Below are 255,249 nucleotides of genomic sequence, written 5' to 3' on the forward strand. Positions count from 1 at the left end.
AAAGGATGAAGTCCCAGCGAGGATGCACTCTTCTATAGTAGTACGCACAACTATTGCACTATAATCACCACTTCATTCCCTCCCTGTGCACCTTCCAGCAGCTTTACACAGGATAAGGTGTACAGACTTGCTGTGGTCATAAGCTCCTGTATTTCAGCCAGAAACTCCTGCTGCTGTCTTTTCAGCCACCTGTGATAGCCATTATCTACACTGTCAAATTATGTCAAATACTACAGTTGTGTATCTGCCATTTTAGGCTACTTTAGAATCTAAATAATTTGGTAATAAGCACTTAATTTCTCTACTCAGTCTAGGACTCAGAGCAAAGACTGAGTGCAAGAAAAGACTGTTTTCCCTGACACCTCTTCTGACAGAGCTCTGTTGGAACTTATTGTTGCTCTATGAAAACTACACAGTTCAGGCTGAGAGTTTAAGGACGACTTGTGGTAAAACTTTACCAAGTGTGTATGCCCAAAGTTATACTCTCCCCTTCCTTCTCACAGCATTTATACCTTGCCTAAATGTCAAGATATTCTTGGCTTTTCATGTCTCTTTTATATGACAAAAAGAAAGCAAAATGGCTTTAAGATTCTAACATGGGAAAATGGTATTTTCTTTACATCTTAGTAAAAGAGATGAGGTATCAAGCTCTTCAAAGCTAAAATTTTGCAAAAAACAAAGAACTCAGGATGAGGCAAATACCTGCCTAAAGCAGTAATTGTGAAACAACTGAAGTCTGTCACAGTTTAAAGATCCCCTTTTCAGATACTTTTACTAGAAGCAAGTGTTGAGCAGCCCCACCATAGACGACACTCATCTCTACCTACAATCATTTCTAATGCTTGCATACAACCTAGTGCTGCTGAACTTATGTATTGCCAGCAGCCGCTGAAACGTGTTATTTACTTTGCTGCTAAAGTAGCACCGTGCAGCAATCATGCAGCTAGTAGGCCACAAATATGCTGTAAATGTCATATAAAGTGGAAAATAAAAAATCCCAAACTAGGATGTATCCATCAACTACCTGCATTTATGACACAATGAAGAACTGCTACATCAGAAACAAACGTAAAGTTTGAACAACAAATGACAAGTAGGCAGAGGGCTGTTTTGTCTGAACTTCTATGACAAAATGCTATGAACAGGAAGAGCTTTTGCAATACAATGTCCTCATGTCAACAGTTTTTGGATTCTCAGAATTAAATATTCCTTGGGTTGTTTCACTGTTATTCCTAGTCACAGCTAAACATAAAAGATTGTTACGAATTAATCTGATAACTAGGACAGCTTTAGATGAATTGGAAATGTGTGAGTATCATACAAACGTCATTATTTACAATAAAGTCCTATAATTATTAAAAACTAGAATATAATTGCTTAATATAAAAAATTATCAGATGATTCTTTGCATATTTTGAACATGTATACACCTGACAGTCAAAAAACAAGACTCCTTAGGAATTTCCCTCCCCCCAGTCTAAGAATAGCACCTTTGAAATCCAGAAATGAGTTGCTTTGATGCTATGTTTGGAGCAGTATCCACATTTAAAGTTACAGAAATAGATTTTGCCTCTCCCCGTATCTCCTGCACAGTTTAAGGCTTGTATGTGTGCACAGTATGGTCATCATCATACAGCTCTGTACTTCTCTGAACCTGCCTGGTTTACAGCCAGGGGTATTTATTTGGCCTAAATTGGAGAAATCTCTTTTTCCTGGCTCCAGATTAGAACAGAGTGTTGGATGAGTATTTCTGATGGTGATTTAGATATGCAGGTGTATGTGAGATAACCCAAAGGTAATAACTAATAATCACTTTCTAAATGCAGGGTAATTTGGACCTATGAAACAAGTTTTTCAAACAAGAATGACAAAAGTTACATACCTTTCAGTGTGTTTTATTGCCAGCATAGCCCATTCTGATCACACGTCTTTTCAGAACAACAAAAAATACTGCTGACAGACAACTTTCTGAAATGCAGTCAATGTAGTTGACTATGGTCTGAAGTCTATGGTTGTCTGGTGTAAACACACCTGTCAGGCACTATTAAAGTAAGTTACCAGATTACTGAAAGTTTGCAAAATTATAGAATAAATGATAATGCAAATTATTAATAAAGGTAACATAATTTTCAAAAATCATAAGCATAATCTATTAATCTTTAACCTTTAGAATATAGGGACATGCAACTTCCTTATCTGCAGACTCCTAAGAAGCTAATTGTTCACTTTGCTGATTTAGCAACCTTGTATTACATGCAACAACAGCAGAATCTTATTGTCACAATATTGAAAAAAGTTGGGGAATGATTTACCTGAGGCCTAAGATCTCTAAAACATGAATACATATGGTATTTTACACAGGGCAGTTCAAGGTTCTCAAATTCCATATCTGTGCCTTCTCAGCAGCTAGTCACTTATCACTACAATTATGGTCCCTGCATTTATTCATACCTCATCTTAACAATAAAAACATTGGTAGATTATCTGAGCAACTGTAAGTTTAGAAAGCAAAAACTGAATGTAACTTAGGGCAGAGATCATATTTTTAATATGTGAGTATGCCTATCACAAAATGAAAGAATTGTTCAGGCAGTAAGAACTGAAAATACTTTCGTAAATATATCCTAGACTCACAATGTTCTTTACTGTTGTAAGAGCGGTCTTATTGCTATGGCTAGATTTATAATTTTTACATTTCATTAAATAGGTCTATCAAACAAAAAAATGAAAAGCCTTTTCAACTGCGTTTTTTAAAAAAAGTTCTCCTGAAACTCAGATATACAACAGACACCCTTTCAAGTGTTACATCAGGAGCATCAGTACTGACCTGACATTAATAAGTACATGTCATCTGGAGTTAGTTACATTATGATCACTAATACTGTACATGATGGTCTGTTTGCAGGAGGCGGGGGAGTCCACTACGAGACAGGCTATCCAACGTGTGAGATGACAACTTGATGACACATTCACATCTTTCCCTGCCAGAAGATCTTCCATGCTGTGCTTCTGGTAGTACGGTGTAGGGGACACTCGCCAGTTGCTACTGTACAAACAGAACGCTGAAGGCCATCACAACACAGCATACAGCCACGTAGGGACTCTTCCGTTCACCTGGTGGGACGGAAAAAAACCCAAACCAAACAAAAATTCAGGCATTACTAAACAGATCTAGGCTGCTCCAAGCCTAACATGGTGATTATTCCATTGCACATGCAAATTAACATTCAACATTTCTAGTTGGAGAAGTGCTATTACAACTACAGTTGTGTATCGAGGAAGAACATGCATGTGAGTGGGAAAACTAAGATGTAGGATAGGATATATTGCTACATAAAGACAGAGTTGTAGCTGTTTGCTTTAAGCAAAGGTCAATACAAGGACTCCTATCATACTATAAACTGTCTTTTCTGAGATGTGGTTTCCAGTAAAACATTTTTTAAAAAAAGGAATATATTGCTGCTATCTTTTCAGTCCCAAAGAAAGTCCAGAGGCAGGCATCGGAAAGCTGATCAAGACACCAAATCTTTTACTTCTGTTCCCAATTCTGGCTAAGGACCCGCACTGTGCAAAAGCTGTCCCATGTCAGTTGAGAAAAGGTGTACCTCGACAGTATCTGGCCACAACAGCTGCTATATGTAACATGAATCTTCTATGCATAGTATCATGTAGGAGCCAGCTAACTGGCTGGGGAGTTCACAGCAGCCCAGACATGGCCAGATGCCTGTCTTTTTACTTTGCTAGGGAGGCATAACATTGTTAGCATGTGGAGAGGGTCTGGTCCACAGATTATCACATTAGTGATAAAAATGGTCAAGAGATTACAGAAGTTGCACAGACACATCTATTTCTGACTCCTTCAAATTAGAGTTACAGTTTTCCAGGGCAGACCATGAATGAAAGTTAAGTTTACTCCATTAACAGACATATTTGGTGGCAAAGGCAACTCAGAAAGATCTATTCCCACCCATTTGGTCCAGAACAAAATGTTACAGTGGCCTCTTGTTCACTAAGTGTCCTGGTTTTGGCTGGGATAGAGCTAATTTTCTTCCTGATATCTGGCACAGTGCTGTGTTTTGGATTTGGGATGAAAACACTGTTGATAACACACTGATGGCTTCAGTTGTTGCTGAGCAGCCAAGGACTGTCCAGCTCCTCATGCTCTGGGCTGCCGGTGAGTGAGCAGGCTGGGGGTGCACAGGGAGCTGGGGGGACACAGCCAGGACAGCTGACCCAGGCTGGCCAGACGGGTATTCCAGACCATATGGCGTCAGGACCAGTACATGAACTGGGGGAGCTGGCTGCAGAGGCGCTGCAGCTCAGGAACTGGCTGGGCATCAACTGGCAGGTGGCGAGCAATTCTACTGTGCATCACTTGTTTTTGTATATTCTTTTATTATCATTATTATTCTTCTTTTTTTCCCCCGTGTCCTGTAAGACTGTCTTTATCTCAACCCACAAGTCTTACCTTTTTTCCGATTCTCTCCTGCACCCCACTGGGTGAGGGGGGGAACAATGAGCGAACAGCTGTGTGGTTGTTTTAGCTACCTACCAGATTAAGCTAAGATACAGAAAACAATGAATCTTAGGTAGGGAACTGTAGCACAATCACGGGAATATTAGTAATGTTAATCAGACTGCTACCTATTTACATGGGCACTTCCTCCATTTAATTAGCCAGGGGTTTTTACCCTTCTACTTAAGTGTTACTCTTCATGAATCCACTGACTTCTCTCTGAACAGCAAACAGTCCCCTATACTGGATGGTACTTCCAGCCTACAAAACTGTCAGAAAGTGTTAACACGGCAATGACACTTTAAAGTGCGAAGATACCTGGTTTTAAGTATTCCTAAGTATAAAGACAGAGCTGGAGCTGTTTGCTTTAAACAAAGTTCTACTTTCTTTTGCTGTGCAAGGTCTTTTGTCTTACTATAAACCATCTTTTCTGAGACACAGTTTTCAGACAAACATTAAAGTAAAAAAAGTGCAAAGCCTCCCAAGTCTTGCATTAAAGGTGTAATCCTCAAAAAAAAGCCTCTTTTACTGGCAGGACCTTCAAATACAGGAGGAACAAACTTTCCATAGCAAAAGAAAAATACTTGTAGCGACACCTCCTATAAGCAGGAGTGCCTGCCACAGTGACATTACAAGATGTAGTTATGATCTGGCATATATTTAATTAAACTTCAAATAACTGAATGAATTAATGTCTGCAGTTTCACATCTGTTTAAAATAAATTTTTGAGGAAGTCCACCTCCTACAGTTTAAAGTATTACAATTTTCATACGGGTTATACTTTCCTGCTCTCAATTTTCTTAAAAGAGAAATCACCATGTGGCAGGATTGAACATCATTTTGCACTACTTTGTAAATATGTGACCACTTTCTCGTTATTAAAGTCTTATGCACATGTGAAAAGGTTGTTTAAACATACTGGGACAGTTAAATGTAAAGGAAGCCAGTAGGAATTTTCATTTTTAAAAGCCTACACTTTCTACATGCCTTTGTGATTAACACAAATGAAATGATAGGAATCATCTTCAAAGCCCACTTCCCATACTGAGGATATGGTACTGTCATGTAGGGAAATGTACAGGAGGAACACGAAGACGCTACCTCCTCATCTGTCAGTCTAAAAGAAAGTCAAATTGGACCACTGTAGATGTAAGTTGGAGAGAAATTAGTGTTTTACATGAAAAAGAGAAGGACGCAGTTCAGTATGGGGCAGAAGAGTGGATGCATTACCTTGGATGCAGCAAATGCAAACATGTCAAAGTTACTACACGATGGGAAAGCAAGACTATATTCCAGATGAACTGCAGTTCTTAACTTTATTAAGTTGACAGGGACCTCATAAAACCTCTTGTGTACTCTTTCGAATAGTTTTTTAAACTGTTTGCTGTTTATTGCTAATAGAAAAAATATGCTTGCATTTAATCAACTAAAAAGAAGATGGTAAGGTAAGGTATTCTCTTCAACCTTGAAAAAACCTTAATGCCGCTGAATTTTTACATTTGTTTTTGCTGGTATAGCTGAAAATTCATTTCTGACTGCTGCCACCTTGCCATTATCTTTCAATTACAATTGGTTCTGCTACGTCTTTTATCTAAATAGGACAATACCTGCAATCATTTTAACAACAGGTCTTCACAAAAAACTGGCTTTTGCATCAATGCTTTTTGACATACTGAAAAATGTATGTCATCTCCCTTTCAAAGCCTGAGAATGCAGAAAGGGGAACCATACATTTTTTCTTTAGGCTCAATGACAAGTGGGAAGATCTAGAACTATAAGTTCAATGTTTCTGCTCTGCATTAACAATCCAGTTTGAAGTACATTATTTATAATGATGGATTTGTAATTTTTAAAAAATCTTGGATATACCTTACTGCTAAGACTGAACTTCTGTTGCACATTCCCATTTCCTTCTCAAAATGAATTTAGAATAAGGATTAAAATAAATATAAATATCAAAGTTATGGGAAAATGTCTAAGGTCACATTGAGCTGATCAGCCTGCATATAGATGCCACTTGACACCAACAGCTTTGTGTAATTCAAAAGTGCCCAGAAGCTAATTAAAGAAAGGAGGGAAAAAAGACATTTGTGATTAAACAGAACCTTACTGCATTATGAATTCCATGTTCTTTTATTATTATAAGGTAAATATCTGGCTTTTATCAGTAGTCCATTAGAATTTCAAATAGACAGCAGTTTACAAACATTGATTTGTTTGCATGTTAATTGGTTAATTGGCCCTTGGTTATTTAATGTAGTAAAACATGCAAAAGATTTTTGCAAGTACACCACCACATACATAAACTAACCTTAGAAAATGTAGGCTTCCATGATGCTAAGTAAGATAGTCATACCTCGCCCTCCCCCCTTCACTATATTTCATGTAGGTAAAACCTGTATTTTTGTAAGATGATGTATGAGTATGGGTTTCATTGCTACATGGAAGCATTATCCTAATGAATAATGCATACTCTAGAAAAAACACTGGTCTTAAAGATTTCAAAGAAAAAAAAATTACCAATCCTGGCGCACTTCCAGAATATTCCCAATAGTCTGTAAAGATAAAATAAACTCATTAGGCTCTTGGTTTAATAAAACAATTTAAGTCTGATTTTCTTTCTTCTATGTTAGAACAACCCAAATAAACCAGTTTGTCAACTCAACACTATTCTCAACTTCAGAAAACACCAGATACGTGCACAGAGGGGTACAGGCTATGAGCTGAACATGTGGCCAAGTTCTTTCTAAGTCTAGCAAGGTTTTTTGCATGTAAGAAAAACAAAAGATGTGTTTACTCAGTCTGTGTTCCAAAACTAAAGATTTCATCAGAATTCTACATTCTACATTAAAGTACCCCAGACAGAAGATTATGTAAAGAAAAAAAACCCCCAGAACTCGAAAAATACTGGAGTAGGAAATACCAACAGGCCTATATATCATTGTATATGGGAAACTTTTCACGTTAAGATTTTGAAGCAACTTTTCCTGCAGGCTTAAGAGATAATAAACCTGAGTGTTTTAGATTTAATGCTTTGTAGTCTCTCTTTTGTATTTCCCTTAGCGATAGTAGATAAAAATGCCTTTTCTAGCAGAGCACACTCATAGGTGTAATCTGATATAGAATACTTGCATTGAAATAAGTAACAAAACAATTCTTCAGGTTTGTATTTACTTTTTTATCAAGGTTTACCTTGCTCATGTCTCTCTAATGCTGCTTGCCCAGGACATTGATTCTCACAAGTGAAATAAAAAAGGAGAAAAAGCAGGATTCAACCATTCAGAGCATGTCCAAAGGGATGTACAAGCATGTATGCCACAAATTTAAAATTTCTCTGTGTAACTAAAATAATCTCATGCTGATTGCTCAGAAGGAACAAGAGCAGTGACTGCTTTACAATCTGAGGAGGAAGAGGGGAATAAACACTGAAGCATCCTGAACTAGAAGCCAGCTTTCAGCCTTTCAAATGTTGGTCAAAACTGTGTTGAAAGCTTGTCTACAGAAAGGTTTCCTTCATAGTATGACTGGTTGCAGTGCAGTAAAAACATCTGGATTCAACTACATTGTCTATTTATAGATTTATGGACTAAAAATCCTTAAATTATTTTTCCTCCTTCTCCTGATATGTTTATCAGCAGTAACTTCAGTCTACATTACTTGTGGGGTTGTATCTACTACCTGCTGTGATGGCAGTTCTCCAAGTGCTTTCCCACAGTGCTCTGAACCCATACCCACAATGGTTTGATTATCTGTCTCCCCTCTTTCTTGGGCTCTAGCAATTGCCTATTTTTTTTCCTGCTTGAATGCAAACAGGTAGTTTTGGGCCACATACTTCAGCAGTCAACATATTCTGTATTTTTTAAAAAAGAATTTCTGCTCTACTTCATATTTTATGCCCTCTTTTATGGTCTTCATTTACTTCAGCATCAATCGCTCTTTCCTTTTAGCAGCATCTCCTCTATTTCTGACACAAAGGTCCTGTGTTGGGTGGGTGACAACCAGGTATTCCAAGAGGCAGCAAGTGACTGAGTTTTCAAATTCAAAGTTAAGTGCTTTTTGACCGATGTACCTCTTGCTAAAAAATTTGTGAACAGCATTCCAGCATTTTCATTTTTAGAAAATATTTTTTTTTCATTTGTGCTTTAGATAGTTTTACCTCAAGCCCAAAGTATTTCTGTATAGTCAAAGCTTTTCTTTTTTCTGCTTTTATATAGCTCCACGAGCAGAAGTATTAATCCCTGCATGTAGACCAGCACACTTTTTCCAGGCTACGAGGTCACACAGTAAAATAACCTGAAGTCTTCTATGCACTTTTTGAAGATACATGCAGGTAAAAAGCCATTCATGTGTCTTATAAAGAAAAACAGACAGCCTCATAGTGCTATGTGGATGGACTTTAAGACTCTTGAAACTGTTGTAACATCTCTGTAAAATAAAGATTTACACATTGCGTGCCGCAAAACCAATACAAAAACTTCCACAGCCCAGCATCTCACATTGCCATTTCTCAAAAACTTGCCCAAGAACTCAAAGAAACAAAACATTACCGTCCTTATATGTGTATTTGAAGACTCATACCTGGGAAAATGAATTATTAACTCCTTCAGGCAGTCTATAAATCTGTTGAATTTGCCTCACAATCTCATTGTCTTCTCAGAGTTTTTTTTGACTGTGTGGAACAATGTAAAGTTATAATTGAAGTATCGTACATTGTTCCTAGCCCTAGAAAACCACCTTCTTGGTGAAAATATGAATTTTTCTTTCTGATGTGGGAGGTACAAAACAGTTAGAATACGGGTTTCATCAGCTACGCTTAACTGCAGTTAACAATTTATGAACTTGAAGTCACCATGACATGAGGACTGACAAACCTTCCAACAGATGACAACAGTACCTTTTAAGAGGCTTGTGATGCTACTGGAAAAGCACAGTAAATCTGTTTGTCCACATATTTTGCTGCTGAGCAAAAGCAAATTGAAATCTGGACCTTCTAAACAGCTATCATCACAGCCTCTGGATGAACTGGGGAGATCACATTGGAACAAAAGCCTGTGCAGGCCTTCTGCTCTCTTAAATTTTTCCATTACTATTTATCTCAGGCCCACAACATTCACCTCTTCAAGTCAAAACCTGTTTGCCTATTACAGAAACAATGCTGCCTGGAATGAATCTGCTCCAAAATAATTCCTCCTGAAGCAACTACTCGAAGTAATTGCACTGTTCCTTATTCTCCCCTTCAAGTTCATCTTCATCCTTGTTTTGATGCAGGTGAAACGTGTCAGTCTGGCTTGCATACCTGCTGTTTTCTGGCAGCCACAAGTCAAATGTGCACGAGCTGCTGCATATTTCTGGCTTTCAGTGTCAATGTTAAAAGTACTGATCACGAAAGTGGTGTTGGTTATCTGGAGAATGAAACATGCAAAGAAATGGAACCCAGTGAGATGAGAAAGGGTTAGTGGGGCTTTAGACTTTGGCTGCTAGACTGGGAATGCTGCAAAATGCAGCTGCCATGTGTTTACCAGGACAACCACACTGCCACTGCAGGAGGGAGTGTGAGAGAGACCCCACTGCAATGTTTATGGCAAGTCAAAGGAAATCTCCGCTGCAAATAAGCTAACACATCTTTCTGGTTAGCAGGGAGGAGAGAATTATGTTGTGGTATGCATTCTCCTCTAGTTAGCGTGAAACAGTAAATCTCCACTTGCTTTCCCAACTTTAAATGCTGTTGCTTAGGACAAAGCACATGGAAACACTCAAGATGCATCAGGGAAAATGAAGGTTTAAAATTCTGTCTGGCTTGATAGGAAAAGACACATTTTGGCAGAAGTCAATGGCATGAAATACAGTGTTATAGGGATGGGTGACATCACTTTGCAACACAGTCTCTCAACCAACAGAAACATGTTTCTTGACTTACTATCAACAGATTCAAATCTTCACCAAAGTTACCACTCACTCAGCAATATAGTGAATAACTATCAACATTTCTCCTCTCTGTCACTTTAGTATTTTATTGCTTCTTTTTTATGCTATTAATCTGGAGCAGGAATAATGAGGTAAAGATCATCTCTGTGGTAAAATGAAATATCACTAGAATTTATTTTATCCAATATGTCTAGACATTTCCATTTGAGCATGGAATATGTTAGTGAAGAGGGACAGGGGTTTAACAGCATATGAGCTCCATGTAAACATCTACGATTCAGGGAACAAATTTCATTGCTTCCAGGCCAACTTTTTATTCTCCAGTACAAAGTAGTCTACATACGTATATATAAAACAAAAATAAAGTAGTATGTCCAACATCTATATAAATACAAACCTACAGATCAAACGCCCAACTCCTCCACTGTGTCAGCACTCTTTGAAAACATTTTATGAAGAGAGTTCTATTGTACTCCAGACAGATTTGCCTCAAGAATAAACAGAGTAGCTCCAGATTAAAGGAAATACTCCTTGCCAAGAACAGCACTAAAATTTTAATCAGTAAAATAAATATTCTTACTTCTTACTGTGTATACCTCATTGACTATTGTGTTATCTTCCACTAGCAGACACCCAAATTCCCCTTGCCCCGCCGCCCTGTCCTTCATGAAGTCATCCTTTCTTTCCATCTTTACTTTTATCAAAAGAAATCTCTCATGTCAATGGCAACCTCACGGCCTCACATGAAGGCACAGACATTTTCATGTTAGAACTCCAAATTGAAAAAAAGCTAGCATACTCTGGTTATCTTACACTGCTAAAAGAAAACTTGTGTGACAAAGTAGCAATTCCAGAGGTTAATTACACAAAGATTTTCAGAAGACAAACACCCCAGGTTCTTGGTGACAGAGTCTACTTAAAACTGGATACTTTTTCTGAAAATTAAATGCAAAAGTGACAGAAGATACTTAGGGAAAAAACATTTTCTTTAACAGCAAATGATCTAATGGAAAAAGTGGACAAGTCAAACACACAGCGCCTGAAAGCCTGTCTGTTTTTTTCCAGCTAGAACATTACCAGCTAGAATTACCTCCTACTTCTATAAATATTATCTCCTTTGTATTAACTGTAGGTGACAGTATTACTGAAATAGTATGGATGGCCTTGGTGGTTTCTAGGTCAAAACTGCCCAATCTTTACATTAAAACCACAATACTTAAATCACAGATCTGTATACTGCTGATTGCACCCAACATCCAGTCACACTCTTTGTATCACAAAGAAAACTGGTAGGCCAAACACAGTAGGCCAACACATCAACAGTGTGAGCCACAGATTTTGCTCCGTGGCTGTCTCCAGTTCCCACAATCCCCAAAATTGTGCTGCTGAGCAGGGTAGAGAACTGTTTTGCAGCAGTATTGGCTCTGTAATGTTAAGTACATTCCAGGAGGAAGAGGAACACAAAGGAGAAAAACATTGATTACCCAGGAACATGTGCTTTAGGAATAGAAGTGAGAGATGAAGTTAGTGACCAAAAGACAAAAATAATAGGTTAGGTTTTGTAGAAGCTTTCAAAAATTCTTCTACAAATTCCTTCACCTTGGAGAATACAAAACAATGACTTAAAGAGACCATACATAAGGATAGTGTTGCTTATTTTAAAAAATAGTTTTAATTTTTAAAGTTACAGATTATTGCTAAAGCTATGTTTCAAACCTGTACCTCCAAAATGCCTATCTTGACAACAAACAATAAAACAGCTTATGCCTTTAATGTTTTCTTACCCACCCTAAGAATCATAAAAAAATCAATATTTGCATCTAGGAAAATGTTGTCTTTCTGTCACTCATTTCTGTATCTTTAACAAGCATCTAACGAGACAGTTGCAACCTCAAAAATAACTAATAAGGCAGTATTAGCTGGCTTTATTAGTTAATATATTTTTGCTATAAAAATGCAACTAAGTGTTTATAAATACCTTACTGCATTCTATTGTAAGGTACAAAATGAAGATTTTTAGCCTTAAAGAATAGAAAAAATTTCAAAATAGGATTTGTATTATCACACATCATTAGAAGATACTAAAACATTGCAGTTAAAACCAAACAGCTTGTGTATTTATAAAATGATCAGACTACATACCCAGTTTTATTTTTGTCCAGTAAGCTGGGAGCCAAGGATCTGATATAGGCACAGGTACATATGAGGAGCAAGATTACAGTCAGTAGACTCTGAAAGTTGAAGATGGCAGACTATGGAAGAAAATTAGAAAAGAAAAATTACGTTTTTGCAGTACAAAACTTCCCTCACTGCATAAGCTGGAGAAAACAGGTGATCCCCTAGACAATACACACTAAAACAAAAAATGAAACCTACAATGCCAGTAAGCCAGAAACATCTTTGTGCCCATTGCACACAATCCATCGCAAGAAGGGTAAAGAAACAGCAGGCAAAATGGTAACCTCACAGTTTTGCTCCCAGGCACCTGTTCCAAAACCAGTTTGAGGAAACCCATTAGCAGCATGCTAAAAGCTACAGATGTTCCCTTTTGGCCAAGAATACTTCTAACTGTGCTTTCCACTAACAGAATATGGTGGTGGTGGTGGTGGTGAAGGTGACGCTGGAGGTGAAGAGTATTTGGCAAGTAAACCAGCGGCAGCCCAGACAGAGAATAACAAGAAATATGTAGGACAATTGTTAATATACTGCTTTATGAAGACTACACCCAAAATTCAACAGATTTGTAGGAATACATACAGTTAAGTCCACTTGAACTATGAAAAGATAACCTATTAATGTTATTTTCAAATCACTATTTTTTTTTAAATTTAAAACATCTTTACTGTAAATGCATTTTTAGAAGTGCTAATTACATGGAAAATGCTGGACAAATGGAGGAATTGCCTTAGGATGGAGAAATAAATTTCTATTGTTTGGTAGTAGAACTAATCTGCCTGCTGGCAGTAAGAAGAAACAATTCTTCAGAAACGCTACAATATCTGGCTATTTGCTAAAGTTTAAAATATCAGTAATACACAGTTAGTGCATCTCACAAACATTTTTTTAACTAAAATCTGAGTCTTGTGTGGCCAAAATGTTCTTTAATCATTAACTTATAAGCAACTATCATTGCTTATGTGAAGCAATCATTTCCAGAAGTATAAACATTATGGGAGGAGAAAAGGTACTCATGTAAGGACTGCTGTAATTCCATAACCAAGTACAAAATCTGGAAGAAAGACAGCTGATGCTGATTTCCAGCAAATGCCACATCACCATTCCAGTAAACAATACACTAGCAACATTTTTTTTTTTCCCCAGTAGGTTCACTGGAATTTTACGTAGAAATATTTGCCTACTAGTCCTTGTGACTTGTAGCTTCTAATAATTACTTCCAAATCTGAGACTTAGATTCTTCTTAGAATGTGAAAATAATCCATCTGCATGAAGCACGGATCTCATTTTACTGTTTTGTTTTTTTTACCTTAGCATGTCTCAACTGACATTTTGGTCAACTTAACAACACCAGAGAGTATACTAGGCAATTGCTTACTTCAAACAGCCTTATCTTCTCTTTGTTCAGCTACCCTCATTTGCAAATCCTATTTAGTCTGAACTCCAAAAAACATGGCAAAGCAAATACAATAAATTCATTCTTTGTTCCAGAGTTCTGACGAATTGTGCCTAAATACTTCGTATTTTTTTGTACTGCTCAACCCAGAAGGCTGAGTTGTACTATTTAATTAAGTGTAAATACTTAGCACTTATGAAGGGATATTACATTGCAGTTTCTTTCTTCAAGCAGACTTAGTGGAATTTAAGAGCACATCAGAGCTCCCATTTCCATAGCATGAGGCACATCTCTGTTGATCTATGTGCACCTTCTTCCTATGTTGCAAATATTCTAATATTTTGAAGCTCTGGTAGTCAAATTTCTCTAAATAGTTAAGAAGAATTGTAAAAGTAAATCACAGTATTTCAGTTCAGTATTGTACTAACAGCAAATTAAGAGAGGAAAATGAGTTCTAGTAGAAGCAAAGCCATTAGAACATCCACGACCCTTCTGATATTGAGATCTAAAACCCCGTAAAAATAAATAAAAAAAATCTTTAGCTTGTGTAGAAGTCTCCACCAATCATACGAAGCATGAAAATACATACAAGTATGTTCATACATACAAGTATCACCTTGAATACATTCATTAGACAGGTCTAGTACACAAACTAATTTAAATGTCTAAGTTACCAGGGTCCAACAGGCCACCTATGGGTGGCGAGCTACGTGTTAAGAAGTGCCACAGAAAGGCTCAAGGAGCAACTGAACAACTCTGCCTCCACAGCCCCATGAGAGATTTCAGCACCTCTGAGGGCACACCCTCAAAGGCAGCATTAGCCATTGGACTGGGTGTGCTACTCTGTCCTTTACTTCTGCCTGAAGCAGGAGCCCTCTTGCATCAGCCATCCTTCTGCTGGAGGAAAATTCCCAAGCCAGTTCCCTCATTCCTCATGCCCTTTCTACGACAATAACCTGAGAGACAAAAAAGGGACAGGATGAAAATGTGATTATTAGTATACAGAAAGAAGGTAGGCAGCGGAGAAGGATAAAGAGTAAATGGCAACTACATGCAGCAGCTGACATAAAGGATGGTTTCCGTGATGAGTGAGAATATGGAGAGGGGACATTACACAACTAGAGTGGTGATCCAACACCCAAAGCCAGCCATCAGGTCCCCAAGGTGAGGCCACCTGCTTTTCTCTTCAGCCACAGCATTTGCTAAACATGTTTAGTTTTGTATTTTAGCTTAGCTAGCTGAGTCATCATTTCTGTTCTACTCTGTCGTAAATAATGGACAGATTATTTACAGAGGACAAAACGCTGCCCATCGTTATCAGTAGACCCTTGCCTCTGTACGAGGCACAAGCTTTTGCCAACTTCAGAAATAACCACGAAACTCTCCATTCCTCCCCAGAGACAACTCTTATGACCTACAAGAAGCAGTGTCTCATGGCTCCTGCGGGTCTAGGAACGCAATGGGGCCGGATCCAGGAATGGCTGCCCCTCAGCAAAGCCAGATATTCCCTATCAACTGATTAATTTGATCAGTCCTCCGGGAGAGACAGCTGCTCTCGACATCTCACAGCACAGTGCCTGCCAGAGCTCAGTTCCCATGAAATCCTGCAAGCTTTCTCCTGCAGCTGCTTCCCAAGGAGACTGGCGGTATTGCGTACTTCAGCAAGGAAAATGGCAGAAAGGCACACTTGCTTCCTCTTAAAGCAGGGACTGTAAATGTATACTCATGAAATGTGTTATTAGTCAATCAATAGGGGCAGTATATAATTGTTCTTTGTTGGCTCTTTATGTGTTTCTCTAGATATGCAGCATAGGGCATCACTGTAATTACAGATGCCATTCCACTGAAACATGCTCTGAATAACACATTTATCTATATAGTCACTTTAAAATGACAGACATGCATTTTTTAAAATTTGTTTACAATTTTAAACTGGAAATGAAAATTTATTTCTGAAGCGGATGGCTTCACATTTCACATCTGAAGTAATGCTTATGGCCCAGCTGAATTTACAGAAAAGGGCAATTTACATCCAGCTGCTTGAATTGATGTAATTAAAAGCTGTTCTAAGAGTCATACATTACTCGGAATCCTTTTAAAAAATACAGTATTCACATACCAAGCTATTTAGAAAATGTCGTAATGTAGGTGGGTTGCAGTTCATTTGGTTAAACTGGGTTCCTCTGATCCAAAAGTAATTAACTGGAATTTTTCAAACATGTTGGCTGGCTTAATGTAGATCCTGTGAGTCTCATTCCCATTATAAAGAAATTTCTGCACATGGAAAAATTGATGCTATCTTTTAGACTCTGTTCACATACTGGTGAAAAGACAACTAACTTCTCAAGACTTAGATTGCACATGCAGAAAAGAATCAGAATTGGTATTTTACTCTTGTTTTAGAAAGTGCAAGCTGTGGCTTTTATTATACATGCTGAAATTTTCTCCCTCTGGATTTGGCACATTGCCGACATGGTGGAAACACCTCAGTAGTTACATTCTGTGTTACTTAAGTAATTATACTTCTTTCCCCCCTCCCTCTCCTATGTGCTGTCTCCAGGTAGTTGTGGAGTACAATCACATCACGTGCAGCACTAATGAGGTATTGTATTCAGCAGAACTTGCAACAGCAAGTTTTTTCATAACTATTTAGAAATTTAAGACCATGGATTTTAGCTTTGAGAGCTACATGCCCAAAGGCTCTTTTAAATCCTTCCCAAAATTAGATCTCAAAAAAATGCCTCACTATTATTTCCCTGATCATACTGTATCTTAGTAAAAATAATGCCATATAACACACCACAGAAATAAATAATGAATACGCTTAAAAGTTTTCTTGTGCTCAGATTAGCAGTGGTGACATGTATTAGAAATACTCATGTGAATATATGGTAGTTAGAAGACAAACATTACAGCTAGAGACATTTGAATGTATTCCCATTTGAGTCTGCATCCTAACAGTGTAGCTGTAAGCACAGAGGATACTGGGCAAAACAGGGAGTTATAAGGAAAGAAACAGTCTCCAGTTTCCTCTGGAAGACACCATAGGTAAGCGTGCTACAAAAGAAGAGCAGGAGATGGTGCAACAGCTACTTTTTCTGGGGTGAGGAGAGAGGGAAGGAGGAGCTTGCGGATGGAGTAAAAAAAAAACCTATGGAGTAGTCCGTGGTAATTTAAGTGTTTAATGTATTTTAGGAAGCGTTGATTTACAGTGGAAGACTTCCTATATGTCTGAGAAAGGGAACCCTGATGGACCATAGTATTTGCACAGCCCCCGTCACCCTGATTATAGGCAATGTTGTCACTCCTATAATTTACTTAGCATTAAATTTACTACACCTGGGGAAAGAAAAAAAAGGCAGATTAGAGTTCTGGTTATCAACAACTGTTGCACTTTTGTAAGAGTATTTAGTTCAATGTGCTGAAGGGAAGGGCACATTCAGATGATTGCCTACCTTTTTAGTGATCGCTGGGAAATGAGCCTCAGCAGACATAGCCATACTATATGCACTGATGCTAAAGTTTTTTCTCCAGTGAAAATAATAGCCACAGCCAAGACTTCATATGGTATCTACGTCTGTACTTCTTATTTGTTCATCTCTCCTACATTCTCTGATTCAGATACTGCTTTGTTCCATGTGTTTGCAGAGAGCACCACAGAATTATGGACCACTTAATGATGCAATCCTTGGGTAGCACTATAAGAAATTACATCGTAAGTTTTGATGCAACCGTATGTGTCATAGAAGGACCCGCTGAATTTCCCCTTGCCTCATATACCTTCATTAAAAAAAAACACCTGATATCACAGTTCTATGGGGGAAAACACATGGCAAAGGGAGAACATAAACCCTATACTGTCGTCCCCCTGGGTTGGTAGGAAGCCCACAACAAAAGCTCTCCCAGTTTATCTCAACAGAGTTAACACTGAAACCAAAGCTTGATTTCCTTAGACTTTCAGTATTTACAAAAGTATTATTTCTGACTGCAGTATGACCATGATTTCATCTGCGCGTGCTGTAAAAAGAGAGGCCACTGTAGTGCCAGCAAGTTATTAAACTTTGCCCTACAGTTACTATTATAATAATGAACTTAGGTGGGCAAACACAGGTAAGTTATTGGAATACGCTAAAGAAATGATAACTGCATTTGTGTAATATGCTGCAGAATACAGTCTTTCTAGAATGGTTTTACTTTCTTTTTTCCTCCTCAATATTATAAAACTGATGGATGATTATGTTCTCTGGAACCAAAGACACGAATGCTGACGTCTGATCATTTAGCTGCCTTTCTCATATTAAAATATGAGCGAGAGCTTGCTTAATCACGGTTTAACTACAGTGTAAGAACTGATAAAAATGTAGAAGTCTACATTAAAATACTAATATAGGCTTCGAACCCCGTCATAGAAAAGTGAAATCTATCTATATGAAATTTTAATGAAGAGGGCCTTAAAAAGCTGAAAGAAAAAACTCTTATTATCTAAGGTCTTCATAAGGTATTGCAATTCCTATTTCTGCAGTCTAAATCTAATTTTTAGGAGTACATCATTGAATGAAATAATACAAAATAAAACATGCACAACTACTCCCAACCTGAAGGTCAAAGCAATTGCTAAAAATTAATTAAAACATGCACATAATTATATTATTTTCCAACTTATTCACAAATAATGTCTTCCCACTGCTGCCAAATGTAATCTCATAAAAATGAATGGAAAAATAAGCATTTGTAAAATTGGCATGCTAATTAGAACTATAAGAAAAATACAAAACTTGCAATAAGTTAAGTTTGAAGTGATTATTGGCAAAACTACACTGAAAAACTAAGCAAGAGGTGTTTAGACAAAACTGGTTTGTGTTTAATACCTATCCAAATATTGTCCAGTTGGCAGTTACTCGTTGCTCCAACATAAATGGGGTTTTTTACTTTAAGCCTACTGCACATTCACCCCAGTATTTAGTTTCCAAGGAACTGAAGTACAATATTTAATGCTCATTCACATTTCTGTCTAAAATATTCCAAGTTCCGTATAAAATATTCAAACTTCTCTCTGAAAAACGTATTTTTGCATTTCTAAAACTTAGGCTAAGACTCGATGAGAATAATCAGGAATCTTTCCCCTTAGACATTTGTTGAAGAAGTATGTTGACTAATCAAAATGGCAAATACAGCACATAGGAACTAACAGGTATGCTTTTCAGTCACCTGAAGACAAATACATCTGTTTAAAACATAACCAAGCTCTTTAAACAATTAAGACAGTGAATTAACAGATGGAAACAGTTGTCCTCTCCTACAAAAACTCCCTTAACACACTCAGTTTTTCACTGCAATTCAAATCCACAGACGAACACTGGAATGACACCTCAAGGTGACAATGCTGAAGTTCCACGCTTACTTGAATTTAGTCTTCTTTGCCACAATACCTAGACAATTCGTTTCAAAACTGAATTTTTGGTGTAAGCAGGTAGCAGTTGCAGCATTTCACAAAAAACCTTACAATAAAAACCAAAGTGTAATTTGCAATAGTAAACTTCTTTTTCAGGGTTACTGTAACACATATGTCCATATATTTACTCAACATAGACTTAAGTTACATGGAGCAGTAAAAGCTTCAGATATCTTTTCCTCCATGTCTTCTTTGCAGATTATATAGCTTGCAATTTTACACACATTTTTTCCCCGCTCTCTTTTCCTATTAGATAATAGGAATAAGTTCTATAAGCCTCTTTTTAGGATGTTGAAGCTCAGTATGTTCTCCAGCGTAACAGGGAACCTAACAGTACTTTCTGGAGCTATAAACAGAGTGGGTGATATTCAGACATTGCCACAGAGCTCCCAAAAAGGACATAAATCTTGATTTGTAGCTCTCTTGCCTCTCCTGCCCTAAAAATCTGTACATCAGAGATTTCTAGAGTGTAGTTGAACAGAGGGAGAAGTTATCCCTGTAAGAAAAAGACATCTTGTCCCAGCTTCTCTTGCTGTTCATTGAAGAAGTATGGCTAATTATAAACTTGTATCATTCTTGTGTTTTTGACAACTGAGTAATATAGTTTCTGTCAAATTAACTAACTCTCCCTTCTGAAGTTGCACACCATACTGCTTAGTTTGTTTACCTCAAATTTACTGCAGAATCCAAGAAACAGTAAAAATTCTGTGTGTGAATGAAGAGGTAAGAGTCATTCTAAGATGCCAGCACATTTTGCATCAGATGACATCCTTATGCTAACAGAAGCAGCATGCAAACACCACGAGTTTCTAACAGAAGGAATTTTAATTCCACAGGAATTTGAAGATGGACATGGAAGAAAGTCAAAGTTCTCAAAAAGGAAGATATTGAAATATTTTTGCTTTGTCGTATTGAATATTTTGACATTTGCGATACAGCTAACATTCTATCTGCCAGTGTCTGATAAATTTAAGAAAACAATGTTATGGTGAAAGTTCTATTATCTTACCACACTCACAAGCAAGAATCAAAAACTAACCAGAGATTCCACAGCACAACAGGATAAAAAACATGCCTTCTATTTCTCTGAATGTCTCTTATCCCCACAGAAAGCCTGTGCAATTCAAAGCTGAACTGCATTCCTGAGCATCCCTAAGAAGTTGCTGCACGCAGTAAAAGGATAGTATGTTCTTTCGCTTCTACAGAAGAGAAGTTTTCTACAGAACAAAAAATTTATCTTTTCATTTATCTAAGGAAAAAAAATTGCTAACATTTAATGTATACTATTTATATGCTATTTTGTAGAACTCTCCCTTTAAAACATAAAAAAACCCTACTTCTCTACTAGGAAAAAAACATACTAGTTACTCAGGAAATAATGAAAATCTCTGCGAAGTCTCTAATGTCCCATGGTGCTGAGCAGGACTATAGCACCTCTGTAGGTCTCCTGTTTGGCAGAGTTCAGGTGTGTGGTTTGGATTCTTAGCATCTGTAAGACAGGTAACATTTTTAGCAAGATGACAGCTGTTTCCACCTTCCTTCCCTCGTTACAAAGTTGAAAATGAAAAATTTGGTGAGTTTGAACACCAGGCTCTGTGCAACAGCAGAAAAACATTTTCACACTGTAGCTATTACAGTGGATGTGCACAGTGTCTAATGCTGCAACCAATCAAAAAATTAAATTGTGACATTCACTATTTTATGATAAGTTCCTTTTTTGTTCAACTTAAGAGTTTGGATTATGACTGGAAAATCTACAATGTATAGTCAGCCCATTACTAATTTCAAATGGCCTGCGGAAAAATGTGATCCTCGCTTCTCATGCTATTACTGCATAAAATTAAGATGTTTAATAGTAGAAAATGCCAAAGATGTTAAGTAAGAACTGCTGAGGACTCAGCAAAGAAATGGTTTCTCACAACTGCTGTCATTCCTGGACTGTTCAGAGATGTGGTAAAATTTGTAAAAGTAGACTCATTGCATCCTACTCTTCCCACATCAGATCAAGAGATGCATCTTACAATGGCAGAAGAAATAGTTTCCTCTATTCTGTAATCACAGAAGCAAAACATTGATGATGTATTTCCACTTCTTCTTGTAAACTGACACAGAAGTATCTGTATTGAACACTTCAAGTAGTAATGCACAACAGGCCTACTACACAGTAGCATTACTATTTACAAGTCCAGTTACAGATGGTATGAGATTTACTAAGCATCAATACTAGTGCAGTAACGTAAACAACATGCTTCACTGTCCCTGTCTAGCCACACTGCGTCTCGTATTCCTCCTTTCCTTCTTCCTTGTCAATTCTCTGACAAGCTTGTTGTTCTGATGGGTGGAAAGGTACATGGAGAGCAGATCCTTCTTGCTTTCTCGTCAGTTAGCGGTGTTTGCTCCTACTGCTAGGGGCATGCCAGAGCTGCCACGGGTGTCAATAAGTATCAAGTGCAGTGACGCGAGTCAGTTGTTGCATGGTTGGTGGTAAAGGAAATCCCAGTATCTTCCTGCATTACAGCTTTAGTGTAAGAGTAAAATCCTCAGATTCCCAGCAAAATCAGATTAGCTGGGTATCAGATGAAAAATTTGTTACTGCAGCTGTAACTTCCTGAAATTCTAATTGGTTCTTATTAAAAAAAAATTCAGTGCCTGATGGCATTTTAAGATTGGCATGCAAAAAGTTGTCCATCATTATTCCAAAATAAATTCGCAATACAAAGACACCTTAAGACTATAAGATGAACTAGGAGATGTTTTCAATCTTATCTACCTTTAGGTCATGATAAAAACAAAGCTATTAGCAAATATGAATCAGGTTTGATTCCTCCTTGTAACTCTGAATAAGCTAAACACAAAACTTTGTACGTGAAGACTCCTGAAAGCTCTTCCGCAAAACAGTGTCTGGTATGTTTATATCAAAGACCTTGGTTTGGATCAATATTTACTAGTGAATGTTTTTACAATTGGTTATACGAGCAATTCCTCTTCCTTCTATAAACACCATTCTAAGACAGCAACAATGATTGTGCCAGAAATGTTTGTCCTTGTGGTGAGTTCCCAAATCAATTTTTCGGCAGTAATGTGGGGCTCGAGGTCAGTCCTAACCAGAGAGAGAAGGGAAAGAAGCCATCTTTCTCAAGTTTTCTGCAAGTCTTTATTTTCTTCATTACCAAATTGCAACTACAGACATAGTGACATATCTACTAAGATTTTTTTTTTTTTGGTACATGTACGCATGTTTGGCTGCAATTGCATATTTTTGCTACAAAGGAAAGTGAAGACCACCCTTCAGCAGATGAGTAACATCATTAATGTTACTTTAGGCTTCTTCCCTCCTTCCACCCACCACACCACATGCATGTGGCGAACTTTTCAATCCCACTGGAAAAGCTGAGTTTTCAGATATAAAATTTCAAAAGTCGACAGAATAAACTGACACAATAATTTGTAAAAGTCAGTAAACAACACATATTCTGCTTCTAAATAAATTGAACAACTGTGTCATTATACTGCATCCCTTTTGCTTCCAGTAACTTTTTAATCCACTGAGAAGCTTCTACCCACTTTCAAAGTTGGTTTAAATTAAAATACTATTTTTCTTCTACCCACTGGCAGTGAGCAGGAAAAAAATAAACACAAGTTGTACTTTCACATATAGGAGAAGACAGGTCAAAGCCAGCTTATATATGTATTCTGTTTGGCAGCAGCTGTCTGTTCACCAAGCACAAGTATTGACTTGCTTGGTAAGGATGCAGTATAGAAGCCCGGAAGACAATGAGATGGAAAGTTCCAAGGGATAAAGTCCTTTGGAAATTATGCTTCAAAAATTATGCTATTCACAGAGCTACTGGCTTGCCCCCGTTGCAGCTTATTTTATTTGGAGAAAGAGAACAAACTGGAGGTGTAAGTCTGCTCTCCTCCCTTTGATGGTACACAGAGAGCAGCCATTTCCTATCTCAGTTATGTGTGAGCTCAGAATATCGAAGAACTACAGCTCATGACTGCTAATGCCACGAGACAACAACTTTTTTTCTAAAGAGCCATGACACCAGTGGTAGCATCATGGAGTCCTGGATATGCCATGAGGGTTGTGTTTTCCCTGAGGAAATTCAAGTACCACAAGACTGAGGAATCTTATTTTCATCTCCTTTGACATAAAATCATAAGAAAAGTCTCATGAAAAGATTCTATCTTACTTCAGGTTCCTTGAAGCACACACAGTAACCTCTAACAAGCACCACAGACAAGCGGAGAAAATTCTCACACATCTTGTATACTTGCCATTATCTTTTTCCTAGATATAAACATTAGTGTTACATTTAAGTGCTAAACTGAGCAATGTAAAGGTCTCACTGATCATCAAGATTCTATTGCCTTTTTTTACAGTCTCAAATCCTTTTAAGTACTATGAAGAATAGCAAAGTGATGTTATACTTCTATAGTATCTACCTTTTCAAGGCACTGATTAGAAGTGAGGTATTCACTTTTCTTTCGTCTCTTGTTTTCTGTATGTGTATTTTAGATCTTCTGAGATAATTTATGCCTCTTATTATGAAAACCTTTTGTTCACTGCTTGAAGCTACAGATTAGAATGGGTTCATCTAAAAGATCTGCCAAGGAATGCTCAGGTGAGCAACTTCCAGCAATTTCCTGCTGGTGACAAGATCTGGAGCCTTGGAACTTTTTTTGAACTGAACCATAAGAAAGTTCAAGAGATATTAATCTCTTAATAAATACGTGGGAAGTACAAAATGATACAGTGGAAGTTGTACAGTATACATCACCAGTGATGGATAACCTGTCAAGGTCAGGTTCGATGAGCCTTTGAGCAACCTGATCTAGTGGAAGATGTCCCCAGCCAAGGTAGGAGGGGTGGAGTAAGTAATCCTTCAATGTTGCTTCCAAGCCAAGCATTCCCTGATTCTAAGAAAAATTTTGAAAGTGCTCATCTTAAAATAATTCTGTGTTGAAGTAAAGTGATATACAAACTTTTATTTGCACAGGGAAACCTCTTCTTCTCTTAGCTATTGCTTTGCTTTTCCTTTTAATTTTAAAATCATGTATCTGCACTGCTCATATAAAGATCCTCTCCTTAGCTGAGAAAGCTTATTTTGCAGCACAGCTTCAACTCTAACCCAAATGCAAATCTTTCATTTATATTCTCTGTACACAGAATGAAAAAAAGGCAGAAACCATAGCAAACATAAATGGCAATGCTACTACGCCTCTAGGTCAATTCTATATACCCCACTCACACTTTCATTAGCAAACAGAACTAGGCTTCTGGCGCTCTTCCTGGAAAACGAGAACAGCGGTCAGTGTCAGGATTCAGCTTACTGCTCACGAAACAAGACGTCAAACAACATACCCATTACATCAGGAAGTCAGAAGAGACAGAAATACTATGCCGACAGACACTGCACTGCAGGTCAGAGCTAGGACGGAAAACCCGGGCTAGGCCCATTCAGATGGAACATGCGCCAGGCTAGGGGGCAGGAAGGGGACCAAGGCAGCACAGACATGCCTGGTTTGCATTACTGCTTGCCCAACTGCTGAGCAAGGAATTGGATCTGCTCCGTTTCCGCGGGCTCGCTGCCCGCTCCACGGCGCGGCGAGGGCCTCAGCCTCTGAAGGCCTAGCCCGGATGGGATGTGAGGTGCCGCTAAGGCGCCACCGGGCCCGGGAAGCGTCGCTCGGCAGGGACGCAGCTGTCCGGGTGGCGCGAAAGCTAGCGGTGCCGGCAGACCAGAGCCAGTGCCAAGGCCAGGGCCGGTCCCGGAGCGGAGCAGGCACCCCCCGCCCGCCCACCACCCCGCGCTTACCATGGTGACCCACTCGCAGCCACATCACACTTCCGGTGAGAGGGGCGGGGCGGAAACGCGCCCAGGAGGAGCCCCTTCAGGGGCATGGGTGGGGGCACTGCCAGGATTGGCAGATGGCAATGTGAGGGATCGCGATTGGTAAGAGCGGCGGGAGGGAGGCGGGACGGAAGGGCGGCCGCAGCTCTCATTGGCTGTGGCGAGACCGCCGCTAGCGCGGCCTTTTTGGGCAGGCGGAAGCGGCGGGTGGCGGCGCAGGAGGAGGTAGGTTGGGGCCCCCCGCCCCTTCCGCCGTGGTGGGGGCGGCCGCCGGTGGGCCTGGGGCGAGCGAGATCGTCAACTACCGGTGGTGGCCCGTCCCGTTCTCTTAACTAACCCCGTGTCAGCCGCAGGTCCCTCGGTGGGCTTGGCCTCGCTCCCCCGGCTATGTAACGGCCACTGTGTCGCCGGTGCCAGCTCCAGGGCAGCGCTGCCGCTCGGCCATCGCCTGTGCCCCAAAAGTGGTGCTTGTTGGTGTTTTTTTGTTTGTTTGTTTGGGGTTTTTTTGTGTTTTCTTTTCTTGGTTGGAAAGGGAGCGGGCCGTTGTCTTGGGGCGGGGGCAGGTGCCACTGGGGACGGCGGCGGAGGCGTGGGGGTGAGCCGCTGGCTAGTGAAACGTAAAGAACATCAAGAACGCCTTAATGAGGCTATTTTTTTAATGAGTTGTAAGGTCAAGGACCTGTTGTTCCCTAGGGCAAATCCAGACTGGCTTCCCTTCGGGAGGTAGTCGAGAGGCAGTGGAGCAAGCAGAGCCGCGTCTTTCCGCCCCAGACTGGTCTCCTCTATTTTTGCTCTTGTCCTGTATCTTTCACTTTCCTTTTCTGTGTGCACTTAACACATCAAGTCAAGCTGAAAATGCTTGGGTGAAGGTGGTGTATTTCCTTCTCGTGATCGCAGTATATTTTTCTGTAACCAGAGACATAATTATTAAAAGAGCTGAATGTTCTACACGCCTGGCCTCTTAACGCTTGCATGTAAGAGAACTCTGTACAACTAAACTCAGTGGTGACTCGGGGATTTGGCAGCTGGTTTTGACAGTGCCTGCTCTACCATAATGCCATATGAAAGGGATAGGCCTTCATTTTGGCCTATCACCATGAAAAAGATGTGGCGTTTGTTTTTTAAACCAGGCTTTTAATATTATTTTTTTAAGGAATTACCTTTGATACTGTGAGGGACTTCAGTAAAGCAAAGGCTACGTGACTTCTGACCAGTCCTGTGGAAGAACTTCATCATGATTATTTTGTATTTAGAATATGGTGCATGTCATGACAAACCTCTGTTCTGTAGTTCTATGAACAATCTGTTCCTCCTTTTATATGTACACATTATCTTACAGAGCTTGAAAGGCATTAACCCTTTCAAAGATGATTGCTTTGTTTTGAGGTTTCTGTCATTCTGTATCTTTCAGTCCTGGGCCAAATTGTTTGTATTTGTCTGTTTAGTGTGGGATAGGTTTTGCTTTTTCCCTTGGTAAGGGGAAACATATTTTTCATCCTACCAGAAGAAGTTAGGATAACATCTGACGTACTTCCAGATGTTGCTGTAGGAGGCTGCAGGGTAACAAGAGTATGTGTGTATAACATGTTTGTGTAGTGGAATTAAGGCACTATTCTACTAAAGCAAAGTACTTTAAGGCAACTGAAACAAACATACACACAACTCACTTATAATGCTGTTAGTATCTTCTAAACAGCAACTTCATTTGCAGTAATAACCTTGGTAATGACAATTTTGAGTTCTCTAAAATTGTAGTTTCGGATTCATAATCATCAAAATTGCTTGAATGTTTTTCAACATAAGCAGTTTTAGAGTTTAAGGTGGCTTTTCTTGTATAACTAGTTTTTCCATCCTGTGGATTTCAGACATTATGTTGATTTTAGATTTGTTCTTTTTCTCGAGATTGTGTAAGTTTAGTAACTATGAAGGTTCATCAGTTTGCAAAGTTATCCATTTATTTCAGAGGTAATCAGCAAAGATGCGTGGTCATTTTGCCATAACATGTTCATACTTCTTACTCCTATTTTTTTAATGAACTACATTCACCAGATCAGTTTCTTGTATTCATATGTTGAGGTCTTGGATAAAAAAAGTAATTCAATTAAAATGCAGAAAGACAGTTCTAAAAACAGCTTTATTGTTCAGTATAACCTGATGTCAAAGAGTTTAACTGATGTCACATTTAGGTAGATTTCTAAAGTGAAAGAAGTTATAACTACAACCAATGAACAGTTCGACCTCTAATGGTTACCATGACCCTAGATTTAGATGCAGTAATACTTTTGAACTTGTTTATGTGTCTCTGAGATGGAAAAAGAAAACTGTTTTGGTTTTCCTTTTTGGTTTCACTTTTGGTTTCTCAGTGTGGATTAGTTACTGAAATTGAAAAATTATTTCTGTAACTACAGAGGAGGCTGTAGCTGTCAGTTCTTGGTCACACTGTAGTCAAGGCTGCTTCCTTGTGGTCAGCTAGCTTTCTCTAGTTCAGTAGTGTTGTTTGAAAACATGCTCTAGATGGTAATTTTTATATACTGCTATGTATTTCAATAGTTTCTGGGAATCTCACATATGAAATCCATGGCAGATTTTTGCAAAAATGCTTTTTATTTACTGTAGCAATTTAATTTTAAAGTGAAGCTTCCAGGAGTCTCAAGTATTTGAAGAAGAACATTCATTGATGCTCTACTAAAATGTTTTCAGCTGCATATTTTGCTCTTGTAGGAAAAATGCCATTTGATCTTTAGTGATCTTGTGGGAGCCTTAGTGGCATCATTTAAAAGATAGTGTACCTAGCATGACAATGTCTTTTGGTATGCACTGTGGTACACATAGGTTATTGATGGAAATACAAGATTTCAGGTGGTGGTACTCCAGTTTCTCTTGTATTTGTTTGTTTGTTTTTTTTTAAAGGAGGTTTAATGGTATTGGCTGTGCTTGTAGTATATGTGTATTAAGGTATATATTAGTAGTGTGATTTACAAGTGAAAAGGTTGCATACTGTTCAGTTGGTGTTTATGCAGTAGACTATACCAAGGAATTTGTGTGTATTATGAAATGTAAAAAAGGTGGCTTCAGAGATTAAGCTTCTAAGTTATTTTCAAATGCAGGAAGAATTGCAACAAAACAATGTCAATTGCACGTGGGAGGCTAGGTATCTAGCTTCTCTTGTGTCTCTTAGGTTTCATAAGAAGTAGGAGGGTTGGAGGTGATAGTTTAAAAATATCACAGGAGGGTGACTATACATGACAGGTATAGCTGTGTAAACAAGTTTTTATGCATAACAAATGTGCATGTGTATATATGAGGTAAAAAACCATTTGCAAATAAAATATAAATGCAGGGGTTTTTTTGGTGTTCTTTTGTTTTTTTGTTTTTTTTTTTTTTTTGAGATATGCTAGTTAGAATGATTGGCAAAAGCTGATAATGCTCTTTTTTGGCTTTTATGTTATATCCACTTCTGTTGTTCGTAGTTCATGCTAGTTCAACTACAAGCATGAATGCATAAGAACTTATTTGTATAGATACTGCAGCTACTAATTCTTTTAGCTCTCCCACTGGAATAAGGAGAACAGCTGAACATGAGGGATATGCATTATTCAGGCAAACATGTAGTGAGTAGGTACTGTTCTGTATGCTGGCAACGGTATTAGAACATGGCATTTTGATTGCTAATACTGTTTTGTAAAAAAGTTATCTATATTTAGGTATGGCTTCTCTTTCTTTCCATTTCCTGCCGCTCTCTGTTAACTAGCAGAAGTGCACACTATATTCACTATAGTAGGATGAACCATAATAGCTGTAAAACGCTTGGAGGTTGCAGCTATTCTGAACAAGAATGATCATTCGGTCCTCAGTCCTCACGTCAGCAGTGCTTGGGAGGAGTGCTTTAGCCTAGTATTGTAACCGTACATTTTACAGAAAGTTGCTGTGTTAGGTGACGTATGTTATGATGTATGTATATTCATATAATGATGGGAATTCCTACACCTAAAAATATCTGCTTTTCGTGGCAGGTTTCATTTGAATTGCTGTCCTCTGTCAATATGATAAAACGCTGTGAGTTGTGTAGGCTTTTTTTAGGAGTTGCCTAGGGTCTTAGAATCATAGAATCATTAATGTTGGAAAGGACCTTTAAGATCAAGTCTGACCGTCAACCCAACACCACCATGCCTATTAAACCATGTCCTGAAGCGCCACGCCCACACGTTTTTTGAACACTTCCAGAGATGGCAACTCCACCACCTCCCTGGGCAGCCTGTCCAATGCTTGACCACTCTCTCAGTAAAGAAATTTTTCCTAATATCCAATCTAAACCTCCCCTGGCGCAACTTGAGGCCATTTCCTCTTGTCCTATCACTGGTTACTGGGGAGAAGAGACCAACACCCTTGTCGCCACAACCCCCTTTAAGGTAGTTGTAGAGAGTGATAAGGTCTCCCCTCAGCCTCTTGAAAGGCTGTGAGGAATGCATGTGCCAGCTATTATGCTGTACTTGATGTGGGATGCATAGATGCTGAGTTTATAGTCTGGAATGCCTTTATTTGTTGAATCACATGATGGTGGCTATGTTGTCCAGATTGTAGAGAGAAAGCACTTGCCCAATACTTCATGTGCTCAACTTTTTTTGACTGCTTTTACAGAGAGTGTTTAGAATGATTTGCTGTATAAAGCTATGGCGTTACAGGCATTTCAGGATATTTTGACATTCATAGTGAAATGAACAGAATAGCAGCATCTGGGATCTATGGGATGATTCTAATGTATCTGTTGGTGAAGTACTTAAGAATTAAAGTAGATCCTAGTGAGTTAGATTTTAAACACTATTATGGTATACAAAGGTGCATAAAGGATTTTCAAAATAACCTCAGCATTTAAGTTCCATTGATTTCAAGTGTTTACCTGGACTAAAACCAGTGCATTGAGGTCATTACATACAACTCTCAAAACAAAGCTTATCTTTTATCTTTTTTTTTCTTTTTAAATAATAGACAAAGTCAAATACAACTGATGGGCTGATGCCAGGGTTACTGTATAACTTAACAAGGCACTCCAGCTTGTTGTAAAAAAAAAAAAAAAATTGATGTCATGACCTTGCTGTAGAAATAGTTACGCTGTACATGACACAGGTGACCTTACCCCCTTTTCTGACATACACAATCCCAGTGTTGCTGCTGCTGGTGTCTTGTCTTGCCAGTAGGTTTGCAAGAACTCTGGATAGTGTACAGTGGTCAGTTTTGACCAATAAACTTGCATTTCGATATGGATGAGATCATGTAAAATGGTTTACTATACTGCATGTTTGCTCCACTAAATTACGTTACGTGCTTATGTATGGGCAGTGAGCCTTACAGAGTCACTTGCTATTTTGTCTTGATGCCTATTTCTGATATCCTTGTTATCTTTCAGTGCCACTTGAAGACGAGAAATTTTAATCCTTACCTCTTGTTGCCTAATGTTTAGCAGTAGGTGGAGAATGTTTTTAAGGGGTTATGTTAGAGCACAGGAGCCCCAAATGAAAAAGCACTGCACATCCTTGAAGAATAGATGGAATCACCAGGAGTTTAGGGTGATATTTTTCAAGGTCTTAAACCATTATTTATGCCTTCAAGATTAATAGGATGCAGCTGTAATTTCTTCACTGTTTTATCTGGCAAAAAGTGTGTAGTCTTTGCTGTTATTGTAGGGAACATGTTAAAAAAAAAGTGTATATATTTATGTTATGATCTGGACTAACTTTACTAGATAACCAATAATCCAATTCAGAAAGCTACTGTAAAATACCATTAAATGGTCCATGAAATGAAAATTTTTGCACCAACAGTAAGGTTTACTCTAGTTCTACCCCTGGTCCTTCTGACTTGTGCTGTGTTCCTTTCCTGTGTTAAGAAATAGTGTCCTTTACCTCCTACTGATTGTAATCAGGATGTCTTTGTGAATTTTTGTCTTCCCCACCTCTTTTGTCTCTAAAGATGACATGAAAAAAAGGGAAGGACGTAAAAGGCTCCTGTGAATTTGAAGATTATTAATGGAACTTAGTATCAGATAATGTAATAATAAGGACTGCTGTCCAAGATACGTAAAGATATAAAAGACTTAATGAATTATGTATGGTACCATGTTGGCACAAGCTAAAGCAAAATTTAGACGAGAATTACTAAACAAACTTCTGTTGTTTGCTAATCTAACACAGTCAAATCTGATCACATAAAGAACATGCCTTACAGGAAAAGTTACAAGTTGAAAAAATTTTCATTATGTGTGTGCCTAAGCAAGGGCCTGTGGTGTTGCTGTCTTCTGAGGCATACTAGTAATGTCACAAAAAAATTATTTGATTATATAGTCCAAATTTCCAGAGTTTAGAAAATTATTGTAATATTTCTGCATCTGCTTTGCAAACTCCTAGGTGAATTTTGTGGGAAGGGGTGTTCTCCAACAGAGCAGACAGATAGAGCAGACACTGTAAAAATAAATAGTAAAAAATGGAGACTGATCTTATGTGATACTATGAGTGCAGAGACTGAGAGCTTTTGTGTTTTTGATGTAGACATCAGCCAAATTGCTTGCTATCTTGGGATGGGAAAATTAATGCAATTAGAGGAAGAGTGAGGCTATATATCCTATCACAGGCTGCATTTGTTTTTAAAAAACGATTCAAATGATTATGAAAGGGATTGTTTGTTTACAGGTCTACAAAAGGACCTTAGAGGCCACTCTTTTAAGCACAGTAGCTGGCCAGGAAAGGGGGAGCATGGGGCTTTCCAAATGCCGTCAGCTGTGTCAAGCTTATGGTGGAAAATTCACAAAAATCTGATGAGAGATTTGTGTTGGCTGAGCCAATGAGGGAAGCTTAGACACTGGTTGGAGGCAGCAAACTGTATTGTGTGGCTTTATATTAAATTTCTCCAGCTGTGAAACTTAACTTTATCTTACGGAGTACAGCATACAGTGGCCATAGGCATAGTGGAGATTGGGCAGAAATGCTAATTTCAGTGAAAGCTAGGCTTTGCTGTCGTAGAGGATGATTATTTTTGCAGATAAGAGGCAAGGAACTAGCTGAAGCATTCTTGTGTGTGTCTTGGTAATAGACCTACTTGACTTATGTTTCATCATCTCCTGAAGGCAATATTAGAGATAAGGGTTTTTTTTTTTTTCCTCTGCCCTGGTCAGGGAAGTATATAGGTGAAAACTGTGCTTTATATTTTATAATCTTTCTTTAATCTTGTCTGTTTCAGGGATTTGTTTTATTAACCTTGACCATCCTAAAAATAGATGGTTTTTTTTCTCTTCTTTAAATGATGAGGTAGAGGAGGAATTTTTTAGTGTATACTCTTAATTGGAGGATTGTGCTGTGATTTTGGTACTTGATGAAGCAAAACAATTAAGTGTGCTTGTAACATTGAAAGGGAGGAAAATGCATTAGGGCTGTAGATAGATACTGTATCTAAAGCTGTGTCTTTAGATCCTGTATCTAAGACTCTACTGAAACAGTTTGTTGGAGCTGTGGAGAATTGACTCATCTGCACAAAGGCTGGGTTTTTTTATGCTCATGTACCTGCATTAATTCAGAGTCATTGTATTTGTTCATTGTTTATTTCAGATGGTCATGTGCAGTATTAGCTTCTGTAGCTGGGAAGCAGAAAGCCCAGCAACATGAAGGTGAAGTGTGACCCAACATGCAGAGAAAACTAAACGTAACTGAGACTTACTTTTAAAATATTTTTCTCTTTTGTTCTGTTTCAGTTTCTACCTGTCCTGGTTTTGGCTGGAACAGAGTTAATTTTCTTCCTAGTAGCTGGCACAGTGCTATGTTTTGGATTTAGGATGAGAATAATGTTGATAACATACTGATGCTGTGGTTGTTGCTGAGCAGTACCTACACTAAGTCAAGGGCTGTCCAGCTCCTCATGCTCTGGCCTGCCAGCGAGCAGGGTGGGGGTGCACGGGGAGTTGGGAGGGGGCACAGCCAGGACAGCTGACCCAGGCTGGCCAGAGGGGTATTCCGGACCATACGGCATCATGCCCAGTATGTAAACTGGGGGGAATTGGTCAGGGGGTGTGGGCGCTGCTTGGGGACTGCTTGGCATCTGTCAGCAGGTGGCGAGGAACTGCATTGTGCGTAACTTGTTTTGTATATTCTTTAATCATTATTGTTGTTGTTATTATTATTATCCGTTCCTTTTCTGTCCTATTAAACTGTCTTTATCTCAACCCATGAGTTTTACCTTTTTTCCAGTTCTCTCCCCCATGCCACTGGCGGGGAGTGAGCACATGTCTGTGTGGTGTTTAGCTGCCTGCCTGGTTCAATCATAACATTGCCCCAAGCCCCATAATTTTTTATGTGGTTGTTCTGTAAGAACTGATTTAACTTATCTGGGAAAGCAGCAACTTACAGTCTTAAACACCACTTTTGACACCTCTACACTGATGAGCCACGTATTTGCTTTGTAATTATTTACACTTCAGAATCTCAAAACTGTGTCTAACTGGTGCAGTATCAAAGCACTTTTGTGCTATATTTTCCTAATGAGTACCTAATTGCCCTCTCAATTCAAGTCCCAGTGGCATTTTTCCACTGGTATGCCCCTGCTGTGTCCTCATATTACTCTGCAAATTTATTTTCACTCCAGTGCAAGTTAGCATTCTTTAGTAGTTGTGAGGGAAAACTAATATTGAAAACTGGCTTCCTTAAGTAGACCCCCTGCTTGGCATCAAGTGTCTTGGGTAAGGGCTTAATTTTTGAGTGCAGTTTGTTTTTTGGCTTTTGGGGTTTTTTTGCCTAGCCCATAGTAAGAAAAAAATAAAATGTGAGCATATGAGAGAGTCAGGAAAACTACTTAGAAAAACAATGAGCTGGTATGTCTTGAAGAGCTTTATACTTTTCTGTATAGAACTTAAGATGTAAAAAGTACAAGTGACTCTTGTGAAGCTCTTTATGTCTTCTCTCCTTTCTAAATGTGGTTTGTAGACATAGTGCTGTCTGAGCACAAGCTAATAGATACATAGGTGATTGCTTTGGGTGTAGAGTCAATGGCCACTGAATTTACTATCTGTTTAGTGGGACTGTGTTGTTATTTTATCTATTTTTATTTTTATTTAAACAAAGCTGCTTATTTGCTCAGAGCTTGGTGAGGTGGGGCCTATGCACTGGGCGTTGCTAAAAGGATATGGACTGGTTCTTCTCTCCTGTTTTGGTTTCTCCGATGTGCATTGTCACAAAGCCTAAGCTAAAGCAGTGCCACGCTTTTCTGTGGGTTTCTTGCCTCTTTTGAAGGTACTATACCATCAGGTACTGACATCATATAATCCTATGTATATGTACCTGGCGTGTTGAATCTTATGGGTTGGCATTCAAGGCAGATTAAAGAACCAAAGCTGAACCTGTGTCCATCTGTGGAAACAGTTGAAATCGATGTTCGATATGGATGCATGGCTGTTGTGCTTTAACCCTACGGGTAGATAAAAAAACCCCACAGAGCTGTTCACTCGCTGTTCCTCCTCCCTCAGTGGGATGGGGGAGAGAATTGAGGGGGGGGTGAAAAAAGAAAAGGTAGAACTTGTGGGCTGAGATAAAGACAGTTTAATAGGACAGAAAAAAAGAGCGTAATAATAGTGATAATAATGTTGATAAAAGAATATACAAAGCAAGTGGTGCACAGCACAGTTGCTCACCACCTGCTAACTGATGCCCAGCCAGTTCCTGAGCTGCATTTCCTCCCATCCAGTTCCCCCAGTTCATGTACTGGGCACGATGCCCTGCGGTCTGGAATACCCCTCTGGCCAGGCTGGGTCAGCTGTCCTGGCTGTGCCCCCCCCAGCGCCCCGGGCACCCCCAGCCTGCTCACCGGTGGGGTGGGGTGAGGAGCTGGGCAGCCCTTGGCTGCTCAGCAACAACTGAAACCATCAGTGTGTTATCAACAGTGTTTTCATCCCAAATCCAAACCACAGCACTGTGCCAGCTACCAGGAAGAAAATTAACTCTAGCCCAGCCAAAGCTAGGACAATGTCTCGTTGCCTTATTTTCAAACTCTGATTGCGCATCCTAATCCCTCAAAAATGTAATTAATTTTCAATGCAAAGTGATAAACATGGCTGAATAAAGAGCTGCAAAATTGAAATTTAAGTGCACTGGAAGTGAACATCCCAGTTCATTGAAAATGTCTTGTGAATTATTTTTCTGTGAGGGCCAGATGAAACAAAATTAATTACAGTGTTTAAAGTAATAAAATAGTGTGAGCTCTTTGTTTTCAGGGAGATCAGTGTTGCCTTTTCCAGCATATAAATAGCAAATGGAAAGAAAAACATAATAAAACTTTTGTTAACTGAAGTCAGGGTAATGCAGGAATTTTCTTCAAAGAAAATGCCTTAGGAAACTGTTTAGCAAGATAAAGCAATTTGGAGTCTAGGCCTATTTTTTATTATTAATTTGACAGGGATGTGAAATTAAAATAATCCATCTCTTTGAAAAGTCTTGGGTGTAGAGGTGGGAGGAGAGGAGGATATGTAAGCCTTCATATTTGTACCTGCTCTTGTCCCACTAAGTGGCTACATTTGGTGAAACTCGTTTTTCCAGGTTACTGGACTCAATTTTTCAAAGCCCTTCAGAAATCTTACATATAGAATTACATTCATCCATATCTAGCCGACACTGATTTCTTTGTTTCATTTATCCTTGCTTCAGATTTATTACTCTTGCCTATGAAGCTACTGTGGATCCAATAATACTGAATTTATTTGACTTTATTTTAAATTAAAAAAAAAAAGGCAGACTGTTAGTGGAATCCATTGCTCAGTGATGTTAAGTCAAACATTTAGAGAAACGTCAAAGTGAGTGGGATTATAATAGGTCTATATGGGGACTAAAGTATGGAAAACAAAGGAAATCTGTAGAACAGATTTGTTTTGTGTTAAATATCCTGATAATACTTAATCCTAAAGAAGGCAATGTTTTGGAAAACAGATGATACCTCAGACTACTATGTTATCCAAATATACATCAAAAAGACATATGTATCTCAGTATTTTTGGATGGGCGAAGGGCGGTTAAAACATGCTGCTTTTTTTTTTTTTTAATTCCTCAACTTTCCCATGCTCAAATGGATAATACTGAAAACTGCAGAGAAGCTTTTGGAAATGTAACTTAGATAGTAAGAATTTCTGAATCTTTCTTCTTACTGATTGTATATGGCAGGCTGAAAAGTGGCATCTGGCAAAACTGTACAGATATGTTTCCTTTTTCTGTTTTTTGTTTGCAAAACATGTATTTATTTTAGTGCTTTCTTTTCAGAGAGATTATGGGGAACTTGGTATATCTTTAGATTGGTGTGTGGGTGGGGTTTTTTTTGTTTAGGGTGGGTTTTTTTGGGGGGGTGGGCGGGTGGGAAAATGAAGTCTAAGGTCACAGTTTTCAAGGGAAGGGAAAACAGGTGTGGCTTCATGCAACCATTTGCTTTGGTAGGGCCTTGGAAAGCCAGGCTGACCTACTGCCAAAGTAGAGTTATAAAGTATTTGTTGGGGCTTGCACCTCTCAGAGGCAAGAAAGGTAGTGAGTCTGGGTCTCTTAGGCACGTCTGTGACTGCATCCCAGTTCTGCCTGCTTGAAGCTGGTCTGGTGGTCGTCTTTGTTCCTTGCTCAGTTCTATACACACTTTAGTAACTTCAGTACTAAAATTTACATTTTCATCAGGAAATATTTTAGTTGTATGACTTTATTTTTTATAGGTTTATAACATTCAGTTAGTGTGTCCTGATTTATCTAGGGAAGCCTTAGGATGTTTCTGATATGTATTTTGGAAAGTGAGGGTTTGATGGCTTGTATACACCGAACTGTCAGTGTTGGGAAGAATTTGTAAAAAAAGGGTGAAAAAGAAAGGATTTTCCCTTTTGTAAATCTATCCAGATACTCCCTTACTTGCTAATATATACTAGTATAATTGCCCACTTGGGTGTTTCTTTTAATATATGAAGGTTTTTTCTTGGGTTTTTTTAACCTTGTTATAGCTTAAATGGTCTCCTAATATAGATGCTTAAAAGTAAGCTTGGCAAGTCTGGATGCCTGGAGTTGGTAGTAGGTTAGGTCTGAGACTTCAAGAGGATAAAAGACACCAGGGTGGGCTTGGCTCCAGGCTACAATTAAGATCAAAGCTTGTTAGTGAGATTCCTACTATAAAGGTTGTTGGCTGTCTGCTTCCTTCTGTTTCTCCTCATTTTTCAGCCGGTGACTGTAGTAAATAAGTCTGACAAGGGTTGTTCCTTATTGTAGATTCCAGATCTTTTGTGGCAAATCTTGCATATCCTATTGGCCCATGGAGTCTGACAAGCTCAAGACTGCTTTTTTTTGGACAATTGCACAAAAAGTATGTGCATGTTTCCAATCCTTTTGTGGCTGCCATGAAACAGTGGGAATCAAGCAGTGCAAATGTTAGCCATGTGAGTCTTGCTTCTGCAGTTGGGTCCATGAGGACCAAATACGGATTGCAGCTGTCTTGAAGTCAATCTCTTGATCAAAAGTTGTCATGCAGCACTGAATTTTTAAAATGGGCCATTCACCCATCTGCACAAAGTTATAAAGTCTTTCAGTTACTTCTTCATATGCAGTGCCAATTTTTGATTAATTTCCTTTATCTGCAGGATGAAGTGCGTTATTGACAAAATTGTTATCCTTGTGCTTTTAATGTAGAACGAAGTTAAACAAAGAACACCTAGATAAAATTATGTATTTATATATGTAATATAAAAAAGTGTTATCCCCCTAAATTTTATTAGTAAACAAAGCTCTTTCAAAATTTTTATTTTCTTTAGTCTTCAGATGTATCTTAAAGATGTATCTTTAAGTTATAGCTGGAGGTTATTATTGAATCTTTCTTCAGTGTCAAACAAAAATATTGGCCAAGGGAATGGGAGGCTTATTGCGAGATGCAATAGGAAGGATGCTATATTGTTTTCCTCATGTTTGTTGGCACAATCATGTTCTTCCAACAAGAAAATAAAGAAGAAGTCCTTATTACATTGGTAGTAGTTCTTAGATTAACTGGGTCATAATTGAAGTTTTTGTCAGATATTTTAGTGCTCTTTCTCTTGAAGTATCAGACTTAATGGAATTTTAAATTAATATGAGAGAATATCAATTTGTATTAAATATATCAAGAAATATTCATAAATATAGACATTATCTTATTTCCTTCTGTTAGAAAATGTGGTAATAACTAGTTTTAATCTTCAAAAGGAATTTGAGGTTTTGTGACTGGTTTAAATCTCCAATAATCCACTTATAAGTATATATAGCATCTCCTGAATAGTACCTGTTCTCTGATTATAGTTTAACTATTCACTTTCTTCTGATTACTATATTCTGATTTGTGTTGTGTCTTGTGGTCAAGCCAATGACAGAAGGGATCAAATTTTAGACTTTAATAGCAGCATGCTGTATGTGCTGGTCTTCTGTTCTGAGTTCACTGTAGATGGCTCCCTATTTTTCTCAGCAAGAAAGCACTTAATTGCTCCATTAGAAAGACAGAGTAGCTCTTTCTGATCTGTAAGTAGCCTTCCATGCATAGCTGCTGAAGTTTGGAACACCTGCAGCCAAAGCAATTTGAAAAAAAAGCCATTAGGCGGCTTGGAAAAAAAATAAAGTGCTGAAGTTCAAAATATTATCAATGATGCTGTGTTGGAGCAAAAGATTTGGCTTTTGGTCTATGCCTAGTGCTATCCAAAACAACATATAAAATTCTTTGTAAACCAATTTTAAAAGTGTCTTGTTTATTCAGAAGCAACTGTGTACAGTGTTTGTTCAGAGAGTAGACTCCAATCAATTGCACACCAGCCAACATCTAGAAAGAAACATTGCCTAATATAGATCATAGAAGACCAAAGGGACAAAGTGCTAAAGATAAACAGCTCAATCCTCAACTGTTCAAAGGCCTCAATAAAGCCTCTGATTTACAAATTTTGGGTGGGACTCAACTGTTCCACCTGCAAGCTTGTCTCAGATCCTTGGCTCTGACACGGTGAGGTGCTGGTATGTGGTGTGACCTCCTGTGCCCTTAAGGAAAAAAATGCTGGCTTTCTTATGGCCCTAATCAGTCAGTTTCTCTGCAGCTTTTCTTTAGCATAATTAAGGGAGGAAGAAGGTACTGGCTGCTCTCATTTTATGAGATAGTGAATGGAAAGAGCCTACAGAGACAGCATTGCTGAATATTGAATGGCACTTGAAGGTGCTCCTCTGGTCTAATAGACTCAGAGGTGCTAAAAGTCTAAAAGACTGCAATAGTGACTGTCTCATTTCAGTAATTTAGTTTGTTGGAAAACTATAAAAATAGTCTTGTTTTATGCAGTGATTTTTTTTTTATATAAGCAGCTGGACTGTTAGTGAGAGTGCCAAAATTCAGGTGGCTGTTTTAACCATTTTGAGCATTAATACAGTTCTTACCTGTGTCCCTACCTTTCCACCCAAAGATATGAAAATGCAACAAAGTTTCATCTCTTCCTCATCCTTTATATTTTTGGCTGTCTTTCATAATGAAATTATGACTTGGTGGAGATGAGGATGTTAGTAAAATCTTAAAAAGCAATGCCAGCTTGTACAAGCTTGTGTGACCAGTTCTGTGGAAGTTCAGGTCCCAAGTTGACATGTGTTTTTCAGACCCCTTTGTCACTACACCTGCAGTTATTGTGTTTGGGCTGAGTGTCTGGTCCAGAGTGCTTAAAACAGCTGTGACTCTTTATGCTTCAGTTGCAGGTGTAGTGTTAATGGATTATTTGAGACAGTAGCCACAACAGAGAAAGGGTTTGGAATTTGTTTAAAAATTTACTAATCATACTTCTAGTGGGACTGCTTTTTGAATGTATAGGAGTAAGTTCTTAGACAAGCACATGCAGGATTATTGGCTGGAATTTTGCATAAAATGAAAATTGTGTGGTGGTTATGACAGTGAATTATCCTGTTGAATAATTGGCTTTTTAAAGCATTATTTAAATATTAAATTGAAACGTACATAATTTTTTCTCTTCTATAATCTACATTTAAGTTTTGGGAGATAATGGTGTCAACAGTAACAATGGGAAACCTACCTTGTTGCAGCCTTGATGCCACCATAACTCTCCAATTTGTGTATATATGGCATCTTCTCCTGTGGAAATGACTAAAGAAGTGTAGATTCAATCAAATTTCTTGGAGGTGTGTTATCAGTCTTCTGCATTCCTGGAGAGAACACTCATTGGTAGCCAAACTGAAATATTTATAAGGTGGGGCTTTTTTTGAGGGTTAATTTGGGAAAAAGGAGCTGGAGAATCTGCTTTGGCAAATCTGCTCTTTGCGTGACCCTCAGACTTTGGCAGTGCGCAACATTTCCCCCACCAACAAAAGCCCTGGGGCAGAAGCTGTGATAGGAACATGATCACCTTTTACACACGAGTACTTGACCTGTGAAGAGTCACATATGCTTGGCATGTTGAAAGCTGTCGGAGTGAGGAGAGAAGATAGTAAGCCAGCAGGTGAATTGGGATAGGCTAGTTATAAGGAGGGTGTTTTAGTTTACTTCAGCTCTTGAAGTATAGAGCGATGTACCTTTGAACAAAGCTACTAGTGAATCCTGTGAACATACAGCTAACTCCAGGTATTCAAGTAGGATATCCAGCTTCCTCCCCCTGAAATTCTTAATCTGGAAATACACTGGTGTGCATATGTTATTAAGTTTTGCCTGTAGAGTGGATGAGATGCATGCACTCACCTTACAGTAAATTAATTAGGAATATGCTCTGGTTTAGTTTCTGTATTTTTTCTTTTGTTAGTTGCTAAATAGTTAGGTAACTCCTTTGCTTTTTTTTTTTTGCTCTATTCACACTTTAGCTGTGCGTAGTTTATCCATTTACTCAACACTGCAGTAAACTCTGTGAAAGAGTTGTGTTGTTGGGAGGTTTGTGGAAGAGGGATTTGGTTTTTTGTTGGTTTTCCTTTTTTTCTTTTTTTTTTACAGATGGGTTTTAAAAAAGTGGTAAAGTACAATATTTTTGTTTACAGTGATGTTTGTATATTGTGTGTAGGTCAGACTAATTTACATGTAGAAGGTTTGTTCTTCTTGAAGAGAAGTAAATAATAGCCATTGTATACAGACAAGAATCCTTAAGCTTTTGCTGATGGGTTGGAACAGTTGAGTGCTTGGAGATCTCAAGCACGGCTGACCTCTGCTTTGTGAGGCAGTTTCTAAACATGTAGTAATAACTAATGCTCCTCTTAAAAGGTCAGTGAGCACAATGGAGGAGATAAAAACTGGGGGAAAAAGTATTTTCATTTTATGCTCTTTTGTAAAATTGTTCAGAGATGCATAATAAAATGTGGAAAAGCTTGACAACTGTATTTTGCAGTTTATTATGACATACACAATATTCTTCTGTGTTGTTATCTCCTCAGTGTGTGTGTTTTTATTGAAGTCGTTTTACCACAGGTACACAAATTGTATGGAAGCTTTCTCAGTTCTCCTAACTGGCTCATCCCTTACGCTGGGAACTGACCTCATACGGATGATGTCTAAACAGAATCTTCATTTTTAACTGTTCTACATCACTTGAGTGAAATGCTAATATGTGAAGATGAATATGTGGGAAGCACAGTATTATGATAACATCTCAGGCTTTGGAGACCTTGTTAGTGCATCTTGAAATAAATTTCCTTTTCTGTGTGACTCTTGACATCACTTTTTCTGACTGAAGACTGACATGTCATTGTCTTTACTGTCATATAAATAGAAAATCCAACTCTCTTACTTCACTTTCTTTTATAAGCAGCCTGCGTTAATAAGAAGGCTTCTGGTGCAGGTGGTTTTCACCAAATGCTGCTTTGCTTTGTTATTAAGAATTAAATGCAACAAGCAAAAATTCCCTATCGAACTATATATACACGCATCAGTACCTTTCATGTTGTCTATCTAGGTTGCATGCAACTGTTTTACAATCTTTAAGTAAAGAAGAATAATTAAAGTCTTTTTAAAAACATTCTCTTTCAGAGAATGTTTTTTTATGAAAATATTTCATAAGAAACTGTACTTTTCCAGAACAAGCAAAAAGCAAAAGGGAATCTGGCAGGCAAAGGAGAATACATGCCTGTGTGCTTAAACTTACTAGACATGTTACTTGTGCTTCCTGTCCTGTGCTCTTTATTGACCCGTGTCCCAGCACTTAGTGTACTACAGATTTTTAAAATGGTATTAGTTCTATAATCACTAATTGCAAAGGCCTTGTTCCAGGCCTCCATGCCCCACATATTTCATTTTCTGTTGTTGCTTAGAAGTACACAGACATAACTGTAGCTTTTCAGATGGCCAGTTGCTTGGTGATGGAAATACAAGATGTTTTCTTGACCTCAAACTAATTTTTCAATATTGCTTTTCAGTGACTTTTTAGTTAAATTTTCTGTAAAGACAAACATGGAGTATGATATCTGTAATAGTACAAGCGGTGGTGATTTATAGATGTAAATAGTAAAGTCATCCCTCTTACTGTTGTTGGTGAGAATTTATGATGCTTAGCCATATGTACATGATTTATCTCCTTCTGCTCCTGCCATAGCTTTTGAGTTCTAAATTCTTTGGAAAAATATTCTAAACAGGGAAATGTTATAGTGCTTATGTGTACTTAAGCTTTAAGCTGGAAAAATGAAGTTAGCCTTCATCACCTATTTGGTAATGAAAATAATGGGTAGTCAGGAATGCTGGAAGTGCCTAGTGACATGTTTTAGCCGAAGTTCAGCCTGGAATTCATAGCAGGCACTTTGTGATGTTCCTCTTATTGTTTAGAGATGTTGTTAGTGCAGGGCGATCTGTATTGTGGTTTAATTAGCCATTAGAAGTAGTTAATGTGTTGGGAGGCCAATTGTAGTTAAATCTGTATCTAGATTTGGTTGTCAATGTCCATGAGCAAAGAAAGAGCTTCCCTTCACTACTGCTTGAAGAACAGTCTCCTCAGAGCCTGAACTGAGCCTGCTGGTGATTGCTTATTGCTACACTTTAGACGGAAAACTTAATAAAGCTTGTAATGCCTAACCTGTCCAAGCATCGTTGTCCTCAGGGTGTGTAGTTTAAATGCCTCAGTAGTGTTTTTCCTGCTTTTATCAACACATGCTCTTTTAAGTGTGTGAGTGAACATTTAGCCTTTTTTCATTCACTTCATTCTGCTAAAAAAAAATAATTTTAAAGCCCAAAACAACTGAACACCCCAAAACAAACTCCTCAGGTACTGGACAACATAAAGCATTCTCAATGAAAATACTGTATGTCCATGTTAACTTCCAAATTGTCTGTTTCTTCATTATTGTGTGAAGCAAATTGCCAAATGCAGTTTTAAAGTTCTTGGTACAATGAGGATTCATTATTGTCAGAACAGACTATGTATAAATACATGGGATTTTTTAGAAGGTCTTACATCACGTACAGATTGCCAAGTTGCTTTGATATTGAGCAAAAAATTCACTGTAGCATCATAAATTTTGTTCTCCACAGCATCCAATTTTTTAAATAATTTCTTTGGTTGCTGGCAGCTACTACAAAGACTGCTTTGCAGTGAAGCTTAGTATCATGCTTTCACATGGCAGTCCTCCAGATGAATATTGGTTATTTTGAATTATATGAGACACTCCCTGCAGGGCCGCGTCCAGCTCCGGAGCCCTCGGCATAGGAGAGACACGGACCTGCTGGAGCGGGGCCAGAGGAGGCCCCAGCAACGCTCCGAGGGCTGGAACAGCTCTGCCGGGAGGACAGGCCGGGAGAGCTGGGGGGGCTCAGCCTGGAGCAGAGAAGGCTCCGGGGAGACCTTCCTGCAGCTGCCAGGGCTGAGAGGGGCCTGTAGGAAAGGTGGGGACGGGCTTGTTAGCGGGGCTGGTAGACATAAGACAATGGGTAACGGTTTTAAACTAAAAGGGGGCAGATTCAGACTAGATCTGAGGAAGAAATTTTTGACACTGAGGGTGGTGAAGCCCTGTCCCAGGTTGCCCAGAGAGGTGGTGGATGCCCCATCCCTGGGAACCCCCCAGGTCAGGCTGGACGGGGCTCTGAGCAACCTGCTCTGGTTGAAGATGTCCCTGGTCACTGCAAGGGGGTTGGACTAGGTGGCCTTGAAAGGTCCCTTCCAACCCAAAGATTCTATGATTGTATGTGCTATACGCTGGGTGATGGTGGACAGTAAGATGTGGACATAGCTGTGGGGAAGTGCTTGTGTATTGTAATTTTCTGTTCCCCAGCTTCCTGGCACTTAGTGTCTTTATTTGAGACTGTTCAAATATATTTGATTGTTGTCACTGTTCTTTTAAACCTTTCTTATTGTAAACCAGTTTTCGGTTTGGAAATATCATCAATTCTATGAAAAACTGAATTTGTGGCGGAAAGTAAAATAAAATTCTAAGTGCTTTTTTTTTCCCTTTGAAGCTAGTTATGTAAAGCTGCTTAGCACCTCTGGAAAATAAGCCACTGGTTACAACAAGATTATCTTTCTTTCTAAACAGGTATCTGGAACATGGAGAAAACTTTGAACAGAATTCATCTAGCTTCTGATCCAGAAGCAACGTATTTTCTACAAGTATCATGGGAAAAAGATTTAGGCACTGGTTTTGGTGTAATACTTAGTGATGGTCACTGTGCATGGACTGGGACAGGTAATGAAAAGAAAAACAAAATATTTTAAATTATTGCTGTTCTTTTATTATTATTTTTAAACACTTTCTAAACTGTGACCCACAACTTGCATCAAAAACTTTTTATAAGCATTACGTCTCCCCAGTGATGGAGGAGGTGTGGTTTGTGATCTTCTGGGGTGTGTTCAGACATCTTTCAAATCTGGAAAGATTGCATGTCAAACCTAATACTAATTCATTTACCATATAGATATGCAATATTTTGTTCTTTCTCAAGAATATAATTTCTTGCAGTGATATTGAAGTACCACTTATGTGTCTTCTCCAGTTCCTTGAACAAGTGTGTAATGTGAATATTCCATTTGCAAATTATAGTTAATGAAACATTTAATTGCAGATGTTTTTAAAATGTTTTCATAAAATCTTAATAACTAAAGGTAACTGTATTTCGTACTCAGGTGACTTTTTCAGAAGGACAAGGGACAAAAAAATATTTTTTTCCTGGGCATAAGTTATCAGAAGAAAAAAAAATAGCCTGTGGGGGTTTTTTTTCCCCAACTCAGAATCCTGAATAAGAGGATGGGTCTTCTATTATGTGCATGTATCTCTCATTCATGCATATAACAGAAAGAAAGATTTGTGTGTTCCTTTAGAAATGTGTCAAATACTTGATCAAAAGCCCTTCTCTCAGTGGCAAAAATATTTCAAAGGGAGGAATGAATGATATATTTTTACAACATATGGTAGGCAAAAACATTTTCCTAACTATTTCTGAATCATAAGAATAGATGTCTTAGCTCCTTCCTTCCTTCTCCCTTGCCAGTGGATGTTGTTATACGTTGTTGTATATGTTGTGATATTGAAGTACCACTTATACTATAAACATATACTATTGTTTTAAAATAGTACTTTTTGTATAGATATTCATGTACACAAACCATATATATGTGTGTATATGTAGTTCCTGTCTATAAGAAGAAGCTTAATCCATCATTAACCTCATTTGAATACAGTTTTTACCTTTTTTACTTCCAGAGTTAGGAAACAAGACTAACTTAAAATATGTCTACATAGGTATTAAATCTGCTCTTCCATATTCTTCTTAACATTTCAAACGCACTATTGATTAGGAGATCCTGGACAAGACAAATGCATATATTTCAATGCTGGTTCCCTGTAGTCTGATATGAAAGGTTTTTCTTTCTTGGTTTGACAATAGGATAGTCAAACTCTATAGTTTCAAAATAATGAAAAGAATGTTAACATTGATAAATACTTAACTAATTGAGCATATTAGTTTTTCTGTTCACAAGCTTTTCTGCTGTCCTTATGTAATTTTAAAATCCCCAGCTTAAAATTCACAAAAAGCGGATTCTTTAAATCTGCTATTTTTTCTAAGTAAAAGCCATGTTAACGTAACTGGAAGAATATAGAAAAAATACATAAACACAGTTCTCATTTTGTTTACTTCCTGCATCTGGCAGAATGGCTGGATGATCATTTCCCAAAACAAAGGACCAGTGAAAGCAAGATGACCTCACTCTATTAAAAGGAAAGAAAGAAACCCACAACAGTTTAGCGTGAGCACTGGCTACTTAATCCAAAGGAGAGAGCTTCTATTTTTTCTGCAAGAATCTTATCCATTCCTAAGGAATTCTGTATTGAATTAATGAATAATTTAATTAGGAGTTGAAGTTCTTGTGCATGAGGCTTTCCTATTGCACAAATCTGTGTTTTCATACACTCAATGTTGGTTTTGATCACTTTTTTCTGTTATTAACATCACATTTGAGACTGCCTAGATTCTGAATTCAAAAGCTAGGAGAAGGGAAAGCAGTGGTCAGAAAATTCTTGCTATGAGAAATCCCTTTTGGATTTCTCATGCTGTGGATTATTTTGGTTGGCTAGACCTACCAGGAAGTGAATGAGAGTTGCTGATGGAGTTATCTTTTATGTTTTTTGTATATTTAATGTGATGATGAAAAGCGTTAGGAGTCCTATTTAAGGAGGAAAAAAAGTAAATCTTAGGGTTGAGGAGAAGCACACAAATGTGCAATATGATCTAATATATTCACTTGGTATTGGGTTAAAGAACTACAGATATGTGGACATTTCATGTTCCTCTAATGATTGATCAGTTCTGCTACTTTTATAAGATAAAGGAACATGACATGCAGCATGTACAGGCACCACAGGAGAAAAAACCCTCAGTGCTCTATTACAGCATGTTTGTATCTTTGTTTTTGTTTTTTTTTCTCTTATTTTCTTTAAATGTTTATCTGATTTTTTCTCAGTGTTGAAATAATAGTTCTAGACAAACACTTATTTTTGCATGTATTTTCGCCTTACTTTTTTCGGCCCCTCTTTGCCTTATACTGCAAGGGATTCCACATTTCTGTCTGTACTGTTTTGGGGGACTTAAGGGGATTGCTGACATACTAGTGGCCTTTTCTATCTCAACTCTGTCGAGTGTCCTGTACAAGAAATAAGCTAGCTAATGAGGAAATGATTGGTGGCTGTAGCTTATAGTAAAATAGGTGTGTTTTGATGGTAAATTTCTTGCCTTTCTTTCACACTCAATTCTTGCTATTTGTAGTGGATTGCTAGCTCTGCAAGATGAGTGTTGACCAGCACTGTAGCCCCAGTTGTTCACTGACTTGTAACAGATTGCCATAGGCTTGACATGTCACATCTTAGTGTGACAAAGACTGACTTGCTCATATTTATTGAGCCAAATTCCATTCTTTTTTTTTCTTTTCTGTCATCATAACTTCAAGGCAGTTCAGTTCACTTGCATCCCCTTGCTTTCTAGCTTTTGAAGGACATAACACATTTGAATCTGCCTAGGAAAAAATGTCAGGTACTATGGAATAACTAATATGATTCTGACCCACTAGTTTATCCTTTTAATTGAGTGTATCTGCAGGCTCAGATTTTCCACAGAAGAGGTAGTTTCTCCTTGTGTCAGCTGTTTCCTTGCAGTAGTGACATTAACATGCTCTCGCCACCTGCATCTTCTTTTTCACCTAGCTGTTTGCCTGTGTCTTATAAACAGAGTATAACAAAGTGTATAACAAAGTCTGGCTTGCCTTATCAGATTTTGCAGACGTACGTTAATCACTTAAGGTGATTAGCAAGGTAGTATTTCATTTTTGTGTGCACAAGTAGTTGATATTTGTGAATAGAGCTAACTGATTATTGTGACCTGTTATTAAAAAAGAAAAAAAGTACAAAAACTCTAACCAAAAAACCCAAGAACGCTCCCCTCAGTTAAGTCTAGGATCAGTAAAGTCTACATGTTTTCCATATTTTGAGATGTGTAGAGAGGAGGACTATAAAAGCTAATACTATGAACAAGGAAGAGCTGGCTGGCTAAGTCAAAACTCAGGGCAGTCTGGCTGCAATGACTATTAAGTTGGTGGGGTTCAGGATCATGAGAGGAGGGAACATAGTAAAAAGCAGGATAATGACCCTAGATTTCAAGAGAGCAGACTTAGACCTCTTACAGGATCTCTTTAAAAGAATCCTGTGGGATATGGCTCTGGAGAGAAGAGAGGTCCAGTAGAGATGGTTGCTTTTTCAGGATTCATCTCCAAGCTCAAAAATCTCCAAGCTCAAAAATAGTTCATCTCACTGTAACAGGAGAAAGTCAGGAGCAATGGAGACTTACCCTTGGAGGAGGACCGGATTAGGGAATATCTTAAGAAACTGGATGTACACAAGTCCATGGAACCTGATTGGATGAGACTATGAGTACTGAGGGATCTGCCCCATGTCATTCTGATGCCACTCTTGATTATTTTTGCAAGGTAATAGTTATCAGGGGGTGTTTTTAAGGACTGGCAGAAATGTCTATCCTATCTTTGGGAGGGGTAAGGAGATGGATCTGGGTAACTGGAGGCTGGTCAACCAGAGGGGTGTTGGAGAAATAATCCTGGAAACCATTTCAAAAAATACTAAGGACAAGATGGTGAGTAGTCAGTATGGATTTACAAAGGGGAAATAGTGCCTGACCGACCCGATAACCTTCTCAGGAATTACTAGCTTGTTGAATGAGGGAAGGGCAGTGGATGTTGTTTATTTTGGCTTTAGCTAGCATGGGTTTCAACACTGTGTCCTCTAACAGCCTCATAGGCAAAGTGGTTAAGTATGGACTAGGTAGATGGACAGTGCAACGGATTGAGCTCAGCCAGTTCAACCAGATTTCAAAGGGTTGTGATCTATGACATTGAAGTCTAGCTTGAGGCCAGTTACCAGTGGCCCTGTACCACAGGGGTCAATACTATTTCTAGGACTGTTAACTTCTATGTTAATCACTTGGATGATGACACAGTGCATCCTCAGCAAGTTTACAGATGATGCAAAACTGGGGCAAGGGTTGTTAGAGGATTGGGTTACCATTCAGAGGGACCCGGACAGGCTGGAGAAATGGGCTGACAGGAATCTCGTGAAATTCAATAAAGGGAAATGCAAAATTCTATACCTGGGGAGGAAGAAGCCCTCACCCTTTATTGGTGCCTTGGGTGACTGGCTGGAAACAGGTCCCTTCTTGAAAAGGACCATGGAGTCCTGGTGGACAAGAAGTTGAACATGGGCCAGCAATCTGGCCTTTTGGCAAAGGCGGCCTACAGCCTCATGGACTGCATTAGGAAGAGTGTTGCCAGCAGGTCAAGGGAGGGGTGTTCCTTGCCCTCTGCTCAGCCCTTGTAAGACCTGTGACGTGTTGTCCAGTTCTGGGCTCTCCAGTATGAGACAGACATGAACTTAGTGACTTGAGTCTGGTGACAGTCCATTCAGATGACTGAAAGGCTTGATCATCTGTTATGCCTAGGAGGAGAGAGCTGGGACTGTGCAGCCTGGTGGAGAGAAGGCTCAAAGAGATTTTGTCAATGTATATTAATTAATACCTGATGAGAGGGACTAAAGAAGATGCAGCCAGGCTCTTCTCAGTGATGTCCAGTGAATGGGAAGAGGTAATGGGCACAAACTGAAATACAAGGAACTCCATTTAAAGACCGGAAAAAACTTTTTTGCTATAGGGATGACCAAGCACCAGAACAGATTGCCTGGAGAGGACAGGGAGCCTCAGGCACTAGAGATATTAAAAACCCATTCAAAACATGAGCAACCTTTGTAATTGACCCTTCTTTGATCACTGGAGTTGGACTAGACAGTCTCCAGAGTCCCTTCCAACTTTAACTATGCTGAGTCTGTGAAAATAAACTAAAATTACTGAAGGTGCAGAGTTAATCCAGAAATCCTAAAGTGTGTGAGGCTATGAATATTCATAGCAAATAATTAGATGTTTATCTCTCTGCTATATTTTTATATGATGGATTGATTTGATAGGTACCGCCTCCTTTGCAATATGAAGTTAGCTCCTGGGTCAAAAAGATTGGAGAAAAATGAGGCAATTTGAACAGGCTGATGTTTGGTTGAAACGCTATTCTATTTCTATCAGCATGATTTCAATACATGTGCGGACTTATGCCTCAATATGAAACTCTCTTCAAAGGCGTTTGTATAGAGAAGAAATACAGTTATTAATAGGGATTTTAAGTGGGATACTTTTAAGTCACTTGCAGTTCTGTGAAGGTTGTGTTTTGGGTTTTGTTTTCTTTTGTTGGGTTTTTGGTGTGTATGTTTTTATTTGCTTTTTGTTTTTGTTTTGTTTTGTGGATTTTTTCCCAGGCTGTCACAAACTAATGTCCTTTTGTATATCTTGCTCTCTGAAATGCTGGGCAAATGCTAGAGAGGTCTAAGAGCAAGCAGGGGTAAATGACAGTCTAGAACAGTCTTCCTCAGAAGATTGGTCAGAATAAAAGGAAACACTTCTGTTAATCAACTAAACAATCTAAAACACTATATCAGTAGGCTACAAATTAGAGCCTGCTTTGCATTATACACATCTTTAATTTAAAGTCTTTTCTTATGTCTGTCTGTGCAAGAAACTCTGTACTCCTCGAGATCATTATTCTGATTAACATTTGGTCTCTAAAAGTACTGAGGAAACAGTGTGTAGCATAAAATAAAAAGGAAGGAAAATCACCAGGGGCCCAGGTGGTAAAATCAAGACCTGTTTCTTGCTGCTCCTAGTGACAGATAATGAGTCGTGGAAGATTTAGGAATAAATAAATGATCAGAAGCAGACAGGAAAGGCTGTCATTAACAGTAAATCTTTATTGGCCCGTTCTGTACCATATTCAACCATTCTTCATCTTTAAAGGAATGGAATAAAATTTTCTTCATAGACCTATGTAATACAAACTGGACACACATCACCCATTTAGTGGTTCTTGAATGTGAATGGTAAAACATGGAAAATTCTCAAGTCTCTATGTTTAGCTTCATTTGTAAATTGACAGTTTTGTTTTAAGGTTGTAAGTTACAAAACCGGAAAACTGTATCAAGAATGTGTGAGGAGACAGTTGCATCTGTTGTCTTACAGGGTTTAGATTACATGCTTTCAAAGAGACATGAGAGGCCACAATAAATCATAGTTAAACAGTTCACTCTTTGTTGTAAGATTAGTGTTCTTCAGAATAACTTTAGGCAAGAAGACTTGTGGACCAGTAGCAATAAACAATTTTTAGACAGGCAAAAAAGGGACAGAACTTAATTCTTATGAAAAACACAGCATTCATGCTACATTTCCATCAGTGTGCGGCACACTGGTATATGTCATGGAAAGAATAGTATCCTAATATTTGCCTGTCCCTTAAGGTGTGTGAGTTTTGTGTCTGTATGTACGTATAAATATACATGCATGTTCATACACGTATGAGTATTTCTCACATGTTTCTTTCTGGTAGTATCTGAAGATGAAATTTCTAGGGAGGCTGCTGACATGGAAATGAATAGAGAAAAGTATGTCGAAGAACTGAAGAAAGCATTGATAACTGGAGAAGAATCAGCTGGCAAATATAACTTTGCTATTTCAAGAGATGAAGAAAATATGGGGTGTCACTTCTCCTATGAAAGAAATCTGAAAGATGGCTCTGTAAGTATAGTTAAATATTTAAATTTTACTGTTAAACTATGAGAAGGACCTTGGTACATTTCTGTATTGTATTAGCTTCTTTAAAATCAAATAGACCTGTGGTACATATTTCAGGTTGAATTATTATTATGAACTCTGCCATGGCCCAAACTAGAAACAAGTTTGTGGTTTGCTGTCAAAACCTGGTATCAATAGAACTCTTTCTGTGTTAATTTCTTAAATGCTACTGAATAAGAGTATTACTTCTCTATTTAAGTTTTTGATTAGTGTAGTGATAGGAGAAGGGGAAACAGTTCTACACTGAAAGAGAGTAGATTTAGATTAGATATTAGGAAGAAATTCTTTACTGTGGGTCTGGTGAGGCACTGGCACAGGTTGCCCAGAGAAATTGTGGATGCCCCATCCCCTGGAGGTGTTCAAGACCAGGTTGGATGAGGCTTTGAGCAACCTGGTCTAGTGGATCGTGTCTCTGCCCATGACAAGGGAGTTGGAGCTAGATGGTCTTTAAAGGTCCCTTCTAACGCAAACGATTCTATGATTTATGTTTTGTTTTGTTTTTTTTTATTTTGGTTTGGGTTTTTTTTAAGCAGGGTATGCCTATATATTGGAGCTGCAGTTTGGTATTAAGCTGATATATTCCATAAGCTGTAACTTTGTTTCGAATTCCTGACTTAGGAAGTGTGCATTCCTTTTGAAATTCCATCCTGCAATGCATTTCTGCTTTGCTTGATTCTTTTTTCTTCTCTCTCTATACTCCCATAATTATAGAAAACTATTAAAATTTAAGTAAGATTATTTTCAGATGCCGAAACATGCTTTTAAAATGAGCTTTTCTATTACTTTAAATATTTTGGAAGCTAACACTAGAATTGTTTCCTGCTTTGAAATGCATTAAATTACAATTGAGAATGTGGTTCCATGTTGGTTTCTTGGCTTCAAAGGAAAGGACCTTCTTAAAGCAAGAAAGAAACGAGTATCATTTGTATCTGTAGCCCCTTTGGGTTATTTCAGGTTGCAATTTGGTGTTCAAGTTTTTCTGGGGAAGAAGCTAAGTTAAGGTAATCCTCCTTGCTTGTACTCTTTTTTTTTTTTTTTTTTATTTTCACCTCCTTCAAAAATTAATGCTTTGCCTTTCCCAAGGTTTGTCACAGCTTCAGTTGTGCTAAGATAGCAGTTGGGCTGACTGACCACTTAGTCATATTACAAAAAGCACTGATTTAAAACTGCACTGATCCAATTCAGGGCACAGTTCTGCAATCAGTTTCACTGGCACTATTGAGGAGAAGAAACTTGTGGGGAGAGAATGGAGATGAGATTGCAGATAGAGAAGAGACAGATCTTTTTCTTCCTGGGGAATAATCTAGCATGGAGTTGTGTTTGGGAGCAGAGTGTCTAAGGATTGTCCTACCTACTTTGTTTTAAAAGATTTCTTCTTCAGACCATTGGGACATGCTTTGCATCTCATTTGTCTTATTTTGGCAGGTATCACCTCTTAAGAAACTAGCAGAGGTGTCTGACTTGCAATAAAATAACCAAACCAAAACAAAGAAACTACCTTCTCTGGGATGTGTCTGTTGGAAGTGGAAGGTGGAAATACTTTTTTCCTCTAAATTGGAAACAGGCAAAGAATGCAGTATAGGTATTGCTCACAAACCTGAAATGGGAATATGTGTGTGTTTCATGTATGTGTATCTCTTAGATGAGATGAGGAGAAACTCACTTTAAAGAGGGGGACCATTCAGATCACATAATCAATAGCAGCTTGCTTGTGTGCTTATTGTCAGAGTCTTGGTGTCATTTTAGTAAGCAGAGAAATAGAGATTCAGTGGAATGAAGTTCGGCTTCTTAAGAATACTTCATTGTAAGTCTTTTTCCTTGTGCAATATAGGAAATTCTAGCACAATTTGACTCTTGACTGAGGTGCCAAAAGTTAGGTGATGTAAGTCTTCCAATCTGCATTATCAATATTTCTGTGTATTTACCCAAGGTCTTATGGGCTCTGCACCCCCTTCTTGACATTTCTTGTGAGCATACAGGGCTGAGTGCTGTTCACAAAAGGCCTAGGTCAAAAGTACTATATTACAACAGGATTACAAGGTTAGGACCAAATTGTACTTAGAAAATAAGAGTGGTAACTTTAAGAATCCTGTTTTCCTTGTCTGTGTCACACATAATATATTCTAAATACCAGAGAGATTAAATACATACTGTATTTTTATTAAGGGAAAATATCTTCATATATGTGGGCCCACCTAATACATGTTTCCATCAATTAAGGCTTACAAGAAATTTAATTCATATGAAAACATCTTGATGTCAATTTGGGAAAATAATAATCTGGCCAAAGAAATTGAAAATACTAAGTGTCCTGATTACTATGCATGATTTTAGCTTTGGGTGTCAAAAGAGTGTTTTCAGAAAAGATACCATTTCTTGAGTGAAAATACACCTTTTTTTCCACCTCCTGTACTGAACTAATGCCTACAAAGAAAACTGCCAAAGTCTTTGTCAGAATTATAAATAGCTTTTAGGTATATAATAGGATGTGATTCAAACTTTTTGCAAATTCTCTGTGGAAGTATTCATTATGTATATCTTTCAGCATTAGATGAGGAAATTAATCTTCCTGGGCTCTGTACATCCAGAGGGCTGAGATTCAGCTAAATGTACCTTTGCTGTGGAGGAAGCCGAGAGACACTACTCTGCAGCTAAAACATTACTTTAATACAGAGTTTATCTCTTATCAGTACTTATTTTTCTTAGTGGGTATTTGTCTTTACATCTTTTGTTTAGCTGTTATGAATGTTTTCTCTTTCTCTTTTCGTATTTGAGCAGCTATATATACACACAAATTACAATCTTCCAAGTCTTGGGAAGAGCATTGTGGGGCACGAGGGGATGATGATGGTGACGTGTGTGTGGAGAGAAAGAAGCTTTTGGTTAAACTGTGCTGTGTTTCTGTTGTTAGATGTGCTACATGCAGGCAAACCAAGAGATATAATTAGTCTTCCTGGTTTTGTTTAAAAATATGGGCATAAAGGAAAAGGAGCAATCATTTCCAATTTTGACAGTAATGCAAATAATACTACTTTCAAATTCCCTACTTCATCACTCCTACCACATTACATTATTAATCACCATTGTGGGAAAAGTCCATTAAATTATCAGGAATAATTAGAAGATTAGTATTCTTAAACCAATGTTTTTCATTTGATACATAACAAAAAGAGAGATTATAGAAAGAATATGCATGAAGATGTGGTTGGTTGTGTTTGAATACTAAATGTTTTGCTTAGTCTTAAATAACACGGTTAGCACTCTTTAGTTAAAAAAACCCAAAAACTTCTGAAATGCATTGTTACACTTTGTGAGCTATAAAATGTTTTTCAATTCATGCAGCTATCTACTATTGCAATTTTTTTCATCCAGTGAATACACAGGTGCCTGAGAATAAATTTTTTACTCTTGGAAAATGAATATGCCTTTTGTTAGAGGTATATGCCTGCTTGTGTAAAAAAACTTAATTATTTTAATTAATTTTAATTAAACCCACCTGCAGCATGATATTGACCACTAACAGTCACCTATGCCTATCTCAGCCAGTAATTTCCAGTGCAGTGTCCTGCCATAGTTTTCCATCCAGTCTGAATAAACCACTAATTCCTACCAAAAATGACAAGTGGAATTTCTACAACATAATTTGCCAGTTGTCTTCTGAATAAATCATAGATTCAGTTGAGTTATGTCCTGGGCCCTTACTTACAAATGATATCTGCACAGTCTGTAAATAATTGCTTGTTGAGAAGTCGTTGAGGTTTAGGTACATGATGCGTATACCCCAACTGGAATAAGCATGTTAAAAGCATCTTAAGGAATTCACAGTGGTAAATTCTTGCAATTTGTAAGACAAGTTGCTTCTTATTCTGTCTCACTGTTAAGAAAATTCATATTTATTTGTAGACACCATAGTTTAAATGAATAATCTCAAATAACATTCTTGATGCATTTATAATTTACACAAGTTAGTAATAGTCTAGTGTTTACTAATTTTTGTTACATTAATTCACAAAGCAAATGTGTCTGAGAGTGCAGAAAAAGTGATAAACTACAACTTTTTTTCTTTTTTTTTTATATATCGCATCCATGTGGGAGAATTATACTGCTACATCTATGTACACTATCCTGGGGTATCTGTTGATCCCCGTTTCTTGCAAATATCTGCACATGTGAAACATACTCTATGCATGATTAGCATGCTTTGTATATAGAATAGAAGCTTAGTAAACAGATGTAATTTATCGTAAATAGCAAAAGCTTTCATATGGTGGTGCATCAGAAGTAAGTGTTTAACACTTTAAGCCTTAAAAAGCAGTGTTTACAGTGTTACAGATTAGTAATTTAATCATTATTGACTGATGTGAAGCAAAGTTTGCTATGTCACAAGTGTCACAATAATTTTAAGCTTGGTAATTACCAGTGTTGAAATACTACATATATATTTATTATATAATTTACAGACACATACATAATTTTCAGGGGCTTAGTGAATGTGTAAATCTGAAGTACTCTGTTTTTAATAGTCTGGTTTTCTGAGGGTTTTTTTTCAGTCATGCACTTGCGTATTTGTTTTCGAGTCTTCTGGTACAGAATATCTGTAGGTGATTTTGGATTAGTGATTGGTAATAGTCACTTGATGATGATAAAATGTATTAGATACTGAATTTTTGTTTCCATAACTGTACTAAACTGTGGTATTTGAAATACTTTTTACCTTTTTTGGAGCAGCTTGCTAAAGATCTGCTTCCCTAAAATATAATTATGTGCCAAAACTGTATTGGGTGGTCTATAGGAGTGCAAATAAAAATAATGGAATGATGTTAAGCAAAGGAGAATGTAGGCATATTATTGGGAAACATTTTCTGACACTGAAATTTGTTTTACTGCTGAAGTGTTTGCCAGAAGAAATTGTAGCAGCCCCATTGCATCAGTCACTTAAAAACGGACTGGACAAAGGAATAGAAAATGCACTGTAAGTAACTCTCCTGCATTGGCAGTATAGTACATTTGGTGACTTAACAGGTGTTTTCCATCCCAAAAACCTGTGAACCTCTGCTTGCCGGCCCAGGCTACTGTATACATGAGCTCTGTTGGTCTGTGATGCAATGAATGTCTTCACTAAGGAACTTCTATTTACAGACAGACACACATACATGCACACAAGTTGAAGAGCAATAGACTGCAGGATGTAGTTTTTGCAAGTTGCCTTGTGAAAACAGGTATATCATCCGCTGTTAGATGCCACAGGTTGGTTGTTCAAAGTTTGTTGTGTCTTTTGTAGTCTAGATGGAACATTTGACAGTGGCAAGTCTGACAGATGATTCTCCATTACAACAATAAAAGTTGGCATTCCAAACACCTCGTTGAGGTAAGCTTGCAAACAAGCTCTTGAAGATGAGTTTGGTTTTTCTTTCCTAGCTGATAGGGAAGAATGAATAACCCTTATTCGCTGATGGAAGTAAATAAGTTTAGAGATTAAAAACTTGCCTGTGACTCCTCAAATTTACTTCCCCCTCTTTTGTACTGACTCATTTACACTTGTTAGCCAGAGCCCTATTTTGAAGGCCAAGGAGACCTGCTACAACTTGGGGGAGTGTAAGAAGGCAGGCTGCATCCCGATGTGAAATCCCTTTGACAATTTTTTGTATAGCTTTTACCATCAGCATAAGTAAAGATCAGGGGAGTCATTTACAGCATCTCTGTAGTCATTGGGAAAACTACAATGAACAATCTAACTCACCTGTTGTTTAGTTGATGAACAGGTGGGTTCCTTCCATAAACCAATGTCTGCCACCAAAGCTAGATGCTTCAAGTGAATGCTTGCAACTACTCCAGCATTATTCTGATAGGATGAAACCAAACCTATGTCTCCAAATCCTTTAAAAAGTGTTTATAATGATTAATACATATTAATGATGTATATGTAAGATTTATGTAATGAATGAGTCTACTTAGGTGCTGATGGTTTTGTTGTGTTTTTTTTAATGGATGGAAAACTTCCCCAAGTCACAATATAATTCTTACCTGATTTAAAGTAACATGTTTAATGTAACATGTTTATTTTGCAGTGTCATAGTTGCATGTAATTTTAAAAGTATCAGAATAAGAACCATAGTCTAACTTAAGGGAAGTCCATAAGGATTTTAGTACTTTCTTACTTACCTTTTTGAAATGGTGATCAAAAAAGATAACATGCTGTCTGAGTTTTATAAATACTTGTTCTAGCTATATCTCATCCAGCTGTAGCTGAGCCTAAAAAATTATGCCTTTAAAAATTCTAATGTGTTTTGTGATTTATCTTCCTTATGGCAGGTGTCTTTGCCGTAGGGTGTTCAGCACTCTGCCCTTAGGAACTGTTTTTAGGGTGGTGAGGGCAAAGTAGACTGTTAAGAGTCACATTAAAATAACAATGTGTTTGGTATACAGTGGGACTTGTGTGTCAAGCCAGCTGCAGTGTAAAATGGGCCACACACACAGAGCTCTCTGTAAGGGGCCATTGAGACTGGGCCAGCTAAACTGCTGCCACCTAAACAAACACCATCACAGAGTCAGTGATTTAGCGCTTGATCTAAGTAGGTGACCACTTGGAAGTAAATCTTTCCAAGTACTTTAGCGAGTCACTCTACATATAATAAATAATGGAAATCCGGCAAGATTTTTTTTTTGGTACTGGCAATTAAATTGATTAAATAGGCTTTGATAAACAATTATTTAAGTGCTAGCAGTCTTCTTTTTTACAGTAATGTGGCAGGCTTTGTTTTTTTTCTTGCCTTTTGCGTAAATTTGTAAACAGGGAGGATATGAGCTTAAGAAATTCCACCTTAGATGCAGTACTGTTGCTATCTGGGCTGATGGAAGAGATGCTGTTATTTGTCTCTTCCATTTCCTGTGGTCGGTTCTTTGAGTTCACTATGAATTGACTACAAGTTAAAAATAGTTGGAGAAATGAATACTAACTGAAACTTTTCACAGCATACTGAGTGAATGTAGTAGAATTGGTAGAGCTCTTCATGCTGTCCAAACTGTCTTAGTTCAAGGTTTGAATAGTTACTTTGCTCCAAACCACTGAGGATATGTTGTTTGGATAACAAAGGTCACTGAGAGTTCAGATTGTTTCTCAGGCAATTCGACTAACTGCTCAACTGAAGAGACAGAAAAATGAAATGATTGATTTTTAGGTCAGTGTAAAAGCAATGACTCTTCTGTATCATTTATATCTGTGTACCTCAGGACTTGAATGAGTTTCTCGGAAACCTGGTTTAGAAATAGCGTATTAATGTGCCTTATATAATAAAAGCATTAAGTGTTGTCTTTTGCGTAATCTCAGACTTCTAAGTGCTACATGATTTTCCCCATCTCACCTGTTGTGTACATTTATGAACTCTTCAGATCTTGTGGGTACACTTTAAATGCAGTGGATCATTTCTATAGCCTTGAGGAAAGAAATGTTTTGTTTTTCTCTTTAAATATCTTTTTTCCCCCCCAAATATTACTACATGTACAAAATTTGCCAGAAGTTCTGAAGAATTAAGTTACACTATTTTCCTTGTTTAGCTGTTTGATTGTAATAAGCTATTTGATTGTTTAGCATTGGTTGATGCTTCTAGTAAGCAATGGATTGGAGAACTGTTGGGGGGAAGTACATTTAAAATACCAGTAGTATATACCTTTAAAAATGAGGACTTGTTGAAAAAGGAAGAATCAAACACTGCATTGCATAAATACTCCTCCAGTTTCTCTCTACCTATTAGGATTTGTGGATTTCACTAGAATGATCCAATTGAACAAAAATAGTAGTTTAACTATTTTAAGGCCTATTATAAATGACACTATAAAGGGCATTTTCTTATTTCACGAGTGCAATGACAGTCTAAATATATTAAAAATAACTGTAAAATGTTCTCAAAATAGCAAAATAACAGGTATTGATTTGATTTATACAAGAAAAATTGTCAGTTGTCCTTTCTTCCTCCTGATATTACTGTATTATCTCCCCTCCCTTCCTCTCAGTTCCTTCACATTTTCCCTTTTTGGCATACCTGCTGTGCATTTCAAATCTGTGTAGACATCAAGGCTTACTTTTACTTGTACAGCTGAGTACAAATGCTTTTATTTTAGGAGGAAAATCTTTAAATCATGGCATATTGACAAGTCTTAGTTTCCCAAGAAAAATATAGAGGACAGTAGTACTCTGGAAAAGAGATTACTGTGTGTGAGTTTTAAAAATTCAGTACAAGACTCTAGTCCCATATGCTCTATAAGGATGAACAACAGTCAGAGCCTGAAAAGCAGCAAGAATCTCACCTATGTTTATTGTCAGAAATACTTTTACAGCTCCAGAGGAAACGTTCATCTTTCTACCTGAAAAGGCACAGGGAACCCCTCAAGCTCGGGATAATAATGTTTTGTTAAATTTTGTGCTCGCTAAAACAGAACCGTTACCAGTATAAATTATTGAATGGATATGTTTTAACCCTGAAGACTTTTGAGTAAATGCTTCGAGTTAATTTCAACGTGTATACTAGTTCTGCTACAATTAGACACTGAAATTGTCTTGAAATGTAAGAAAAGACCAAATTTGACATGTCCAGTGTTATTAAAAAACTGGAAAATACAGAAATATCTTTGTGATGCAGAAATAAGGTAGCTATAGTACTTGCAGTGAAGATGTTACATTTCCTGTTTTTTTCTTCCCTTAAGTTGCAGTGATGTGAAATATATATATCTTTGTGTGTTCACTTATCTTATGAAGTCACTGTATATTAATAATTCTAACATAAAACTGAAGTTTGCTCTAAAAGTGAAAACAAGTTCCCAATTTTATTGTCCAATAAGCAGAACAAGGTCAACTGTTACCTGGTGGAGCAGTACTACTCTAATTTTGCTACCTCACTATAAACACTATAAACTGTTGTGTCTGACCTTAGGATTTTACAGAATGCTAATTACTGCCTGTTAGACAGCATGTGGAGTAAGTTTGGTTTTTATCACAGAGGACAAAGCCTAAGGCTCTTTGATTTGAGATTTAAAATTTGAAGCCAGATTACAGAAATATTTGAAATTTTTGGTGAGCCCAATATTAATTTAGAATTGTTCTAAAAGGTATTAGTATCACTGGAAAACCCTCTGGAAGGTAGGTTCTCTGTTTTTCAAAACTTGAACATGATTCTCTTACAGAAATAGGTTTCCCAGAGAGGTAAATACAGTGTACAATTTCAAGAGTAATTTTTTTGGATAGTATCATTCTGTGGAAAAGCTCTTCCATAGAAGACGATTTGTCTTATCTCTTTTTTTTTTTTTTTTTTAATTCCTATGAGGTGCTCCTGCAAATAGTGTATGACATTTCATTTAAAATTTAGTTTTAATTACTTTGTTGGATATAAAATGTAACTGGTACTAGTTTGGGGGTTTTTGGGTTTTCAGAATGAAATTCTTGTCTTTCTGTATGTGTTCTTCTATGATAAATCTTAAGTTTTGGGGTTTTTTTAAGACTTTGAGGTACAAATTTTTGTTCTTTTCATACAAGCACATTGTCTTCTCAGTGCACATTGTCGTCACATTGTCTTCTCAGACCATGATTAATCATAGAATCATAGAATGATTTGCCTTGGAAGGGACCTTAAAGATCATCTGGTTCCAACCCCGCTACCATGGGCAGGGACACTTTCCATTAGACCAGGTTGCTCAAAGCCCTGTCTAACTTGATCTTGAATATTTCCAGGAATGGGACATCCACAACCTCTCTGGGCAACATGTGCCAGTGCCTCACCATCCTCATAGTGAAGAAATTAATACCTGTAGGTTATTAGTGTAACACAAATATGTAAGCGTATGCTAATTTGTGGTAACAGCACCTTGCCAATGCTCTTGGGACCTGCAGAGGTACCAAAAAGTGGAATTTAGAAACAGTCAGGGTTTTTTTTATTGCTGTTCATTCTGGATTATTGACCATTATATTATTCTAAGACTTATAACCTGATTTAAATGGGGGGGAACAGGGAGTGGAAAAACCCTCCAACATTGAGAGATCAGTAGGAAAAGAAAAATTAGAACATGTGTCCTCATCTTCTCCAATAATAAACTGCTTTCTCCAATCCCAGAATTGCTGTTGTGGCCTTTCTTAGCAAATAACATCCATCACATTGAAATCAGTTATGTAAATGTCATCAGATTTAGTCTCCAGTATACTATATGGGACTGAAAAGGGAACTACTTAGGTGAAAGAAGGTCCTCTGGTTGACAAAGTGATGCTCTTCAGTAGTAGTTTCTATCAGTAAGCAGAAATATTTCATTTTAGTTTTTTCTTGCGTCTCTACATTGCTATAGTTTCTTAATAGAAGCTGATCAATGATTTCCATAATCACTACAAGCTATATTGTAGTTTGTGTGTGTGCATACATACAAAATTATAAGTGAGTTATTGTGCCCTCAGTCTAAGCCTGTTTTAAATTGGTTTTTTTCTTACTAGAAAATAGTGCATGAAACGTACTTTTCATTATTGGATGACGCTGAATATATTTGCGCTTTAGCTTGGGATAAAATTCTAACTTAGCTGAAATGATGTAATGCAGAATTTGAATTACCATCCTCCTCAAATTTTCAGCTGCTTGTTACATTTTTATACTAGTTCTCTGTGCACTTAGTTGATTACTGTACAGCTCACAAAGCAATAGGAGATAGGTTTTCGTGACTTCACACTGAACGCATTACCTTGCAGTTGTGTTTTGTAGCTGTGCAGTTTTAGCTGGAATGAGAATTTGTTATTCTATGTGTAGCTAGTCCATCCCAGAAATATTATATGGATGGATTTTGCTATTTACTTGGAAAAAAACTGACTGCACTCTTTAGCTCTAGCCTGAATCTAGACTCTTGTCTGAACTGAATCGCTCTCAGGGGAAAAAAAACCCCAAAGTTTATGCACTATCTAGCGTAGCTTTTGGAGACTTACTAACTTGAGCAATTGATTTGCAGTTACAGTGCAAGTAAAAGTTCTAGTATAGATGAAAGGTCTAAGCATGAGGTAGTGTGGTGAACTTGAAAGTCTGAAGATACCTAGTTGGAGGAAAATTGTGAGCTTATCTAGCCTTTACTAGTATTGTTTTCTTCACAATTTAAAATACTGTTTAAGCTAAACAACAACCATGCATATCAGAAGATCGTGTCTTCTTTTAAATAACCCAGTGACAGCTTTTTTTTTTTAAAGTATTTTGTTGGCTATCAATTGAAAATAGAAGAATTTACTCTTATCTTTTCCTTCCCTGGGCTCATGAAGGAGTTAAAACGGTGTAGTCTTGCTACCTGCTCTGAGAAACTGATTTTCTAAATCAGCCATTCATCACTTCATTTTTTTGGTTTTGTCAGTGTTACTGAGATTGTATCGTGAAATACATTAAGCAATGTAGTCTTAATCTCATTAAGAAATAATGAGCCATTGTCTAGGACATGGGTTGAAACTGAGAATGCTGAACAAGAATGTGAATACTAATGAATAGCAAAAGGAAGGGTGTTTAAAGGGATATTTAGAATATACACACATGTAATTACAATCAAAGATGAAAATATTGCCCTGTATCAATAGAAGTTATTGAACCCACTGAAATGGTACCTTGCTTCATTTTGTCTGTTAAACAATGAAGATTTCTGTATAGTCAGTCATCTTGGTTATCTGTTACTCTCCAGGCGTACCCCTCTCCCCAAACTGTAGAGAGACTGAGTTAGTAATATTATGTATTAATACTTACAGTTGTCTACAAGCTGACAACAGTTTACTAGAAGGCAGTCCTGAGGTTTAGTACTTACTATAAACCAACTGTCTGCCTCTGGATCTTGTCTTTAATCTTGTGGGTCTTGCTCCCAGTAAGATAGCACGACTATCTCCTCTGTGACTTTACCTATGCTGTTACGGTGAGCATGCTAGAACGAAATCCATGCCTGAAGGTAGAGAAATAAGAAGCATCTCTCTCTGGTCATTCCCATCCCTACTTGTCCTGTGGTAGAGATGTCCAGAAAAAAAATTGTTGTATTTCCAAAAATGGCTCTCATGGCATCTCAGCCACAAACAAAAATTAAGTTCTTAGACACATTTATGGATTTTTCAGGATTACTTGTGAAGAAAATTTGTATACTTTTGAGATCTGTCTGTGTTTGTAGTCTGTCAGTATTTTTTATTTTTAAAAAACTGCATTCATATGTTTAGCATTTATTTTATTTTTATATGGACTAATTAGTATATAGCAAACCAATTATGTTTCTGAGAGACTCAGCTGAAGGTTTTGTTAGCTGTGATGGGGGGCAAAAACATGTATTTATTAGCGGTAAATAACTAAATATGAATTCTCTCTTGTTCAAGAGATCAGAAGAATAATCACCCTGCTGGTACATTTGCATGTTAGCTTGAAAAATCAGTAAAATATGTAACTAAGATGTTCTCCTTTCTAAGAGTCCTTGCAGACTAGGAGTGAATCATTGAAAGTATTTGGGAAAAGGATATTTTTAATGAGGCCATCATTTGGACATGTGGTGACAAAAGTATTGTGCTAATCAGTGGAAGGGGGTATATTATGCATATTAGCTACTTGCCAAGGTTATAGTTTAAAAATTTTTATTACAGTGATATAATCTGGGGATAAAAACAATATGATTGCAAAAAGAACATCCTTTCTCTGGAAAAACAAGTTCATGTACCAGTCCTTTATGCTGAGAGAAGATGAGTAAAAGAAAAAAACCAACTAAAGCTCTTCTACAGTCACCTCCAAAATTGCTTGATTGGTAATGAAAAGTTTGTTTCTCTGCTCTTTCTCTGCAAACATACAATATATCTTGTAATAGCTTTAGTAATTTTCATGGTTTTTAACAGTTTATCCTAAGTTCTATCACTTTATATTTTGTTGTTAGAAAATCAGTGTTCATGTCCACCTTTAATAAAATCTAACAATACAAAAAGGTACATATAACCAGACAGTGCTCTAACAACATAATCATACATTAGTTTGGGTTGGGAGGGAGCTCTAAAGGCCATCTAGTCCAACCCCCCTGCAGTGAGCAGAGACATCTTCAACTAGAGCAGGTTGCTCAGAGCCCCGTCCAACCTGACCTGGAATGTTCCCAGGGATGGGGCATCTACCACCTCTCTGGGCATCCTGGGCTGGGGTTTCACCACCCTCAGTGTCAAAAATTTCTTCCTAGATCTAGTCTAAATCTGCCCTCTTTTAGTTTAAAACCGTTACCTCTTGCAACAGGCCCTGCTAAAAAGTGTGTCCCCATCTTTCTTCTAGGCCCCCTTTAAGTCCTGCCAGGCTGCAATAAGGTCTCTCCCATTCTTTCTCCTCTCGAGGCTCAACAACCCCAACTCTCCCAGCCTGTCCTCACAGCAGAGCTGTTCCATGCCTGTGATCATTGTTGTGGCCTCCTCTGGTGCTGCTCCAACAGACCCATGTCTTTCCTGTACTGAGGGCTCCAGAACTGGACGCAGGACTCCAGGTGGGATCTCACCAGAGTGCAGTAGAGGAGCAAAATCCCCTCCCTCGCCCTGCTGGCCACGCTGCTTTGGGTGCAGCCCAGGATTGCCTGCTAGTGCACGTTTCCGGCTCATGCCCAGCTTTTCATCCCCCTGGACCCCCAGGTTGTTATCGGCAGGGCTACTTTCCATCCCTTCATCCCCCAGCCTGTGCTGATACTGGGGGTTGCCCCGACCCAGGTGCAGGACCTTGTACTTGTCTTTGTTGAACCTCATGAGGTTCAACAATGGGCCCACTCCTCAAGCTTGTCCAGGTCCCTCTGGATGGCATCCCGTCCCTCAGGCGTGCCAACTGCATCGCTCAGAGGGTGTACTCGATCCCACTGTCTGTGTCATTGATGAAGATATTAAAGAGTACTTGTCCCAGTACGGACTGCTCATCCCTGCTCTCCATGTGGACATTGAGCTGTTGACCACTAGCATTACCCTCTGGATGCCACTATCCAACCGATTCCTCATCCACCCAACAGTCCATCCATCAAATGCTTAGTGCTCCAATTTAGAGAGAAGGATCTTGTAGGGGACTGTGTAAAAGACCTTACAGAAGTCCAAATAGGCGATATCCACAGCTCATCAGTGATCAGATCACTGAACGTAGTCACACAGCTGCTAAGCCCTAGAGAAGTGGGGAGACAGGAATGTGCAGGGGGATATTAAAGGTGGAATTGTCAGATAGGTGACATTTGTAGCTCTTCCCTTGATGGAGTGTAGTCACTCCATCATGGAGGACCATTGAGTTGGTCAGGCAGGCTTCGCCCTTGGTGAAGCCATGCTGGGTGAACAGTACTTGTCTCTTAACTCTTAGGCAGGCTACACCTTGATTTTTGAATGTCAAAACAGATTCAAGGGGCATTAGAAATGAATGAGTACATTGGTTTTGAGAGTGAGAACAGTGAGATGAGCACTTGGGCTCAGCAACTTTCACAAGATCCTCATACGTGTCCGTACTGAAATCCTGATGAAAGCCTGACTGTAGATATTACAAAGGTGTTTGATTAACGTGGTAATTTAATCTTCCTTTTTCTCTGTGGTCTTCGAGAATCTTTGAATGGAGTTTTCTGAAGCATCTATTTTCTTTATGGCTAGAATACTGGGAAGATGTTAAGTTCCATAGTATTTACCACAGGGGAAGACTGAGACCATTTGCTGTGACTAAGTACCTTGATTTGTGGAAAATAGTGGGGGCAGATACTAGTATTATTTTCTTGTCATTGTATTCTTTGGTCAGGGTGGTGGATCTCTAGGTTCTATGGCACAATCCAAATATGAAAGGAAAGATGACAGACATCCTTCATATCTGAATTTCTCATGAGGATAATAAACCCCCACTTCTCTTTGCAAAGAAATTGCAAAATGTTGCTGCCTTTAATAGCAAAACTAGACTGTGAAGGTCCAGGGGGAGATTGGAGTGGAAGGTGTTACCTGATTCACAAGACTTAATAGCAGACATGGTGCTGCTGCCTGTATTGGCCTAAATAATAAATGGCAGCATCTCTGTTCTTTAGCCGTGGTAAGCTTGAGCAGGAAATGAGATAGTCAGGAGGTAGGCTGAGGGAGGTACAATGTCTTCGCATAGAAATGGGACTGAGAGATGTGTTTAAGTGTAAATAGCATCATCAAGATTATGTACAGGAAAATAAAGAGACCAGGCTAAACATGAAGCAAGTATTTTAAAGCTGTCCTTGTGAGCTAGCAGTTTAAAATAAATGCTTGATCAGAAACAGGGAAAAAAAGACTAACTTACATTGTTTTTAACTTCTGGTGGACAAGCTGATATCTAAAATTAACACTATAATTTTTTTTTTAACCTTTATTACTAACTGTTTTTAAGGCTTGGAGTTGGGAGGTGGTATATTCCTAGGCTTTAGCCATCCTAATCTAGCTGTGTGGTTTATCTCAAGTTTGTCAGACCGTACTTCTGTAACACAAATGTAGTGGTTTCTTTCTGGTGTGCTGCCAGAGCTGCATGTGTTCATCAAATGTTGTTTAGTCATTGCAGCATATTTATGCCATCTGGAAATGCATGTGCTTCCCTTCCTGAACAATGGTCTTTAATCAAGACCACTATTATGGAAAGGCTAGAAAGAGTAGTATACATAATCAGTAGGATGCCAAAATTAGAATTACACATACATTTTTTCCTAACCCTATCATGTTGTACCCACAGTAACAGGCTTCCAGAGGGTACCACATCTCTGGAAGTAGTACCTTTATCCATGATCTCTCTTTCTTCTATGTATATTATTCAGAGTCCAAATAATTTAAAGAGCTTCAGTGTAATAATAACAAATCAAGAGTCATCATGGAGAATTGTAAGCCTATAGGAATTGCCTGCTATCTTTTACTTTTTAGGAAACTCTGTTTTTCCAGGTCTGTCTAAATGGAAACACCCACAAAACGATTTCACAACTGTGATACTCCTTTCTTCATCTTGAGAAAGCATGAGCTTTTTGTTCCACACATTTTTGGAACAATTTCTTTATTGTTTTAAAGCTTCACTAGCTTTTTGCAGTTGGTACTGAAAGAACATGTAGCGAATGCAAATACGTTTGAGATGGCTCTTAACAAGTGAATTGACTCCAGGAACTGAAGTGTGCCTGGTAGCGTTCTGAAAACGTGTGTTTTCACAGAAGATATTCAAGAAGCAAGGCTATATATTCAGTCATGCACGTAAAACTGATCTGATGTTTGGTGAATGACATAATTACTCATGTTTATCTTTTGCATCTATGATGCTTAGTGTGTTTCTGTTAATTTCTAGTGATTTTTTTATGCCAGATAAAGTTCTGTTTTAACAATACCTCTTATATTGATAGGCTGATCGCTTGTTGTGCATTTGTTTGTGTTAGTTGTTTGGGGTTTTTTTCCTATGAAAGTCAGTAGTAGGGGCAGGGGGGAAATGTCTCTTGTTCAGGTTTTCTTAGTGCTGTAGTGCTTAATAAAGCTGCACTAGTTAATCCCAGTATTCCTAGAGCCGGTTGAGAGAACTGGTCTGGATCTTTCTCCCTTCTTAAAACCTATTTTTTTTAGAAGCTTTTTTTTTTCTCTCCTCTGATTGCCATTTTAGGGCTTTAGACTGGTTGAAATCTAGTTGTCTAATTGTGGATCGAACCAGACACATATTCAGGGTTTATCATACTGCTGTTTTGGGAGTCTTAGAGTTTCCTGCTTGAAAGAGAAAAAGAAAAGCTTGAAACTGACTCAGTGACAGGTCTATCTCCCTGTCAGGGAACTTTTGGACCCTCATAAGTAGGCTTATGATTTCATGATACCACTATGTTTAAATGGGTTGAGGTTTTTTGTGTGGTTGCACAGCTAATTCAGAGGTTGATAGAAGATCCTTGTGTTATATGCTTCCTGTTGAATTTACCACAGCTGATTTTTTTTTTATCCATCTCAGAACTTCATGAAAGCATGAAAAAAACAGATAAATGTTTATCAGTTATCTGTCAGTCTCGGATTTTAGGTAATTAGTTTTTAGTCCTCTGTTACTTTTACCTAAAGAAACACTTGTATTTCGTGACATATGAGTGACTCAACTTTGTAGCTATGCATGTAAGGCTCAGTGACAATTTGACATTGTACCTAGCCAGTCTTGGTCCTGGCCTCTGTGCTGTCTTCTTCAAAAGAAGTAGACTCTCCCTTCTGCGAGTGCAGTACCCTCTGCAGGGAGGCAGGGGGAAACTTCATCATCTGGCAGAGTTTTCCTCATACTGGGTATGTCAGTACTTGGAACATAAGCTTCCAATTTGATTGCAGTTCTTCAGCATAAGGAGCATGAGGCTTGAATCCACAATTCCATCCTTAATGTTTTTGTAGATACATTAAGTTTCTCCTGGGTGATAGCATTTTTCCCCCTGGAGTGGTTTCTGAATTATGACAACAAGGAGGTTACCCCACAAGTTCAAGTGTGGTACTTGAAGTGTAACTGCTATAGACCATTTAGTTGGAGTAGTACTACCTGAAATGTAACTTTCTAACCAAACAACAAAGAGTACAGAAGAAATTGTAAAAAATTATAAAATGGGTAGTTTGTGTACTTGAGCATGGAAAATTATGTAATTCAATAAATGGCAGCTACTTTAATTAAAAAAAAAAAAAAAAGAAGTCCCTAGATGTCAGCTCACATGCCTTAGGAAAATAACACATAGATTACACAACATATGAGCATTTCCTTTCATCTACAACTCTAAACTTAATCTGGACCATGACATTGTGAATTATTTATTAATACTGTTTTAAAAATTCATGTGAGTTTCTCCATAACTATGGCATAAAACTGTTAATGCTTCAGTATTCTGGTGGGTGATATAGAACCTCTGTGCTTTATTGTTTTCAATAGCTTTGAAAGGAAATTGGTTAGTAAGAGAAAGTTGTCTTTATCATATGCACCCATTCTTTTTGAGAGCTAGAATGATACAACTTATTAGTATATGATGGATAGCCCAGATACACCAGGCTATATAGAGCATTCTGTAGACTTAATTCAGGGTGATGGCAACATGCATTGATTTTGAGAAGGAAATACATATTTTCCTCTAAGGTTAAGGTAACAGCTGAAGACAAAATATATAAGATCCTGAAATTACTTTGTAAGTGTTGAGATATGTTGTGGGAAGTAGTTTTATTGAATGGACAAGAAGTACCGGTGCAACTAAGGCTCTGAGCGTAAGTTTTCTGTTTCATTGATACACGTGAATTGTTATCCTTTATTACTGCTGTAAATTATAAAAGTTCAGTAGTATGACACTTAAATAAAATAAGCAGTTTTTTTCCTCTTGTTTAAGAGAAACATTTTATGATTAATTGGAGTAATTTTGGCTTAGTTGCAGATTAGTAGTCTTTTGAATTTAGTAGGATTGCTTGCATAAATTTTAATAAGTTTCAACAAATTGTGGAAATAAGATAAAGACTACAGAAATCTTCTTCTGTTTCTTAGAGTTCAGAAAAATAAACTCATAGTGGAAAGCTAACATTTATATTGTGGGACTCTCTGATGGATGCTTGAATCCTGAGTGGTTGTTGTGTAATGACTGTGTTCAAAATACTGTGCAACACAAGATGGAGATCCACATTCTTGTATTTATTATTAAAGCTTCTGGGTGTGCTCAAAAACAGCTTATAGCTGACAAGTAACATAAATTGATTGTTGTTAACACCCAAGCTATAGACATTTGCTATTTTAGAAACTAATCCTGCCTCTTGCATTAACACAGCTTGGATTGTGCAATGGTCTTACTGGTTGAAATGGTTTGGCGTTTCTACACAAGCCCCACTGGAAGCTTGCACAAGTTGTAATTAGTTTTGAAAAGCTATATTTAAATTCTTATGAAACTTACATGGCCTTTCTTGAAGGAACATACCTTTTAAAAAGTTAACGTTTATTTTTACTTTAAAAACCAAGACAGTGGGAGGTGTTACTTTGGTAAGGCCACAGTAAACCTGAATAGATAAAGAGATATTCATCTTGGCTATGGTCTAAATGTCATCTTTAAAAATATTGGGTAGATTCAAATTTTTTCTGTTTGTCTGCTGGTCATTTTCTGGATGATATGTTGTCTGTATTCCAGAGTATTTGTTACAGGACAGTCTGTCTATAATCTCACAAGAGTGGAAAAATAAGTGTTGAAAAACAATACTGATAAGGTTTCTTAGTTTGAGGTGTTGCAAGCCACCCAGTTGTTTCCCTCCTCTTCATCAGACTGAAGGTAGGCAGAATCCTGAGATTCAGGCAAATGGCACTCCACTTTCTTTTAAATGGGGATATAATGTTTTTGGGCAATGCACTGAATACAGCTTTGTCATTGCTTATTGGTCAGATTGAAGGTGCTACACCAAGGGAACCTTTGAGGCACTTGTCTGTATTTGAAAATCAGAAGTTTATAATTATATTCTTAGAAAAATATGTGAGTGACATTGACTAAGTCTGTATTGCTTTACAGGGAGGAGGGGGTAGATTTAAAACAAAAAAGGTTTGTTTTGGGGGGATTTCATCTATGTCTTGAGTGATGGTTATGTTTGATAATCTCTGTTATAAACTTCTTGCTTTGATTAGATTTCTGAAACAAAAATTTGATTATAATATTGTAATGCACACATTTTGTTCTAAGTTCTCCTTTTTCCTGCAAGAAAACCTGCCCCTGCTTCAGTGGTATACTCTAGTATCTGCATATATTAAAATTTCAGTATGCATTTTGTGTAGCAGACTAAAGCAGAGTCTAAGCAAAAGGATCTCTTCAGCAGATACACCAGCTAAGTTCTTTGTTGATCAAATCAGGGCCCTCTAGTAGGGGCCAGGTGTAGGCTAAGAGGGATTCTCCACACAGTCTTCAGCACAATCCTTAAATCAAGGAGAAGAGAGGATTGTTATCCAGCTAGTCCTCACCATTTCACTAAAATGTATTTTATGTGTGAGGTGGCCTTTCTTCTCTCCCCCCTTCCTTACAAATCTTATTTTAAAATACAGAAAATAAAGGTGCCAGTAAAATATGAAGTTGTAACTAAGACACAGTTGAGACCATAGGGTGTTTTTGCAACAAATAAGAATTTCCCAAGTGTTGTCTGTAATGAATGAAATCTTGGTTTTCCCTGAAGGTGAGCATTTAAGTTGGGAGATCATTCTGTTACAGATCTCAGCTGCTCTCTTCAGCAAAGCAAAGTAAGTATTGTTAGCCATGGCCTAAGGAGAGTTGTTTAAGAGATAGGATCTGGTTTCCTTCAGTGTTTGTTTTCAAGGATTATCTTTTGGTCAGAGCAGATGCGCAGCTGTTTCACAGGTCCTAAATTTTCCATTCATTATCAACTTGACACCTATGGAAGATAGGCGAGATCTTGAGTTTCCATCAGTGCTTTCCCATGGGCATGGAAACTAATTTTAAAACACTTGGTAGATAAACAGTTGAACTGATTATTTCAGAGCATTTTAGGTCACACGCCAGTGTTCTCTTATCGTAGTTCGTGCGATATTGTAATTGATAGAGATAGCAACAGTTGCAGGCAGTGGCATACTAAGACACTAGATAGTTTTACAGTAGTACTATTGCTTACAGGCACGTTAGTTTAGACGCTTTTGTCTACAAATAAAATACCTTTTTGCTGAAAGTTCCACCAAGAATAACACTAAAAGAATGTTGTTGGGTTTTTTTGCTGAAATTAATTTCTCTTAGTCCCCTATACTGTGAGCTTTAAAACTGATCTAGCTGCCTGTTGTCCTTCTCATCTCCAGGGATATTTTGTGAACATATTCTCTGAGAAGAATGTCTGTGTTTTTTGTTAGTTGTTTGCTTATTCCAAACTTTGCATGAGAAAGTGCACATAAGTGAGAGAGAGTGATGTGCAGTAGTAAAGTCAGCAGTTGAACAGATAGCCAAGAAAAAGAACCTGGAACTTTTAACTTATTTGACAAACACAATTACAGCTGAGTTTGGGTTTCAGAAATATTATTTATTGTTAAATCCATTAGTTGGATCCTGTTGAAACAAACAATCAAGTTCAGATGAAGTAGCAGCTTTTCAGTTGGAGCTTCTAAATTTGATCATTTCAGCTATGTGGCATCCGCATCAGTTGAAAATTATGTTTCAATTCAAAACTAATGCAACTCAAAAGTTTCATTTGTTGAAAGGGGAAGTGCAAGATATCCAGGGAGGACTTGGTTCTCTTATTTATCCTAAGCCTGAAATACTGGCCACTAGGTCAGCCAATTTATGTCTCAACAGCTTTGGACTTACACAGCAATCATTCTTTAGTATGTCTGCACAGTGACTCAGCCCAGGCAGATTTCCATCCCCTTTTCCACCCCACTCCCCTGGATTAGTCATGTGCAGTTTAGCAGTATTAGAGAAGCTATTTCTTGGCTCTATCTGCAGATAGTTTCAATTATCAAAAGGCAGAAGGACTTTATTCATGTATAGCTTGTAACCTGGGGACTTATTCTGAACAGAATAGAATGCCAGACTGTTTCTTTCCAAAGAAAAGTCAAATTTCACAAAATTATTGTGATAAAAATCAGTGTTTGGATTTAGTAAAGAAAAATGTAATTACATTTTTTCACTAACTGCTGCTAATACAGAAAACAGCTAAAAAAAATCAGGTCAAAAAAGATTCTATCTCTCGTGGTCCGTTTATAATTTTCATCTCTTCTGCATTGTTTTCACTTTCTAGTTTTCTGTTATCTTGCTTTTTGTGTTCCTTTCTTAGTCTTAGTATAGCTATGAAATTACGAAAACCAAAACAACTAAAATACCAAGTATGCATGTTACACCCTAGAATTATACAAGTACATTATAAACAAAGAATTTCCATTGCTTCCCTTCAGTATTACAGTTTAAGCTGCTTATATGGTATACATCTGTGGACTTTTGGCAGCATGCTTGGCTACTGCATGGGAGTTCTTTGAGTTTAGAGCTAACCTCATGTCTGTCTTCCCATCACTTCAGAAGTTATGGAACTCTTGTGCTTCTTTACATGGCTGCCATGAAGTAAGCTATTAAAATGTTACAGAAGCAAGGAGATGGAATCAATAACGCTGCATGATAGGAATGAAAGTTCTTTGTTTTTTTTTAATAACAAAACAAATACCTTTGAGTTCTTTTCTTTAACTGTGTGTTTTGTATGTTTATGTCAGATTTCCTATACACAGATATATAGGATGATTGATTGTTGATTGATTCACTTGATTCATGTTGCGTTGCTTTCAGGAAAGGTAGTAATGACCATACAGATGGTTGAATCAAGTATGTAGATCTATATCAACAAGTTTTAGACCATTTAGGTGGTTAAAGTCTCATTGTGTCTTACTTAAGGAAGCACATTTAAATGAGGCTTTTCCTGCTTAAGCGGGAACTTAAAAACATGGAAGAAGAAATGGGAAAGAAATGAAAGCACAAAAAAAAATTAGAAGAGTAACACAAGGGAAAGATCTGCAACTTACAGGATTAAGAGCAGGAAGGCTCTTTTTTTTTTAAATTTTCCATGAATCATACTAGGCCTATATTCTTGTTAGTCTTACTGTATTTCTGTTTCTGAATAATGATGAAAAAAATGTTACCATTGCTCAGAACAGGCCAAGATGTTCCATTAGTATTTCTCTTCTGAATCTGAAAAGCAAAAAATATTTGTGTGTCACAAAGAAAATCCATTAGTTACTAAGGAAGATATTACATAGATAAGCATATTTAAATTGTCATTCTCCTCAAATAATTTGCATGCATGAGAGCAAAAAGAATTGGCTGAAATGATTTCTGGCTTGCTCAAATAAGGTTTTAACGTTAAATCCTTGGGAAGTTATGGGAGACTTGAAAATGTGCTACTGTTCTGTCAGCATACAGTGGGTATCCTATCCCATTTGTCCATGTCGAAATCTGAAGCTACCCATGCTGTAGTCAGTTTGGAATTAAAGTAATAGACAAGTCTGCTAAAATACTAAGGGATTACAGAATGAAAATGTAATTGTTGCTGGTAAATTTCCTTTACAAAAAAAACCCCTGCATTGCAGAATGCCTTGGGAAAGGATCAAGTTTAACATTGCTATAGTTGGTCATTTACAATGAAAAGAAAGTCAAGATCACTTAGACTGACTTAAAAGTGAAGAAGGGATTGTTAAGGAAATGCATGGATGAGGGATATTGCAGTAGACTTTTTTGAGGTAACATATCAGTTTTCCGTATTTTACATGAAAGGTGGTTTTAATTATTTCACACAAAACATCTGAGGATTTAAAACTCAATGAAATAAGTCATAGCTACGATTCTTATTTTGTACCATGTGTCGTCTAAAATAAGGGTTTTATGTAGTTAATTTCTAAAGACACTACTGTAGATAGGGAGTCTCTAGTTACGGGTACTGTAAAAGCATTTGTAAAACAAAGGATGCAGCAATGAGGAAGGGGAGACTATGCTAGAAGTAGCAGCTCTGAAAAAGATTTTAGGATCTCAGGGCCCAACAGTTTAAAAAGACCTCCCAGTCTGATCCTGTGGTAAAAAGATCCATCTTTTTCATAATTGTGTAAGAGTAGGGAGTTGACCATTTTTTTGTATGGAGCACTTAGTACTTATGCTACCATATCGCATTGTGTTTTGTTATCTCAGTGTTTTTCAGCATGATTCTAAAAATGCTGCATGTATGCAAAAAGCAACAACAACGTTTTCTAACAAGAGTAGTAAGTTACAGGAAAGAACTATGGCTGGAAGCTGAATCTAGGTGTGTGTACCTACAGCAAGTAGTAGGGGAACAAGTAGTTTATTAAGATTTAACAGAGGCCTTTCTTCACACATTTCTGAAAAATACTTTCACTCAATTTCTAAGCTGTGAATGGGTAGTGTTTTATTGGCTTGTCAGCCGCAGGATCATTTGTTCCTCCTTTGAAATATCGTTTTCCCTTGAAATCTGAAGACATATCTACAGGTTTTATTCATGATGTATCACCGCTGTGTTTTAATGTGTTCAGAGAATAAAATGTCAGTGAATTCCCACAACATTTTTTCAGATCTTGTATTATTCTTTGTCTTTATCCTACCTTGCTTTGAGACGTAGGAGGATCTAACTGTCACACAAGTTCTGCATTTCTCCCTTTTTATTGTCTACTTATTTTCAGCTTAAACCATTTACAGTAGTTTAGGGTTTTTTTCCTCCCACAACATTATTCTTTAAAAGCCATAACCTTGTGAATTGTTCTTTCTTTTTTTTTTCTTAACCACCTAAAAACTGCAGCCTTTTGGTGAATTAGATAAGGCAGAATAAAATCAAGAAATGAAAACTGTATCAGAAACCAAACATTTTAAAATGTGCTGGGAAGTGATACTGTTCTTCGTTCATATATCTGTTTTAAGGCTTATCATCTGCATGGTGAAGAAATGTGCTATCACTTAGACTGACATGGAGAACAAATAGGAGTCTGTAAGTGCATTCCATGAATGGTGGAAATGGCAGTAGGTTATCGTGAGGAAACTAGGCAGTTTCTTGGTGTTATAATGAAAGCAAGTTGAATGATGTGATCTCTTTAAGAAAAACCAATACACCTGGGCAATTTTAGAATTTAGCAGAAAAAGGTGCTCAATATAGGAGAAAAATTTTTAGGTTTCATTAGAGGAGCCCTGTTGAAAGGAGTCAGTGGGAGTTTGGGCTTGTAGTTTTTGCCAGGCATTTTTCTTGTGTTTGAGAACATTGTAGATGATTTGGGTGAAGGAAGAAGCTTAGAAATTGGAACTGGAATTGATACTCTTTCTGCTTTGGTACTTGTATTTTGTGGATGCTTTTTGACACTTGGGAAAGCAAATGATTTTTTTTCTCTCAGTAAATGTGGTGGTGGCGGTACTATTAGCAAATATGTGCATTTAAAGTAGTTGTGTTGTTGTAGCTGTGCTGGTTTAGAACATGGGCGATTTAAAGCTTAAACCTTTTTCTGGGAACCCTGCAGCAGAGCATTTCAGGTACACAGTTCTTTATCTCTGAAGATTGTTTATGTTTTTTTCCTAAAAGCATTGTTTCAAATGATAAACAGTAGTATTTCTCTGCATATACTTTTGTTTTTTATAGTTACCTTAAAAACAAAAAAAAAGAAAACTCAAAAGCTGCTTTTTTTATTATAATGAAATTTAATGGCACAGAGGACTGCAGTGTCCTAATTTTGTATGTTGTTTTTATTGTTTCACCTCCAGGCTATTAGCAGGGATTGCTGTCTAAAACTTATGTATCATTATGGTTTGCATCTGTAATTTATTGTCCATAACACAGATGATGCTATTCATTTCTCTGCTAGAATGGCAATGGATTTCATGGAATTGCTGCTCAGAAAACTTTTAAGAGAATGTGTGCAAGTATCTTCTCCTGTGTTCTAGCGAAGGAGGAAGTGCCTTTAAAAATGTATTTAGAGTTTAATCTCCTAGAAATCTTAAAAGAGAACATTTTAGTACATTTTTCATTAGAAGTCTGAGATTAAAATGGACTATTTTATTGAAAAAAAAGAAATTAAATCATTTAATTAAGCATTTTGGGCAATCTCATGGTGAAATGGGACTGCTGTGGGAATGCAGTTGTGAAATCTTTCTTACAGAGTTAGATTGAGTATGGTGAACAGAGACTGCTTGCTTGCTTCAAAAATTGGGTGGGAACATAGTGATGTATTGACATTAAATATGGGAAGACAAGTATTAAAAAGGTTGACATCAGTGTAAGTTGTATAAGACAAAAATTTCAAAAGACCAACTGTGATGTTCTCAAGCACACGGGTATGTTTAAATGAATCTAAGGTTTGTGGAAAACTACAGTAGCTAATGTCAGTTGTAGTTTTATTGGCTTTAAAGCATTTTGCATGGGAAAATTTATGCTGCATTTATTTCATAAGCAGAACAAGAACAGGTGGTGCTTTGATCAACTTCAGTTCACAATTATCTTTTAAATTTATGGAACATTTTTATTGCTCAGTGACAGTTTTCTAAAAAAAAGCCCAGAACTTAGATTGTACTACATCAATGAAAGAAATTATATTTTGCTTCGTATGGTGTGTGTTTTGATGGTTGTCTTGGTTTCGTCTGGAATAGAGTTAATTTTCTTCCTGATAGCTGGTACAGTGCTGTGTTTTTGTATTAGAAAATCAATTCCTTTTATGGCGGATTTACCTATTGAAATAGTAAATATTTTTTTCAAAGTCTTTAAAAATAGTGTAAAACACTTTTTTTCTGAAGTGGATTGTATTTGTGTGCAAGTCAGAGATGCAAGTGAGAAAAGGAGGACATAAAGCAGCTTCATGTTGAGATACATACATTAGTGAGATAAACTGACGTTAGGTCATCAGCTTCCATCTGGGGAAGACAGAGAGAGGGACTGGGTCAAGCTGGGCAGTATGTCTCTTCATTAAGGCAGAACAGCTGTAGTTTGACATTTTGGTGCTCTAAAACTGGGATTGGCTGAAGTTCATTTTGGATTCTTTTGGGTTTTGTGCATTCAGAGTCCTGCATCCTCTTTGGCCTGAAATCATCAGTACATGTACAGTATAAAGCTGAGGGGAAAAAAAAAAAGCTTTTAACAAATGTGCTCTCCATGTAATGTTTAAAACAAACAGGCTGTGTATTGCTGTGGCAACCAGACAATAAACAAGTGAAAAAATAAAATCTCTCTTAAATTCACAGTATGTGAGCAGTTAGTTCATTTAACAAGATTATATTCTACAGAGTATGATCACTGGTTTGTAGCAGCACTAAACATTTGTGTAAGATGTCTGATATTTCCCAATCTGTCTTTTATTCATACAAGTGTATAGTCCAGTAAACAGAAGAAAGATTGTGTGAAGATTTAAGACGATTGCATAAAAAAAAGAGCATGAGGATGGCTCTGATCTTAGAAACTTAACAGAATTTTGTCATATTTCATTTTGTGGTTTCTTGGTGTTTTTTTCCCTCCAGACTTCAAGTTCATAAACAAACAAACAAAAAAAGTTAGGCTAGGTCTTTAGTCTATGCATATGTACCTTAAAAATGCTTGTTGCAGCTGACGTGAAGGATGAGCTGGCAGGCAGGGAGGGGAGCGTTGGGTCCAAGACAGGGTGGTTCCTGTTGGTTACTCACCCACTGGACAATAGCAGTGGAAAAGCTTGCAGTACATCTCTCTTCACCAAGTTCCTGAGTTATGAAGGACTTCTGTTTAGCTCTGGTTACTGGCCATCTAACACTGAATGACTGTTCTTTCCATGCTTTTGTTGTATATCACTTAGGTGGTTTTTTGAAACGCCTTTTAAAACGTGCATTGGTAGGTTGAAGTAATTGTAATATTCTAATGTACTAGTTTGAAAATATTCTATGCTAATCTTTAAAAAGGATTTCTTCAGTATTTTTAACTTCCTTAGCAAATTCTTACACAGTCCAGATGCTGCATTCATCTGTCTTTTCATGGCTATATCGAGGCCAAAATTAACCTGAATGGATCTAGTTCCTGCTGATCTGGGTAATGAAGAGGAAAACCTTGTATTTTCCTTGGGTCATATCTACAGCATCTATATTATTTACAAAGAAAAACACAGCAATGCCTATTACAGCTATATACTGTAGATGGTCAGATGCTGGTGTTTCTTGGTAAAATGGTAGCCAGATATGGAGTGTTGCTTCATGAGCCCCTCACTGTAAACATGCAGTTAATTTAGGAGTATCTGGACATTATAAAGTAATCTTGACTCCTGTACCTAGGTTATTTTCTGCCTTCTGACTTGTGCGACAGGAGAAGGTGCACAATCTTTTGATCTGCAGGAAAGCAGCTGTTTTACATTTGAATCATGGAATCATAGAGTGGTTTGGGTTGGAAGGGACCTTTCAAGGCCATCTAGTCCAACCCCCCCTGCAGTGAGCAGGGACATCCCCAACCAGAGCAGGTTGCTCAGAGCCCCGTCCAGCCTGACCTGGGATGTTCCCAGGGACGGGGCATCCACCACCTCTCTGGGCAACTTGGCACAGGGCTTCACCACCCTCATGGGGAAAAATTTCTTCCTTAGATCTAGTCTGAATCTGCCCCCTTTTAGTTTAAAACCGTTGACCCTTGTGCTGTCGCTCCCGGCCCCGCTAACAGGCCCGTCCCCACCTTTCCTACAGGCCCCTCTCAGCCCTGGCAGCTGCAGGAAGGTCTCCCCGGAGCCTTCTCTGCTCCAGGCTGAGCCCCCCCAGCTCTCCCGGCCTGTCCTCCCGGCAGAGCTGTTCCAGCCCTCGGAGCGTTGCTGGGGCCTCCTCTGGCCCCGCTCCAGCAGGTCCGTGTCTCTCCTGTGCCGAGGGCTCGGGATTTGTATTATTAACAGTTTTTCAATGCTGATCCAGACGGTAGGTGATTAAGGCCTTTGCCACTATCTCCTGTTGAAGGTAAGCAGTGGTATTGAGAAAAGCTTCAGTCTTTCTTTGAAAGAGTTTTCTTTCATCATTGTTACTAAGTAACAATATAAACTTTAGTTTTACTTCTTCCTTGCGTTGACTGAAGAACCGTATAGAGAATGTGGTGCTCTGAGCTTCAGTGGGGCTAAAATGTAGTGTATCTCCTTCTCAAATCTGACGTCTGCAAATAAAAGATCCAATATAAACCAGCTGATAGTTTTGAATAATAATTCATGTATTGTGCATTTATATGAATTTAAAAACAAAACACCATGTTAAGGGCACAGTTTTTGTAAGAAGAAACATCGAAGTACCAGGTGTATATAGCTTGATATGAGAAATGCACGTCCTCTGATCTTGCTTCAGTCATGCCGGTTAAGGTTGTGTTTTTCATTCAGAGATGTTTCTAGAGTAACGCTGGTTGAAGGTTTGTCTGCACTTGAACTACTCTGATGATAACTTAGCTCAACGAAGGTGACCGGGGCGTACAGAGCACTTCAGCTGCACTCTTGCTTATTTCTGTGAAGCGCTGTAACGTTGAGGGGCAAACTTGTGGTTCTCTGTGCTCTGTCAGCTGTAATACTGGAAACAATATGAATTACATTTCGGTGCATCTTGGAGGAATCCTCTGTCTCCTTCAGGCGTGTGACGGGATAGAGAGAAAGCTTTGATGGATTAGTGGTCCTTGAGAGGAGTGATCTGATAACCTCTTTGTGGAAAGTGGTCTTATTAGCATATGGGCTATTCTCATTCATCCTTTGACATATACCCTTTGACAGGAGGGACAATCCAAGCTGAGAAGAAAGTCTGATACGTTTCTGTTGAGGATTTTTTTACTTGTACCCAGAACTTCAGGTCAGCAATTGTTTTATAACTCAGCCTTGCAGGGAGAACAATCTCAGTAACTATAAGGAGGGAGGATGAGCATTGCAGAATAAAATAACAATGCCTACTGATTAATTAGGAGTCTGGCTTTAAATAGGCTAAGACTTCTGCCACAGTCTTACTGGTAGAAGATAATTTCTGAGAAGAGTGTTTCTGCCTTGTCAGGGAGGAGTTGCTACCTGGGAGTGGCAGAAACACCCGAGGAAAAAGTCTCAGCTGCATCATAAAAGGTCCACTAAAAATCCAGTGATTCAGGGCTGCTGCCTGATGCCCTGAGTCACTGCACTGGGTGGCGTAGCATGCAGTGATATGAGCCAGCTCCATAAAAAGGCATAAATTAGTTAATGGCCACTGAAGAAGAAAGCCATTAATAACTCTTACTTTTCATTCAACCCTACTAAATGCAAAGAATAATGCAAGCTGAGCAGTAATATTAAAAAAAATTTACCTTTTTTTACTGATGTTATTTACAATTTGGATTAAATCTGCTGTCTACTACACTTTTGTGATGCTTCACAGGAAACGTACAAAGTCGATTAATAGAGTTAATAGATTCAGGACTAGCTTTCTGTTGTTGGTAACTGAATTATTATACATGAAAAATAGATTCAAACTATTATAAGGAGTATAGCGACAATGTTAAGTTTATTGGGATTGCATAGGATTCTTGGTGTGGAACATTGTTAGAGAATTAAATGTACAGAGAAGAAGGAAACCTGCAAAAAAAAAAAAAAATTATAGGACTTAGCTAGCCATTCTAGTCCACTTCCTGTATGTGTTGATCCAAGTGTAGAGTTTTTTCTTATGCTTTGGGTTTTTTCCTGTAGAGTTTGTGTGCATTACTGTGACATCTAGACCCCTTTTTTTAGATCATGTCTTAAAGAAAAAGAATTATTGGTATGAGAAACATCCAATCTAAACAGTAACACACAGGCCTTGATGGGGAGGCATCTATATTTTGACTGATTTTTGTTTGTTTGTTTGTTTATTTGGAGTCCAGCTCCTACAGTTGGCTAGCTGAGTAAGTATTTTGTTTTTTATTAAAGTTTTGAGAGTTCCCATCATGAAAGTTCTGGAAAAAGCTTAAAAACACAAATTTTAAAGGCTCAAAAATATAGAAAATATGGAAGTTAATACTTAGAAAGTTTTCATTTTAAACTGATATTATGATTTGTGGATCGTGAAGAATGTGTTTTAAGATTTTTTTTTATCAGTTATTAAAGTTGAAGTTTAATATGAGAAGATCACACAGTATTTCGTCCTTCCACTGCTAACTCCTTCCTTCATATTTCTTTCTGAATTACAATGATTTGAAATGTTTAAATGAGAAAGGACACATCCCAAAGAAAGGAGTAGGACAGGTGGATGATGGAGAACATGTTTGAGTCCAAACTGAGGAGAATGTGAGTAAAAGCAGAAGTGTTTATTAGCACTGTCAAAGAGCAAGAGGAAATGAATGTTGTACTTTGTTTATATGCCTTCTCAGTGATGTCTAAGAATCTCTAATCCAAATTTGTGATGCTGGAGGGAGATTTGAATGTGTGTGGATCTTGGGACATCTTTTCACAGAATATACTTGTTCAGATAACTTCAAAGTAAATAATTATGATTTCTATAACTCTGGAAATATAAATGGAGTAGATAGCTGATTTCTCAGTCAACTGTGAACTGCAAAAACTCAGTTCAGTTTAGGTTTACATGAAATAACTCTTGCGTATTGTCCCTTTTTTCTATGCAAATGTTAGGGAAAAAAACCCATAGAAGTTGAGAACAACATTTGGTTTTGAATTAAATTCTACTTTTAAGTTTATTTTTAAAAAAACAGTGAAATAGCAAGAGTTCTGAAGTAATTTGAATTAAAAAATAGCACTTTAAATTTAGAAAATACTCATCTGTACTGATAAACAAACTTGAAAAAATTCTGGGAGGGAAATAGTCTATGGCAAAGCAGTGCTTCAGTCAAGTTGTGGAGTAAGGAAAGAAAAAGTGAAGGACAAACTTCTAGGTTTTGTGTCTCATAGTTTGCAGTGAAAGTGATTTGTGGCAAATAAGACACAATTAAGGCCATGCTAGTAGAAAGATATCTGTGTTTTCTAATGCTAAGGTATCTGTGTTTTCTATCTGCTTTGTGAGGTCTAAGAAACAGCTGAAAGATTACAGCTTTCTTGGAGTTCTAACTGGCACAAGATAATTGTGGTCATTGGAATTGTATTGGAATTCATCCTTTGCTGCAATGACAGTGTGTGTGGGGGGGTATTTTCTGTTTTCTTTTTACTGAAGACAGAGTTGGCACCTTAGAATATGAAAGGAAAAGGTTTTGGAATAGGTGCTATTACGCTGAAAATGAAGTATTTCAACAGTCAGACAAAATGCATTTGTAATACTCTGACATTTATTTCTGCCCAGTCATCTTTCCAGTTAATACCCTAATAGCTGAAACAGCATGTAACAAAACACAGTAACAACCATATATGATCAGATGCCCTTATGATCATAAATTCAGAAAAGATAAGCCAAAATAGTGAAAGCAAAAATTTCCACAGACGAGGTATGAACCTGGCCCTCTTGGGCATAGATAGCGGTACTGCTTTTCAAAGCATTGACCATTACAGATAATAAAAGGTATTGGAATCTTAAAAGAAAACAAAAGTTAAAAGATATGATATTTTTAAAATTTGCATTTTGACTTCTGTTTGCCTAGGATGCACTATAATCAAATTTCCAGTGTTCATCTTTCTCAAAAATGTCTTCACATAACTGATTTCTCTGATCTTTTAATAAAATATAGGCAGCTGCATTGTTTTCCATTTGTTTCTTCAGTCACTGTCTTACTCTTTTGTTGGATAATACACAAGTGAAAAGGGAAGACACTCTAATTTTTTTTTTTTTTTTTTTTGTTTCCAAAGAACGTGTCTTATTACAGCCTAGCAAGAATAAAAAGCCTAAGCTGGAGTGCAAAACTACATTGACACAATTAGAGATTGGTACTATGTGGCCTTTTAAGTATTGTATAACTGCTGTTAAAATTCTGTTTAACTTGAGGGTCTCAAATCAAAATACAAAACTTCATTAGTAATTTGTGCGCATTTGATGATACACACAGTAAGGGGACAAGCAAAAGGAACAGAAAATACTTTTCTGAAGTACAGTGGATACATTTTTTATTTTAATAATACTTAAAATAATGTGCATATAAACATATTAAAAATACCCTGATCTAGTATCACCTTGCATTTTATTGTTTACTTTGAGTCCAGTGTAGAAACAGACATCTTGGCTGTTTGTTCATATTCCTTATTAATAGCAAACAATAATAAAGGTAGAATGATACAATTACATGGGTATTATACCCTATTTAAAAGGCGCTGTAAGACCACATGAAAAATTAAAAAGACAACCCACAGTACTGTGGATATTTGCTGTTACTAGATTTTAAGATGTCTAGGAATTGGAGTAGTGCTTAAATAATATTCCTTCATTTTCTGTCCATGATAACCATGACAAATTAGCCCAAAACATCACTGTCACTGGAGAACATAAATTGTTCTTTTCTTACATTTTGCTGTATGCAATTAAAACAAACATTTTTATTTCATGTAAGCCCTAATGAAACAGCCATTATGAATTAAATCAGAGTTTCACTCTCAGGCATGAAAGTCTTTGAACAATGTATATTTTGGTACATAGTGAACATTTTGTGTAAGCTCCCATAAATAAATCCAGGAAATGTCTGTCCCTTGGGTACTACCTTCATTAAATCTGGAGCAGCTGTTGTTGCTGAACTTGAACTTGCACCCAAACATATAATGGAGTCCTTGACATCAAAAAGTCTTCCATGACTGGCATATTAATTATAAACATGCATTTGTTCTGAAATAGGGCTGACTGTACTACAACTACAAACTGGTTGATGTAATGGAAAATGGAATTTTAAACCCGTATGCACTGGAATGGCAGAGGCCAACTGTATGAGGTTTAATAAGGCCAAGTGCAGGGTCCTGCACTTTGGCCACAACAACCCCATGCAATGCTACAGGCTTGGGGAGGAGTGGCTGGAGAGCAGCCCGGCGGAAAGGGACCTGGGGGTGCTGGTTGACAGCCGGCTGAATATGAGCCGGCAGTGTGCCCAGGTGGCCAAGAAGGCCAACAGCGTCCTGGCCTGTATCAGGAATAGTGTGGCCAGCAGGAGCAGGGAAGTGATTGTGCCCCTGTACTCGGCACTGGTGAGGCCGCACCTTGAATACTGTGTTCAGTTTTGGGCCCCTCACTACAAGAAGGATGTTGAGGTGCTGGAGCGTGTCCAGAGAAGGGCAACGAAGCTGGTGAGGAGTCTGGAGCACATGTCTTATGAGGAGCGGCTGAGGGAACTGGGGTTGTTTAGTCTGGAGAAGAGGAGGCTGAGGGGAGACCTTATCGCTCTCTACAACTACCTGAAAGGGGGTTGTGGCGATGAGGGTGTTGGTCTCTTCTCCCAAGTAACTAGTGATAGGACAAGAGGAAATGGCCTCAAGTTGCGCCAGGGGAGGTTTAGATTGGATATTAGGAAAAATTTCTTCACTGAGAGGGTGGTCAGGCATTGGAACAGGCTGCCCAGGGAGGTGGTGGAGTCGCCATCCCTGGAAGTGTTCAAAAAACGTGTGGATGTGGCACTTCAGGACATGGTCTAGGGGACATGGTGGTTTTGGATTAATGGTTGGACTTGATGATCTTAAAGGTCCTTTCCAACCTAGTGATTCTGTGATTCTGTGATTCTGTGGAATATGATTAATATTAAACAAACTTGCATTAGTCTTTTGGTGGGGGGTTTTTTGTTGGTTTTGGTTGTCGGTTTTTTTGCCTGTAGATTAAGTATTCTATAAGATGACAAAGTGGCAGAGAAGCTTGTTGTAATAATGTAAGCATTTCACAGAAGTTACGTGATCACTTCCATGACAACACAGTGATGCCATGACTTAAAATATTAATGCTACAAAATTATAATCTTCTTATATGTTCTTACAAGCTGAATAGGGCCAAATATCATCAGTAGGCTTAGTATTTGGACAGACTTTATCTAAGAAACTCCTGTGTACTCCAAAAAATGGTATTGGCAATAAGGTGTAAATAGACATCAGACTTTGGACCAGATGAACTCCACAGGTCCCTGCAACCAGTGTTGGTTGACAATAGTAAAAATTATTTTTTCCGTTTTATCTACTGACACCATGAAATAAGTAGGTTCTAACATGAATTTTTAAATGGCTGCTGTTTCTTTGTGTCTGACTTAAAGCAGTAATTCAGTTGGCAGAAATGTTAACAGTCACAAATCTAGCTCAAGGCACAACATCAAGGTCTGGATCAAGGCTTCCAGAAAGTTACATATTGTTTATTCATATGGTTTCTGATTTTGAACTTAATTTAAAGCCTTCTTATGAGAAGATCAATAAAGTCACAGTAAGCTATTACAAAGTGTAAGGAAGCTTCAAGGAGGAGAAGCAGCAAGTTCAGAATAAGACTGAATTAAATTGTACAAAAACAATATTTTTGTTTTTATACATTGCCCCTTGTTTTATATATCATCTTTTTTCACTACTTGACTGGCTTACTTGAAAGTCATAGTTCCTTATTTTCGTCTGAAGACAAACATTTCTGGATAAGTGTATTCCTGATTTTGGTAGGATGTTTAATTAATGTGTTTTCGTTTAAAGAGTATTCAGATTTAACCATTTCATTGGAGGAAAGTTTTAATTTCATTTTCTTTTTAAGAGTGCATTTTGTATGATGCAGTCACATTTTCAACTATCTTAGGTGGATGAAATTACACAAAGTAAGAATGGACTTATTAAGCTTTCTATGTTGTATACAGAAATTACAATGGCAGTAAGGAATCCTGTGAGAGTTAATGCACTCATGTGTCATGCAAAACCTTCTTCTTTTGGAGTCTTTTGCAACTGACCTGACCAAAGGCAGGTCCTTCTCCATCTCCTAGTATAGCATATTAGTACACAATAGTAACCGTAGTAATATTTACTGATCCAGAGGACGACATCAGTCTTGGGATATTGTCAGGTATCGAAATAGGCGGTGTAGGTTGAACTTGTTCAGTGCTAGCAAGTTACATTTCAGGGGACCTGAATAGTCATTGTCTACCTGCATCACAGACTGCTCATATGTCATCTCTAGGAAATGCCTGACAACGGTGTGGGAGCATGATGATGCTTGAGTCTAAGTTCTGGTTCACAACAATGGAAGCTTTTGCATTGTTTTTCTTTGCCTGAGATAAAGCTATGGGTCTTCTGGATCCTAGGAGGTGTCAACTTGAACACTTCCCTGCTCAAAAGATCTTGAAGTTAAGCAGTTCCTGTTATTAACCCCAAGAGGAGAAAAAGAACTGAGGAGCCAGGGTTTAAACTTGCAAAAAATTCAGTAGGAAAGTGGATATGCCTAAAAATCAAGTCATAAGGGTTTGTAACTATAAGGTTCACCACACTGATTTGCCACAGCAGCTGCTATCTTTCATTAAGTGACAGGAATTCTGGGTTCCTCTTGAGCAATGTGTTGCATTTCTGCACCCGCTCCTTTGTGTCTGCTGCGGGGGGAATGGCCGTGGACCACAGAGACTGCTGGCTCTTTGGCAGCATGAAGAAATGCAAGGGTCAAGGAGCTTGCTCTTGCAGTGTGAACTTTGAAGGAATCAGAGGCTTATTTCTTCTGTGAAACACTAGCTTCCCACGTCTGAGAAACATGTAACTGTGAGCATCATAAAGTGATGTCCCAGCATTGAAAATGCTGCTGAGTCAGTGTGACTTGACCTGATCTGGTCTCAATATTTGTAGATTTTTACTCTGTAAGAATCTTTCTAGCATCTGACTTCACAATGTATTGTACATGGGCAGGCACCCTATCTGTTCAGAACAGCGTTAAAAACTGGTGAGATTACATGTTTCAACCACTCGGACATTACTAGATGCAAGAGTCTTTTGCAAAATCACAGTCTTAAATAATATGAATCCAATTTAAGGAAAAAAGAATTGTAGTGGTAGAAAGTCTTCCTTTGAACGAAGTGTGTTCTGTTTCCGTAGAATTACAATTGTAGAACTCACATACTTTCAAATACTTATGCTAGGAGTGCAGGGTGATGTGCGGCGTGCTCTGAAGATCTGATTTCAGCAGCCTAGTTTCAGCCAAGATCCCACACCTGCTGCCTGGTTCTGGATCCATGGTGTCTGACTGAAAGAAACAGTGGACAAAAGGGCTCAAGCTGCCTGAACTGGGCTCAGGTTTTCTCTTAAACCCCTCAGATATTTGCCCTTCCTGCCTGCCTGTGGCTTAGTTTTCGCATCTCTGTGGAGCTTGTCCTTACAGTCCTTATGATACGGGCTTTTCCAGGGCTAGGAGGAATTGTTTCTCCTTCTATAACACTGCAACTTCCTAACTTACATGTCAGAAAGTGACTGCTTTCTGGACAAGCTGACCATTACAGTTAACCATTTGATTTGCGTTATTGTTTGTTTTACTTATGGCTTATTTAAATGTAATGTTATATTTAACTACTGCTCCTAATTTATTAAGGAGAAAAGTGAGAGGAGTCACCCTTTTTGGATTTTACTTTTCATTTAGTATTTTTTAACTTGAGAACACAAGAAAGGAAAAGGAAGAGTGTATATAAGACTTATATTACCAGCTTAGAAAAGAAAGGAAATAATGATCATATGATAGAGAACTTATCTCATTTTTATAAATAAATCAATCTTTAACTACAATTAATGAACTTAACTAGAAAAGTGCTAACTATTCTGACCTCTTGCACAACAGGATCCTTGTAGTGGGTTTTGAAATACAGTATTTGTTTTCACAGTAGCTATGATTTCTTCTAGTTTTGACGTGAATTATCTTGCAGTTCTTCTGCAAAGAGCTGTCTTTTCTCTTGGGAGAAATATGACAAAAATGTTTTGTTCTCTGTTGATGAGAGATGCCTCATAATGTAGGGGAAAGAGAATAATGTCCCTAAAAACAGTTTTGCAATTGCACAGTTTTTGAGGTGCAATTCTATGATTCTCATAGAATACTACCATAAAGTATTAGTCTGTGAAACTTGTCTTCATATAAGATATTATTTAAGTCCTCAAACTCTATTGAAATGAAAACAGCAGCTTTATCTTCTGTTTTGGGCATACCCATTATACTCTGTAACCTTTAGAATTACAGAGGCTTTATTCAGTCAGTAGTGTGACTTCTTTCTTGGAAGTGGCTGTGTGAATCTTGTGCAGACATGGCACAGGTGCTTATGATTGTGATCTTATGGGGTAGCTACCTCTAGCTTCAGGTTTAAGAAAGAGAAATTTTGGATGCAATGAGTTGTAACTACTTGGTTCTGTCTACACAGATGTTGGTTCTGGAGAGAGCAGGTACTCTAAGCTCCTGCTCAGATTTATCTTGATAGCGGTTATTGTCCTGTTTTGGATAGTATCGTTTAAAGTTGAACATATAAGTTGATATAAGCAGATGCGCACTGGGGTGATAGAACCTTAAAAAATGCCAAAGAGATGGACAGTACTGCTACCATGAATAGAAGACCATTTTCTGTTATGGAGTTATAACTTAAATATTTCCTATTTAAATAGTTTTAAAAGTTCAGAAAGTTTCTTCTGAATCATGTAGGACAATTTAGGATACTTTTGCAAGTTCACAGTTGTTTCACTATCCTCTAGAGAAATGCTGGCAATAGCTTCATTTGCTGTCTGGAGCAAATTTGCAATTTGCTGTCCTTTCGGTCCTTTATGAAGTCTTGCTTCTTATGAAGTAAGTGCTCAGATCTGTTAGGTACAATCTTGCTGGTAAGAGTGTGAAAACTTGAAGTGGCAATGTTCATTTTGCACGTTGGTGCAATTTCTGGTAACTTTTTAGCACCTTTTTTTCTCTTTGCATTAGTTCTGCAAGTAATTAGTAATTCTTTATGCAGGCATTTGGTATTTTGGACTAGTCCACTTACTGTCTCTGTAGAACCTAAGCTTGCTGGAAGTTATTTCTGGCAGACGGTGCATGGAGAATTGCATTTGTTTTTGAAGTTATACTTGTGAAGGGTGAGGACTAAGTATTTCCGATTTATTTTTGAAGATTAAACAATGAAAATTCCTTCATTTGCGATGGAAGACTGCATTGCAGGTGGATTTCATCATGCAAAGGCTCTTCATGATTATCAGATTTTTGTTTTTCCTTCTTGGAAATTTAATCTCTATGTTCAGTTAGGACGGTATCATTCTTTCTTTAATTTCCAACATATTTGAGTCGTTATCTACTTCAGTAGATAAAACCAAAATATAAAAAGAACAAATATGGTGCATTTGCAGGTCTCAATGTGCTTTGGCTTATAATTAATGTAAGAAATTTGGATAGCAGTTACTTATGTTCTTTTGCTCCTTGATATTTTTATCAAGCAACATTTGCTGTAATTACCATCATCACTTTCAGCTGGCTTAAAGTAAGGGGAAATGAATGATTTAGCAATGTTGAGGGTCTTTACTTAAGTTTTATTTATCTTGGTCTGCTAAAAAATCTAGCAAGCTCTGAGGTTGAACTGAGTGGTATTGGCTACTGACTACAGGATGCTAGTCTTGCAAAACATGAAATAATATTCCTCACTTTGCAAGTCAGGAGCAGGATATTGACATCTTCCTCTTCCCCCTCCCCCCCTCACTTTGCTTTTTGGTTTGGCGTTATTTTTTTTTTTTCAATGAGTTGTTATACTTTAGGGGTTTGACAGTGCACAGCTATTCTAGTCTGCTGTGTTGCTGCTCTGGTTCATCTCTCACTTGTGTTTGTATGGGTTGGTATAGTCACTTTGCACTATTTGCTTCACAGTCTGGGCTATTTCATGCTACTAGTCATTCCAGTTCAGCTACGCAGAGCTTGAAAGCACTACTTCCTTAAGCTTACAACTCAGTGTAAATAATCACATCTTATGTGTTTAAAATACCTGTCCCAGAATGTGATATGGCTTCTTTTCAGAAGTTGTTCATGTATATCCATTTACTTTGTGTTCATAAGATGGGATGTGCTTAAAGGAGCAGTTTCATGGACCTTACTTGTGTATGCCCAAGAAAACCGTTATTCTAACAGGAAGCAATTTTAGTGTTCTCAGAAATAGTGGTGGATCTTTTATTTTTTGCTGTTTCCTCAATTAGGAATAGATTTAGATTTTATTTGGGGCCAACAAGTTTTTGCAGATCTCTAGCTGACCATGCAGTGAACTGGACTGGTGAGAACCTTGGTGAAGTTATATTTGGGAACGCGGAGATAACTACTTGCCTGAGCAGAGTTCAGACCATGTAAGTACTTGCTTTATCCTAGTCAAAAAAGAACCTACATGAACATACGGTATCCTGTTTAACTCAGGACATTCCATTATCTCACTGAGCAGTGTCCCTTTGACAGTGGAATACTGATATAAAATTAAATAAAAACTATAAAATTAAGATTTTTACTATTCTGTCTGTGTGCAGGCCTCTAGGTAGGGCACTTTACTATGTAGGGTGACCTTTGAGTCAGTTGTTCCATCACAGCTTCCTTGGCAGGACACAGATCACAGCTTTAGGGGAAAAATTACTTCTCCATCTCTGCATCTCACTGGCCCGACTACAGTTTCTTTAAGGTACTGCACTGATATTATTTTACAATTCTGGAATAAGATAATGTGGGTTTTTAAAAAACAAGCAAAAAACAAAACCCTCCCACCATTTTCTGATTCATAAGAAAGTTTTAGTTCTTCTACCATTACTGATACAGACTCAGGGATCAGAAGATCCATAAATTCTCTCTTTTGCACTGGTTTGCTGACATACAAAAATAAAGAAAAGAAAATATAGAAATATAACAGACTTGAGGAATGCTGTTTTCCTTCAGTGAAATTACAGTAACGGTGAAATTAAATTCTTTGGTTCTTTCCCAAAGAGAAATTGAACCATTTCTGCAACAAGTAGAGCATATTGCTGTTGGCCTCTGAAATGTCTGACAAACAGCTGAGAGGGAGTCTGTCCATGCCTCTGGCTTTGAAGGCATAGAGCTCATGCTTTCTAATTACACTGTAATATAAAGGAGACTTCATGCTTTTCCCTGGTCCCTGCAATTTTTTGCTTCTGTTGTGTTGTGCAAATAATATGAAGTGACTGTGACCTGGGGATCCAGGCGATGTGGCTGCATGGTGCTTGACCTGAGCTTGTAGTCTAACCAGCAGCTGCAACAGGTTGAACTGTGCACGAATCTAACAACGCAGATCAGGTAAGGTGGGAAGAGTAGGTGGTCTGCCCTGTTGTTTCATAGCCTTCTCGGTTGAAACCTTAGTGATTGGCTTGATTACTTTTACTCCTGGCATTTGTTTCTAATGGTTTGTAAACATCCTAGTGATGACGTATCGGTACAGGTACAAAATATATTCACTATATATTTTGCTACAAGTATAATGAAGGAACCTGTTTCACTGACTCGTGTGAAAAATAGAAACAACTTTCCAAAGCAAGTAGCATGCAGAAATTATGCAGGACTAATTCAGGAACTCAGATCCTAGTGAATTAAAATGCTGTAGCTTCAACAGGCTGTAAAAAAATGCCCCTTGAAGCAGTCAGTTGTGCTCTGTAGAATTCTAATTGTGAGAATGAAATGCCTTCCTTCTTCCAGGATTGTCTTGGCTTCAGAAAACAATTCACTAAATATTTTGTAATGACAACTTTTGAAAATAGTATTATGTGGAAAAAAGTAAATGTTTTGTTTGTGTTGCTAGCAACCACTTTAGTCTAACGGTTTTATCTGTTAACCAGATGATGATGCGGATTAGAATTTATAAGATTTCACGGAAAATATTTTCTAATTGAATCGTATCCAATTTTTGTTCTGAGTAAAAACTTCCTTTCTGAAAAGACACGTATTATAATTGTACCTATATTAAGCATTAGGATGTTTATAGATAAGGGAGTTTTTTGTCTACATATATATGTACAGATATATATAAAAAATAGCTTCAGTGGTTTTGAATATTCAGAAAAAACATGATTTCTTTATCTTTATTTGAGTTTAATACGAGTTTCTCAAATGCAAAACTTTTGATGCCTTTTATCGTGATAACAACCCATATGTAAAAATTATTTGCTAGAGTTGAGTTTGTAGTGCAAATGAATGGATCTGATGTATCAACTTAGTAATTACACTGAATCAGTGGGTGTATGAAATGACATTTGATCAGTCAGAAATGATCTGTAATCAGTCAGTGCTCTGAAATAACCTTTATCTATGGAAAAAAAATGTCATATTTTAATTATTCTTACACAATATAATACATAACACCATATTTTTAGCAGTAGTACTTATTCATAAATTGTCTTTTATCGTAATGAGTCTAGGTAGTGCCAGATTTGAGAAGGGAAACCTTAATTTCATGCCCAGAGAATAAACAAGTCATAAACAAGATTGTAGTAAGTTCCCTTTTGTTCTGACTGTAGGGAAACCTCTGAGAAATAAACTACCCTTTTTTTCTGTGTGTTAATTTGTTCCTTTAAGGAGCCCAGGAGCAAAGCAATAAATGTGTAGTAAGAGGAGTTGAATACTAGCATCCTGAAATGAATTGTAGTGATTCTGTAGAACCACAGAATCATTTAGGTTGGAAAAGAACCTTAAGGACATCCAGTCCAACCGTAAACCTAACACTGCCAGGTCCACCACTAAACCATGTCCCTAAGTGCCACATCTACATGTCTTTTAAATACCTCCAGAGGTGGTGACTCAGCCACTTCCCTGGGCAGCCTGTTCCAATGCTTGACAACCCTTTTGGTGAAAATTTTTTTCCTAATGTCCAATCTGAATCCCCCCTGGTGCAACTTAGGGCAAGAGGAAATGGTCTTATCACTTGTTACTTGGGAGCAGAGACCAACACGCACCTCGTTACAGCCCCCTTTCAGGTAGTTGTAAAGAGCGATGAGGTCTCCCCTCAGCCTCCTCTTCTCCAGACTGAACAACCCCCGTTCCCACAGGTGCTCCTCATGAGACTTGTGCTCCAGACCCCTCACCAGCTTTGTTGCCCTTCCTTGGACATGATTCAGCACCTCAATGTCCGTAGATCCAACTTGAAGGCCAAAAACATATTGTGCGCTGCTACTTAACCTGCACAATACAGTATTTTCCCAAGTCATTCTTATACGTAAGTATTAGGTGTTGAACTGCTACTGGCTTGGAGCAGTAACAGAGAATGACTTTTAATAATGGAGTCTTAATGCCTTAAATTCACAAGTCATCTGCAGCTGCTGCTTCATTATATCCCTCTGTTTAGTTGCGTATATCCAAAGGAATTGAGTAGAAGGCTGAGATTTTGTGCTGGGATTTGTAGTTCTGAATGGAGTCATACAGTTTTGAGAAAAATGGCTCAAAGGATGATATGTGTCGCATATGTTTGGGATTATAGATGTGCTGCTGTTGCTACTGAACCGTAAATGGTTTAAGCTTGAACTGTCTTCCCTGTGTTATAATTTCATGCAAGAGTTGGGTTTGCTTGGTGGGTCCCTCTTAGGAGAGTACCATCTGGCACTGTGGTCACACTTTACTGTTGTTGGAGGGAGTATTCTTGTGACAAAAGAATGGGAAAAAACCACACACCCCTTCCCCCTGCCTCCAACAAAGTGAGAATCTCTGTTAACTGTAAAAATGTATATCCTGCTATTACTAGAGCATTTTAGGTCCATATCATCTAGAACAAGTTTTGGTTATCAAATTTCTGCATCTCTGACAGTGTTTTACAAGAAAATACAGACAAATACTCCTTGAATGTTTTTAATACTCCTTTGATTATTTTTTCTATCCTTACATACAATAAAGATGTTGTGAAGGCAGTTACAACAATGTAGATTCATGCATCAAGTCAGAAGAGGTGTTTGTTGAGGAGGGCTAGAAGGGCTTAGCTTCTGTATGTAGGATCTCACTCTGCATATCTGTGGAAAAATTAAAGTCTTAAAGGGGCTGGGGGAAGCATCTTGCTGTTGATGGAATCGAACAGTAAGAAAAGGGATATAAGTGTAGACAGATATAACTCAGTAAAGTTTATTTCAAATGCATTGCGTTCTTGAATCTGAGCTGGTGCTTCTTTCTTTCTACAAGTTTGTTTCTTTTAGACTCTTGGATGGAAAGAAATATGCTGTTCATATCTTGATAATTTATAGAAGTGTTTATGACCTTCTATGTACTTAACACTGCTTGGAGTTTTGGCTTTACTGGAGATTGGTCATACTTACTACATATATCTCATGATGCATTGAGTATTTCCATGTTTGTGAGTGGGGCACAGTGTATGCAGATGTTTACCACATAGGTGAGTTTAGTACTATAGAGGAAAATCTTCAATCTCTTGTTTTCTTGAATGGGATAAAATAACTCCATTCAATTTAAGTTTTTGTTGAGTAGTCAGATGTTTGGACCTTAAAGGTTTTAGCAAGTGGCTGTCAGCATCCTGAAAGGATGTTGTACACAAAGGGTAAAAAAACACCCTGAAGACAGTCAATGGTTGTTCTAAATGAATCCTGTGTTATTACTCACACTGGAAAATTGTTTGCAGTACTTAGCTGGGAACACTTTTATATTTTGCCTTGGTCTAGGCATTATCTCATGCTTATTCACGTGGTTATACATTTACTTTCCAAGCAAAAAAAAATCATGTGCAATCATTGAGCTGTTAACCGTCAGAGTACAGCATATTCAGAGGGAGTCAGACTTAAAATTACTGCAAAATGTTGGCATGTTAGTTCCAAGGGTGTATTCAAGAAGCACTTTATAGTTTCCATTACTTCCCAAACCTAAAGGTCAATGTTTGAAGGGAAGTAGCTCCCAAGACAAGTTGTCTTCATATCTGACAGTTATTACTCCAGACATTTCAGTTATGTTTTATTAAAGTTTTTTTAAAAAGTTGCAGTCTGGGTTTCACATGTAGGAATATAATCAGTTGACAGGTAGTTTTTTAAAATAGTCCCATTATGCAGCAGCTAACACATAATGTGGTGGTGTTTTTTTAATCTTGGAAGTATTAATCATTCATATTTTGTTACCTTGGAACTTTTGCTGACAGTAATATCACAAGCACTCCTGCAAGCCTTGCATTTATTTTGGAGGTTTTTGGTAAAAGCACGTTTATCTGGATCTACCTTTCATAACATTTGTAGAAACTTTTCTGGAGGTTATCGAAAAGGTTGTATGGAGGTTTTTTTCAGTGTCACATGTTCATGCTATGTATACCTTCTGATTAACTTTTCAGAAAAAGAGCTTCACACTCCTACTTTAAAGATTTTCCTTAAATGAGCTTTGTTCTGGACTAATATTTAAGTTGGAAACCCAAATGTAAATGCAGATTATTTGACAAAAAATGCCAGTGGATTAAATTAAAAATCCTTTGCAGGCATCCTTTCATACTTTTGAGAGACTCAAGCCTCAAACACAAGTAAGTTATTATGTGATAAGTTTGTGTGTCAGTTGATTTATGGTAACGGCCCATGTTCTGTTCTTAGCCTGTAGGAAATGCATTCTGATTTAAGCTATATTATTAGGCTTTCCGTCTGAAATCTAATCTAACATAGTTGTGAAATGTTCATGTATTTAAGCCCTGAGACCTGAATCCAGATGTTTTATCTAGAGTCTATTGTGTTATTGCCATACTACAGTTAGATGAAAAACAAGGAAGAAAACAAGTTTAGAACTCCAAGTAAAGCTTATTTCCTAATTCATTTAGGGCAGTTTTTAAAACAATAAATTGTGCAAGTGTTTTACGCCGCTTCCTAAGGAACGAAAGCTTATGTGATCATGCTGTTTGCCTGTGACTGCCAGTCTCTTACCTCCTCCCCCTTCCCCCAATAACTTTTGAAACTACTGGCCAATTTCAAACAGATTTGACAGGAGTAAAGGTCTCAAAGATATCAGATTCCTACTAGTTTCATGGAAATAGGTGTCTGGATGGAGAAGAGAGACCCTATTCATATGTCTGCTTTGGAAAAAACTGTGGAATGAGATCAACTGTATTATTAGAAACTAGCAAATCCCCATGGGAAAGAGAAGTTATGAATGCACTAAATAAGGGAAAGGCTTGGAATGGATTTCTCACCTTCTTAGACTTTAGGGGATCCAGCACAAGTGTCATAACCATAGGAATCCAGCCTTCGGTAGTTCCATTGCTCACAGGCCTGCTTGCTGCTCAGTGAGGTAGGGAAGTAGCTGATTATTCCTGAAGCCATTGAATTAATGAGGAAAAAGATGAAAAAAAATCTTTTGAGGATGTCCTGCTTCAGTTGTCTTTGTAAACTCACTTCAGAGGCAGACTGCTAGCAGAGTTGAATGGACAGTATTGCCTGAAATACAGAAGGGAATGATAAAAGAGAAGCATAAGAGAAGATAAAGCGCTTGGATGCATGCATAAAATGCAAACCTGACAGTTTTTGCATGGCAAAGTAGTAATTTCATCCCAGATTCAATAAACTGCTGGAATTGTTTGTTCTTTACATAATCGTGACTCTGTTATCACTATTTGTGGAACTATAATGTATAGTTACCCGTTCCACATTTATTACTCTAATAAGTAACTAGTGCACCTGATCTTTCCAGACCTTTGCCTTTGGCCTTTCTACTCCAAATGCTCAGACATTTTTAGTGAAATGGAACGTTGTAGCTGATTACCCTTGGGAAAGAATTGGAAAAAATACCTAAATGTTACAGGTGCTGAGTATTACTGCTGCAGTGCATTTTAGGATTCAGTGTATTTCTAATTTTAAGGGATTTGGTTGCATAGTGGTCAAGAAATTTGAGGGGAAAATTAATAGCAGCTTTCCGTAGCTTAGCACCTTGAGAGATGGATGTTGCTTTAGTGCAAGTGCTGTGTAACTTTACTCAGTTCATGCTTTTTTTTGGAATGTATCTCATTTTTTACAAAGATATGGTTTGATTCTTGTTGGTATATATATTAAGTTATATATATGCGTTTGAGGCTGGAGGAGGAAGTACTCTCATGAGAAACATTTTTTAGGGTAAGTTTGAGAAAATGATTACAGAGCACTTTAGGGTAGTGAATCATAGCCTGGATAGATCTTGACCAGACCATGTCACAACTGTCAAAATTCAGTAGCTAAAGAGCATTTCAGCATGGGTGGGATTAAGCTTGAAGAAGTAGCTGATTGTATAGATATGTGAAATGTCAAGTTTCTGAGGAGTGTAAAGATTAAACAAGGAAGTTTTCCAAAGGCTTTAAAGACAGACATATAGATACAATGCCATTCATGAAAGAAATTGATTAGTTTCGTTCTCAGTAGGTGTCTTCCCAGCACCCACACAACTACTTTTACCTATCTATATGGCTTACTTTTTTTTTTTTAATTTAAAGGGGGTATTTAAGCCATATCTGATGTGCTTATTATTTTTATTTAAAATTTTTTTTTTTAATTCCAAACCTACCTGAAGAACCAGGCCTCCTGAAATATAGATAATTCCTGTATCCTGGTGGTTCTTGCACAGTGAAAGAAAGAAATGAAACTTGCAAATAGACTTTTGATGAATCAGAATATTGATGATCTGCAAATGTCACATAAGTTCTATGTCTATTTTCTGTATATTTGCACAGTCTACTTAGTCATGGTATATATTCAGAATTATGTGTATACTTCTGGTCATCCACAGTCAAGAAATGCAAAATGAAATTGGGAGGAAGCTTGTAAAATATGAGGAATAGAGAATCCAACATATATGTAGCCAAAGGTATGACATTGTGCTGCGTCCAAGGGTGCTTAGAGAGCTGGCCTTTATGAGACTGCTCCCTATCAAATTTGAAAGCTTCAAGAGACCGGGAGAGGTCCCAAACAACTGGAGAATGGCAAACCTTCCACGAGTCTTCAAGAATGATGGGTTGATGCTGAGAGAAACTACAAGTTGGTCAGGCTCACTTTGATTTCTGATGAGTGTCCTGGTTTTGGCTGGGCTGGAGTTGGTTTTTCTTCCCAATAGCTGGTATAGTGCTGTTCTTTGGAGTTGGTATGAGAATGATGTTGATAACACACTGAAGTTTCAGTTGTTGTAGTGCTTATACTCAGTCAAGGACTTTCCAGCTTCTCCTGCTCTGCCAGTGAGGAGGTGCACAAGCATCTGGGAGGGTACACGGCCGGGACAGCTGGCCCAGGCTGCCAAAGAGATATTCCCCACGATATAACGTCATGCCCAGGACATAAACTGGAGTTTGCCAGGGGGTGGCAATCGCTGCTTGGGAACAGGCTATCGATGACCAGGTAGTGAGCAGTTGCTGTATTGGGCATCACTTGTTCTTGTACGTTCCTTTGTCAGTATTATTATTACTTTTATCATTGTTGTTTCCCTCTCTCTTGCTGTCCTATTAAACTGTTTTTATCTCAATCCACGAGTTTTTCCCAATTCTCTCCCCCGTCCCACTCTGTTGGGCAGGGGAAATAAGTGAGTGGCTGTGTGGTGCTTAATGGCTGGCTGGGGCTAAGCCATGACAGAAAGTCATGGAGCTACTCCTCTCAGAGCATATTTCTGTGCATGTGAAAGAGAAGGTGGTGATTGGGAGCTGTTGCCGTGGATTTACCAAATGTAAATGGTGCCAGACCATGCAGACTGTGTCTGCCTCCACCATGCTTTTGGTGATGAAACAACTGGATTTGCACCTGAAGGTAGAGCAGAGAATGCCATTTGTCTGGACTGTGGCAAGGCTTTCAGCACTGTCTCCCACAGTATTATGTCCAGGTTGGGCTGTTATGGTTTGGATGTGTGGAGAATGAAATGGATAGAAAAGTGGTGGGGTGATGGGACTTAGGGGACAGTGGTTAGTGGATCATATGGGCCTGGAGGCTGGTAACAAGTGGAGAGGAACAGTGGTCTCTCCAGGGACCTGTCCTGTTTCATATCTTTAACAGTAACTTGGAGGAGGAGGTGGAGTGCACATCCATTGAGTTTCCAGTTGGTACCAATCTGGAGTGACCAGTAGATGCCCTCAAGGGCAGGACTGCCACCCAGAGAGGCCAGACTGAGGGAACAGGCTGACAGGAGCCATAAGAAAGTCAGGAGATGAATTCGAAGCCCTGCCCAGGGCTGAGAGAGCCTCTGCAAGGCCGTGGGCTGGGGTTGGTGGGGCTGGGGAGCAGCTCTAAAAGTGAGGCACTGGGTCCTGCTGGGCAGTGAGCTGAGTGCGAGCCCTGGCAGCAGTGGAGGCCAACAGCATCCCAGGCCATATCGACAGGAGCGCAATTAGCAGAGCATATGAGGGGGCTATCCCTCTTTATTTGGCATTAGTCAGTTTGATACAGCATCTGGTTTTGGGTTCCCAGCACAAGGAGAACACTGATCAGCTGGAATAAATCCAATGGAGGGCTGTCAGGGTGGTCAGGGCCTGGAGCACTTGCCCTGTGAGGAGAGGCTGTGGGACAGGGCTGCTTTAGCCTGGGGAGGATTAGCTTCAGGTGTGACCACCTAGTACCTCCAAGGAAGTTACTGAGGAGACAGAGCCGGGCAATTTGCAGTGGTGTACCTTAGAAGGATGAGGAACAGCAAACATAAACTAAAACCACAGTTTCCAATGGGATGTAGTAGAAAGGGTTTTCACTAATAGACCAGTAAAGAGTTGGGACAGGTTGTCTGGAGAGGTTGTGTGGTCTCAGTGCTTGGAGGTTTCCAAGACCCAACTGGAAGAAACCCTGAACAACCTGCTCTGATCTCTGAGCTGGCCCTGCTTGGCAGGAGGTTGAATTAGAGACCTCCAGAGGTCCCTCCAAATCAGTAACTCTGTGAAGAGCTTGCAAGATAGGAATCAGCTTCCAGTGTGGCCCATGCTGCAGTGTGCAGGTTGATGAGGGATGTATGGAGTAACTTTTAAGTGGGAGAGCCTTATTTCTGCCTCTTTCCCCAGGATCCAAATATTCCCTCAAAAGGGAAACTTGAGAGCTCCTCCTGCAGTGTGATTTGGTCCTTCTTAATCTAGTAAAATACAGTGGCTTCTGCTGCAAACCTGATAGAGCACTATTCCAGGGACTACTGTGGTTGCCTCTGTACTGGTAAATTGAAATTTCCTGGGAATGTTCCCAGGCATAGAGGCCTTACTGTTGGGGAACCATCTGTGTCTATGCTGTTAAACTCTCTCAGCCTTCAGAAGAGGGTGGCTGCATTCAAACTGCTTCTTGAGAGTGGTCCTTGGGATGCTGCAACACCTGTGATATGCCTGCAGAGTGTTTGGTGAAGTGGTTGCTGGCATGGGCCAAGGACAAGCTGTGGCCATTCCAGTGCTTAGACGTATGTAATACTAGTGTATTCTAGTACCTGGCGATGTTCCCAGCTTCTGCTTAGTTTACTGTACAGATGTAGCCTCCTTGCACTGCAGTCAAAAGGGGGCCACAGTGCCATGAGTGTGTGGGTTTGAGGGTGTGAGAAGTAGTGAAGCCCTCTCCAAAATATTTGTGAACCCCTGCCATACAAAACAGTGAAACGAGATGGAATTTCATCAGTTGATGTGGAGCTAATACGACGGCAATTTTTGTGGAAGGTTTCTGCAGCATGTAGTAAAAACCTGAGAAAAATAGCAATCACTTATATCAGCTGTTTTGCTCTAGAATAGATATAATGCCTCTGTGAAGAAGGAGGATACTTTTTTTTGAGAATGAGGTAATACTTTTCTCATAAATAACGTTTCAGGAGTGAAAGGCAAGAGTGGAGAAGGGCAGGTTTTTTATCTTAAACTTGATTTTTATAACTGGTGATCATATTTTTATACTGACTGATGTATAAAGCAAGATTTCTTGGCTTCCATGGTACTTTGTAATTTTTCTAGCTTCCTAGAGTTTGCTGTTACAAAAGCAACTTCTGCTTTCACATTGTCATCACTGTATTGTGCAAGTCTAGTGTACTCGTTTTATTACCACACCCAGGGATGTCATGGTTACTGTTGAATGATTTCCCTGGAGATAATAGTGGCACAGCTTTAAAAAATCAAGACCACTCACTGATTGACTTAAGGAATAAAAATGGTATAATGCTTTCCAGATTCAAACTTGTAACAATACTTTCTTTGTATAGGCAACGAAGTGTCAGCATCCTTCATTTGTAGGTCATATTTTTTAACTCTGTACATGAATTTTCATTAACATTTTCCTCTTTTAAATTCATAGGTAATTTCATAGTGAAAACTTGTTTGTATGGAAGTTCTGTTTCTTAGTTCAGAGTCTGTGCGTATGTGGAGTAGAGGAGGTAGCTGATATTTAACTGACAGTAGCAAAGCTGGTTCTGGAAATCACAGCCTGTCTGTCTTGCAGGAGTTCCAGCTCTCAGCTGGGAAAAGCAAGTTGCTGTAGCTTACACTGCCTATTGTAATGCAAGCATGTGAGGAACTTCTTACTTTTGAATTAACGTAGCATTCAGCGTTGTCCTGTATGTTATGGCTAATCTCTAACTCTGTGGTAAAGAATTTACTTTCAGTACCAGCTGTAGGCAAGGTCATCAGTAGGTTACTTCAGGATAGTTTAGCTGATAGTTTTAATCTCTTGTCCTAGCAAGATTTTTTAGGTATAAATTTCTGCAAGCACTGAAAAAGAAGTGAGTAAAGTATTGTTTTAGTTTGGTTCTTGAGATTATTAGGATGGCATATTGAGTATTGAAAACATATGGTTTCAGACTGTGGGATTTTTATTAATAAAAAACACCCTGATTTCTCCTCCATCGTCTGTAGTTATCAAAGATGCAGTTGAACTGGCATTGATAGGTAGCATGGAAAGACCAAGCTCTACTAAGACTAAGCTCTGCTGTAGAAATAGCCCTCTCAGAGTAGCTCCCTTCCAACGTAGGAAAGGCGTTGAGGGATGCTCAGGATAGGGCAGTGACAAAAGGATCTGTTGTTATATGGGTCTGCAGGGCTTTCCTGCTTGAACGCAGGGGTCACATCTGCTAGTACAGACTGCAGGTCTTGATAAAGACAGAAAGGGGCTGCACAGCTGCTCCATGCTGGTGGGCTGCTGTGGAATTTCGCCCCCCCTGCCCCAAATTCTCCATTAATATTTCCCTGGTGAAAGGACATTTGCTTAGACAGTACCTTGCAGGAGATGGCATCTGTCTGCAAGGATGTAGATGTTATTAACTATGCTAACCCAGCTGATGGTTAACGCAGTTTGAAATACTAAGATGAGAAGCAGAGCACAAGTATCTGAGTCCTACTCTGGAGGCATAGGAAAATGAGTGAGGTGAGTTAGAGATGATTCTGTTACAGCTGTATGTTGACTCATACAATTAAAACTTCATCAATTAGTTCACATGCTAGGGATATTTTCGTTTCAAAATCAGACCTAAGTGTCTGTAACTGTACTCTCTGTAAAAATTATCTGTTAAATCATTTTCAAAATAGAGAAGGAAAAAGCAAAACATTATGGATTAGGGTTTAAGAATATAATGTAAATAGAAGAGAATGCAAGAGAGCCACTATATAGCTGCTATAGCCTGCGAGGACAAGAAAGGATAAAATCTGTCTGTCTAATTTTTTTTTTCCCTAGCTTGTGGAATTATGGAATTCCTTAAATATATTTTGGATAGCAAATACTGTTAGAAAGGATTGTCAGAATACTTAAGTAATACAGAGAGAAATCATAGCCAGCAATGCAGATGCAGTGAGAGTTTCCAGCATGAATATTTTTTTTTGTTATAGACTAGTGTGTCATAATGAAAAATTGTTGTTACTGAAAATTATCTCACTCTTAGTATCTAGCTGCAGATTCTGCCCCAGAAGAGAGAGCTTGCAGACATTGCTGTCTAAGTGGCTTCTCATTTCGGTGCATAACCTTTGATAATTATTACCTTTAGATATGATAACTCTCACTTCTAGTGGAATGCAGTAATGCTAAGAATATACGATATATATATTTAATGCAAAATTAAAATCCACCATCTCTATAGAATGAAGTAATTTTAATGTAGTCTTAGAATTTTCCATGAAAAAATGTATTGGCTCATATTTTAATTACTTTTTTTTAATATGTGAAGCATCTTTCTGTAAACATCAGTAACTACAAGGAAAAATTATTTGAGAAGCTTTTCAGTTTAATTCCAAAATATTTTCTGTCTTATGGTTGAGATCACTTCTTTCTTCATCTGTAGAAGACAAACAGTAGGCAGGGTGAGAGGTGATGGGAAAATGAGAGTTTTGTCATAAGCTTCTAATTCTTGTTTTTATTTCTATACTTAAAATACTGGTCTAATGGATAAGTGCTGAGTGTGATTTCTGATTAAGGGAACACAACTTTCTAAATTATTCTATATTCATTTTCATGTGTCTTTAAAAAACAATTTAAAAAATCCCAATAAACAGTAAAACAGATATTGAAGGGGAGCAGTATATCAGTCACATTCAGTTTGTTGTCCACTGGGACCTCGAGCAGATCTGCTCATTTTCTGTATAAATGAAGTGTTTAGTGCTTCACTGTTTTACATAATGTTTTCTAGAATGATCTGAAAGAGGATGTAGGAAGCAGATTAATTACATATGCAGATGATACAAAGTTAGAGAGCTACAGCAGCTGGAAGAATGGCAAGAAATATAAATTGTTCTAGAGAGCAGCAATGTGCAGGAATTTACAAAATGAGGCTTGTCTTGGAAATGTGATCCCAGTTGTAGACATGCTATATGTAAAATTAGCTTAGTGAAGTGTTGATGTTGAGCTTTTACTCATGCAGTAAGAAAGATCTATTTATCTTGATATCACACCCAGTTAACTGTTTCTTATGGTATCCTGATCTTTAACCACTTCTATTGAATCTTCCTAGAATCATTTCCAGTTTTGCTACTGTGGTTTTGGTGATGAAGGACAAATAACCGGACAATTTCTTGGTTTAGTGTCAAGCAAAAACTAAGCAATATGTGGAAAAACTAATACGTCCTTTTTTATGATTTTTTCCCCCCAAAAAACCATTGAATTTTAATAGAATTCTGTCTTCATCAGTGCTGCAAATTACATGTCTGTCTAGTATTCAGAATCCTTGGATCTAAAATTCTGCTATTTTGTGAATCTGCTCCTTTACCAGTTTGCTTTCCAGTTTGGGATGCCAGTAGGACTCCAGAGCAAAACTATCCTGAGACTTCATTTTCTTTATGTTGTTTTACGAATGGTTTATGCTTTGCCTTGGCGCTTTGGAAATGAAATGGATCTGGCTGCCTTTATGGCTTATCAGTCTCCCAGCACTGGGCTCTGTACAGGGGCAAATGCCAATCAGTTGTAGTTTGCTGAGATAACAGCGTTGCTATTGTTAGTGCTCACATTTCTGTTTGTTAAATAGGCAGTTTAATAGCCTGTTGGAAAATAAAATTTCATGTTGAAGAAATGACTTAAGAAAGCTTTTTTGGTACGCTTTGTAAAACATTCTGTATGAAGGATGCAAAGCAAAACTGCACATCCAATGTCACGTTGCTTTTGGCTTAATTAGGGCTGTATCTAAACATTCTGTGTTTGTCTGCACTGAGGTGCTGGAGGTAACTGCAATGTAACCCAGATAATTTACTTCTGCAACTATAAAGTTAAGACTAGAAAACAGGGGGCAGGCAGTAAAAAGTATACGGAAGAATATTTCTTTGCAGAAGCCTTATGGGGTTGGTTTTTTTGTTGTTTGTTTGGTTTTTTGGTCAATATATAAGCACTTGCCTAATGGATTTAAGCCTTCTAGTAATGGACTTGCTTTACTTGCCTGCTAGAAATGGTCCACAGATGACAGTGTATGAGACGTGGAAAACAGTACAGTGAAGTTTCATGTAAGAAAGCATGTAACATTCAATTGCTTTGTACAAAGACTGAAGTCAAGACTAAATTAAAGGCTGTTACCGTCTTAACTTTGAAATGAACACCCAAAAAGATGGCAGGCCAGATTCACTGTGTCCCTGCAGCAATGTTGCAAATCTGTCTAGCACCTCCTTTCTGTTGGCTCGCATGGTAGCTGTGGGTCATCAGGCTGGCATGCATTTCTTGCTCCACTCTCTGTAGTGTGACCTCTTCCCTGCTCTGTTTTGATAATTCATCGAAAAGGGTAGCGTGCCCAAAAGCCTGGTTTGATTTCTTTCAGTGTATCAGCTTTTATAAAAGGGAGGACATTATTTTTTCTTACAGGTTTTCAGAATTCCTTTCATGGCAGAGATCCATGAAGCTGAGGATGTCTTTTGCAGTTTCAAAACTCTGTGTTGCACTAGTAGTATCGGTTTATGTAATACATTTAAGTAAGAGGCTGAACTGGTGTTCGTTTATAATTACTTTTGAAATGTCTGCTGTATGTCTGGCATTATTTTGATTGTGAGTTGAAACAGTCTTTCAGCTGAAATCTATTGTTATTCACGTCAACCTGTTTTAGAATTATTTGTATTTTATTCTTTTGTGCTGACTAAACTGTAAATTGGACAATGCTTATTTGTCCTGATTAAACATATTTGCCTATACTGTATCTCTGTTGATTATAGTAAAAGCATAAGACAAAAAGATGTGCTTGTCTTGCTATTTCCTCCACAGTGTAAGTAGAAGATTGTGTTGCTATTTATCTGTGCTGCTGTGCTTCTCTATCTCTGTGGCTAGCATTCAAGTGTCGCGTGAATTCTTTATCCATATAGTATGGTGGTGGCTTGCAAGTGATGAAAAACAGTTTCCTTTACGCAAATGTCCATCTTTGTTAATGCTGTCAAGCAGCAAGTGTGATATCCAGGGAATACGTGTCACTCTGTCAGTTGCTGATAATGTAATCCAATTTCCAAAAATAAATTAAATGCATCTTTTCATCTATAGACATCAGATGTATGTAAGCTAAAGGAAAACAATGTTAGAGATAGTACATGTGAATTTGGAAGATCAGTGGCTAATTTGAGATTAAACCTTTGAGTTTGCTGCATTTTCTGATAAATTAACCTTGTTGAAGAAGCTCCTAATGGTATCATGCGTTGGTGCTACAGATAAAATACCTTATCGATGTTGAAGGACTGTTATTTGTTTTAAACAATGCCTTTAAAGTCTTTATGAGCAATTTTTACAAGGCTTTTTTCAGCAAAACCTTATGTATAGTAGTAGTAAATTTCGCTGTTTAAAAAATATTAACAAATGTTACACATTTTTTTTCTCGAATGTCTTCTATTTATTTATTTGCCATGCCCTGCCAAGCAAAATGAACTAAAGTGGGGAGAAAAATTAACAAAATGGCATTTCTGATTTTAGTAGTTGAGGTGCCACGACATGGACTGAACTCTTCCCTAGCATATACCACATACTTTTTAAAAGATGTTATTGCCATGTATTCAAGTTGAAAAGATGAGCAATAGTTCTGTTCACAGGGAAATGCCACAACAGTTGTGTCAATTCTTTTAATAATTCCAAGATGTGAGAGATGACCCTTTTTCCTTCCACGTACCCCTCACCAACTTGACATTTCTGCAGGCATTTCCAATCAAAGCCAAGTCATTTTGGTGCCTCTTTCCTGAAAGATCTGCATCTGCTGTAGTTTAAGCTGGCCGAAGTCTGGATTGTGTCATCCAACCCACTCTGCTTTTCCCTGGATCTGCTCCCTCAACTAGTTTTTTGTCAAGCAGGGCACATGGTGCTGCTGCTAGATGTGGAGAGGCACCAGAAAAGCCCCCTATGGCTTCTGTAGGCTCTGTCAGCTATGGAAGTGTACCTTAAGGTAGTGCAGATTCCCCATCATCTACCCACTCCAAGCACCTAAGTCAGCTCCTTCACTTCTGGTTTGCTTCTCTTAAGATGCATGGGACCTTGTTCAAGTAACCTTAATATCTTTCTTCTTCAATTGCCTCAATCTGTCACATCGAACATTTTTGTGTATCTTTGTATCTTCATCTAGCTTTGCCTGTTTATATTTTAGCTGATACTGTTTTGTGCATATGGCTGAACTAGTCCTCCTTTAACATAATAGAAACAACAGTTTTCTGTTATTTCTGCTGGACCAGGCAGAACAAATCTGTTCAGACCTTTTGTATATCCTGTATAACATTCCCATTGCTGAAGAAATACAACTATTCATTATAGATCCTATCCTTAATCACATTGAATTATTGAGGCTACTTATTTAATTGAAGGACTCCTTTCATTATTGAGAATTTGCTGGCTGAGCCATGGAGGGGAAAACTTGTGGGCTAGTTTTTATCCAACAGGTGCATGCAAGGATCATAGACAGGCATTTGTAGTGCTACTTTAAATCAAAAGTAATTAACCTTCATTTGTTTTATCAGTAATGGTTATGTGATTGTATTGCTGCTGTGGGTATCAGAATAGGCACTGAGTTTCTTCAGCTAGTTCATTGGGCAGATGGCAAGAACATGTTAGCAATACTGTTAGGTTTTCAGTTCCTGGGGTTCTGCACTACATCAAAAATGCCTTTTATCTAAAACCTGTGGTTGCATCTTTATACTGTTGACCTCCGATCTGTACAAGAGCAGGTTGTTGCTGTATCTTGTTATATTTCCTGCATGGCATCTCTTTTCCTGCCCGTCAGAAAGTATGTCAGTGCTTGTGTCCTGTGCCTGTTGAATGACAGGCGGCCATTAAGATGTGTTAGCTGCATAAATAATTGGTGTGTAGGTTATTCCACATATTCCACAATTCTTTTTGTGACAAATTTATTCTGTCACTTTGAACTGGAGGACTGTAGAGTATTTCTTATACTTACTAAGTATGTATTCCAGATTGTTGGAGGAAAGTGTTATGATCTTTCTAGTCCAGATGAAGTAACTCATTCTTTCCTTGTGTCCTAGTTTAGACTTGGATCTCTAAAGCTACAGAAAGTTTCAAGTCCGGCAGAGGTGGTTAAGGAACTGATTGATTACTGCCTAGACTGCCTGGGAAGACTGCAGGCGAAAAATGAGCACCTGCAAAAAGAAAATGAAAGGCTTTTCAGTGACTGGAGTGACGTAGAGAAGCGGTAAGTTTAAAATTGCATTCACAGGTGATACTTGAGAAACTCACAAACATACTGTCAGTGCAAGCTTTACTGAGCACTTTTGGAGTCATATACAGAAAGGAGCACAGAAGTTTTTATTCTCTTGACAAGTGTTTTGAGCCCAGCTACTTACAGCTCATGTAGTTTTGTGTAGTTGTGGATTTTCTTCCTATGTCAAAAATGGAACTGGTATTACACACTTTGCAATTAAAGCTGGTTTTACATTTATGAAGTGAAAAAAAAATTCTCTTTTCTGTAGAATCCACTTTCTTCCAGAAGCCTTCTTTCCACTATTTTCTATAATTTTTATTACTAGCAGTTTAAATTATTTACATTTTTGAGTGGGAAATAAGTTGCCATTGCTTTAATCTGTTTGCCTTGTTTTCCAATTCTGTCTGCTTTGACAAGTCTGTTGTTATAGGAAAAAGCATCATTATTTTGTGAGTGCAGGTTTGGTTTTTTGTTTTTTTTTTAATTGCCATTGCATTTATGGTCTGAATTGTCCGCTACTGCACTCTGTAGTGAGGTAATCTTTGCTTATTTCAGTTAGCATAAAACGTTTAGCACATACAAGTCAGAGATTTATCTTGTTTTACTGTAGCTTTATCTGAAAAAACACATTTAGGAAGATTGATTAAAGTATGTAGCTAATTGGCATTAATTTACCTTGAAAAAGAGAGCTAACTTTTGGGAGGAGTTAGTTTTGTTTCCCTCTCATTAAAATGACTAACAGGTTCTGCTGACAATCTCTCTGACAAGCATATGGCCTTCCTAAGTAGTGTTTTACTGCTTAACAGTTTATTGAACAATAGCGTATTGTATAACCAGTATGCTGTACTGCATTACACGCTAATGTGTAATAGGCATTAGTGCTTGTATCAATTTCCATGGTGGTGTGGCAGTTTCAAAGAGTAACCCCAAAGAAAAAAATAATCATGATTGCCTGACAGCCTTTGCTCTCGGAAGCAGTGTATTCAAGCTTTGAAAGTTGGTGGTTTTCTTTAGTATATTTTGAACAGCTGAAACATGATTTTTCAAAATAAATAATGAAAGTTGTATGATCACCAGACTTTGGCCATGTCTGCTAAATGGAGAATAAACATAATTTTCATCAAGACAGTGCTGGTTTTTTGGGTTTCTTTGGGGTTTGGTTTTTTTGGTTTGCTTTGGGGTTTTTTAATGCTTTTTGCCACAGCCTGGTTTACCCTGCTGTCTCTGTTTGCTCTTTTGGCTGCAAATGCTGGACCTAGTGTTGTGAGTTTCTTGGAGCTGAACAAAAGCTTTGCCTGTCTTTGTTCAGAAGACAGGATTTCAAGCCTCACACTCTGTATCACTCACGGCATTGAGTGGTAAAACATCAAATATAGAGCATGTACGGAGAAATGTGTTCCCTCCTCTCCTGGAGCTAAGGCACATCAGCTCCAGAGTTTCAGCCCTTGCAGTTCCCCTTGCTTAAAATCTCTCTCTTCAGGACCTCATTAGAATTAAAATACAGCATGCAGACTTCCAAGAGGTGTTTTTGTTCAGGTTAAGCATGGGGCACTGGATGGAATAATTCAATCATCCCTTTTCTATTTCCTTACTCTAGTTTTCTTGACCATCATGAAGATCTTGTGAGCTGGGCTCAGCAGCTTTGCCCCATAGGTCTCAGGGGTCTCTTGAAGGATAAACTTGTCCTGCTTTCCATTTGTTCTGTAAAATGGCAAGGAAGTTTCCTTCGGGAGGAAAAATCTGCCTAGTGAGCAATCTGCAGGCTGAGTACCAGCCCGGATCGCTGCTGGCAATTGCCTCAATGTACGTGAGATGTCCACTTGGCTGTGAACAGCTCATGTGGCAGCCCTGCGCCCGGTACAGGAACAACTCCTGCTGGTTTCCTCTGCAATTCGGGTTCACATAGAGGCGAAAGCAGAGATAGGCCAAAAATACCTTTGAAGAGAATTCCCCTGCATCATCAAATTATTAAATTACTTATGTATTGTGGTCTAAGCTCTGCAGCGTCTGAGGTCTTGGGAGCGTTTCTGGTTGACGCTGTAACTCCCTTAATTTTCATCGTCTTGCTTATTGTGATGACGTGTAGGATTCTACCTGGCTGAACATTTTCCTGCTTTTTGGAAATGACCCATGTGTAGGTCACATCAGTATGAGAGTTATTAGCTAGCTAGGCTGTTCTGTACTTGATCTAAAAACATAAAATAAAAATTAGTAAGACACTATCTGGAAAGATCCAAATAGAGAGGCTATGGACATTTCCAAAAGGATTATTCTGAAAATGCTGCAAGTGGGAGCCTGAGAGGGGAGTGTGTGTGTGTACACCTCAGGAATGAATGAGTTAAACTATCAGAGCAGAATAGCTATTGTTTTTATTTCATATAGATAATTAATATGGTAAAGGTAAAGTAATAATAATCTGTAGCAAAATAATTCCTTGGCCAGTAAAATACAAGTTAAATTTCTGTTTTGGATGTGGTATGTATTTTGTATCAAACATCTAAAATGAGTGTAGACAAGCCAAAATCAAAATAGCTGCTAATTTACATAGTGGTCAGCTATGGTGACAGTATATTTAAGCCACAAACAGCTTATAAAAATGCAGGCTACGTAGTTTGGTGCTTGAAACTGACTCTTCAGCATTAGCTCATCAAGATTCAATACCATTGCCAATGCTGGGGGAAGGGGTAACTCTGAAATGTAATAGAGCAGTGCCATACGACCGGTAATTATTTTAGAGCACTGAGGAGAAGGTTAAATAGCAGAGATGTTGAATTTTTTCTTTCTAGTATTGGGGTGTGGAAAATGTGTAACTGAATTAAGTCTCATAGTTCATGTTAACCTCTGTGAAGCATGTGTGATTGCTCAATGTTTAGGCAGCACTTAAAAACTGGACAGTACATTATTTTCTCAATTACTAATAATAAGCATTCCTAATACTAGCTGGTTTCAGTAGGTTGTGCAAGCTTTTTGATGGCTATCAACTTGGGTATGTCTGGCACATTAAAAGCATTGCACTTACATAACAGAGAGATCTAAGAATATAGAAATTGGAAAGCACATGCAAATAAGACTTGCACCACTCTAGCCATTAACTTCTGTTTATTTTCATTGTAATTGAAAGCTGTCTTTCAGATGAGCAGCTTTTTTATTTGGCCTGAGGAGATGATATTTTCGTGAGAGAAATCACATATAGGCATAAGCATGTGATGAATTGCAATTGAAGTTTGTATTTGTAACCAATGAGGTATTGGAATGAAACCCAGCCAGCTTTCCTTAGTAGTCACGTAATTCAGGTAATGCATGCCCGGGTGAATCCTAAAGGCTATGCAGAGTTACAGCCACAGCCACCCCACACACACGTATGTTCTGCATAATTAATTCATCCCTGTTCCCAAGCAGCAGAGGACTGCTCCTTTTTACTATTCTGTTTTTAAGTATCCTCATATGCCATATAATAGTTTATTTTTAAAGGCTCATCACTTGCACTTGCAAAAATTCTATTCATGTAATACTATTTTACACTGATGGACATTAATTTGGCATAACACTTATATGTATGTCTGGAGAATGTATTTATATATGGATTACTTTAAACAGCAGGAAGAAATCAAAAAAGGTGTTCATGTAAATGAAAACAATCATATAAGATTATCTAATGGGATACTATTAATTGATTTTTCCTACAGGGAAGAGTTAATACTCTAATCTATGCATGTAGTCAGTATGTATATTTTGAGATGGTAATACTTTGCTCCAGAGGCTGAAGAAATCGGCTAGTCACACGATAGGTTCCTGTGCTGTGCTGCTTAACATCCAGGCAGCATCACCTTTGCTTCATTGAGAGTTTATAGTTAAGTGCATTTTCATCAGGGGATGTCTTTGCAGGATTCAAGGGCCTCACTGAAGTTATCTTATATGACACCCTTTTGGCCAAGTCAGCAAAATGTCTCAATGTGATTATTTAAACCAACCTCAGCTGCTCTGACACAAACCAGTCCACTGGCAAAATAAAGGCCCAGTAGTAATCACTGTCTTTAGATAGTATTGTTTTGTGTGTGTGAGAGAAGACTCTATAGGATTTGATACAGACAGGATTACCTTATTTTACACAAAATCCTTGTTTCCATTTTTATGTGTACAGACATAATTAGTTTCAAGCATGTAAATGGCCATTTACTGAACAGCTATATTTTTATTTTTAATCTTTTTTTTAATGGCTGAATTCTACTTGATAAGTGGAAGGCAGTTCCTGTCCTTGCCTTTCTCCTTCCATGAGCTGGTCAAGGCACTTCTGGACCCTGTGTAGGTTTTGTGATTCTTCGTGAATTCTCTATTTGTTCCCCATTAAACAGTTAACTTTCCTTTGTAGGTGGAAAGTCTCATGGTAGTTGATTAGTACATATGATCTTTCATTTAGGAATTATTGAACCGATCTATATGGTAATGATGTTCTGCTATTTGCATTTAAATTAGATGAATTATTTATCAACTATCAAGCATATCCCTAAAGTATTGCACAGTAGACTTAATACTTCATGAGATTATTTTCTAGTGTTTTTCTTCTTACATCACATATGATTTTGATCTATGAACAAAATAATCAGTATTTATCTAGGTAGTATGTTAAAATTTCAAACGTTATAAATTAATATTTTTAAAATCTGTTATGTGATTGGGTTTAATAAGAAAGGAAGCGTTCCAAACTTTACCAGCCTTGCACAGGTTGGTGAAAAGAATGTTGTTTTATGACTATTTGATATAACACTGTAGTTACCATGATCAGTAAGATTGTCAAGATGTTTATTTGCTTGTTATGAACACAGCTGTTAAAATGTTTGTGGTTCAACCCAAGGACTAAAAAATTGTGAAATACGAGAAGTAAATGTAGGATCGCACTTGTTATAAGTCACTTCATTTATTGTGCTCATGCTTGCTTATATTCCAGTTTTGCCTTGCTTATGGGACAGTATACATCCATGTTCTTAATTTTAGATTTCCCTTATGCTTCACTTTATTGACATTGACCTACCTACAGCTGCAGCTTAAGCCTTTAAAAACATGCAGAATATTTTACTCTGAAGATATTAACTAAGAGCTTTTAAAAGATTTTTATATATATTGTAAATGTTTAGTCCTCTACCAAGTAATTGTGATTGATTCAGGGGGAAAAAAAGAAATTAAAACCTGCCTAGTGGTGGATGCAAGTGTACCAAGATCTTAGCTCTGTATCTGCGTAATTTTAAATGGAGTCTGCAGCACTGGAGTTATTAGCGTTGTATTTGCCTGAATGCCTGTAGGGGATTATGGTCTCCATCAGGTGTTGTGGCAGTGTCCTCCTGAGCTTTGCCAGGAACTGGTTTCTGTACCTCCAGCTCACCAGAAAAAGACATGGCAGGCTGTTGACGGAAAATGGTCAGGCAAAGGTCTGTATCACCCATGTCTGCCTGGGGAGCTCTGGCAAGAAAAGAGTTCTGGAACTGTCGTGGTTGCCCAAAGTATTTGGTCGTCATCTGAGCCGATGTGGGAGTGGAGTTGCCTATTTCTTGTTTCTTCCTTGCCCTCCACCTTCAAATGTATTTCAAGTCAGAGTGTGTTCTCCAGATTTAGGACCTGCCAAGCTTAATCATATCTATTTTTAATCTCATTATGTGTATCCTGCTAAGGTATGCCCACTATGCTGACTTCAACATTGATACTAAAGAACACTTGCCTATTTAAATTTTAGTTGTCCCAGGTGCATGTGTACAAGAACCTGTCAAAAAAAGCATGAAGAGAAAATTTTCCCCTTGGAAATTTTCCCCTTTTGGTAGCAAATTTCGTTGCACTGGGGAAAAGGTCTTCTGGCTTGTTTAAGACACAAGATGCTGGACTAGTCATGCATGGTTTACTGTAGGGATTCCTGTAATAAGAAGGCTGTCCTCACTATGGAATTTTCTTCCAGGAAACACAGAATTTTAAAAAGAAACAGTGTAACAGTCAATTTTACATTGTAGGCTGGAAAAATGTGTGGAAGCTAAAGAGGAACTAGAGGCAGATCTTTATAACCGGTTTATTTTGGTGCTGAATGAAAAGAAAGCAAAGATAAGAAACTTACAGAAGTTGCTGAATGAAGCTAAAGAATCTGCAGCAGATGCCAAAAGTACAAGGTATTTCTTAATTTTCCTGAGTTTCTTGGTATCATACCTGATGCATATTTTAGTTTAGTTTCCATTTCTTTGATACTAACAGTGAGTGACAGTTCTTCCTGGCTAAGTGCATGGTTATCCAAAACAATGCTGTTAGTCATGAAAGCAGAGGATTCTTTTTGATGTCACTGGAAATAGCAGCGTATTGCTTTGGATGCTGTAGCCAGGAATGAAATATCCAATGAATCTATCTTCTTTTTTCTGTTAGGTTGCAGTTGATTTTCCAATCAGAGTATGTCTCTGCCATTTCCACAGATGGTAATTTCATATGTATTCTCCCTGAATTATTTGATTCCTTTTGTCCTTTGGGAAACAAGCATATCTGAATATTTTTATGTACTTTTTATTTCAAAAATACCTGGAGTCATTCTAATACTACAACATACCTTAATTTGTTTGCTGTCCTGCTATTTTTATCCTGCTTTTTTATATCTTAACTTACCTTTTATTGTCTGTTGTTGTATATGAATATGCTAAGCTGTTCAGCATGGGGACTCCCATGAAGAAAGTCTTGAAAGAGTTGGGATTGTTCAGCCTCAAGAGGAAAAGGAATGGGGGAGACCTATTTCAGCCTTCCCATACTTAAAGGGAGCTTACAAGAAAGATGGGGACAGACTTGTTAGCAAGGCCTGTTGCAATAGGACAAGGGGTAATGCTTTTAAACTAAAAGAGGGTAGATTCAGACTAGATCTAAGGAAGAAATATTTCACAGTGAGGGTGGTGAAACCCTGTCCCAGGTTGCCCAGAGAGGTGGTAGATGCCCCATCCCTGGGAACATCCCAGGTCAGGCTGGACGGGGCTCTGAGCAACCTGCTCTGGTTGAACATGTCCCTGCTCACTGCAGGGAGGTTGGACTAGATGGCCTTGAAAGGTCCTTTCCAGCCCAAACTATTGTATGATTATATGTTGATGTGTATCAGCTTGCATTGCCTAATAATTATAAATTCTGTGCAGAAATAATAGGTGCCAAAGATGTGCTTTTTTTTTTTTTCCTACTCCTTTTTTTTCCCCCTAGGGATAGTGTAGCTACCATTCAGGTGGCTACAGGGAGAGAGAATGAATATGATGGCAGCACTGATGAGGAAAGTGACAATTTAGCACGGACCTCCTTACCATCAGGTAAGATAGAATGTATTGTCTTTGGGGAATATCATGGACAGACCAATCACTTATCTGAATATACCTTAATGAAGACAAAATGCTACCTGACAGATTGCTCTGTGACAAGCCAACCTGCAAGCCTTAAAAATATCTCTCTTGAAGCAGAGTATAATACTGGCATTTTCAAATTAGACAGAGGAAGTTTAAAAGCATGTTGTACAAGTGAAGGTACTGTCATTTCTTCCAAAATGACAAATTACATACTTTGCAGAACTAATGACAGACTGAACAGTATCTGAACCATCAACAATTCCATTTTAAATTCTAGGAATCATGATGTGTATGCAATGATTGCAAAAATGTAAAATGTAGTTCCTGACAGTTTCAATAGTGTTTAACAAGGGAGAAGGTTTAACAGCTATAAAAAGAGCTGTGTGCATAAATGGAATAAAAATGTATTTATAGCAGAATTAGTTTAATTTGTAAGTAAATTTTTGGCCTCATGAAGATGTTCCTGAAACTTAATTTGACTAATTTTTCCAGGACTCTAGACTTGTAGGGTGTATGTGATACAGCAATTGTCCATTCTACAATACAAGATATTTAACTGTGAACCATAAGAAATTTTGGCATATTTTGGCAAACTATTAGGAATATATAGGACAAATGCTATCAAAGTTTTTAAACTGCATTAATACTTGATGTACAGTTTTTTATATGTATATATATACACACTATTATAAGTGTGTGTGTGTGTGTATATATATATACATATATATATATATATATATATATAAAAAAACTTCCCCTCAGGTCTGCAAAGTTTGCTATGGATTCTCTCACTGGAGCTTTCTATTTCCACCATAGGTAAAGGTAATCAAGACAACAACTTGTTACAACAGTTTACTGTGCATACTGGGAACCAGAAGTGTTCAAGACCCTGATACCAGTGGTATTCAGCTTTGTAACGCATATGTTCCTGTTTGTTGAGGATTTTCTGGTGTAATAGGAAGTAGGCAGAGCTTCAGACAAATTCAGAAAGTTGCAACCGTGGAAAGAAACAATTTTATTTTGTACTATGCTCTTCAGTTCAGACATCTTTGCTTTCAAGTGGTATTTGGTCAGTTCAGATAATGTGGGAAGAAATACTTTCTATTTAGTGGAAAGGCAAGGAAAAGTGGAAGGTGTTGGTTCTTTTGTTGGATTCAGTAGGACTTAACTAGCTCAGTGAGAGTTTTGAGATAGACATACATATTTAAAAATGAAAACAAACTCCGACGGTCCTACTCAAGCAATCATGAGGGACTGGACTGATCAATGTTATACGGAAGAAATAGCAACGATTTTTATTTGAGTTGTAAACAAAAATGTGCTTTCTGTTGCCTTTGAGGGATACAGTACTGAACATTTTGATCATGACTAGAGACTTATTTCAACTGCAAAATTTGCAAATCATGTGAAGACTATAAACTTAATCCTTTGGGTAACACACTCAAGTTGTTCAAGGTAATGGCATTCTTAAATCTGCACAATGAGTATCATTTAGTTCAGTTGATACTCTTCCTCTGTACACAGATTTCTCTTTCCATGAACAATAGAAAAGCACAGATAGGAGCTGAAATCTTAGTGTGGTCTTTTCACATACAAAAAGAAGTCTGAGGCAGACTGTGTTGCTATGAAGAAGATAGTGATTCAGGGATGAAGGACATGAGCAGATAATGAAGCTCTTAGCTACATCAGACATCAAGGACTGTAAGGCATAAAAGATAGTTCAGATAATGTTTGGATTTTTTCTGTTTATCTTAGTTTTTCTATCTCTTAGTCCAACGTTACATTTCTTTTTCTTCTGGATTTAAAATGTCATTGTGTGGGTTGCAAGAGTCGATGAGAATTAGAAGATCTTTAAGAATGTTTCAGTAGATAGTGGTGAAAGCCACAATCAAGAGAGATCATAATTTAAAAACTAATTTGAAGGAAAGTGAAGGCATATGTGTATAGGCACACATAGACACATAATAAGTGTACATTTGTATATGTACACCTCCAAAATTTAAAAAGTGAGAAGCTGATGCTGCTTGTCATAAATGAACAGTAGGGACTGCAGAAGATGGATGAAGAAAGCCACACGATATAAAGACAGAGAATGTCAGGCCAGGAGGTAGAAGGCCAATGACCAGTCTGCAAGTCAGTTGAGAACGCATATACAGCTGTTATTGGCCTATTAGTGCAATGATTAAAAAATCAATTGTAATTGAAAAAGCAGCTGTCTTCATTACGTGCTTATGGTTTGTGTTTAGACGGGAAAACCAGGTGTAGTTGTGTTATAATGTAGTTCTGTTCTAGCAGCTAAGGGGGATGTGAAACAGCAGCTGTGAAATCTAGACATTTTAAAATTAGCTGGTGAGGATATGTTGAACTGCAGAGTTTAAAAATCTGGCGAGGGATTTTTCTTAACCACCAATAACTGCTTTTCTTCTAGAATTTTTGAGGCACTGAGGGTGTTCTGGGGATTTGGAAAAAAGCTGCTAATATTTACCCACAGAAAAAGTAAATGAAATGGCACAACTAGTTATGGGTGTATCAGTCTGGTGTTGATCGAACGGAAATATTGGAACAAGACTCAGTGAAGAAAAATATTAAGAAAGTGAGTAAGAATGTTAATTGCAATTTTTGTGAAGGTGCAGAAACTGGAGGTTGAAAACTAGGTACTCATGTCTTCTGTGAGGTGATTACCAGCTAGTTGATCAAGGTAAAATTAGTAAAGTAATAGACTGACTTCCACGAGATATCATGCTGCACTACATTTTATTCAAGAAATTAGAACATGGAAAATATAAATGAAATTTATGAGTCCTTGTATCTGTGGAGTGTGAAATTGAAGATAATTTATATAAACCAATTTGGATTTTGTGATACACCAACTATAAACAAAATGTATGCATTCTAACACAGTATAATGCCATGCTTTCCAGTACTTTGACAGCTATGCTTTACTTGAGAAAACCAACAAAGTCTCAAGTTTCGCTTTGTCTAGCTCCTTCTGCCACATAAATTTGGGTACCTCCAGGGATTGCCATCATCTCCAGGCGAACCCATCTAGCAAAGCCAAGAGTTACTTAGACAACATTTGCACTCTGCTCTATATTGCACCCATTCTGGGACGGTGGCTTGGTCCTGCCTGGCCTTAAAGGAGCCAGCTTGGCTTTAGCCGCATTAGTTAAGATTCATAGAATGGTTTGGGTTGGAAGGGACCTTTAAAGGTCGTCTAGCCCAACCCTCCTGCAATAAGCAGGGACATCTTCAACCAGATCAAGTTTGCTATGTCAAGTTTGGACATCCAGATGTGAAGAAAAATATCAATGTCAATGCTAGAAAATTGGGGAGAATAAGGTTGTGATAACAGTGGAGGGATTAGCAAATTATTTAAATGAAATGTTGAGAAGGGTCTTAAGTGATCATTTTTTTCATGGCCTAAAAGAAACTACATTGCAAACTGATGTCATTGTCTTGATGGTCTTTCCATACAGCAACTATAGGTATTTAATGAACTTGAATAACTGGAACTTAACATTAAACAAAGACAAAAGTGGGACGTTATTTCTGACAGGGTAATTAACTCTTGGAAGAATTTGAGCAGGTTATAATGGGTTCTGTCCATCCCTGCCCGTGTTGAAATAGTGGTGTCATGCTTTTAATAAAAAGACAAGATCTTGTTCATATTAGCATGAACTTAAAATAAGTACACAACCTACGTTATGTTCAGCATTGCAAATGGCTGTTACTATGACAGCTTCTCCTCTATAGCAGCAGATGAATTGCAGAAGAAAACCTTTTCTTGTGTATTCTACAAAAATGGGCTTACTCATGCATGAATACTCAGCAAGGCTATTGGGTAGGTTTTCAACCTCTGCTCAGCAGGCAGTTACATTTATTTGTTCAGCCTCAGAAAAATTTTCTGTAGAGGTCTTTTCCCTGCAATAGCAGTTAAACTGTAACCTAAAACTTTACCTAAAAATGTAGATTTTTGGCACTTGCAGTACCATTTGTAGATATGAATTATGGTTTACTTTTTGACAGCAGTTTTTACTTCATGGCTTAAAGCCAAAATCAACTGAAACATGGTAGTTTTTTTCTGTAATCTACACACTGATGTAGTTAATGCTTTGTGTTGTAAAAGAACAAATTAAAATTGAATTAGTAGGTATTTTACTGTAAAGCTTTCAGGAAAACAACTGATGTATATGAGAAGTAGAACTTTTAGAAATAGTACAACTAAATCTAAACTAGATTTGGAGGGGGGAGGGGATAAAACCGGGCTCACTAGAGTTGAACCTAGGGGTAGGTTGAAATCGATAGCCCAGCTCAGGTGCATCTACACCAAAATGCACGCAGCATGGGCACCAAACAGGAGGAGCTGGAAGTCATTGTGCAGCGCGACAGCTATGACGTAGTTGCCATCACAGAAACATGGTGGGATGCTTCTCATGACTGGAGTGCTGCAATGGATGGCTATAAGCTCTTCCGAAGGGATGGGCAGGGAAGGAGAGGCGGTGGGGTGGCTCTGTATGTTAGGGAGTGTTTTGATTGCATAGAAATCGAAGATTGTGAAGACCAAGTAGAGTGCTTGTGGGTAAGGATGAGGGGGAAGGCTAATGAGGCAGATATCCTGCTGCGAGTCTGTTACAGACCACCCAACCAGGATGAAGACACAGATGAGACATTCTATAAGCGACTGGCGGAGGTCTCGCATTCACTGGCCGTTGTTCTTGTGGGCGACTTCAACCTACTGGACATCTGCTGGAAGTATAACACGGAAGAGAGGAAACAATTGGGAGGTTCCTGGAGTGTGTGGAGGATAACTTCCTGATGCAGCTCGTGAGTGAGCCCACCAGAGGAGGTGCCTTACTGGACCTGCTGTTTACAAACAGAGAAGGACTGGTGAGAGATGTGGTGGTCGGAGGCCGTCTTGGGCTTAGCGACCACGACATGATAGAATTCTCAGTTGTGAGCGAAGTAAGGACAGGGGACAGCAAAACTGCTACCATGGACTTCCGGAGGGCAGACTTTGGCCTGTTCAGGTCACTGGTTGAGAGAGTCCCTTGGGAGACAGTCCTGAAGGACAAAGGGGTCCAGGAAGGCTGGACAGTCTTCAAGAAGGAAATCTTAAAGGCACAGGAGCAGGCGGTCCCCATGTGCCATAAGAAGAGCTGGCGGGGAAGGCGACCAGCCTGGCTGAACAGGGAGATTTTGCTGGGACTCAGGGAAAAGAGGAGAGTTTGTTATCTCTGGAAGAAGGGGCAGGCAGCTCAGGAAGAGTACAAGGATGTCGTTAGGTCAAGCAGGGACAAAATTAGAAAGGCAAAAGCCCAGCTAGAGTTCCGTCTGGCCACAGTCGTAAAGGATAACAAAAAATGTTTTTACAAATATATTAACAACAAAAAGAGAGCCAAGGAGAATCTCCATCCCTTACTGGATATGGCAGGGAACATTGTCTCCAAGGACGAGGACAAGGCTGAGGTACTTAATGCCTTCTTTGCCTCAGTCTTTAATAGCCAGTCCAGGTATCCACAGGGTATTCAGCCCCCTGAGCTGGAAGACTGGGATGGAGAGCACAATGTACTCCTCATAATCCAGGAGGAAGCAGTCAAGGACATGCTAAACCACCTGGACACCCACAAGTCTATGGGGCCTGATGGGATCCACCTGAGAGTACTGAGAGAGCTGGCGGAGGAGCTTGCCGAGCCACTCTCCATCATTTATCAGCAGTCCTGGTTAGCAGGGGAGGTCCCAGAAGACTGGAGGCTTGCCAATGTGACGCCCGTCTACAAGAAGGGCCGGAAGGAGGATCCTGGGAACTACAGGCCTGTCAGCCTGACCTCTGTACCGGGGAAGATTATGGAGCGGTTGGTCTTGAGAGTGCTTACAGGGCACCTGCAGGACAACCAAGGGATCAGGCCCAGCCAGCATGGGTTCATGAAAGGCAGGTCCTGCTTGACCAACCTGATCTCCTTCTATGACCAGGTGACCCACCTAGTGGATGAGGGAAAGGCTGTGGATGTTGTCTACCTGGACTTTAGTAAAGCCTTTGACAGCGTCTCCCACAGCATTCTCCTGGAGAAACTGGCGGCTCGTGGCTTGGACAGGTTTACTCTTCGCTGGGTGAGGAACTGGCTGGATGGCCGAGCCCAGAGAGTTGTGGTGAATGGCGTTAAATCCGGCTGGCGGCCGGTCACAAGCCATGTTCCCCAGGGCTCGGTTCTGGGGCCGGTCTTGTTCAATATCTTTATTGATGATCTGGATGAGGGAATCGAGTGCTCCCTCAGTAAGTTTGCAGATGACACCAAGTTGGGTGGGAGTGTTTATCTGCTGGAGGGTAGGAGGGCTCTGCAGAGGGATCTGGACAGGCTGGATCGATGGGCAGAGGCCAACTGTATGAGGTTTAATAAGGCCAAGTGCAGGGTCCTGCACTTTGGCCACAACAACCCCACGCAACGCTACAGGCTTGGGGAGGAGTGGCTGGAGAGCTGCCCGGTGGAAAAGGACCTGGGGGTGCTGGCTGACAGCCGGCTGAACATGAGCCGGTGGTGTGCCCAGGTGGCCAAGAAGGCCAACAGTGTCCTGGCCTGTATCAGAAATAGTGTGGCCAGCAGGAGTAGGGAAGTGATTGTGCCCCTGTACTCAGCACTGGTGAGGCCGCACCTTGAATCCTGTGTTCAGTTTTGGGCCCCTCACTACAAGAAGGATGCTGAGGTGCTAGAGCGTGTCCAGAGAAGGGCAATGAAGATGGTGAGGGGTCTGGAGCACAAGTCTTATGAGGAGCAGCTGAGGGAACTGGGGTTGTTTAGTCTGAAGAAGAGGAGGCTGAGAGGAGACCTTATCGCTCTCTACAACTACCTGAAAGGAGGTTGTGGCGACGAGGGTGTTGGTCTCTTCTCCCAAGTAACTAGTGATAGGACAAGAGGAAATGGCCTCAAGTTGCGCCAGAGGAGGTTTAGATTGGATATTAGGAAAAATTTCTTCACTGAGAGAGTGGTCAGGCGTTGGAACAGGCTGCCCCGGGAGGTGGTGGAGCCACCATCTCTGGAACTGTTCAAAAAACGTGTGGATGTGGTGCTTCAGGACATGGTTTAGGGGACATGGTGGCACTGGATTAATGGTTGGACTTGATGATCTTGAAGGTCCTTTCCAACCTAGTGATTCTGTGATTCTGTGAACTTTTATAAATCACACAGAATCACAAAATCATTAAGGTTGGAAAAGATCTTTAAGTTCATCAAGTCCAACCCAGTAATACTGTATGTCTTTATATATAACAGCTTTGTTCATCATGCCATTGAGCATGGGTGAAATTTATTTGACATACTGGTTAGGATTTTGTGAATGTGAGATTGAAAAAGCCACACAACTCCTGCTTTCACGGCAGTTTAATAAATTCTTTAGCAGCAGCTATATATTATGTGCCAATTTCTTCTAAATGCCTATGAGCTCTTGTTTGAGAGTTTCTGCTCTGAAAGGAGGACAGGAAGGAAATCCTTCTACTGTTAAGCAGTTCTTCATGAACAGGAAGGTATGACTGTTTCTTGGGAGCAGGAGGAGGTTGTTTTTGGTTTGTTTTGTTATTTGCTTTACTCCAGGGTTGGGGTAAGATTCTAGCTGAGCCACCAATAGTTTTTACTTTCACTACTGATACTTTAACAAAGTTCCAGCAACTTTGCAGGCATTTCACACATGAGACTGCTGATGTGCTGTCTCGTTGTTTCACTCCTCCCTCACATGTTGCATCTAGTCTTGCACTTCAACTCTTTAATCAAATATCTGATAATTTGTTTTGCTTCACCGGTGTCTAGCATTTTTAGGATCATCACTTTTGGTTGGGACCTCTAGGTTCTGTGACAGAAAGAATGATACACCCACAGATGAGAAGCACCTGGAACAGACTTGGGAAGATTACAGAGAGATATTGATTGGAAAAAGACTGTAGTTATTTTCATGTTCTATTGCCAACAGGACCTGATTTTTGTTGTTTTTTCTTATTTTGGAAAAAAAAAAAAAGGTGGAAATTGCCAGTCTGTATTTGTCTTAACCCACAAGAGTTGACTTGGTGACTCAGCATGTTGCCACCACACTGATGCAAGAAGTTTCTGTCATTTTAGAATGCAGAAACCCTTATTCTGGCTAAGAACAATCCAAAACCCAACCCAGCTGGTACTGATTCCTCTTTCTTCTGCTCGGTGCTAAGTTTTACTGTTAGTATTTACTCTAGCTATTAAGTCCTTTCTCCTAGGAGACCTAAAATGACAGTAAGATTATCAGACTAAAAAAACGTCATTTGATGTCCTGATTAGCTATCATGTCTTTGTCATACAAATGAAAGCCCTTTATTAATTGAAAAATACTTTGGTAGTCCATATGTCAGGAAGCTTTTAAAACAGGAATAAGGGTTAGATAAACATTCACCCTTTCTGTTTCCTTCCCAGGAGCTTGAAAGGTAGATGAATGGTAATAATTTCCCTCTTCACAGTGTTTGGAAGACTACCAGAGAGGAGAAGGTTACTTCTCCTTCCCAGTATATGATGAAACTGCAGGGAAAGATGTTATATACTGAAATCTATGAAAGATATGAAGGATAATATAGTAGGTGGGAGGTAGGCAAGGGAAGAATTTATTTTACAATTTCTTATTGTTTTTTTCAGTTGCAATGCTATTATATGTGTCTGCCTATAGACAAAACAAGGCTACTGGGTACCAATTTAGTCATCTTGCTTTCCCTCTATTTTATTTTCTTTTGCGCATGAATTTCTTAGCTGTGTTTTACATTTAAGTCAGTGGAAGTTACTGCCTCTTGGGGTAAAAAAGGATCTGGCCAGTTGGATTAAATGAAATTTTATGTTCTGTGTTTCTTGCCACATGTATGGAAATATTCCATATTAAGTGAATCCTCAGACTTCCAATGTTCATACTTTTCAACATGTTTGATGATAAGGACAGATTCAAAACTGGTTCTAATAAACTTGTTATGTGCCCGAAATAAATAAGAGCAAGCACCTTGCCTTTTCCACTGTTTTACTATGCAAGTGTCCTCGTCCCCTTCATTCAAGTTCCTGCCTTGGGGATTATGTGTCGTGCCTGGAGGAGGCTATGGCCCTTTAAATTTAATTAGTTCTCTTGTGTAGTCCAAACCACTGATGGCTTGATGCTGCTGGTTAATAAGCTTTGATCAAAGTTATTAAAAAAAAAAAAAAGCCTATTATAACAGCACCCGACTGTGCTGTACAGTTAAAGTTCCATCTGTGAAGGCTCCTCTTCTAAAGCCTATTTTAAGGACTTTTAGAACTTGGCCATTTTAATTGACTTCAGGCTTAAATTATTATTTTATTTTCCTGTCAAGCTACAATTAGAAATGGTTTATCCCAAGGAATAATCTAATTTCCCTTTCCCTTAAAGCTGTAGATACATTTTTTTTTTTTTTCCTGAAACTTGGTGTTAATACTTTTTTTTTTCCCCATAACCGTATGGTTTTATGCCTGTAAAACATTTGCAGTTGCCAAACTGCTTTCCCTCTGTGTTGTACCAGGTGCCATGGTCAAAATGCATTTACAGCACAAGTATCCATATGTTTGTTCCATGTCCCTTTAAAAATCCTATTAGGAATATTGTATTAAGAGGCATTAATAAGGTATTAGTTTAAAATATTACTATGAAAGTTATCAAAACTGCTTATGCCTCTGCATACAGCTGCTTATTGTACATGCTTCAGTATTTAAAGTGATGTAGCTGAATGTAGTTGCCTCTAAATGAGTCATTATTTATTCGGTTGAAGTGATAAAATAACAGTGATGTAATTGTAATGGATTTATGCTTTGGCAAGACTGTTGCATATTACTGAATTTGGTGATTGATCAAAAAGTAGAGTACCTAATGACTACACTGCAGGTGAGGTGCAACAGCATTTACTAATACAAAATTACAAAATGTTTCTTGGTGTATTATCCACATATTATTAAACGTTACATGAGAGGGAACTTTATTTCCTTGGTGAGCTGTAAAAATTTTTGAAGTGTAATTAAAGCTCTGCTTAAATCATTAAATTAGCTGTCTTTATCAGATTTAAGTTAAATTGAAAGACTCCAATTTTAGAATCATTTCCAGTCCAAGTTGGAAATTCCAAACTTAGTCCACTTAACATGAATACTGGTTGGTTTTTCCTCCGCTTAAAAACAAAGCTAGTTTAAACAGCTCAGCAATGTACATTTCTAACAGAGGTGGAATAATTTCATATTTTTTATTTGGGTTGAATATATCTATGCACAGAGGAACAAATAACATAAAGTTCCAGTCATTAAAAAAATAAAAAAACCAAAATCAAAACCATTGATGAAGTACTACCTTTATAAATTTTATCTTCTTCCATGAATAAACAGGTTTTCCCCCTAAGGAAGTGAGCTGTCTCTATGTTTGTACCCAGCGTGCTGGAGTTCTAGTGTTCCCTGTATTTCTCTTCAAAATCTATTGTACTTTGCTACAGCTTGAGAACCTGGCAGTATTAAGCAGCATTAGGCAGAGATAACAAATCCTCATTGTATTCATGTGGAGTACCAACATGTTCCTGTGGGACACATAAAGGAAATACAGAGCCTTCTTCTGTTCTTGCTCATATTTCACACCAATTTGACATGTACCCAACAGGCTGTAATTAGACCAGAGCTGGACATAAATTCTGTTAGTCGAGGCACTTCTGCACTGAGCATGCACATTCTGATACTTGTTTCCTTTGCAATATCCTGTAACTTGACCATCTACAAGACAGCACTAATTCAGTGGGACTGTTTCTTTGTTTTCTCTTCTTCATGAACTACAGAAGACCTATTTCAACACCTGTTGGTTGAGAATGTAATTCATCAGTTGTGAAACTGTAGCATTAGTGGTGCTGGAGTGGTGCCATAAGCAGTCCTGCTCTGTTTCATCCTCCTTCAATAAAAAGTTAAAGAACAACTGCTTATCAGGTAAATAGGAAACTTCTGCTGGTCATCAATAACCTGCCTGGGGTAATCCCCATTCTAACACTTTTGTTTGTTCTTGTGCTTTTAAGTCACAGACTATATTTGTTTAGTGTCCACCTTAGTGGTCCTTTTGGGATCTGTTGTAACTAAAAGAACTAGCAATAATTATTCTTCTTATACCAAAATATGCTTCAATACATGTATTATGGACCATAGAAATTATGAAATGCAATGTACAGGGACAACGGTGCTTTATTTTCATCTGTGCAGACCTGCCAATGAAACCACTCTATCACACAGTTTCATTATGAACTTCATGCTACATGCCGTCTCTAAACAATTCTTTGAGTTGCAAGTCATAGGTCGGTTCACTGGAAGGTACAGTCAGAGGTTTACTTTTCCTGGGGGCTATTTTGGAAAGGTAAAGCTGAGCCAGACTTTTTTTTTCCCCTCCTTTGTTTTGTTTTGTTGGTTGTTTTTCTTTTTTATAAAGGATGTTTTACTTTATCATGAGTGTTACGGTTTAACTGCTTTTAGTGTAAATAATAATCAGGTCTAATTTAATGGGAATTTTTTATTTTGTGTTCAGTTCACACCATTTACTATGATAGTTTTCTTCTACATGTTTACAAAGCTAGGCATTTGCTTTTGGTGTCTGGATGATTTTATATAGATGTGTAATTCAGAGAGAAAGAAAATGCATCAAAAATATTTAAGTATACTTCATGATATATGGAAAACAAAACAATTCACATGCAAATAACACAATGTATTTGTATTCCCTTCCCTCTTGGAAATACGGATGTACTTTAGAAAGTTGATCTTGGGTTTAGCAGTATCAGCTCTTGGAGAAGTATCCTTTCATCAAAGAGAAGTATTGGTTCTTGAGAAAAATGGTTCCTGCAGCAGTACTGATAGCAAGTTTCTATAGTCCTCAACATTAGGATAAAAGCCCTTATCTTCAGCTATTGAATAGGCTGCATATCAGTGGCAACCAACAAAGCCCGGATATAGATTCTTGCAGACCAGAGTCTTGTGTTTTTGCCATCATGACTTGAAACCTGTGGCTCCTGCACATTTTCTAACAGCTCTTCTCACTTTAAGATGAATGTTTCATAGGTTGTCTTCTTAAAATTCATGTTTCATGTGTGTTTTGTCATGGCTGGCAGCGACTGAAGCAGTTGAAAGTTTCCACTGCTATTTACCCACAGTAATTTTTTTGCACAGCAACAAGCTTCTACTTCTGAATTTTGGATGTTGCTTTCTCTATCACAAAATGTTGGAAAGATTTTTACTGTGGACAGCTGTGTAACATTCACTGTAATAATTCTCTTAATTACTTCCCATCTGTATTACAATGTCTCATTCAAGCAAACAGCCTATCTTGATTAAAAGCTGGGTTGCTGAAGATTGCACTATAACCTCTGGTTATTTCCTTGATTTATTACTTTTCCAGGTTAAAGCATGCATCCTTGTTTTTACCTTGAAATTTTCTCAACTAAACTTCACACTGAGTCTGGTAGTTCTTTCCTAGATTTGAGAGTTGGTCTCTCTGTTTGGGTTTGCTTGCTGTAGCCCTTTTTTGTTTCTTCAAACTCAGTGAATCTTTGATTGGAAACAGCTTACACCTAAAGAAATGTCAAAATCTTCATACTATATAAAATAAGAATGTGAAAAGATTTTATTTTCTTTTAATCCTTCAAAAGCCTTCCGTTAAGAAGGAAATCCCTTTGCTCTGTGAGTTAAAAGTAAACTTTTAGCTTAAACTCCCCTAAACTTTTTGTGTTTGGATTTTTGGCGGTTTGTGGGTTTTTCGTTTGGTTTTGTTTTTTTTTTTTACTTCTCTCCTTTTCTATCCTGCATGTTTTACTGGGTATTTTCATTATTTATTACCACCTCAAGTAATAGGTGCTGTCATAAAATGACTTTACTATTTGTCCTTTAGCTTTTGTTTGTAAAATAGCACATAGATCAATCTAAAAGATACTGAAGGTGAGGCATTAAAACTGTATTGGAAAAAAGTTGCTTTAATTAATAGAAACCCTAAATGATAGCTCTAATTTATACACAAATTCCACATAAGTCATTTGGCTTGATGCCAGATTTGTTGGAAAGTAGTTTTTTGTTGAGCATTGTACTGGAAAGCTGAGAAGTTCCTTTTCATCTTTAGGATGAAAGACTGTCCTCCAGGACCCTTTTCCTCAATCTGCATAACACTACATACATCGCATACACAAGTTTCATGTAGAATATTAGGCATTTGTAAAACTTAGAAGGGAAAAAAATGGCTTTAATAATTCAGAGATAGTAGGCAAATGACATCTGTAATTATTACTCCAGTTTTTATAGTCCGTTTCACTATATTCTGCTTGGTTTTAAATATTAACCTGAGCTTGTTGATTTATGCTCCTTTACGTACAGCAGGCCAGATGATCTCATAAAGAAGCTATCAGTTACAAAGCTATCAGTTCAAGGAGATCAAATGTTAATTTACACACTCTGAAAGACAGCTTACTCACATGTGACCTGATGGAGGAGAGACATTTTCAAAACTAGAGCTGTCAGCAGTATCTTACTAGTTTTTTGACCTACTGTATGAATTAAGGGGAACAAAAGATATAATGCTAAATCAAAAATACTGTAAACTCTGTCTTTTGCTGTTTTTAATTGGATGAAGATTAGAACCCAACATATCTGAAACAGGAAAAGAATATATTTCCTCATGCTTACACATGCCTCATTTTATTTACAGAGTTACTTATACTTTTCATTTATTTTAGTCTGGTATGAGACATGTAATATGACAACTGCTAACCCTCTGTAAAGAGCAAATGGCAATTCTTGAGGTTCAGAGCTTTACATATACATAAAGACAGGTGCAAAACCCACTCTCAAATATTTTGCAGTATATGCAAGATCACTTTTTACTGTACTTATTTTAAATGTCTTTAAAGATACGTGTTCAGATAAAGTGATGATATGGGTCTGTGCATCCTGAATGTGTCTCCTGTGTCATAGAAGCTAAAGATCTAACTTTAAAAAGGGTAGATTTAAATAAAAGCATGATCAGAGATATATCTGCACTTTTCATCCCCGGTTCACAAGTCTTTACTTAGTGTCAGTTTTTCTGATATTCCTGTGAGACAGCAGTTAGTAGGTGTGATCTTGATCACTTGGAACTAATCATCATACTGAAATCACTGGGCTTTCTTTTGTATTGTTCATAAATTTAAACCTAGTAATTCACCTTGCCTAAGAAAGTATCACTGTAGTTAAGCTGCTAACCTTTTTTTCCCCTGTAGCTTATAAAAATGTCATTAATAGCTCATTTTTAATTCATTACCAATCCTGTCAGCATGTAAAAAAACACACAATCACTCTTTTCATACAAACAAAATTTGGATGCTCAGTGAGCTACCCAGTACCCATTGTTCTAGAAATTTGTGCATACATTTTGATATCTAAATATAAACTGAGTGCCCATTTTTAACTCTTTTTTTTTAAGGAATGTGGCTTAAAATATAGGTCTTAGCTCTTTGTGTAAATACCAATTTTGTCCAAAATTAGCAATATTAAAATGAAAAAGGTACATTAGCATATGTTTATCTGTACCAGTATTTTGGAATATACTAATATAATAAAAATTTAAAATTGACAGGTAGTTCATAATAGTATTTCTTAGCCTCTCTTAACCAAATAAATGCCTCAATTGCTTGAAAAATACAACCAAAACAAATTAGTCAGCAGTATTGATGTCCATGGCAGAAAATCAGTTTACAGTGCCGAGTTCAAATGCCTCTCACTTTACTGACAGGGTGTTCTTTTGTTTAGCTTGAGAGGAGAGTTTATTTTTTATTTAGTAAAAATATTAAACTTCCTAGCACAAAAATGAATACGTACTTCATTGGCAACTGTGCTAATAGCTAATAATCTCAGGTTTTAAGAATGACCAAAGTAACTTCCATTATTTCATTAACTAATCAGTCCATAGCTTGTAAAGTTATTGCATGCAATCAATTCAAACAAGACCAAAAATTTCAAATCTCTTATGCCCGAACTTCTGTGGAGAAGACTGTTGTGTTCAGTTTTGGCCACCTCCAGAAAACAGAATGGCCTGAGTGGGGTGAACAGTAAATGTGAGTTGAGGAGGAGGAACTGAGTGGGAAAAATGTAGAATGCAGGAAAACAAGGAGAGACTAAACTCTATATAAAGTTACATTTAATATCAGCATTTTATGCTGGTTTAACTTCTTGTCCTCATATCTGAGGTCTGTAGATTACCAAAGAAAACTGCTGATACTGCACAAATCCCTGTTACGTAAGCTTTTGACAGTAAAACACTGGTTTGTATTCAGCACTACCTTTCTGCAAATCACAGGAGCATTTTGAGTAATTTTTATACCTGCCACCACATTAATTTGTTTTTCTCATCTTCCTCTCACCATGCTCCTTCTTTTGCCTACACCCTTGTCATTAGTTAACCCATTTATGGCAGTAAATTAATTCTTGTGTCTGTAAGGAACTTATCTGTTTCAAATGGAGAAATAAACTCAACTTGTAAGAGAACACTTCCCAGTAGTGCTTTTGCTGGTAAGTTCAGCTCTACTTCAGCAGCTGCGACTTTGAATCTTCCAGATGTTTACCTGGATAAACTATTGTTTTTGCTTATACAGTGCTGTCCTTAGATTTCTATCTGCTGATACAGCAAACTGCAGCGCTCTCCAATTCAATAAGGCAAAAGCAGTCTGGAAGCAGCCATACTGTGAGCTGTTGTCTCAGCCAAGAAAAAATAACTCTTTAATCTATAGCCATGAGTTGAATTCTCACAAGGATACTCATTACTTAGGTTCCTGGGAGAGAAGGGTCAGGTCATGAGTATCTGATTGCCAGCAATTTCCTTAAGACCTTTCCTGGGAAACATATGAGGCAAGCAATCGGAAGGCTTTGGAGTAGGAGTTGAGAAACACTATGTGAAACAAAGGGGTTAACCTGTTTGTAACCTCCAGGAGTTCTTGCATAAGGGTGATGTTAGCATTCTGGGCGCTCCTGCTTGCTTAAGGTCATTTTAATTTTCTTCTACCATTTCTATGTTTTGTGAATGCAGCTCATTTGCTGAAGACAAAGTAATTTAAAAAAAAATCTAGGCAAAAACTTAAATGCAAAAAAAAGCTGTTGTCTATTCCATATTTGAAAGTAGTTTACTTCATTATACCTCAGCAAATGTTAACTTCTTTAGTTACACATAAAACTTGGTCTGTTTTAGGAACAGTATCATTAACTATATGGTTCACTGGTAGCTCATCACTCATGCTGAAAGCTTCAAAACATGTTATAGGCAATCTTTAAATTCAAACAAGACTTTCAGAATTTTGATGAAGGTGAAAGCTTCACTGGTCTTTTTTAAGAGGTGAAGAGAGAGAGCACATTGTAAAAACACCTAGTCACTTCCCTGAAGTTGCCCCATGGCCCAGGACATGTGGAAGGAATATGTCTCACAGCAAAAGGGAGAAATTGGGGACACGTCTCTGAGAACTGAGAACTGGCTTCTTGCATCACTGATCAGTGTATGCTAAGAGGAATGTAAACGAAGCAGATAGCAAAACGTATGCCTTCTTGTTTGAAACAGCATATGTAGCATTATATGACAGAGAATCTAACTGCTAGATTGTGCAGTAAGAAGGAGCATTCAAAGTGGGGAACCCCACAGGCAACCTTGGGAAAAATCTCATAGACGTGCTGTTTTTTCCAAAGTAGTTGCATTGTGTGAACCATTGTCCTTTGTTAATTAAGATACTTTGTTCTTGGCTTCCAGTGACTTCTGGATTTTAAATGTGAAAGGTTTGCAGCATTTTTATTGGGATTTCCAGAAACACCGTACTGATAGGGGAAAGAAAAAAAAATTATGTACTATATGAACAGGAAAAATCCCTCAAAATCCGCAAAACAAAATTGTGCGTAGATCTCCAATGCCTGTGGTTTTTTACCTGGCTGCTTTTCTTGGCATGTAATTGCAACACGGTATATAACAGTTCATTTTATGTTTAGTCCTAGTGCTAAACAAAGCTTAGTATAACAAGGGCTTTCATTTGACAAAAATCACCTGCTTCTCTCTTTGCTGTGAAACATCACTTATATTAATTGCTTGGCATCAGCTTTCACCTGTGTCCAAAGATGAATCCTCATCCGCAGCTTATTCAAACACTGCTCCTCGGTTCAAATTAGCATTGAGAGCATTCAGTTCATTGCTTGTTCCTTGGCGAAGGTCTGTCACTTACTCAAAGTTTGCTTTAACTGAGACTGATTGTAGACTGCCCGAAGACTCAGTTCCCCACTTTCCTCACTTGACAACAGCAAATCTGAGTCAGAATTCCCAGTGCTCAGTTGTTTTAAACCACGTAGCAAGGTGTGCTTAATAAACCTCCCTGACAAAACACTGCTGTGTGTTTGTGAGGCTGCTTTGTGAGAAATGAGCCTTTATGCAGGAGACTGAAAACATGTTGATGCTTGTCCTGCAGCTGAAGCTGCTTGTAAATTGTATCTGATTTGATTTTGGTTCTGTTCAGCAAAAAGGTCAACTACAGTATTGTCATTTACCTTGATTTTAAAAATAAAATTCTCACTGGTATAGCTTAGCCCTTTCTTTAAAAGAAATTTATAGCGTTAGCAGGTGAGTTATCATTGGGATACAGCACCATCAAATTTAGGACTACGGTTGAATTATTAGAGCCAGAATGCTCAGTTAACTGGGTGGTGATTTATTACTGACTTACATCAGTTAAGACTCTTGTCTTGCGTGTGTTAGAGTAGCACATAAGAACTAAGTGGATTTTCAGGAATATTACTGACATGGCCAGTTGGCTTACTGCAAAACAGTGGAAGTATGCAGCCATGGGGGTCAAAGAAGATATAACACATGCCTCACACACAAGCAGAGGAGGAACAGCACTGAAGAGTGTCCTCTGTGCAAGAAAGTCAAAAGGTTCGGGCGTAAACAGAGGATAAAGGAGAAAGAAGTATGAATGGTTAATTTTTGAGAAAAAGGATCAGGAGTGACTTTGGTGCTGATCTAATTGAATGCCTTTGGCTGTTGATTTAATGGCAGGGGAAGGGTGATGGTAAGCTAAGCAAATGTCTGCTCAGCCTTTTGGTAATTATGGCTGTTGAGATACAATCACTTCGGACAAATATAGCTACAATTGCTTTTATATAGGACTGTTTGATCGCTAAGACATTGAGCCTGTGTAGAAAGCTGAACTGACACTGAGTGACAGAGCAGATCTACTTCTGATGTGGAATTATAGAGAAGATGAGGAACTTAGGGAATTTTTGGATAGATGTAAAATGCAGGTGGACCTTTAGATTAAATGAATTTTCAATCACTACAGTTTGCTGTCATTTTTTTTTCACATGATGTGCCCTATTTTTATTTTATGTGGTTGTTTTTTGTGTCCCCCCATGTTTAAAACCATATCATTAACCAGTGAAACTTAGGAACATGTTCTGCCAACTATTTGTAAGCTCTGAGAATATTAACAAATCACTAAACAAGCATAAGCTGCCATCAAGATAGAGAAGAAAATTAATATACATCCTCTCTGGGTGCCCAGGAGGAATAAGCTTCTATTGTGCACTTAGCCTTTGCAGATGAAGCTTCTCATATGAGCATGTTTTATCTTTTCATCAAAGTGTGGAACAGAGAACTGTTTTCTTTCTGGCATTTCTAGTTTGTATTTCCAAGAAACAGTTGAGGCTTATAGCTTTTAGGGAGATGTAAAAAGTGCTTCTGGCCACCAAGGACTTGATAAAGACTTTTGGCACCTGTGACATGAATGCATCCGTCTTTTCCCTGTGGTCAAAGATGGAGAGGGCTGTAAATGATGGAAATGTGATCTTCGGTTTCCCACCTGCCTGCATCTAAACTGATTGTTTTGAGAAAGAAATAAAAGGTGTTGCACAGCTAACCAGTACACTGAGCAGCTGACCCCAATTATTGCATCATTGCTGATGACATTGACTACATCAGACTAAAGGTGAAATCACATCTCTATCATGACTCCTATCATGTCAAGAGTCTCTTGCCTGTGAAACAGGGCAGGGATTAGAATGTTCGCACTGGGAATTTTTAGAGCTATGAGTGCTTCTAAGCTATCCTTAAGATATTTGGACCATGAAGTTGATGTCACTCATCTTCACAAAGCATCAGCAAGGTCAAAACTGTGATTGGCCTTTTGTTTGTGTGCTTGTGTGAGCAAATTATATTACTTTCTAGGCTCTGGAACTGCTTACTGAGGGTTTATTCTTTACTCTAACACTTCGTTCATGAACTGCATAGTGAAAAAAAAAATCTTTCTAGGCATGTGAACATCAAAAAGCTGTTAAAATGTCTGAGAACTTCCTTATAAGCTTTGTAGAATAAGTAAATTTTGATTATCTAGGAAAATAATAGGTGGAAAATTGTATGTTACTTTGGGAACAAGCATCATTCCCACTGTATCCTGAGAGTAGGATAGTCTTGTCCACCTCATGCTGGACCTTTGAGAAGGTAGTCATTAAGCTTTGGAGAGCTAAGCACAGGAGCTGATTTACTGTTTCCCTGCTTATCCCCCAAGACAGGATAACTAATGATAGAAGAAATACAGTCATCCCATTGTAGGTAGTATATCATCCCTCAGTGTGTGCCTTCTTGTGAGGCTTGGCTGATGTTTGGGGGATTGAAGTCACTTTTATGTGCAGGGAAAGGCCAACTCAGTGAATGTTCCTCTGTTCTTTGAAGTGGCATAGTCATTGAAGAGCTGTACGGAGCATCCAGATAAACAGGTACTTTCAGGAGATGTTTATATTTTATGTCTAAAATACATAACTTTAAATAGTGTTCTAAAGCTACAGCCCTAGTAGGGTAGTGTCTCTGTCCTACTGAGGAGAATTTTCTCTGCAGGAACAATGCAAAGTTGCCTTAAAATAACTCACTGGTAAACTCCCCCTGGGCAGGAGACTTGTCAGCAAGTCTCTGTTCAGCTGGAAGGAAAGGAGTGGCCACAGGGAGACCACACGGTCTGCAGGAGATGCGCCTTAGCAGGGCAAGTGGAGAACCCACAGTTCCTGTCTTCTGGGGGCAGATGAGGTAACAAATTTATGGTACAATTAGGCATTTTGCAGCTCTTCTATGAGCTTGAAGAAAGGAACCATGCCTGTTTCACTCTGTGCTGCTCCATTTTTCTGCAGCAAGGAGTAGTAGGAGTAAAGGACAGATAAAGTTTGGTTTTGGTTTTGGTTTTTTGGTTTTTTTTTTTACAAAATGGGATGTTAGACAGGAAGGAGTGACACCACTTTTTGGTGAGTGTAAGCTATTTCCTGTTTCAACCTCGTCTCTTTACTGTGGCTTGCTAAAATGCTGTAGTATAGGAGAGAAGTAGAATCACCTTTGTTAACAGTAGTCACTGGCTCAGTCAGTCTTGACCCTTATCTCAATGGCAGCGTATTAACCCTGACCTGTGCTATATATCTGTGTCCTGTATCTGGGGCAGGAAACTAGAAGGCAAAACAAAAACCAAAGCCTTCCTTCCAGCAGTCTGGTATCTCAGAGTTACTCGGGCCGGATCCATGCTGCTGCTGTTGCCATTCAGAAATGCACTGACACTTTAACTGGTGGCTGCTTCTCGGAATAAATCATCCCCTTGTTGCTCATGGATGGAGGAACTTTAAAATCCCTCTCTGGGAAGAGAGCAGCAATTTGAACTGCTGAGTTCACGTGGTGATTTATGGCAGGAAAGATTCTGTATGCAGTTTCTGGTAAAGAGGGGTGGCTTTATTTTCCTTAGATATCCTTGGATAACAAGATCAACGCACTTCTTGTTACTAGAAGGAAATAACAGATATTTTTGTAGTAAAGACTACTGAGACTAAATCATGAAGGTACATAGCATTTCCCAAAACAAGAGGCTCCAAAGTGGCTGCCTTGATATGTGACCACACAGGCTAACAGCTGGGAGCCCGTTGTAGCATCTGGGAGCGTCCTTCTCAAACTGGTATGGCCACACAGCTCTGTTTGACTTTTGCAAGGTTGGGAAGGATTTATTTTATGAAATGGAGTTTCATATTCTGGGGTAGGTATGGTGTGTTAATGACTTAAAACTGAGTATTTTGCAGAATAGTTGTGGTGATGCTTTTTTCCTTGCTAATTCAGAGCTTGTGGGGAAAGAAAAGAGAAATCAACTGTAAGCCCTTTTGTATAATTTTAGAAAAAAGTACAAAAATACTATGTACAGCTTTTACTAAAGAAAAAATGGTCAAGAAGGATTCCAGGTGTTTCTCAGGTAATGATATTATTCAGCTGCCTTTTCAGGAAATACAATTTTAAATGACTGTGTTCATGCACAGCATGCAATTAGTCTTTTGCTTTGTTTTGTGTATTTCACCAGCAGCTATCCCAGAATAATAGTCTGAATTCTCAATTGGTGTAATTCATTATAGTTCCATTAACTTCCAGAGAGGCTACTCTGGTTTATTCTGGCTGCGTTTCTGGCCAAAGTGTTCGATTCTGAATATGTAATAAAAGTGTTAGTCATCTTAACAGCCGTTATTCACATTAGTATTTCGTGCCTAGTCCTAGATGTTTTAATGTGGTTTTTGTTGATCAACAAAGAGGGTGTTGTGCACAACAGGGCATACATGGGCAAAGATTAGATGTATGTGTCTCGCTTTTGAACTTTTTTCTGACATTTTTACTCTCCTGCATAGTATTCTCCTCCACAAGTAGTCTAATCAGAGATGATCTTCTTGGGAGGCATGCTGCCAAATTAACAGTCAGTACCAGCAACCATGGGACTGAGGGCAGTACTATGAAGAATTCCCTGCTTAAACTTGAGCAGACACGGAAAGAAAACGTTTTTTTAAATGTCTGATTTGGAAGTCTGTGTGATTTTAATTTTAAGTCAGCTGTACTGGTATAATAATGATTAATCCATTCCAATAAAAGAAAATTAGGAGTTCTCAAACATCATTTTAGGCAAGTATTGTGATGGTTAGAAACAATATTAGTTGGCAAAAATTCTAGCATTAAATAATAGCAACATTATTATGTCTAAGGATCAACCTGTCAAATACAGCTCTATTTAGGATAGCTGGACTACTTGTAAAATGTAGCCTGTAATGAGAGAAAATATGATACCAAGCTTCTCTGTTGTACATTTCTTTTTTCTTGGAAAGAGTGAAAAATTATACAGTATTTTCTGCTTATAGAATCTTGTTATGGCTTTCTGTTATCCCATGCATCAGCCACCTACCCTAATGACCTTATTCTGATTTTACTGTTAGTGAACTTAATTCTGTAAGTCTTTGTAGCCTGAAACACTTTTTTTTCCTCATGGCTCTTAGAAAATGTCATTATAAAGTCATGCATGCTTTCTAATATCTTCAGCAAATTTTACTGGAAATAGCCCACTAATATTCTTTCATTGAATACGTCATGTTTTCATAGTATTCATCACTAGAATTTAGTACGTGGTTTATATCACATCCTTTGTGTGATCATCCCTTCATGTTCTCCCTGCACCAAGGTACCAGAGGAAAAACTCTTTTCAGTCTAAATCAGTCTGTTAATTTGTCTGCTGGTTCTAGCATAGTGATTTTTTTCTCAATTTCAAGCAGTGTATATGTCATTTATTTCTGTCTCTTTTAAAAGTGTGGGAGCAGTTTTTGGAACCATTAGTTAATCATTAGTTTGGGGTTTTTTGAGAATCACTGCATGTTGATGGAGGAGTAGAAGAATTGCATGAAGCTTTGCCAGTCCGGGCTGTGCTCTACCCTTAAGTAATTTCTCAGGCTGCTGCACACTACAAAAGGCTAGTCTGAGTATCAGAAAGGCTTAGTAGTAACATTCTTTTTCAGAAGAAAATAGTATGTTTCCTAGGCTTGAACATGTTTCGTGTTATCGAGCGGGTTTGGTGATTTAGGTAATAAAAAACCTGTCATTCCTGTTTTAATAAAGGATTTGTGTGGTGCCTCTTGGCCCTGGTGACTCGTAGGGACCTTGGCTGGGGAAGGATACATGGAACATTAGCACAGCTCAGGGCGTGATCCTGTTTTTTCATACTGAGGAGTGGAGTTTTTGCCATATGGAAAGACTATCCCAGAGTTAGTGGATCCCAGGGGAAGAAAGCCAGTTCTGTATAACGAGTCTGGCTGTGACTCTTGCCATCACACCACACAATGACTTCATCTTGCATCCTGGCTGTGCATCTCTATTGTCTGATTAACTTGGGGCCAGGCTATTTGCCGTAGTCTTTTTGCCATTCATTTCCACCATTATCCTTTAAAATTTCCCTGAATATCTTCCAGCTTGCCAATAACAATGCATTTCGTAGATGGTTTCATGACGTAGGTTAAAGCTTCTGAAGAGGAGCTCCTTCCTAACTGCATCTTCAGCTGTGGTCTGTTCGTGGTGACCTTTGCACCTGTGTACAGCCCAGCCAGATCAGGAGAGCCCTTCAGGTGTCCAGGGACTTGAGGAAGAAAAACGGCCCGGGTCAGAGCATAAACACAGGTCTTGAGTCCTGTCATCATTTTTATGATCTATGCACAATGAATAATAAATGATGAACAAAAGTTAAAATTGTGCTATGTATGTGTCTTACGGACTGCATTGTAAGTTTTAAAAGCTTAAATAGAAGTTGTTACAGATTAAACCAGCCTCTTGATTCTGACTGAGACATACTGATGGATAATTTTTTGTTTGTCATATAATAAAGTCTTGCACATGATCAGATTTCGTGTTCATTGCTCAGTAAATGTTATAATAAATATTAATGTACTGCTGCTCTCAAAGTACTGAGATCTTTAGATTTCTTTAAATATATTCTCAGAACCTCTCAGAGTAACCAAAATTACCTGTAGCATTTTCCATAGCAAAATTATCCTGTGATGTTGATTGAAATTATGCCAGTGCATCTGCCATAAAAACGTTAATGTCACGTCTGACTGAGACACATGCACCTTCTATGTTCGTCATGTCTGAATCCATTATGAAGACCTTAATGGTAGCTGTATATAAAGACATGCCATAATGACATCTTAAATGCTGTCTTTAAATTCACAGCATGAAAAGCCTTTTAGAAACACTGTATGAAAAAATCAGGTAGCTAACAGCAATTTCTGGGTAATATTCATGGTATGTCTTTTATTTAGTGGAGGTTTTATATTAATTTCAATAGAAATAAATGGGTCCAGAAAGCTCATGATGTAAATAGAACTTTTTTCGTAGTGAATGGCATTTGAGACCTCACGTCAGCTTGCTTGTTTCACAGCAAACATAAAACGCATGACAGAGTTCAGAAGTGTATCAGCCAGTTATAAAAAATTAAAAAATATACCATAGAAATATAAGATCTAAAGCATATTAAATTTGGAAAAAATGAAATTTTTTTCTGAAAAATACATAAAAAAATCACAATATAAATATTCTAAAAATCACTTCTGTAGCAAGGTTATTTGGAAAGGGCATGAGCTTCTCATGAAACAACTGTTTTTGAAGGAAGGGGTCGGACTTTGTTACAACTCTCTCAAGAACCTTGTGTAGTCCCTTTCTGGGCAATGACCTCCTTTTATGAGTCACCATAATACAGTTTGTCTCAAATTTTGCTAAAAGCAGAAAGAGTAAAGGGGAATAGATGGAAAAGAAGGCAGTACTAAATCTTACGGGCTTCGCCCTAAATTTTTGGAATCATCACTGACAGATGATGCTGGAGCAAAGCATGGGCTTTTCTGAGGATGTCTCCTGGAGTCACATCTAAATTCCCAGTTTCTCACTTCACTATTCAAGACATAGAATACTCTGGGCAGTGGTTTACTCTTTAAAAGGTTTACTTTAAATAAAAATAAAAATTTTTAAAAAGAAACCAATACAAAAACCCCACAGTTATGATCCATGAGTGTCTAAATTTATTTTCTTAATTACACACATTATAATATTGACATGACCTTTGATCCCAGTTGTACTGTTTGGTTGTATTTATTAGGCTTTATTCTTTCAACTGTTTTCTATCAACATTGACTGGAAGATTATAATAAGACTTTATAATTTTTCAGATGCTGAAGAATCATACTAGCCATCAGAGTGGCTCACTGGGTTGTTAGATCCCAAGCTTATTTGTGACTGAGCCTTGCTTGACAAAACTGGCCCTTTCCTCATGCCTACCTACCCCAAGACTCACAGTTTCCTCCACAGAGATTGGCCTCCCTGCCCTCTCCATCCTCCAGAGTTCCTACACACATGCACATAACTGGTGTCAACAGAAATAACAATACCTCTTAGCTGCTCTTATGTTTATGGAGGTATTTCTATCCTTTGGACCTGGCTTGTGTGATCCTTTTCATTCCTCAGTGTCAAGATATTTTATAAAGTCAAGTAAACATTACTTACGGTTTACAAACAAGGAACCAAAGCATGAATATTCATCAAAGTCAGTGGTAGGACCAGGAACAGATCCTTGGGTCCCCCTGAATGCAGGGCAGGACCTGCTGTGCTGAATAGCTTTGAACCTTAGAAAATTATTTTTGGGGGATGCCAGAAGATGTGGGTTTGGGGAAAAATGATTAAACTTAACTTCTCCTTATAGATTCCAGAAGATTTTATCCACTCTTAGGTACCCAAGCGTTACTCAAATATCAGCAAGTAACAAATATTCCCTAGGAGCATGATGAAATTAAATCATTTCACAATAACTACAAAACAGCCACTGGTAATGCTGACTTTCAGTTACCACAACCATAGACAGAATTAAAGTTGGGGAACTAGAGGTAAAAAGCATGTTAGTAGCTTTCTGAGTAAGCAGTCACCCTTGACTGTTTCCAATGCTAGTGTTAGTGATGTAGAACCACTGTATAAACTGCAGGAAATGCTCCATTTCCTTTTTACTCATTTAATGCTTTCACAACATTTTTCCTTTGACGATGAAATTTTGAGTGATTAGGCTCTCTCCAATCATTAATTATGTATGTTAACATGTAAGGACGGTTTTAATGTATCTCTTTTGTGTTCCAAGCTTAGAATTGTGTATCTTTGTGGAGGGACATAGCGCTTGTGACACTGACTTTTAGAGTAACTTATTTTAAAGCTTGAAATTTTTTTGTCTTGCAAAGAAAACAGATAGAACCACATATTTATGTTGCTATATAAATAATAAAAGTAGCAAAATAGCTTCTGATCTGAATGTAGTATTTGTTTAAACATTCTTGTATTTCCTTACTAATTTATAGTGAAATATGGGCAGGCAAGGTTCCTGTTTAAATACAATTTTATTTTAGATTTTCCACCTGAAAATTTTGCTTAACCTAAAATAGAAATATCTATACCCCAAAAAATAAAATTTATAAAATAATTTATATAAAAAAAATATTAAGGCAGCTGACAAGATACCACATAATAAAGTTATCGGTAGAGGTGAGCAATTTATCCCCCATAAAATGCCATCATCATGAAAACATACATTTTCCAGAGTTATTGTGGCCTGTGGCTTCCCTTGAGTTGTATTGATTTCCTCAAAAATTGTTTAACAGGGAAAGAAATAATTCTCATGGCATTAGAGTCTAAGATCCAGCTATTTCAAAGCACTATGGTGCAACTTCAGGGCACTGGGTAGGTTATGGTCTGAGTGCAGCTCTTACTTTTTTTTAAAACTACCTTCGGTACACAGAGGCAGATCTCTCTGGCCTCGTGATCTCTGCAGGGTTCTTAGTGAATGACATATGTGTGTCAAGATGATTGTCTTCTAAACCAGCTAGCTTTTTTGTACATTTCCAGGAGTCAGGCTAGATAATCTGAAGAGTATTCAAGCACAAGGGCAATGTAGCTCTTTATCCAAAGAAATAATAAAAAAAAGCTTTATTGTTTACAGACCTTTTCAGTCACTGTTATATATTTCACCAACCAAGAGATACCAATTTTGAGTGAAGAAGTTAGCACAGGAGTAGCTGTAGTTCTTACAAATGCATGTCTGAGGTGTTTGAGACTTATTGTTAGAATTAATTCAGAAGTGCTGTTTCAAAGTGCTCATAAATAGCTATGCTGCTTCATCTTCACATTCTAAATAGCATTACGAATGTCCATTTTACGGAAAGGTTAACAAAATAATCTCTTACTGATTTGAAATCAGTGAGTAATACATTTACCATTATTCAAACTCTTCTTTAGGACTGGCTCTCAAATGTCAGGCTCCACGTCCACACAGCCAGGTACTAAGCATAACAGTATTGTTGGACATATGGGGTTACCTTAGAGGTGACACATGGAAGCCCACCACTGTCAGTGTCAGGGCCTGGATCAACTGTGCACGCTTAGCAACATAAGCTGTAGACACTAGATAAATTTACTAGAGCAAAAATTATGCCATCTGGAATTCCAGGCATGAGGTATATGTTTTACATGCCTGGTGAGAAATGACTTTGGGCTCCACTACCTCACACTGAATTGAAAGATCACAGCCCAGAAATTTTTTCCAAAACTTTTCTTAGCTTCATGTTTTTAATTCTTCCATCTGTCTTGTTGTTTTGTTTACTTGACCTGCATGCTGTTTAATGTCTCCTGGGGACGCTGTTCAGAAGCCTCCTACCTCCACCCTGGGTGGTACAGATGATCCAAATAGGACATCAAGGGAGTCCAGAAAATGACTCCGGCAAACAGTCACACCCGGGACAGTGAGCTCATCTAAACCTTTTCAGACGACGACTTTTTAAATGCTCTTGCCTGAATTCGGGTGTGCTAGATGATGGTGCATCCAACCACAGTACACAAAATTTAGCCTCATCGGGCAGTGTTAATACAGAGTTTCAAAAAGATTTGAGGTTCAGAGATGGAAAAGGATTTCTAAAACTGCATGTAATAAATCTGGACGTCTAGTGGATCATTAGAAAGCTGGAGCATGCAGTTGCTGAGCAGCCTAACTCTTCACCAGTCTTCGGCTAGTCAAAAGCCGCCACAGGCTCCGAGTCACCAACATTGCCATTGTTTCTGTCAAGTACCCATAAGAAATAAAGCAAGGAAAGCAATTTTAATTGTTAGTAGGTTACAAATATCAAAATTGCAATCTCATAGCTTTCACTGCTTCATAATGGAGCCTCTACCTGACCCACGTCAGGAAAGATCCGAGCTCATTATAAAGCTTTCTGTTTGTATTGTAAGGGAAGTACTAATTTTTAGGGGCTGGAGACACTAAATATATAGTGTACAGGTGTATAGTGTGAGGATTTTCAAGATCACTGAGTTACTGATCAATCTTAACCTTTGACAGTTTATAACCAGTGACTTTCTTAGAATTATGGCATTACTGAAGTATTTTTAGCAACACACATTATTATGGATTATAGAAAATTAATATCTCATCTGATGAACTATATATGGTTCATTGAAATATCCCATATCAAAGTATTTTTAAAAGAGGGATTTCTATTAGAGATCATGGGTTTGATGACTAAAATTAATGAGCTCCTTCAGAGTCTCTGCAGATATTTGTAAAAACAGATTCTTTTTTTACCCTCTGATATTTTGATGTATGAAAAGAGACTTCTTCATGCTTCCTGACCAAACTTATTATTTGCTTGTCAAGTTTACCTGATTTTTTTTGCCATCTAGTTGCAAGACAATATGAACTGTTAGCAGATGAGAACCTCAGTTGCCTCCAATGAATAAGCATTGAGAAGGAAACCGTATGTCAACTAGATTTTTATTATAACTTGATAAGTTTCACTTCAGGTTTGAAAGAAGCTTTTTTAATTAAAGAACTGGATTTTAAAAGCTTTTGAAAAAGGGTGACATCAAGAAAAGAATAGGCTTTGCAAATAGAAAAGTCTACATGTGGAGACTTAGGATGGTTTGTCAGTGGTAATATAGTCTAGCTGGCTGAAATGTAAACTTCCTTACAGAACTGGATACAATTTGTAAATTTTGTATAGCTGGATCTAAACTTTTTGCTGGAGTTGTTTTAAAATGTGTCTTCATAAACACTTCCCATGGAGATACTCTTTATAAAAATAAACATTAATAACTAACTGACAGAGAATTTATAGAACTGCAGTCTCAACTGCGTTTAGGCCCCAGGGGATTACAGTTCAGTAAACCCAGATTTATACAAAGAATGAAATATAAAGTAGAACAGAACAAAGGGAATGGAGAATGGTTCTTACTGTTTTTCTAAAATTAAAATAGTGACATATTCCTATTACTTTCACTGAAGCATATGCATGAACTGTAAACACTGATGTTTGATTTTGAATCCCTGAGTGATCTAACTGTATCTATTTCTTATGAAAAATGCCTGATTATGGGCAGAATGTATATATACAGGATAACTTTAGTGTAGGTAGAGTGGTGTTTCCTAAATTGCCTGTCAAGAATGACTTAATCCTACTTTGCAGGAATTGCCTACATCAGTGAGACACATTCATTTCCATACCCATTCATTTAGGAGACTCTCTGCTGAGAATGTCAGAGAGATGCTAATTGTTATCAGCTATGGTGATCCCTTAGGAATTAGTCTGAGATTGAGAAACCACGTAATTACTGAAGTTACACTACAGTCAAGGATTAAAGTGATGAGTTCTGCTGCTTTTCTCTTTTTTTTTTTTTTTTCTTTCGTGGCTTGGGGAGCAGCTGTCACAGGCAGTCCTGGTGTTCTTTAGGTGATTGTTTTGTGACCATTTTGTCCTCTTTCAGTCTAGTTTCTCTGCTACTGCTGCTGTGCAAGGGCAGAAGCAGAAGCAGCAGTAATTGTATGTGCAGCCTGGTTGTTTATCAAAGAAACCATCATGGCATTTTTCTGTATTAGAGTAAAGGCGTCTTCTGTTTCCAGGTGCCCAACATTATGGGACAGTGTTGATTTAGTTTTCTCCTCTTTCAAACCAGTGAAAGCTATTTTTAGTTTTCAGTTCAAATTATTATCTAAAATATGCTCTCTTATTTGAAAACTCCCTCTACCCACCAAATAATATCACTCTTAAAAACAAACAAGAAAAAAATACATCAAGAGTTTTTATTTAAAGTGTTTATTCTTCTTAGCACAAATATTCTTGGAGTGCTTGAACTACGGTTCCCTTTCTTGCACTCCTATTAATCTTGTTTCTTGCTGTTATTTACCTGCAGAGGTATGTTATATATTTGGAACATTTCCTTTTCTTGATCAGCATTTGTTGTTTTAGGTGGTTTAAGTAACTGGCTTTCATCAAACAGTACCCTTGTCTGTATTTAATGATACCTTTCTTCTCAAAGGTATAACAATCATTCATATTGTATTACATCACATCAATGTAAGAAATTTAATTTCATGAGAAGTCAAGGAACTTTACTCGCTTAAAATGGTTGTGAAGTTTAGACAGAAAAGATTTTCAGAATAAAAAACTAGGTTTATGTTCAAGACTGTCTCTCATTTTTCCAAATGATTTTGTGTCAAGCAATGAATAATATTTTGCTGAAACTTTCTTTGGTTTTTAGTCAAGTACTATAAATGAATTCATTAATGGGAATTATTTTGGCGCAACAGTAGTGGGTGTGTGTTTAAAGTCTTATGGTGATGCATGATACTGTGAGCTTCAAGTGTATGCCATCTTTTCATCAGCAGTTCTAACCTAAGAGGTAGTCTGGCTTAAAAACAACAAACAAACAAAACAAAAAGACCCAAGCCAATGGTGGTCAATGATTATCTATGAGCTAGTTTACTACTATTCATAAGACTGCTTTCTAGGCTGTCTCAATTTGAAGCTTTCTTCTTGGTATTATTAAAAGAAACATTCTCACGATAGGAATTGTCAACTTTATTACAGAGGCTTACTTTTAGGTCAATATTTTTTATTCTGCTTGGGTTTAATAGGTCATAAGAGCAAAATTTGTTTTCATAGGGAAGATTAGATTGAGATGTTTAATAGAAAACTGAGACACTTTCCCAGCCTGAAGTTAGCACAAATGCAGTATGCTGCAAAGATGAACATGTGTCTTCCATTTTTCTCACTCAAGCACCAGTGGGACTGTTGTAGAAGACAAACAGTATTAGTGTCTAACCAGTAAACAATGCTGAGCATGAGGATGCTCATCATCGTTGCATATTACACAAGTAAAAGCACAGGGACATTATTTATTTAACATCAGCATCATGTAGGTTTTTTATATGTAGCCAACCTCTGGATCTACTTTTTGGCAAAAGCAGAAAGTGTGGGAGGAGAATAGCAACAAGGAAGAATAAGACCTATGATAGTAAAATTAATCAAGTTTGTTTAGTTGTTGACAGTAAACTATTTTATGTGTATTAATTAAGAAGGGGGTGACGTTAGGAAGTGATGTTCAAATATAGGATTAGTGTAAATATTAGGTATACTACACTGAACATGCTGCCGGTAAATAGTAACTAACAATCATGAACATATTTTCAACTTTTAGCCCTGGAAAAATATGCATAGCTAGTTAAAGTTTAGTGTGGAGAATTAGGCTGTATTTAACACTTTTCAGCATTTATTATTAGGCAATGTATCTTGTCTGTACTGGACTTTGAAACTTGTTAATTAGCTTGTGCCTTGGAAATATGTAAGGTAATAACCTGTTGTCACCCTGCCAAGATCTGGACCCTGTGATGTAGTGTAGTGCACGCTGGTAAAAGCTAAGAGGTTCTGATCATTAAGCATATGCTTCATTGTAAGCAGTTGTTGCACTGGCTCTAGGGAGCCTCTATTTACATGTTTAATTTAGCAGTGTTCTTAGTCAGAAACACATTTTTTTGAGTAACAGTGAAAATGTTACTTGTGGGTTGCACATTTTTGTCCTGTTTCATTTTCAGTAGGTGTGGATAACACCTGTGAAAGGAATGAAGAAATAGGACCCATTATTTACTTTCTGTGAAAACCTTTGGTATTAAATCTCAAATTATGGTGTCTTTCATCCTTGTGAAGATTAAACCTTCCTAAAAGACACAGAAAGTAGTAATCAGGGAATTTACCATAATAGCATCAACCTCAGTCACCACATTATTATTTAATATATTTCAGTTGAAATGTGTGCTGTTCTGGATATCATTATCTTGAAAATTCAAAGTAATTAAAGATTTTATTTTTCAAGCAGGCATACCAAATAAAGCATGCTACAGGATGTTGGTAGCTGGAATAAAAATGTCTACGTATCTTCTGAGTGCATTAATAGCAAGGGAAGGGAGGGTTTTAGCTTAAGGAAGTATTCGGTTGTCTTGACATCTGAGCTTCAGGTAGAAGCTGTCAAAGCAGAGAGGGGATTGTTTTTTAAGTGTAGATAATGCATCTTTTGTGTGTTTACATGATAATTTAAATGTGAAACAGGTATGAAATTGCAGTTTCTGCAGTAATGATGGAAGTTAAAATCATAGGTAAATGAACCTGGACAAAGCCTACTTTAACCTTCAGCAGGGGGGCAGGGGAAACCTAGACGGGTTATCCAGTTTTGGGTTGTGAAGTGTTAGGAATTCTCCCTCTTTTCCTTTCAGACTGCAGCTACCCTTTGTCACTTAGAGAGGTTTAGTCTGAACCAGGGCCGCCTGTTCCACGAGTAGAGCAGTAAGATAGTGTTACCACTTTTTGTGCGTAGGTTTACTCCAGATGGATGATTTCTTGCCTCACTGAACAGACATCAGGCTGTCCATCTGGTCTTCCTGCCCATTGTCTTCAGGGAGTCTCCAGCAAAACCTGTAAGGGTTTGTTGCGTGGAGCTCCTTGGTAGCAGAATGACTAGTACCTTACAAAGTACAGTGCTTGATCACAGCAATAAGCATCCCTCAGGGGTTTATCCTAATGAATATTGAAAATTATTTAATTCTTTTTTGTTCTGGGTGTATATTGCAGTCCATACTGCAGACTAAGAGTCTGAACAAAGCCACACAAGTAAGCAGAACACTCAAGCTCCTTTCCCTGTGCCACGTACACACCTTCCTCAATTACTCTGTAGGTGACAAGGACTAACTTCAGGTCGATGAAACTGCTATTCAGACTACCTCTCTAGTTACTGTAGAGTCTACAAGGAGGAAGGAGGAGACCATCAGTATATTTCTGGTTTATCACTGCCCATCTTCCTCTCCACTGACCACAAAAAGATGTCAAGGGAAGCTTATCTTTTTAGCTTAAATTTGGTCTTTTTGAATTTCCGTTTGTTATCTGTTTGTTTTGACACAAACTGCCATCAAATCTGAGCACATCTTAGCAGTACACAGATTCCAATCAAATTTTTTTTTTTTTTCAATCAAAAAAATATTTTAAGAATTGTCTTGTAATACTTCATGTTCAAGTTCTTTTCCACTTCGGTCTTTTCCCTTTTGGCAGCACCAGAAAGAAAAGATTCCATTCTGGGTAGCCCAGATGTCATTGATACTGCTCCAAGAAGAAAGCGAAGACAAAGGACAGCAAAACCTGCTGGGACAGGAGCTAAGATGGCTACTTATGAGACAGAACTGCCAGCCAAGGAAAAGTAAGCAATTTTCAAATGTATTGAAATGTTTTTATATCAACAGATGCTTGGTGGGTTTGTGGTTTGGGGGTTTTTGTGTTTTCTCATGTAGATTCATATTTCAGACTGAATACTGTTGTGTTGCATTCTGTATAGTCATTTACAGTAATTTTAACCAACTTGGAATAGATGCAAATGATTAAATTGTCATGCCCAATGACTGATTGGTTTTAATACATCTCTAAAGTGATAACTGTAAAATTCTTTTCTTTAATTGACTTGGATAACTTTAAGCAAATAGATTGAAGCCTACTAAAATTATGTTCTGCGGGTTACCATATAACTTGCAGGCAAGGAAGGATGCATTCATAGCAAGTGACAAACTAAGATTGTCAGCTTCAGCTAAGTTCTGTCACAGAAACTGACACATTATGAGTGTCTTTTTTCATGGTGAGGGTGGTCAAACACAGGAAGAGGTTGCCCAGAGAGGTTGTGGAGACTCCATTTGTGGAAATACTCAAAACCTGACTGGCATGGTCCTGGACAGTCTGCTGCAGTTGAGGAGGGAGGTTGGGCTAGGCAATCTCCAGGGGTCCCTTCCCACCTCACCATCTTGTGATTCTGTCTTTGTAATTTTAGTGGAAATTAATTCACAATACCATTTTTTATAGACAAGAATAGGTTTCTTTTGAAAATAAGATCAGTGGGGAGGAAAAAGAATTCACTCTTAAACACAAGGGGGTCAGAATTTATAACACTTCATAAAAGTCTTATTCTTCTTGTGTCAATCTCAACTTTTGTAAATATTTTCACATGATCTGGGAGTTGCTTAGTTATGCATAGAATTAATTCGGATTGGCAATATGTTTGGTGGTATTTTCTTCAAAAACTGTTCTGTTTTTAAGATCCATGGTAAGTTAGTTTTGCAAATACTTATTTTCCCTTTTTATCTGTAATATCCAATGAATAACAAACTATTTAAACAGGCATTGACACAAGTAGACTACAAAGACATTTCCCATGGTTAGCAAAGATGTCTGTTTAAATCAGCAAGAGGATTATCTTATTTTGACATAGAAGGTTGTGGCTTGATGGCAGCTAGGAATGTTTAAACTTACAATCCTGTTTTATTAGTAAAAATATAAATATATTTTTTCAGAATGGTCTAGAAAAATGTAATCTTCTCTTCTGTTCTTTTAGGGTCTATTATATTACAATGATCAATGCCCTTTCCCCATTGTATGTAGTCAGTTCGATTTTGGTAGTCTGGCTGTGTTCGCCTGAAATACAATTTCACTCTTTTTAGTATTGATTGTGGAAGGAAAACCTGCAGAGGCAAACGATTGCAAAGGAGAATATAGAGGTCTTGGGCTAAGTAATCCTCAGTGTGTGGATGTCTAAGTCCTGTGTGTAGGGGAAGAACTAAGAGGATATTGATATTTTTCTTTTAATTCCTTTAAGGTAAATTTTCAGAAAAAAGAGCAACATTATGTTTTTCATACTGTACAAAGCATTTCTAGTATGTTTGCAGAATCAAGTCAGAGCTGAATCTGAAGAGTGGGTCTTCTTGGCTATAACATAATTCATCATATTTTAAGGCTTACCATATGGAACATCCATTAGTCTCTATCCCCGTTTTTCCTTTTGCATTAAGTATGTATGAATTGTATTGTAAATAACAGCTTTGCACTACAGGTTGCAATATTGCTTGGCGTGTGACATGCCTTCCAGTACTGTGAAGATGTGTCTAACAATGAGAGAGACATGTTTCTCTATGATCTCATGGTGACTTCAGAAATCAAATGTGATATTGCTTGGTGCTGGAATAGGTTTTTTAATCCTTTTTTTAGTGAAAAATACAGTGGCAGTGCTTTCTTTGATTAGATAAGAAGATATTAGATCTCCCCATTTGCATGGAACAAAAGCTGAACTGTAATAATTTGCTGATAATTTTTCTCAGTGTCCCTGCTTAGTTCTTGGATTTTGAACTTCATCTTGAGTCTTTTGCCAGCTGCTAATCAAGCTTTCAGTCAATTTGCTTGGCTAATAATTTTCACTTCTCTTCAGCCTGTCAAAAGTAGAATGAGTATCATAATCCAGTTCACAAATATAGATGTTTCTTTTTATGAAGCCTCTTCAGTAATTTGTACTGATGACAGGCTCGATCCTACATGGGGCAAAAGGCTTTATCTTAAGCTGATGGTACATTGGGGTCCTGCCCAAAATGTTTTCCAGCATTGTGTCACTTAGCAAGAAATTACTAATCCAAGCAAACCAGCCTGCTGTGGCGGCAGGGAGGCAAGGAGGCAGTTAACCTCTAAATTCCTTCACCTTTGGAAATGCTCCATCACAAATATGGAAGATGTACAGCCCTTGAAAGTCTGTCGTGCTCTTCTGTTGGGCAGGAGGCTGAAATGACAGATTGTGATCAAATTTGCAAATGCACAAATGAATCCTTATTGCACAAACCTGCAGAAATATTTGATACTTTACTCCTAATGTAAATACTTTAAGGTGCTATCATATAAAATTGCATACCACAGTTCTTGCTTTAACAAACTAAAGCTTGTTTGGAATTATTTACCATTTACCAGTTTTGCTGACATCACCAGTGCTTGTTTCCTGTTTGCCAGACAATGAAAGGGCAGTTACAAACCAAACATCAAGAGCATAATGGGGTCTTTATATTATTGCATCATAAGTCAATTGATACAAGATCCTAATCAGAAGAAAAAATACCTCTTTACTGAAGGAGAGCATCCAAGTTTTTCCTTTCTTTTTGGCTTTCAGATTGTTTTTTGAAAATACAGTGTTTTTCAACACAGTCATTGTTATCACATAATAGGAATTATATTTTAACTTTTATGTATTTCTTCCAAGATTTTAAAGTACGGTAAGAAAGTACTGTTTATGCTTCAAGTTAAGAGCATCTAAAGTCAACACTGAGTCATAAAAAATGAAAGGATTCTATTTCCGCAAATATTTTAGATTTATGGATGTTGAGACTAGTTATGTAGTAATTCTCTAGTTCTTTGGAATGAAAATATATTCTTAGATATGACCAAGAATACTGAGAAGAATGCAAATAAAAATTTGTTTAACATAGAAATTAGAGCAAAAGAAGTACTGCTTTTCTCATACTTTGTGTGTGGGTGCAGTGGCAGGAGAGGGAGTTGAATTGTATTTATCTATAGAGACATCTAGTATCACTGTGACATTCAAGGACTAGCTTAATTTTTTTAATGAAACTTGGAAATGTACTTTTGGATAATACTTAGTGAAATTAGTAAAGACTAGTGATCAGCGAAGAACTGAAATAGGATTTGTGGAACAAGGTTTGCTAAATGAACTGTAATTACTTGCTGAGATAAAGATGTTCATTAGGATAATGTAAAAACTCGGAATAATTAGTTGGTCAGTGAACTGCCAAGATTTAGGTTTATCCAGCTCTCCAGCAGGTTGTTTTTGAAATCTGAGATATCTAATGAAAGGAAATGCTTAAACAGACAGATGTTACTTATAGTTGATAACAGTCAAACTATTGATAGCAATTTACACATTTTTAAAATATGACAGAGGACAGTTCTTACAGTTCAAAACATGATTCAGTCAGGAAGTAAAATAAAATTATTCTGATTCCAGCAAACTGTGATGGTATTGGTGAAGCTTTAACTGTAACTTAATATCTGGCAATTTCCTAAGGTGCAAAGCAGAGATAATACGTAATTCGCATTAAGATGCAAATTCTACTTTTCACAATTTGCATTTCATACTTGGTGAGAAAAATTAATAAGAGCAATCCCAATCCACAGTTAGAAATTATGCTTATTGATGCATTACCCAAATCTCTCAAGGGACTGCATTTGAATAACACTATTAGCTATGTAGAATATGCATTCAATATAGAGGCTTAAGCGTATGGCTTGTCAGCCTGAATCCTATAAATAATTGGATGTTTCTATAATAATTTCACTTTAAATGTATTGGAACCTGTTTGAGAGAAGATAGTACCTACTGAAGATAGCAATTTTCTTAATATATAATGTTATAAATTAGGCATAGTCATTGAATATAGAATACTTTGTGTAGCTTGTATGATCTGTAGCCACAGAATAGAGTGGAACCCAACCAGTGCTGCAGTCTCTACAACTAAAACAAAAGTAAATCATGAAAAAGCTTCCTTTTCTGGTATGGTTTACAACTATTAATTTGTTTCCACAAGTAAAAATCTGTCTTTCTGTTTTGGTTTATCAATATTGTTTTAAGTTATCCTGTATGTTGCAAAATGTACCCATTGCAGCTGCTGTATAGAGTTTATAATTTCTTTGCTATTGAATGTGCACATACTGTTGACGATATGTACAATTACAGAAGTGGTTTGGGGGAAAGCATCTTAAATACAGGAAAAACCTTGTTTTGGATGCAAATATGATGGATTCTCCTGAGAAGAACAGTAGAAACAACCAAAAAATGTTGTCAAAGAGAAAATGCTTCATAATTCTGAGAAGCAAGTGTTAAGAAATACTTTTAATTCAATTGACTGAGAAATAACAGGTATTACTCACTTACCTTTTCTATAAAGAAATATGTGTTTACACCAAGCACTGTGACTCTGATTTACTACTTACTCTGCAGGCCAAAAATTTCAATTTCATATGTGTAACTCTCGTTTTGTACATTTGATGTAGCTGTTACTGTCTTTTTTTCTTTTTTAAATGAGATTTGACTTTTGCTGGCTTAATACTTGTTCCTTCATTGATAAAACTGATTGACTGTCAGAATCAGGCCTACATTAATATTGAAGGAAAGAGATGCTTTCCCTTATCTCCAGTATGTTTGGTTTTGATGAAATACTGAGATGCAGTCATAGCCCCACTGAATTTGATAGGACCTTTGCCACCAGTAATTTAAATCTTTGTTTTTTATATATGAATGCTGCTTTTTTAGAGATCTCAAAGTGTTCAACATATAACTAGGAGTCCTCAGAAATGTCTGTATGAATTAAAAAAACACATTCAGATTGCTGACTGGGTATTTGGAAGTGCCATGAGTTGCCAGGGAGTGACACCTGTATTGCCATCACCTGCTCCATCAGAAAAGGCCAAAGAATGTAATTTTTACTTTAAATACGATTGTTACGGTCCTTACGCTCTGTGTTTGTTCTTAAAGGTCTGATTAAAGTTAGTCACACATGTAGCTGTGGGTAGAATCAGGTGCATAGTTTTTGCTTGTTAGTGGTAAATGTGGGGTTTTTTTTACTTTCAGACTCTCATCTCTTTCTGTACCTTCAAAAGGTTTTTACGGTCTTCATAGGTATATATCATTTATTTGAAAAGAAAGCCCTTAGTGTTATATTCCAATACTGTAATAAGCTGGACTTGTCTTTCTTTTGATAACCTTCCATCCTTTTAAAAGCACTCAGAGCCTGTGGTGTGCCAGGAATCCCCTGGGGATCATCTCTCTGCATTTGTTTAATTTATTGCTTGCGGTTCACATTTTTAAAGTCCTGATGCAAGGTTTATTTGAAATGTGGTTTCCCACCATCAGTGATTCAGGTAGCAAAAACATAGCTTCGTCCTGGAATTTGGCATTCTCCGGGGGTTACACATTGCCTCGGTATTACTGTCTCACACAACGAGGAATTCCTTCTCGTAAAAGTCTAACCAAGTGAAATTTGGATTCCACTGAAAATGATACTATAACCTTCCATCGTCCAGAGGGAGTATAAAGTTTACACCACAGTTACCCCCTTTTAAAAAAAATCTATGTGAGAGTTCGTGTTGAGATGTCCCTTCTTTATTCATTAAGTGTATTTGTTCAATACAGTTGGAGAGAACTTGCAGAACCTTGCATGGTGTGACAAAGCACTATGATCACTGGTATGTCAGTGAGTCAATGTAGAGTCTGTGTACAGGATTAATAAGCTCATTCCTGCCATAATAAATTTATGGAATGCAGTGTTTAGAAAGTTTTTGATAATTAACTCATTCAGGCTGGAATGTAACAGGCTAAGAAATGTCTTAAAAGGCAACAGTCAGGTTCATTTGAGACTCTAATGTAAGAAACAAACCAAAAAGTTTATAATAGATGAATTAAGTCCTTTTTGTGTTTCATTCGTGCTCAGCATTTCCTTACACTTTGGATGGTTTCTTTCTTTCCCTTTTTGCCATGACATTGGCAGCAACAGTCACCGGAGACTGTTTTGCCTCACCTGTGCAAATATTAAAAATTGTACTGTAACTTTGTGTGGCCCGATGGGATAAGTGATAAGTGATAAGTGATACTCATCTTCTGAACAGTCACCTGTGAATAGTTAAGGTTGCATAAGGTTGGAGTGGAAAAAAGAGCTGTGTTTAATACCTGTGTTATGTGACTTGTGATTGTACAAAAATGGGGTGTCATCAGAAGAAAAAAGGATAGAAGCCTTTGATTACAATGTATAGCAATATTTGCAAAAAAAAAAGTTTCAAAAAATCTAGACTGATTTCGTATTCAACTGGAATGAATAAGTCAGAAATAAGTACAACACAGTACACTTGCTTTTCTTTTGGTGGCACCCTGGTTTTCTGTGCAGAAAGTGTTTTTGTTTTAACTGAGCAGTTGATAATTAGGCTTCCACCATCTATGTGGGAAGGGATGATTTACTTCTGTGGGAAGTGCAAGGAATTGGTATCCGCAATCACCATTTCTTCTAATTCCCCAGGGAAGGATGGGGAGATATGAAGGCTGAAAGCCTGGGGAAGGGAAAAATGAACATTATCTGCTGACCTCTAAGGTTGCAATTTCTCCTGAGCAAAGTCAGTCTGCTCTCTAGTTTGTAGCACATCTCACCAATTTTTGTCACTGGTAATAGCCTAATAATTGACTGCTGATGGAGACGTTATTACTCAGTAAGACTGACAGGACTCTACCCTGTGTTTTTGCAAGGCATGTTCTTTACAGCGGGATTTTATTGCTGTGACAAATCTGGTGAGATATATATCTTAAATGATTAATCTATAATGTATTTCAGTGAAACTGGTAGCTGTGAGATTATGAAAGGGTAGCTTAAAAAATGGAAACAATATCTTCTTCCATTACTTTCCTGGTAAATTCTTGCTGGTTTTTTTCGTTGCCTTTCTAAAAAAGTGTTTATATTGGAATGATGTTTGAAGCAAATTTTATATTTTAAACCTCTCTTGGATAGGTTGTGGTTTGGTATAGTTTAATTTGTCACACTATGGATTAGTGTTGTTAAATACTGTGATCCCAGCTGGGGTATTTTAATACGGGAGGCAAAAGAATTGCTTTTCAGGGGTAAATTACAGTAAGAAGGAGGAAAGTTTGTGTGTGGTTGAGTTAACCGGCAGTGCTGGAATATTTGTTGGCTTTTGATGTAAACCAAGCTACAATATTTTCAGTCTTTTACCTGGAAGGGTGGGAAGTAAGAAAAGGAGATTGCATTAAAAGCAACAAAGGAGGCAATATTTAAAATTCCTTGTACATCTTTGTGATTGGTGTACAGCAGAAAATGTACACTCTCTTCATGAACATTTCTGTAAAGGGCTCTTGATGTCAATTAAACCTCCATTTCCTAAAACAGTTCTTCAGGCAGAATTATTTTCATGTTACTTTTAATAGGAAGAAGCAGGTAATGTAGATGCCTAAGATTTTGAGTATAGATGTTGGCAGGAGATTAACACTAGACTGATAGAAAGCCTAAGTAACCATGCTTGCCAGCTCAGTCGTGATGTCAAAGATAGATAGCATGGAAGAGAATGAGTTGAAAGCTTGGCTATATTAATGAGATAAAGTGACCTCAAATATCTGTTTTTATTTTTCATTAGACTGATCATGAAGTACGTCTTCTTTACTTGGTTAAATTAGAGTATTCCATACAGCACAACTGTCTGTGAAGACCAGTAATCTCTTAACTCATTATGGACCCCATGAAACATTCTGGAGAAAATCCATACACAAAAATACAGAAAAACTCGAGATTTGGGAAATTATTTCACAAACACTTGCAAATATTCCTGCTCCATTGAGGTGATTGCTCAGCTTCTCCGCAGTTCAGTGCACTTCTCAAAAGTCAGGTTCACTGCATGAAGCTATTAATCTTTTCATTTTTATTTGTGTTTGTCCTTTTTCTGTACTTAACTTTTTACCAATGAGTCATCCTTCCTTCCTTCCTCTGCCCTCCAAAAAATGTCCCATCTCAGCAAAGCAGGGTTAAAAAGCTACCATTTAAAATTAGCAACACTTTTCAATTTCTTTATGCTAAAATAAGTGATTAATCCTCTATATAAAAACCACAGAACTACATCCATGAAACTTATTTTTCCAATAGGCTTTACTGCTCAAACAGGGAAGGCTGTGTCTAGATTGCCTATTTATTTTCATCTGCTTAATTCCACTGTTTACTGTTAAGACCTACGTCCAGCTACGTAGAAATATATCAGTTCGGTGCCTTGCTAGGCCTCCTGTATATAATGTATAATACAGAATACATTCAGTAACATTTGCTGTGGCTTGCTCTCCATCTCCTTTTATGTCTTTTATGGCAGTTTCATTAGATCTACTGTTTCATAGTTGCCAAGGATGCTGTTAAAACTGAAAAACATGCAGGTGTCACAACATTTACTGTTCCAGAATGCTTGAGATCTAGTGCAAAAACATAGGAAAACCAAGAGGAAAAGGATTCCAAGTAAACAGACTTTTGCTGAGTCTTGTTTTAATCCTGTACCTTCTGCCTTGCAAAGCAGGTTGATCTTTCAATATCACTTGGAGAAGGACCCAGAAAAGGTCTAGAGAGAAGTACAGAAAAGGGTGAGAGATGACACTGGGCACAATACAGAGCGGACAGATGAGTGGTAACATGGTGAGAGGCACCAGTTTGTGCATTTGTTTTCCTATTTATCACATATATATGTTTCCCCAAAGCAGTACATTAAGCACTTGAATTCCATGACAATGGATTTTCAAGAATATTTAGAGCATCCTCAGATCTGGTCTGTATGGATACATATTCATCAGTATATACACTGTGACTAATTTATACAGGATGAGCAAATACACTTTCATGGTTGGTTGAGAGGACTCATCTGTTTCTGTCAACTTGTATCAGATTCAGCATGACATTAATCAGTATCCTTTTTGATGAGTTGTGCCATCTGTGGGAGGTTATATAGTACATTGTTATGCATCAGTCTGAAAACTTGTAGAATAAGAGACAGAGTGGGACAAATTTCACATCATGGCTCTCTTAAAATAATAACTACCCTTTAAGTCTCCTTGAACATAAATAAAAACAAGAGCATATTAGAAGCTGCAGGAGGTACAGAATTAGATTAACACAATCCTGGTTTACATAGAATACTGCTGGAAGACTTCCTTGATTCCTTAATAACACTTTAAAAAATCCCTTACTTTATTTAGCTGTCAAACCATTCATACCAATTTTCATGTAGCTTATTGCATTGTTCAAGCTTGTGTGTACGAACAGTAATTTGAAAACTATTGTATTTTCTTGTAAAAAAACCTTGTATTTTCTTCAGATTGTTAACTGTTTAGCAACTATTATAAATGGACTTGGCATAAAACTGAAGGAAAAATGGTCAGTATTCAAAAACGATCAGCAAAAGAGTCAATGTTGTAATGCATGTTAAATAGCAGTAGTGAGATAAAGAAAAGGCTTTTTTCAAAATTATCTGAGTGGTTCACAAGACATCAAGTACTAGGGTGAATTCAAATCTGACAATAGTCTAGCCATTGACATCAATATTGCATCCTGTATGTTTAGAATTAACACAGTAATAATGACTAAAACTGAGGAAAAGGGCCAAATGTGCATGTAAACACTACTGTTTCATAAGCATTAAGTTTCATTCTAGGTTTCATTCTACAAACAGAGGAGATTTCTAATGTGCTTCTTAAAAGCTGGTAAGTATTCAAGATTATAGACATATGTATTTTGTGTACCACTTCTACCACTCATGTAGATATCAGAAAGAGAATTTGAGGTCAAAGAAAGAGACCCATTTGTTAAATTAAAAATGGTACCTTTAGCCTTGTGTTTCCCTAGAAAAGATAAAGAAGGTATTTAACTTGAGAAAATAATTTGTGAGAAGGTCTTTAAAAAAAGGTGGTAATTGTAGAAAAAGGTTGAAAGAAATTTGATTTAAGTTTTAGAACATCTATTTCACAGAGAGTGCTTCACTGAATTTAGCAAAAGTTTGGAAAAAAGATAGATTTTTTTTCAATATTGAGAAGTTAACCACACACAATTTAAAATTATCAGGTTCTGAATAATTATTTGGCCACAGGAAGAAAACTGTTACCAACACTTCATTCACATTACGATCTGCCCCACTCCTCTCCCCAGATTCCTAAGCAACCCTTCAGAATATTTTCACAGGGGTTACTTTTTGCTCAGAGAGGAATATGGTACACTATTCATCACTTCAGTGTTCCGGTGCAACTCTCTAAACCTTGAAGTTGCGCAAGTGTAAAACTGAAGTGATGATAAATCATGTCATTTAGTTTCTAGCAGTGAGGTGAACCATCCAGACTATTATTGCTTTTGTATCTCTGGAGTTGCTTCCTGCATAACTATTAAGCTACCTGAACAAAATTCTATTTTGTTAAAGTATCCTGAAAAATTATATATTTTTGTAAAGAAAATCCTCAAGCCTCTAGGCTAAAATACACCACTAAACAATAAAACATTTCTACAAATAGTATACCTACTGGATTTGCTGTTGCTCAGAAATACAGAATTACTTTTCTGCTCAGGTGCTGAATGTCTGTCAAGCTGTAGTGAAACCTCAGGTTAAGAAAGAATCCCTTAGTATGTAAATACTTCTCTTTAGTTATCTATCTGTATAGCTACAGCATTGCCTGAAGATGTTCAATGAGAAAAAAATCAGATTATACCCAGTTGTGTTGACAAAATCCAAAGTGATAGAATCTGAACAGCTATTTCAGTTAAAGTAAAAACAGCTTTAAAAAGACAAACATAAGATCTCGAAGTAAAAATAAAATATCACCAGGATATGATGAGTTCCCTGTTGACTCTTTAAAGGATTCCAAATATTTTGCAAGCTCCAGATTCAAAGTCTTAAAAGGAGACAAAACATCAACTTTTTATCAATGTTACTCAGAGCGATCCCAAAGCTAGTATAAGCAAAAATTACAAACCAGTATCCCCCAACCAGTGATAATGGTGTGGGAGAGAACCAAGGGAAAGAACAGGAGCAGAGGGGAGCAAAACAGTATGTGTCAAGTTTGTGCGACTTACCATCAGGGTATGTGTTATACTTCCCAAAGCTGGGAGCAGCAGTGGTTGACTGGGCCAACAAGCCGCTAAGGAGCAATGTCCTGTTTGCCCCTTTGTGAGCAGGTCATGACTGATGAGTCTAAACACAGATAATACTTCTGATCTGTCTGGCCATGGGTTCGGTGTGTCGCCACTAGCCAAACAAACAGCATGACCACAGCTCTCACGATACGCCTACAGTCGCACCAAATCGGTTTTGTCCAGTTAGCACCTTTGGTTGGGTGGTAGCTGAGAGCACACCAGCAAGGAGGTAACAGACATGGTTGTTTTGCCGTAGGAGGGTTAGGAAATTCGAAATACATATGTATATAGCAGGAGACTGAGAAAGATTATATCAAGGCACTGAAATAAATGGGGACAGGTTCATAACAGCTGGAGGGATTGTAATGACATGGGATTTAGTGTTAGAGGGATATAGTGTTGCTAAACTGAGTCTTTATTCACTCTTTTGTATAAGACCTCTTCTTTTTTGGCTTCTATTTGTCTTTCTGTTTCTCCTATCCAGTGTAACACTTGAGAGGCATATAACAATGGCCTTCTGCATGCCTGATACGCATCTACACTTTTTCTTCTCTAAATAATTCCAAATCAACCATCATGTCTTAAGACAGAAGTATGAATGCTTGTTAGACTGTTTATTCAGTATGACTTGATGCAGGATGTTGCCAGAGGCCACAATCCTAAGTTCACAGTGTCTTTAACGAAATGATTTGCAAGGCTGAGATGTTTCTGATGCTGTTATAACCTTTTCTTAGGCTAGATTTACAAAAAAGTCAATGTTTCATGTTTCCCTAAGACAGTGTTAGCCAGACACTCTTCTTTTTCACGGTTTCTTGCATACCACTCCCAGCTCTGCACTGACTCCTGTGTCCTGACGTGTTCTCTTTTTGCCAGGCTAAAAAAGATACAGTTTATTTCTTCATTAGTTCTAACCTTTCTATGGCTGAGGTCCCTTTGCAAAACCAGCTCGTACGTAGATAGGTCGTATTGAATATGATGATATGTGTTATTGGCCTGTATATCTTCTGATGTTAGCATTTTAAAAGCTAACAAGATAAAGACTGCAAAATAACCTGCATTTTTAGAGCACTGAAAGTGCTTTTCAACTGCCTTGAAAGTTAGCCCAACTTTCAAATCAGTGGCAAACCTCCTTTAAGAACAACGTTGAGCCACACTGAGTGCTTGAGAAGAATTTTCCAAACACCATTTGAGCACCATGATATATCAGCTGAAGAAAGATATCTTTCTATTCAATAGAGAAATATGCAAGTAAAAGAAAATGCTAATTTGAGGGACATTTGTATTAGTAAATTCAGTACGAATTTTTTATAGATGGTAAACAGGGTTGAGTGTTGTTGGCCAGGTAGTTTTGCATATTCTATGCAAGCCTTTCAAATGACTTAAAACTTCCTGAATCTAAGCTGGCTCTTCATATTTTTGTTTCACATCTTCATTTTTACTGACATTCCTGTCTTGAATAATATTTAAACATAGTATTTAGCTTTAAAGCATTCATCTGGGATTTATTTAAATGCTGTTACCTTAGCATTAAAAAGTTGAGTCTCAGTTAGGACTTCCAAATCATTAGCATTAAAATTTCCGTCACACTTGAAATTGCTGTCCTTAGCAGGACATAGACATTCCAAATGTAATTGAATTCTCTCCTTTTAAAGATATTCCTCAGCTGAGTTATGTTGACAAGTGCTTTTCATCTTGAAAACTTTCCAGTTGTTAGACTTAGTCAATTTGACATGGAATTCAGAAAATTAACTGAAGTGGAGCCTAACACTGTCTGCATAAAGGTGCACCTGTGTATAGGTTAACTTGCCATCACCTGACATCTCCAAATATTATTGTTCCATTGTATATTCTTACAAAAGTATGTTGTCTCCTGTAACACAGTCTCTATTGTCTGCTAGAGCAAAATGTGACTGCCTTAGTGTATGTGAAGAAACAAGAAAGAGAAGTCAGATCATTTTTCTGAGCAGTTTCATCTAAACATTTAGATATACAAGACAGAAACAAAAATATAAGATCCATAGCTGCACGTTTTTTCTTGAGCCAGCTCATAATCTTGTCAGTAGCATCTTGGAATAGCTTTTGGAATCCAGTCTACTCCCTTTATGGTGTCTAATTCGGGCAATTACCTCACCTCGGTTTTAGGTCTGGCCCAAGATAAGGTAGGCCCTGTCTGATAGACATATCAGCCTAAATTTCTTACATGGTTAATTGACAGAAGTAGATACCTTGGAAGTTCTGTGAAGGGTAATCTGATTCATTTAGCTTAGATTCAGCACAGTCTTCATTAGCTGCTGCTTATTGCCTCAGGGGACTCTAGGGAACCAATAGGAAAAGTTATGTTCTTTCATCTGAATATTTGAAAACTGCTGGATTTGGACCATCTCCTGGAAAACAGATGTAGTTCAGTCTCTCAGGCTGTGTAGAGTCTAGCATCCTGAGTCTCACTAGGCAAGTATTGTAGTCTAGACTTTGGAGAAAAAGGGGCACCATGTGGTGTGATGTCAAGCTTAAAATTAATTTAATTTGACTTTATATAAGTTTCTGAGCTTCTCTAGAAGTTTCTGTTGATAGTCCTGGAGCTTGCCTGCTAATTCTAGCTTACATCAGAGCTCAGTGCAAGGGTACTGCAGGACACACATGTGTAGCTAACGGTAAGTTCCCAAGGAACTTTTAGGCTATCTAGGGAGCTGCTTAATCATTTGAGATGTTTGTAAAGTTGGGCATTCCTAGAAACTAGGTAGACCAAATAGCTATTTTAGTTGTTAAGTGAGCTGTTGGTAGACTAAGCTCATCCAGAGATTGCAAAAATTTTATAAATTAATTTATAGGTTATTGATTCAAATGTATTGAATCATATTGGTAGTGTGAAATCACATTTGAACTAAAAACTTCTGTATGAACATTTAAGATGATTTATAAGCTTTGATGACAAGCTCTTTAGTCTTAGAAGCCTGATACTCTTCATACTTAGACTTCGTAAGACAGAAGAAATTAAATAAGGTCATCAGACTGACAGGACATGATCAGAGTCCTCAGCCTTTAATAAGTTCTTACAGACTTTATTAATATGTCAGTTCTTCAGTAGCGTTATCATGGGTCTATTGGCAGAGAATTTGCAAATCTTAGAGAAGAAGGTGGGTTGTTGTTTTTTGTGGGTTTTTTAAAAGACTGTTTCACGCTATGCAAAATTAGTTAGCCAGGGAAGGAATTTGTGCTGCAGGACAGGATATTACTTGACAAAGTGAAGATTTATTATAGAGGCGTGAGCAAGACATCTTCCTACACTTCTGCCTTTTACTTCTCAGAAACAGGAAGATTTAAATTTACACTGTTTCATTCTCCTTCCTTACTTTATATTATTTTCAGTACAGTACTACTTTTATTTTCTCACTCTTCTTCATCGTTCAGCAGAAAGAATTCTCCTGCCAGTAACCAATCTGTCAGATAAACAGTAATAAAATTTATATTAACTTGGAAGGGGACTAAAGGAGTAATCCACATTAAAGTATGCAATAGCGATTCCATATTCAATCTGCATATGAAGCTTGCATGAGAACTCATAGATAATACCAACTCTGAAGCAACTGTTTTGATTATAACACTTCTTGATTTCAGAATAATTTTGCTCTAGATTTTAGTGTACACAAAAGAAATGCTACAGAGCTTCAGCACCAGGCAAGTATTCAAGAAAAAATGTAATACATTGAAAACGTATACCTGGTTAATTGGGTAAATAGGACAACCTCCTAGATAAATGATAACTGACAGATCATAAAGCTCTCTAGTGTTTAATTATAAATGAACTGACATCACAAGGATGACACAGATGTGTGACAAGGGCTTAAGCAGCAGGCTTCAATTTTATTAAAAAGCAATTCTGAAGAAAACAGGCATAAGTGGTGCATTGATATAGATAAGGGTCAGAAAAATTCTTGGTCTGTTTAGAGACCACATTAAGCAAACTGCCAGGAGGCTAGAGGTGTAGAGCCTGATGCTTTCTTCCTCCTTTCCCAAAGCTCAAGTTGTCTCTTGTTGCTGGCTGGACCTGACCATTTCTCGACACTCACTAGCTTCTGTCATACCTTGCACGTTAGAGAGATGGCTGTCAGTATTCTACCACACTAGACTTTGCCAAGTGGGAGGTTCCCAAAGTCACAAGTTAAGACAAAATATGAATAGCATCCATCTTGTGCAACTTGAGTTTTTTCTTATCCTGTGAAGACACTAAAAAATCTAGTCCAGCCTCCTCCTCCCAGGAAAACTCCTTCTTTCTCCTACCTATTTCAGGCAGGTGGCTATCCTATATAAATCCTATATATATATCTCCTATATAAATTGTAGACTGTCCTACAGACCACTGCGGTACCCCTTTTACTATAGGCAGGTCGCTGAGCTTTCTCTGGTTGAAGGAGTGTTGTGGTTTAGCCCCAGCCGGCAACTAAGCACCACGCAGCTGCTCGCTCACTCCCCCTTCCTCAGTGGGAAGGGGGAGAGAATTGGGAAAAACTCGTGGATTGAGATAAAACCAGTTTAATAGGACAGCAGGAGAGGAGGAAACAAGAGTGATAAGAACAATAATAATACCGACAAAGGAATGTACAAGAACAAGTGATGCCCAATACAGCGATTGCTCACCACCCGGCAATTGATAGCCTGTCCCTGAGCACCAATTCCCACCCCCCGGCCAACTCCAGTTTATGTACTGGGCATGACATTGTATGGTATGGAATATCTCTTTGGCCAGCCTGGGTCAGCTCTCCTAGCCGTGTCCGCTCCCAGCTCCCCGTGCACCCCAGCCTTCTTGCTAGCAGGCCAGCATGAGAAGCTGGACTGTCCTTGACTGCTCAGCAACAACTCAAAATATTGGCAAGTTATCAACAGTTTCTCATCCCAAATCCAAAACATAGTCTCACACTAGCTTCTGTGAAGAAAACCAGCTCTATCCTGGCTGAAACCAGGACAAGGAGACAAACAGATGAGGTCTCAGCTGAGCTATGGTGTATCTATCTTCCTGCTTACTAGATCAACTCATGATTGGGTGATTTAAGGAGGTTGTGGCAACTGTAGGGAAATAATCCAGTCCATCTGTGTCTTTTATTTAGACCAGTCAAATCCTCCATCCCTCCAACTGGAAAAGGATTCTCTGTGTGTGACAAGTAACTAGGATGTACAACACACGGTTGTCCTGCGCTAGAGAAGCTGGCTTAGAGCATACAATGTTCATTGCATCCCTTTACTCTCATACCTAGACTCCAAAGCTAGATATATTTCATTCCTTGTATTAGAGTCTAAGTCCATGCATTAGACACTTTCCAAAACTGGTTATAGCAGGGCAGACGTTTTCACAGAATCACAGAATCACAGAATCACTAGGTTGGAAAGGACCTTTAAGATCATCAAGTCCAACCATTAATCCAGCACCACCATGTCCCCTAAACCATGTCCTGTTTTCCTTGCTTATCACCGTACAGATCTGATTAAGAGTAGAGTACCTCTTCTTCAACTGTGAAGAGGTGATCCCTTCTAGGCATAAGACCTCCTGGAGGTCTTATGAATCCATAGAACAAGATACTTCCTGGTCCTCCTGAGGACCACACAGCACTGTGTTAATTATGTCACAGGTCAGTGCCTGGTAGGATCACTCATCTAATCTGATCAGTTGGGCATTTATCTCACCATGGTGCATTGGTGCATACACCCATTTGAGTAGCTTCCTGCAACAGCTGTAGGCTCAAGCCTAGTTCAGAAAAAGCAAGTGTATTCCATGCATTTAAGGCATAATCTATTGGTTGTTGTCATTGGCTGGCAACTGATCATTAGCCAAATTAGTATGAATTTTACTAACAAAAGATTCAGTCTTAAATAAAGTGTATTTTGCCCGCATTCAAAAATCAGGGCAAAATACTTCATGGACTGCAAAAGCAGGTATTTGCTAGAAAAAATGTCTGCTAGAGTTATTTTGAATTCTGAGTTAAATTTGTTTTTAAACTGTGAACCCCATCACTGGAATATTTATGCATCTTCTTTTTGGCACATAACCTATTAATTAACAGTACACACTTTGAAATAGACACCTTTTCTTGCTTTTCTATTTTAATGTTTCTTATCTCTTCCTCATACCTCTAGCTGGCTGAGTACACCCACTGCTTTTCCCTGGAGCTAATGCAAGAATTTAAAATTCAAATTACTGACAGACATGGATTGCTGTTCAAACAAGGCATCTAAATGTTCTCAAACACCTTGATGAGTTATGCCTTCAGAGTTCATTAGATCAATGAAATTTATCATGTGTTTTTATTCATAGTCTCTTTCCTATCAATGGAGTTGTCTTGTACAATCTCCAAAGTCCTTACAGTTTGCTGTACAGTCTCCAAATTCTTACAATTGCTATAGTGTTTCAGGTATTTTATATACTTACCTCTGAAACACAAAGAACAGAGTAATAAATATTGCATGCATGACATGTGGTCCCTAGAATTATTAATCAGCACAGAAGGCTAACTGTTTGCAGTTTACAGTTCTCTCTTTACATTCAGAAAACACAAATATTTTCTCTCTGAACGCACTGGAGGTATCTTAGACTAATTTTATTGTAACGTGTTCTAGTACACAATACAACTATTCATGATATTAAATGATGCAAACTGTTATAGAGATGATATGGTGCCTTTGTAGCCCCCGCTAGGAAGTGACTGAAGATTTCTTACACATCCATTTGCTGTTCTAATAATGAAGAAATTACATGCAGCTCTTTGTCTGAAAAAGATATACCCTTAACAGAGTAATAAGCATAAGAGTATGAGCCTATAGAAAAGGGATCACTTTGATTAGGGGAAAAATTCTTTCTGGCAAACACATGATCAGTATAGTGTGGTTAAATGGATGAGTATAGGTACTTAACAAGTCTGAAATTATTTTTCTTTTGATGCATGGATCCAGCTGCCTCACTTAGTCTCATCAATTGTAAAAATTATTTGCAGGTGGACCCACTTTTAGCCTTTGAATTATTTGTTTATACACACATCAGTCAGGTGCATACTGAGCTCCTGCAGTGGGCTTCCTTCCTAGAATATTTTCATAGGGCCTCTGGTTTCCTCTTTTTTTAATCACACTGTGTCATCTCTTTCTGAGATTTTTATCAGAAAGAAGGTGAGCATAAATATATTAATTTTGGATGACTGAATCCTCTGTTATTTCAGAATGCAGCTCTTATGTTGGGCAATGCCATAACTACGTGGAGCTGGAGTAAACTACTAGATTTTTACTTTTGTGGATTGAAATTTAAATTTCTTATTACACATTTCACAGGAATTATTTTCATTGGTGATTTTGCTGTGTGAGAAAAGATGTAACCAAAATCGTAAGATCGCAGTTCTTGGATAATCTGCAGGGCTTTGGTAAAGAAAGATCTTTTTTGGATCTAAGCAAAATTTCATCTGTATTGCTTTTACATAGCATCAAGTTTTTTGTTTAGGAAACAAAAAGGCATTCTGCTCTCCAACATGAAAAAATAATGATGGAAAATATAATTACTGATCTCTCTTCCTGTGGTCACACAAACCATTAGGACTCTCATCAAAAGATAACTTCATAAAGAGGCAGTCTGCAAAAGCTTAAAGCCAACCCAAAAGTCAGTGACAACAACCTAATTTTATCCTGATTTGGAATTTAGCCTATGATACCCATTCAAGTAGATGGAAACAAGAGAAGATAGGAAGACATCCGGTCGCTCCCTGAAAGTCTCCAAGAATCCAGGGACGGTGTGAGACGAGAACAGTGGGTCTTGTGTATAGTTGTGTAGCAGAGGTCCATCATGTCTCTGGAGATTGCCCTTCTGAGAAACGCCGCCTTCTCAGGAAGCCACTGTTGATTTGGAAGGGAATGCGTCTCCATTCTAAGGGAAAAAAAATTATGCTATAATATTAAAGTGTAGGCTGCACTCACGGTGTAAATGGGAACAGTTTCAGCGATGTCAAGAACAGGATGCTGGAATGTGATACTTCAGGCATGGTGAAGAAATCAGCACCCGTGTGATGTCCCACTGAAACCACCAGTTTGAACGACACTGAGCATAAATACTTGCAGTGCTACTTTAGCTTAGTGAAAGCATAATAATACAGGAAATGCTCAAAAATGCTGATGGCATTACAATGCAGCTGTGGGGAAGTACTAAATTCTCAAATATAGATTATCTTTGAGTTTGTAGTTGCTGGTAATCCACTATAATTCCCATTTAACAGACCATTGTGAGCAATCTATTGTTTTTAGAGGAGTTAGATGAGGATCTTAATGAATTAAAAGCGTACCATGTTTATCTATGGAGAAAAAAGCTTTCATCTTCATTCCCTCAAGTCCCTGTGCCTTCCTAGGGAAGTCACCTACTAAACTGACCAGAATAATGTACTGAAAATGGCTTAATAGGAGGAGAAGTAGTTTATCACTAATCTGCTTCAGGCTTGCTAGAGGTGATCTCTCATTTTGAACTGTAGCTGTTGAAGCTCAGAGGGGCGGTGAGTGAAAACGGGCAGATGAAATTATTCAACGTAAAAAACGCTTGCCAGCAGCTGCATTCCTAGGAGTGAGGTTTTGGAGAGCACAAGTACTATTTAGGCATCTAATTCCCCTTAATTATCAGTGGAAGGAAGATGTCTAATCATCCATGACTGGCAAGTTGAAAAACCTCTCCCTTCACCTTCCTAAGAAAGTGTCAGAATAGGAAGTTTGAATTTCAGCAGAGTGAATATAATGAGGTCAGGGCAGCTGCAGAGCGCTCATCATCATTCTTCAGAAAAAGGCCACTCTGTGCTCTCAGTGTGGAACATTTCCCATCCTCAGAGAGGCATTTTATCCCCTTTCTCTCTCTGGCTTTTGCAAGTGGACGGCTTAGTCACTCTGGTATTAACAGTTCTTGTATTCTAGATCTCTCTGTAAGCTTGATTACGCAGACAAATTATTGCAAAATAAGCTATTAATTTAACAAGTGAATTTAAAGAGCCGGGGTATTGCACAAGTCCCTGAATGACACTCTTACTTCACAGCTATCCCTTTTTGTGCTCCAGCTTTCCCCAGCTCCAAAGGAGACAAAGCTGGACCCCAGGGAGGCAGTTTTAGAGCACCAGAGTCTCCACCTGAGGAATTGTTCTGTTGCTCTTCCTGGGTGTTTCAAAAATAGAAAAGTCCTGACTGTTCCAAGACCTTTGAAAAATGTTATTTTATCAAATAGATGTCCTGCTCTATAAGCTTGCAGATAATACTAATTTCTGGGAGGTAGTTCAGCCTGAAAGTTGTGGGGTTTGTTTTGTTTTGTTTTTTTAAAGTCTCTGGAGCCGAGAAACCTGAGCATTTTGCTTCTTTGGAGCCAAATGAACTAAAGTAATCTGATTTAAAATTTCCTTTATTTCAGCACCTGGGTAACATTGGTAAAGTTATCTGTTAGTGTGTACACTGGTACTAGGTTTGGCATTCAGCTCTGATCTGTATTTTTTAATATTCCTGCAGCTTAACCCACAAGGCTGCAGCAGGAGCTCAGAGTAAGTCATGTTACAGGGCAGGATTTGTACACAGCACAGCTGGAGAAATAATGCAAAAAGTATTTAAAATTATTATGGAAAACATGAAGAGTTCTTATGAGAACTGCAAGCTTCTGAAGCACCAGAAACTGTACCATATGTGAGGCTGGGAGAGCGCGTTTTTTGGGAGAATATAGTCCTCGGAGGAACTGGGCACAGAGGCACAAAGCGAGACAAGCCGGGAAAAGCAAACAGACCGGCAGGGCTGCCTTTGTGGGACAGGTTCGGGGTACAATAACCGGGCGTGGGCGCTGCTCCCGCTGCGGCCGCGGCGAGCGCTCCTGCCCCGGGAGCCGGCTGCGCCGTTGCGCCGAGGCAGGGGCTGAGGGGCGAGGCGGGCCGGGAGAGCGAGGTGACTCCCAGCCGGCGCTCTTGTGCTGCGAGCTTTTTGTAAATTGCCCCTCTTCCATGCCTTGGTTTCACTGGGAGGCCGGGGTTCTGGGCAGGGCCAGTAAAGCATGAGCGTCGTCAGCCCCTTAAGGCTGGCTTTTTTAATGGTACCTGGATTCCTGTGGATGCAGGCGGACGTTTACCGGGATACGTACATGTACCTTGGCGCACAAACTCCCAGGGGCATTCGCTGTGTTCAGTCAGCGTCTAAGAAAAGAAATGAACCGATAATGACTGCAGTACGGTAAACATCTTGAATAAAAAAATTATGGTACAAACTATCGTCGTAGGTTTTCTTCACTCCTGTAGGCCTCATCTTGGACAGAAGTAAATATAGAGTCTTGCATGCTCTGAGAAATGTGCTTGCGGTTGTTTTCAGACAGTACACATGCATTCTTTCATGGTATCTGTTATTAGAAATAGACTCTTTTCAACGTTGAGAAAGCCTTGAAAAGGCAGAATAGAGCAAATTTAGAGGAAAAAATCAGCATACACTATATATTATTTACAGATCATCTGGAACATCTTTGCTCTCTCCAGCAGGAGTTAGAAATTATCTTCCAAAATAATTTTGCTGTTTTAAGAATACTCTTATGCCATAAAACCCTTGAAAAGCTGCTTGTTCCTATTCTGCCTGCAGGCAAATTATAAAACTTACTGTTCTCAGTAGAAGGAGTACTTGATACTTTTATACTTTCCTGGCTTTGGTAGGGCACACTTTGGTAAGCAGATTGTAAGAGAGGGATGTAGGGAGCAAAGAACAAGAGGAGGAGGTGCATCTCCATCCTTTCTTCTTCCAGCTTTTAGAGCTGAAGACAAAAATATAATATACTGAGGTCTGCAGGGCAGTGAGAAACTATTTTTTATTTACTTAGTCAAGCGCTAGCTGCAAGAGGGCCACTGGAAATGTAGTTCATGCCAAACAGCTTTACTTCAAGAGCGGGGAATGCAAGTACCCAAAACCTCTAATCTAACTCTTCCATGTGGAAGGATGTTGTGTTTCAGCTGTTTTGATCTATTGGCTTGAATATTAAAGCTAATTATAATTAGTCAGATTTCCAAATGCAGTAAATTTACTATAACTAGAAATCTCAGCTTTGGAGGAAGGACCGACCAAATAAGAACAGCCGCACAACTTCAGTAAACAGAGGGGTGCTCTGTGATCTGTTCCTGTTTACTAACCATATAAGCTGACATTGGAAGCTGTCTGCTGCTCGTTTTCTTCTCTAAAGTGCAGTCGTGAGCCATAAAACCAGTCCAATGAAAGCCCTTAAGGTCTAGTGGGCAATAACAGAAACAAAAGGTACAGTTTTCTTTCAGCACAACCAACACAACATTTCTTTGATTAGACAGCTGAAGGCCCAAGTAAATAAAGGAAGAAGATCATCACTTGCTCTTACTTTGGGAGCAATTAATAGTCCTTTGATAACACACTATTTCCTTTTTTCCGGCTTTTGCATTGCCCTTCCTTTCCTTTTGCTGGTTAAGCACTCTCAATAGAGCTTCATGGGCAGTAGAAATCCTTACGTTTTTTATCTTTTCCAGGTGATTAGTTTTTCAGAGTTTTTGTCTGTTTGGGAGACAGAGGCTGCCTTTCTAAAAAGAAAAATATAAAAGGTTTTCTCATTTTACTTTTTTCTTTCCTCTGTAACTAACACAGTTAGGCTAAAATATTTTGTATATCCTGGATGGAAAATTTAGTAATTTAATTTTGTTTCTATTACACATTTTTTTTTATCTACTTCAAATTTGAGTGTTAGAAAGTTCCTGTGTATTTTACTGGATTAAGAAAGAAGCAGGTGGGGGAGGGGGAAGAGAAAGTTACAACTGGATAAGTTTCTGAAACCAGAAAACATTCTGGAAATCACATTTTTTTTTCTTTCCTAATGAATTTTTTTTTTCTGAAAATCATGCTCTGTGCCATACATCAAAGAATTTTATTGTTACAGGTGCCAAAAAATTAGATATACTGTTGTTCCACTTGTTACTGGTGATCATACTACTTTAGCAACGAAACCAATATGTGCAATCATGCATAATTAAATTTGTAAGTCTCACTCTGCAGCTGTACATTTATTTACAGTCTTATCTAACTGCCACATTCAGATACCCATTCCCGGACTTCTTTTTCCTTGAAACTGTTTCTGGGAATTTTTTTCAGTGTTTCAAATAACTCTAGAACTGACAAGTTGAAAACCTTGTTCCTAGCAAAAATTAATTTGAATGCAATTTAGATTTACTTGTTTGATTTAGTCATAGCATAAGGCTATTTTTCTTTCATGGTAACAGTGTGGAGTTTAAAGATTTTAATTTACTTCATTGGTTTCCTGACCCTTTTTTTAGACAGATAGCTCACAATCTGTAATTTCATATTGGATGTATTTATAATCTCTAAAATCTTTGTTTTGTGTATGCCCTCGAGAGGAAAACCGTGGAGCAGCCATACACTAAATCCTTTTCAGATTTGTGTATATGTTTTAACAATGTTGGAAGTGGTGGCTCAAAACAGCTTGTTGATTGGTAAGAAGGAATTGCAAGTAAACAAAGTTTTGCAGAAGTAAATTAAATTAATATGTGTTCCTGCCAAAATCCAGAAATTATTCACAGCAGACAAGCCCTTAGGCTGCAGAAGGACATTTTGTAATAGTGCTCCATTTCTCTAGTCTTGTTCATGTGAACATGTGAATTTCTGATCTTTTTTTTTAATGTCTTTGAGCTGTGCTCCACAGATGGAATATAGTTTCCCCACCCTTCTGCAGTTCTTACCTTACTTGGAAACATGAGGTTTCCACAGAAGCAATCTTATTTTTAAAATTAATGAGGATCCACACTGGAATTGCAAGGCTTTATACCCAACACTTGACATGATCTGTTCAAATCAGTGTAAGAATCCAGCTGATGATTCTTACTTAATTGTAGAATGCTGGTTAGGTGTTAGGTTATAGGTCTGGTGTATCCAGACCCAGGCTGAAGCGTAATCCACGGCCGATTCAAAGGCGATGATCAGATTTAGAGGTGCTTCCTGCCCCCTGTTCTTGCATGTGGATGGCCAAGTAGTCTTTTGAAAAGGTCTCTGTCATGTGAGAGCATCCATATGGTTGCTCCTTCTTTGCTCTGTTATCCTTTTTCTATTTCTGTGGCTTTGTGTGTTTATGGCAAAGCGTTTTTAATGTTCCACAAATTTATTGCCATCAGATGACTAATGTTACAGCACTGCTGGGAGCAGATCACCCACTTTGAGGGTAAGACAGAAGGTGGCTCTCAATTCCCCTTGTGCTGTCATGACAGCTCTTTGAGTCATGGTCTGACTCATCTTTCACCCCCTCAGAAGCCCCAGACCTACAGCACGGGAGATACAGAATTCCTCATTTGTTTCTTTTCTTTTTTCTTAATTACTTATCAGGCATAAAATTACTGGTCCTATAAAAATAATAATTCTAAACAGATTTGTTTCTTCCCTTAGTCTGTACAGAAAGTCCCTTCTGCTACCACCTTCACCTTGTGTCAGCACTTAAAAACAACAGTGAATCTTTCTCTTTGGAGAAGTTAGACACAGCGACTCCCAGTCTGTCTACGTCTTTAACTATGAGAGCACAAGCCTTTGCTGATAGCCTTTATCAACGTCTAAAAGCCTTTCCAAGCAGCTCGCTGGTTTTTTTTCTTTTGTATGTGTGTGCGGTGGTTTTGCTCTTTCCTGGATTAAGCTTTAGCCAGCAGCTTTTAACCAAAGCGCCGTTTTCCAAATGCTGTATTTCATCAACTTATTACAGTGACACTGATTTTGTCTAGTGTTTTTAATATTTCTTCTGTGAAACAAAGCTCAATTCTTGTCTCTGTTCCTGACAGGTAACATCTGATACCTTTAGGGAATGAAATGGTTCCCTTAATCAAGTAGAAGGAACATTTTTTTAACCACTGCCACAAAAACTGGGTCTTTAAAAGGACTGAATACTTTAGGGAAATGCTGTAGCTGAAGGCATGTATTTGAGTACCTCGTGATATTAGGTTACTGCTAGATGTTATAAATAGCATTTATTTCACTGTCCCAAGGTGTTATGCCAGCAGTGATTGGATTTCAGTTTTGGTGAGGAAAATAACTGTATTTTTTTTAAGTCAATATTTATAAAATAGCTTGCTTGCAAAGGAGCTGTATGGAAGCAAAGGCAGAATTGTGTATCGTGAGTCACATCTCAGTCCTTAAGCTCCTCATGGAGCTGAGAGCTAGCGTGCTTTCCTTTCTGCTCTCAACACCAATGTTAACCAGATTTTCAAATCTGAACAGCTGAAACACTGAACCCTGCCCATCCATCTCCCCCACTTATGCCCATTTCTTTTTCAGATTGCAGCTTTGGCTTGCAGAGATTGTTGTTGAAAACTTAATTCATTACAAATTTTTTAAAACTCAAAACTTTAGCAAGGAAGCTGAAGATCTTTGATAAGGAGTCTACTGTGTGTGTTAATTAACTGTGTGAGGTGCTATTTAATTCAGATTTCTGAATTTAGATGAACTTCAGTTGTGCTGTTATGATACTGGTTTGATACTGTTCAGGAAAGACATGTATTGTAAAAATACAGCCTATTTTTCTGTTCATCTGTTTCAGAATTTTGTGATACAAATACAGTACCTTTACGCTGAGAAACAACATATCTTAGCAGACCTGCACTGACAAGCCATATGATTACCCTGAGGTATTCTTATTCTTTATGGTGGTATCAGTAAAGTCTCCACAAAATCTCCCTAGAGGTTTTTAGTACTTTTCCCTTAATTCCTAGCTGGGTCATTCCTCAGAACCACATTCCATATTCAAAACTTAAGAAGAACATGCTTTCCTAGTCCATAAAATGGTAAAACACACCTAAGATTTTTTTTTTCTTTTTGTGTCAAAATAAAAGTCTGAGAAGGCAGCAAGTGATATTTTTGTGGGTAAAAGCCTGTACCCATTCAATTCACGTTGTCTGAAAGTCTACAATAAGGTTAAGAGAACAACACACAAAATCTGAAAAAGAGTAACTTTTTCCTGACCTATATTTTTTTATGCCATATTTCACATACTTCCCAAGATATGTAGAGCTCTATTTTAGGTTAGGGAGGGAGAATGGGATAAGACAAGCCAAATGAAAAAAGATAAAATTTACATATCAGGAAATCAGTAGGACTTAGTGAGACCAATCTAAAAATAACAAAAAAAAGCAATAACACTTCTAGCAGTCTGGTGGATTTGTTAGAGGACAGGCTTTCTGCACATTCACTATATAATTAATAATTAATAAGGCTGTCCATAATATTTAAATTACACTATGCACCCAAAGTGCAAAATGCACTGACATATATTATCAACATAGTTGGCATCTAAATATTTCATTTATTTGAACTGCCTTGACAAAATAAAATTAACTTAAAGAAGAAAGGATGGAAAGTGTAGATTAAAATTAAATTGTATTCAGGATTAAATTTCTTCTGCAAACTGGTCTGACACATTCAATCCTTCACTGTCCTCTGCTGAGGTTGCCAAGAATACCTGCTGTGAAACAGCAGTTGCAATGGTTACCATGTTATATGGATACCGACCACATTGGTTTGGAGTTGGGGCAGCCAGGGCTTTTGAGGAACACCACTAAGAATCTTTTACTTGTGTCCATCTGAGAAGAATTTGGTATTGCAACTGCAAATCTGATTGTTTTTGTGAAAGTGAAGCTCTTGGTTAGTACTTTTTAATACATGTTTCAGTAGGCAACAAATCTTCATATTAAAGGTTTCCTATTCTGTTTATGGTAAGAAGTGACTCTTCATAGCTCTAGTTCTTCTACTTGTCAGGAATAATAATATGTGCCTCGACATTAGGGAATGTATTTTCATCAATATTAGGAACCATATCAGCTGCTGTAGTTCTGGCTTTGTCATCAGTTCTACCTGTTTTACTCATAGGTTTTATTAGTTGAAATTTCTGCAAAAGTAGATTACTTCTCAGTTTTATAACAAAAACATTTTTTATGAATCTATAAGTTTAAAATAGCTTCGAACCATCCTAACAATGCCTTTACATGTAAAGTATTAAGGAGTAGTATTAATGATGGTTCATGCTAGTATTTTATATTTGTATATCAGATGAAAAGTAGTGTGGAGTGCCTTTAAAAGGTGAAATGCGAGTGTTAACAATATTCAGGTCTGTCTGCACATTTGATTTTTAGAGATGCCATGTTGGTAACACAGGACATCTTGATTCAAATAAAAAAGAAAGGTTAAATCTCTTTGTTTTATTTCTAATTCCTCATTTTATCTGATATTTTAGCTTATGTAAATCAGTGAAACTGAGAAGTATGTTAATTTGTATCTGCTGAATCTTGTGATCTGAATCCTCCAAATAATCTTTAAAAACCAGCTAGAACAATGAGGCAAGCAGATAACACATTTTCCAGGCCATTTTAACTTTATTTCTAACAATTCCAGTGCTATTGATGGCAAATGGAGACATAAGTTCTTCACAATATTATACACCTGGTACCAAATTAATTTTCTGCTGCCAGGCTCATTAACACAGTAGATATAGCCATTTGTTCCCTCTCTTTTTCTGCTGGACTATTTTATTTCTTTGATCGTTGCCCTACAAAGCATTATCAATATTTCATTTCTTCACTTTGTGAGTCCCTTGCAAAAAAGATACAGTCAATATCAATGAAGTGATTTAACTTGGCTTCTTGGTGGTATCTTTCTCTCAGTGAAACAGCTCACATATGCACACTGAATTTCAGAGCAGTGCACAGATTTTGTGGATTATTCCCATCTTTAATGCAAAGGGAAAATGCCACTTAAATTCCAAGTTTGCAGTAGGGTGAGTTTTTGGAAGCTTCATATAAGGTAGCCTGTAAAGTTTGACCGATAACAGAAATTTTTCTGGTTTATCATAAGAGTTCAGATACAATTAAATGGGAGACATTATGTATTTCAAGGGGTTAAAGTGGGAATAAAACAATCCAGATACTCTATAATCTTTATTGGATTAAGGTGATGTCACTTACTGTCTGCAGATGTCTTTGAGAGTCTTTTTCATCTGCACAAGACCAAAATGTGTATTTCAGTATGTACAAAGACTGCCTATATCCAAGGGCATAAAAATATTATTTAATAAGAAATTGCCAGGTTTTTTTCTTCTTTAGTTTCTATTACTATTGTGCTTTAAGTTTACATTTTTGTAGAGCAGAAATTTTCAACCGTGCTTTCTAGGATCATTAAGCTTGTGTTTAGTGAGGGTACCTTTGGGGTTGGAATGAGTGACAGCTCATAAAATTTGGAGGCAGTGCAGACCTCTGTATATGATTGACATGAAAAGCATTGAATTGCTTGATTTCAAGCGTGTTTGTAGAGCGTAAGTTTCAAGAGTATTTGTAGCTCAAGGCATAAGGCTATGCATTTTTTAAACAGTCTTTTCTGATACGCTATGTAAAATACTCATGTATTTCGTTTTTGTTTCACAGCAGAATCTTCTGTAACCCTTAAAATAACTAATGGAAAGGATAAAAGGAATATAGACTATAGCTTATTTCCAGAGAGGAAAAACACGAAAGAAAAAAAAAAAAAAACCAAAAACAAAGAAAGAAAAGAAACTACCTTATGGAAGGTGCTTTTCTCATTATTTTGAAGTGGATAATTGTTTCATTATCTGAATGCCACAACTTCTTTTTCCTTCTGTGATTTACTTGCTTGTTTTTCCTACAAGCTATTAAGCATAGAGCAACTTTGTTCACCTAATATCCTCTGTAGGATACAGTGAGTCATTTGGTTAAACATGTATTTTGTACAATGTGAGTACTTAACTCCACTCATTTGATGTGGGTGTAACACGTGCTTGGATATTGCGTAGGTAGCTCTTGCACTCTGGGTGGCACAATGTTGGTTTATCAGATGGAAGAAAGACGATGTTTGTATGGGAAGCTGTCAGCTGCCTCTTTGCACCCACCATACCCATGACTATGATGACCACATATTCCTCCTCCATCACTTCTAGCAAACCGGTGAGGTGGTTCTTTGTTCTAGTCTCATCTCCATTTAAAATGTATTTCCACTGCCATTAGTTTCTCAAGTAGCTCAGGGAAAGCTGAATGGAAGATGCGCTGCTAATACAAATCTCTGCAGTGAAGAATCATGGCCAGCTGCTTCAAAACTTCAGCATAGGTAAACACATACATATTTTATAAAGTTTATGGTCCACTGAAATGTCAACAGAAGCAATTCTCATCACAGAGCATTATGACAGAGATCTTCTGAACCTTCTGAAACCTTCTGAAAACCTTGTCCTCAGTGGGAGTTGAGAGGATTTTTATTGTTCTTGTGTTGTTGGTTAAACTGGGTTCATGGTGGGTGATAAGCAATTGAACATAAAATCCACATATTTTCTTACCTAGCCATCTGAAGTCTGTGCTGCAATAGACCTCAAAGGTGGTTGTTCATGAAGTCTCTGTAGTATAATTTTGTGAGAATATCCCCATTTATTCTGTATGGATAAATATGGTGGCTTAAAAAGTGGAGTGTTGATTTAAAAGAAGTTGAGTAAGTAACATCTGTATCAAAGGGTGAGTGAATGGTAGACTTAGTGGGAAAACAATAACAACAGTGATTTGTGTTGTACTCTTAAAAATGTAGAGCTGAGATTTCTGAAGCAGGCTGATGCATTTTGAACTTGAATTTGCCTCTCAGTTCATAAAATCTATCTCTGCTGCTAGGGAGGACTACAAAACCAACGTTAATATCAGACTGTTTTCGTATTCACTGTGCAGCACCCTCTAAACACCCTGTCTACATTCTTCAGTCTAAACTGGTCTCCTGGGTTACTCTTTTCTTTAACAGTCTCCCCAGACTTCATTGGGACTCCTTGGAGTAGTAAGCATTACACCTGGGAGTAAACATTTGCAAGATTCGGTTTTGTATCAAGGTGCCTACAGAGAGATACAGACTACAAACCAGGACAGAGAAGGATGAGAGAAATTATAATGTCCTTTTGAAATTGTATTTTATCATTTTAATTCAGTTTACATTTATAAATAAATAATAGTATAAGGGGTGAATTTCCTTATGTACAGGAAAGGCTGTTTTTGAGATTGATGCTTCTTTACTTCATGTAATGCAGAAAGTGATGGCTTTTGGATTCGAATCCTGTGTTTTGTGACCTATCCTACCAAGTCACTTTGGAGAAAGATACCATCTTAACTCAGTGTAGGTTTCTCAGTTGTTCGTATTCATGAAATAAAAAATCTGCCATCTGTTACCTCAATATGAATATTCCTACTGTTTTGCTACTTATCAGAAAGTAAAACAGAAGAAAATGTATAACTCCCTTATGCTAGAAACTCTCACTTTTGTGTAGTTGTTATGCAGTAACATATAGAGCTGCAATAAATTTGTGAGGGAAGACAGAATAAGAACTTCTGTAACTACCACATACTAATCTTCCTCCTTGGTGAAGCTTTTCTATGCTGACCACAAAAGTGTTGCAACTGAAGCTGCTTTATTTACTATGAAAACTAAACAAGTGAAAACAACTACGCAAAGCCAAAGATGGGAGAAGAATTAGTTTCAGTGACATTTTCAGAGAACAGATGAATTAATCTCAGAAGTGCTTATGTGTTATAGTTCAGAGAAATCAGACACTGGGCTTCATTGTGAGATGGAGAACTTCTAGGTGTAAACAAAGCAAAACTTCAAACCACAGTGAACTTAATGCCCAAGGACAAAAATGGTGAGAAAAGAAGCATAATGTCATTGCTGAGTAAGAGAATAGTATTGTACAGCTACAGAGCTATAAAGAGGAGCCCTTCTGGAAAAAAGAATTAGTATTTTTTAATCTGACTTCATGTAAATCCACTGTGAGTTTGTAAATCAATTAAAAAATATAGCAATGTTGCAAAGAGTTTTTATCAGTGTGGGATGCACAGTTGAGCTGGTGCAATTACATGGCAAACTATTTATAACAAAAGAGAAATCCACCTGCAAGTAGATACTCATCAATCTTTCTGTATTCCATGCAATTTCCCATTTTTACAATCAGGCATCTTAATATCACTGTGGTCAAGTATGGAAAACTCAACTCACTATTGTATCCCAGTAAACTGTAGCTTCAGTAAAAAGCTGTCAATTCAAGGCAGTATACCACTTCATTTTCTTCCAGGTATTACTAAAGAAAAAAGTTAGTTAAACCTGCCTGAATGTTTATTTAAAATGGTTATGTAGCAAAATTTGTTGGGGTTTTGTTTTGTTTTGTAGTTATGTCGCTTAGGTGAAAAAAAGTTGCTGGAGAGAAGTTTACAACTTGCTTCATACACCAAGAGCCATATTGCTTTGAAATTTTGAAATCACTGTCAAGTCCAAAGACAAGCAACCAATTTGGCACAGAATTTACTTCATTATTACAATCTGGTTTATATGCAAAGATAAAAATCTATTTGTTCATCAAACGAGAGCATAAAAATAGCATTTTCAAAATTGTCATCAATTGCCAGACATGATTACACTCTAGTATCTATTATTTCCATTTAGCTGTAGAGTGATGAGGAGAAATTTGAAGCATCTTTTGAATAATAATGGTTAAGTCATAAAGTCGGGTAAGTCTTTTGGTTGCAATGCAGGTTACTACATACAAATGCTTTGGCTTTTTGCAGTTGTGTTTCATATTCCTGCTAGTCTTTCGTTACTTGGAGGGTTAGCATGCATAAATGTTGCTATGTGTAATAATTGCATTGTATATTGCTTTGATTGGCCTAAATCAGAGAAAACAATGTTCTATGTCATGTGAGCCAACCATTACTGAACTTGTTTTTCCCCAGCAACCACTCCCATATATACAGCTTATTGAAGAGAATGGTAGAAGGACACCAACGTAAGATAAATAGATGACTTGATTCAGGATGAAATTAAGATGTTAGTCCTTCCTATTTGCATGAAAATTATTCTGCCATGCAAGCCATAACATTAATGAAATACGAGACTGTGACTAACAGTGTCAGTCTATTTATTGTGCTTCCCTTTGTCCCCAATCTCTGATTTTATACTCTGTCAAGCAAAAGAGGCAGCCATAGAGGTCTTGTTCTGCAACGACTGTGCTTTACTGTGGCACCTAGTGCAGTGTCAGAGATGATACTCTTCTATATGATCGTGGTTCAAATCTAATTCAACCAAGCATGGGCATATATCAAAACCTATGCTATTTTCTGTTGCTTCATGAATGCAGAAAATAATGGGATCTCTTCTTCATTGCTTTATGACTACAATAGCTTGTCATTTTGACATCATCTAAGGAAGATACTGATACACACACATCTGTGTAAAGCATGTGTGGTTCAAAAGACAAAAATCATCAAATAAAAATGTATTGGAATGTCTTCTTGGGACTTTTTTTCTGACAGATACCTACATGGTAATATCTTTGATCCCTGTAATCTGATTGGCTTTTTTACCATGAATTTTATAATAATCAATGGATGAGGTTGTTTTGCAATCTTAATGATCAATATCTTTTATTTGGCATACGGGTAAAAAATTCTTTAGCACAGGCTATCAAATCTTGATAGGTCACTTCTCTCTTGCCCTGGGCAGTGATTGTACGGCTCTGCTTGGTTTGGAAGTGTCTAATGGACTGGTACAAATAAAAGAAAACTAGCATAGTTGCATCTCTTCCATACTGAAGTGTCACTGAAAAGTCTTGTGTAATACAGGAGAGAGAAACCAGATCGTTTAGAGGCAGGCACAGCCCATGAGTAGAAACGAGTTTTTTATAACTTGTGGGAACTTCGTTTGCAAAGACGGCAACATGGGATAGTTACATTACTATACTGGAACTGCGTTACGAGAGATCAATATATGAACACTGTTCCCACTACAACTGCAAGGAAAATTCTTGTTATTAATAATAAAAAAATTGCTTTATGTGATGGCAGTGGTTTCAAATGATGGCTCTCAGGCAACCCTGTAGGAATAAATGCTCCAGTGTTTGATAAGAAAGTCCAGTATTGATTGAGGCTGATAAAATATTTTTCTTTATCTTTTGAGAAGTCATACTACATAGACAGTAGGAATAAAAGTTTGCCTTTTCTAACATTGAGAGTCCCAGTAGGTATAACTCTTTTTTTGTTACAGAAACTCTATTCTCTCTCTCTGACTCATTTGCTGTTTGACAATGTATGTGAACAGAGAACTGCACATAGAAGTAGAGAAGTATAACTCTCTGTTTTTCTGAGGCTCTGGCTACTGAATAGGTATCATTGTATCCATGTCTCTTGAGAAAAAAGCACTGTAAAAACTTCTTGGAGCATTTTTTTAGTGTGCAACCTCCTACTGACAGCTGCACAGAGAAATGTCTTCTGGCCTTTTTATCCCTTCCTCTTGCTGTGTGCTTTTCCTATCAACTACCCCATAAATATTTTCCTGTAAGTGCATAGTTGATGCGCCTGATGTGTCTTACTCAGGACCTCATCAGAAATGAGACATGTAATTTTAATCTGCACTAAGAGAGAAGCAGCAACTTTAAGGCAGCTGGAGGCTAGGTCTGAATACCAGTCATCTTCCTTAACTTGAGAACATCACTGTTCTCTGATTTCAGTCACATGCTTGATGTTTCATGACCAATTCATATTTATTCATGCTAGTGCCAAAATTCGTCCTTTGCCGTCAATAGTTTGCGTTTGTATTTATCGCTGATCCACATTATAAATTGCCTTCGTATCTAGAAAGTCTTCCTTGCAAAGACGTCTCCATTCTGCACATCTCTGGGCTTGTCTCATTACGTGACATATCACTAATATGCTAAAGTGCTTTAGATTTCCAGATCTGGCTTAAGATTTCTGCAAGACTTTTGTCCATCATTTCACAATGACAGCTGAAATTCACTGTGGTAGGCATTAACATTGAATGGGATGGTACTTCTCAGACCAGGACAAATCTCCTTTCTTGCTGAATTTATACTGATAGACACTTACTTCATAAGGAGGGAAGGTAGGCATGCATATTGCATGTTCATGTTTGCGCTGCTTATTTGCCATTTACGATATTTATTTGGGATATTTTACGATAAAACTAAAGTACTGTTTTCTTGTTCAAGTAGGCTGGGGAGGATAGTGACACAAGGAGTTACAATTTCCCACTTTAAAAAAAAGTAGGTCTTCTGTAAAGCATGTAAGACCATCAGGGTGGTGTGGAATTGTGTTTACATGAGTTACTGCATTTGCGATTTGAAAAAGAACAAGTTAGCAAAGAAGACCCTAACAGTACTGGTATTTCTAAATGGTATAATCTGACTTACAGAGACTGATAAAAAAATCTCTGTCTGTGACAGCAAAGATTAGCAGAAACATGACAGATCATTTTTTACTGTACATCTGTCACATTGCAAGATAATATTGGTTTCATCTCAGGGATATTTAACACTATACTTTGGTTCTTGCAAATGCTATACCTTTTTTTTAAGGGAAAGCATAAACTTGTTTATGGGTGGATGTTTAAGTGTTACACAATGCGGCTTTAAACTTTTCCTGCAATTAAAGCCTAGTCCAAGACACTGAAGCACATTATCAATTTTATGCTTAACTGGAGCATTTTTTTCAATAGGCCTATCCATCTACTCAGAATTAAACACATGCTTAAGTGCATTGTTGAATCAGGGCCAGAGTTGTTATGGTGAAGCAAAAACACCCACAAAAAATGTCTAACAGATAATATTCATATTTCTCAGACTAAAATGTTCATTTCAAGAAGTGGAAGAGCTTAAGTATCAGTTAGCTTCAGGCACAGGTGAACCAGGCATCACTATTGAAAGCTGTGAGTTGCTTGCTTTTCCTAGGACAGAGGAGGTGAGATTGATTATTCCAGCAGCATTTGCATCTTGACTGGGCAATTCCCTGCAGATCCTGCTGAACTGAGAGGTCAGGGAGCTGCAGCTACCGCTGTGGACGGTGAAGCTCCCCGAAACAAAGAGGTCTTTGGTTACTGGCGGCCCTGTCCTGAGGGTACTTAGCAGCCCTGGGTAAACTGAGGAAGGAGCAAAAAAAAGCAACAGACCCTACTCACAGCTGCTGCGCATTTCCAGCCCCACACCCAGTCTCCCCACAGACTTTTTTCTCTTTCTTAAGAGAAAACTAAAAACTAAAACTTCCATTTTAACCTTCTCCCGATACATTTGCGTGCATATTAAGTTTTGCCGATGCTGCTAATACCCTCTGACGCCTGTACTCACTGCTGCTTCATTGTTGTTTTTGCTGTTTGTTTTGGAGTCACGTGGGTTAAAATTGCTGCTCTTATGACTTGTTTGCTGTCGCGTACAGGTAGCAACGCTGGTAGCAGCGAGAGCACAGTCGTGGTGCCTTGGCACCTCCATTGGGTAGATTTGTGGTGTAGGAAGCTCTGCTCCAGAGCAGAGACCAAGTGTCTGGTTAAGGAGGAGAGCTGTGTGGTCTGGGCCACCCCGCTGCGCCGTCAGACGCGCGTCCGGCCTCGCTACAGCTCCTCCGAACTTTGGAGGGTGCCTTGGGCTGGAGGGGAGTCTGGCCCCTGCCGTAAATTATTCAACGAAGCTTTCGATGGCAGCACTATGTAGAGTAAAACACGGATCAGTGTGCAACAGCGATAGGACTTGAGTGCTACCAGGTACCACCCTGAGCTAACGCTGGCTTAGGCAGAATGGGGATTCCCATGTGAAACCTGGAGGCAATGCTGAAAATTGAGCATTTTAACAGAATTCTGGGAGAGGAGGATAGCTGTGTTTCTCCTTTTCCTTCAGGTTACATGGAGTCTTCCCTTTTTGTCCGTGAATTGAGCAAAACATCTACAGAGGGTACCAGCACTCCATAGGAATATTCTACCTTTAAAGTTACGTAAGTGTAAAAGGGCTTTGTAACACCAAGGAGTCTTGCAAGGAGGGGAAAGAGGCCATTGTGTTGTAAACAGTATAGCTGCTATGGAAACTAGGGTGACTTGCAGTAAAATGGAAGGCAGGGAGGAGAGAAAATACAAATTTTTTCTTAATATTTAAATCATAACTGTGATTAGTGAACTTACTTCCTGTATTTGTTTAAATAACATGGAAAGCAAATATAATTGTTTTGAAACTACGAGAATATTCCTGTGTTATGTTGCATGCCTTGTCTGTGACATAAAGATGCTTATACATACAATTATCTACTGAAAACAGTTGACCTCATGCTCATGTATCCTAAGCTATTTTGCAGATTGCTACAGTTCTCATACAGAGCAATGTATGTTGTCTAATGATTTTTTAACTTTTCACTCTTTGCCCCATGTAAAACCACAGTCCTGTTACTTAGAAATAATCTGTGTCTGTGTTTTCATTACTTTGCCTTGCGGGGGGGAGGGAATTAAATGTTAGGGACATGAGTTTGGTTTTTCTTTTTTTTTTCTTTCATATAAAATATTAGTGACCTGTGGCAATTTCCAAAGTATTTCAGTATGTTCTCTGATGTTTAAACCAAACTTTACATCATTTGTTATAGTGACACCTGCTGCCCTTGTAATGGTTAAATGTGAGTACACAGAACTCACTTTTCAAAAATTTATAACTCCGCTGTAAATATTTTATTCTGTGCTGAAGCTTGGCACACAGACTTTGTGACTAGCAACAAATTGTTCTTTAAAAAATGTTGCGGGGAGAAGTTGGTTATTCTCAAGAGCTTACTGTGCAGTAAAAGCAAACTGATTTTACTGCCATATTTATCTGCTTGTGCCTCTGTAACTTGGAATATGAGCAGAATGAAATAGTACATCTGTTCACTTTTTATGTATCTAAATCTCAATTCAGGCTTCTGCTTAGGCCACTGGTGTAAATGGATCTGATTTTCTTTTCCTAGTTCTTCTGATATTTCTCTCTGCCACATATGCCCACCAGACAATTTGATTAAAGGTTGCTCAGCTGTTTTGCAGCAAGGAACCCAGCTGGTTTTCAGCCAGAGAACAGGCATTCCTGGATGAAGTCTTGGAAGATTCTTTTAAGTCTGTCCCAGTTTCTAGGTCTTTTAGACCTAATGCTTCTGGAAACAGCCACAGGTGCTTTTCTTTCATGCTAGGGTTGGCTTTTTTGATAAATACTTCCTGCAGTACAGAAAGTAGTAAAACCTTACCTGGGAAGGTACTTCACTACTGATAGGTACATTTCTTTTATGTAGCATTATCACTTTTTTTAAATGGCTATGAGCTTTCCAGCATGTTTGCTGAGGATGCTATAATCACCTCAAACATCTCGTTTACAGAAATCCCTTGCAAACCAACTTTAACAGTCCTTATTGTCTTTGTAGTTATCTTTTACTATGAATGGTAATATAAATAAAAATTGTTTGTGCTTTTTGTTTGTGTAATCATGGGAATACCGGAGTTTCTTTTCAAAGCTGCATTGTTATAGTTTATATACACTGTGCCAGGAAACAAAATCTGAAGCAATTTTAACAGACTAAAATGCATGAAGAGTAATATTCAGCAAAAAGTGCGGTATCAACGTGTACAAAATAAAGCAGGTTGAACACGTATGATCAAGTCAACAGAGTGAAACTGCAACGAAGCATACCGTACTCCTGAAATAAACTACCTGTAACTAGTGAAGGATGCTCTTTTCCTTTCCATTTTGTTGCTTCACCTTTCCCTCGTGTCCCTGCAGACTGCCCTGAATTCTCAGTGATGTTACATGAATTCTATGAGCGTGCTGTAACTGCAAGGGGATGCCTTTGCAACTCAGTGAGGTGCATTTTGTCATGCTGCTGAGACTGCTGTTAACGAATACAAATACCGATGGAGAGGCTGCAAATCCTCGTCTACTCCAGTTGGGGCTTAGGAGGTGAAATGTGCTTGAGTCGAGAAGTGAACTGGGTTGAGGGTCACCTGCAGGTTGACTGTGAAGGTCTGCTGTGGTGCGTGGAGCCTTGGGAACTGGCCCTGTGGCTGCATCTTCAAGATTGTGGGTGACTGTGCAGATCTCTGAAGGGCAAAGTTTATCTAAAACCTGTTTCTCATCCTTGAATGTGACTAACGTACTATTAATGTACAGCTTCGTCTTCATGGTAATTCAGTAACTAACCACAGCACCGGCTTTGGTGAGTGTTTATCCAGAGTCTAGACATTTTATACGAGTTTAGGGCTCCCTTCTGTGTTTTATAAGGGCGGCAAACATAGGTGTTTTGGTCTTGTGGTAGCATGACGGGTGCATTGGCTGTGTGCTGTTCAGCCTAAACAATCTCCAAAATAAGCAATCTGCTGGCAATTTATCTGAAACGATGGTTCAGCAAATATGACACAGGTGTATCAGTCTCCACCTGTGGACAGGAATAGTGGGAACATACCTATCACTCAGTAACTCAGCGTCACCACGTGTAGTTCAACAAGTACAAGCTGTCTTACAAAAACATTAGATGGTTGGATAGAATGCCTTTCTTGTAGTTTTCAAGAAGATTAAGTCCTGGTGTCTCTTCTTTGCTCTGAACTTTGGAGAGGGACACTAGTCCAGAAAAAGAAGGAATGTGATAAAATGGCTCCTAACATGACCCATAGTAAACAGCTTTTCCGGAAAAAAATACAGGTGGAAGTGAATATATGCCACCCACCTCCCTTTGAAGTGAGGCTTGCAGAAGATTTGTCGCAGACCTGAGTCAAAGTTGGTAGACTCAAAAGAAACCCTGAGCTAAATGGTAGGCCAATCCTGTAGGGTTCTGGCTGTGCAGATCCCAACCGAACAAAACATGTAAACACAAATTCATCCTTCGAATCTTTGAGTAATTCCATTGACTTTTATGGTAAGTGATTTATTGGACTGGGACCAAGAATGCAGCATGTTGGAAGGACAAACCTTGCCAACCTATTTAATGCCTGCTTTAACAAATTATCTTGGTCAGTTTCCTTCCTTTGTCTCCCCAGCACTCATCGGCCCCATGGGCATATGCTTTGTATTATAAACCCACAAGCTATGAACTGTGAGTCCCTGAGGGCACCGTGAGACATCAGCTCCTGTGGTGAGAATGGATGCTGCACAATATCATCTGCAATAATGACAGTTCGCAGTCTACTTAATTACCTGTGGTTTAAAGGTGCTAAAATGTACGGAAATATTTTGCATTTCTTTGTGGAACAGAGCATTTGAAATATTAAACTCAAATATATGAAATGCTAGGTAGCAAAGTACAGGGTGGGTTTTTGGGGGGTTTTGAATAATTAATACCTAAGCTGCCTAAACTTAACCAAACGTCATTCGCTATTGAACACCAGACATTGCTAGGCAGTCAAAATTCAGTAAGACAGTGTTTTTACAGTGTAAACTGGTATAAAATACATATGCAAAATTGCAAACTGGACTGTTCTGGACTGTTTCTGTTTGCATTCAATACATAAACAACAGAGCAGTTTGAGCTGTATTTTGTGTGTGTAACACAGCTTTTATGTGTACATAGCCTACATGTAAATATTTCCCATTAATATATTCAGTTAGTAATGCTTTTTAGGAAATCAAGTGCCCGTGACCAAGGACTATGCATAAAGTGTGTTGATGTGACGTTTATGTGACAATGGTAATGGAGCATGTTTCCCATTACAGCTAAGGATACTTAATATTTATATAGTGCTTTCCATTTTAAAACCATTTTAGAAACATTAATTAGTGCAAGCCTATCAAGGGAAAAATAATCTGAGACACAGATTCCTGTGAGTGAGAGAAACCTTGGAAAGCAGCAATGCCAAAAGAGACTTAAAAGTAGTAGCTGACAGCAAATTACACATGAATTTAGAATACTGACTTGACAGCAATAAAGACCAATTAAATTTTAGTCTAATAAGCAGAGGTCTCCTGTCACTCGGGATGCTGAAGTCTCATTAGCAGAAAGATATTGGCAGATGGAGAGACAGAGAGAAGAACAGCATAGACAGGAAAGATATATGGAGCCTGGATTTATAAGGAACGGTTTTAGGTTAAATACATGCAGGCTGGCTAAAGGACAACAAAGGAAAGATTTGGTAACACTTGAAGGGTATCAAAATGAAGCAGGGAATGTAATATGAGAAATGCGATTAAGAAAGATGACTTGAAATGAAAAAGAGCTTTTGGACAATATATTAAGAAATTGTCATTTATATCTATTAGCTTGCAAAATAATATTCCCACAGAAAAATTAAGCAGCATCTCTTGCTTCATTTAAAACTGCACTGCAAAAATAGTAGTAATGAGGGAGAGTTCTTCTGTAGCAGGAAGTAGATTGGTTTAACAAACTCCACAGAGCTTGTTTCTCTTCACAGTCCTTTGTAAGGAATTACAGGTAAATAAAGACAGCTCATCTGATACTCTATTCTGGAAAACCAATGTAAATAGAGAAATTAATTAGCTTGTGCATGCAAGAAAGCCAGTACAGCTCTATACAGAGTGAGATGCAAGTGCTGAAGTCTCTGGCAAATTTCTCTTTTACTTGTAAGGGCATCCTGCCTCCTTGTCATGCACCTTGTTTTCTTAGAAATTATATAGATGAAAGGTGTTCTCCATTGCTATTACCTCATTTTTCCTATCTCTGCTTCTTGCAATCATACTTTACTGTTTTGTGGTCAGATGAGCTGAACATGATATAAGTTGAGAATTCATTAAGGGTATCAAGGCGACCAGTTCAAATGATACTTATTTTGCTGAGTGGTGTCCCCACTCACATTAAGGAGTAGTTTCTGCTGAAATGAGTTACTGTGATTGAAAGACTCATCTCAGGTCTGTGTAGAAAGAACCCTGCGGTATTTTCAGTACATAGTTCATATGCAGAGGGTATGTATATGTGCCTCCTCTACTGTCTGATCCTGCAATTCTCAAGTGATGCTGATGTATTGGGTCTGTTGTAAGGAAAGGATACAGTTTTCTGAAGCACTGAAAACACTGGAGAACCTAAATCTTATGGTTGAGGGACTTAGGAACAAAGCTCTGTTAGTTTTTAGTGAGTCTGAAAGCATACGTAGATCACGTAGGTAGGGTGATCCTGTAAGCATAACACATGAACAGACTTGAAAACCTTTTTAAGATAGGGAGTAGGAAAGAACATACCTGACTTTCTGTGCTGCTTGTCCTTCCATCAGGGACAGGTAGGAGTAGGGCTCTTCAAGTAGTTGAACTATAATAAAGAGCATAATACTGTCTCTCTCTTAGCAGCACACAGAAGAGTAGTGCTACAGGTTTTTTTCAGTATCAACCTAGCATTTCATAGCACACATGCATCTTTTGTACAATCAGTACAACTGAGTGTATTTTGTAAAAAGTCTGCTTATGTCTTTGAATTTAAGCATTTTCTTGAATTTATTCTTCAAGTTTTTAGCCATGTGCTCTGTGGAGTCAGATTTACAGCTCTTGTAGACTGTATTTTCAACACTTTATAATATTCAGTGCCTTTCTGAGGTTTATGTCTGTCATTCTTGCACTACACACTAACAGTAGTTAGTCAAGTGAAGCCCAAGGTCTTTACTTTTTGGGATACAGGAGCTGCAGGAGCACGAGGGATCAAGGGGCAGAGAATCTGATGGTCTGGACTACAAAGGTATGTGTAATTCTGTCTGGCACTGGTAGCTGCCCAAAGGTGGTAACAATATTTTAGTCCTTATGTTCAGATCCCTGTGTGTTTAAAGCCACTGGTTAGATCTACATGGCTGTCATACATTAGCCTACTCATTGCCTCTGCAATATCCTACAGAACTACTGTACTTTGGTATATGCTTCTGCCCATTCGATTTCATAGTATTTTCTGTTTCCTTTTTGATGTTTTGAAATCCATTGTCCCTATTTGTCTGTATGGAGTAGAAGTGTGTTCTCTGCGTGTTTGGGGGAGTTTCACCTCTTTGAATCTTACTGCAGGTTCCTGCTACCAGGAACATTGTTTTCAGTAGGGTTATGATAGCCAAATTAAGACTAGAGGAATGAGTTTCCATCCAAAGTCCCTTCTTTTTTCTTCAGTGTACACGATCCTAGTGTGCAGAATTACAGTAAAAAGCTTAAAGCCTCTGAGGCCTTGGGCAGCTTGAATCAAGTGCTCTCAGAGAAGGCTAATAACTTTGATACCTGTTAGTGTGAGGGACCCCACTGACATCACTTGAGAAGAATAAACTATTAGAAAAGAAGAAAAAGAGCAAAATTTTTTGTCTGTCCACTACAGAAAAAGAAAAAAAAGTAAAAAACCCAACCACATTGCTGCTGAGATATACTCTGTTCTGGTCTTCTTAAGAACAGGTCTTTTTTCACACCTTCCTCCCAGTTATGGGTTAGGGACGTTGCTCGGTGAGGTGCTCAAAGGCAAAGCCTTGTGAGAATTCACAAGGAATGTTGTTTTGTAATTATGGTTTGGTGTTGCCTAATTTTCTGCTGGAGCTTTAACTTCACTAGAAAGCAACCAGATTCTGTCCTTTCTGAAGGTCCTTCTATGAAAGCTGTTGGCTAATGTCAGCAAAAAATTCCATAAATTGATCCATTTCAACCTCACTCATGCCAACACGAGTGCAAGTTTGTGCTTTGTCTGCTTCCAGTGATTTTAACAATGCATCAACAGGATGTAGAGTGGAAAATAACACTGAAAACCAAGTGCAGTTTGTATATGCATTATGCTATATGCATCCCCTTAGCTGATTTATTACCATCACATTTTGCTCTGTATGTTAAATTAAGTCCTTATCTTCTGAATGAGTGGTTTTCTTTCAGCTTAATGTGTTATTTCTTCTCTAATGCCTGTGGCTAAATGCACAAGAAATTTAATGGTAGGTTTGATGTGACAGTGAATTCTTTACACTGGTTTGATAATCCCTAACAGATGCTGTAGCAGTTTTCATTCACTTAATTGTAAAATCCATTACAAATATCTTTCTTTATCTAGAAAAGGTATATGGTTGATTTTGAAAGTTTAAGGCTTCAGGGACAAAAGTTACATTTTCAAAACTTTTCCTGCTTTTTCTAATACTCTTAAGAAAATGCTTTGTCTTATTACTTGGCTAATTTCCTTGAAATGTTGAATTGTGGGATGAGGTTTTGTTTAAACAGCTCCAGACCATGCAAGTATTGTGTTAATGCGGATGATTTTAAGAGGAGTAAACTGTGTTCCAGTAAAAATACAGCAATAAAATTTGCAACCTATGATTCTTCTTTGATCATTTAGATTCTTTGGGATTTGATTCCCAGCATTGCAAATTGGGTCAGTAATTGATAGTTCATTGTGCTGCCATATAATTCATATTTTTTGCAAAACCACAGCAGAGGCATGACTGCCTCCTGGCTAGGGTGAAAGGACCGATTAGGCAACAGGAACTTTGGATCACTGAACTGCTTCTTCATGCTGGGCGCTCACACTCTTGGCAGAGTCCAAAGTCAGAGGAGTTTGTAATCCTGGCTCAGCTGTTTGTGCACCAACTGTATGGGACTATAACATAGAAAACAGTATCAAAGGGGAAGACAGTAGAAAATGAGGTATGTGGACCAAAACCAGGAGGAATAGGGAAGGAGGTCTGCTCATTCACAGGAATCCTTATAAAATCAGTCGATCGATTGTTTCACGCGAGGTGCTGAAAAATTGATGCTAGTGCAGACTTGACAGCATTGGATTTCAACTGCATGGAGAGCCTGGGTAGAAAGGAGGCAAAGCTGCTTAGTCCTTGGACCCGTGGTAAAGGCAGGCGCATTTCTGCGGCCGATTCCTGCCTGTTGCTGCCTGCGATGTTTGTAATCACCCATGCGCCATACGGGGAATGTGTGGAGGGAGGGGAAAACAGAAATGGAGGCTTGTCTGTAAGTAGGAGATCTAAATAGTCTGTGAAATGCATCTATATAAAACCAAGCCATAGGGAATACAACCAACACGATACCTTTGTGGAAAATCAACGCCAGCTAATCCAACTGAATTTAAAATGTGATCTGCCTTTGTTTCAGTGATAATCCCCTTAATCAAAAGCCTGCACTTCTTACAGTGCTGTCAGTACAATGAGACACTGTTTACTAGTCTAAGGAAAGAGTTATGTCTTTAGAATGAGTTTTTTGTGTGGGAAATCTGCCACAGTCAAATTAAAGTATTATTCCATAGAGCTGTAAACCAAGAAATGGTTTATGGTTCAAATCAAATCTGGTAAATCCCAACCTGGAATTACTCACCATTAGCTGTGTAACTGCATGTCACTTTCCAAAATCAATTTTGTCATTTTGGATTATTTTCTGTGCACTATATGTCACAAGTGTTTATCTTGAGAGAAACCAAGATACACTCCTTTCTGTTCTAAAATTAACCATTTGAGTTGAAAAATAGCATGTAAGGATGAATCACTGTCATAAATATGCAAAGTTATTTTTACAAGTCTTTTGTTGAGGTAACTGTAGTTCTGTTGGAAATTTCCATTAAAATTAAAGCTATGGTTGTCCACATCAGAGGACTTGCTCCAACTGATGTTAATTAAGTGCTTCTTTAACATACAAATATATAGAGAAAGTCATGTTTCATCATTTGGTTTTGTTAGATTCTTTTAGTAAGTTTCCAGCAGCACAGAAATTCAAGCCTAAGTGATTAATGTACTGAAGCAATTGGCTTTAAGTAAAAGATTGTCTCAGAAAAGACTTTTTATTCACCTTGCAGTTATTGATTAAATATTTACCTCTAGACTCTCTTTAGTGTGTTCACCCAGAAAGATGAGTTCAACCGTATGACAGAGACTGAAAAACTAAGAATAAAGACTGTCCTGTCACAGCAGCAAACAGAACAACTCATCTGTTCACTTCTCTGAGAAGACTCTTGAAAAGAAAATTTAAGTTGGAGCTTACTATCTGTACTTTTTGTCTGGCACACATATAAAATAAATATCTGTCCTTCACGTGTTAGACAGTTCTCATTTTATAGTGATATATCTGGTATATTTTAAAGGGAAATATTAATGGCTTAGTTCTACTATGAGGAGGACACTTTTAAAAGCTCGGGTGCAAAGGAGAGTATAATCTGTATTTCACTTTTTGAAAATGTCAAATTAAAAGCTGTAAAAGTTCATTCTACTAGAAGTGGCTAGGTGCTGTTATATTCTTCCAGATGGACATCAAACCCACCGAGATACACACCTGAGTGGCACAAGAGACCAGGGGAGCTGGTATTGGGTATTGATAACAACTTCAGTGCTGCACCGAGCAAGATGCACGTGCTTCATCAAATGAAGTTCTGAGTGGGGTTTTTTTAATGTACCCTGCAGATCAGTATGTTGCAATATTCATTAATATTAGGTGTAAGACTTAAGCTGAACAGTGCCACATACCATTCTAGTCTGTAAGCCTTTTTTAACATCCCTTCTCAAAAATTAGAGATTTAACTTTGAGGGAGACCTAACGACTTTCTGACAATGTATGTGGTTTAGTCGGTAAAAGAGTCATGTCTAAGAAAGACCAGAGTACCACTGGTGACAGGAACGTTGCACAATAAGTTTCAGGAAGGGTAGTAAAGGTTGCTAGCCATTTTATTTGTCATGAAAAAGAAAAATGCTGTATGTGGGCAAGTATAATTAGGTCATTGGTTTTTGAACCTAAAGTCCTAGTTTCCCAATGTTTCTTAAAATTAACATGGATGTATATTTAATATGTGTCTTTGATTTGTCTGAAAAAAATAGCCAGAAAATTCCCAACTGGCTATACATGCTATTTACAAATAGCTTCATAGACATAGATTATTCCAAGGAGGGTTGGCAAGAACTTATCCTCATGAAATTTGCTTAATAGCCTCCAATTTCAGATACTGTGAGATTGTCAGGCTTTAAAATACACCCTTGGTGCCACAGAGCGCCCTGAATAGCTGTCATGTAGGGGACAAGTTCGGTGGGTCTGTGGACCACAGTTATTTCCTTGGGCTTCTTGTGAAGGTAGGATATTGCAACATGTGATGACTGCTGGAGCCCAGAGGCTGCAAGGGTGGCTGGGCAGTTACTTAGCAAACTGACTTCAAGATGTGTTGGAAGAGTCTGTTTCCAAATCTCCTTTTTAAGGTTGTTTTATTTTTCCCTTGAATGGTAGGGCTGTAATCTGGCCTTGCAAAATAGTCATTAGTGCAGCATGCATTACTTGTCATTATGGTTTTTTGCAATAACAACATCCTTACCAGGACTTTTCTCTGTATGATTTTTCCCAGCAGTCTTTTCAGCAGACATCATGACAAATCTTTGTGCTAGCATTGCCGTACTCCTTGCTGGGTATGTTTGTTCCCAGGATTGAGTTTTTGATTTTTTTTTTCTTTTTTTTTCAGAAGATTCTGTTAAGTTCCTATAGCACAAAGAAGCACTATTAACAGATTAACTCAGCAAACCCTTTAGTGATTCTGGGACCCACTTCTCCATTAACCGAGTTCACATTTGGAAAGGGTAGTAGTAGATCATCCATTGGAGGTTCTGCTAGAGTCTGGTGTACATAACCTTTGAAGACTCTTCCTGCCACCAAAAGCTGCCTGTTCTGTAGCTGGCGCAGATGCAGCTTCTCCTGGTTTGGGCTCATACTGGGTTTATGCCAGCCAGCTACTGTGTTCCTCTTCCCGTCAGAGAAAGCACTTGGATTTTGCCATTTGGACTGCTGGACGATAAGGGTGGAAGCAATAAATGAAATGTATGGAGAGGCATGGTGGGAAAATAGGTGGTTTTGGCACTCGTTTGGGACAAACTGCATGAGCCACCACGGCTTAGAAGCACATGTGCAATGTGACTATTCTAAACCTGTGCCAATAACAACTTGCTTTTACTACATAGCATGGCATCTGCTCACCTCTCTCCAGCAGCCGCCTTCAGTCTGCCTGTGACAGCCTCTCTATAAATGTGATTTTTGTCCAAAATTGTATTGCTTTGCGTGGTCCTCGGGAGACCCATACGTTTCTCTCCCTCACCTGGGTTTGTAACACTCCAGTTTTTAATCTTCATACATATTAGCATTGAAGTAGGGATGGGTGTGATATTGCTGATGCAGGCAAAAATGAACAGAATCCATGGAGCAGCCAAGTGCCATTTTGTGGTGATGCAAAGCAGCATCCCAGTCGTATTCGCTATTGCGTCTTGGGGTGCCAGGGTAGAAGACATCCTATGGAGCTTGCGTGCCTCTGTAGCTGGTTTTACCTTCTCCAGATTATGGGATGGAGAGAGGGGGGAGCCCTGAAGACTGTTCACACAATAATGCAATAATGCACAGGATAGTTTTCCTTTTTTGTTTGTTTGTTTTGTTGAGGCATTTTAGCAGCACAGTGGCTCATCAGCTTCAAGCCTTGTGGAGGCCAGTGTGCTCCGGTGAGGCAGGACAATACCTGTGAAGGAATTTGAGTAATCTGGTTTTTTTGCTTTAAAGAGAAGTGCCTTTGGATTCATTATTCCCTTTTTTGATTTCATTCTAGCTGTTCACCTAATATTGATCTGAACTGTTCACCAGAGAGAGTTTCAGTTGCACTTTTTCTTTTCAGCCAATGGTTAAAAGAAAAACCCTGTGCCTTTGAATTAAGCATCATCTGTGAGAAGTGCTTTCTAGGAATGGCTAGTTTTATCACACTTTTGTGGTCTAATTTGTGATTGCTGACACATAATAAACACACAGAAGTGCTGAGGATAAATGACTCAATGTGATAAAGTAGTACCTTTCCTTCCACTGCCCCTGCCCCCAAGGCTTCATTCCTTTTTTGATCCAATCTTCAAAAGAATTGTACTGAGTGTTCATGTTATCCCATTTTTCATCCCACTCTGTAAGAGAGGGATGGCTGTTTTTCTCCCCTCTCATTTCTGAAAGCGGTAATACAGAAATTTTACAAGAGATATATCCATTTGTGATTTTCTGCTGTTTAAAACCTTGCGAAGAACTGGGTGGTTTTCATAATACACTCCAATTCCAAGCCTTCTCAATCTGCTCATTTTTGTAATGCTGGGAGCAGCTCTAGGATTCTTACAGGAAGTGAAATAACATCTTCTTATACAGATTTTGTCTGGGAGCATGAGTATTTCTTTCTGTCTTGGTTTTGCAGCAGCTTTAGTAGACAAATAAGAGTTTTATTCTTTGTGTCTTGTCTACCATCTCTTTCTTCTGTTGAGCACTTCCTGTTACGAAGACAGAGTCAGTTAAATCTGCCTATTTGTTCATTAAACTGTTGTGCAGGGAAGAACAGAAGTAGTTTAAGTCTGAACACCCTCCTTTTCTGTAGGTATAGGCATCTTATCTGTGAGCAGCAAAGGATACTAGCCCCATCAGTTGCTTTTATATTTAGTGCTTTCTAGCCCTTGTGCCTGGGCACAACTTTGTTTCAATTCGTTCCCTAAACAGTCTCCTAGGCTGTAGATTAACACATTATTTTTTGTTGTTGGTTTTTTTTTGGTCGACAGAAGAAAGTTGTTTGTTGGTTTCGTTTTGTTTTTTTTTTTTAATGCAACTGTCATTAGCCAAAGTCATTAATACTAGTTTTATCAAAATGTCCGTTGTTCTACATATACCATGCTGATTTATTTATAGTTTGGCCACTTTTGGCCACTTTGCTAGAGGCAAGCAGATGTAACATAAATAGTATAGATGGCACTTTAACACTCCTAGATCCAGAACTGGGGTTTCCTTCTGTGGTCATTCCTGCCTAGGTTATGCATCTCTGCCAGATCTCCATCCCATTATCTAGGTCCCTTATGTTGCTTTGTGCTGTACTGTCTCTTACAAAGTTTTATGCACCTGACTCCACAGTGAAAGAGAAAATCTTATTTCCTTCAGCATAGAATAAAACCATAAATCAAAGTGGAGTATTTTTTCCACTGAAGTTGTCTTCATGCATCATTATTTGTTTCTGTCTACTCACTGGCTGCTCTGTGAGCAGTTCAACTCCACTTCAGGTTCACTATTGACTGACCATCACAGGGAGATTCAGCTGAGGAGCTGAAGACTGAGTTGATGTATAGAGTTCAAGGAGTGTCTGAATGACACTCTTAGCCCTACTGTTTACAGAATCACAGAATCATTACAGTTGGAAAAGACCTTTAAGGTCATCAAGTCCAACCATCAACGCAACACCACCATGCCCACAAAACCATGTCCTGAAGTGCCACATCCACACGTTTTTTGAACACTTACAGTGCTGGTGACTCCACCACCTCCCTGGGCAGCCGGTTCCAATGCTTGACCACTCTCTCAGGAAAGAACTTTTTCCTAATATCCAATATAAAACTCCCCTGGCACAACTTGAGGCCATCCCCTCGCGTTCTGTTGCTAGTTACTTGGGAGAAGAGACCAACACCCACCTCACCGCAACCCCCTTTCAGGTAGTTGTAGAGAGCGATAAGATCTCCCCTCAGCCTCCTCTTCTCCAGACTAAACAACCCCAGTTCCCTCAGCCGCTCCTCATAAGACTTGTGCTCCAGACCCCTCACCAGCTTCATTGCCCTTCTCTGGACATGCTCTAGCACCTCAACGTCCTTCTTATTGAGGGGCCTTCTTGGCCTCCTGGGCACACTGCCGGCTCATATTCATTTAGTTATAGGTAGTCCTGCAAGGATCAGGGAGTTGGACTCGATGGTCCTTATGGGTCCCTTCCAACTTGAGATACTCTAAGATTCTATCATTCTGTAGACCTGGTGCCACTTCTCTGTCAGTGCTGTGAAGCTAACTCCACTTGGGCATGAGAGGAAACACACATCAGGTGCTATACTGCTGCTGTCCATGCCATACTTGATTTTCATACAGATAGAATGTAGGACTCACCTTGTTTTGGCAGTTCAATATTTTTATAATCACAAAGGTTGTGCAACTTGAATGTGTGTCAGTAGGGTATTAGCATCAGTGCTAGTTTTGCAAGCAGCTCTAGGCAGAACTTTAGGCAGAATATGTTCTGCTGATAAATGGCAGTATTCAGGCTAAACCTAATGACTCATTATTATTTTATATTATTTCATTGTTTCCTCCACAATGGAACATGTCTCTAGCCCAGAAAAACAGAAACAATTGATAAAATTTAGATGAACATGCTTCCTAGACCTCTGAAATTTCTCGCACCCCACCCCACCAAGGGCCTCAAGGCTCTTGTCATATTTTTTCACTTCTAATATCCAAGAGTGCAAGACAGGTCCCTTCCCGAAGAACTGCTGTGACATGACAAATAATTTTATTGGTGCTTCATATAGTGTTCCGGCATTCTGCAGTTAAACAGTCTGTTTCCTTCGTCTCCTTGCATTCTCAACAGCAGTGTTGCTAGACTAGAGCAAAAGCATAAGCTCTAAAGAATTACGTTAAGCTTGAGACTTGACAGTTTGACAGTACCAAGTCCTCACCATAATTGCTTTCATCGGTTCCCACCAGATTTAGAACGAGCTTTTGTTACTGTTGCCTGAATATCTTATTACAATTAGCAATACCGAGTATGAAAAGGTAGAATGGATTCCTATTCTCACAGAAGCTGGTGGAAAGCTGGTCGATAAATCATTTTAAAAGCTGTGTTGGTTATTAAACAGCCACACAGTTAAGCAGCCTTCTCAGTTTGCTGCTTTGTTCAAAATATCTGTCTTGTATCATGATTTTTGCAGGAATCAATATCAATTATTTTATTATTTCATTAATGTTCCTTTAAAATGTTTTCATAGTTTAAAAATGTGAATAGAATCAATACATCAGCACCTATTCATTTCTATATTGATTCTATTGTATGCTTTACATTGAGACAGACATTTATGATGAATGCTATGTATCTGACAGAATGATGCAGAAGCAATTACACACAAAGTGAACACACAAATATCACCACCAAAACCTACCCAGTGAGTAGGATGTGCTTTGGGTGTGTTTTCTTGCTTCTGGTTTGTGTCAAAACCTAATAGCACACACAACAGTCGTCTTTGTTTCTTTTTTTTTTGTTGTTCTGTCATTAGTTTTAGAAGATAAAAAGCAATAGGATGGCCATATACTTTGGACTACTGTCTCGCTAGTGAGGCCAGGCATGTCTGGGGAAAAAAGGTGAATAGGTTTAAAACACAGCCCACTGACCTCCTGCTAAGTCTTGCAAGGCTGGTGTTGGTGTGTTGTGTACAAAGAACCTCTATACAAAGCAAGATAAAGCCCATGGGGAGACTACCCATCTTTTATGACCAGATCTATAATCTTTAACAGGCAAGAGTATATATGTGTATGTACAATACAGTCAATTGTTATGCTACATATTGTTAGAAATAAAAGTCTTCAGAAGATTCACTGGGGGATTAGGAGGGCTGCGTGCCAGAAATGTCACAGAGGGAATTGCAGCTTACTCTGCACTGTGCTGGAACAAGTGACAGCAGGAACTTGTCACCCCTGAGATGAGTCCTGAGAGCTGAAAAGCTTTGGTAATTCCATGTGCAATCATTTAAAAAGTGCCAGTGACTTAGTCTAACTCTGCTCTGGAAGAAGCTGGTTTTATTAAAAAGAAAGCTAAGCTAAGCTTGAACTGAAAATCCAGGCTTCAGACTGAATTCTGAAAAATTCTTCTTTTTTTTCCTAATGATATCAGAAATGCTTTCTGACTGACAGATGTATTGGGAAGCTTTTCAAACAAACATTTTTATTTATAATAGTGCTTTAAAAAAAAAGGCAGGGCTTTTTAAATGACTAGGTCTTTCATATTGTTTGCATCCACTTGTCCTATCTGAACTGCTCATTCTGATCACGAGAATTTATGCCAGGGCTGAGGCAGTTATGTGCTGTTTCAGATGGGAATTCCTCTCTGTCTTGGTCTTTCACTCTCTCTCCCTCTCTCTCTCTTTTGCAAAGATACCTATTTCAGACAGAATCAAGATTCAAAATGTTAAAACTGTCACAATCTTAATTAACAGAAGACAATGACTTTCTTGTGATGTTGGACTAGAAAACTACTATTGATTATTATTTTTCCTCTGGAAAAAAATTAAGATCTCAGGCAATGAGGTGTACTTGAAAAATACGCGTTACTCTTTTCCTGTTTCCCAATACTGTAGTGTGGATAAAACTAGACGTGTTTCCAATAAGTGGACCCGTTACCAATAACCCAAGGTGCAGGTGTAATTGCATTGTCAGTGATTCATCTGTATATCACACTGGCTTGTTTTACACAGGCAGCATCTGTTTCATGTGTACACCACAATTATTCTACTCTGATTGACATGCACCTTCTCCTAATAAAGTCCCAGTTGCCCACCTGTGTAGTGCTCCCTTTTCTCTTAATGCATTTGTAAGATTAAAAAAATCCTTTAGAGCACTCTGCTGAAACTCACAAAAAGGCAGACTATCTAAATTTGTCAGTGGTGCAGCACCAGCACAATTATCAAGGCTCTCTGCAGATTAAAATTTTATAAAGTTTTTGATTTGAATGCTCATTTGAACCAGACCAGTACAAAAAAACTTCGGTGGAGGTACTTCAGGTTTATACTAATATATCACAACTGAAAATAAAATCTGTCTTAGGCTGTGGAACTCAAACGGCTTTGTAAAGAAAATTATTGTACATTGGTATCTAATCAATTTTGTAATGTTTTTCCCCCTTTTCATTGTTTTCTGTGTTTTCTGTTGTGTTTTTCGTATTCCTATGTATTACCTGTGAAGATCACTCAAGATTTGGGGAATATTAGTTTACATGGGCTCAGGGGGGGCAGGGCCATTTTGTGAAAGAGAAATGTACTGAATGTTACTGAATACACAGAAATTAACCCTGGCTCAGGAAGCCTCTGAGCTGCAAACGTTTGGAGGCTGGACAAGCACTTTGTACCCTTCGAAGAGCATCTGCCCTTGGCCACTGTTGGAGAAGGGGTTCTGGGCAATGTAGCGTTGATCCAAGGACAGCTGTTCCCATGGCGTAAATGTCTGGTAAACTATCTCTCTCATTACCTGTTTTAGACTGTCTGACATGGCCTGTTCCTTCATTGCAGGAGGGCACTGGTTTCAGCCCAGTGCACGTCACAATGACCAAAATTGCAGTTACGCTGCATGTGAAATAAAACTTGCAGGTGTCCATGCCTAGTGCCAAGTAAGACAGGTGGTGAGCAGACTTGGAGTGTAAGGCATCCAGTGATCTCTCCAAGTAAGAGTGGTGAGCATGGTGGCACAGCAGCCTGAAGGAGCTTGGCTGTATAACACCAGTATTGCGCATTCTTGTGGTAGCATTTGTGTGTCTGGTTAGTAGTCTTGATCAGCCTGTAGTTCAGCCTCAGATGCCTAAAGTCTATCCAAGACCCTGCTCTTAATTTCCTGATTGACTAAGTGTCTCTGAAAGCTTGGGGCCTGAGAACAATCTGGTAGAGGGACTTGTGGTGCATGGGCTGCATGAAACTGTGCCTAGATTAGTGCAAAGGTAGTAATCAGAAAATTCCATTTAAAATACAGGGTTGGTTACTGCCTTTCAGCTTGCTGTGCTCATTAATTCACGTCTTGTAACTCCTGTCCATTGGTCATCTCAGTTCCTTTCTCAAAATCAAGATGGGTAGCCTGCTAATGCAGAGACAGGTCTTGATTGGTGGCCTTCCTGGGCTCCTCTCCCTTCCATCTCTGGGGACAGATTTGCAGAAACCCCAGTGCAGGCTCGCCCAGCTGGGGTGTGACTGGTGCTGGTTTAGCACCAATTAAGTCTCCAGCCTTCACTACCATAATGCTGCGGGAGATCCATGCGTGCATGAGTAAGCTGAGATTGTCCCTTGATCCTGGTACAACATGTATGCAAACTGTTCTGCCAGAAAATGGAAATCTCTCAAATTTAAGGGCTAAAGAATCTTTCTGTGAATTTGACCATTTATGGAAATAAAAAGTAGAGGCTGATTAAGGAGAAAAGCCCTCTTTATATAAGAATTTTTGTGACAGAAACACACAGGGCCAGTGCCATCCTTTCGCTTAGTTGGGTTTTTGTTGTTTTTGGAGGTAGTACAACCTTTCTTTAAAATCTTATAGTCTAGACTCTTTTGCAGCATTTACCCAACAAGTAATGACCTGGCTATTGGGTCTATTGTTAAATGCTCCTGGTAAAGTACTTACTGCAGATATTGCTGCTTAGGCAGACCCTGAGAGCTCGAATGAATGGAGGCCAGCTGGAGTTTTAGAGGAGAAAAAATGACTTTTGAAGCCTGCTATACAGGCTGTCTTACAGCAGTTGCATCATGAGCTGCAGATGATTCCTGCTTCATATAATAATACAAGATATATTTTGAAAGTGGCTTCTTTACCCCACCAAACAGACATTTTGATAGATGGGGTCTCTAAAAGGAAGATTGTTACAGAATCTTACCCACATGTCCAAAGTAAGAAGAAGTATTATCAGCGAGTTAAGGAGTTCAGGAGTCAGAGCCAGGCTCTTCGGTCCATATCCATTTGGTTTATCCACCCCAAAGTGAGGAGTAGGATTGGCCAAAATAGGTGGTCAAAGCCGATGTCTGTTCTCTACACTGGATGAGGAGGTATCTCAAGGATGGGTAAGGTATGATGAAAACACAGAAAACACTAGCTGTTGCAGTGTCCAGCTCTGTCCTGTCTCAACCAACCATAAATAATTTTACTTTTTCCCTTGTGTTTTCAAAGGGCTGGATGTGTTGTGTCCCCCCCTTTTTTTTTAGTCCTGCTGTTTCAACATATTTCCGCTCTCACAGGTGTCACTGTAGGCAGGGATTGTATCTTAAATATCAAAGATTTGATCTTATTTCAGAAAAGTATGAATCAATTCAGATCTGCGGCTGGGGAGGGGGCAGGAGGAACACAGAGGTTGAACGGGAGTTAAGAAAGAGAAGAAAGGAAAGCACAGTTCTTGGTACTAAAACAACTTTATATTCGATGAGACCTATTAGAGACCTATTAGAGGGGGGAAAAAGCTTGTTACACTTTATTTGCTCTACTTTAACTTATAAATTGAAACCTGCTCCCAATTTATTCAATTCACTGCTCCCAGATTTATTAAGAACTCGCTGCTGCTCTATCTTTCTAAGTGCACTTTGTCGTTAGAAAATACATACATGTCATATCCATATACGGTACTGATCCAAAGTGGTTTTCAGCTATAAGCTGATTAAAGTGAATGACCCAAAACCATCTAAGCAGATCTGTGGATAATAGGTAATCTGGACAGTAATAGGTTTCTGCTGGTGCCCAGGTGTACATGTACAAATTGTTCAGCAGGGAGAAAGAATTTGGTTAATCCAGTCTTAGGAGTTTTTAAAAGATAATTTTTAGGATTATGTTCATGGGTTCTCCTAAATTCTTCTGAGAAGAGGATGTTTTTAGCTATACCTAGTAATTTAGTAAAGAGTACTCTAGTCTAGTATTAAGAGGGAACTTTTCATCATATGAATGCTGGACTAATCCATTTTTCTTTAAGAATAATTTTAATTTAATTAATTTGTGAAGTGGTGGGTTTCATTCTGTAGCAGTCAAGGCAAAGGGTGGACCCCAGAGAGTTGCAAGCTGAGGCCATGGTTCAGGAGGCTTTGTAAGCATGTGCTTAACTTTAAGCAAGTGCTTAGCACCTGTTGAAGTCATTAGGACTTAAACTCAGAGCCTCAACACTGGAAAGGAGTGAAAAAGACGTGGAACGCCTGAAGCACAATCTAGCTTTTGGGGTTGCCAGATTTTGCTCCAGTTCAATGGTCTTAATCTGGTGATTCGGTTCAATGTGGGTTTGCAGTTGCAGCTGCCGTCTGCAGGCTTCAGACTTGGGGATGGAAAACCCGTCCCGCCATGCTGCACCGCTGTGCCACGGCTGCAGCAGCCGCCCCGAGCCCTTCTGTCCCGGGGGACAGAGACGGAGGAGCACAAGGACACACGTTTCCTACCCGAGGAATTGGTTTGGGGATTTTTTTTATTTGCCCCCTTAGGTCTCTGGATCTGTTTGTGATCACCCTGAGGGGATAAGAAAGAGTTAGGGAGAGAAAGCAGCGCCAGGGTTTGACAGCCTGGCAAAGGGTTATGACACAGTTTAGCCAGTGCTGGTGTTATATAAATGTGTATGTGATAAATAGCGCCCAACGACTATGAGAAATGGCTTCTAGCATTTGCCAATAAACTTACAACGTACTGGATTTGTGAAAGACCTTGACAAAATTCCTAAACAAACCAAGTTTTTCTTTACTATATACTCTTGTAGTTATGATTAAGAGATTTGCGTTTTTTTCCCAGTGAAAGTAGTGGTGCTAGTATGTTCCTCAAAGTGAATGTGGTCTAGTTTATTTAAGGAAGAAGGAGTTTAAGTGGAAATGAGCCACAGAAATGTGTGCCACTTGTCTAAAACAAACATGGCTTAGGCTTTTCCTTATAAGCAACATCTATTATTACATTTTTAAGTAGATCTTTGTTAGTAAGCATCTACAAGTGTGTTTGATCAGATGAAAAGATCCAAGACTATATTTATATTACTAATCTGGAATGTTCTTTTTAAATAAGAACCTGCACCTCTGTCAACTGAAGTTAATTGGTGATTTGCAACTGAACAGATACAAGTCCCTAAAAAAGTACTGTCAGCATTGTTCATTTACATGACGTGTTGTCTGTGCAGCCATTTTAGACTTTACATATGGTTTTCTGAAGATCTATAGACTGTCTGTTTTCTAGGACTAAATAAATAGATGATTAATAATGTTGAGAACTGATCTAGATCAGTCCTTGGAAGTTATATCAATATTAAAAATTATGTCAGTAAGAGGTACGTGAGTATCTTCTCAGTGAAGCAAATTTGTGAGTTTGTTCTTGCTGCAATCCCTGTGTCAATTTCTGTGATGTTTACGGGATACCCAGTTCACTTTTCTCCCTCTGAAGGATTCCAGAGATAAGTAAAGAAGAAGCTGGTATAAGCATAATTCAAAATTACCCCCCATTTAATAGTTTCTAGTTCTAGACAACAAAGAGTGGCGCTTGCCACTCTTGAGTGGCTTAAGACAGCGTTTAGCAATTGTCCTGTTTTTTGAAGTTTTGCTTTAGGTTTTGTTTATTGAAGGGATTCCAGACTTCTCTTATGGCGCAATGGTGGTGATGAATGCAGGTGCAGCTGCAGCTTGGCTTTCAGCCAGAGGTGGAAGCTTATTAAGGAACATTGATTCCCTGGCTGAACGTTAAATTTGTGGTTGCTGCCTTGAAAATATTATTCATTAATTGTGTAATTGAACAAGCTTATTATTATTACTATCTGTCTGCTGACCTGAACTGAGACTAAACTGTTTGCTTAATAGACTGAGCATAGGAAAATGACACACATGGAAGGTTCTCTAAGAGGGATGGAGACAGTATCCCTTAAGCTAGAAACCATTCTTTTCAGCTATTTCTTGAGTATTTTTCTTTAGCCGCCATGAATTTGTGTTGGGGCCAGGTACAGCTTGGACTCTGACACCACCACCCTCTTCAGATGATTGAAATTGGCAGAAAAATTTTCAGTTTCTTCACTAACATAACTTAGGGAAAAGCCCATCAACTGTAATTTCAGATCATGAAGGTGGCTGTATCCAGCAAGTTCTTCATGACTTGCTGGGGTTTACATTTTGCAAGATCAATTAGAAATATATGGGTTGTTTTCATATTATTTCTAGGAATAAATGCCAGAGTAGACAATATCTGGAAGTTAAATACTCATAGCACTGCCAAAACCTAAACCAAATTATTGAGTTTCATTTTCCATTTTAAATTGAATTAAAAAGAAAAATACCTTTATAATATACCTTATATCATAGTCATTATAGCATTTCTGTAAAGGGAAATATCATCGTATTTTGAATCACATGTAGTTTCAATTTAGACTACTTACTTAACATTTTTAATATTCAACTTTAAAGAGGTCTGTCTACACATAGTGTTCTTGATGCATCTATTCATGGCTTTTCCCCGTCGTTCATTACACCATTTCTTTTTCTTTTCATGGTTGAACTTTCTTCTTTTTGGCCAGTAGCCATAGGCAGTCAATATGATGTCTCCCAAGAGCTCACACCATGGGGCATCAGTTATTCAAGTCCAAGGTTTTACGTATAGCCATGAGCTTTACTCAAAGCTCCTTTCATAATCCTTCCTTAATAACGATGGCTGATGAGTACTTTTCTTCTGAGGACTTTCTGTGAAGTCGATGTTTATACAGCCAAGACAGCAGATTGCTGATAAATCAAAGAATCCACATTTTTCTCTTGGGATAGAATAAAAGCATCTCTGGAGCACAAATGTTGCTCTGAGCTTTTGCCCTGTCAATTGCAATGTGAGCGTTCGTTAGTGTTTGAGGTGCCTCATCTTTGTTCCTCTGTTCACGCTGTAATGTCTACCAGTTCTCTGTTTATGAGCTGCTGCTGCCACCTATTTTTATGATACCGAAGATTTATCAGATTATATCCTGCGTTAATATCTACTCATGGTATTAAGCCTTCATTTTTTTTCGGATTAATGACAAAAATGAACTGTTAAACCAAGTTAAGGAAAGATATACACACTGAGAATTCAGTCTTTTCCTAAAATACCGCTACACATCTTCTGAGAGAGCTGAAATCTCATCTCTTAGTAAAATGCCAGCTTTTGATTGGAACTGATTATTTTAGTTACTGAAAAATAAGGAAAATAATGTAATGGTCCAAGGACACAAATATGCCTTCTAAATTACTTAAGTTTCTTGGGAAACTTTTTTAGCTATGTTAATTTACAAGGGTATTTCTCTTTTCAAATCCCATGAGAGTTGCTTGAGAACAAAAACTTGAGTAAAATCGTAACCACAACATCCTGGACTGGCTATACAAGCATAGCCAAGTGCGAGAACCTTTCATCTTTCCAGCGAGCAGTACCTCAAGAAGAGCAGTTGTGCTGATGTTGCAGCCTCTGACCTGATTTTCCTTCAGCACAGCTACAACTTGTTTGATCTTTTTGCCACTAGGAAGCTCTTTTTATCATGTCATTTCAGCAGTCACATAGGAGATTATTTTGTACCTCATACTGCTTCACATGGAACTGGCTGGCTGTTGCAGCAGGAACAGTCTTGTGCAGATCTTCTGTGGGGTCTGTTTGAACTCAGGAATAATTACTCACAAGAAACAAATAGGAGTTGTCCTACTGCAAAAGAAGACGTTGTGTTTTCTCCCAAGCTATGCAAAGCCATCACCCTGCATGGCTTTGAGTTTCTGTGCTGTTAAGTACTAAGTGTTGTGTGTCTTCTGTTTCTTATGGCTCTTACTCAGCTGTGGAAAGAAATATCAAGTAATGTAACCACTTTCTTCCAAATCTTGGGCCAGAATCTCAGCTGGTGTAAGTGAGCAGAGCTCCACTGACATTATTAGCGCTCCAGTGATTCACACCAGCTGTGGATCTGGTCTTCAGTCTCAATTTATGAAGGGCTTGAACTAAATGTCAGGAAATATGAAATGATCTCTTATAGTCAGCAGTTCTCCAGATGTGTTAATGGAGTTTAAGTTTAAGACTTCAAAAAGTGATCCAACAGAAGAATAAACTTTCAAGAAGAATGCCTTACTTACAGGCTTTTTGGCAAGAAAGGACTATACAACTCACTGCAATTTAAAGAAATTAACTCAGTTATGCATCAGGATATGGTAATACAGCTTCAGTGAGAATCCAAGATTCAAAATAATTTCACAGCACAAAGCAAGCTGTTGGCATTCAGTGAATAATTGCCATGCAAATAGGAATCATCAAGTCTTAAAACCAAAATTAAGTTGCTTATGAACTTCATGTAAAGAGCCTAACGCTTCCACTATGCAAGTGTGGTTGAGTTTATTCACAGGCGTGGTATTACAGCTTTTGGAGATTAAATGAGGACCATGTTGTTACAAGAACACAGAAGCTTAATAGTTTTAGCTGTGTAATGTTAAATTCAACAGTGATTTGGCTTATAGATGTGATCTCATGTATAGTGTTAAAAACAGTTATTTTAGCCAATGAGGATAAAAGTGTTGTTCACATTGCTTAAGCACTGCTAGGCATGCTTTTCAAAATCAGAACACGCTGGAATAGGTGAAACCTCAAAGTCAATAAATGTGGGGTCTCCAATGCCTTCTAGTCTTATATGCCTATAAGACATCTGAGCATATGCTCTAAAAAAAACTTCTGGTACCTGAAATAGCCTGTGGTGGTACAAAGGTCTTCACAGGCTAATTTATTTGCTGATGAATAATTAGAGAATTAATTAAAATGATTGGTGTGTGGCTCCCCACTATGTGATTTACATATGTTCTCACTGGAGACTTAATACTTTAGATAGACCTAGAAAGGTAAAAGAACATACCTTCAATAAGTAAACTTCAGTGTCACACTGTTGGGGTATGCCACCTATATTTAAAAAAAAAGTAGGGTACAAGTAAGTTGATTTCTTGCAGTCAGAACAGCATGGAGTGATCTGATCCTGCTGACCAGAGGTCATAAACATCGGATTCTGGCAAGTTTGTTTCACAGCTAGTCCAAGTGACTTTTGATGAGACACACATCTGTCTAGATGTCACTGCATACCGAAAGGAAAAAAATGCTTGGACACAATTTATTCAGACCTGAAAGAAAGTATTTTGTAAGAGTTGTCAGAGAAATCTAGGTAGACTTCCAGAGAAAGTAATTATTGTAATCTGAATATAACCAATACCTTGAATTTAAAGTGGTTTGCAGAACTGGAGTGATGAATAGAGTGATGAAGAAACCCGCCTGAATACTGGAGAGCTCTTAGGAAGTGATGGCGTCCAAGACTCAGCATTTACTGGGATTTTGGTGATTCCCCAGGAGCATGGGGGGCTCCACCTCAAAACAAAAATCATTCCCCAGGTCCACAGCAGGAAACATCGTAGTGAGAGATTTGAACCTCCAAGGGCTTGATGAACTTGAAGTGTGAGAGGCTATGAGTCACACAGTGACTGGCGTCTTAGGAAGCTCATTGCACTTTGAAGGTTGTGGTGTTTTATAAAAACTTCTGCTCCCTAGAGATTTCTAGGTAGCAGTTCTGGAAAACTTGGTTCTGAATCTGTTTGAACCCAAATTTAAAAAGAAAAAAAATTGCTGAATTTCATTAACTATATTGGCTCTACAGCATGAAGCAGTTGAAGGCAAATGTTTGAATTAGTCTGAAAATTAAGAGTGCTTTTGCATGCCTCATTGCACTAAGACCTCATATGGCAGCATTTGAGAGTAACACTTTCCATCACTTTTGTCTAGTTCTTCCTATCCTGGTGGCTGATGTGTTGGCCTTGGTAATACGCAAATTTTTCACCTTCTGTCAGGGTTACACCAGTGGAATATACCTGGGCATGATGCGCATCAGCTCTGCTTCCTACTTCCTACACCAATTATCTACAGCATACTGAGCCAAGATTAAGAGATTATGTCTTATTTTCAGAGCAGCTAGTGATATTGACCTGGAATATCTTGACACCAAAAGCACCTATACCTGTGATTGATAATTCTCCTCTTAAAGCTCACAAAAGTAAAGTTGTCTGTGTGGGATTCAAAGATTTTTTGTGGATTCAGCCTATACATATAAAATTAATTCCTATAGGGATCGGGAGCTGTTGCAAATGCCACCGTTTTTGGAAACACAGGATACCTTGCCTTCCCAGGCATAAGCACAGAGCTATCTTTACCAGAATGGTGTCTTGGAGAGAGAGGAGAAACAGTGAACATGAGCTCTTGGCAAATGCCAGGAGCTCATATAGCCAAGAGACATTAAATTATCTGTGTTGATGAGGACAGTCAAAGGAGTACTAAATAGGACTGACTGATGCAGAGTAGCACGTTATTCAGTGCAACAGATGTCTGATTCATGCGTGAAGTTTTCAGGTAGGACTCTGTTGTGTCCAGCTATTGGAGCGCAAACCCACACCTCAGCATACACTTTATCAGTGAATTGCAAGTGCTTCTATTTGCATACATTTATAGCAAATGTAAACATAACATACATACAGAAGAAGGCCAGGGATTTGAAATCCCCTGAATACCTGAATTCATGTATTACAGAAGGATTTTCTTCATTTGCTCTTGTTTTCTTCTGCTCTACTGTTTGGAGAGAGGCTTGCACCTTTGGGGCGTGAACCTTTGAGACACCTCAGCCTGATTCTTTGTATGCCTCCATGTCAAACTGATGGACAACAGGCACATGCTTAGCACCAGGGGAGAAATAAAGAGCAGTTAACAGAGCATCACCGTGTGCAAGAGGAGAAGAGCACACCCTTTGTGTGTCTTCTGCATTTGTTCTGCTCTCCCTAGCTCTCCACCTGGAAATTGTGAGTGAGATGGTCATTCTCAGGGTCCTAAAAATTGTAACGAAACAGCTGAAGCCTTGACATTTATAAGCTGAATTTCATCTGTTTGTTTTGCCATTGCCTCCTCAGCAAGTGATTAGGTCTTAGAAAAAGCACTTTTCTCTTACATGTAATCTTAACAAAAAGTTCAAAATACACTATTAAATGGTTACCTTGGTAGTGTATATGTTGAAATTGTTTATGTCTGTATTTTAATTTGTTTCAAGTCTCTTTGCTTTGTATTTCTAGACCTGATCTGGCCTCAGAGAAGACATCGGGCAAGCATTCCCCGGATGTGATGTCTCTTGAAACACTGGAAAACACTTGTGAGCCAGAAGACCTCTTTGATGACATCTAGCTATGTGTTAGCTGAGAAACTGAAAGACTGAAACTAAAGCTTCCAATAGAGATAAGCTATAAAACTAAAAGGCTTTGTTATAGGCACTGAGCCGAAATCTTTACTCTGAGGTGGTATTCGATGACATATTGCTCTAATCCTCTTGCACTGCACTTGTCCCTATTCTTCACTGCGCGGTTGTAGATCCTTGGCCTGCTAGGCCTGATTTGTGATGGCCTTGAAATCAGTTTAGCCTCTGTGTAGATCTTTTATCATGTGTATATGGGGAAGGAGAGCACCATCATAGCATTTTTAAATCCTAACAGTCTCTGGCTGCTGATTGAATCCAGGATCAACTGGTTTCCAGATGTTCCCAGAGAATAAGTCAGACGTAAAGAAGATTAAGGCTTCCACTGTACTTACTTACCTTACATACCGCCCCTTTCTTGAGAAGCACAGCTTAGATGTGGTCTAGCTAAATCATCTTCAACTTTGATTGTGATATAGCTTCCTAAACTATGAGTTTAGAATGATATCTTCTGATGTGAAGCATCCAAAGAAATGTCCTTTCATTTTTTACTTGAAGGTTCTCTGCGGCATTATGCATTACAAGATATGCTTGCTTTTGGGACTAAAGTACTTATAAAGTCAATATTGATGCTATTTTAACCTTCTGCAGACATGCATAGCCTTTAAAATTGTCATTTTTTATACTTCCTCATTTTTCTTAAGGTGATTTCTAAAAAAATAAAATACATTATAAAAATACATCAATTTGGTTTTATTTGCTTAGACATTCTATGAGTAAAGGGGCTAGTTAACAAAGTAAGTGTGTTAATGCATGACCTTTTCCTGCCCAAAGCTGATGCATTCCTTTAGATTTAAGGCTTCATCAGAGAAAAAGTTAGCAACATGTATTTACCTTCACTTATCAAAATGAAGTGTACAGAACCAAGCATGCATGTCAGGCTTCTGCTTTGCAATTTTAAGAGCCTGAATCAATTCTCATTTAAGGCAGAGGGAGCCAGTTCTTCTGTCTCAGAAAGGATGTGATCCAACAAGGGTTTTAAACATGTGAGTAATCCCATAGAAGTCCCATGCTTCTGTGCTCTATGACTTGTAATGGTCCTTGGAAGCTACTTAGTACTTTTGAAATGGCGGCTTACTTAGGCCCTGATTCTACCAAAATTCAATCCTGTATTTAACTAAAAACATCCTTGTCAGTATTTGCAGGATCAGGGCCTCATTTAAGAACCTACATGAGGATCTGGGAATATTGTATTTAATCATTCCTTTCTGAAAAACATGGTCACAGCATTTTAAGCTCACAAAGGGCTTTGGGACAATGATATAAATCACACAGTAAAAACATGAATGGCCAAAATATCTTGCCTGATACAAAGGCTTTGTGCCTGAGAAATGACAGGGCCACAAAAGACCTATTCATACACCCATTCATAGACATTGCCTGATTTAAAATCTTGCAGTGCTGATCTGACAATGCTTTCAGCAAAAGCTTGTCTATAGTTGCAGTTTTAATGTGAAAATGTTCCATGACTTAACCCAAAATACAAGAGCTTGGTTTAATTGTGCCTGCAGCAGAAAATTAAGGTAAATGGAGCTGAACATCCCACAAAACTCTGCTTTCAAGAAACTGTTATTTTCTAATAGCAAAATGTTGTTATATAAATAGGGGATGTTACACACTGTTGGCAGATGTAATAAAGTCTGTCAGAACACTTATTCTTTTCTCCTTTTTGAGGTTTAGAGGATCAAGCCAGGAGTTGAGCAGAAAATTACATGATGGTGGATACATACCTTGGACTGTGTGAGCACAGGTGTGTCATCTAGTTAGTGTAGTCATGGTACGGAGCTGGTTTCCAGTCAGCTGAGACTGTTTGTATACACAAGGACACCTCCTCTCCCTTCAAAGACTATTTCCAATATGCCAGTCTCCACATCCGTGTGAGAAATGTTAGCGAAATGATCCTTTCTGAAGATTTATGTGAGAAACTATTGCTTTTCTGCCCATAAGGTTCCATTTTCCATTTGACTTTGAAGAGGAAACACCCACCAAAATGAGCACAAATCATTTGTGAGAGCAGAGGTAGTATTGCAAAAGCTGCAGAAAATCAATGAAACTTCTTTGTGATGGCTATTTGTCCATGAGAAGTGGGGACGTTCACTTTATCCTCAAACTCCTTCATCCCAAAGCATTAAAAAAGACCCAATGGCCTTCATTGATCAAGCCAAGTAAAATCTGTTTCAAACTAACCTGTAATGTTTGGGAAGGTAACTCAGTAATAACGCCTCATAACATATATTTTAAAAACCTCCTAAATTAATATGATACTCAGTGCTGCTTGGCTAAGTCTCCGAGAGAAGCTGGGATCTTTGCTATCCCTCTGTGCCGATGGAGTTCCTGCTGCAGGGGCTTTCCAAAGCTTACAGAGCAGAAGGGTTCCCTTGTGAGTCAATAGACAGTGCTTCTATTGATATATTGAATATAATGTTCACCTATTTCACAATGGCATAACATCTCCTAGTTTATGTTCATGCTGTGATCCACCATAATCCTTGGATTCTTCCATGCAGAGTTACTGGGTAGTCACTTGTTTTTCCATTCTGTGTTTGTGCAGCTGACTATTTCCATATGGGTTTAGTAACTGGCATTTAACCGTATTGACTTGCATCCCGTTTTTGTAGCGGATTTCCCCAGGTTGTCAAGATGATTTTGAATGCTCATTTTCCCTCAGTTTGGTATTATGGGTGAACGTAGTAAGTTCATTCCCCATTGCTAACATCCAGACCATTAATGAAAACATTGAACAGTTCTGGACTTAAGCCTCACTCCATTCATACTTCTTTTGAGTAGAGTTACTAAACTTAGACTTACTTTGTGAGCATGGTTTTCTAACTCACCTTTGGGAAGACCGTGCTTTCCAGGCATGCCTTTAAAACTGTCAAATGAAATAGCCTGACATGAGATGTCAGTCAATTGCTTCTCTCCTGTCCAAAATATTTTAGTGGTGACAGAAAACCGAATAGAGAAACATTCCCACAAATGTTTTTTCAAGACAGGAAATTAACCAAAGTTAGGAAACACAGATCAAATTTCAAAGGCCATCCTTAATTAATACTTCTCTTTGATATTGCTCTGCAAATTATTTCCCAGGTAAATTTTTTCTTCTGTTTAAACTGTACTTTTGGGGAAGATAAAACATGTAGTTATTTTACAGGAGAAAAAAACATGCTATCTTTCTTCAAAGGTTTAGACTCGTATAGAGTTTTATACTTTTAATGTGACTACTAAACAGAACGTATGTTTTTATGCATAACAAATGCCATCTGAGGTCTGGGTTTATCCAGCAAACCTTTTAGTTCAAAAATATTTACAATATTTTTTTCAAGAAAGAGAAAAAAATCTTCTAAACCAAAAAAACCCTCTTTTCTTGAGGCAGTGCTATATAAAGTATTGCCTTTGGGATGAAAATATTATTTTCATTTTGAGATAATGTTTTGTTAATCTTTATCATTATTTTAACTACCTTCCCTCTATTATTCCCAGAATTAGACACTTGTGTGTATATACATATGTTTTAGATATGTTGTTCCTTGCTTTTACCTGTAACATATAAATGCTTGTGTGTATAAAAATGATTCCCAGGAAATGTTTAGTATGGTCTATGTGGCTTTAATAACTTCTGCAGTTTGATCTATCAGCCTGGAGGTACTTGCGGAGAGAAAAAGCCTTTACACATGGGAATTCAGATGCTGCTAAATGTTTAAGGTAAAGCTGCTTTTTACTGGCTTGCCATCTGCTTTGTGGGAAAAATAAAATGTGGAAACAGTGAAGTAAGAATGGTAGGAAAACAAGGCAATAAAAGCATGTCCAGACTGCTTAGAGACTCAAGGTAATATATTTGAACATCTTCTGAGCAATTCTAATTTAGAAAAATGTGCCAAGAGCTGGTTATCCTACTGAAAGAGGAGCAGCTAGGGAGAGTTTCCATCTTCTGGAAACCCTCTTCTATTTGCTCTTTTCTCCAGTAATGCATCAATCCTCTCATCAGGGGTTAGTACCACTTTTCTGCTAAATATTTTTCTGGTCTAATTTTATTCCAATTCCCTTCACAAAATCTGAGGTGTCATCAAATCTTTTTTTCCTAAATTTGCTTTTGGTGATCTGTCATCCTTTGTTTCATTTCTTTTCCATATAATGTTGGACAACATCTGAATGTTCATCCTTCTCTGACCATTAAATGATTTCCCCGCTATTATAATTACACTCCAAAATAAATTTCATTCATAAAATCTATCAGTATTAATCTGCTAGTGTTAGGAAAATGAGCACTGTATATTTTTAAAACTGACACTACTAAAAGGAAAAATACCAAGCGGAAGGAAGATTTCTTCTGGAGGTCCTTAGGGATGAGTCTTGGGACCAATCTCATTCAGCATTTTCATCAGTGGCATTGGCAAAAAATGTAGGAACTTCAATGAAACCTGTTGATGATGTGTATCTGGGAAGACTTATGAGAAATATCTGTTTCTTTTTTGAAGCAGCCACCACCTTTAAACAATGCACGGTTAAGGCATGCAAGATCAAAAGTTTCTGATGAGTGTTGTGTCATGGAGATTTGTATGCCTGTACAGAGAGGGAAAAAGTACAGGGAAAAAAAACAGTAGTGAAAAACCAAAGGCATGGCTGGGAAAAACTCTGGGAGTCCAGCCTGAGAGAGAGAGAGAGCATGTGAGGGATGGAGAGAGAGAGAGAGAGAGAGAGAGAGAAAGTGAGAGCACTTCTGGCCTAAATCTTGACTGGAAAAGGGGATGAGGACTGAGCAGAGACACTTGGCCCTGTTTAATTCATTCTGTTTGGGAAACAGGATTGCAGCAGGTGCCTGGCATTGTCTGATCTTGAATTGCCTGCTAATCCTGCTGGTCAGAGGGGATAACAATAACCAGAAATTGCTTTTTTGCCTGAATTCTCAGGTTTTGTCAAACACCTGTAGCAGCCTTAATACCATCTGAGGTGTGTTGTTTGTCAATTCCCTGGAGAAAACATATGAGCATACTATTTTCACATTACTTCTCAGGAAGGAAGGATAGCTCTGTTTTGGTTTTTCTTATGACTCTATTGTCTTGTGCAGAAATTTAACTGGAGAAGATTTTGCCATCGTACGTACAACACCACAGAGTCACAAGGCAGTTGAGGTTAGAAGGCATCTCTGAAGACCATCTAGTCCATTGCTCAGAGAAGGGCCAACTATAGCAAGTTGCTCACGCCATGGCCAGCCCATTGTTATTTAGTACAGTAGAGAATAAATGTCATCTGCATCTTCCCAAAAGCTTTAATATAAATAGCAGTTGTGAATGTAAATCTCTCTAACTGCTGGGATATTATGAAGGTTTCTGCACTGACCTGGCAGCACCATTACTGAATGCTGCAGTTCCATCCTACTGCAAGTGTCTCTCTGTCTCCAATGCTTATACATAGCCCAGGTGCTATAAGGTTTTCTTCTAAGTCTTAGCTTTACACGTCTCCTGAGACTTAAACCAGTGGGTCCTAGATGGAACAATCTTCACAGGACAATTAGGAAATAAATACATTGAACCATTTTAATATTTAAGCTGAAAATTGCTGTCATTATTATTCTCTGTGTGAAGGTACTCTCCTATACAGAGCTGTTTTTCATTTGAGAGAGACTGAGAGGTATATCTGATGGGAAAATTTAGGTCCAGAGGTAGACATCCATACTTTCTGAAGGGCATGAAGGTACATATTTAATTATCTATTTTATGCAACTGCTATTGTTACAGTATTCATCCTGTAGTAGTCATCACTACAGCATGAAGTACCTATGTTGCTCTGAGTAAATTAAATAATATAACATTATCCTTCTTTTCCTGATGAATTAAATATCACTTGGCATTCCTGCCTCTCATTTCTAGTGCATGATTCTGATTCACGTTGATTGAGCATGAGTCCTGGATTTAATCAAAGCATCTACCCTAATTTTCTCATGTAGCCTTTTAGCTTCTGGTTTTCTTTCTGGGCTGTTGTAAAATCATCTTTTGCTTCCAAGGTAGTTTAAAGGTAATTTCAAAAATTTATTTTAATTTTAACCAAAAGCCAGAGTTCTAAGCAGAAAAGGCTGCACACTGTCCTCCAGACTCACCTCCAGACTGCTTGGGCCATGTAAAACATAAATAGGTAGTAAAATACATTTACAGGACTATTCACAAGCCCATATGGACAGCTGATTCCAGAGGGAGATTAAAATTGCTGCCCAGAACCACTTGAATTTACTGCTATTTTAATTGTCAAGCGAGAAAGAAAGAAAACCAACTAAGGCACAGCTTTGCTAGCACTTCCTCGGTGCTTGGCTGTTACTAATGCTTTAAAGTGAGAAGGGAAAACCTGTGTCATAAATGACAAAAACTGGCGACAGAAAAGCCCTACCCTATTAAGTCACCTCATCCCCCTTTTGCCAGACTTGTGGGGAAAAACAGCAAGATTGTGCCCAGAGGTGCTGGTCAGAGTGGTGAGGCATGAGTGGAGCTTGGGAAGAGAGCACAGTGCCTCCAGGGATGCTGGAGCTGCACAGCCACCCCATGTTGGAGTCCTCCTGGCCAAGTGGGCTTTACCTCCTGTGGTGAGCCCAGGAACATTGAACACAGCCAATCGGCCTAATGTAGTGTCCCAAATGGTGGAAAGCTGCCGCCTGTGAAGGATGTGAGGGGAAAACTCTCTGGGATGGATTAAAATGTATGGGTTGAGATATTCAGCCTAGGACAGTCACACGGGCCCCTTTGGCAGCAAGGAAATGTTGGGTATCTTCAGCTTACCTATCTTGGGATAAGATGACTTGCTCTCAGGTGATACCCCTCTCTTTCACCATGAGGGAACACAGATGGCAAACTTGAAGCCTGTGGCTGCTTGAAGCTGGGTAGATGACCGTTGGTGGCTGGGTAGCCACCAGTGCTGTGGCTTCTGTGCTCCGGAGAGCAATGAATTGGTTCAGAGTACCTGACATAGAGGGTTATCAGACCCTTACAAGGTGACAAGCAAAAGAAGTCACAGTGCACAACAATGTGTTTGTAGGCAGCCTGAAGGGGGTCCTTTGTGTTTTGCCTGGGCGCAGTTGACATCTGGACCCCCAAGGCCTGCCTGTGCAGCACTGGGGGAAAGGCACATTCTCCTGCTGCCTTCACTGCTCTTCGTTCCTCGTGTATCATGCAGACATCAAGCAAAGTCACCTCAAAGAGGAAGATGGCTTTTAGATTTTTATTTACAAAGACACTGGAAGAGCTTTTATGCCACAAAGATTTAAGAAGACAGAGAAGCAATGGAATATTTATATTAAATAGTTATAAAAAAAAAAAAAGAAATGCTGTGATCAAGCACAAATCCATCTGCTATGACACAGATTAAGTTGTTTGGCATTCTTGATATTCCCAATAATTGAGAGACCTGTCTTTAAGAGTTTCCCACATCATCCAGGTGAACTTTTTTTCTACTTTTGACTTCTTGCTATGTTAGGAAAGGAAGTACTACAATACTCTCTGGCACTGTTTCCACATAGCAAGCACATGGTTAATCTTCCTTCATATGGAGGGAAGAAGTTAATCTTTATCCTTTCCGGTAACCTGCTGGAGAGGCTGCTGGCAGCCCTGGAGTGCACCCTGATCTAAATACCATTTGCTCCATTCCTCCCAGCCTCTGTCTCGCAGCCACTTCCAGAAAACCCTACAACCTGTCCTGAGCCCAAAGGCCGCTGACGAGTATGTTCAAACTGAAACGATGCCAGGAGATACTCTTCTCAGTTCCAAGCACGACCGCCCTAGCACTCGGGGTGCAGCAAGGCAGAGTCCCATTAAATGTGGCACGGTCCCACTTTCTCCACTGCTCTCCGAGCATCCCGTGGAGCTGCTGGCACGCGCGAGGCGGACGGGGCTGGCACGCAGGTACCGCAAACTCCTTCTGCGAGGGGAGTGGTCAGAGCAGAAGGGATCCTGCATTCGTACGAGCTGCTGTAAGTTTACTTTGGAAAACCAAAGCCTCGTTAGACATTGTCTGCAGGGAACTTTTACCAGACATGTTGAAGTAAAGTTCACTCCACCCTCTTTTCAACAGCTGCGGTGGAAGCCAAGTGCAAATGTTATATTAGGTGTGGACATAGTGAGTGCAGCAGTACAACCGGTCCTCGGGAATGGATATGTAAAGCTGAGCGCTCAGATGCCTGACACGCGTAGTAGGACCCTGATGTTAAATAACCAAGGTTCAAAACTGAAGCAAATAATGTCTGCCACATCTATACTTCTCCTGCAATGATGTCTCTACAAATGCTGGTTCGTTATTCCCTACAGCTGATGCAGGAGGCAGGTAGCAACCATCACGTAATAGAGGTGACTGAGGATGAGTGAGCTGTTTACCCCCAGTTGTCCAACAAATTGTTCACATGAGAGTGGAGAAAGCTCTGCAATGCGCAGCACCAGTCTTGTGCTCAGATCAGGCCATCCCCATGTCATTTACCCAGCAGACTGCAGGATAGTGATTTTAGATCAGCGAAAAGTAAAAGTTAAAATACGCAATGCTATGAATCTTTGCTACTTGTGAGTTAGAGGCACGTGTTCCTGCACATCGTTTTTTCAGCAAGTCAGCCTGTCTTAGGTCAACTTTCATTCAATGGTCATGTTCAAGGCTTGCCACATTTCTTCGAAAGGCTGTGGCAGGTCTGTGGGAAAAGAATAGCTGAGAGTCTGTTTCTGAGCAGCTTCTCGTCCTCCTCTTGTTAGCCATGCAGTGTGGTGTCAGCATGGCTGACAGAGAGAAGAGCCTGTGTCCTGCTTCTTATGTCTGTGTGTATTTTAGTTTTATGACTCCATCCTTCCCACAACAGAGCCAAAACCGAAGAGATGGGAAACGAAATCAGATGTCTAGAAGCTGTACTAATAAATACCTATAAAAATAAGATTGGATTCCCAAGGACAAAGACATTTAACCTAAACATCCATAATAAACTAATCAGAGCTGATTTATGACAATAAATATTTTGTGCTGCAAAGGCATGGAGGAAGTGATATAATTTCTGCCTAACACTTGGACTCTTGCAGCCTGTCTCGTTCCTCCTCATGCAATCTTTGGGAAGATGTGACAAAGCTCCTCATGACAAATCCCAGGAATGTTGTGTCTTCCCCTTTGACATCAACTGAGCTGAGCAGCCAAACTGGATGATGATTTATTGCAACTGCTCAATAATAAGCTGCAGTAAGCCCAGAATAAGCTGTTGTTTTGTAATTTTTTAATCTTGATTTTGCTTTCAGTTTTGTACAGAGGAACAAGCTAGCAATTTTCTAGTTTTGCAGTCTGCTTTCTCCAGCTGGAACTGCTGTGAGGACCTTTCCTGTTGCTATCACTGATTTCAATGGATGGTTCATCTGCCTTCAGGTCATCTTTTAGCCTCTTTTCTTTGACAGGTGCATTTGCTTAATTAAACATAATCAGAGGTGTGCAAAATGGGTGTATGATTGGGATTTAGGCCACCAGAGGAAGTAGGATGAGTCAAAGGAAAGACTCAAGGAAGACTAGAGAGATTTATTTTTTAATGGAGTGGTTCGCTCAGCTCTGAGATGGGGCTGCACGCACTGTTCCCCACTGCTTAAAGCTGTTCCCTGTCACAAAGTTCATGGAGAAACTTGCTTTCATGACACCAGGGCATACATGACCTATCAGTAAGATTCACAGGAGAAGTGATGTTGTGTGAAGTTCCTCCTGAAGAGCAGGGGTCCATGCCATGAAACTGGCAGATGTGCTCCATGCAAGACTCCTGCAGAGGGGACATCTCTGAAATTAAAGTCCCCAAGTTAGGCAGCCAAGACCAACGTTTTGTGCGTGAAAACCACTGACAGTTCTCAAAACAATGGGATGTGGGAGGGTGACCCTGTTTGGTTTCATCACTCCAGTTCAAGACCATAAAACGAGAAATGAAACTTCACTAGCACAAGAAGAGAAACAAGCCAAAAAATGAAAGATGCAGTCTCTGATTTCACAAAAGATATACATAGGTTTCACAATATCTTCTTTTTATCCTTTCCCCTTCTCCTCAGCACATTTTTTATTTTGAGAGAAATACAAAAATCAGGGTAAAGTACAGGCAGGCACATTCTGGACGGCTTTTACTGTTTAACACTGATTTCTGATTCCCAGATCAGGGGAAAATCTTCCCGTTGATGTTCACATTTCAGTCGGGCTGGTCTGAGGCTCTTTGTTCTCTTGCTGCTTGTGGTAGTAACACACTCACCCTCCCTCTCACCGGGACTGCATTGCCAGATAGAAGTTATTCCACACCCAGCCCTGTGATTACAATTTGAATAGGAAACTGTCACAAAATAAAATCCCTTTGAGGGCCTCAAAAATGTCTCAATAAATTCTAGTGACAGTGGTGCTTTTTCTTTACTTACCTGGCTAGATTTTTATTTTAGCCCTTTTGTAGTGAATTGATTTCCATTGTAGCATGTAATTATTTGACAGAGTTTTGCTAAAGGGGCCCATGAGTCAAGTCCTCACCTCACTGAAGTCAACCCCAAACTGCAGTGCGGACTTCAGGGAAGCAAGGATGTGACCCATATGTTTTTTAAAGTTCATAAAAATGGTACTGCACAGCTAAGGTGGCAGACTAGAAGAAAAACAGACAACGCACAGGGGCACTTTAGAGGCAGGAGGGCTCTGATGGTTAGGGTAATGTATGAAAAGGGTTCTCCCTTAGCTGTGCTTTGGAGGAATGGGGTAGTCCTTGGTTGAGTTTTTGAAAAACAGGAGGTTAATTTTTTTATTTACAGGAGAGAAGAGCCTAAGCTGCAGGCTGTGGTACCACCATCCTAAAGACGGGTACAGTTTAAGAAGTCCTCCCTGTCTTCCTGCTCTCTCTGCTGAGGGGTGCTCTGAGTTATCCAGGTGTGCCAAAAACAGGACTAGGGACTTTGGAAAACGTCTGAATTAAACTCACATACCTATGAGTTCAGTTGAGTACAGCTGCCCTGCATATAGGATTGACGGAAGACCCACAAGCCTGTGCAACCAAAAAGTGCCTTTGCTGTAAGATCGTTAATGGATTGTTTTGTGGTCTTTCAAAATCCTGAGCAGAAATGGTTACTGTCATCCACAAAGGATATGTAAGAGGAGTGTGGCATGAACAAAAAGGGTTTGGAAGGTAGAATGAGGCAGTGGGGAATGCTAGAGGGAGAGCAAGTGGTGAAGCATCAAATGCAGCTCAAGAAGAACTGACGAGCGAACTGAACAAACTAAAACAAACAAAAGGAAGCAGCTCTTTGTGCAACCCCTGGAGCTTGTTGCCAAAAGACAGAGTGGATGCTAAAAGCTAACACAGCCACAGGAGGAAATGGATCAAGTGTTCTGGAAAAGGGTCAAGTGCCAGCCTAGGAGGTCCTCTGGGCTGACAGTGTCTGGGAACTGAGAGAGTACTGGGGGAGAAGTATCATACATGTTATCCTGTTTGTACTTGTCTTTAAACAACTGCTTCTCAACACTGTTGTGGACAGATGCTGAACTGAGCAGACCTATGGTCTAAATGCTGAACTGAGCAGACTTACGGTCTAAGCTAGTGGTGGGTATAGCTCACTAATAGGTTGCTGTATGCCTTGCCTAGGAAGTATAGTAGTTGCAAGAGCAAATGGGAAATTCCTACACAAATTGGTGTTGTAATGAAGCTGGAAAATGTCATCTTACAACTACTGAATCTCATCAGTGCTCCTCACTCCCCCTCTCCTACACGTGTAGCCCTACTCCGTGTTAGATGGTAGCACCATATGTGATCATTGTGTCCTTCCATCTGAGGTCAGAGCTGAGTCTGGCCCTGCACTAAATCTTCTTCTCTTCAGCCTCCAGAGGTTAAAGTAACACTTTACCATGGTATTTGGCGCAACAAAGAGAGTTGTGTTTCAGGCAGTGTCAGAAAATTTTCTATTCAGGTATTTAAATGTGACACTCCCAGTACACCATATAACCACTTTTTAAATGAAGTGCCTATGTTTGCAACTGCTGCAACAGAAAAGCCCTCGCTGTGCAAGTCAGCATCTGGCCATCTGTGATATAGACAGGTATCAACCCATAAAGGGGAAATGTTATGCACAGGTACAACTGCAGAGCATCCTTAGGCTTCTTGTTGGTGGTCAGTAATAGAAAAATGCACTTTCTGTACCAAGAGCAGGAGCTGTAACCTCACAGCTGGACAAGGTCTAACTTGCATTACGTCCTGTCATACACCTGTGTGTCTTCTTGTAAAACATCTTGGTCTCCATTTACTTTTCTACACATTTGCATAATGATGCCCTCTGTGAAAAACATTTCTTCTGTTTCAGCCTGAAAGACATGTTTCGCCGGCTAATTAATTATAGTATCTGGTTTCGGTGGCCCAGTGCTTTTGGATTAAAGTGCAGTGTTCTTGAGATATTGTTATTACGATTGTTGGATTTGATCATAAATGGATAATAACAGACCTGGTCCCAAGGAATCAGCCCCGGTAGCTGCTTGCTCCCTCCCCTCCTCTCCCTGCCAGCCACGTTGCTCAATCTGTTGGGAAGATCACTGCAGTGCAATTGCTTTGTTAGCTGTCTCCATTAACATACCAGACCCAGCAGCTTAGGGAGGAGGATTGGTCACGGTGCCTCGTTTTCCTGCTCGTATCTCACACTAGTTCATTAAAATTATGAACATGTTGTGAAATGAAAATAAATATAATTTGGGCTTATCCGGTGTAAAACTAGCTTAGTCATGCCAAGATAGTGGCTGTCTACATCTGTTAATTATATCCTGACAGGCCTCAGCTTGAGACTTTTAAGACATCACAGAATTTTCTGAGATCTCTTGATACAAAATTTTTCCCAAAAGTGCAGGAACAGGGCCAGAAAATTTTTTTTTGTTCTTAAAGACATCACCTCATTCGGTCCATCAGTCGAGATGCAAGTTATACTCTCCATTTATCTGGCATGCAGGATTTGTCTTCCGAAAACCTGTTGACTCACATGCCGCCCTCATAGCTGCACATGACAGGGAACACCGCCCGGCGCTGGCGCCTGTCACACCGGGTGCCAAAGCTCTCCAAAGACTAATTCCTTCAAGAGCTGACTTGACATCAAATAGCTTTTGTCAAGGAAATCTCTTCTCTTGCTGCCCCCAGAGTGGTCTTTGCTTAGGATGCAGCAAGCATCAGTTGGTGCCCTGCGGATGCTGGAGGCTAATGCTCACCAACTCTTCCTCTGAAACATCTTCTTTCAGTGCTAAAAGTCCACAGCTGAGATCACAACCTCAGGCAGTCAGCAAGGGAAGACACAAAGGCAAACCCCATTTCTCGTTGGAGCCCCACCCTGCAGGGTATGCGTATTTCACCTTCTTTTTAATATCTCATCGTCCTCTTTTAGGTCTCTTGAGCTGTCCTGCTCATACCTGGTAGATCTATTCAGTGTGCTGATGACGATGGTGTTGCCAGCAGCAGTGTATTCCAGATAGACCTCTATAGGGCATTGGTTTCTCTATTAGACAGGTAACTGAACCTTACACAAAACAAAGTGCTAACTACTGTGACTTAGAGGGGAATCTTCATTACAGAAACTCTGGAAAAAGATCTTATCATTTACTTCTTAAAGCATTTTTTTCTGTTTTGAATTTAAAAGTGCTGTAGAGAGTCCAACAAGTAAGTGTTAAACCTTATGTAAGAAACACATATGGAAGAGGAGATTGTTGCTAAGTACAAGCCAATGCTGGATACCTAAAGCCCGGAGAGAGAACAGATGTTTTACCACCTGCACGCTCTTTACTACCAGAAAATAATTCAGGTTTGGATGCTCCACATTGGATCAGCTTTTTGTTTCTTTTTTAAAGCTGACTTTCCTTCTCCGTATATTTAAAATGTAAGCAGGGGCAGGGGGGGAAGACATTAGTATTATACCCTAGGTTTGCACAGTGCTTACAGGAAAATGTTAAAATGAAGTTTCTCTCTCTGGGGGTTAATAATGTATGTTTACTGTGGGGTTGTTATGAAAAGAACATAGTTACAGCGAGAGCATATGGCCAAATAAAAGAAGGAATCCAGCCTCTCAGAGATGCTGTTGTTGTGGAAAGGGAAAGGCAAAAGCCAACTGCAGCATAGACAAGTTGTTAGTTACAGCTATGCTGCTTGTTTTCCTTCCAACATATAAGGATATTGCTTCAAGACATGCAGTATGCTTCAGTGGTGACTTTTGGTGAAGAACTATATTTCAACTTTAAGGATGAGGTTTTAGAGAGAGACCCGAGTGAAGTGTAAACACAGTAACACAAAATCACTGAGCGCAAAAGGTGTAAGGAACAGCTTAGACTGCGATGAAATCCAATGAGTGTGCCTTGCCTAGGAGGTAGGAGGTGGTGGAGATGGTTCCTGGGGGACTCTCCACTATGTGCTAATGGATCAGAGTGTAAAAGAGTAGCAGCAAAGCCGGCCACAAAGAGACTGGACAAAGGGGTAAGTTAAATTAGCCAGGATATAAATTGTAGATGTGCTCCTTGGTAGACCTGAGCTAACAAACAGAATTAATTTTACTTATCACAGTATCATAGCATGGTTTGGCTTGGAAAGGACCTCTGAAGATCATCTAGCCCAACCCCCTGCCACGGGCAGGGACATCTTCAATCAGAGCAGGTTGCTCAGAGCCCCGTCCAGCCTGAGCAGGGATGTTTCCAGGGATGGGGCAACTACACCTTGCCCTTGACCCTAAAGATGCCGTGTCATTTCTGCCCACTGTCACCCACACAGGAGCTCTTGGCTCTGTACCGCAGTCATCCTGCTGCAGACAGAGGAGTTTTGCCTCCCGTTGTGCAGAGCACGGCTTTCTAAGCACTGCCTATAACGTAACGATAGCTCGTACTCTGCTGTGAGCGGCGCAGTGCCTAGACACGACAGTGCAGAATACTTTCATTTCTAAACAACTAGAAGAGAGTTTACTTTACTGGCAGATAAAGATAAACAGGAGGAGGCAGCTGTAAAAAGAATTCCATTGACCACTGACCTGAAAACATGTAGCTTTCTGTAAAATAAGCACAAACTACATAAAAGTGAATATTTAGATTCTGCAAAAATACTTCCTACAGAACCAAGCCAACTAATTTTGGAGTGTGATATGAACAGAATATGTGAAAAGGGAAAAGGCATGGCTTTCTTGGCTGAATTACCATGCATTTCAATATTACTACATGGACATCTTTCTCAAATAAGACCAGAGCAGATGCCCTGACTCTGTATGAATCTAACTCTGGCTTCACAAAACAAGCCCAGACCTACACAGAGTAGGAAGGTCCTAGTCCAGTGCCTTAATAATCTGAAGAAAACTGTTAGTGGCAGAGCACTGTAATGGCCACTATTTTGTCAGTTCCTTTGGTTTTGGGGTAGGGTTTTTTTGCTTGGTTTTGATCAGGTTTGGTATATACCTAAAAGAAGTGTATGTGGGGGCGGGGGGAGGTGTACATGGATGCCATCTTACTCAGTTGTCTTCCTCACTTGCAAAGAACAGAAATAAATTTAGTGATGGCTGCAGTTAATACATGCAAGGTTAAATCACTGATAAGATAGAGGAACTTAAAGCAATCTGAAAATTGATCTGTACCTTCTCGCAAATAAAAACAATGATTTTTTTATCCTCCCCAGTCACCTTCTCCACAAGTACCTGAATCCAGTTTCACTTCTTAGTTGGGATAACAGGCTGATAAATGACAGGTATCTCGGGGGTTGAGTTGGCATCCCAAAATACAAGAGATTTTTTTACCTCAGTTTTTCTAAGTACTGTTGAAATTGCTCAAGAAGTCTGGTATATGAGGTGACTGGGAAAGATGCCCAAGCCCTGTACATGTTCTCTTGAGGTCACCTGCATTAAAGGTCAGATTGTCTACACACTAAGCTTACCTGCTACAAAGTTTAGACCCAAGCCTGAATATCCACAGATCCTTCCAGGGTGCTATCCCTGGTCTGTAACTCCTGTCCAAAACCCAAGCTTTATTGCGACACAGCTATAGCTGTCTTAAGTCATAGTAAAAAACTCTGAGCTTCTATATAGTATTTTCTCAGGTATCACTTGTGTTTACATGCAGACTGAAGTTATTAAAGAGGCCTGGTTTGAAGGTGGGGAACAAACAAACAAACAAACAAAAAGACAAAAAACTTTCCTGTCAAGCCATTCATCTCTTAAAATAACAAAACCACTCATTGTTCCTCATGAGAAATTTTACTCTTACCTGGATGCCATAGTGCATGACTACTACTCAACCACTGCAGATTGTCTAATGTATACTCTCTCTTACAAAGGTCAGGCTGACTGGTCTAAGACAGAGCAAAAAATCCTAACAAAAATCTAAGGGGAGAAATACTGCCAGCAAGCTCTCAGAAATAAGTGGTTTCTCCATGAAGATTGAAGGAAATGAATGGAAATCCTTGAGCTGGTAGAAAGTGCCTATAGAAACCATACACGGGCCACAGGTCCTGAAGCAGTGGTAGAAGATGGGTTGACCAGGCTAGGTTTGGTGAGAGATACTTCTGAAGACCACCGTGAGACATGTAATTAAGCCGCCTGCAAAGGCAAGCAAGCTCTGGTGGCTGCAAGGAGGGAGCGCTTACAGCTCAGCGTCAGTGACAGCCTTTATCTCCGAAATCACAGACCCTTGCAGACACCCAACACAAGCCGTCTGACCCCGGGCGCGGCGCCGGCACCCTCTCTGCTGCGTGGCACAGCAGCAGTGCTCTCCACCGGCACCAGCCTCCTCTCGACGCTGCAGCCGTGGTGGGCTCGTGGCATGGTGGCTTGGTGAGGGGTGGTGGACCTCTGCACCTTGGTTTGCCCCAGGGTTTGGATGTCTGAGTCGCTTGTGGCTCAGCTGCTGGCATGTCACAGTTTGCAGGAAGGCAAACGAATGTTGGCTTTTCTTCCAGGTTCCCACTGTATATTTTTTTGATGCCATACCACATCCCTATAAATCCAATTATCTTGAAAATAGAATTACTTTCAAGAAAATTATAGAACAGTGAAGCACTGCTTGGAGAAGATACTGTCCTACAATCAAATAGGGAAATAATTTTCATTTTCACTTCCAACTGATGGGAATTAGTGGGAAATAAGTTATTAATGGGAAATAACCACCCTTCTGAGCTGCATTTACTGTGGTTGCCATATGACACTTCTGTCTAGTGGATTATTTTGTTAGAACTGGCTAAAAATTTTTTCTGTGAAACATACAGATGTGGTGATATCATAATATTTTAGAAATTCAAATTCAATTTTGCCAAGTAATTTGTCATATAAAAATTCCCAGAAAGTCCAGGAAAAACTGGAAACAGAAAGGAAACAGAAGTCCAGGCATTGCTTCAGATTATTTGGGGGATTTCCATTCAGGCTACATTTTTGTTCTTCATTTTCTTTAAGTTGAAAGTCTAAATGCAAAGCAAAATAATTTTTAAGGATAAGAAAATATTGCATAATCACAAAGTAATTTTTTAATTGACTGAAAACGATAAACGTTGGATCAGCCTGAAATAAAGGTCGTCTTTTCTATTTGTTCTTTATTTTGCTTGTTTTCAATTAGCAGTTAAAAAAAAAAAATCTGTTTTCTCCTCAGCTCTGGTTATAGGCAAGAAGTGTCAATAGAGCTGCTGGGATTTATCTGAATGAAGCAATAAGGAGAGTTTGACCTTTCCCCATCCTGACTCTTCTGCCCTTGGGGCCTTCTGAATATATTTAGGAAAGGTGAAGGACAGAAACTGCCTCAGAGGTGAGTTCATTTTTGGTGAAGAGTTGCTTTAAAAGTTACATCTTTTGCCAACAGCATTAATAAGATTTTTAATGCTAAACTTTTTTTTTGTTGTTTTTATACTTGAAAAAGTTTATTTTCAAATATTCTGGCATATAACGTGCATTGACTAACATCAACTGACAGATGCTCCACACTTATTACACAAGTTAAAATGTTACCTGCTTGGGTACCTTCTTTGTGGCAAACCACAAGAATTTTTGTACTTTACTTCTATCTAGCAGACATCTGCCAATGCATCTCAGCAGGAATCCCCTTGGGACATCCCCTCTTTGTATCAGCTGGACTTTCTGTTACTGAGCAGAGCTATAAAGATTTTACTGGCACTAACCATAGCTTTTCCACTGGAGATACAATATAGATAACATGTCATCATGAAAATTTAAAAAAAATGTTTTCCAAAGGTATCATATTATCCAGAGGCATTGTTGTTCTCTTGTTATATCATGCAGAACATACAAGCAAAGTATGTTTTATCATGCAGAACATGATACAAGTTGTTTTACCATGCAGAACATACAAGCAAAAACTGGCCAACAGATATTATAGTTGCTTTCAAAATATGAAACAAATGGATCCTACGAACATCGGCCAACAGCTACATTCTGGGATTTGTTTTGAATGCAAGAGAGACAAGTGTGAGCTGAGAAATTAAGTCCCATAAATCTCTCCTGTGCACATTGCCAGTTTATTTAAGTGATACAGTGTTATGTTAGTTGAAGTGATCATAGGAGAGTACTAATAGCAAGTGATTAGTTGCTTAGGCATATTTATTTAAGAAATATAATATATGAAAACCCTTCTGGTCAGAGTAGATACTCCATCATCTTTAAAGTAAAATAATTCCTGCAATTTATGACTTCTTTTGTCATCATTCAGACTTTAAAACCATGAATCACAACTGAATTGCTGTTGACTGGGCTGTAGGCAGAGGGCTTTCTAAGGACTATAAAAAGAAAGTGGAACTCTGTGATTGCTGAACTTATTTTCCTCCCCAAACAGGTTTGAAAAGAGAACAGTGAAATGCTCATTTGTGATGTCCCCATGCCTCTGACATTTCAACTTTAAAAGTCTCTTTAGTGACTGGAATTGCTATCACATTATATAATAAAAGTATTTGCTTTACATTTTCATGGTAAGCCAGTGGAAAATTATGTGTGTCAAAAAGACAGCAATAACATTTCTGTGAGCCCTATGTATTAAACTGTTCATATTATTCATTGCAGTGACATTCTACATAAGCATCATGAATGTGATACTTGAGCATAAGCGGTGTGTGAGTGGTGTGGTATATATGTGGTGTGTGTATAAAAACACAACATAAAAAGGAAGAGAACAGAAACTTCAGCCACTGCATGCTGATGGCCCCAAAGCCTGCAGAAACAGGAACATTAAAGACTGATTGAGCTCATCAGGACCAGGACCATTTCTCTCACCTCGTTTGTGGCAGCCTTCTGATAGTCATATTTCTGCACGCCGGTGCCTCACCTCTGAGTAGAAAACTCCTTACAGAATAAGCTGCTAAAAGGGGAGAGAACAGCAAAAGATCACCTGTAGTTTTTGAATCAAAGTGGAGTTGGTCCCTTTTTCCATATACACATGGCTGCTAACAAACTATGGTCTTTTCTGTGCATCACAGTATAGCCTAGTGCTTGTGCTTGAACAGGAGCAAAGGCAAGAAGTGTACTGGAGTGTTTCTGGAGATGAGAGAGTAGTTCAATCTCTGCCAAAAGATCTTGACTTCTTTGCCACAACATGCAATGGCAATGGCACCTCAGCAAGGTCATGCCAGCTGCCTGTCGTGTTGTTTTGGTGTGACAAAGAATAAATCTGAAATCACACACTGTGCAAAGAGCGGTGAACGCTGGTTAGGTATGCTTAGATACAGCTGAAGTGATCTGAATTTGCTCGACTCGTTTCGCCTTCCTCCTCGCAAATTTCCTCTCCACATTACCGTATATCTTTCTAGTTCATGGAATCCCCCATACGCTACATGTGCCTTTAGTTCATCCATCTGCCTGGCTTTCCAGAGACACACTCAGTGACTGCTTAGTGCTTGCTAACATAGCTAACACTATGAGTTCCCACCATTATCTGACTCTTACTTTCAGTCTGGCTGCCTCATAAACGTTACAAAGATGTAAAGGTTTTAAGTTATTACTCAAGGGTGGAAGAAATGCAGTATTGCTGCTCCACAGAAGCTGTGTATTGGGTGACCATCTCCCGTATTTAATGTATCTCTCAGTAGACAGGAAGCTCCCTCAAGCTCCAAATACTTCATTTGAAAAGTGATAATGTAGTGAAATTTTACCATGCAGTTAGAGAAATGAAAGATCAGATGTTGTGGGTCTGGTTTCTTTATGTTAGAGTGGTGAGATGTATTTTATACCATATCCACTTCTGTGTTCTTACGACGTACAAAGATGTTGAATATTTATAACAGCATTTTGTCCATGGAGATAGGTCACCTATTTCACACTAGTATGGGTGTAGGTCAGGGATGGGTAATTGGAAAAGCTTTTGGGAATGAATGCTAAGATTTATTGGATGATGCCTCCTGTCAAACTAGAAGTGGCTACAATATTAAAATATCTGCTCTTTTTAGTTTGTCTGGCTGCTAATAGAGTATCTGTCGCTCTAAAAAAAGGGCTGGCTGTACAACTTTTAATCTGAATAGGTCGTTGTGTAAGTCTTTTCTGTAGGAGCTTTCATTTGCTATCTGGGACCCAATAATGGAATTGCTCTGTACGTAGGAGCACTTTTTACTGTTAGGAATATGAAAAACATTCTTGTGTGACTTGCTGCATGGCAGTAGAAATGTTAATATATGGGTAATATGTAAGCAGAAGGTCTCTAATATCAGATCCTTCTGAAGGACATGCGATCAATGGTTGAACTAAACCTCCTTTATGCTACACGCTAGCAGGAGTTGTGGTGCTGGTGCATTTCAGTCACAGCTGCTCAATTCAGAGCTTACTTTTATTGGGCCAGTCCTTACATGAACACTATAACTGGGCTTTCCGTAGGAGTCTGTGGAACCTGCTCATATCTTTCTTCTGAGATGATAGATACACAGCCCAATCTCCCAGAGTGAAAATGTCAGTCTAAACTTGTGATAATTTTCCTGAATCAGTCATCAACATTGACTGTGCCCATAAAACAGCTGCAACTGCACTTAAGTTAGTTTCCTTCCATAATCCTTCATTCAAAAAACACTTCACTTCTATAGATAAAAGTCTATTTGTGTGAGTACCTATGTCTAACTCTAATGATACAAAATTATCAGGATCATCAGGAAATATTATATTGGGCTATACTCCTCTGTGTTTAAAATAATACCTATTTTTCCTATCCTGGGGACAGGCTCAGAAAACAAAAAAGCCAACGTTCAGTTTCTGACCATTCTGTAAAGGCACCATTCAAAGATACCTCCTGCTCTTTCTGACGGGCTATTGTACACATGCTATGAACACACTGATTTGTGGAACGATAGGATGAATGCCCAGGTGGTCTCCAATCTCCCAAAGGAGCGCTCGCTCTCTCTCTGCCTTCAGGCAAAAAGAACCGCTCACTTAGATTAATGTTACCTTATCTTGCCTTTCTTCAAAGCTTGCCTGAGTCAAATCAAGGCTCAGCTTTCAGCTTGCAAACTCAGAGTTGTGAACTAAGCCTCTGAATGTTAATGTATTTTTTCTGAGGGTAATAGGCACACAATAACAAAACCCAGAGAATGCCATTAGTCCTCTTAATAGGTGAAGTGTGTGGTGTATATATGCATGGGCATGGGTGCATGAACTCACACAGACAAGATATCCTATCTTAGTCTGTTAAAATAATTGCATTATTACATGATGAGCTTATTGCAGTCTTCTGGGGAGGCTTAAATGCCTGGCCTGAAAAACATGCATTTCAGAACGATAGCATTTTTTCTGTTTAAATGCTTTCAGGTTTCCTTTATAGAAGTATAAGCACAGTCAACATATTCCTTTTGTTTGACCTTTTTACTGAACACATTAGAGCATAAGGGTCTTCAAAGTCAATGGAAGAATTCTGAGGAAATCCTAAAGGCTTAGGATTAGGGCCTACATGTATATTGTAAAAAGACACAAGAGATAAAGATACCTCTAATATTTTCTTCTTTTAAACAATTGGCCTAATCTAATAATAAAATATAATAATAACTAATACAATTGCAATAAAAATAATAAAAATGTAGTAAAAGTATATGGATAAATTCTAACTGTGTGGTTACATATACACATCCCACAAGAAAAATTCAAAATTACATCTTAAGAATCCATTTAATCCCTTGGGAAATCAGAAAAATCCAGAGGTAATATTGCAGTGGCTACCTGATGGTAGTTGTGGAAGTAACTTCCTATGAGCCATTTTCTTTTGGTTCAGTGTTCCCTCCTCATAGATTGGGTCTCTGCTAGAGAGACCCAATATCTATTCCATTTATTGATAAATGGTTCCATTCAAGACTTCAATAGCCAAAGATTTTTTAAACTGTTACAAGTTGAAAAGTTGTCTTTAAGATGTAATGACCGTTTTCGTTTCAACAGAGATTTCACACTCGTGATTTTGCTCACTCTGCAGCTGACATCTCTAACCATGGCTCAGGCCCTTTCCCTGCATCATCAGGTCTATAATGTGGACTATGAAATAATGAATATTAGTGAAAAAATATTCGTTTTAAAAAAAGCAAAAATTGTTTTGCTGTCTTTGTTCCCCTTTTTCTGCCAAGAGAGAAGTGTTCTTCCTGACACTCAGCCATGTGCTGTACCACCAGCAGTTGTTGCACAGTACCCATGGTCATCTTCATCTGCTGCAAAAATGAGGTGCATGTGAGGGATTGCCTCCATGGCATCCTCCCATGAAACCCCTTGTCTTCTCTCAGGGCAAGAGAGCCATAAGTTACTTTGCTCATTGAGGCTGAAGAGTGTTGGCGGGGTACCTGCTAACTTTTGACAAAGTGACAGCTGTATTTTAATACTGAAGAGCTATAGCACACAAGAAATAGCTGATTTTTTTCTTGGCTTAAATCTTTGCTGTTGCTTTGCTGCACAAGCCATTAGTTCTTTCTTATGCAAAAATTATGCAGAGACTTTCATGTAAGGTATTTCTGTCCATGTTACGTATGTTACTTTCAGTCTTAAAAGTCAATGAATACCTTTGTAGCTTTTCAGCACCGAAGATTCATCTATAGTCAGGTAGTTAATACATTCCAACAGCAGGACATTGCTGGGGAGCTGTCTCAGGGATCTCACTTATATATACCACAGGTATTTTAATTGTGATCCTAATTAAAGTAAATAGCTTATTACTACCTTATATCTTAGGGGGCATTTTTGAGCTAGTTCCTTAACTTATCTTTACCATTTATTATCTGTAAAAGAATGAAGCAAAATCTAACAGTCTAAAGGATTCCTCAACTTTCCTGCTTAAGAGAACTTTATTTGCTTAGCTTTTTTTTTGTCGGGGTGGAATTAACTCCATTCTCATGACAAAAGAAAAGCTTCTGCAAAACATTTTACCATAAAGCAACAAAAGTAAAAATCTTCCCTTCCTCTGTTTACCCTGTTCAGTCCTTCTCTCTTTAGTTTCACAGTTGCTTAATTTAATTAAGAGGAACACGGTTTGTCAAGCAGATATGTGCAACGGGGGTATTAGCACCCATGATTCAGTCTCCCTTGTGCTGATGGAAGTGATTATGATTTCAGAAACAGAATTAGTGCTGCTCAATGCTCCTCGGACACAATCAGCTACTCTGTGGCACTGGGAATTTGAAGAACGATCCTGTGAAAATAGATGTTGACAAGACCTCAGATCCTGTTCTCCATCAGCGCCCTGAGATACTGTAAGCAATGGTGTGTGGGAACTCAAACACAAACCAAGAGTCAGGATTTTCTCAGCTTTTCAGTCAAAACAGAAGGAGTGTTTGCCCAAGAAAAGGAGAGGCACTGGAAGGAAGCAGACATGTTACACATTCAAGACAGACATGTATGAACAGAAGACGCTGGGCAAACTTTGCAAGAAGAAACAAAGCTCATGGAAAGATTTCTCCAGTTGCTGCTGACAAGTGCAGCAGTAGCTTTACCAGGGACTAACAGGGCTGTAGGGCCACCCCTGGCCCCAAAGCACCTCTCTATAGAGTCTCCTGAGGCAGTCCAGCATCGATACAGCCCGCTCACATGTACAGCAGTCCCACTGCCTGTCCAGGGAAAAATCAGTCAATACAGCACCCGCAACAATGAACAAATTCTGTTCTTCAGGCACAGATCTCTTTCAAGGGATTTCACCACCGTTAGAGCCCTCGGCTTCGGCCCTGTATTCACAAACTAGAGCATGCTTTTTCTTGTCAGCTTTGAAGTATCGTGGGTATAAAAATGCTTTCACCTTTTACCCATCCACCATTTTGTACTGAGCATTTGTTCTTTTTCCCCACCCTTCTTGCATACCTGAGTTGCATACAAGGCAACTATTGCAGCGCGTGGCTGCAGTGGCGTAATTAGCATTTGTCAGTAAGGCACCGAATCTGCAGTACGAAGTGTTGCACTGAAAGTCTTTGCTGTGATGCTGAAAGCAGCAGAGTGGACTGGAATGTGTTCGGAAGCGTTAAAAGGCATTAATCCTGAGGGATCCTCACAGGCAGAAACGGTTCACCCCTCAGTGACTCAGTGAAGTGACTGCGGTAGTGCGGGGAGCGGAGGGCGATGGGCAGAGGTTACGCTTGGGTGAAGGGTTTCGCTGGAAACCACTCAGACTCTCTGAGCGCAAAAACAAAATTACAATGAAATGAGCAAATTCTGAGAAAAAACATTGTTCAAGACTTTCTGTTGCTTTAAGCCTACGAGAGCTTATTAAACCATTCTATAAACACAAAATTACGTGTTCTCATTCAGTTTTAAGAACATCTCAAGGCACTCCACAAAAAAACACACAGACCTTGCCCTGCAAGCTAAGGTCTCGATCCTCTTGTGGCAGCAGTCCCACTAAACACAGAGGAAAGTGACTGAGCACAAAAAAGCATGCAAGACTTAGCAAAATCGTTCCAAAATAGCTCTGAGTTCAACAAAAACTGGAGCTAACGAAGATGGATGGATGGATAAAAAGTGAAAGGGGCAATGGAAGTGTGCAGGTATGAGTGGATATCTGGTTGCATCAGAGATGATAGAGTATAAATATGTCTGTGCACACCGTAAAAAAATGTACCTCGTACCCTTTTCCCATTTGCATGCCACATGCTTCCGCCGAGCCACTCAGGACTGTGTAAAAGAGCCCACTGTTCACCAGCAAGGGGGGAGCCAGGGGCAGCTTCTGAGCTTGGAAAAAGCCACATTTCACTTATCTTTCCTCCTTCCCTCGCGCCCAGATGCTTTGCAAAACAAACAAACTACATATCTACATATCATAGCCAAAACTACATATCAGACTACATTCACTGAAAGCCCCACTGTCTGGAGCGCTGAGATTCAGCAAACCTTGGCTGGGCTGTCCATGAGCCTGCTGCTTGATTTATGTTTTCAGATGGAAACTATATGAAGCTCTTAGTTTTGCCTGGTTTTCTGCCAAAATCAGTTTGACCTAAACTCGGCTTTATAGAAACTTAAAGCACAAGGTGAAATGTCACATAATCCACAGTAAAACCAGGATTTTTTTTTTTTTTTAAGAAAGTGTACATTTTCTTGGGCCAGGCTCTGAAGTTTTCACTCATTTTAAACTTACTCTGTGGGTGCTGTGAAAGGAGTAGCTGGAAGGCCCAAATTGGCTTTCCTGTCTTGTCTTCTTTCACGGCGTATTGGTTGAGTCGGATACCAAGGCAACAAAGAAGGAATTAATGTTGAATTGGGACTGAAAGTTGTCTGTTTTCAATAACAAGCACTATCTCTAGAGGAAAGGATCCAACTTTATACACATGTAGGAGGCTGACAAGTTTCAACAAAACAAATGCAGAGGCAGAGAAATCATTGTGAGCAACGAGCATCTGAGAAAAAAAAAAAAAAGCAGAGATAAGAAGCCGAGCCAGAGAATATTCACCAATCTTGTCTTTAAAAAAAAAAAAAAAAATTAAAAATTGTGCATCAGCTTCCATCCCCTTCAGCCGACTAAAAAGAGTGGGCGGTGTTCATTAGCGGCATCAGACTTTCGGCTTAATTACTGTAATTTGCAAGAAGGGAAGTGCCACCTAGTGGCACGGGCCGTGCCGCGGCTCCCACCGCAGGAGCTCAGCCTGCGCAGCGAGTAGCTGCTGCATTGCCAGAGCTCCCCACAAATTTGTTAAGTGCCCTAGACGAACACACGCTATTAATTCTTTATCAAGTGCCAATGGGAGTCGTGGCACCAGGCAAACACAGGGGCCTCCTAGTCTAATTTAGGTGGGACAATAGGGCCCGGAGACCCAGGATGGATATCCCTAGTGCAGATGCATTCCTTTTAATTCTGTTTGGTTTACCAAATAGGAATTCCTCTAGGAAACCTCAACAAAGAAGTGGATTAATGAGAACCCTAGCAGAGAGTGTTTGCTGTATAAGCAATTCCAAGCCTAAGTAAAGCAAGGGGCAAAGTCTGATCAGCGTTCAGTACCAAACTCAAATAAATTCTGACAGAAGTGGGTGAAAAATGCACCAGCTGCAGGTCAGCAAGAAATGCTAACAACTCTCAAACATTGGCCTGCCTATTTTCATTAAGAAGTAAACAGAGAGCAAAACAAACACTTATTTTTCCCCAGTGTTTTGTTGTTTGGTGGAGTTTGTTTTGACACTGGTCCTCCTTCAGCTATACAGACCCCTGGTTTCTTCTGTTTCCATGGCATCTTGCTGCTCCTCAACCCCCTTTACCTTTGCCTGGCTACATGCAAGACAGACTGCTCCCACAATCAGGCCACATCGTCCCCCCGAGTACTTTCGCCTTGCTGCTGCCAGGTCCAGTCCACGCTGTGACTCTGCTGTCCCAATGGCTCCTCAAACTCCCTGGCACAAAAGTTTGCTTTTATGCGTAGAAGCAGGAAGAGCGTCCCACCCCGAGCTGCTTACAGCTGCTCCCTGGGAGCATAGTGGGGGGATCCTCTCTCCTCTTGGGCTGACCTGAGTCTGCAGTGCTAAAGACTTGCTTAATGCAAGAGAGGGAGGTTGCTGTACTTCAAAGTGCTTTGCTGTAACAGCTTGGTCATAGTTGGCATGCAGCAGCTATGTCCGAAGGACCGGCCAGCTTTTGCTTCACTATGAGTTATTGCTTCCATGCTGTGGGATTTCCTGTAACTTACACACTCTGTATTACGTTGCTTTCCTGATAGGCCCTACACATTTTGGGACTGTGGAATAGTTGATGGGAAGTAGCCAGAAGGCAGTCTGCAAGAAGTAAACTCCCCCAAAACGATGATCTCTCCTACCATCCCATGACCAGCATAGCCCCTGGGGTGGCTGACACCATCTTCAGATGGTTAGCTGTTTGATCCACTGCACACAAGAAAGTGTGATATGCTGCAATGCTGGTAATAGGCAAGACACAGAGGCTGTGGAATTGGGTATGCTACTGAGGAGAGCATTAGTTTCTACTATTGGTTTACTATTGGTTTCAATAGAAACACTTAAAACCACATCTTCCCTTATCCCTTGTGCATCTGAACCAGAGGAAGAAAAAAAAAAGAGAAATAAAGTGATCAAACAGCTCCTTCTTAAGTGGCTTTTCTTTAAATATTCTGTGTAATGATGTAGCAGAGGCCAAAGACAAGAAAAAGAAATACATCCCCTCCCAATCTGAGCAGGCCCGGACCACCTCTCATCCTTCAAAATAAAATACCAGGTAGGTGGGTTTATCTATATTTATTGTACCCCTCATTTCTTGGCTCACAGGACCATTACTGGTGGCAGGAACAGCGGGAAGGACCAGCAGCGATTATAAAATGCCCAAATGGCAGCAGATATCGGAGGGTCTCGGGGGAGCTCGTGCCCCCAGGTGTGAGAGCTCCTTATCTCCTTATCTGCTCACCGACCCCATTTGCAAAGTCACCACCCAGAAGAGATAGCACAAGCTGCTATCTAAGTGCTTTGGGCATGGAAATGTCAACTGTTGGAGCTATTGTGCTGAAGGCGTGTGCTCAACCAGTTGTCTTGTTCAAAACAGAAAAGAGGACCCCTCCATTGCAGTCCTGCACCAGGCTAACAGCAGTGGTAGGTCCACTGACATTAGTATGGAAAAGTTACAACAAGTTTATGGTACTTTTGTCTGATTTAGGCATTTTTTAGCTCATATAGCTAATGTTATCAACAGGAAAATTGTTCCCATTCTCCCTCATCCTGGGAGACACCACTCACCACAGCAGAGGAAACCTTTCACTGAGTATTTGGATGCCAGAAACACTTCTTTTCATCTTCAGCAGCTAGAGGATAATAATAGCATGTGTCTTCAGGAGGTGGCCATTGCTAACAGAGTGGCAAAAATTGGTGAGCAGTCCTTAGTTATAACCAAGCCCTGCTGATACTTACTCATAATGGAGACCTGGGAATGGGAGGGGGACGGACGGATGTAGAGCTTGGGGCTCTTCAGACAGAGTGCCCTGATTTGGTCTGCAGAGGCATTTTAGCATCATTGCCTGGTGCCTGGTTTTCAGGGCTCTCCTGGGGAGGTGTATTTTTTTGCTGTACCTGCCTGCCACAGCTGTTAGAGGAGGTGTGAGCAGCAGAATGTGGTGCTGGTGCTCATGGTGTACACCAAAAATGGGTTCTCACTTATTGACAGTTCCAGGCTTCCCAAAACGCCGAGCCCATCTTCCTCTCAGACAATGAGATTGCTTTACAAATCACAGGTTTTTCTGTCTTTGATTATTTTTATTTGTGCATTGGCTCTTCAGGGCAAAGTTGCTTCCTCTTTCCAAACTTTTACCTGCTACCATCACAACTCATGATCTGTGTTAAATGCAAATGAGCTTCTTGAATACTACACTATCTGCTTCAAGGCCTTTAATAAAAAAAAAAAAAAAGGGCATTAAAAATCACAGAATGTTCAACCAAGCATGGTAGTTTTCATCAGACAAGGACTCCTCTGGCAACGTAAAGATCAGAGGCTGTGCTGAGGAGTCAGCAGCGGTGGGACCTGCCGCCAGCAGAGCAGAGAATCCATCACAACAGTTGGCAGGAGCCAAGACCATGTGCAGCCCCGCCTGCCCCGCAGCACCGCAGGGAGATGATTCTCCAGTGGAAGGACTGAATATTTCTCTCTGCTTTTATGCCCATCCTTTCCCCACTGAGCAAAAAAGGGTCACTTACTATGTAGGAATTGATGAGCTTTTGTGGGGGAAATGGTTGCAGCTAGTCCAAGAATCTTGTAAATTGTGCAAGACGTATGTGCAGACCCCCTGGCCCTTTTTACTTATTTATTTTAAATTAACGTATCACAGATATTATCCTGGCCACATCTGAAAGACAGCCAGAAGATGTGGGGTGCCAGGAATAGGCCTGGCTCAGCTCTTTCAACCTGCTTACACTCTCTTTTTCTGAAGGTGGAATATGATTCTTCATGTAAACATGGATCTTTTCATCTTTCCTTACCTGCTATCAGCTACCAAAATTTCCATCTTTTAATTTTGATCTGCAAAAAGAAGTCCCCAGGGAAGTAAAGTAGAGATTTTCTTGCATGATGGAGGACAAGGAAAAAGCCTGAAGTCTCCCTTTCCTCCTCCTTTTAGGGTCTTCCTGCTCTATTTCACTTCTCTGCTCCCCTTCACACATGGCAAAGGAGAAGAAACTATTGACTGACACTTGTGGAGTCAGCAGGATCTTTCTGGTGACTTCAGTTGGGTTTGGATTAATCACATTGTGAATGTTTGTTATTGCTTTAGCAAAGGATGAGAAGGCCCAGGAAAAAGAGATTAGTTAAGAAAATCTCACTTAATCCGTTTCAAGAACTTGCCCTATCAGTGTGGAACCAGACCCAGCAAGTTTATTCTTTGCACAATGATGGTACCTTCATATCATAAAAAGAAAAAAGAAAAAAAAGAGAAGTTATGAAAAGCTCATTTCATTTGGTAACAGTAAGTGAACAAAACCACATTTGATTATTCAGGATTACTTCTGCACTAAAGCTTATGATGCAGCCACAGAGTTATCAAAACAAAAATAATGCGTGTCCGGGATGGAGTTTATCAGAGGAAGCCCAGGACGGTATGGATTAGCACAACACTTGACTATGGCTCAGGCCACCCCGTGCTGATAAGTTTCTTCATTTTTTTCTCCCTTGCTTTCCTTGTCCTGCATTTGGTCCTCACAGGGATCGGCGTTGAGGAGGACTTCAGCAGTGACCTTCCCACCCTAACAACTCCTCACAAAAATTACAAAGCAACTATCTTTAAAGAGTTAGATCTGGATGTGTAAAGTGGGCTGCTTTTTGAGCCTGACCTGAAGATGGAGCCTGATGCTTTGGCTTACACCAGGCAGAACCAAATGCCACCAGCTTTCCAACACAGGTTTTGTTGGGACTAGCTGTGGAAGCATGAGTAAAAACATCCCAGCTTGGCCTCTTCTCCTTGGAGTCAGGGCAGAAACACTGAGGCAGAACAGAAGGCAGTATTAAAACACAGGAGAAAAACATACTGTTGTCTTTGCCATCGTCAAGTGCCGCTGAAAGCCTCCGCATCCTGGACCTCCTCCTGATAAACTCTGTCCTGGAAGCTGACTATCTTAGTGTAGATAATGCCATGTCTGCATCATTACGTTTAATGCAGAAATAATACCTAACCATCAATTGTGGTTTGTTCTCTTACCAAATGAAACACTCTATTCATAGTTTTTCACAGCTGAGTGCTCTCTCCTCTGCTGCAGAAATATGGAGTTAAAATAGGTGGAGAAGGGTTTTGCCACAAAAGAAACATTGACATAAGCCATCAAGTGTTTCATTTGAGAAAGTGGTTGTATACACTTTGAAGAGTTTTAATTTGGGTCTAAAAACATATTTAACTTGAAGTGTAGGAAAGAGAAGGACTGGGAAAAGCTTTTCTTAAACACAGAATCTGAGACCTTGCAAGTCTATTGTTTCGAAAGCATTTGTGGTTTCTGAAAACACATTGGTTTTTCGATAACGGAATCACAGCAGAATCAGGAAGCAGCCTACTTTTCTGTACCTTTAAGAGGAAAATTGGACTGATGGACTCATTTTCAGCACAGCTGGCATGGCACAGCCCTTTGCAAGTAGATGGGAAGTTAGACCTTCAGAGCTAGTGGCAAAGTGGAATAACTTTGCAAGGATCTTTGATTTGCCTGAAGTGACCTTAGTACTGCTGGCATCTAAATTACATGAATTATTTCCTTGATTTTATGTAAGGCTTTTCACACACAGCAGATCAGGAGAAAAAAAAAAGGAGAAAAAAGGATAGGAAAAGATGAAGAAAAGGTCACTGTAAAGTCACAAAGATGGCTTGAGAGAACCTATGTCAGACAAATTAGTTTTTCCTTGGTAGACTGTATTTCAGATTCGCAATATTCTTTCAAGTGATGGGAAGCTTTTTTTTCCACAGATGTTCAGTTTGATATTTGCACATTGGCTGTAGCCACGGTCTAATTAATTTCAGATATTTCAAAACAATGGTTTCTCATAAAGAACCATTTAGGGTCTGTGTTTCACATTTAAAATGATTATCGTTGTTGAGTCAGTAACATAAAACCTGTGCTTAAAAAGCGTGTAATGAAAATAGTATTTTCATCATCTCAGGACAACGATGTTGGATTTTTTTTTTCCCCTTCCAATGATATTGCTTTTAGGATTGAGACAAAGCCTAAACATTTTCCCTTTGTTGGGTTTTCTCACACAAATCCGAACATCTGAAAACAATGATTTGTCATGGGAGACATTTGGCAGCCCGAGCAAAGGTTTACTGTTTCTACTTTGCCTAAAATATTTACAAAGAAAAATATCTGACATCCACAGTAAATCAGACCATGTTTCAGGCCTCTGACAGAACTCGGAGGCTGCGTGGTCTCTCCGGGAGGAGAAAGGGAGGTCCCGTTTCTGGACGTGCACACACACACACACACAGGGCTTCTCGCCCGCGTCCTCCCTTTGTCGCCTCGCTGGGTTCCAAAGGTGAGGGGAGGCGGGAGGCGACCCCGCTCCCCCCCAACGTGGGGCTCCGCGCCCCCAGCCCCGGGGCCGCCAGGCTCCGCGGGGGCGCCGGGAGCTGCGCGCCGGGGGCGGGCGGGCGGAGGGAGGAGGAGGAGGAGGAGGAGGAGGAGGAGGAGGAGGAGGAGGAGGAGGAGGAGGAGGAGGAGGAGGAAGAAGAGGAGGAGCGGGGCGGCGGGGGAAGGGGGTGGTTTCTGCATCCTTCGCTTTCTTCCCAGCTCCGTGAATGAGCGGCTTGGGCGTCCGGTTCCCACCAGGGCTCCGGCACTCGGGGGGTGGGAGAAGAAAGGGGAAGGGGGTGGGGGAGGAAAGGTCTTTTCTTTAAAATTAATCTCTTTTCTTTCCCGCCGTGGAAAAAAAGGGATGCAAGCAAGCAGACCTGAGCCTGGGTTAGCCCCGGAGTTTAACTCCTCGTTGCTTCTTGGTGGTGCCTGTAGGCAAAGAGACCAGCGCCCCCCCTAAAATCTGGTCATACCCAGTGTCTCCCCGTCCCCACGAGGGCTGGCCAGCTCTTTAGCTGGAGCCCCGGCACAGCGGGTGCTCCAGTGGGCACAAGAAGCTGCGACCTCTCCTCTTCTTCTGTCCCGCTTGCTTGCTGGGGCAGCCGCAGCTGCGAGAAGATGCTCATAGCCCAGCTCCGCAGGAGAGCAGAGATCTCTGCACAGTAGGGACAGCAGAGCCAACACCCCTCTTCCCTTCCTTTGCCAGGAGCAGTTCAGTCTCCAGTGGCTGAGAGTCAAGAGGTGATGAGAAGTAAGACCAGGGCTGCAGAGGGGGCTCTGCTTTGTTAAAGGTCACCCCTCCTGCCTGATGCCAAGGCAGGGAGCAGAATAAGAATGGAAGAAGCTGGAAAGATGGGGCAGATAGTGGAGGCTAGAGGGGACAATTGAGCTACCTTCGGTTTGACCGTGATGCCTGATCATTTATGAGTTCCCTGTTTGCCCTGGAGGGTGGCGTGGGGAAGGGCAGATACCCAATGCCAGGGTGTATGTCCTGCCCTCTTTTCCTGAGGCCTGCGATGGTGGCAGGAGTCCCACCACCTCATCCAGAAAAGGGGATGGGCCACTGGAGCTGGTGCAAAGGAGGGGATTTGTCCAGAGAGATTCCCACTTTATGCATGTGTCCTCAAAGGGTTTCATCTGCAGCTTGAGAGGGGCTGAGATTGTGTGGGGAGAGGGAACAGTGCCCTAACTGTGCTTGTCACACAACCCCCTTAGGTCTGGGAGGGCTGAAGAGGCTTGTCTGAACCAATGTTGGAGAAACTCAATGTTAGTTTTCTCCTCTCATCACAACATTGTGCAGAGGAAGCGTGCAAAGCCTCAGCAGTGAGAGTTGCCATCTACACATGGTGAGGCATGGAAGGCCAGACTAGCAAGAAGCAGAGTTAACTCTGACAAGTCCCTTCCCATGACTTAATATGAACTGCAGCATCTTTATGTGAATTTGCATCAAAAAGCCTCAAAAATATGCCTGCAACTCTTAGCAGCGCCCATTTAAAAGCACAGAGTTGCACCTCTGTTGACTGTTCCACTGCACAAGGTTTAAGGGGTTGAGAAACCCACAACCCAACATGGAGCAGGTCCAGTCTGCTGAGATGGGGCATTGCCCAGAAGGCAGGCGTGCCATGTAGGGACCAACTCACGCAGGAGGAACTGGTGGTACTGGTGCTCAAGCGCTGGCAGTGGCAGGGAGGCTGCTGCACACTGTCTATATTCACATGGGAGAAGGGGATCAGCCTCTCTTCAATGCCCTTGCTAGCAAGTAAGAAACTGTGCATTTACCCTATTTAAGGAGTAAGACCAACAAGCTGTCTGAAGGAGAAATAAGGATTCCACCCAGCGGCCAGCTCCATCCACACCCAGGCCACAGCTCACACAGACCTGGTCTGGTTTAAACCACCGGGTATCCATTTCCCTCTGCTTGGCTGTCATCTCTTCCACGTCCCATTCCTCCAACTCAGTACTGAGGGCTGTCTTTGGAAATGAAGGCTTTGGGCTTGTCTCAAACCCGCTGTCAGCATAACTCTGGGGACAGAGTAGCTGGAATAGTAGCAGCAAGAGGCACTGAAGGAAAACTCCTCCTGCCTTTTCCTAGTAGTCGTACCTGCGGCTGCCAAAAACGTGCCCAGAGCGGTTCGATAAGACACACCTGTTTCTCCAGGCTTTTCTTTTCTAGCTCCAGGTTTACGCCTTTCTGGAGGAGTGAGGATTGTGGCACACGCTCTTCTGAGAGGGAGCACGCCAGAGGCACTGCTCTTGCCAGCACTTTGTGCCCTGTGAAGGGAGCCTTAAGCATCTGCCACAGACCAGGATAGGTACATTTGGGGAAAAAAGCTGCCCCAGGAGCACAGCAGACCCTTTATTAATTGGTGAAAGTCCCTTGTAAAAGAAGGTCGTTGAGAATTCTGCTTATGACTTAATCTCTGAAAGGTTTGGACAGCAAACGTGGAATCTAATCTGAAAAAAAAAAAGGGGAAAAAATAGAAAAAGAGAAAAGTGGCTGGAGATGTGTAGAACTAGGGTGGAGAAGCTTGGCTGGGGAGGCTGCCTATGCAAGGCTGCCTGTGAATTGGCACTGGCGGGGGAAAGTTTGGAACAAGCGCCGGTATATTCTCTCACGGCAACCTCCGCTGAGACTGGGGAGGCAAAAGGGAAAAAGGGATTTCGGTCCCAGTCACTTTCCCCGCTTCAAGCGGCTTCGGGAGCCAGGGTGGAGGAGGTCTCTCCATTCTCTTCCCGGTTAATTGTTTAATTGGGGAACAATGCGCCTTCCGCGCCCGCCCGCCCCTCTCCTGCGGGCCGGTGCCGGGCGAGCGCAGGGGCCCGTCCCGCCGCACGGGCTGCGGCTCCCCGGAGCTTTCGGGGCCGCTCCCGGGCCGGGGTCTGCGGGGCAGGGAGGGGGGGTCCCCGAGGCGAGGGGGCGGCGGGAGTGGGGCAACAGGGGCGCGGGCAGGCGCGGGGGGCTCTCCCGCGCGCAGCAGCTGCGGGAGCTTTGCGAATGGCGAGGAGGCTCTTGCAGAGCTTGTGAACCCTCCTCTCCCCGAGCCAGCGCCCCTCCTCTGCAGCGCTGACGGTACAACGATATAATAATGATGGGAGGCTGAGGCTCGCATTTGAACTTGCAGGCGAGCTTCCTTTGCCCGCACCTCGGTTCAGGCTCCGCTGCGCGGAGTCAGGTGCTCGCCGGCGGGGAGGGAGGAGAGGCCGAGCTCTGGGCGAAGGGGAGACCCCGGAACCACCGTCTCCTGCCAGCACTAACGAGGGGATTTACTCTTTCATGCGGCCACTGGGATCTCTGGACTAGCCTAGCCACCACGTTGTGATTTTTTTGCAATCTCTGCAACACGCTACCTTTTAAGGTAACTATAACTCTTTTAATGCGGGTTGGTTGTTATTTTTTTTTTTCTTTTTCTGTGTGTGTTTTTTTGTTGTTGGGGGCTTTTTTGGTTTGGGGGTTTTTTTGGTTTAGTGTTTTTTTTTTTTTGTTCTTTACATATGATTGCCAGCAAACACGTAGGTAAAATTTTAAAACGATTGCTTTGCTACTGGTACTTGTAAAGACAAAGAGTTGAACCGCAAACCTTAAGAGGGAGCGAATAGCGATGATTGGTGAATTTAAACAACCTGGGGTAAGTTCAACGACAAGCGGGGGGATAGGAGAAGGGATGCTGGGGGACCTACAAAAAATTCCATGGTGCAAAGAGAACAAAGAAAACTAGGAAATAAAAGACTTTGGCGTGGGAGCTCTGACAGAAGTCTTTGGTACTGGTTGATTGAGTGGCCAGGAAGGTAGAGCCGCACCTTGGTGTGCGATGGAGCTCAGGAGGGAGACGGGAGGAAGCTGTTCCCTACGGGTGTTAAATACACAAAGCACCCGTGTGGCAGGAGCGACAAGAATGGACCTTTCCTGGGCCGGCGGGTTTTCTTGCTCTGGGAAAAGCGTGTGCTCGGTCTCCTCCGCTCTTGTGTGCTCCCCCCATCCCTTTTTCCTTTTTTTTTTTTGTCCCCCTGGTGTTCCTGGAAAGCTGCTCACTGGGCAGAGCGGGGCTGAGATGCTCAGGCAGCATCACTCCAGAGGGGACGGAGAGGAGGCGTCCTCGCAGCCACATTTTCGTTGCTGAGAGGGGGGCGGTGGGTGAGGAGGAGGAGGATCAGCAGGTCAGTGGAGCAAAACGCCCCCTCTTACACCCACGGCCAGCTTCTCCGGGCACGGGCACTATCTTCCCCCTCCGCTCCTGGGGATTCCGCCTTTGTTTTACAAAGAAAAAGTGAGAGCATCGTGGAAGGAATTAAGGGAGTTTCGACGGCGGGAAAAAGCGGGTGGGTGTGGGCGGGGAGGGGGGCATCTGCGGAAGGTCGGGACCCGCACGGCAGGGGACGGGACCCCCGATCAGCCTCCGTCCGGCCCCCAGGCACCATCCCCACACAAAGGGGCGACGGGGAGCGGGCGAGGCCCGGGGCCAGCCCTCATTGTCCCCCTTGTCACGTCCCCTCGGCCACCCCCTCTCCCTCCGAGCACCGGCGTTCGGGATTAAGCCCCGATGCCTTTTCTTTTTCTTTAAAAGGAATGAGTGTTGAAACGTGTTGCAGAAACCTGTCCCAGGATGGACGAGTGTAAATGTCGGGTGGGTTCGGGGCTTTTTTTGTAAGTGTGGTGGGTTTTTTTTTGTTGTTTTTTTTTTTTTTTGCTTAAGAAGGCTGAGGGAAAGGGCAAGTTTCCTTCCCAAAAGGAGTGAGTAAGACTTGGCGGAGCGAGAGGGGCGCAGCGCCCGGCGGGGAGCCCTGCCTGCGGCGGCGATGAGCGCTGCCGGGGCGGACCCGGCCGCCCCCGGAGCGCGCTGCGGGGCGGGGGGCAGAGAGGCTCTGCTGGGGCTCGGCTGTGGGGGTCGCCAACGGCCGGCGCTCAACCGCGTCCCAGGTCCGGAGGGGCGTCCGCAGGCGGGCCGGGGTTGGCGGGGAGAGGCGGGCCGGGGCGGGGGCCGGGGCGGTGTCCCGCGGGGTCCCGCCGCAGGCGCGCGCGTCCCCGGCCGCTCTCGAGGAACGGGACGGGCCCGGGCGCGGCGGCGGCACCGCGGCGCCCCCTGGTGGCCGGCGGCGGGCTCGTCGTGTCTCGCAGCCGCTCGTTTCCCGCCAGAGGGCTCCGCTTTCCTTCACCTTCCAGCGGCGGGGAAAAAAAAGGCAAATCATCATCATCATCATCATCAAATATTTTTTTTAAATTGTCGCCGCGGCATTTCGGGCTGCTCCTCGCGCTCCCCGAACTGACGCGGGAGCCGCCGCCGGCGGAGGGTATTTGACAGCGGGGTGGGACCGGCGCGTTTCCCGCCTCCGGCCGGGCCCTCCCAGCGGCCCGGGCTGAGGGCGTGAGGCGGGCCCGGGGGCGCCGGGCTCGGCTGGGACACGGCTGAGGGGCGATATGAGCACCCGCGGCCTCCTGGGCGCCCGGTGCCTAACGACGACAGTAAGACACGCTCGTCCGGCCAACACCCCGGCCCTCGCACTGAGCCCCGCGATGGTAGTGTGGAGTTGCGCCCGTGGGCGCCATGAGCTGCACCTTTTCGTCTTTTTCCTGTTGCTGCTCCTCACGCGTATCCCTTGCGCCCTTCACCGTGCAGGTGCTGCGGAGAGGTGGGGCAGACGAGGCGCGCAGCTCGCCGGGAGCGCTGGCGAGAAGGCAGAGCCCGCATTCGGGGTGATGCTGGAAGGAGCCCAGGGGTGCGCGGCCCCACAGGCACAGGGGCTCCACACGCTGCCTCCAACAATTTTCCGCTGTGTCTCTGTGAGGCCGCCTGAGAGCCCAGATCCACTTCTGGCATAAATTAGCACAGGCCTGGGAGGGACGTCCTCAGGCAGCAGCTTCGCGGCAGCTGCCAGAGCGAGGAGCGCCAGAAGACGGAGGAGCGCCAGAACACGTTGTGCTCTGGTCACTTTTCCCATCCGCGCCCCTGCCCGCGCTTGGGGCTGGAGGCAGCCCCGCTCGCCTGCTGAGGTGCCAGCGCGTGAAGAGGTTCCCCCCGTGGCCGCTGGTGCTGGAGGTGGTGGGGAAGGCATGGCGCAGATGCCCCCAGGACCTTCTGGGAGGCCTTAGGAGGGCCTTTGCAAGTGATAATGGGCCAAGCAGACTCCGCTCCTGAATCCGATGCAGGCCGAGTCTGCCTTGTGGCAGCGCCGTGGGCTAATTAATGACATGGCAGAGACGTGGTGAAACTGGCAAAGTTAGTTTGGCAGCACTTAACAGTGAGGTTAATACACGTCACCAGTTAGCGGTCAGATGGCATAAAAAGGATCAAAGGACTGCCAAAGGGAGTGCAGACTGTGTGCATTTGAGAAAGGATGGCAGCTGTGAAGGGTTCAGGCAGAGCTCGGAAGGTAGCAAGAGGTGTGCTATGTCCGGGATTGGTCATTGCTAGCTTGCTGGGGTTTCACTGCAAAGCTGTGTAATTTACTGCTTTACCTGTTAGTAAAAGCAGCAACCTCAATTCACTTCTTTAGTGCCAAGTTCTGTTAGTGTTGCCCTCCCCCGCCCCTTTTAAAAAAATTTTAATGTGAACCTGACTTTCACTATGGAGGCAAGGAGAGTCAATGGGCAGCGGCTGCTTTTTACGTGTTTAAGGGATGTGTTCAGCTTTCACAATGTGACTGTAGAGCATGTGCTGAATCAATCTCACTGTGACCTGAGAAGTTTAAAGAGTTTAAAGACAGTGTCACCTCTAGGAATGTAGCTAATTTCTCATAGTCCCAAATCCAGAGAAATCTGGGATAGTTTTTGGATGGTAGATTATAGTCTGTTCCACACCAGGACAATTCACTGTCTTAACCTGGAGTTTAAAACACAGAGAGAGACATGATGTTCTCCCATCTGGTTAAATTAAAATAGCATTGGTGTGAGATCAAGCTTACACTGTAAACTAAACATGAGCTGGAATTTGATCAGAACTTATTACTCCTACAATTTTTTTGCTGTGGTAAGGGAAGGTGTCAGTGCCTGCAAAAATAGGGTCCCTGCTCTTGCCCCACAGAGAGAACCTCTGCTGCCAGTTTTTAAAGATGTGAAGTTTGTCAAGGACTTGGCATCTTTTGGTTAAAAGACGCTGTGCTCAGGGTTGCAGCCATATTTTTAAAATGTAGTGCAAATTACTGCTGTAGATCAGTCTGCCTGTAGTAGCTCCTAATAAAACGGATCGGTGCAGTGGGAAACTAGCCAGCAGGCAGCCCAAGTTTGGTCACATTAAGTGAGATACTTTTTTAACAGAAAGTGGAAATTAAACACTTACTCAACTCTTGCAGTCTTGAGTTGGCAAGATTTTCTTACTGTGTCCATAGTATTATGGCTTTCTCTTACTCTAGGTGTAGTGACACCAAGGGGTGGTGGGGAAAGCTTGTGGAAAAAGGTATGGTTAGAAGGATTTTGGCTAATTACAGTGGACTGAAGGGCAGTACGGCAGCCAGCCAGCAGAGGCCTTCGGAAACTGTAGAGTACGCAAATGGGAAATACAAACCAGTTTTAGAGTAGGGATTTTGCTCCGGAGGCTACAAGGGAGCACAGCCAGCTGCAGCCTCTGCCAGCAAAAGCAGAGGAGGCAGGAGCAGTCACATCTGATAGCAGAGGCCTGGAAATGTGGTCAGCACCCAGCAGGAATCGGGGTGCTAGGTGTAAGCAGCAGCCTCTGCCTTGCCCGTGGCTCTTGAGGAGGGTTGGTAGTAGAGGCTCTGCAGAGCTGTGCTTTCTCCTAAGGTAGGCTGCCCTGGAGGACTGAGCAAGGTACTGCCATTGTGATTTGCACGGTGTTGTTTGGAGGGGGTGGCAGGGCTAATTGTACATTCAATTCTGGAAGATGGAGTGGAACAGCACTCAGTAACCCAGGAGTGTTTATGGGAGCCCACCAAGGACTGGAGTGTGAAAACCCTCGTGCATGGAGGATTGCACGGGAATCATGCTCGTGAGCCTAAGGGCTGAAAATTGGACCCTTCCCCCAATGTTTTTCATTGTTTGAGTAAGCACCTCAGTGTAGAGTAAGAAAAGGTTGAGAGATGATTTTCCAAGAGACAGGTGGGTTTTTTTGGCAGGTGTCTCATATTAAGTTCCATGCTCAAACAATGCAATTTTTTTGAGCTATCCAAGCTCTTGGTGTAGCAGGTGTAATTCCTGCACTAGTCAGTAAAAGGCTCAGTAGCCATGACAGCCATGAATGCTCTCTTCTCTACCCATGGCTGAGTTCACCAGTCACAGGATATCTTGGAAATTATCCTTCCACAGTTGTCTTCTGTTTTCATATTTCATTGTGGGTGTATGTATTGTGTTTAGTGACTGGAAGCTGGAGGTGTGAGGTTTTTTTCAATAAGAGTCCTGAAATTGCATTTGTAATGCAGTCAGAAACACGATGTCAGAGGATAAGTGCTCTGTGCTCGTGCGCAGTAGGGCAGCGCAGAAGCTCATGTTCAGAGCTCTCAGCTGGCCTTGAGCGTAGCAGCAGGGTTTGTTGTCTTACCAAATGTGGAAGTGGCTACTCCACCTCTTGTCATGATGGTATTGCAGTGAACTTCTGAGGGCAACAGGCCTCCCATTGGCACATGCCAAGTACACAGGTACTCCTGGTCAGGGCTGGTGCGGTGGAGCAGGTGTTGGCTGCAACATGCAACCAGCCCTGCTTAGGTGCAGCATGCCTGTCTTCTAGGAAAAAGAAAATCCTTTGTTCTTTTCTTGGCAAATTTCTTTGCTACGTTTGTTTCTCTTTGTCCCAAAAGCCAAGGTTGCCTTCTGGGGGAGGAGGGAAACAAAGCATATGGGTAAACATGGAAAGATAAACTTCTAAACAGTTTGTTCTAGATCTTTGTTTAGCACTTGATGTAGCCAGTGTGTGACGCATGGGAAAGACATGTAGACAGAACATCTCAAAAGAAGGTCTAGAGCCACTCTGCTTTCACAGGGGCCATAGCTTTCGCATTGTCTCACAGGCGGGTCCAGCATTCACCGCCTTTGAAGGTCGAGAAGTTTGTTGGTCTTCTTTTTGTGCTCTTTTCAGAGTGCTTGTGTTACTGAAGGAACTCACCTGCAGTGCTTTTGGTCCTTGAGGCTTCCAGCAGTTTCAGGATGCAAGGATTGCTTGAAGGGCCTTCTAGTCTGTGCACATCCATAGGCTCAGCGTGACCTCTCATTTATTTTCAGATGTTGTGTAATAATGGGGATAATTTAAGTGTTTATTCAAGCAAACATATGACTGTCTGTGTTTCAGAGCTGGTCCATCGCATTAAAAGGACTTCGATGTCTGCAGCTCTTATCTTGTGCATCCTCCTCACTCGTAACAATGTTCTACAGGGAATTACTGGGGCATACGTAGTATCCCAGGGCACAGTATAGGTTTTTAAAATTGGTTATTAAATAACCACTTTGTTTTCTCTGTGCACAGCTTGGCTTGTGTAAGTGTGGGGAGGGATAAAACTCTGGCTTGGGTGGTGTTGGGGGTTGTGTGTTAGAGCCTTCAGAAAAAGTTTTATGTCAGATACAACTTGAACTGAATGAAGTCAAAGAAGTCCCGGTTCTTGTTAGGGACTCAGTCATAAAAAATGCAAATTCCGTGAAGTTAATATTGCAAAATAAGTGATATCACGTTATACACTCAGCTCTACTGAACAGCTGAAGCAGAGATGGGGCGTCTTGGCAGTGCGCAGTCTTGCTCAGTGGAAAGCAGCTGTATTCTTTCCTCCACGCCCTGGGAATAGGTTGCAGCACATATTTCCCAGTGCAACCAGCCGGCTCTGGCCATCCATGTATAGGGAATGAAAACCTCTTGGGTTTCCAGCCCTTTTGGGTGGGAATTTTTGACACGATGCTGTTATGTTAGAGATTGCCTCATTTAGAAAGGCTTGGTTTGAGATGTTTTGCATCTTTTCTGAACTGTTACAGGATAGATGCCAATTCACACAGACTCATGTGAAGTTTGGGCTGCAGCTGTAAGCTGTGGAGAAAACTTTACTGAGATTGAACACGTCACCAGTAGTTTTCTGAAGATATTTCTCTGCGTGTCTTGCTATTACTATCAGTATAGCTTGTGGAAGTTTTTGAATGTATTAGTTGATGTTTTAACCCTAAAACATTATATGTAAGTACTAAAGAACTAAAAAGCTAATGTAAAAAAATGCTGAAATACGTATGTGCAATATATGTTCCATAGTTATAGCACAGATGTATATCTATTAAATCTCTGTTCATTAAAGGAGTTCGACTGTAATCTCTCTTGGACAGGAAAAAGCTGTAAGTTCAAGTTACTTGCCCAAGTAACGTATTTTGACAGCAATATCAGGAAACTCAGGATTTTGTGATAAAAATTTTTCAGCAGCAGTATTTAACAAACTGTTGCTGAAAGCTATTTCTTATGTTGGCTAGATAGTACATATGTGTAACTATATGGAAGAGGGACTATTTATAAACCCTTTTTAATAGTTGACGTTTATGGGACTTGTAAGGATTTAGTTAGCATACTTCTGAAATTTTAGGGATATTTACAGATCAGCATGTGTAACTAAGAACTGGAATCAAAATGAAGATGTGCTATTATGAACATGCAATATATTGTTATGTACATATGATACATGTGGAGAACTTTTCAGCTGTT

General features: G+C 39.2%; 1 protein-coding gene across 1 annotated transcript; it reads left to right on the top strand.

Moving 5' to 3' along the window:
• Positions 1-44,818: 44,818 nt before the first annotated feature.
• On the top strand, positions 44,819-212,725 carry XRCC4 (X-ray repair cross complementing 4; the record flags this gene model as incomplete). The annotated part of the gene is made up of 7 exons (XM_082013451.1): positions 44,819-44,957; positions 51,749-51,936; positions 108,995-109,161; positions 115,164-115,316; positions 116,371-116,474; positions 149,771-149,915; positions 212,587-212,725. The coding sequence occupies 7 exons, from the start codon at positions 44,819-44,821 to the stop codon at positions 212,693-212,695; spliced, it is 1,005 nt and encodes a 334-aa protein (XP_081869577.1). The 3' UTR covers positions 212,696-212,725.
• Between the last annotated feature and the right edge of the window lie 42,524 nt (positions 212,726-255,249).

This window comes from Phaethon aethereus, assembly GCF_964289735.1.
Source record: "Phaethon aethereus genome assembly, chromosome: Z".
NCBI lineage: Eukaryota > Metazoa > Chordata > Aves > Phaethontiformes > Phaethontidae > Phaethon > Phaethon aethereus.